Source organism: Oreochromis aureus, linkage group 11, assembly GCF_013358895.1.
Source record: "Oreochromis aureus strain Israel breed Guangdong linkage group 11, ZZ_aureus, whole genome shotgun sequence".
NCBI lineage: Eukaryota > Metazoa > Chordata > Actinopteri > Cichliformes > Cichlidae > Oreochromis > Oreochromis aureus.
The window spans coordinates 36,060,655-36,323,333 of NC_052952.1; the positions used below are offsets into that span (position 1 = coordinate 36,060,655).

At 41.3% G+C, this 262,679-nt stretch overlaps 6 protein-coding genes and 6 long non-coding RNA genes across 12 annotated transcripts in view; 2 read left to right on the forward strand and 10 right to left on the reverse strand.

Moving 5' to 3' along the window:
- LOC116319476 overlaps positions 1 to 25,075 on the reverse strand; it is a 146,177-nt gene extending 121,102 nt beyond the window's left edge. Inside the window, exons 1-9 of the mRNA XM_039619944.1 lie at positions 25,050 to 25,075; positions 23,172 to 23,445; positions 18,252 to 18,295; positions 14,474 to 14,747; positions 14,063 to 14,106; positions 12,459 to 12,744; positions 11,903 to 11,946; positions 3,279 to 3,555; positions 682 to 729 (exon numbers count right to left, since the gene is read on the reverse strand). Of these exons, the coding sequence (XP_039475878.1) occupies positions 682 to 729; positions 3,279 to 3,555; positions 11,903 to 11,946; positions 12,459 to 12,744; positions 14,063 to 14,106; positions 14,474 to 14,747; positions 18,252 to 18,295; positions 23,172 to 23,436 (1,282 nt within the window). The 5' untranslated portion in view covers positions 23,437 to 23,445; positions 25,050 to 25,075. The remainder of the gene's footprint in view (positions 1 to 681; positions 730 to 3,278; positions 3,556 to 11,902; positions 11,947 to 12,458; positions 12,745 to 14,062; positions 14,107 to 14,473; positions 14,748 to 18,251; positions 18,296 to 23,171; positions 23,446 to 25,049) is intronic.
- A 9,681-nt stretch (positions 25,076 to 34,756) lies between these two features.
- On the reverse strand, positions 34,757 to 36,138 carry LOC120442820. The gene is made up of 4 exons (XR_005614953.1): positions 36,104 to 36,138; positions 35,597 to 35,665; positions 35,315 to 35,389; positions 34,757 to 34,921 (listed from the first exon to the last, which is right to left on the reverse strand). It is a non-coding gene; the product is annotated as an uncharacterized LOC120442820 (long non-coding RNA).
- Positions 36,139 to 36,986: 848 nt separating this feature from the next.
- On the reverse strand, positions 36,987 to 38,305 carry LOC120442498. The gene is made up of 4 exons (XR_005614729.1): positions 38,078 to 38,305; positions 37,503 to 37,546; positions 37,317 to 37,363; positions 36,987 to 37,020 (listed from the first exon to the last, which is right to left on the reverse strand). It is a non-coding gene; the product is annotated as an uncharacterized LOC120442498 (long non-coding RNA).
- Positions 38,306 to 45,854: 7,549 nt separating this feature from the next.
- Positions 45,855 to 48,562, reverse strand: LOC120442502 (NACHT, LRR and PYD domains-containing protein 1b allele 3-like). The gene is made up of 5 exons (XM_039619010.1): positions 48,369 to 48,562; positions 48,114 to 48,242; positions 47,828 to 47,963; positions 47,053 to 47,082; positions 45,855 to 46,665 (listed from the first exon to the last, which is right to left on the reverse strand). Exons 2-5 carry the CDS (start codon positions 48,237 to 48,239, stop codon positions 46,397 to 46,399), a joined length of 561 nt encoding a protein of 186 aa, XP_039474944.1. The 5' UTR covers positions 48,240 to 48,242; positions 48,369 to 48,562; the 3' UTR covers positions 45,855 to 46,396.
- Positions 48,563 to 50,451: 1,889 nt separating this feature from the next.
- On the reverse strand, positions 50,452 to 64,706 carry LOC116321148 (caspase recruitment domain-containing protein 8-like). Its single transcript, XM_039619009.1, has 11 exons — positions 64,613 to 64,706; positions 64,249 to 64,502; positions 63,835 to 63,963; positions 63,076 to 63,205; positions 62,846 to 62,875; positions 62,436 to 62,477; positions 60,718 to 60,765; positions 59,500 to 59,543; positions 59,250 to 59,360; positions 58,786 to 59,071; positions 50,452 to 51,327 (listed from the first exon to the last, which is right to left on the reverse strand). The coding sequence occupies exons 1-10, from the start codon at positions 64,692 to 64,694 to the stop codon at positions 58,793 to 58,795; spliced, it is 1,149 nt and encodes a 382-aa protein (XP_039474943.1). The 5' UTR covers positions 64,695 to 64,706; the 3' UTR covers positions 50,452 to 51,327; positions 58,786 to 58,792.
- A 15,995-nt stretch (positions 64,707 to 80,701) lies between these two features.
- LOC120442792 lies at positions 80,702 to 90,653 on the reverse strand. Its single transcript, XM_039620058.1, has 13 exons — positions 90,422 to 90,653; positions 90,196 to 90,267; positions 89,809 to 90,040; positions 89,529 to 89,635; positions 89,228 to 89,396; positions 88,623 to 88,884; positions 83,434 to 83,552; positions 83,224 to 83,346; positions 82,490 to 82,555; positions 82,311 to 82,368; positions 81,542 to 81,647; positions 81,030 to 81,345; positions 80,702 to 80,935 (listed from the first exon to the last, which is right to left on the reverse strand). The coding sequence occupies exons 5-11, from the start codon at positions 89,276 to 89,278 to the stop codon at positions 81,544 to 81,546; spliced, it is 783 nt and encodes a 260-aa protein (XP_039475992.1). The 5' UTR covers positions 89,279 to 89,396; positions 89,529 to 89,635; positions 89,809 to 90,040; positions 90,196 to 90,267; positions 90,422 to 90,653; the 3' UTR covers positions 80,702 to 80,935; positions 81,030 to 81,345; positions 81,542 to 81,543.
- A 2,084-nt stretch (positions 90,654 to 92,737) lies between these two features.
- Positions 92,738 to 93,400, reverse strand: LOC120442570. Its single transcript, XR_005614776.1, has 2 exons — positions 93,294 to 93,400; positions 92,738 to 92,782 (listed from the first exon to the last, which is right to left on the reverse strand). It is a non-coding gene; the product is annotated as an uncharacterized LOC120442570 (long non-coding RNA).
- Positions 93,401 to 93,517: 117 nt separating this feature from the next.
- On the reverse strand, positions 93,518 to 94,478 carry LOC120442561. The gene is made up of 3 exons (XR_005614768.1): positions 94,381 to 94,478; positions 93,966 to 94,009; positions 93,518 to 93,579 (listed from the first exon to the last, which is right to left on the reverse strand). It is a non-coding gene; the product is annotated as an uncharacterized LOC120442561 (long non-coding RNA).
- A 13-nt stretch (positions 94,479 to 94,491) lies between these two features.
- LOC116320693 lies at positions 94,492 to 241,657 on the reverse strand. The gene is made up of 21 exons (XM_039619896.1): positions 241,517 to 241,657; positions 238,873 to 239,122; positions 236,293 to 236,321; positions 235,374 to 235,647; positions 235,087 to 235,127; positions 234,526 to 234,799; positions 233,623 to 233,670; positions 233,290 to 233,333; positions 232,631 to 232,916; positions 232,216 to 232,259; positions 231,545 to 231,830; positions 230,990 to 231,033; positions 230,157 to 230,433; positions 124,006 to 124,082; positions 123,135 to 123,408; positions 122,852 to 122,892; positions 122,282 to 122,555; positions 95,365 to 95,412; positions 95,040 to 95,083; positions 94,578 to 94,666; positions 94,492 to 94,507 (listed from the first exon to the last, which is right to left on the reverse strand). The coding sequence occupies exons 2-21, from the start codon at positions 239,111 to 239,113 to the stop codon at positions 94,492 to 94,494; spliced, it is 2,751 nt and encodes a 916-aa protein (XP_039475830.1). The 5' UTR covers positions 239,114 to 239,122; positions 241,517 to 241,657.
- On the forward strand, positions 99,394 to 103,992 carry LOC120442788. Its single transcript, XR_005614923.1, has 2 exons — positions 99,394 to 99,462; positions 103,861 to 103,992. It is a non-coding gene; the product is annotated as an uncharacterized LOC120442788 (long non-coding RNA).
- On the forward strand, positions 106,597 to 108,160 carry LOC120442787. Its single transcript, XR_005614922.1, has 2 exons — positions 106,597 to 106,693; positions 106,997 to 108,160. It is a non-coding gene; the product is annotated as an uncharacterized LOC120442787 (long non-coding RNA).
- Positions 213,951 to 216,116, reverse strand: LOC116311249 (NACHT, LRR and PYD domains-containing protein 1 homolog). Its single transcript, XM_039620052.1, has 6 exons — positions 216,011 to 216,116; positions 215,578 to 215,627; positions 215,390 to 215,463; positions 214,999 to 215,213; positions 214,635 to 214,888; positions 213,951 to 214,402 (listed from the first exon to the last, which is right to left on the reverse strand). The coding sequence occupies exons 1-6, from the start codon at positions 216,111 to 216,113 to the stop codon at positions 214,184 to 214,186; spliced, it is 915 nt and encodes a 304-aa protein (XP_039475986.1). The 5' UTR covers positions 216,114 to 216,116; the 3' UTR covers positions 213,951 to 214,183.
- Positions 241,658 to 262,679: the final 21,022 nt, after the last annotated feature.

Consider the following 262,679-nt stretch of genomic DNA (forward strand, 5'->3'; position numbering starts at 1 on the left):
ATGGACACTCTTATGTTCGAACAAGGTGTTTGTTATGGCCAAACTGTGGTTTGCACCTAAGTCCAATAACAAAACACCGCTCAGGTTCAGATCAGGGAGGCCGTTCCTCCCAATCACGCCCCTCCAGGTCTCACTGTCATTACCCACGTGAGCATTGAAGTCTCCCAGCAGGACAACAGAGTCTCCAGGTGGAGCACCTTCCAGCACCCCACCCAGGGACTCTAAGAAGGCTGGGTACTCTGAACTGCCACTCGGTGCATAACCGCAGATGACAGTCAGGACCCGTTCCCCGACCCTAAGGCGCAGGGAACAAACCCTCTCATCCACCGGGAAAAACTCCAACTTACCGGCCCCATGGACTAAGGCCCGGCCACCAGATGCTTGCCCTCGGGCGCCCTCCACAGGCCTGGCTCCAGGGTGGGGCCCCGGTAACCCTATCCCGGGCAGGGTAAACTGTTCCCTCGATGTTTTCTTCATAAGGGTCTTCTGAATCGCTCTTTGTCTGGTCCCTCACCCAGGACCAATTTGCCATGGGAGACCCTACAAGGGGGCAAAGGCCCCAGACAACATAGCCCCTGGGATCCCTGGGACACACAAACCCCTCCACCACGATTCACGGAGAGGCTGCTCCTGCTCCTGAAATTCCAATACATAATCTCCAATTGTTTTCTGGACACTGACCTTTCTCTGTTTCCTCCACATCAAATCCTTCAGCTGATGATCCTGCAGCTGCAACACATTGAATACAAACTGTAACTACATAATACAGACACTGTGTGTGTCCTTTATGTGTGCTCATCCTGAGTATAACACTGAGTCCTGACAATAAAAAGCTTTAATATTTCACTTTCAGCTGTGCTGACTGAAGGCAGGAGGAGGCCATAGTTACACAATCACAGAGAAATCAATGAAAAGACTTTGGAATCATTTAAATCATACAGGTCGTCTGTCTCCATAGTGGAGTTTAAATCAAAGCTAACATAAAGATCTATTTACAATACAAGACTGATATTAATGAGCTAAGAACTAAAAAGAAAAATGTTTCAAGGGAAAAAAGTTCAAAGACCATCAGAACACAATATTTAAAAAAAGAATGTCACTGAATAAATAACCTGAGTATTTTTTCATTAAAACACTAAAATCTAAAAAAAAAAAAAAAAAAAACTCCCTAATTTCATTGTTTGTACAACCTGAATGTGTTAATATATCATGGTTTTGGTCTTTGACCCAGCATTTTAAGTTTATTGTGTTTTTGTGATTATTTTGTGTATTATAATGATGATTTAAGTTTTACAATTTTAGTCTTGAGTAGTGATGTGCGATACCACTGATTTCCTTTCCGATCTGATACCAAGTAAAATTCAGGGTGGTATCGACGATACTGATCCGATACAGATACTTTGTACAAAAACTTATTTTATTTATTGTATCTCAAATTATAGCGTCATAATGATTACAGAACATCAGATTACTTGTTCTTATAACTTGCAGAACTTGCAGAGTTCATCATATAGAAGTAAAAAAAACTGAAGTTGTGCGCTATTTGAACACCTTGCCTGCCTGCAGCACTAAAGGACTCCGTGAGAGACGTCTGTCTCGCCCTAGCAGCACCTTTCCCTGTCCTCCCCTTCAGTTCGCCTCAACATACGCTCGTTATATTCTGTGATATGATTTACTCTGAGGTGTTTGACAAGGTTAGTGATGTTGCCACAACCATACATGCCAACCCTCCCGATTTTTCCGGGAGAATCCAGAATTTCAGTGCCCCTCCCGAAGCCACCATTCTCCCGAATTTCTCCCGATTTTTTCACCCGGAGCCGGGGCTCGAACCGGCAACCTTCCGGTTACAAGACGAACTGCCAACTCTTTGAGCCATATCGCAGAATTCATAGCGCGGGCCCAGCCAATTCCACTTTCCAACAATGGCGGCTTAAATTAAATTGCACTCCGGGGTTTTCACACAGCTGAATAAATGTCAAACAGAAAACTGATTAAACAGAAGTGTGAGACGGTCGAGAGTTTACGTCAGTGCCCGGTTATATTTTAGATAGCAAGGAGCAGACGGCAGAGTTTCATTCCACCGAGGGAGCTCGTGACGTACTACCCGGCTTTCTTTAGACCGCGAAGGCCGGGTCCTCAGGTGGAAACAGCCTCTGAATTTGGACACCCCTGCTGTTTCCGGGCCGGCCAATAATAAGGGTGACATTTAACGTATTTTATCCGATAAATAAACACTGTAAAATGTATTTATCACCCCACCACCACCACCCCAACAGCCCTTTTGAATGTCTCCCTAATTCTGAGGTCTCAAGGTTGGCAAGTATTGCCACAACACCTCTTTTTTTTGCCACATGTATCGCAAACCACGTCTCTTGTGGAGGTAAAATACGTTCGCACATGACTCCAATTACGTTCAGCCATTGTTGTGAGTGGTCTTATACAGCTGGATTTATACAGCTGTATTTAGCACATGACTATGAAAGGCAGAAGAGGAAGTAGTTCCTTTGAATGTAGACAATTCGAATGTTACAGTTTATTTCCAGTGTGTTCCTGTTAATGATAAACTACAAATTTACCCTAAATTACTAAAATATCTATATTTTAATGTGAGAATCGATTCTAGAACATAAATGATTGGTATCGGAGGAATCGATATTTCAGGATCGATCCGCACACCACTAGTCTTGAGTTTATTCTTTCTGTGTTTCTTAGTTTTCTTGTATTCCCACTCTATGGTTTCTTGTCTGTTAGTTTCCACTTGTCTTCCTCTATTTCCTTTTGTTTCTTCCCTGCGTCGCTTGTAAGAGTCTGTCGTGTCATCGATGTTTAAGCCTCGCTCGCTTGCCCTCTGTGTCCCTTGTCTCTGTTTACTAACCTTTGTGTGCTAGGGTTATTTTGATATTCTCCCAGTTTAGCTGAGTTGTTGCTTTTTGGTTTTTCTTATTTTTGTACCCATGTATTCAATAAACAGCTTGCTTTTCATTATCAAGTGCATGTTTCCCTGTGTCGTCTAAGCGTGGCTCCTCACCTTGGCACACAACGCTGACATAATGTATCAACTTTTATGAAAAAACATTCAAAAGAAACACATTCCTTCATTTAAAACATATTATACATTTTATATTACGCAGTTCTTGTGAGCTTCCCTGACAGGTATTGATTTAATTCTTTGGATTTATTTTTCACTGTATTATGTTTTAAACTACACACAATTAAAAAAAAAATGCACATATTAATTTACATTATTACAGACACTCTGACAAAATATTTTCTCTTACCTTTGAGTCCTGAGCTGCTCTCTGACAGCCTCTGCACCAGATCAGTTCTCTTCATGTCTGTTAAAACCTCCCTGGTCACCTCCACAGACTGATGACCAAGTTCCTCCACCATCTGATGCACTAGTTCATCTCTCATTTTTGTATATGTCTTTATTTGTGGCAGGCCTGTCTTGAAGCACGTGAACTGCAGCAACAGCTCAAATTTCTCTCGATCCTTTTGATTCAAATGTTTCAGTATTTTTACAAGAATGTTTTTAACAACTGTCAGTGCTTCTTCCTGAAAAATACAAAAGATTCATTAAGTAACTTAATTTTTCTGTAGGGAGATTTAGAAGGTTTCTTTGTTTGAATTGTCTCTATAGTAGACATACAGAATATTAGGGCTGTATGATTATCAAATCAAATCAAATCAAAATTTATTTATGTAGCACATTTAAAAACAACAGTGTCGATCAAAGTGCTTCACAAATTAGGAAATAAATAAAATAAGACAAATTTACTGACAGCAACACAAGACAAAACAAACTTAGTTTGACTATCATTTGGTTGGCTAACTTAAGTCAGAGTCAGAGTAAAAAGATGAGTCTTTAAGCGAGATTTAAAAGACTGAATAGACTCAGAAGAGCGAATGGCAATAGGGAGATTGTTCAACAACAACAACAACAACAACAATCTTTATTTATAGAGCACATTTAAAAACCAACGGTATGCCAAAGTGCTTAACATAAAACAAGGAAATAACACAAGTATAATCAGGGTCATAAAAATGTAAAAATGTAAAATTATGTTCACAGGAAATGCCACCAATACACAATGGGGGTATGACATACACAGCACAAATAAAAGCATAGTAGGAAAATTAATAGAATAAATCTATGCAAACAAGGCCAGCATTAACCGGTAGAAAAGGCAAGATTAAACAAATACGTTTTAAGCCGTGATTTAAAAGACTGAATAGAATCAGACGCCCGGATGCCAATCGGAAGGTTGTTCCACAACTCTGGTGCAGCCAGGGCAAACGCTCGGTCACCTCTAGACTTCAGCCGAGATCTAGGCTGCACCAACAGTAACTGTGAAGATGATCTTAGAGCCCTAGTAGGAACATATGAGTTAAGGAGTTCCTTAAGATAGCTCAGTGCTGTGTTATTAGTGATTTTAAAAGTAATCAGCAGAATTTTAAATTGGATACGGTATTTCACAGGCAGCCAGTGCAGATCAGCTAGGATGGGAGTGATGTGGGCAAACTTCCTAGTTTTGGTTAGAATGCGTGCTGCGGCATTTTGGACTGTCTGCAATCTATGAAGGAGAGCAGAGTGGAGACCAATATAGAGTGAATTGCAGTAATCCAGCCTCGAAGTCACAAAGGCATGGATGAGCTTTTCCAGGTCTTTATGCGGGATATACTGCCTGGCCTTAGAAATAAGGCGGAGTTGGTAAAAGCTGGATCTAACAACAGCAGACACTTGTTTATCAAGTTTAAACGAGCTGTCAAGTAACACGCCCAGATTCCTAGCAGTGTCAGAAAAGGAACTAGTGAGAAAACCAAAAGCATCGCGGGCACGAAGAACGTTACTGCCAAAGACCACAATTTCACTTTTCTTATCATTAAGGATAAGAGTATTTGCCAGGAGCCATTGCTTGACCTCGCACACGCACTCTCGAAAACAATTCAAGGACAAAGCTAGGTCATCATTTAACTCAAAGTAGATCTGAATGTCATCAGCATAACAATGAAAAGCAATGTGATATTTCTCAAAGATAGCGCTTAAAGGAAGCATGTACAATGAGAACAGAGTAGGGCCTAACACAGATCCCTGTGGGACACCACAGCAGACCGGTACAGCGGAGGAAGAGCAAGTGCCCAGGTTAACCGAGGAGAGCCGGTTGGAGAGGTATGATTTAAACCAATCCAAGGCAACTCCCTTGATGCCTACAGTATGCTCAAGTCTCGCCATTAGGATGTTATGATCAACCATGTCGAATGCCGAAGATAAACCAATAGCACTAGGACATGGGCGTCCATTATCAGCCATTAGTAGAAGGTCATTAGGACTGGAGCAGCGCTGTCTCGGTGCTATGATGTGGTTTGAAGGCCGATTGAATTTATCATTAATGTTATTCTCATCCAGGTACGCCTGGAGTTGTAGCAAAACTATCTTCTCAAGAATTTTGGCCAGGAATGGAAGCTTGGAGATCGGCCTATAGTTCGCATAATCATTATAATCAAGGTTCCTTTTTTTAAGAACAGGTTGAATTATAGCATGTTTAAAGGCTGATGGTATGCAGCCGGAGAGCAAGGAAGAGTTCAATAGCGACAATATACTAGGTCCTATTGCACTGAAGCAGTCCTTAACTATACGAGATGGGAGAACATCATATACGGGATTAGTATTGTTCAGTTGTTCAACTAGACGCTTAAGAGTAGGGAGTGAAACGGGTTCAAACTGATGGAAAGTAGACAAACAGTCAGGGATAGACGCAGGGCCTGTCATTAAAGGAATAGCGGATTTGAGAGATGAAACTTTATCTAAAAAATGATTTAAAAATTGTTCACAAAGAACCGGGGAGCACGGCAGCGGCATAGTAGGGCAGGGGTTGACCACAGAATTAAAAATTTTAAATAAAATTCGAGGATTGTGACCATTGGCTGAGATAATTTTTGAAAGGAAAGCTGCTTTAGCCATTTTGGCAGCGGTTTGAAACTTCAAGCGGCTGACACGTAGGATATCGTAAGATGCCTGGAGTTTATCTTTCCTCCACCTCCTCTCATCACGCCCGACACACGTCGTAGAGGCGCGAACAGAGTCACTTAACCAACATTGTGAATAAGTTCTGGGTGCTTCATTTTAATAGGTGCAACAATGTCGAGGATAGAGGAACATGTAGTTAACAGGGTATTGGCAAAATTCTCAACCATATGAGGGGTAAAACAATCTAACGTAGTAAATGCAGAATTCAGAAAAGAAGCAGAAAAATTCACCACAGTATCAGCATCAACAGTACGCATAGGGCAGAGAAGGGCCTCAAGGTGCAATTCGGTATAACCTAGGTCAACATCAAAGATAACCGGGGAGTGGTCGGAAAGACCAGTATTTCTAATATCCTTAATGCATATATCCACGCCATATGTAAAGACCAAATCAAGAGTATGGCCTTTAAAATGAGTTGGTTCATTCACCCACTGAGTAAGATTAAAAGAGTCAGTCAATGCAAGAAAATCTTTGACCAATGGGTCATTCATACAGCAGACATGTATATTAAAATCACCAGCAATAATAACACAGCCATATTTAAAAAGAACGGATCCCAAAAAATCAGCAAATTCAGAAATAAACATCTTGTGGTATTTAGGCGGACGATAGACCACAACACACAGAGTAGTACGAGAGCCAGTCAGCTCCAATAACTGAGCTTCAAAGCTAGGGTAGATGGGGGAGGATAGCAGCCGAGCATCATGTTTGTTTTTAAAAACCGAGGCTAAGCCGCCACCTCTGCCAGTGAGCCTTGGTGAGCTAAAAAAAGCACAGTCAGGAGGGAGAAGCTCAGAGAAGGGGATGAACTCACCCGGAGAAGTCCACGTCTCCGTCAGAAATAGAACGTCCAGTCCCATGGTGAGGAAAAAGTCATTTAAAAGAAAAGCCTTATTCGACAGAGACCTGACGTTAAATAAAGCCATCCGAGTTCGAGGAGCTAGGTCATCAGCAGTGGCACGTCGCAGGACGCTGAGGTTTTCAAGTTGGACACCACGACCGAGCGACGTTATCCAGGACCGAACAGGGAGGCAAGCCACTGGGAGGGCAGGGTAGGTTTGAAGACCAGCAGGGCAGATCCAACGATGACTCAACAGTCTAGCCACAGGGCGGCTTCCGGGATAGTGGATGAAGCGTGAAAATTCACGGCTTGCAGAAGGATAGTCCGTAGCCATGGCTTTAAGGTAAGCCTTGAAGCGGACGCGAACGCCACTCCTTTTACCCCGTTTCCTGAAGCGTTTCCTGCGCAGAGTGGAAAAAGGTAAGTAGATCGCACTGGTGAGGGAATCAGGCATTAAGGGGATTGCATCGCCCAGGGTCCCACAAAGGTCTGGTCGTTGGGAATAGGAAAATCGAAGGTTCAGAAGCGTATGTCTGTCATAAGTAATTAGCGTACAGTCACCTAGTGAACATAAAACCAAGGATAAAACAACAAGGAGTGCTACGCCAAGGCGCAGTCGAAGACGGCCTGCCACGCACACCGGCGCCATCTAGGCAGTCTAGGTGCTGCAATAGCAAAGGCACGATCACCTCTGGTTTTCAGCCTAGACTTAGGTTGCATTAAGAGCATCTGGTTTTAAGATCTTAGTGCTTTTTTAGGATTATACAAATGGAGAAGTTCTGTTTAGTAGCTAGGCGTGATATTGTTTAAGATCTTATATGTGAGTAAAAGAATTTTAAAATCAATGCAAAATTTCACAGGAAGCCAGTGTAAGTTAGCTAAAACCAGAGTAATATGATCATGCATTCTGGCACCTGATAAAAGGCATGCAGCAGCGTTCTGTACTAATTGCAAACAGTAGAGAGAGGAGTGAGGGAGGTCTAAATAAAGGGAGTTACAATAGTCCAGCCTATAATAATAATAATAATAATGGATTGCATTTATATAGCACTTTTCGGGGCCCTCAAAGCGCTGTACAATTCCACTATTCATTCACTGTCACATTCACACACTGGTGGAGGCTACAGTTGTAGCCACAGCTGCCCTGGGGCAGACTGACAGAAGCGAGGCTGCCATATCGTGCCATAAGCCCCTCTGGCCAACACCAGTAGGCAGTAGGTGAAGTGTCTTGCCCAAGGACACAACGACCGAAGCTGTCCGAGCCGGGGCTCGAACCGGCAACCTTCCGGTTACAAGACGAACTGCCAACTCTTTGAGCCACGATCGCCCCAAGGTAATGAATGAAAGCCTAGAGGTAATTAATGCATGAATAAGCTTTTCAAGGTCCTTGGGGGAAAGAAAAGGCTTAGCTTTAGAAATCTGACATAGCTGATAGAAGCAGGATTTAACCACAGTAGATACTTGTTTCTCTAATTTGAAGGAGCTATCCAAGAGTACCCCAAGGTCTCTTGCAATGTGGGAGAGGTAGCTAGCAAGGGTATCGGTTAGTTGGTTCAGAGGGATATGGTTGTCAAAGACAATAACTTCAGTTTTACTGTCATTCAAAGTAAGAGAGTTTTGAGATAGCCAGGTTCTAACATCATGAAGACAGTTAAACGATGTATGCAATGGATCTGCGACATTCAAACTCAAAGGAAAATAAATCTGAATGTCTTCGGCATAGCAATGGAAAGAAATATTATATTTTTGGAAAATAGATCCCAAGGGCAACATGTACAGAGAATAACATAGGGCCCAAAACAGACCCCTGGGGCACACCACAGAGAAAGGGAGCAGAGGAGGAGTATTGCCCCATAGTGACAGAGAATGACCTCTCTGAAAGATAAGATTTAAACCAAGATAAGGCTGTGCCCTTAAGACCAACTACTTGATCTAACCTTGATAATAGAATGTTAAGATCTACTGTGTCAAATGCAGAAGTCAGATCCAGTAAGACTAAAACCACAGGGCAACCTGAATCATTGGTTAAAAGGAGATCATTAAAAACTCTTAACAAAGCTGTCTCGGTATTATGTCGAGGCTGGAAGCCAGACTGGAACTTTTCAGTAATACTATTGGTATCTAAGAAGGTCTGAAGTTGTTTACAGACCACTTTTTCCAGGATCTTTGACAAAAAGGGAAGTTTAGAAATCGGCCTATAATATGAAAGTCACTGGAGTCAAGACTAGTCTTCTTAATAACGTGTTGAACAACAGAATGCATGAAGGCAGACGGTACACAGCCTGAGGACAGTGATCCATTCAATATAAATAAAATACAAGGCCCAATAGTATTCAGCGCTTCCTTAAAAATACGGGCCAGATGAATATCATGCGAGCAGTTGGAGATTGTTAAGTGATCAGTTATTTCCTTTACATCCAAAAGAGACACAGGCTCAAACTGCTGAAAGTCAGCAGAGCATTTAGAAACTGGAACTCGATGTGAGACTACTGATAAAAACGGGGCCCTTAAAGTAGTGATTTTTTTCCAATAAAATACCTTAAAAAACTGACACGGGTTAGAGGTTAGGGGTTAGGGTGGTTTTATTCAGCTGCGGTTGGCGTAAAGACTTAGTACGCTTAGTCTTTGGATGAGCCACAGTATAGTGGCAACCTTCGGTCCTTCTTTGCTGCTTCTGCAGGACGTAAAGTTTCTGACTCGTGCTCTTCGTTGAATCGCTTGTACACCTTTCGTTAGCAAAAACGAGGCGAAGGAAAAAGGGGCAAAACATTTATTACCATACAAACCAAAAAATACAAAACAAATGCCTCCGACGGGAGCTCCGTTTACATTCCCTTTATGCTACAATGAAAACAACATTAAACGGCGACGGTCAGAAAACTGTTGCTCTACGTCCTGCTTGCTTGCCTAACCTTTCTCCCCCCCCCCGCCACATGCGGGCAAAATACACCCCCCTTTACGACATCTAACAACACTTTACATCAACAACGCACCAGACTAACAAAGCAGGATTAATTTATGGAGCACAGCATATTACATTATAACATAAAATGATCAAGATTATAATAGAAACTTAAAGATCATGACAAATACTTAAATATGGCATGATGTAACTAAGTAAAATATTGGCCTGGACTATCTAAGCTCCAACACACAGTGTCCAGAAAAGAGGAGCATGTGGAATTAAAAAGGTTCGTAAGCTCATCAACCGATAAATCCACAAGACAGATGGAGTCAGAGAGGGCAGAGTTGGTAAAAAGAGTAGGTAAATTAGCAATGGTTTCAGAATTAATCGAGCGCATCTGGTGCAAGGGACCCTCGCCATTAAGCTCCATATGTCGTAGTGTAACATTAAACATAACCGCAGAATGATCAGAAATTCCAGAGTCCTTGATATCCATTATACTAATATCCAGACCACAAGACAAAACTAGATCAAGCAAATGACCTTTTAAATGTGTTGGTTCACTTACCCACTGCGTGAGATTAAAAGTTTCAATAAGAGCATGGAAATCCTTTGTTAGTGTGCTTGCCTCACAACAGACATGTATATTAAAATCACCAACAATTAAAACACGGTCGTAGCGTAAAAACAGGCTCCCTAGTAGGTCATGCAAATTGAAAAATAAAATCCTTAACAGATATCGGGGGTCGATTATGGTTGAAATGATGATGGTAATTATTATATTATATGTAATAATAACCAAATAAAAATATTATTTAAACTTTTTATTATTTATGTATTATTTTATTTATTTTTTATGATTATCAGTTGATTTTAATGACACAAATGTTCTTCTTGCACTGTCATGTAAACAGAACACTTTCACATCTTCACAGCTATACAAATGTTTGCATCAACATAAAATTGTTCCTCTTCACTCAACTAAATCAGTGCATCTCTAGAATAAAATATATATATAAAAAAAATGAATAGTTTCCAAACCTGACACAGAATTAAACCAACAGTACATTTTTCACCATACCGTTGTGCTGCATTCCTGTTAATTGATCTTTATAACCTGCAGACAAATACTATCAAGTCTCTCATTCAAATACCTACCAGATGGATGTGAATAAAACTTGTAGAAAAGTACTCAACAGCTGTGAGATCCCTCCACATTTCCCCAGCAATATTTTTGCATAGAACGCATAAAAATAATTGCACAGATGAACAGAATTTCTTCTCTTCTATACATTTACCTTTTTCGTGAAGCCCTCGTTTCTCACTCTGCTTATTGGAGAGTTACATGTGCCCAAATGGAATATGATTGGATGGTGATCTCAAAGCATCTTTTTGAGGTGGATGGATATGCTAATGCTGATGAGCCGTGCAGGCTCACTTTTAAAGGCGTCTGAGCTGATGTTGAATGATTCATGTTAGCAATCATTGCTCTGCTTTTCTTCACTTCACACATTCATTATACTGCAGTTTGTGGTGTGCTTGCAGCTGAAAAGTTAGTTGTGTTGCTTTGTGGTGCAGACACACAGGATTATTTCATATGATTTATTTTTGTTAAACATCCCTTCCATTAATTTCAGTTCAGTATTTCCAAACAGTGGATGGTGATTCACTTTGGGGGAGAAGCTCTCGAGATTCTGCTGTGCCAGGAATTTGAATTTTGTTGTATATCAGTCTTTTAAAGCAGTGTAACTCGTCCAGACTAATTCAGGAAACTTCACGCTGCATAGTGCAGCGAACAGCTGTAATTGGCACATTGTTGAGCAGTGATTTAGGAAGCATTGATTGACTTTGCACTTAGTAGAAGAACAATAGCTCTGATCTGATTTACTGTTGACTATCACTCAATTGTGTTTATTTAATTATCAGAAGCTATCAGTTGTGCAGCTCTAAGTAGATCCTTCACTCTGTCATCAGTGGAAACATTATTGCTGCAGAGCTCCACATTAACACTGTGAGAAGCATCCAGTTTCAAAGATGCTTTGTCTGTTTCATCATGTATAATGTTCAAGATGAGGATGATTTACAGCCTGAATCTACTGAATGAAAGCTGAGTTAAAGTCACACTCACTCTCTTCAACAGTGCAGCTCCATGTTCATCCACAGAGTGTTTCTCTGAGGAGGAAAGACATTTACAATCAACTCTGAGGATTCAAACATCGTCACACATCCAAGTAGAATCAGCCTTCAGACAGGCGACACAGATGGTTTAAAAGAAAACTCATATCAAATAAAATAAAATGACATAAGAACCCAACAAAGAAACCCTCCATCCAGTCCAACCAAAGTAACTGAAGGTTCCCAGCTGTGATAATGAGAGAGGGTACACCTGTCCACCTCAGATTTTAAAAAGACAGACAACCTTTCACACCCACATTTAATTTAGAAGCAGCAATAAAGCCAACAAGCATGTGTTTGGACTGGAAACCAGAGCACTCTGAGGAAAAGCCTGCAGGCACAGGGAGAACATGCAAACTCCACACAGAAAGGTTCCAGCCAGCCAGGAGGCTCAAACACACAACCTTCATGCTGTGAGGAGACAGTGCTAACCACTGCACCACCATGACACCACCAACACAAAAACCTGTTGATGACACAGAGTTTACACTCATGCATGTTGGTCTTACCTCTGGATGCTGAGCTGCTCTCTGATAACTTCTGCACCAGATCAGTTCTGTTCATGTGCATGAAAACTTCTCTGGTCACCTCCACAGACTGCTGACCAAGTTTATCCACCATTAGATTCACTACATCTGCTCTGTTTGATGATGGATTCAACTTCCATGAGGAATGCGCCAGATTCTTCCAAGGAGTAATCAACTGCAGGAAACTCTTAAATTTTTTGAGCTCCCCATTGTTCAAATCATTTAAATTTTCTAGAAGCAGATGTTTAACAGCTGCCATTGTTGCCACCTGGAACAGTTAACACATTCATGTGACATTACAGTGTAAAAAAAAATTTGTAATATAAAAGTATTTTACTGTGTATTTTACAGTTTTGTACTGTTCTTCTAGAACATCATTAAATTTACATAAATAGACTGTGATTTTACATTTCAAATGTAAATTAATGCAAAACCACTGTAAATGTAATAAAACATAATTTTCTTGTTTTTTAAATGTATCTGTCTGTACATATGCATATTTAGATTGTTAAAATACATTCACAAATGTATCATAATTTCACAAATATCTGTCTGTTATTTGAAAGATTGAACTGTTAAATTCAAATGTAATGCTATGGAAAAATATATAAAATGATTCTTATAAACTTTTTTTTACATCAAATAATAATTATTATTATTGTTATTTAGGGCGATCGTGGCTCAAGAGTTGGCAGTTCGCCTTGTAATCAGAAGGTTGCCGGTTCGAGCCCCGGCTCGGACACTCTCGGTTGTTGTGTCTTTGGGTAAGACACTTCACCTACTGGTGGTGGCCAGAGGGGAATTGTAAAGCGCTTTGAGGGTCTCAAAAAGCACGATATGAATGCAATCCATTATTATTTAAACCAACTGTTAACTGTATATTTCTGTACATTTAAGTATTATTATTCATATTGCCGCATTCATTGACCTTGTTTATAGGTAATTTCATTGTTTGATCACATTAAAATGTTCCTAATTTGATTTTTAAAAGCACTTGAAAAAGGCAAAATCCCATGTAAAATTAGGGTAACAAACTGTATTGTCATTACTGAAAATAATCGTGTTTTCATGAGAAAGTTATTTTCTGTTATTTTCTGGTATTATTTTGGCGCCCCAGCCGCCAGAATATTACTGTTTTTTTTAGGACTTTTTTTTTTACGGTGCAGTTTATTCATCAATTTACACAAACAAGAACTATTATACTGATTGCAGTATGTTTAGCAGAAATTGTGAAGACTATTAAACGGTGATCCACTTATCATTTTACTTAACTTTTTCTATTATTATTTACAGGCTGCAGTTCTTACATACTGTGGAACTGAAATATATCTATCGATAATATTTCCATGATTTCATATTCTCTTTGATTCTTTATTAAATATTTGTAAGTAGAATAAAGTTTCATGTTTAATCTGAAAGTGTTTGATGTTTTCAGATTTCTCTGTCTCAGAATGAAGCTTCAGTTTGTCACAAACATCCAGCAGAAATCATGAGAAAAATGACTCAACATGAGAACTGATGATACTTTAGTACTCTGACTTTCAGCCTGCTGTCTTGTACTGAATCAGAGATGTGACATGACTCACTTTGTGGATCAGTGCAGAGCGTCGTTCATCCACAGAGTGTTTCTCTGAGGAGAAAAGCGCTCAAAGTCACTCATGACAAACACATTTAACAACTAACTGACAATTATTCAGGAAATATGACTTTGGAAAAATGGACAATATGCAGAATTACACTGAAACCTCCTCAGCAATAATAAACAGTATGAAGGAGTCATTTTTACTCCTTCTAACAAAGTATTTTTTTATATGGTCTCATATTTAAGTTTTCATGTATTTTGTTCCAGAACAGTCATGAAAAGGTGAGTATGTGCTTTCTTTTGTCTTTATTACAATTAATATTATAAATAAAATAAAAGAAGACTTTACTTAGAAGTTTATGAGACGTAAAAATCTGTTTTATGACTTTAATGAGTTTTGATTTTGTTGTCTTACTTCGAGGCAGTGAGCTGCAGTCTGACAGCCTCTGAGCCAGATCAGTCCTCTTCATCTTCTTTAAGACCTTCATGGTCTTCTCCACTGACTGTTGGCCGTAAGTCTGCAACATCAGAAACACTGTGTCCTGCAGGTCTGTCATCATCAATGAGAAGTCTGAGAAAAGTTTCTGATCAGTTTGTCGCAGTGTCCACATGAACCTGCTGATGTCAAGATCATTGAGACCATCCAGAGTTTCCAGCAGCAGCTCAATAACAGACTCCATCGTTTCTACCTGGAAAATCAAAGAAAATGTTCATGAGATAAATGTGACATTTCTCACTTTCAGGTTTGTTTGTTTTTTCATCAACACTTTAGAAATGTAGATGTGTTTAGATGACATCATCCATCACATAAGGTGATGATGTCACCTTATGACATCATAAGGTGTGGTGTGAATCTGCGGAACCTACGGCCTCTGTGTCGGGCTTCTAGGACGGCTAGCGACGGGGATCCGCCGCTCACCGCCAGGATTGGCCTGGTAAATGCTAGGTCCCTAGCGAACAAAACGTTTATTCTGAAGGAGTTTTTTCACATCCCGAGGACGGATTTTTTTCTCTGTGTGTGTGAGGCGTGGCTGGCGCGGTGAGTGCAGCATCTTCTCAGATCTTCTACCTGGCGATTGCTGCTATTTTAATTCCCAGCGTATGTTGGGCCGAGGAGGAGGAATAGCTACGATCTTTAAAAGTCATTTTAAATGTAAGCAGCTATCAACCCCGTCGTTCACCAGCTTTGAACTGTCTGTGTTTGAGTTGGGCTGCTCTCACACAGTGTTGTGTGCGGTGGTTTATCGGCCTCCAAAATACAATAAGGACTTTGTGGGTGATTTTGCTGACTTCTTGGCTGAATTCATGCCAAAATATGATCGTGTTCTTATTGTTGGGGATTTTAATATTCACGTGTGTTGTCCTGATATGCCCATGGCGAAGGGCTTTTTAAACCTTATTGATTCGTTGAATCTGGTGCAGTGTGTGACAGGTCCCACACATGAACGTGGACACACACTTGATCTTGTTTTATCTCATGGCTTTTCTGTTTTTAACATAGAGATTTGTGATGCTGTGTTTTCTGACCACAGTCCTGTGATGTTTGAAGTTCCTCTTGCCTGTGCCTCAGTTAAACCTCGCGCTGCTGCTCAGCGCTGTCGTGTTTTTAACTCTTCCACTGCTGAACACTTTTCAACAGTCTTTGACCAGATCTGTAAGATCCCGGATTTTTATGCAGCCAGACTGAGGAACTGAGCTCATGGTTTTATTCCACCTGTCGGACTGCTTTGGACACTGTGGCTCCATTAAAAACCAGACTGCCTAAAACTAAATCTGAGCCCTGGCTGAGCGACATGACCCCGAGCTGCCAGACGCGACTGCCCGTCGAGCTGAGCGCAAGTGGAAAAAGGACAAACTACAAGTGTCATTCCAGATGCTGAAGGACTGTTGGCGTCAATATCAAAGAACTGTAAAGATGCCAAAAGAAAACACTTATCTGACATTATTTTGTCAAACTGCCACAACCAGCGTGTTTTATTTAAAACTATTAACTCTGTTCTTAGTGCACCATATACTGACTGTATCGAGCCCTCATCAGAAGCCTGTGAAAATTTTTTTTTTACACTTTTTATTGAGAAGGTTTCCTCACACAAGGGCTCAAATCTGTCCTTGTGCTCATGACCTCTCAGTCTCTGTTTCCTGCTCTGCTGTCTTTGACAGGTTTGAGCCTGTGACTCTGTCCTCTTTAAAGGAGACTGTTGGTCGTCTTAAGCCTGCAGGGTCTCCAAATGATGCTGTCCCTCCTCGACTTTTAAAAGAGGTGTTACCTACAGTTGGTCCTTTGGTTCTTGAGCTGGTAAACCATAGTCTGATGTCAGGTGTTGTCCCTAAAGATTTTAAACATGCAGAAGTCAAACCCCTTATTAAAAAACCTGCTCTTGATCCTACGGTTCTTGCAAATTACAGGCCTATCTCCAAACTACCTTTTCTTTCCAAAATTCTTGAAAAGGTAGTTTACAGCCAAATAATGGCCTTCCTGGAAAAGCAAAATGTGTTAGAGGTTTTCCAATCTGGTTTTAAACCCTTTCATAGCACTGAATCAGCCCTTTTAAAAGTTTTCAATGACATATTTTTAGCGACTGATGCTGGGGACTGTGTTGTTCTTGTGCTTTTAGATTTGACAGCTGCGTTTGATACCGTGGATCATGCCATTTTATTCTCTCGTTTGGAGCACTGGGTGGGCATTAGGGGCACAGCACTGGAGTGGTTCAGGTCCTACATGGCGGGGCGAACTTTTTGTGTCAGTCTTGGTGACTATGTGTCGTCCTCCGCTCCCCTCTTGTGTGGTGTCCCACAGGGCTCAGTTCTAGGCCCCCTCCTCTTCTCTTTATATCTGCTTCCTCTTGGTGCTGTACTGAGCACCAAACCGGCATTGCTTTCCACTTTTATGCTGATGACTGTCAGATCTATGTCCCTCTAAAGAAAAAAGGCAGATACCTTACACAGCCATTACTTCAGTGTCTCGGCGACATTAAGGCTAGGATGTCTGTTAACTTTTAAAATTCAATGATAAAAGACAGAGGTGATGGTTTTGGTAGCCCCACTGAGACCCCCAATGTGTATGTAGATTCCCTGGCCCAGTATGTTAAGCCAACTGTCACAAACCTGGGGTTCAAAGTTGACTGTGATCTGAAGTTTAATAATCAAATTAAGGCAGTGGTAAAATCTAGCTTCTTTCACCTGAGGCAGTTGGCAAAAATAAAGCCAATTCTTTCACGGCAGCACTTTGAGACAGTGATCCACGCCTTTGTTAGTACTCGGCTGGATTACTGTAATGCACTTTATATTGGGGTCAGCGCATCATATATTAGTCATCTACAGAGGGTGCAAAATGCGCAGCTCGTCTTTTAACTGGCTTTTCGAAAGTTTGAGCACATTTCCCTGTTTTAGCTTCACTTCACTGGCTGCCCATTTCTTTTAGGATTCATTTTAAAATTCTTTTATTTGCTTTTAAAGCTCTCCATGGCCTCGCCCCATCTTATCTCTCTGAGCTGCTACAGCCTTATACACCCACCCGCTCTCTCAGGTCAGCTGATCAGCTGCTCCTGAATGTGCCCAGGACTGGGCGTAAACTTAGAGGAGATCGTGCTTTTGCTGTAGCAGCTCCAAAACTGTGGAGCGAGCTTCCTTTAGAGATTAGACAGGCCAGTTCTTTACCTGTTTTAAGTCACTTTTGAAAACCCACCTCTTTACCCTGGCCTTTGACACCACGTGAGATGTTGGTTTTATTTTTATTTTAGTTGTTTTAGGTGATTCGATGCTGTTTTATCTTGTTTTTGTTTTAATATAGGGCTGTTTTAATTTTATGTATTATGTGTTTTATTTATTTATTTATGCTGTTGTCTGTTATTCTATTGTTTTAACTTATTTTCTGTACAGCACTTTGTTCCTGTGCTGGGTATTTTAAAGTGCTTTATAAATAAAATTGGATTGGATTGGATTGGATGTCATTGGTCATATTTGTCATAATGATCACAAACAGCTGATTAACAATTATTCTGCTTCTGTTAACAAGTTCAGGACTTTTCTGACCTGCTGCAGACCTACCTCACTGCACACGCTGAACTTATCAAACTTCCTGTTTTCCAGTGAAAATCAAATCATTTTAATTTTTTTCTATTGAAGATTTCTACCCTGTATTTATTAAATAAAAATTGGATCATCTTAAGTCAGACAGATGTGACATTACTCACTTTGTGGATCAGTGCAGGCCAACGTTCATCCTCAGAGTGTTTCTCTGACAGAAAAGAAATATTAAAAGGTTCATTCATGACTGATTTAACATCAGTGTTAATACTCAGACGCTTTGAAATAACTGAAACTTTAATTTTTTTATTCTGATTATTTTTGTAAGCAGAATTAATGATAAGATTACACTTATTAAATTATATAACTCTGAAGAAATTATTCAGTTCCATTCCATCTAAAAAAATCAATGGAAATACTTAATACCCCTCCGCTAATCGCTACCTTATCGTGGTGGAGGGGTTTATGTGTCCCAGGGATCCCAGGAGCTGTGTTTTCTGGCAGCATTTGCCCCCTGGTAGGGTCTCCCATGGTAAAATGGTCCTGGGTGAGGGACAACCCCTATGAGAAGACCATGGAGGGAACAGTTCACCCTGCCTGACATAGGGTTACCGGGGCCTTGTCCTGGAGCCAGGCCCGGGGAGGGTGACCGAGGGCAAGCGTCTGGTGGCCGGGCACAGCCTGAAAAAGGGACATGGGCCCCCTCTTCCTGCAGGCCCACGACCCACAGAAGGCACCGTAGGGACCGGGTGCATTGTGAGCCGGGCGGTGGCCAGGAGCGGAGGTCCTGGTGGACTAATCCCCGGCTACCAAGACTGGCAACTGGGACATGGAATGTCACCTCTCTGGTGGGGAAGGAGCCTGAGCTAGTGTGTGAGGTTGAGAGATACTGGCTAGATTTAGTCGAGCTCACCTCAACACATGGCTTGGGCTCTGGAACCAGCCTCCTGGAGAGGGGCCGGAATGTGTCTCAGTCTAGAGTTGCCCCTGGTGAGAGGCGGTGGGCTGGGGTGGGTATCTTGGTATCCCCTCGGCTTGCTGCCGGTATGTTGGGGTTTCTCCCAGTGGACGAGAGGGTTTGTTCCCTTCACCTCCGGGTTGGGGAATCGGTCCTGACCGCCGTCTGCGCTTATGCACCGAGTGGCGGTTCAGAGTATGCAGCCTTCTTAGAGTCCCTGGGTGGGGTACTGGAAGGTGCTCCTCTGTTGTCCTACTGGGAGACTTCAATGCTCATGTGGGCAATGACAGCGAGACCTGGAGGGCGTCATTGAGAGGAATGGCCTCCCTGATCTGAACCCGAGTGGTGCTTTGTTATTGGACTTCTGTGCAAACCACAGTTTGGCCATAACGAACACCATGTTCGAACATAAGAGTGTACATAAGTGCATGTGGCACCAGGACACTCTAGGCCACAGGTCGATGATTGATTTTGTAATCGTATCACCAAACCTAAGGCCATATGTTTTGGACATTCGGGAAAAGAGAGGGCCTGATCACCACCTGGTGGTGAGTTGGATCAGGTGGCGGGGGAGGATGCTGGACAGACCTGGCGCGCCTAAACGTACAGTGAGGGTGTGCTGGGAATGCCTAGCAGAGGCCCCGGTCCGCGAGATCTTCAAATCACACCTCAGAGCTTCAACAGCATTCTGTGGGAGACTGGAGACATTGAGTCCGAAAGGACCATCTCCAGCAACTCCACTGCCGAAGCCGCTGCACTGAGCTGCGGCTGCAAGGTAGTTGGTGCCTGTCATGGTGGTAATCCCCAAACTAAATGCTGTACACCAGAGGTGAGGGGAGCCACCAAGCTGAAGAAGGAGTCCTACCGGGCTTGGTTAGCCTGTGGGACTCCGGAGGTAGCTGATAGGTACCGACAGGCCAAGCGGAACCCGGCTCGGGCGGTGGCTGATGCAAAAACTCAGGTGTGTGAGGAGTTCAGAGAGGCCATGGAAAAAGACTTTCGGACTGCCTCGAAGAGATTCTGGCAAACCATCAGGTGACTCAGGAGGGGAAAGCGGTAAACTACCTGCACTGTGTATAGTGCGAGTGGAGAGCTGCTGACTGCAACTGAGAAAATTGTCGGGCGTTGGGGGGAATACTTCGAGGACCTCCTTAATCCCACTCGCATGTCTTCCGTGGAGGAAGCAGAGTCTGCGGACGAAGGGGATGACCCGCCAATCTCCAGGGACAAAGTAACTGAGGCAGTTAAACAACTCCTTGGTGGCAGAGCCCTTGGGGTAGATGAGGTCCGCCTTGAATTCCTGAAGGCTCTGGATGTTGTAGGACTGTCCTGGTTGACACGCATCTACAATGTTGAGTGGAGATCAGGGGCAGTACCCCTGGATACTTACAGGTACTGCGCTGCAGTGGTTTGTATCATATCTATGTAATAGACTCCGATTTGTTCATGTAAATGGAGAGTCATATTCATACACTGAGGTTAATAATGGAGTTCCACAGGGTTCAGTGCTAGGACCAATTCTGTTTACATTATACATGCTTCCCTTAGGCAGTATCATCAGAAGTCATAGCATACATTTTCACTGCTATGCTGATGACACCCACCTCTATCTATCCATGAAGCCAGATAACACACACCAATTAGTTAAACTGCAGGAATGTCTTAAAGGCATAAAGACCTGGATGGCCGCTAACTTTCTGCTTCTTAATTCAGATAAAACTGAGGTTATTATAGTCGGCCCTGAAAATCTTAGAAATATGGTATCTAACCAGATTCTTACTCTGGATGGCATTACCTTGACCTCCAGTAACACTGTGAAGAACCTTGGAGTGATTTTTGACCAGGACATGTCCTTCAACGCACATATTAAACAAATATGTAAGACTGCTTTCTTCCATTTGCGCAACATCTCTAAAATTAGATATATCCTGTCTCAGAGTGATGCTGAAAAACTAGTTCATGCATTTATTGCTTCCAGGCTGGACTACTGTAATTCATTATTATCAGGAAGTCCTAAAAACTCCCTGAAAAGCCTTCAATTAATCCAAAATGCTGCAGCAAGAGTACTGACAGGAACTAGAAAGAGAGAGCATATTTCTCCTGTATTGGCTTCCCTTCATTGGCTTCCTGTTAAATCCAGAATTGAATTCAAAATCCTGCTCCTTACATACAAGGTCTTAAATAATTAGGCCCTATCTTATCTTAATGACCTTATAGTATCATATCACCCCATTACAGCACTTCGCTCTTGTTGTTCCTAGAGTATTTAAAAGTAGAATGGGAGGGAGAGCCTTTAGTTTTCAGGCCCCTCTTCTATAGAACCAGCTTCCAGTTTGGATTTGGGAGACAGACAGTATCTCTACTTTTAAGATTAGGTTTAAAACATTCCTTTTTGCTAAAGCATATAGTTCGGGCTGGACTAGGGGACCCTGAATCCCCCCTTAGTTATGCTGCAATAAGCATAGGCTGCAGGGGGACTCCCATGATGCATTGAGTTTTTCCTTTTCAGTCACCTTTTTCACTCAATATGTGTTAATAGCCCTCTCTGCATTGAATCGTACTTGTTATTAATCTCTGTCTGTCTTCCACATCATGTCTTTATCCTGTTTTCCTTCTCTCACACCAATAGGTCACAGCAGATGGCCGCCCCTCTCATAGCCTGGTTCTGCCGGAAGTTTCTTCCTGTTAAAAGGGAGTTTTTCCTTCCCGCTGTTGCCAAAGTGCTTGCTCTTTGGGGACAGTGGGAAAGGGGTCATTTGATTGTTGGGTTTTTCTCTGTATGTATTATTGTAGGGTCTACCTTACAATATAAAGCGCCTTGAGGTGACTATTGTTGTGATTTGGCGCTATATAAATGAAATTGAATTGAACTGATTGATCGATTGGTTCCCATCTTTAAGAAAGGGGACCGGAGGGTGTGTTCCAACTACAGGGGAATCACACTCCTCAGCCTTCCTGGGGCGGACTATGCCAGGGTGCTGGAGAAGAGAGTCCGTCCGTAGTTGAACCTCGGATACAGGAGGAACAATGTGGTTTTCGTCCTGGTCGTGGAACACTGGATCAGCTCTTCATCCTCTCAAGGATACTTGAGTTTGCCTAACCAGTCTACATGTGTTTTGTGGACTTGGAGAAGGCATTCGACCGTGTCCCTCGGGGGGTGTCTGGCCCATTGTTTCGGGCCATTCAGTCCTTATACAACCATTGCAAGCACTTGGTGCACATTACCAGCAATAAGTTGGACTCGTTCCCGGTGGGTCATGGGCTCCAGTAGGGCTGCCCTTTGTCACCGATTTTGTACATAATTTCTATGGACAGAATTTATAAGCATAGCCAGGTGGCAGAAGGCTTTCCGTTGGGTGGTCTCAGGATCTCATCTCTGCTTTTTGTGAATGATGTGGTTCTGTTGGCTTCATCGAGTGATGGCCTCCAGCTCGCCTTGGAATGGTTCGCAGTCGAGTGTGAAGCAGTGGGAATGAGAATCAGCACCTCCAAATCTGAGGCCATGGTCCTCAGCCGGAAAAGGGTGGAGGGCCCACTCTGGGTCAGGGAAGAGTTCCTGTCCCAAGTGGAGGAGTTTAAGTATCTCGGGGTCTTGATCAGAAGTGAGAGTAGAAGGGAGCGGGAGATGAAAAGACGAATTGGTGCGGCGGCCGCAGTGATGCGGACGTTGTACCAGTCTGTTGTGGTGAAGAGAGAGCTGAGTGTAAAAGCAAAGCTCTCAATTTACTGGTCGTTCTACGTCCCTGCCCTCACCTATGGTCACGAGCTGTGGGTAGTGACCGAAAGAACGAGATCGTGGATACAAGCAGCAGAAATGGGCTTCCTTCGAAGGGTGACTGGCTTCTCCGTTAGAGATAGGGTGAGAAGTTCGGCTTCGGGATGGGCTTAGAGCTGCTGCTCCTTCACATCGAAAGGAGCCAGTTGAGGTGGTTCGGGCATCTGACAAGGATGCCTCCTGGGTGCCTACTGGGTGAGGTGTCCCAGGCATGTCCCACCGGGAGGAGGCCCCGGGACACACCCAGGACACGCTGGAGAGATTATATCTCTCGGTATCGCTACACATTCAACAATAATCCCACCATATTTAGTGACATCATTACAGACACTCTGACAGATGATTTTCTCTTACCTTTGAGTCCTGAGCTGCTCTCTGACAGCCTCTGCACCAGATCAGTTCTCTGCATGTCTGTTAAAACCTCCCTGATGACCTCTACAGACTGCTGACCAAGTTTGTCAACCATCACATTCACTATTTTTTTTCTGTCATCTCTCAGTTCGATTTGTGGAAGACTATTCTGAAAACGAGTGAACTGCAGGAACCACTTGAACTCCTTGAGATCCTGTTCACTCAAATCCTCCAGTGTTTCTAGAAGCAGATCTTTAACAGCTGCCATTGTTGCAACCTGGAAAATTTAAAGCAAATATTCATAAAGAAAAAGTGTTTCCTCAGTGAGAAAATTAAAGATCTATGATTTTGTAGCTCTTTTAAACTTTGAATGAAGATTTCTGAAAACCCCCTGAGCCATTTTGTTATCTGTTATTGTCTGGTCAGTCTTTATTTTACAGATTAAATATTTATATGAACACACTTTTCATTTTGTGAATGTTTGTTTAACCCTTTAAGACCTACCATAGAACCAAGTCCGCCAGAGCTTATATTATATTTTTACATGCTGTAGTGCTATTTTTGGGAGCATTTCAAGTTGCTATACATCAATACAACCATTATAGCCCAAATTTTAATAAGATGTATGCATTAAGTGCATAATTACATAAATTGCAAAAAAGTGCAAGAAACTACAAAAAAATAGAAAATCATTTTTTTTTTTTGTTTTTTAAATGTATTTGAAATTAGAGTAATTTAAGAGGTTTATCCCTCAAAACTGTAAATACAAAAAAGTTGCACAAAATAGTTTCCCACCACAGGAAAGTTAATTTGAGTGTCTTCATAGTTTTATTTTTGAAATACACCAATTTTTATATACTGCAGGAAAATCGAAAATAAATATAATGCAAATTTGCAAAAAAAAAACAAACAAACAGCATGTGCATCAAAATAAACTATTTCCAGCAGTGCAATTTGAGTTCTAAGCATCCCAGAAATGATACAGAAAGTCATAGGTCAAACATAAGTTTTAAAAACACCAGTATAGGCTTATAAGGCCCTAAAGGTAAAAAACTACATTTCCACGAAAATGACGTCACTTTTGGTTTCGGGCAGGTGATGGCGGACATGTAATAGTTCACACTGGTGTCTTTTCCAAAGTAGGAAGTGTTACGAACAGCTGATCGGATCAGCAAAGCGTGTTTCTGGAATATCATGTTTTTGTTGCTGCAAGTGGTTTTTATGCAATTTTTGCAAAGCTATACATGAAAGGGAAACCGTGACCTAGGACAAGCTGATGGCATAAGATGTAAGTACAACTCCTCCGGTTTCATATGAAAAAAAAAGTTATTGCACTAGTTTACGTGGTAGCAGTTCTACCGGGATTTAAAAATAGTTACGCAAAACGGAGCGTGCCCGCTCCGACCGGTGTTAAAGGGTTAATTCTAGAGTGTTCTACATTATGTGAGAAATTAAATCTAAATGATAAAATTGTATATATATATATATATATATATATATATATATATATATATATATATATATATATATATATATATATATATATATATATATATATATATATATATATATATATATATATATATATATATATATATATATATATATATATATATATATATATATATATATATATATTCAGGACCAGGACAGGATATTCAGGACCCTCAAGCTCCCAGGCCCGAGCTATATATATATATATATATATATATATATATATATATATATATATATATATATATAGATATATATAGATATATATATATATATATATATACATATATATATATATAGAGATATATATACACACACATATATATATATCAAACAATTTTATTGAATAAAGGCTGAACTGAGTCAGACTGATGAGACATTACTTACTTTGTAAATTAGTGCAGAAAGATGTTCATTTTAGCTGAAAAAAATGAAATGAATAGAAATTAATGTTTAGCAACACATTATTGAGCTTTATAAAAAAAAAAAAACAAATTACTATTAAACCTGCTGATCATAATTTTTTGCCCCTCGTCAACAATGCTCTCTTTTCTCTGTAAATCTGAATGTTTCTAATATGAACTGAAGCAGAAACACTTTAAAAACCACTTTTATCATTTTAACATGTTTTGTCTTTTTTATCTTACTTTGAGCTTCTGAGCTGCTGTCTGTAAGCCTCTGAGCCAGATCAGTCCTCTTCATCTCCTTTAAAACCTCCACGATCTTCTTCACTGACTGTTGGCCAAAAGTCCTCACCATCAAAAACACCACGTCCTGCAGGTCTGTCTCTGTCTCCATAAGCAGGAGGATTAAGTCAAATTTCCTCCCGAGGACCTGCTCAAAGTTCTTGAGCTCACTAACTCTCAGATCAGCCAATCTTTCCAAGAGCAGCTCAATAAGAGACTCCATCGTTTCTACCTGATAAGAACAGAGATCATATGACAGCGACACACCATTGAAGTATCTGTTTGATTTTTAATACACAGAATTTTTTCAGTTTAGTAAAACTAAATTCATGTTTGAATCCAATTCTTTCTAAAAACCTGAAAAGATGACCTTTGACCTTCAGACATAAGGCTGCGTCTTTCTTAAGGTCATGACCGGTCGACCAGATGTAGAGCAGAAAATAACGTCCATCAACATCTGGTGCTCGGTGGGTACCTGCTTGGATTAGTTTTTTATTTCTTGGCTCATTTTTTCCTCTTTTTGAAGGATTTAATTTTCATGAACAGGTTTGTGACTCTGTTTTACTGCCTGACTGTAACTCTGTCAAAGACTGAGCTACAAAAACTGCAGTGAGTCTCCTGATTTTACAAACAGAGGGGAGCTTTAACTGCTCACATCTTTACTGATAAACAGAAAGACTTGAATTTAATCTGATTTAAAATGTAAATAAGGTGTAATATTTCGATACCAAGAGCTCAAGTGTACATGATATAGCTGCAGCTTGAATTTCATGTGTATGATTTCTGTTTAAGATGAAGATCATTTTCAGTCTTCATCTACTGAATAAAAGCTGAACTGTGTGAAGTCGACTGATGTGACGTTACTCACTCTCTGGCTCAGTGGAGGAAACTGTTTGTCTGAGGAGAAAAGAAAGAGACAAAGTCAGATTAGAAACTGTTTTATCATCAGGCTTTATGAGGATTTAGAACACAAAAGATTTCACATCAAAGTGACACTTAAACCTTGTTAACTCTCATCATACCCACATGTTTAACAAACATGAATAGGGGTGGGTTTTGATAATCGATTTATCGATTTATTTACTTATTTAAACCTCACAAAATTTCAACAACCACCAAACAGCTAAAACCTTAAATGAGAGCAGGTACACGGATTCTGCACCTCACCCGACGGCACGGACACGGTCGGGCTGAAAGCTGACAGCTCGCTGATTCTGATGTTTCGGCGGGTCCGCGCTTTGTGTTTACACCCTTTTTGCGCTGATTCTAAAGCTGCAGGTTTTATCTCTCTCCAAAGAATATTGACTGAACCAGCAGCAAAAGAAGATCCAAACTACGCTTCACATAAACATCGTCATGAACTCCCTCTTACTTTTCCCGTTTTGCTTCCACCACGATAAAATCACACTTCATCCACAGCTCGTTGTCTCTCTCTGTACTTCAAGAACAGTTTCCCGTCTAAAAATCTGTTTTCTGCATTATTCGCTTGCTTGTTACGCACAAGTCTGTTGTTTACAGCGCTGTCGGCCGCTGTTTTTTTCCTTTTACTTACTTCCGAAAAGAAAACCTAATTTCTGCCGTTCAATAGGCTTCTGAACAAATTTAAACTTTTTAAAATTATGCAAAATGCAAAACACTTAGCCGTGTCTCTAATAAAACCGCTGTAACGTCAGAGGTAACGTTCATATGTTGATTAATGGTTTTCTTTCGTTTTTGATGTACTGCAGAATATTTTTATAAAATCCCAGGCCAGGAAAATCTCCTTCATGTTTTTCTGTGTTTTATCCTCAGCTACTTTGACACAAACGCATCTGCTGTGATGCTCACACCTGTGATAAAGTCTTGCGAGTGTCAGCTTCCTTTTTATAGATACAAAAATATGTAAATGTACTGATCTAAACTATAATATTTCTGACTGTCTGAGGCAAAAATTCCCTGATTCAAATCGAATTGAATCGAATCGAATCGATTCAGGACCTTGTGAATCGGAATCGAAGCGATTCTAGAAATCAGTGACGATACCCAGCCCTATACATAAACTACTGTCTGGAGTCTCTAAGGGCTCCAAGAACAATTTACTGTGAGAAGCAAACATAACAGTAAAATGTATTGCTTATCAAAGCAGGATATCACATATGTCTTCTACAGAAAAAATAGACTATTTGTATAATTATTTCTGCAAAGTTACAATTAATTTTCATATCACTTTTAACTAAAAATCTATTTTTTTCTTTACTCAGACTTGGAGATTTTATCCAAACTACAATCCACATTATATCTTGAGAGCTCATTTACCATCCTTTGACTCTGGTACCATTTATTCTTCAATAATTTCAAGTAAATATTATTATTATTATAATAATTTTATATTTTTCGACCTTTTCTTTTTGGGGAGGGGGGGTTGGATGGGGGTGGGGTCTGTCTTTATTAGATAGGTGCAGTGAAGAGTGACAGGGAAGCAGAAGGAGAGAGAGAAGAAGACATGCAGCTGCACATGGTCGCTTGCTCATCCCAGTGAGCTAAACCGACACCCAGATATTTTTTTATTCTTAAACAATGATAAATCAAAGATATATGTCTGATCAATATGTTAGCAGTGAGATGTAGTCGTAAGTACTGGAAAGTTCTGTTCGAATGTATAGATTTTGTGTGCAGACAGATCTATCATCAACCTTTTTATTCATGTCTGAGTTCTAAAAGAAAAGAATTGTTTCACCAGCTGATCTTTATACTTTTAAACAACAAAAATATGTAAAATGTTGTAAAATACTGAATTATGATTCATGTGTGAATTTAATGATGGTTGATTAATATTAGTACTGATAAGAAAATAATCAAAATTATATTAGAGTTGGTTAATTAGGTGAATAAGTATAATTAATAAATTAATTAATAATTACATTTCTGATTTTGTTTGTTTGTTTTCTTTTGTTTTTGCTTTGCTCCTGCTAAGCTGCTTTAATAAAATCTGCTGTAATTAAACTCTAAACTGTGGACCCCGTGTGAAACCAAAAACATACAAATCTGATTCTGATAACTTTGAGTCTGGAAACTTCCCCATCTAGACGATGAAGGAATTGATGGGATCTGAGTCTTTCTTCTTTATAAACTCTGACAGATACTAGATACTGTGTGTTACTTTAATTTAGGATCAGTTCAACTGAATAAATTCAGAATAAAGTTAATAAGTTCCATTTATTAAAACTGTAAAGGTGAAATTGGCTGTTTGACTGGAGTCCTCTGAGACCTAAAAACATTTGTATTTTAAAAGAAGCACCAATCAAAGCAAAACTAGAAAATTATGTGAAACATTAGCAACAAACTGACAAATTCATTAAAAATTTAAATGATAGAACAAAAACATGTGAGCAACAACAAAAATCTACCACAGACTTCAGTCAGTGTGATGAGGGTTAATAGTGACATAATTATAACCTGTAGAGCTGCTTGAAGACTTTCCAACCATGTTGAATGATGTTGGATGTTTTTGTTCTGATCTGATCAAAATACTGTAACTGAGCTTGTGTAACAGTGTTTATGTTGTATGTGATTCCATAATAACCACAATGGATTTGTGATGTTTATTGGCTCAATGGCGCCCTCTCTCAGAGGCAGTGGATCACTGCACTGTGTGGGATCATTAGGATCAGCATGTGTGCGACCACTTTACAGCGCATGTGACCTCTGTAACTGTCTAACTGTTAATAAGAAGAGTTTCAGTGGTTTGTTGTAATTGTCCTGAAACAGTCACATAATCTCACTGCACACCGGCTATAAGCTGCTATTATTTTGTAGTGTGCTGTGTTTGAGCCTGTAATGAGCCAACCTGCCTGACCAGCACATATTCTGCTCTAATCCACGTTATAAAAAGCAGCACTAAAATATAAACGTCTTTGTTCATCATTCACTACACAACACAGAGTCAAGAGATTTTTCTATCAGTCAGCTGAGCCTGGTTTCATATTAATGTGATAAACTATATGCAGTATTCTCACATATTTAATTCTTTGATCTCTTATTTGTGGTTCGTGAGGTGATACCTGATAATCTCTGCACCAGATCAGTCCTGTTCATCTTCATTAAAGCCTTTTTGGTCTCCTCCACACTCTCTCCTCTGTACGTCTCCACCATCAGCTCCACTACACGTTGTGTGTTTGCTGTTTTCAGTCGGCTCTGTGACATCAGTTGGAGATCTTTCTCTACTGCAATGTGTGACTTGAACTCAGCAAAGTCCTCTGGACTCAACTGGTTCAGTGTTTCAATGAGCAGCTTCTTAGACGTCATAGTTACCACCTGGAAAATGAAGAAATCATATGATACATGGAGGACAGCATGTCTGCTGTTTGTTCATTTGATGGATGGAAACTGACTGCTTTGTATTTCACTAATGAAAACATTACTGACATGGACGTTTGTTACTTTTCTATCACCCAAATGAAAACTGTGATTGGACGTGAACGTCAAACATCAGCTTGAAACTCGAATAAAATTGTGTAATAAAAACATGCAACCCACAGCAGCGTGAGTGTGTGTGAGTTTGAGTTCAGCTTGTTGGAAAGGCCCTCCACCACAGTCTCGTTTTCAAATGTGCCTCCTTGCGAAAATGAATTGGCCACCCCTGGTTTATACAAACTCTTTCAAATTAAAAGCCCTCTAGATTCTCACAGGTGAGAAACACTTTAATTCTTAACAAGGCTTTTATTGTAAAAAAAAAAATGTGGAAATTATTGTAAAAAGAAAAAATGATATTTTTCTTCATTTAACATTGGAAAATAATGTTTGTGTCATAATATCTGTGACTCTGAAATTCACCATCCAGGAAGCAGAGCTGTGTGAGGAAGATTTGGTGTCTGGTGATGAAGATGATGGAGATGAAGTTGTGCACGCATCATTTAAGATCACGTGACTATCGTGGCCTTTCAAACCGCTATAATCGAGAACTCTACCCTCACTAAGACTTCCGGTTCTTTCCCACAGAGCTCTGCACCTCTGCTTCAAACCAGCAACAGTTACATGATCTAATATAACTTATTATTATATCTCATTCCCCGTTACACACATATGAAAACAACTCCAACAAGGAAGCAGAACCACGAATGTGAACTTCCAGAATGTAGCAGAACTTAATGCCGCGCTTACCTTCAATACTTCATGTAAAATCTGAACACCTGGAATCACTGCTGATGGAAAATCATTCTTCAGTGTTTGTGAAGCAGCTTAGTGTGAAGCACTGTTCTCCCGCTGCTTTCTCTCACTTTCTGTAAACGCTGAGGCTGAAAAACTTCCGCTTTTCTGCCTCTCTCTCCTCCCAGCTGTCAGCCCGCCTGAATAAAGGGAGGCGCCTTGATGCGACTGTTGTTCTAATTTTGCGCCATAGAAATAAACCGAGTTGAAATAGATGTTACCGCCTTTCCATCAACGTTACCTTTGGCTCAGGTATGAGTAGAAAGAGTGACGTCGTGTCTCTTTAATCAGTCTCTGCATCTCCAAAGCAACAACGGATACACCGAGTTTAATAAATACTGAATTCGTTAATAATAATAAAAGTTCCATAATCCAAAGTAAACATCACATTCACATGCTAACTAGAGCTACTTATGTCGGACTGAACAGCAAGTTTTTAAGCTGTAATTTACCACAGACGGTATAAATCTTTAATACTGTGTGTTTCTGTTATTCTGTTATTCACTAAACATTTGTCAACGACCAGGAAGACCTGCAGTTTCCTGGAGAGCCAACAGGGGCGGAAATCTCATATTAGGCCCAACACTTGAAATTTTCAAATCACTTTTAAAAACACCTTTTATTCAAGGGGTAGTAGTACCAGAGTCAGCTTGTAGTCCGTTTTAGTTCGCTTTTAATCTTCTTTAGTTTGTTAATTTTATTTGTTGTCTATTTTATTCATGTTTTAATATTTACTGATTCATTTTTCTTTTTCATTCATTTATTTTATTGTTATTTAATTTTCTTTGTCTGTTTAATGTATGGTTTTTAAATTCAAATTTAAATCACTGTTTTTCCCCTTTTTTTTTGCCTGTCCTGTTTGCTTCTTTAGCCATCAGAATATTTTGTCTGAAGGCCAAGAAAGATGCCCAACAGATTTACTTTACCAAGTGGATCATCATGGCCTTGCAATATTGGTCCATTTGATTGACCTTTGTTATTATTATTATTTTATTTTATTTTATTTTATTTTATTGTCAGTAGTTACAGACGGGACAGTCATGACTGGGGAATAAGAAAGGGAAAAGAAAGAAAGAAAAAAAGAGCGAAGGAAAGAAAAGAGGGGAGGAGAAGAGGAAAAAAGTCTCCTGGATCACCTGTTGAGAGAAAAAAAAAGTGAAAACAAGGAAAAGAAAAGAGAGCAACATAATAAACACAACACCATGGCAATAATCTAAGTGTAAATAACAGTAAATACTAAAATACTAAATATTGAATGTTATTGTGCAGCATGCAGGACGGACAGCACACAATGTGCTTTGAGGTAGCAGCCAAGAAAGGTGTAGTTTGTGTCTGTGTACACCTGTGTGTACACCTGTGTGGATCAGTGCGCTTGTATTAAAAAGGTTTCTCCATGTAACGATCTGCTAGAGGGTGTAGGGAGCCATAGCCCGTCCCCAAGGGCATGAAGCAGGCATGGAGGAGATCCAGGCCCCAGACATCTAGAGGCCCCCAGAGTGTGAGAACCCGAGGAGGACCATCGGAGGGGCATCAGTGCCTCCCTCCTGGGAAGAGCTGAGAAGAGCCCCAGATAAGGGGTCACCTAGCAGCAGGGCTGGACTGGGACAAAAAATCAGCCCGGGCATTTTGACTAGTGACCGTCCCACCAGGTTTTATAGAAAAAGCCATAAAACCTTTATGATAAACTTAAACCTCACCATCCTCCCTATTCTGGTATTCTAAACAGTATTTAGCAAAAATATAAAACAAGTTATAATTACATATACCTCACTAATAGGGTTGCCAACTCCCAGCAAAAAAAGAAAAGGAAAAAAAATAGGGAACCACTCCCCCACCGTCTGCCTCAAGATGCTTAATTGACAAAACCGATTTTAATTTAATGCACGTATAAAACAAATGCACAGAAATCTATTGTTTTTCTCCAGTAATTAAATAGAGTCAACATCTTTCTTCAGCAGAACCGCAGACTGCACAGATGGTACCGTCCCAAAGGAAAGAATACTATAACTTACTAGGGTGTATACTAGACCTAATATTTACTGAATACAATAATGGATTTCTATACATTTTACATCAGATGAAAACTTTGGTTGTAAGATTCAGATAATTATTTATTTAAAGCGAGACATTTTAAATAAGAATAAGAAGGAAAAGTATTTCTTTGTCCCCCCCTTTCCCTGTTAATGCCCTACCTGGCCCCCCTGGCAAAACTTTGCTAGACCCGCCCCTGCACAGTTACCAGCTGTCAGCTACGTAAAAAAAGGATCCTGGTGTTATTTGTCTCTCAGAAACAGCTCATAACTTCCCTTCAACTCATTCATGTCACCTAAAAGGTAAACCTGTTTCTCCATCACCTGTTCAGCTCTGATGATTCAGTAAGGACATCTCCTGGTTTCATCTGCATGTTTCCCTCTCACCAGATAACCAAACCGACATCATGACCAGCAACTTTACAGCTGTGGCTCCAGCAAACATCAGCTGATACTAGAAAGTAATATTAAATAAATGCTAACAACAGCTGATCAAGCTTAAACGTGCTGCTGTTGTTTAGCGCGACATCCGCAGTTTTCCTCTTTCTGGCGCAGAGAGAAAAGCCGATCAGCTGATCATTGATCAGTTTCATGATTGAATTAGCAACTTTCTAGCTGAAGTCGTACGGGACAAATCGTGTTCTTTTCATCTCAACTTTAAAGTTCAACCTCCTCGGCTGTAATTGGTCGATCATGACCAACTGGCCAATCCACCACTATAAATTTATACCATTAAAAAAAGAAAAGAAAAAAAAAACATCGGCCCATAAAAACGAAAAATCACGAGCGGCGAGCGGCCCACCAGGCTGAGGGCCCCTCCACCCCCTGGAAGTGGCACAACCGAGCCATGGGCACCCAGCCACACCAAGCAGCCACCGGGAGTGAGCTGGTACATATCCAGCTTCCAACCCAGGCACCAAGAACCACCAACGCACCGAGATCTGAGGGCATCAGGGAGTGTGGTGAGGGGGGATAGGCCTCCATACTTTGGAGGGCCTGAGATGTTCCCAGAAGGGTGGAGTCTGAGACCAGACCTGACATATAGACAAAGACGTACAGACACATACAGACATACACGTGCATTCCCACCCTCATGCATACATATACAAATACTCAGCACTCACCCAACGTTGAGACAGAAACAAATATACACTGTACACACAATCACACTCGCCAAACATACTCTATACCCCAGGTCCAGGTACCCTCGCCCCCAGAGGGGGAAACTGCATCTAGACCCAGGAGATGTTACCCTTTGCCCCAGGGTGAAGACAAGCAGACCGCAGGGAGGCCCTGCACCCCAGACCTCAATTGGATGGCCAACACCTCCTCCCAGCCCCTCCGTCCTGACTGACGGCTAACAGAGAACGGGGGGTGAAAACCCCATACCTCGCTCCGCCCACTCATGTGTGGTGTTGCTGCATATTTTTCTAAAGTGCATTTAAAATACGGGAGGGGATGGTGCTTCCTGCCAGACTGCAGCAGGTGTTAGCAGGGGCCGTGCTAACACCTGCTGCACTCTGAACCCTCAACGTCTACATGCATTTAAAATTGAGAGGTGGGCGCTGGCGCCAGAGGTGAGGCAAAATACACAGATCGTCCTCTGGACGCAGTATAACATGCCCACCCACAAGTCCCTATATGTATGTGTTATGATAGTGTGAGTAATGTGGATGTCTCCCATACGGTAAAAAAATATATTTTAAAATACATTTTGAATATATTTTCAAAATATACAAAAATGGCCAAAAAATATATGTGCTAAAATACATTTTAAAATATATTTATATATTTTGAAATATATTTTAACACATATATTTTTTGGCCATTTTTTTGTATATTTTAAAATATATTTCAAAAATATATTTATAATATATTTTCAAATGTGTTTTAACACATATATTTTTTAGCTGTTTTTTATATTTTGAAATATATTTATAAAATATATTTCAAAATACAATTAAACTTATTTAAAATCATTCAAAAATATATAAATTTAACCCTTCATATATTTCTAAGAAAACACATTCACATGTAACAGCTGAAAGAAATCTTTATTTGATGTTTAAAACATAGATATAGCATATCAATCAAGCAAGGAATATTCATTTTATAATTTTATTCTCATTACATACTTAAACATTCTAAAGAAACACAGACACACATATATATATGTGTATATATATATATGTACACATATGTGTGTGTATGTGTATATGTGTGTGTGATTGTGTGAACATAAGTCAACATACTTTAAATTTAATTTCTTTTCCTTTTCCAGCAGTCTCAGTTCCCCCAGCTTTCACTGCAATCCTCAAAGCCCTTCTGGACACATTGGGAAACCTCTTCCTTACCGCCACTGTAACAAACAAAAGTCACAGTTCTATTACTTTTATCAGAGTTAAAATAAAAATATGATTTATGTTAGCTGGCTTCATTTAGCAAACAGATATTTCTGTTTATATAGATACAGATATTAATACAGATATATTTTATGCATAATTTACCCCTTTTTTTCCTAGATGGAAAGTCTATCCAGTTCACATTATAGTAATGCTAACACCCCTTTTGGTTGTCTCTCCTTACCCTCCAGCATTCATAAATCTGTTGACCTTCTTTGTCTGAGACCAACCACTACAATGCATCATCACCTATTTGTATTGGTAACTTACTTTACAACCTATTTTAATGGTTGCAAAGTAAGTTACTTGCGCTGTATGCAATTTCAGATACACAGAAAGTCTTCACTTACTATATATGGCTGTCATAGTGTCCTTATGAAGGGCAGTTCTTCACTCTGCGCCGATGTCCGTTTTGATCTGTGCTCCTATAAAAAGCATGAACATTTGAGTGTTTGACTAGTTTTACATTTCCAAAAATCTGATATTTGTACAACTAAACATTTGAACTACAATGATATGCTATTGAGAGATACTTTTATGGGTACTTTTTGGTAAAGAAACTGGTGACAGAGTTGTAGGCTTTTTAGAATACTATTAGCTAACCATTTGAACTGACTTTCAAAGCTGTTTACCTTTTAAATTGCTGTGGATCAAAACCTCCAGTGGGAAGGCGGCCATTAGAAGAACACGCACCATTGAACCTGAAAATAACAAAAACAAACAAAAAACAGAACAATATATAAGAGTCAGGTAGGGTAATAAATCTCTTCTGAAGCAATATAGTTCATTTTGGGTGAAAAACTAAACATTCCTCTAAAATATATATACTGACATCAGCAATCAACATCATGATTGTAATTATTTCCTTTTAGTACATCTACTGCTGTGTGCATGTGTCAAGCACTACGACTGTATCTATGCATATAAATTCACCATATATATCCTGCAAAAATGTTTTGTTATAGTAAAAAGGCAAACAAACAAAGGCATTCAATCAGAGGTGAGAAATTAATTGAGAATATCAATTATAGGTGAACTATTCTTTACCTACCTACTAGCAATCGTATTTGAATGTAAAATAAAATAAATAAATAAATAATAATAAAAATAACATGATGTAATTAAAATGCACAACTTACATTAAGGAAATCTGCATTTGTATCCACAGGCTAAAAGTAAAACAGTACATGTGTTAGTAATAGTACAGGTATTTGTAAAAAAAAAAAAAAAAAAAGAGGCAGTAACTGTGACTCTTCTAGTGGGATGCTAAATGCAGAGATCTATATTTACAGTATAATACTGCATGTACAGGTAGCTGTGTTGTGAACTGTAACCGAATATTAGAGAATCTCAGAGAAATTACATGTATTTATTTTTTGAATTTATCAATCATAAAACCATCTGTTTTGAAGGCCTGTTACGATAACAACTTTTTGTTGGTTTGTATATTGCCCCATAAACAATTGCAACAAGTTATGTCATTGTCATTTTAAGACCATTTTATGTCTTTGAATGTATAATCATAATATAACACCATAATAATGCAAGATCTACACACTTTCAATTGACAAACCAACATCTAATTCTTAAAATATTTAGATCATGGAAATTAGGTATCAAAATATTAGATACCATAAAAACTTGAATAAATAGTAAATTTTCTAACAAATAGAAAACAATGTTATTTAATGTTATTTTGTTGTTATTATTATATTTTATTTTTGTAAATATAATGGCAGATAAATTGCATCATTAACAATTATTGAGGTCATGTACATGTATTGTGTGTTAAGTCGATATATCGATTATTGTGACGGGCCTACTGTTTTGGTATCATAACAAGCTTGTCAAACATGCATGACCACTAAGCAATGTCTAAGCAGTAGTATTAGTCTGAATGACAACAAACATAACTAGTGTTTTGGAAAATCTGTTAGAAAACAGTTATTTCAATAATTATGATTAGCATGTGACACAGACACTGCATAAAACTACAACAACAAATACTTACTTTAGGGAGGATGGGGAGGGCAGCATGAGGTTGAGACTTTGACATCTGTAAGAAACAAATTCATGTATTACAAACAAGTCACTTAAAAATACATTAATGTGGCAGATGCAGTGTATAAGTACAATCAGGGCTGTCACAACAATGGGGTGGGGCCAAGTGGCTGCAACCCTAGGTACAATGTGCAGGTATATATAATTACATATAATATATGTGAATAAAGCAAGAATCAGTTTAGGTTCGTCACTGTGCTGACTGATGCTTGCTAGGTTTATATGATTGCAAACTGCACAAAAACAACAACAGCAACAACATTAATGACAATGACAAACAAAATTACTTACATTTATGTAAATCTCACATCAGGAAGATCTGCATTCGATTTCATGGGCTGAAATAAATAGGCAGAAACATTACTGCTAAAAAACCCAAAAACTCTAAAAAGCCTAAAAATGACTTAAAAAGCAAGGAAATGTGGAACATTGTAATTAGCGAACATTAATAAAGCATAACTGTGCTTTGTTTCTAACCTTGGTAAGTAAGTGCTCTGTAGCCAGAAGGACAGGTGGGATTTCTGTGAAAGCCAAATTAAATGTGAATAGGTTTTGATAGTTATTGTATATAACAAGTGTAAACAGTTTTATTTGTATTTTTTCCCTTTCTGAGAAGGCAGAATAATAAGAAAAGGCAAAAGTACGTCACATCATAATTAATTAAGTTACATATTTTGATTACCACATTATGGAAGCGTGGAGCTGCCACCCAGGCAAAAGAAAAATAGAGCTATATCACGTTATAACATGAAATGTTTATTGTTCTAACATTATGCTTTTCATGTTTGTATAATATAATATCACGTTATTACAATATACATAATTATCACGTTCGCACAATATTGTACGGATGTGATAATTATGTACATTGCTCGTACAATGTTGTTCAAACATGAAAAGTATATTGTACTAACATGATAGTATATTGTTAGAACGATAAATCTTTCACGTTATAACGTGATATACTTATATTTCTCTTTTGCCTGGGTGGCAGCTCTACGCTTCCGTGCCAAATAAGCGAGAATAAAGTAATATTATATGAGAAAAGGCACCTGCTAGCTTGATGATGGAGGCTTCATAGACCGGCCACCCGTCTTTTGGCTTCTTGTCGCCACTCCACCAAATAAAGGTCCGTTTCCTCCATGCCGACTGATTATTCATCCTCATTAAAATCTCGTATATGTTCAGTTGGCAGAATTGAGAATTTTACATCTTCCAACCACCTAATTAACGCGAACATAATCGGCTTGTTTCTTCCCGTCTCCTGTATCCGGCCGTTCCTCTCACTGTCGGAATTCCGCGCCTCAGAGACGTCGTTATTTTCAAAAAAAAAAAAAAAAAGGAACAAAGAAAAAAACAGCAACAACTAATAAACAGTGTTTGTGCACGTTCATTGCACATTTGTGGGAATGTTTAAATATTAAATTTTTATTAATTACTTTTCATTATATCTTTATTTTTTAAATCACCATGGCAATGCGCATGCGCATACTCTCCTGCACGCACAGGGCTTTGGAGTTGACGTAATGCCGCAATGCATTGTGGGAGCGCAGCACCATCTTGGCTGGCCACGAATCAAAACAAGATTGCTACGAACCATTCTGAAACGTAGCTCAAAAGAAAATGACGGTATAGAGACAGATTGTGTCCAGATGCAAAGAGACGGTACTTGATTGTTGAAATGTGGACCCGTATGAAATACTGCCGTGGAGTAGAAACCCTGAAGACCAAACCGCTATTGACTTAGCATGATCTACTCTGGTACCTTGTCTGTGGAGTCAGCGCATACACAGCGCACCAATTTCGCAATTATAAATCTCTGGAGGCGCACATCCAATTCACCAAGGACTGGGTACAAGATTTGGCTATTTTAAGCCTCCACGTTGTGAGTACGCCGTCATTCAAGCAAAGGTAAGTCACCTTGAGTACTGCGTAGTAAAATGCGTTTGATTCCCCAGAACATTCAGATTAGTGCAAGCATAAATTCATTCATGAGGGGAAATTACAGTGAGAACATGTGGAGGCTGTTAGGGGGATAACATAGTGAGTTCAGTGCACTGATGTGACATTGTCCTGAAGGATTTAGTTATTCTTTATGGTTAAAGAAATTGCCCTAATTAATTCATATTTATTATAAATAATCCTAATTACACATCTTGCTTCCTTGTTTGTGTCCTGTGTCACTAAAAATACATTCTGCTTTAGTTTTATACATTGATTAATGACCTGCAGAATCTCCTTATCATATTAGGTGTCCATAATTGTCACTTAAAGTTGAACATTATGTTTTCTCCCTCTTGAAAGTGATTACATCCTTGCATTACATACTTTAGGTTCATTTTCTGCAGGCAGGTTTCTGAAAGAGAACAGGCAGATTTAGAATATAACATGCAGCGTTCTATAGATGGATGATAGGGGATGCATAAAACTCTTTGTTACATTTATGATAAATGGATTTGAAAGTAGATAAAACACATTTGTGTCGGCCTTGGCTTATTAAAGTTCTTGTCTTTAAATGAACTTCGTCTGTGTGTGTTTCAGGTGCTGCACTCTTAAAGACTGAATTGCAGCATTGCAGCCACAGGTCATTGTGAGCATCACAGGAAGGTTGAAGCCGCCCACTGCACCTGTATGGCCGGAGTCGTGGAGACCTGCAGCCATGTCGCTGCTCTTTTGTTTAATGTAGAAGCAACAGTGCCGATCTGTGGCACAAGGACTGTTACAGATGAACCTGCATACTGGGTTTTGCCTGGTAATATGACCAAGACACAGCCAGAGGTTGGCCATAAGATAGACTTCTCCTCTTCAGCTGCCCAAAAAAGGTTCTTGATCAAAACATAAACAGACCATTCGTAGTGACAGGTAAAAGAAGCCGTCCTCAGAAAAGAAAAGTTCCACCTGCTACTGTGGAGGAGTTGGATCAACTGATGGGACAATATTTTTCCAAGCATAGTTCTGTTCTGAATAACCCATAATATTTTAATTTAGGGGCCATGTAAATAATTTGCATTTACTGAATATGTACTTACTAAGTACCACTGTTCAAAAGTTGAATAAAGAAACAAGGAAATGTTTGCCTATTTTTAATTAAAAGCACTTTGTAGAACATCAAATCAGTTACAATGTAGAATCAATGTTATGTTATGTACAAATGACAAAATGTTCACATAAAATCATGACAGCATTTAAATAATATCACCACTACTAGCATTCTGTAATTTACTGTCTCTTTTGAAAACTTATCACTACATAAACAGCACAAGCCTTTTAAAAGTATTTAACAAGAGCATTTTTCCCTGGTTTTACTACCACACTGGGCACACATGTTCACCAAAAGCGCAGCAAACCTTTGCCATCTTATCCACGAGGGTCACCTTTTTACCTACACATGGAAGAAGTAATCTGATTGGTATGGTGGTATGTAGCATGTAGTTTGAAGCAGGGATTTCGTGAGTGCCCCATGTGTAGTGTTGGAACCCAGTCAGGATTTGTTTTTTTCATTTCATAGGCTGGTTTGCTGCAATAATGCCAAATAATTAGCAATTCTATAAATAGAAGGTAATTCTGCATGGTTGTTCTAAGTTTGTGCTATGACCTCAGAGCGTATTGAAAATAAAACTAACAGGCTATAAAGAATAATATGAATTTATTTAGAACGTACCTGAATGAAAATACTGAAGCACACCAACAGATATCTGTGGATGGTAGAGAACTGAATATCAGCTCGTCTCGCAGCTGCTATCCAGGCTAGACGCCTTCTTTTGGTAACATCCAACACATAAGCTCCCTCATGATGCTTCCAGGTGAGGAAACAATGAAAAAGAGAGCCTGTTTTCAAGCTTATTCCTTTGCTGGTAGTGCAATCTAACATTACAACCGACCACACAGCAAGCATTTGTTTGGCCTGCTAATATGGCACCTCGACCAAAAATCCTGGCTACGCCCCATCCCGTAAGATCACGCTCCAGAGTCCTATTAATGTACGGATCTAGAAAGAAGACGTTGCATTTTTAACTCTGAGGGAGATGGAGAATGAGCCTATTTCCAAAAAAAGTGGAGTGTGTTCCTTTAAGTACTATATTGTATATATTGTCAAAAACTAAAGTGTACATAGCAGTTGTTGTATCTTGTTTACTGTATCACTGACAGATAATTTCAAAGTCAATGAGCGCTACATTATCGTGAGATATTGTGTAATGTGAAATACTGTAAGCAAATGAATAAACAACCTAATTCGTGATAGACCTTTGACTCTGTTTTGTTTGAATCCAACTGTTTTTTGCAGATGTGCATAAAACATGTTACTTTTAGTATTATTATCATTATCATCATTATTGCACTCAATACATTTTAAATAAAGGATACTTTGATATACATTCTACTGTAAGGTTGGAAATGTATTTTCTTCACCCTAAAATATGTTTTGAAATGTATTTTGGTTTGAAAGAAATATATTTTCAATTTCAAAAATATATTTTTTTGGAGCATCACAAATACAAAATATATTTACCATATATTTGAAATATATTTTGGCCAGGAAAAATGTATTTTTTTACCGTATGGGCTAAGTTGTGGAATAAATTTTATTGCATAATCACTGTTTTTACTGGAAAGCACTTCGGTCAATCATTTTGTTTTTAAAGTGCTCTATAAATAAAGTTGGATTGGATGTTTACAAATGCCAAGAAGACACAAACCAAACCGGAAACCAAACAACCTCTGGCTACGACACAGAAGAGCTACCTCGTCAGGCCAGGACTCTGCAGACTTTTTACACCTACAGGCCAGTGGACACTCTTTCAATGATGAGGATGTACACATCCTGGACAGGGAGGAGCGCTGGTTTGAGGGCGGAGTCAAGGTGGCCATTTACGTGAGAAGGGAAAGACCATGGGCGTTTACCTGGAATTGCCCACCCCTGACCTAGCACAATGCAAAGTGGCGTAAAGCACACCACCTCTGGACTGTGGCCTCTGGAATGACAAAACCTGTCTGGGTCTGGCGGTTGCCAAGATAATGGGCGTTTCTCAATATGCGTACTTGTGCGTATTGCGTTCTCGTGTACTCGTGACACGTCATCAGTCGGAGACCAAGTACTGTTCCAATTGGCACGCATCAAGCCGAGAACGCGAAAAAAGTCCCGGATGTGTTCTCGATCCGGCCGTTTTATCGAGCATGCATCGGTGGCGACTTGGGACAGCTAAATATCCCAGAATGCATTTCGTCCAAAACTCAACAGCGGACTCCCGGCACATCCTCCCCCCCCCCGCTCGCGGACTTCTCACTACTCAGGTTAAAGAAACTCCAGCAGCTGTCTATAGTATTGAGTGTCCACTAGAATAGAAATAAAAGCGTTCTAACATCTCACCTGCTTGTTTTTATTAAGGTATGTACACGTATGTACATGTACACTATTTTTATTATTAGAGGTTTTACTAGTGAGGTTAAACATGATATATAAGTCACTTAGATCACTTCTAAATGTTAATGTTTGGTTTATTTCAGTGTTTTATTTGTTCCTGAGTAAACCGGTTTGGCTGTGATTAAAGTTAAGCTTCATAACATGTTACTCACAGTTACATTAAGAGGGGACGGCAGTAAAAACTCCGGACCTGTGACATCATCACGCACGCTGGTGTTCCGACTGTACAAATCACGAGTCCGTGCTCGCGTGATTTTGAGAATTGAGAAGCGGCCCACGAGTCCGTGCTCGCGTTCTCGGCGGGTACGTACTCCCGTGCGTTCTCGGCGATGCGTACTCACCGAGAAGCGAGTGCGTACTCGCGTGCATTTAGGCATTGATAAACGGCCCATCTCTGAATCGAGGAGGGGGCCTAAGGGTACATTTGTCACCATCTTACAATGCTGTGATTTCAGCCATTTCCCAACTCTCTGTGAATGGTACTCATGGACATTGATCAGTGGTTATGAGAATTGGCATATTAATCATCAACCTGCCTCCCAGCTCATTTTTTAGCAGTGGGCTGGTTTCAGTCATTATGCCAATGTACAGTTTATAAGATTGGGGAAACCTGCAGTCAGCTGAGACTGAAGAAGTCACTTGGATGAGTGACGAAACGTTTCTCTCACTGAAAACGTCCAGATGAACAGAATCAACTTTTTGGGATAAAACTAAACATTTTCACACTAAAAACTAAAATCTAAACTGAAATGAGCAAAAGCTCTCTGGAAACTAACTTTAGCAGAATCTGACTCACTGCGAGTCACCACATTCCCGAACACATCGATCTTCGCTGCAGTGAACGCCAGCACCGCCACCTACAACAAAGCAGCCTCATACGGCGTGCTGCGCGCAGTGAGAGATGCCAAACGCCGGTACCGGGAGTGCATGGAGTCTCACTTCCACCAGGGCGACACACGGAGTCTGTGACATGGACTACGCACCATTACGGACTACAAAGCCAGAGACACTGCGCCGATCAACGCCGACTCTACATTCACCAACGAGCTGAGCCAGTTCTACGCAGGTTAGCCAGGCAGCTAATGCTAACTACCGTCTGACAACCGAGGACAGTGACATCATCAGCGAGAGACCGGTGATCAGCATCGCGGAGCACAACGTCCGAGTGGCACTGAGGAGGGTGAACACAAGGAAAGCGGCAGGGCCAGACGGCATCACCGGCCGTCTGCGGCGCTAACCAGCTAGCAGGTGTGTTCACTTCAATCTTCAACGAGTCCCTGGCAAAGTCTGTGGTCCCCACATGCTTCAAAAGATCCACCATCATCCCTGAACGATTACCGGCCAGTTGCACTGACCTCGGTAGTAATGACGGTGTTCGAGAGGCTGCTAAAGAACATCATCTCCTCCTCCATCCCAGACACCACAGACCCGCTCCAGTTTGCCTACCGACCCAACAGATCCACAGAGGACGCCATCGCCCACGTCCTGCACACCACCCTCAGCCACGTGGACAAGAAACAGGAGAACCTTGAAATTGCTGTTTGTTGATTACTGTTCAGCGTTTAACACAATAGTGCCGGGCAGACTGTTCACAAAGCTGAGGGATCTGGGACTCAACAGCCAACTGTGTGCATGGGTGTTGGACTTCCTCACTGGCAGAACTCGGGTGGTGAGGGTGGGTAGATGCATCTCTAACAGCATCACTATCAACACAGGAGCGCCACAGGGATGTGTCCTCTCGCCACTGCTCTACTCCCTCTACACTTCAGACCGTCTGGCCACTCATGGCTCCAACACCATTGTGAAGTTTGCTGATGACACAGTGGTGTTGGGCACCATCTCCAACAACGATGAGGGGGCCTACGTGGATGAAGTGAAGAATCTGGCATCATAAAATGGTAAATGGCCTGTATTTGTATAGCGCTTTACTAGTCCCTAAGGACCCCAAAGCGCTTTACACACCCAGTCATCCACCCATTCACACACATTCACACATGGTGTGAATGTGTGTGTGAATGTGTGTGTGTGCACATCATGGTGCCAGGATAACCATCTCCAGCTGAACGTTGGCAAGACCAAGGAGCTGGTGGTGGACTTCAGAAGGAGCGAGCACAGAGACTACAAACCCATTATCATCAATGGAGCTCCAGTGGAGAGGGTGCGGTCCTTCAAGTATCTCGGTGTCCACATCTCCTCAGACCTGACATGGTCTGCTCACATTCAGGTCCAGACCAAAAAGGCTAGGCAGCACCTGTACCACCTATGACAACTGAGGAAGTTCAGGGTCTCGCCAGCGATCCTCAGGACTTTCTATGCAGGTGCTATGGAGAGCATCCTCACACAGAACATCACATCCTGGTTTGGGAACAGCTGTGTTCCCCACAAGTCCAACACACACACGCCTTCGCACAGCATCCATAAGTGACTGAGACAGGACTCTCTTCTAGACTCTCTAAACCACCGGCACAATGTACATTTTAAATTCTTTTTAATTTTAAATATGTCCACATTGTCTTTTCTTATTTAATTCACTTAATGTACAGAATTCATCTGCTTGCTGCATACACTGCTACTACTGCACATTCACTTAATGTTTATAATATATAACGTTCTTCTTCTCTCCCCTTTTGCACAGTCGAGCGTGTCAGGTTACATTTCACTGCGTGTTGTACTTGTATAACTATGCATGTGACTGTTGAGTCTGTGCTTCCAGGCCCCGCTAGTTTAGAGACTTATTCCTCATGAAGAATGAAAACAAGACAGAACATCTTCAACCGGTCTTTTACTCGCTAACGAGGGAAGCTTGGTCAGAACCAGGCTGTGGAGGTTAATGCTCCTCACCTGTCTCCAGGCCAAGTCCTTCAAAGAGCAGCTCTCCTCGCAGCTATTTATTCCAATGACAGTTACAGTTTACACAATACAACATAAGCACCTCCCACTGTAAACCCCCCCTTGGTTACAAAAGACAAGGCACTGTGTGTATGTGTGTGCACGTGTATGCATGCCTGTGTGTGTGTGTGTGTCATGGGGGTGCGTTTGTGTGACCTCCTGCTCACCAAAAGGATCATAAAAGCAGGAAGCTTACAACACAAGAAACAGATCTTTCAGATAGGATGTATCTACAATAAAACCCACGTCAGCCTCTCCCAGCACCAAATTGGCTGGAGAGGTGGTCCGAGACAAAGAAATGTCTTTGATCCAACTGCTTGAACCAAGACTTTACAAATTTAAGAAACACAATGACAACATTCAACAATTTGACTCCAACAGTGACGAATAAAGAATCTTGAAAAATCAAAACAAAATAAAAATACAAAAACTGTAAAAGTCTGATAACTCTGATCACCACAAGAAGCTTCTTCTTCTACACACATGGAAGTTTCTGTTGTGCTTTAATGAAACTTTAGTGTCTAATTATCATGTGAAACTCATGTTATCAGAGGGATTCTGTCGTAAATGCAGCAGCAGAATGTGTTTATGGGCAAAATCAGCTTCACTAAATTATAAAAAGACATTTTATTTCAATTCTGACTCATTATACTGTCTATAAAACATTTAGATGCATGAATATTGTGTGTGGGTGGGGGGGGGGGGTCATTTGAATGTGTGAAGAAGTTTTGAAAATATAAAATATGCAAAAGACAAAGTGTGAAGTGGGATGAAAGCTCAGCTGTGACACGTCTCCCAGTCTCATCATTTCTTTCCTGTTTTCAGGATTCATGTACAGCAACCAGCACCTTTAATTATTAACAACAGAGTAAACGTTCATATTCAGCCTGTATGATGTCACCAGGTCCAAATTATAACCAGTGTTATAAATCCGCCCACTATCATATTAAAGCATAAAACAAAGAGTCAGATATTTCTTATGTTTATATCAGAAACACAGAAACATAATGTCAGCATTTCCCTTTTGTAAATACTTTCACTGTAGAACACAAAATGGATTTCAGCAAACGTTCTTCCAGCAGAGGTCATTAACAAGGAGTCTCTCGTGTGTCTGAAGGATTTGGTAGAAGACATCTTTGGAGGCACTGCCAGCTTTCAGGGGACCGCTGTAGAGTTCCCTCATCTTTTCCTGAGAGGTCTGCAGAGCTCTGATTCTGTCATAACTTTCCTGCTGGATAACTTTTTCTTTCAGGAGCTCATCCAGAATCGGCTCGATGTTGCTGACTCTCTGGATCAGCTCCACTCTGTGTTTATCCACAAAGTGGTTTTCTGAGGAAAGATTACAGAGATTCATCACATATGTTGTTAATAAAAGACTAAATCCATCCACAGCTTACATCCTCTGTCACTTATTTCCAAACAGAACTCACTGATATGTGTTAAATATTAAAGACTGATTCATTGTTGTGCTTCTTTTTACTTTGTACATAATCGACTCAAATCTAACTTGGTATCTTTCTGCTTTTTTCCCCTCTTCACCCTCAAACCAGTCAAACCAGTCTGCCTCTGCATGAGCCTGTTTCTGTCTTCCCCTCTCTGAGACTGTCTGATTGTTGGATGCCGATATTCAGCACTAATGTTGTCATACCAAAGGGAACCACCACAGCCAAACAAAGTGCAGTTCTTTTTATACACAAATAATGTGAAACATCTTACCTTGTACTTTACCACTTCTTTGGTATTCATCTGAAAGTGAAATAAAATAACCAGTGAAAATACAGAAACACCGTATTTACTGGGCTTATCTACCAGTAGGCGTTAGCTTTAATAATAACTGTCACAGATGATGTCGTCTTCACTGCCCTGCATTCGCTCTTCATACATCTGAAATATAACAAACTCTCTCTCAGCAGGCTGTTTGTGAAGCTGACTGGCAGACTCGTCACTCTGCTCTTCAGTAACACATTGTGCAACTGGACACTGGACTTCCTGTCAAACAGGCTGCTGTTCAGACTGGTAATCACAGCTCCTCCCCTCTAGGGCCACACTGGAGCCCCCCAGGGTCGTGCACTCAGCACCCTCCTGTTCATGTTGATCAGCCATGACTGCACTCACAGACATGGAGAGAATATCTTCATGAAGTTAGAGGACAACACCACCATCATCACTCTGTTGGAGGAAATCAGCCGTGCACAGCTGTGCAGTTTGGTGCAAAGACAACAAGTCACTGCTCAGTGTGAACACATGTTTGAAGCTAATGGTCAGACAGCAGGAGAGTTTACTTCATGGTGAGAATACATCAGTTACATACTTCGCCACGAACAGGTATTTATTTTATATCTGAATTATTTCTTCATTCACATTTTAGTTACCAGCATAAAGAGATCACAGGAACATTTGCCATCTGTGTTACATAATGATCGGTAAAATAAATCTTCAAAGTGAAAGCGGTACAGTGATGACACATTTTGTAGACTAGCTTAAATCTTACCTTTTCTAACAGTGCGGGTCCAAACTGACTGAAGCTCTTTTTTTGGTGTGAGTCTGAGCTGGAAGTCTCTGTCTGGATTCTTCATGTACACTTCAAAGAAATTTGGAGTTCTGCTTTCATATCTGAGCTTTAACACCTGTTAAAGAGTGAAAAGATAAAGTCAGGAAGAACCTGTAAGATATTTTTCTTCTGAGGGAGAGAAATCTGATGATTATTCATTCATATAATTTAAACAGACTAATATATTTACTGATCTTACACAGATTCATAAATAAATTCAACATACCTGAGGACAGATTTCTGCACCATCCAAATCTGCTCTTAGGATGAAACGATGAAACATTTTCAAGGACTTTTCTGGATGTGGCTTTCGGATGACTTTGTATCCACAGGATACTTCTCTCCGGTCCATCGTCTACAGAGTGAGAGAATATATATGTATATATGTGTGTCTGTAAAGATGCTACAGGGATCCAATATTACTGTCTGCTGATTTATTTGTTGCACATTGTCCATCTTATACTGTGAAACATGTAATAACCTGCTGTAGCCCAGGATCACTGTCATGAACTAGCTGTGTGAAGGCAGATGAGGACCCAAACGCTGAACTCAAAATCACTGCTTTATTGCAGGCCTTACAAAGAAACAGAACTAAACTAAGGACCGAGGGAACACAGAAAGGAACACAGGTTCAGGGAGGAGACATTGACAACGCAACACTGAACTGAGGGAGACCTGCACATAAATACACAGAGGGTTAACGAGGGAAGTGGGAGCACATGGGGAACACAGCTGACACAGATAATCATAACGAGACACGGCAGTAGCAAACACAACACTGACGGGAGACTGTCAAAGTAAAACAGGAAGTACAGAGGTGCAGGCAGGAGGAGAGAGAGAGCACAGGCATAGCGGGCGAAACATGGGGGGGGGAAACATGGAATAAAACACAAGGAGGGGAGACGAGGGCTCACAGATACACAGAGGGGCACACAGGGGGAAAAAGTCACAAGGGGAAATCAAAATAAGGAACAAGTTAACAGAGCAACCCAGGAACCATGGCCTAAATAAAGAACTAAATACAAAAATACACGAAAACTAAGAATGCTAGGCCAACATGGCCCAGGATCATGACAATCACGTGGGATCAGATAAACATGCAGTGTGAGGAAAGCTGTGTTGGTCTGATATATCAACACGTTACAGTTGATTTTCACAGGAACGCCGAGTTTCATCAGGACCGCTCTCAGAGAGAAAATCGGTTCAGTTAACTTGACATGTGTTGGTGTGACCTCAGACACTTTTTCCACAACATCTCCACAGTCATCTATGTGAACGACTGCAAACATGTCCAATATGTCAGGGATGTCATCTGCACAAGAAAATTGGAATCATAAATGTAATTTAATATTCAATAATAATGCCATCGTGTCCTCTTACCGATGCAGATCCAGTGTGGCAGGTGAACTTCATTTAACTTCCCAGCAGTGACTGTGACGTCCATCAGAGGACCTGCAGGCATGTATTGTCTGCTCTCCATCCTCTCCATGTGTTCATTTTTTACATATTTATTTGTTTTTGACTTGTATTTGGTTCCTGAGGTGATACCTGATAATCTCTGCACCAGAATCTGCTCATCTTCATTAAAGCCTTTCTGGTCACCTCCACACACTCTCGGCTGTACTTCTCCATCATCACATTCACTACATCCTGAGTGTTTGCTGCTTTCAGCTTGCTACTTGAGATGAGGAGTGAATCTTTCTGCTATTCAATCAGTGACTTGAATTCATCTACGTGAGCAGCTTCTTAGTCGTCATAGTTACCACCTGGAAAATGAAAAAATCATTTTGTACCTGCAGGACTGAACCAGTCTGTCACTTCTTATGCAGGAGGTGCAGGGCCAGCGATGGTGACACACAGCAGATACTGACACGTGCCAACGGGAAGTTCATGCAGCTACATGGATGTTTGCTCCTTCATGTTGAAATTAGCGTCACATGTTTAAATATAGTCATTAAATGATTTTGAGCAACCTTTGAATGAAAGATGTCCAACATCACACATCACAGGTTACATTTTCACATCTTCAGTTATTTCCACCTGCATTTTGTTCCTGTGAAGTTACAGCTGAATAATTCATTTTGTCTTTTAAAGGACAAAACAGCAGCGGGGGGGTTTACACTGTCTCAAAGCAAGAAGGTCCCGGGTTCGACTCCACCCCCAGACCTTTCTGTGTGGAGTTTGTATGTTCTCTCTGTGTTTGTTGGGTTCTCTCCGAGTACTTCAGCTTCCTCCCACAGTCCAAAGACATGCAGTTAGTGTGGTTTAGCTAACTGGTGATTCTAACCTGCCCATAGGTGTGAATGGTTGTCTGTCTCTCTGTAATAGACTGCTGTCCAGGGTGTACCCCGCCTCTCGCCCTGTGGTAGCTGGGATAGGCTAATAAGGATAATGGATGGGTGGAAAATGTAAGCTGGGTTAAATGATTAAGATAAACATCACACACCTCACTGACACTCGTTCTTCGTGCTGCTGGATTAAAATGGAGTCGACGCTGATCAGCCTTTGTAGAACTGAACGCTCCAGAAAGGCTGGAGTTTAAATGGACGAACGAACCAGAAAACAAGGGTAAAAATGAGTCTTTAATAGCAATTAAACCATATAAAAAATTGTATGTACAAGTAAAAATATAAGGACACATTTAGGAACAGTTTGAGTTTCTTCCTTAGACGAATAAAGTCCTCAGAGTCAGGAAACATCCAGTTCTGTGTAAATAAAGCCGTCCGATCCCGGTCTGACATTTCTCATGTTTGTAACGTTTCTTATTGACTGGTTCCATCATTTTAATGTACTTTTAGTCATTTATTTAACTATTCCTCATTCCTACTGTTATTTATGTGTTGATCTTTCTCATTTTTGATATTTCAGTTTTACCGACTGATGCTGCAAATCAAAATGATCCTGCAGGAAAATAAAGACTGACCTGAACATCTCATCTCTTAAAATACAAAAGCACAGTAATCATCTTACTGAGTGATCTTCATTGTACATTGTTTCATTGTCTTTAGGCCGCTTCATTCAAGCAAAAGTTTCAACGTGCGTATAAACATGAAAGACGTGTTTTTACAGATTTTAAAATAAAAAAACTGAACGAGTTTTTGACAGTAAATAGTTAATAGACACAAATGTTGCTCCCTGATGTATCCAAAAAAATATTTAATTGATAAAGAACAATTGTATTTATGTGGCTATATTTAGTAGAAAGCCAATATAAAATGTTTAGTGATATGCTTAAAAGGGAATTAAAAAAACCCACAAAACAATGATTAAAGCAGGATATTAAAGATTAAAAAGCATAAAATTCTCCAGTTTATCTTCAAAGCAGTCGTCAAACTTCTTAAGATGTGAGAAACATGGCTGTAATAGATCCAGGTCATGATGTTCCTCAGTAACTTCTAACCTTGGAAACTTTTCTCATTCAGGCTTCACTCCAAACCAGACTGAGCAACGACCACAAGAACAAAAGACAGAAAATAACAGAGTTCATATGGTGTTAATGTAAAATTATTCTGGAAGACTTTTCTTTATGTGGCACATTTATACTGTGATATGGATTTATCGTCTTCAACAAAATGAGAATCATAAAGCTGTTCATGATATTTTTGTATGTAATTGTACATATAATGCTCATTTTCAGGTTAATATTTTTAATTTTGAACTGTACTCGAGTAGCTTTGTCTGAGTCACAGTTCAAAATCATTCTCATTTGTCTTATACTTGGTTTGGTTGTAGCTCCTCTTCCTCTCTGAAACAAGCTTCTTTTTTTACTCCTATCCCTTTAAGGCAACTTTGTTCTTATTGGCTGTTCCCCACAAACAGAAGGTTTGAGGGACAAGTGGGTGGAGCTTCTGTGATAAGGGCCAGAATTGGAGATCACCAATATTAGGATATCCCCGCTCAATGACATCACACATTGTCAAGAGAATATTGTATAATATGATCAGCTATATGAAATGTATCTTTTTATATTATTATTAAGGACATGTCTAAGTGACTTTTCACCTAGTAACTTGTGTGCAGCTACTAACCGCTTCCTGTCTTCAGAGAACAGAGAAGTGAAACCTCAGCTCTTTTAGAAGAACATGCAAATGTAGTGAAGGGGAAAAACCCGCGGCTCTAAATGACGTTGTTACCTTTGTACACATTCACACACACACACACACACACACACACACACACACACACACACACACACACACACAAAACATCTTGTATAAATAAAGGACGCGGACAGTCGTGGGGCGCAGTTCGTGCGTTCCATGACTGCCCCTCGCGAGTGAAAAACTTCTGCAGTGTTTGTGTGTTTTCTAACTCAGACGTCTCAGCTGAAGAACGGCAGGGTGATTTAAAGAAATCCCTGTCATTTAAATTGGTCCTTCGAACCTAGAGATGGAAACAGCAGACTCGTTTCTGTGACTCCAATAAGGTCTGACTTCTGCATCCTGACGCCGTGGGTAAACCAGCACCGAAGTCTGTCGACAGCCCTCTCCAGGTAGAGGTGAAAGACCTGGGACGTAAGACAAATTCGGGTCCAGGCCGGTGTAATAGTACTGGTCCACGACGTTGGGATCCAGCCAGATGACCTGACAACCAGCAAAGGACAGCTGAGGGTGAGAAAACACTTTTGGTTTTAAACCGCGGAAGGGTTTAGAAGAGAAGCGCATAGGTCTAACCCGCCGCAAGGGTTTGAAGAAAGAAGCACGTGAAATAGGTTGAGTTCGCCGGAAGGAACTAAGTTTAGATTGGTCCTAGAGGTAGCCGTCAAATACCTCGTGACAAATAAGGTTTAAGTTCGCCACAAGGAACTGTGTTTAGACTGGTTTCAGAAGTAGCCGTCAAATACTTCGTGACAAATAAGGTTTAAGTTCGCCACAAGGAACTGTGTTTAGAGTGGTTTTAGAAGTGGCCGTGAAATATACTCGTGACAAATTAGCGCATAAATGTCTATCTGTGTGTATGTATATGTGTTTTGTGTATGTGTTTTGGAAGTAACTTGATTTTACAGCACAATACGCTGCTGAACTACTTCCATTGTTTGTTTTTATTGTTTTCTTTGTGTATCCTGCAAAAGCTCAAGTACTAGTGATAAAGGGGAAAGGTAGAAGGGCGTGTCAGCAACCACCCCTGAGTTTAGTACCAGAGAAAGCTTTGCAGTTCTGTGATAATGGGGAATCAGCCCACAAAACTCACTGTTGACGAACAGTGGTTAGAAAAAGAAATGTCCAGGCGCGGACAAATTAGTGCATATAGATGGAGAAACTAAAGAACACCTAAATGTCCCACGTGGGAGGAAAATGTATAACTGTATGTATAATGTGTAACTAAATTATAAGAAACCCTACAAGTAGAAATAAATACTGAAAAGGATGCTAAAAAGAAATCAAAGCATACACAAGAGTTGTATTTTAGAGCATGGAAAGAGGAATAAAGTGGAATAAACAAAAGGTTAAATTAAGGTTAACTTAAATTAAATTAGAGCTTATCGCTACTATATTCAAACTAATAATAGGAAGCATAGCAACCTGTAAATTGGTATTACCAAATGATACAAAATTGGGTAGACACCCATACCCAGAATGAATAGAATGAATGAAAGCAGATAATTCACACAAAATATATCAAATAAAAAAGAGAGATGCATAAGGCATATTACGGCTGCGTCATTGTTCAGCCAAGGAAAATGTCTCCAGCTTGGGAAGGTGTGAAGCTGCAGATTCACACAGACCCGTGATGGATACATAATAAAATATAAAATAATAATCTATTGTATATTAGTAGTATAGTAGTATATTGTAATATACTATTGCTGTTATAATAAAGGAAAAACAATACAATGATAACATTAATAATGACATACTATTAATAATAAAAGGCACCTCAGTCAGTTATGATGTGAGGTGGATAATTGTTAAAAGTAGTCTGATTCAAGCTTAAGGTTTGCTCAAATTCAGTATAATGATATATGAGATGAAAAAATAAGGAAAATACCTAATCTAATCAAGTGCATAGAGACACTTGTTTGTATATAATAAGTATACTAACAAATAATAAGTCAGGCCCCGAATACAACAGCTAAAGCTACAGGTTTGAGACAACACAACAGTGCACTGACTGCTGATTCTATTTTTAGTTATGTGTGTGTGGTGAGAAGCTGTGAGGATGATGAGAGGTTTCAGTTTTTTCTTTTTTACTTGCTCTTTCTGATTATGAAAGGCATGTTTAAAATTCTCGTATGAAAGTGTATTTTAAGTGATTTTAATCGTGTGAATGCTGTCAGTATTTGATTTGAGTGACTGTGTGATTTGTCTGAGTAAGTGAAAAGGGGGAGTTTGAAAGAAAAGGCAGTGTGTGTGAGACGATTACTGAATGACAAAAGAGGTTAGAATGTTTAAAAGTGTGAATGAAATAAAGGTGTATTGTTTTTAGATTACGATTTAGTAGAATTAAAGAGGGTCTGTAGATTATAAATACAAAGAAAAAAAAACAAAAGAGTTAGATTAGTTTGAAGAAACAGGAAATATGGCTCTGTGTGCCTGCTGTGTGAGAGGAAGTGGTGGTTGTAAGAGGAACTTTGCATGCCCATAAAGGGAAACTCACTGTGACAAGTGTGCACCCAGAGAAGAGAGACAGACGAGTTAAACTCTTGGTAGATGAAGCAATGGAGGTTTTAAGAAAAAGTGATAAAAGGATATTAATTAAATGTTCTAGTGTGCCAATACAGGTGGGCTTCTCTCAACATTGAACCTTGAGTAACCGGCAGAGAGTATAGAGGAACAATTGGGAAAAACAGGCCACATTTGGCTGAAATTCTACAGCTTCACCTGTCACTTTGTCCCTAAACTGAGAAGAAGTTCAAAGGACAGTTAATCGCCTGATGAAGACCGACAGAACATCGTGGAATACAGCAGGCAAACGACAGTGCCACTGATCCATTAACACTGATGACGACTGCGACACCAGCAGCAGCATGTAAGAGTAATGCAACATGTACTGTGAAAATACAGGCTGGGCAGTTGAACAGTGGGATAAAGAATTGTGGAAGAGCACTGGACATTGAGTGTCATATTTGCCATGCTTGGAGTAATTTTGAAGAGAAGACTGAGAAGAAAAGAGAAGGAACAAACTGTGTTTGCTGGAGCTTTGAAGCCCGAACAGGACAATGTGAATGAAAAAGGGACCAGTGTCAGGTGAATGTGGACGAGTAAGACTGCGAGAATATAGGATATAATTGGATTGGAAAAATTGAAGCGGGAACTCATGATTGTTTAGTGATGTCCACGAATATCACGTTTAAAAGAGGTAAACACAAATAGACCACACACATACACAAATTGTTACATGTGAAAGTATTTTTGAAATGAATTAGAAGAGAGAGAGTCTGAATTTAGAACTCAGTGATAAGATGCATGAATTAAACCTTATTGTAACAAATACTTGCAATGAAGAAAGCAGCTTACACTCCATTAATATGAACACAAAGCCTTGGTGCCATAGGCAATTTGTTTTTGTTTTTGTTTGTTTGCTTTGTTGGTTTGAAAAATAAATTTGTGATCATACTTGTGATTTTGATTTTTAAAAACACATTTATTCACTCAATAGTGAGCCATACAAACAGTCAGCTCAAACCAACACATTGCTAAACACAAGTTCAGAGTCATTTAAAGAAAACAGACTGCCTTTATAATCCCAAAGATTTCACTTGTGGATCACAGTGACATATAATGATTAGGCATATGATTTCCTAATGCCTAGTTTTAGAGCTGTGAGTTATGAGCTGTAAGCAATGCAAAGTTTTTCCTTAACTTAAAAGTTTGAAATATGTAAGATGTATGAATTCTTTGAGAAATAGGAATTGCCTAAAATGCCCTAAGTCAAAATGTAGTGTTGCATCTACAAAGAAGAAAGCAGAAGAAGCATTCAGAAACTTGAAACTGGGATTACAGACAAATACAGTTTTGGCTTTGTCTGATTATGATAAGCCTTTCTACTTACACGTAGATGGACGTGCAGGCCTGTGCAGCCGCAGCAGAAGCAGTAAAAAAGTCAGCTGACATTGTTTTAGGGCATACTTTGATCATCTAAGTACCTCACGCAGTGACTTCAATTTAAAAAAAAAAAAAAGAATAATAAGCAACTTTGTCTTATCTCACACATGTGAGACAACTCCCAAATGCTGGACACTTATTGTTGCTATATGGAAAGTTAGAAAAAGAGTTCGATTAGTCTGCAAAAACTAACTAATGCAAAAACAGGAAATGTGTGTGTCTGTGACAGGAAATCGTGTGAACCCGACTTAGAACAGGAACTACATGCCCATATTAGGAGCTGACTGTGTCTAAGAAGCAGACAGAGAGACGCACAGAATGTCAGTATGTTTTTTTTTGGTTTTTTGGGGGTTTTTTTGTTTTGTTTTTTTTAGCAGTACATCATTTTGCATTTGGCAGCATAGAGGAATGATTAAATCTACTGGAAACCCAGCACAACATGGAGATCTTCTAAAGACACTATTAGAAGTGATTATATAGTGATTATATTGCCAAAACAGCTAGCATTGTGTAAATGTGCTGCACATCAGAAAGATAAATCAGAAATAATTAAAGGCAATAACTTTGCAGATCAAGTAGCTAAGTTAGCCGCACAATAAACTGTAGACACATTAATGTCTGCATCCTCTATGCAAATACCACTTGATGTACCTAAAGATGAACAAAAAGCCGCATCAACTACAGAACAGAAGAAATGGTTAAAGTGTGGAGCACGAATATAATAACAACTATAATATGATTTGATGACTTGTGAAGGTAAACCGATACTCCCCAAGTCCCTGTGCAGAACAGCAGCATTAGTGACACATGGGGTGACCCATGTGTCCTCAGGGGGGATAGTCCAGGTCCTTAATACACACTTTTATACTCTAGTGATTATAGATTTATCCAGCGTAAAAAGCAGATGCAATCTCAGTTGTAAAAAGTGAACCTTTAGAAAAATCCGTCAGAGAAACAACTCTGGCAGAATGGATGGCAAAACTACTAGAAAATAAGGATATTGTTTTGAACAATAAACTGCCGTAAGACTCTCCAGTCTTTTGCAGGTTGACACCAAGTGTTATTGACGACACCCACAGCCTGTAAAATTGCAGAGAGACCCTCCTGGATACATCAGAGCCACTGCAAAAGGGTTGAGGTCCCGGGAAGCCCCATCACTAAGGAGGAAGCACATTGGGAAGGCCTCACCTACGTTTGGTTGCTTCGGGGGTGAGGGGGGGGTAGTGCGATTGGGCCCCCGTTGGGTAAGCCTGCACTCCACTCTCTATCCGATCAACTTTAGGGCAGCCAGGTGCAGGTGTGATGGACCAATGTGCAACAATGTGAAGGAAGCCTCCTGGTTACCTTGACTACAAAAGCTCACCCTTACATCCATCCTTGGATGAAAAATGCCTGATACAGACCACAGAGAAAGACTGTTATGTTTGCTCGCACATGCCGAGCATATTAACACAACCATATATGGAAACACCCTGGAACAAGTGCACCAAATCTGATTTAATGACTTTTGTAAGGTGCACAACATCATCAACATCCTGATCCAGGAAGAAGCCCTGAACTTTAACAAGTTTTAAAGAGACTGTTGATCATCATTGAATTTTTCTTGATTTTATTTTGCTTTTCTTTACTTATGTTATTCTTTGTTTAAAGCTGTAATTTCACAGATGATAAGTTTATCATTCACAGCATACGCAGATGTACTGAAATCTATGAAGATCATGAAGACTTCTTTTCCTATTTTTCAGATGAAGATGAAGTGTAACTAATGATGTAGTAACTGAGTAGTTACTCACTGATGAATTGTACATTTCATTTCGTGATCAACAGGAGGGAATGTCAGAAGAGAATATTGTATAATATGATCAGCTATATGAAATGTATCTTTTATATTATTATTAAGGACATGTCTAAGTGACTTTTCACCTAGTAACTTGTGTGCAGCTACTAACCGCTTCCTGTCTTCAGAGAACAGAGAAGTGAAACCTCAGCTCTTTTAGAAGAACATGCAAATGTAGTGAAGGGGAAAAACCCGCGGCTCTAAATGACGTTGTTACCTTTGTACACATTCACACACACACACACACACACACACATACACACACACACACACACAAAACATCTTGTATAAATAAAGGACGCGGACAGTCGTGGGGCGCAGTTCGTATGTTCCATGACTGCCCTCGCGAGTGAAAAACTTCTGCAGTGTTTGTGTGTTTTCTAACTCAGACGTCTCAGCTGAAGAACGGCAGGGTGATTTAAAGAAATCCCCTGTCACACATTACAGAAGTTAAAAAAACAACATAAACCTGAGTGTTTGTCTCACAGTGAGTATCTGTAAACATGATGATCTCATTATCGTAAATTTGAACGTGTATAAATGAAAATAAAGAAAAGCACAAGTTTAGTCTTTTTACAAACTGCGCTGCTAGAAACAAACAGAATGTGTTTCTATGAAAGAAGGGAAAGGAAATCACTGTCAGATCATTTCTACATGTTTAAACCTGAAATAATTCTGCAGAAAATAAAAACATGACAACAGAAAAATCTTGATCTCATCCTCATGTCTGCGTCAACCTGAGAACACGCGCACACACACACACACACACACACACACACACACACACACACACACTGTACAGTAATTTTCAAATAGATGTTATTTCCTGTATTTTAACCTCAAATCTGCTCCTACATTATAAACCCTCCTCATGTCAGAGTCAGTTGGACTCTCTGCTACTTTCCAATCATGTACTGCACTGAAAATAAATTCAGAAGCTCCACATCTAACTATACAAAAGTATTTTTGATTAAGTAAAATATTTATAAAATCAATGATGCCATTTTGATTGTTACCTTTGGATCATGAGCTGCTGTCTGATAACTTCTGCACCAGATCATTCCTGTTAATTTTCTTCAAAACCTTCTTGGTCACCTCCACAGACTTTTCTGTGTAGGTCTGCACCATCAGGTCCACCAGGTCACAGGTGCTGGCCTTCTCCAGTCGACTCTCTGGGATGGGTTGGAGCTCCACCAAAACATCACGGTCCCGCAGGAACCACTTGAACTTTTCAAGCTCGTCCTTTTTCAGATCATCCAACATCCCCAAAAGCTTCTCTCCGTCTGATTGGACTGTTAATGCCTGAGAACAAATGAGGAGATATAATTTGACATCAATCAGTTATCCAAAAATAAAATTATGCATAAGAACCATCCAATTTAATCACGAGGGGGTTTTATTCAGTTTTACATTCTGAATTATGTTTAACCTGCATTTTAATGACTTAAAGCTTTCGTGTGTAAAGTCAGGCGTTACTCACCTTTGGCATCTGTGCTGCAGCATCACTGTCCCACTGTAACTTCAGCTTTTTATGCTCTTCTTCTTCTTCTGGATCCTCATCGTACCTCTTTCTGTTGGATTTGAACAATGCCTGGTAAAGTTAAAGCAAAGTGTAAGAACCATCACATTTAAACATTTTTAACCCAGCATTTAAAATATTGCTTTTTAAAATTTTAATCTTATGAATGAAGCTGTGTTGTTTAAAGTCAGAATAAGTTACTCTTACTCACTTTCTTTCCCCGTGCAGGAGGATGTTTATCCACCGAGTGTTTCTCTGAGAAAGAAGAAATATGAAACATAAATATTGATTGATTGATTGATTTGATTCATGAAGAGTTTTCCGATGGAGTCTAGTGTGTTTAATGTGTCAAGTTGCTTCTAAATATGCTATGAAAACATCAGAATCAGACTGAGTAGCAGCAGATATCTAACATTAATGGACTCAGATAAAGTGACCAGGCCCCGCCCACTTTGGAGCCATTAGAACAGCCAAATAAGGACCTACAGTAGTCCAGCCTAGAAGGAATAAAATACATTAACTGGTTTTTCAGTATCACTCTGAGACAAAAAGTTTCTAATTTTATTCATAATCATCTGAATTTTTAATCTGGGCATTAAAGGATGAATCGTGGTCAGCAGGTTCCTCTGTCTTTGGCTGCATCCACACATACAAGGATCATTATTTCTGTGAAGGTTCTCAGATCATTTTTGTAAACTTTGCATAACGTTTCTTCATAATTTGTGTTATATCACCACCTTTTGTTCTGGCATGCTCTTTTAAAATGCATTTGATGCACATTTTAGTGTGGAGGGAGATATATTTTGAAATGAACTCAGAAAAATCCCCGTTTTGAAAAACAAAGGGAAAATGGGCGGTTCTTATTTAGTACTTTTCAACCAGATGTCTCATTCATCCATTCATACAAACACTTTTTCTGGGATGAGCTGAAAAATGAGCCGGGTTCACTGTCCTGCCAAAGGATACTGAATCCAGACTGCAGCAGCCCAGAATTGAACCACCAACCTTCTCAATAACCATGTGCACATCCTTTGTCCCATTTTCAGTTAACTTCCTGTTTTATTTTCAAAGCTGGGTTGTTCCTTTTCCTGCCTGCACTCATGTCTATGATTAAGTTACAAGTGCTTTAGTATCCTTCTCCACGGTGTGTATTTAGTCTGTGCATTTTCACTCTCCCTGGTCATTTTCTCATTGGCTTTAACTCCTGTTGTCTCCCTGTATCAGCTTTTCCTTCTTGTTTTGGATTCTGTGGTCATTTTTTTTGCTTCGTTCGCAGTGGTTTTCATTCCAGTTTCCCTCTATTTTTAGTTTTGAGTAAAGTCTAAGTGTGTGCAGTTCATCCTCAGTAAAGCAACAACTATGACAGTTTTTTTCTTGAATACTAAAAGTAATTTACTGAAAAGAGAACAGTTAATATCCGTGAACCTACCAGCTGCCAACGTGCCGACACCCGCTGCTCCTCTTGAGGATCCTGCAGCTGTGAAACATTGAGGAAAATTTACTTTAAGAAGTTAATTGATCTGCCATCATAACAAGAAACTAATAAAAATGTCTAATAGAAACACAGACTGTAGTTCCTCTGCTTTTCTAATTCTGATCTATTTGACTGCACTAGTGATAATTTCATTTGTTGGGCTAGTCAGTTAGTTATACTGCTAGAGACAGCAGGGCAGGCACGCAGACAAAGGCAGTTACAGGGAGGTGAGTCTCCCCACCAGCAGCTTAAACTGATTTCTGGTGATTACTACTAGAGTAATACTCTACAGTAAAACAGACCCCAAACCTTTAAACCAGTCCAGTATCTCCTGTATAAGGGGTCATCTCAGCTCTAACACAACATAAATACTTATTATATATATGTAATATATGTAATTCTCTAACCTGCAACGTGGCCAGAAACTGGATGACCACGTTTAATGTAAGGAAAAAATGGAATATGGACGCTTGATGTCATTGTTTGATGTATCAGAGTTTAATAATGAGCTGTGTCATCTGATTAAACAGGTGTAGCCGTCATGTCTGAGATTTGGTTTCAGACCATTTCAATGCAATTTCAGAATAATGTTGAAAAATATGCTTTGAAATCTGGAATAAGCTACGTTCAACTGCGCCCTGCCATACGGGGTCACTGCAGATGTTTGATTTGGCAGTTTTACACCCGATACCCTTCCTGACATAACACAAAGGGGGATTTGTGCCTTTGACTGGAATCAAACCAGCATCCTTTCCTCTCCAAGTAAACTATACTTCTGTTCTATGGAGCTCTTTTCTTTTGTGCCTAGTTATCCTGTTTTTAGTTTCTACCCTCTTTAGTTCCTTGATTATTTAGTAGTTTCTCCTTGTGTCGTTGCCCTCTCTGTGTCTGTTTATGTGTTTGTATGACTTCTCCTGCCTTGTTTTCCCTCCTTGTGTTTTTTATGAATTGTCAAACTTCACAACAATATGCTAACTAAGCTTTTAACCTGGACCTTTATTGTCAACTTTGATCTTGGACGCTAACAATGAAGGTCAAGGTCAAACCATAATCACGTAAAAAAACAACATATGAAGTAAGGTCATATGAGAGGGCATGGAAAGAGATGTACAGCACACTTTTTATTTTTTCAGTTCACAATGATGCCATAAAGTTTTGACAGCTTATACAAGCCGAAGTTTTCAGCCAATTCTGCTCCAATCACATGGGTGAAGATAATTAAATACACCATCTTAGTATGTAATACTTCAAGGTCAAAGGTCAGGGTCCCACGATATAGGAAAAAGCTTTAGTTTCTATTTAATCATCTCAAAAATTTAAAGCAACATATAAGTCATTGGGGAACATCAACACTTTCTTCATTTGAGCTCTTTAACACAAAAAGGTTAATAAACTAGACTAGATTTCCATATTAACAATGCTGACATCAGCATGTTGTAATAACAGCTGAAGTAGATATGTTTAATAAAAACAGGCTGATGTCATCATGTTGTTATAAAAACATCATAAACATCAAACTTTTAGTACAGCCCTTGGTCTTAGGGGGGAGTTGTGCTCTCTGAGTGCGCCTGCTTACTGTGCAGTGTCTACACTTGGGTCCTCAGTAACTTGTCAACAACTGCAACAAAATCCTTTAATAAGAAAACAGCAGAGTTGATATATGTTACCATTACCTGAAGTACTGACACCAGTTGCTCCCCTTGAAGTTCCTGAAGCTGTAAAGACATTTTTTAATTGTGTATTAAATGCACCAATTTAATTAATTTTCATTACAAAGAAACAGATAAAATTGTCTAATATAGACACATTTGTCCTTAACTCACTCTTCTTAGTTTTAAATGACTCACTGCTGATCTGTTTAATTCACTCAGTGTCTGAAAAGTCTGTTTATCTGTTTACAGATGAGCTTCTAAACTGAACAGTCACTGATGCCAGGAATGTTTTAGCAGTACCGACACAGTACAAATTATTATGTTAAATAGCATTCTACTTAACTCTACTAGTTAAAGGTACAGCAACACATTTTATGTTATGAGTGAAATCAAAGAATTAGCTTAAATACTCTTTAAGTGTATTTTCTTACCTTCAACATAACCAGACATGGGAAAGTCATCTGGAATTAAAGGAAAATCAAAATATGAATGTTTGATATTGGGGTTTGATGTGCTGCATTCAGTGAACATAAATTATGAAATAGCAGAGATACAACACGTTCACATTACTGTTGCTCTTCAATCTGCAGTCGTCAAATAAAAGGATGAAAGTTTTACATTACACTTTGTGTACATTGTATTATTTAACAGAATAACTAACCTTGATAAACATTACATGTCCAGACTGGTTCATCATCATTTGAGTGCAGGAGTGTAAGCCTGAGTTTTCTGTCTGGATTCTCAATGAACACTTCATAGAAGTTTATCCTGTTATATCTGAAGGTTAACTCCTGTGGGGAAAAGTGTAAACACACACACACACACACACACACACACACACACACACACACACACACACACACACACACACACACACACACACACACACACGCACACACACACACGTAAGGAGTAATTTCAAACATTATGTTCAAAGGTTTGCAATATTTCAAACAGCTCAACAAACACGTCCATATTGTTTCTGTGCAGAGTGAATTACAATCTGTCTGCTCGTCCTTTTTAGATTTTTATGAATCACTGACTCTGTACATGATGTGTTGCTGAACCTATCCAGTTATTTCATATTCCAGAAAGCTCATCACTGTTCATCACACTGCTGCCCTTCTGACCCGGCCCCAGATAAGTAGAAGAAAAAGCATGGATAGATAGATGTATGTAAAATACATAAATATTTTGTGCAGCTTTTAACTCACTAAACAATTTTTTTCATGGTTTAGCGGGTTAAAAATACATGGTTTGGTTATAAAAGTGTTTGAAAATTGTGGTAATAATGTAAGAACAGCAGAAAGTGTTCTTAAAAACAAGCTTCAGACATGACTGAAATGTTTCAGAGTTGAGGTTTATCTACACATACAATGAGGGGCTAGATCTCCTCAGCAGAGCTTTTTACAAACTGTACCTGTGGTTGAATTTCTGCTGTTTCCATGTCGGCTCTGAGGCTGAAAGTACGCTCAGTTTGCAGGTACTTGTCTGGGTGTGGCTTTTTGATTCTTTTGTATCCATCTGAGGATTCTTCCTTGTCTATTCCCTGTTATCAGATGATATCAGTCATCAGCAGCTGAAGATTTTAAAATTGAGTTTGGATTTAAAATCGCAAAATAAATTCATGATAAACTCTGAGGATAATGATCATTTTAGCTTATTACACTTTTATCATTGAGTTTGCACTCAGTATGATGTCATATTTAAAAACTATTGGTCAGTGTGCCCAGATAATATTTTTCATCTTGTGTCTTTTATAAAATATAAAAGCAATGGTACTGTGACTTTCTTTGCCTGCACTGATCCTAATACATTGAAGCTATTCAGTTACCTGTTCCAGAGCAGGATCCTGTCGGATTGGATAGACGTGGAGTTTAAGAAATGATGTGTTGGGTTTATAGTACATCAACGTGTAACAGCTGATTTTCAAAGGAAAGAATAAACGTATCAGAGCCCCTATTAGAGAGAAATTTGGTTCAGTTAACTTGACATGTGTTGGTGTGACCTCAGACACTTTTTCCACAACATCTCCACAGTCATCTATGTGAACGACTGCAAACATGTCCAATATGTCAGGGACGTCATCTGCAGGAGAACAACAACACAAACATGGTGAGAAGAACAGTTTATAACAGTTTGTGCGCTCACTGTCAGAAATGTCAAACATCTGAAATTCTTCCTTCATGTCCTCTTACCGATGCAGATCCAGTGTGGCAGGTGAACTTCATTTAACTTCCCAGCAGTGACTGTGACGTCCATCAGAGGACCTGCAGGCATGTATTGTCTGCTCTCCATCTCTCCATGTGTCCCTCCCAAGATCTAAACTGGTACTGAAAGCTGGTCTTTCCTTACAGACCCAGCGCAAGCCCGAGACTCTGCATTCAAAGTGTCCTGCTGCAGACTGAAGGCTGAAACAGGAATGAAATACACACTCATGAAGGAACAACAGAGTGAATGGAAACACAGAGAGTAGTCGTGTGAATACGATGCAAAATGAAGAATTTCCTCTGTGAATAAATCCAAAGCTGAACTGTTTCCTGTAGTTCCAGTTTGCTGTGCTGCAGCATTCAGGAAGTTGATTTACCTGTAAGTTGGAGCCTCGTCTGCATCTGTACTGTTCACCTCAGGTTCAAGTTTAGTCCAATCACTGGAGTCCTGCTGCAGAGGACACTCACTTTAGTCAATAAGTACACGTGTTGACTTTTGTAATCTCACAGAAAGAAACAAACAGAAAGAAACTTTAGGAATAAATGGATGAATGGAAGGGATTACCGTCATGCTCTGACAACCTTCAAGCTCTGAACTTCTTTCAGTTTTTCGTCCTTGTTGAGACACAAAGAATTCAAATGAATGATGTTATGCTGACATATAAAATCATCCTCTAACTGTCCACATGTTTGCTGTTTGATCACTTTATGCTGTGCAGAGCTGCTTCAACATCAGAACAACATGTTCAGCAGGACGTGCAGCTGAGTGACGTCTAAGATGATCAAAAGTTGATGAATTCAAATATTCTCACCAGTGATGTCAGAACAAGACAGAGAGAGAGAGAAAGGTTGGATTCAGTTCTGATGATTTATGCAAACTTATTTTTGTACGTCTGTTGTGTTGCTCGTTTTTTATGTTTGTTGATTAAAAGTTATTAGAACAAATTCAGTATATAAACATTTACATATTAAAAAATTTAAATATTAAATAATTGTGAGTCACACATGTTTGTGTAACATGGTTTCTTTTGGTCTCACCTGAGCTGCTCTCTGACAGCCTCAGCATCAGATCAGGTCTGTTCATGTCTGTTAAAACCTCCATGGTCACCTCCACAGACTGATGACCAAGTTTATCCACCATCAGCTCCACAACCTCTTCTGTCCTGTTTGTATACCAGTACCTCTCCATTTGTGGCAGGCCCATCTTAAAGCACATGAACGGCAGCAACTGCTTGAATTTTCCGAGATTTTCCTTTGGACTGAATTCATTCAGTGTTTCCAAGACAATCTCTGTAACAGCTTCCAGTGCTTCTTCCTGAAAAACCAAAATAATTTATGAAGTTACTGTATAATATCCCAGTTGGATAATTTAAATATTTCCATCACTGAATTTCCTCAGTGTAACTTTAGTAGAACTATCAAATATCAATAAAAAACACAACTTCATTAATATTAATATTTTTCAGAATGATCATTTAAGGTAACATTTGTGGTACTGATGATGTTTACCTCGCTGTCTTTATCACCTGTTTTTATGCGTCTGCAAAGAAAACATGACTCCCTCTCCATCAGGATTAAAATCTAAAGTTTTTTTTTCTAAAGTTATTTAAACTTTTTGTGTTTCAAAACACTGAAAAAGCATCAAGAGGGTGTAAACTATAATACTATAACTATATTTTTTAAGTCTTTAATAGACAAAAAAAATCTAAAGATGTAATTTCCTGGTTTTCACTTTGTATTTTAAAAAAGATTCAATCACACTTCTTTTATTTTGTAAAGACAAAATCGGGATCAAGTTGAACATTTTGTTGTGCAGCCCTGTAACATTTTAATGGAAAAAAAAGCCATAAATCTTTAGAGTTATTTACAATTTTCACAATAATCATTAGGGCTGGGTTTCAATGATCAATTTTCTGTTTAACATCAATTTTAGCTTGAATAACGAAATATAGATTCATTATAATCCTGAATCGATTTTTAAATATAAATTTGTTTTCCAGAATCTCAAGTTTTCATTTCAACAACCACCAAACAGATAAAACAATAAATGGGGTCTACCATTGTGTACAGCGCTGTCGGACGCTGTTGTTTGTTTTGTTTTTTTCAAAAATTACGTGGGACAAGAAAGCCTCATTTCTGCTGTTCAATACTGAAGAAATGTAAACTTTTTAAAAATGATGCCAAATTCCAAAACTCTTAGCTGTGTCTCTAAAAAGCTTCTGTAACATTACTCTGCATCACTTCAGCAGCATCAGGTAATGTTCCTTTTCTGCCTGATCTATTTTCTCCCCAGTTTGAACTGTGAAACTAACTGACTGTGGTCTGGAAGGGAGATGGTTTTTCATGGCCCCTAGGAAGAGACACACACCCACAGTGTTTTAACTGATATACTCCCACACCTATATGCACACTCACTCACGTGCACACACATACACACGTGCTCGTGCACATAGACACAGACACAGAGTTTGCAGCACACCGTGGGTGTTTTATGATGGGGTCGCTTCTATAAAGCTGCCTGGAACTAACAAAGGGGTGAAGATTGTTGCAGAGGGACACCGGCCTCGTCTTCCCTTCTAGAAGTGCATGCTTAAATGAAGATGAATAAAGATTTTGTAAAAATGACTACTGGGTCTGGTGCATCTCTGGAGGCCTGAGGAATAAAAAAGAACCAGGGTAAAACTGATTTCCCAACATTACTCTTCCTGCACGTGCCCCATACAAAATCCCTGTCGTCCTATCAAATGAGTCGGATCAAGATGTCACAATTCTGCCCACCTGTGTCATTGCAGATGTTGGAGTATTTCATTGCGGGTCAGCCTGAAGAGTCTGCATCCAAAGGGATAACCTTTAACTTTGGGGATTCTCCCATATCTCCAGAATGGAAAGACTGTATCACTGAGCAATCCCAGAGGTTTTTGCACACCATGACCTAGATTTGGGATGTACTGACAAAGTGAAGCATCACACCAAGCTTCACGATAAGAGTCCATTCAAACACGGGCTAGCCCCATATACCCGCAGGACATAGATGCCGTGAGCAAACACCTGCAGGAGCTTCTCGCTGCAGGTGTAATAAGAGAGTCTCAGTCTCCTGTAGAATTCTCTACAATTGTAGTTGTACGGAACAGAAACAGTGAGGTTCGGCTGTGCATAGATTATTGAAAGCTCATCCTCCAAACTATAAAGGATGCTTATGCACTCCCCAATCTGGAAGAGAGTTTTTCAGCACTAACTGGATCGAGGTGGTCTTTGTAATCCCATTAGGGTTCTGGGAGTTTAACAGGATCCCCCAGGGCATAACAAAGGCAGCAAGCACTTTCCAGAGGTGTGTGGGTAACATGTGATTTTGAGAGGTATTAGTGTTCTTAGATGACTTGATCATTTTTTCTAGAATACTAGAGGAGCACGAAGATCAGCTAAAGCCAGTGTTGACTAGACTTAAGGAGTATGGATTTAAATTGTCACCTGAAAGATGTCAATTTGCTCAGACAACTGTCCGTTAACTGGGACACTGACAAAGACCCAAAACCCTGAAGGAGCTCAGATCTTTTTTGGGGTTTTCAGGATATTTTCAGCATTTCATTAAAGGCTTTTCAGATATTGTAAGACCCCTTAATGAGCTAATCCGTGGTTATCTGCCAGTTCGCAAAGGGTCAAAGGTCAAGTACAAATCTGATACATACTTAAACGCCACATAGCCATTTGGGCGGAGATGGACACCTGACTGCCAGAAAGCTTTCGAAACAGTCATAGACAAGATTACCTGAGTACCTATTCTCGGATTTGCTGACCCAAAGCAGCCCTACGTACTGCATACAGATGCCAGTGCTACTAGTCTTGGTGCAGCGTTATACCAAGAGCAGGACAGTCAGCTTAAAGCTATTGCTTTTGCAAGTGAGTCCAAATATCCAGCCCATAAACTTGCTTGCTCTAAAATAGTTTGTCACTGAAAGGTTTCATGACTATCTCGATGGGAGTGAGTTTACTGTCATTACAGATAGTAATCCTCTTACGTATATGTTGACAACTGCAAAATTAGACGCCACCAGTTACAGATGGCTGGCAGCACGGTCTAACTATTGTTTTAACCCTTTAAGACCTACCATTTATTTATTTATTAATTTATTTTGTTTCACACATGGTACAGCAGTAATTCATTTTCCATACACAACCTTCCTTTCAATTAAAGTAACACTGTTTCCATGTATGAAAAGGAGCAGGAAGAAGAATAAATTCTTATTGACAACTGCCCCCTATCTGTGACAATACAAGTAGGCAACCAAAATTACACTCTGACAATATTCTGCACATAACAAAACAAAACAAACCAAACAGAACAATATACTCAACAATGAGCAATACCACTAAGTATCAAACTAAAAGGATAATTTTTTCTACAACTAAATTCTGTTATTTTCAACTTCTTCATATTGGTTTATCATTTTATTCTTATAGCAGATTTTAAATTGAGAAACATTTGTACAACACTTAAGATGATCATCGAGAGAATTCCTGTTTCTTATGCCTATGACTGTTGGACACATTTGCCTTTGTGTGGTTCGAGCAAACCGATGCTTAAAATAAAACTTCCTTTTGCCGTCCCCATTTTCTGAACACAATACAAATAAACTTTGTAACTTAAGAGGTAGTGTTTTATTTTTTGCCCTAAACATAATACTTAATGTCTATAATTTCTCTATATCTTCTAGTTTTAATAATTCTGATTTTATAAACAAATGTTAACTATTCGAGTTAACATCATGCATAACTCGAAGCGCTCTGTTCTGTAATAAATATAATGGTTTCATATTAGTCACGTATGTATTCCCCCATACTTCAACACAATAACTCAGATAGGGTAGAAACAATGAAAAATATAATATTCTCATTGTCTTGTAATCTAATATATATCTAACTTTACCCATGATATAAATACTTTTAGCCAACCTTTTTTTAACATGTTCAATATGAGATTTCCATGTTAACTTGTCATCCACTATTTCACCCAGAAAACGCAATTCTGTCACTCTTTCAATTGATACTCCCTCTATAGATAATACTATCTCTTCCTCCTTTACACGGTTTCCGAATATCATAAACTTTGCTTTTTCCAAATTCAGCGATAACTTATTTACATCAAACCATTTTTAATTTTTTCATTTCAATAACCATAATTTTAGCCAATTCTTTCAAGTTTTCTCCGGAACAATAAAAATTTGTATCGTCTGCAAACAAAACCAAATTTAACATTTTTGACACATCACAAATGTCGTTTATATATAAATTAAAAGTTTTGGTCCTAAAACAGAACCTTGAGGGACCCACATTCTATTTTCATTCTATCAGATGAGTTGCCTAAACACTGCACATACTGAAACCTATTATCTAAATAACTGCTTAACCAGTTCAATACTATTCCTCTCACACCATAAGTACTTAACTTAGAAATCAAGATGGAGTGTTGTAGAGTGTCAAAAGCTTTTTTTTAAATCAATGAATACCCCTACAGTATATCTATTATTATGTGTTGCTGATGAAATGTCTTCAATAGTATTCATTAATGCTATTGCTGTTGATCTGTTCCGTCGAAATCCGTACTGACTTTCACTTAACAGTTGATGTTTTTCAATGAAACTATCAAATCTTTGTGCAAAGAGTTTTTCAAGCACTTTAGAAAACTGTGATAGCAATGATACTTGTCTATATTTATTAAAACTATGTCTGTCTCCTGATTTATAATTTTTGCCACTTTCATTCGGTCAGGAAATACACCCGTATAAAATGAGAGATTAAAAATATAACAGAGAGGTTTGATTATACAATCCAAGGTCTTTTTTACGATGACCATGTCTAACCAATCACAGTCAGTGGATGTCTTGTTTTTAGATTTTGCTACAATAGCTATGATTTCTTCTTCAGTGATTTCCCCTAAAAACATAGACTGTACCACTCTGCTATTTCCTTTCCATTCGTCGTTCCATTCTGAATCATCCTGTTTTCTAATTAAGTTTGCCAGGTTAGGCCCAATATTTACAAAAAAAGAATTAAATTCATTTAACACTTCATTCATATCACTTACGACATTATTTTTTCTTATAAGTAAGTAGGTGAATTTAAAGATGTATATTTATTACCCAATACGTTTTTTAAGATATTCCACGTTCCCTTAACATTATTTTTGTGTTTTGTAAAATAATTTATTATAATACTCTTTCTTAGCTTTTCTGATAATTAATACTGACTTATTTTTATAAACTTTATATTTCATTTCAGCAGGCTTTGTCCCAAGTTTTATATAATCTCTATACAGTTTATTTTTCTTTTTACATGCATTTTCTAGTCCTTTTGTTATCCATGGTTTACCAGTAGTTTTCTTTTTCTTTTGCTTATATAATACCAGTGGACAGTGATTTTCATACAAAACCAAATAAGTATTTAAGAATGCCTCGTATGCAGCATTGATGTCAATTACATAAACCTCATTCCAATCTTCTTTCATAAGATCTTGCCTGAACTTATTTATTGCATCATCATTTCTAATACTTATATATCTGTCCACACACACTTCCTCCTTTCGTTTCATTCTATAATCTAAAGTACAATACAATACATTACAATTTTATTTATATAGCACATTTAAAAACCCGAAGGCACACCAAAGTGCTTCACAGTAATATGGAGAGTCAACATAAATCAATAACAGGGTACAAATCGGGCACTAGCACAGACAGGATAGAGGCACTAACAGACCAGGAGAGTTAGGTAAATACAAAATCTGCTAAGACAAAAACAGCAGTAAAATTAATAAAAAATAATAAATTTAATAAAATCTAATAAAAGATTTAAAAGTAACAAAAACAGGTAAATGATCACTTATGTCATTTATGACAAGACCACTTATAATGTTGCTTTCCAAGCAATTAATGAAAATGTGATCAATTGAAGTCGCTGACTTTTCAGTTATTCTACTAGGTTTAGTAATCAGAGGGTAGAACCCTCTTCCAAGTAATAACTCAAAAAAATCTGATGATGCCTTATGATTGGACATTTAAAAAAAAACAAACAATATTATAATCACCGCAAATATAGAACGTCTTATTTCCCTTTACCTTGCTCAATAAATCTTCTACTACATCTGTGAATCTTTCTATCAGTGTCCCAGGCCTCCTAGTAACAATTATATTACTCTTTCTTTCCATTTCTATTTCTACTGTCACACACTCCATTAAATCATCAATAGCCACAGACATATATTCAACCTGCTTACATTTCAAACCACTATCAAAAAAGTGCCACACCTCCTGCCTTCTTATTAGATCTATTTATATGATATAATGCATACCCATCAATGTGAAAGTCCCAACCCCTGTCCTCATCTATCCATGTTTCTGATAGTGCTATCACTTTAAACTTGCCTTTCAGATTATTCAAAAAATCATTGATCAGAACAAAACTTTTATAGAGGCTTCTTGTCACGATCCTGGGTCCTTTTGACCCAGCGTTTTGTGTTTTCTACCAGTGTCATTTTGGTTCTGTTCTTCCTCCGGTTTAGTGTTGTTCTGTTCTGCCGTCTACCCCTGTGTTAAGTCCGCGTTGCTAGTCTGTGTCTTTTGTGTATGTGTTTCCTGTTTTATTGTGACGGTCTGTGTCTTATCTCAGTGTGTTCAGTTTACTCTTCCCTGTCTCGTCAGGTCTGATTACTCCCAGCTGTGCCCTCCTTTTGTGTCTCATTCCCTCGTTATCCTTCTGTGTATTTAAACCTCGTGTCTGCCTCTGTTAGTTGCTGTTTCGTCTGTGTTATTCCCTCCATTTTTCCTGCGTATTCTGGCCGCATTATTCTCCCTGCATCTCCGTTTCATGTTTCAAGGTTTCAGGTTTGTTTTTGCTTAGCTTTTCCCAGTTTAGTTCATTCTTAGGTTTTGGGTTTCACCCACCTCTTCTCCGTTTGTGTCATCCTTTGGTTATTAAAGCTCGCTCACCACTTAAGCAGTCTGCATCTTGGGTCCTTATCTACACTCCACACGTCTGCCACATCGGACGTGACAGCACGAAACAGCCAACACATGGATCCAGCAGACTTACCCGGGGAGAGCGATCTGATGCGAGTCCAACGCCTGGTTGAGTGGATAACCCACACCTCGAATATGAGAGCTAGGATCGTGGGGATAAATGGCATTGAGGAGATCCTCAAAGGAAATCCCTATCTCCGCCAGGTCAGAGGATGTTCGGACTTATTGGCCAACTTGTATGAAGCCCGGGAGGCGGCGCGAGCTTGGGAAATATCGGGCGTCCAGCAGCGACAGCCAACAGCCACCCCGAGCAGCCGCGTCAGCCTCACCTGCGGATGCGAGTTTACCCGGCCTGTCGGTGCCGGCTGCGGGAAGAAGCGTCGATCGCGCCGCGGCGCGCCGCCACCCCACAGCCGGACATTCGGACTTCTACATCGTCGGCTGTGGTGGGTGAGGACTCTTTTTCCGTTATGGATTGTGGAACTGTTTGTTCTGGGGCAGTGTTTTGTGCTGCAGATAGCAATGTAAACAGCTTATCGCCTGCTCAGCCATTCTTAGCTCAGTTAGCTGCCCAGCTGCCACTCTCAGCTCAGTTAGCTGCCACGCAGCCGCTCTCCACTCAGTCTCCAGTGTCAGTCGCTCACTCACCGTCTACTCAGTCTCCGGTGCCACACTCTGCTCAGTCTCCGGTGCCACACTCTGCTCAGTCTCCGGTGCCACACTCTGCTCAGTCTCCGGTGCCACACTCTGCTCAGTCTCCGGTGCCACACTCTGCTCAGTCTCCGGTGCCACACTCTGCTCAGTCTCCGGTGCCACACTCTGCTCAGTCTCCGGTGCCACACTCTGCTCAGTCTCCGGTGCCACACTCTGCTCAGTCTCCAGAGCTCCCAGCTTCACCCTCAGTGCAGTTTCCAGAGCTCTCAGCTTCACCCTCAGTGCAGTTTCCAGTGCCCCAGCTTCACCCTCAGTGCAGTCTCCAGTGCCCCTTCGGCTCAGTTCCCCCAGTGTCACCTGTAGTTCAGTCTCCAGTGCCTCCAGTGTCACCTGTAGTTCAGTCTCCAGTGCCTCCAGTGTCACCTGTAGTTCAGTCTCCAGTGCCTCCAGTGTCACCTGTAGTTCAGTCTCCAGTGCCTCCAGTGTCACCTGTAGTTCAGTCTCCAGTGCCTCCAGTGTCACCTGTAGTTCAGTCTCCAGTGCCTCCAGTGTCACCTGTAGTTCAGTCTCCAGTGCCTCCAGTGTCACCTGTGGTTCAGTCTCCAGTGCCTCCAGTGTCACCTGTGGTTCAGTCTCCAGTGCCTCCAGTGTCACCTGTAGTTCAGTCTCCAGTGCCTCCAGTGTCGCCTGTAGTTCAGTCTCCAGTGCCTCCAGTGTCGCCTGTGGTTCAGTCTCCAGTGCCTCCAGTGTCGCCTGTGGTTCAGTCTCCAGTGCCTCCAGTGTCGCCTGTAGTTCAGTCTCCAGTGCCTCCAGTGTCGCCTGTAGTTCAGTCTCCAGTGCCTCCAGTGTCGCCTGTAGTTCAGTCTCCAGTGCCTCCAGTGTCGCCTGTGGTCCAGGCCCCAGTGCCGCCTGTAGTCCAGGCCCCAGTGCCGCCTGTGGTCCAGGCCCCAGTGCCGCCTGTAGTCCAGGCCCCAGTGCCGCCTGTAGTCCAGGCCCCAGTGCCGCCTGTGGTCAGGCCCCAGTGCCTCCAGTGTCACCGTTACTTGTGGTTCAGGCCCCAGGGCCACCTGGTTCACCCGTTCACTCCACGCAGGGAGGAAGTCTTACGTCTTCTCAGTGTACTTTTCAGGGGTTAGCCGCCGTTGGTACAGTTTGCCACCCAGGGCTCCCCAGAGGCTAGGTGTCAGGCCCCAGCTAATTCTGGACCCCTGCAGTTTAAGCAGCCCCTGAGTACCACCTCATGTCAGCGTTGCCTGGGCAGGGCCAGTGCTCTGGGCAGTGCCAGTTGCTTTCATGTGTGCTAGTGGCCTCCATGGCTGCTGGCTTAGTGATGGCTTCTGCTGGAGGGTCCGTGGGACCGCTCCGCCTTCGTCTCGTGTCTCCGCTGGAGGTCCGAGGGACCGCTCCGCCTCGTCTCTAGTCTCCGCTGGAGGGTCCGAGGGACCGCTCCGCCGCCGTCTCTAGTCTCCGCTGGAGGGTCCGAGGGACCGCTCGCCTTCGTCTCAAGTCTCCGCTGGAGGGTCCGAGGGACCGCTCCGGCCTTCATCTCAAGTCTCCGCTGGAGGTCCGAGGACCGCTCCGCCTTCGTCTCAAGTCTCCGCTGGAGGTCCGAGGACCGCTCCGGCCCGTCTCCTGTCTCCGCTGGAGGTCCGAGGACCGCTCCGGCGCCGTCTCCTGTCTCCGCTGGAGGTCCGAGGATCCGTCCAGCCTGCTGCAGCGCCTCCGTCTCCGGCTTCACGCCGCCGCTATGCCTCTTCGTCTCCGGCTTCCACGCCGCCGCCAGCTGCAGCGCCTCCGTCTCCGGCTTCCACGCCGCCGCCAGCTGCAGCGCCTCCGTCTCGGCTTCACGCCGCCGCCAGCTGCAGCGCCTCCGTCTCGGCTTCACACGCCGCCAGCTGCAGCGCCTCCGTCTCGGCTTCCACGCGCCGCCAGCTGCAGCGCCTCCGCCTCGGCTTCCACGCCGCCGCCAGCTGCAGCGCCTCCGCCTCCGGCTTCCACGCCGCCGCCAGCTGCAGCGCCTCCGCCTCCGGCTTCCACGCCGCCGCCAGCTGCAGCGCCCGCCCGGCTTCCACGCCGCCGCCAGCTGCAGCGCCTCCGTCTCAAGCTTCCACGCCGCCGCCAGCTGCAGCGCCTCCGTCTCGGCTTCCGCGCCGCCGCCAGCTGCAGCGCGCCGCCTCCGGCTTCCACGCCGCCGCCTGCAGCGCTTCGTCTCTAGCTTCCACACCAGCTGCCGCCTCTTCATTCACGCCAGCTGCAGCGCCCCGTCTCCGGCTTCCACGCCGCCGCCAGCTGCAGCTTCACCATCCACGCCAGCTGCAGCCTCACCATCTACGCCGCCAGCTGCAGTGCCTTCGTCTCCGGCTTCTCGCCGTCACCTGCGGCCTCTTCGTCTCCGGCTTCCTCGCCCGTCACCTGCGGCCTCATCGTCTCCGGCTTCCACGCCGTCACCTGCGACCTCATCGTCTCCGGCTTCCACGCCGTCACCTGCGGCCTCATCGTCTCCGGCTTCCACGCCGTCACCTGCGGCCTCATCGTCTCCGGCTTCCACGCCGTCACCTGCGGCCTCATCGTCTCCGGCTTCCACGCCGTCACCTGCGACCTCATCGTCTCCGGCTTCCACGCCGTCACCTGCGGCCTCATCGTCTCCGGCTTCCACGCCGTCACCTGCGGCCTCATCGTCTCCGGCTTCCACGCCGTCACCTGCGGCCTCATCGTCTCCGGCCCACGCCGTCACCTGCGGCCTCATCGTCTCCGGCTTCCACGCCGTCACCTGCGACCTCATCGTCTCCGGCTTCCACGCCCGTCACCTGCGGCCTCATCAGCCTCGCCTGGTCCAGCCTCCGGTCTTCAGCCTCGCCTGGTCCAGCCTCCGAGTCTTCAGCCTCGCCTGGTCCAGCCTCCGAGTCTTCAGCCTCGCCTGGTCCAGCCTCCGAGTCTTCAGCCTCGCCTGGTCCAGCCTCCGAGTCTTCAGCCTCGCCTGGTCCAGCCTCCGAGTCTTCAGCCTCGCCTGGTCCAGCCTCCGAGTCTTCAGCCTCGCCTGGTCCAGCCTCCGAGTCTTCAGCCTCGCCTGGTCCAGCCTCCGAGTCTTCAGCCTCGCCTGGTCCAGCCTCCGAGTCTTCAGCCTCGCCTGGTCCAGCCTCCGAGTCTTCAGCCTCGCCTGGTCCAGCCTCCGAGTCTTCAGCCTCGCCTGGTCCAGCCTCCGAGTCTTCAGCCTCGCCTGGTCCAGCCTCCGAGTCTTCAGCCTCGCCTGGTCCAGCCTCCGAGTCTTCAGCCTCGCCTGGTCCAGCCTCCGAGTCTTCAGCCTCGCCTGGTCCAGCCTCCGAGTCTTCAGCCTCGCCTGGTCCAGCCTCCGAGTCTTCAGCCTCGCCTGGTCCAGCCTCCGAGTCTTCAGCCTCGCCTGGTCCAGCCTCCGAGTCTTCAGCCTCGCCTGGTCCAGCCTCCGAGTCTTCAGCCTCGCCTGGTCCAGCCTCCGAGTCTTCAGCGTCGCCTGGTCCAGCCTCCGAGTCTTCAGCGCCGCCTGGTCCAGCCTCCGAGTCTTCAGCGCCGCCTGGTCCAGCCTCCGAGTCTTCAGCGCCGCCTGGTCCAGCCTCCGAGTCTTCAGCGTCGCCTGGTCCAGCCTCCGAGTCTTCAGCGTCGCCTGGTCCAGCCTCCGAGTCTTCAGCGTCGCCTGGTCCTACCCCGTCGGGGTCCGCAGCTGACTGGCCACCTTTCAGGCCACTGGCCAGGCGACATCGCCGTCGTGGGCGGCCCCCGGACCGCCTCCACCTGGGTCGCCGCCGCTGCCGTCCTCACGGCCGACCCCCTGAACTGTGCCCACGCCGGCGCCGCTGCCGCCCTCACGCCGGCCCCTGAACTGTCCGGGCTCCTGGGTTGTCGGCCCCGGGCCGCCCCTGACCTGGGTCCACATCGCCACCGTGGCCTTCCGCACGGTCGGCCCCCGGAACTGTTTGGACTCCTGTGCGGTCGGCCCCCTGGCCGGCCCCCTGAACTTTTCTGTTTTGGACTCTGTTTCCTTGGGCTCCAGTGTGTTTCTTTTGTTGTTTTTTGGTGCTGGCTCGTGTTTTGCTTTTGGTTTTTTGTCCCTCTTGTGCTCCTGTTTTGGTTTTGCCTCGAGCCCTCCGTCCTGGTCCCCACCGCCCGCCCTGGTCGGGTTGTTTGTTGTTTTGTTTTTGTTTTTCTCTCTGGCTGTTTTGTTTCCTTGTTGGGCTGTCTGGGGCCAGCCTTTGACGGGGGTACTGTCACGATCCTGGGTCCCTTTGACCCAGCGTTTTGTGTTTTCTACCAGTGTCATTTTGGTTCTGTTCTTCCTCCGGTTTAGTGTTGTTCTGTTCTGCCGTCTACCCCTGTGTTAAGTCCGCGTTGCTAGTCTGTGTCTTTTGTGTGTATGTGTTTCCTGTTTTATTGTGACGGTCTGTGTCTTATCTCAGTGTGTTCAGTTTACTCTTCCCCTGTCTCGTCAGGTCTGATTACTCCCAGCTGTGCCCTCCTTTGTGTCTCATTCCCTCGTTATCCTTCTGTGTATTTAAACCTCGTGTCTGCCTCTGTTAGTTGCTGTTTCGTCTGTGTTATTCCTCCATTTTCCCGCGTATTCTGGCCGCATTATTCTCCCTGCATCTCCGTTTCATGTTTCAAGGTTTCAGGTTTGTTTTTGCTTAGCTTTTCCCAGTTTAGTTCATTCTTAGGTTTTGGGTTTTCACCCACCTCTTCTCCGTTTGTGTCATCCTTTGGTTATTAAAGCTCGCTCACCACTTAAGCAGTCTGCATCTTGGGTCCTTATCTACACTCCACACGTCTGCCACATCGGACGTGACACTTCTACAGTTGAAATGAATTAATGAAAATGTATTGAAAATGTAAGTCAACATTATCCCTAAATTGATTCTCAGTATAATACTCGCATGTAACATTAATTGCATTAAGCACATTCCTTTCTGGATCGATATTATTTTCAAAATCATGTAATTTGTAATCTGAATCTTCAGTCATTGTGATTGGGTATTATTTAAATGTCTGTTATCCTTATGACATACCCATTAACATCCGTACAAGAATTTCACAACATATTTTGAGAATCCACTCATACCTATACAGTTCTGTCTGATCCATAAATAACTGCGGCTCAGATCTATATCTCGTCTCCGTGCATAATGGTAACAACGTCGATCCCAGTTCCATATCCACCTGCAGCTTCACACTAATACTCCTCCAGTCTACTGTCTCATACCTTGCCATTTCCCCCCTCCGACAGTCGGAAATAGTGTCTTTCATTGAATAAGTTTGGCTAGTTGTTAGCAAACATCATACACATCATAACAGACCTTCTGCCGTCTGACCGCAACAGTGTAATCATCCCCCGTAGTTGTCCAAATCATGAAGATCCCTGATCATTACAACCTTGGCTTCTTCTGGTGGTCCGTTGAGTTTTATCATCACTTTGCAATTTCTCGTCCATGTTGCTTGGATTTTTTTTTTCTTTACGCATGGTATGGGCTTGTCTGGCAATATTGGCATTCTTTTTTGTGAGATGTTCATTCATATATACTCCACTCCCTTTCAGTTGTCTGGACTGCCTCAGTAGCTCAATTTTGTGTTTTCGATTCACAAATTTTACTACTATTGCTGGAGGTGCCCTGGCATCCTTTCTGGGGATGGTATAACACGCCGCGATGTTGTTGCTATGCAGGGGAAGTTTTTTACTCGCGAAAAACTTCACTACCTGATGCTCTAATTACTTGCCATACTAATGTTTGTTGCTCCTCCACCGGGGGCTCATCTCCGCCAGACCTCACACCACTCCCAGTCTCAGTAACTCTTGCGTAGCTCCTGTGTTTGGTTTCCAAACCGGTAATAATCACGTCCTCCAGTCGTGCATGCTGTTCTAAATCCTCCACTCTCCTTTCTAAGAGCTGGATTGTTTTATCCTTTTTCCTAAGCTTTTTAATTCTTTGATTTGGTCCATTAAAGTCGTTAACGTTCCTTGTTGCTTAACTATTCTTTCGATGTCTGTTCACAACGAGTTAAGCGACAGCTTAATCTCCTCCAAATCTTCTTCAATTTTTCTCATCTTTGCCATTTTCTCCTCTTTGTTTGTTTGTGTTTTGTTTCAAGCAAAATATATTTGACTGAGAATTAATCACACAACCTATTCTGAGACGCCAATCTGGCTGTAGCTGCGTCCGCCATCTTGGCTGAGCATAGAACCAATACCGCCAGAGCTTCTATTTTTACATGCTGTAGTGCCATTTTTGGGAGTGTTTCAAGTTGCTATACATCAATACAACCATTATAGCCCAATTTTTAATAATATCTATGCATTTAGTGCATAGTAATTACATAAATTGCAAAGAATTTAGCAGAAATGATGAGGATGATGATGGCAGCAGCAGAAGTCGTTCTTCTCTGCCATACATGCCCTATAGCTGCAGAAAAGCCTAACATTGTTATCTTTTTACAAAAAAAAAAGTGCTAAACATGAGAGGTTTTAGGACAAAGTTTGTGTTTTCCATTGTTTAATCACCGGTTCCAACCAAAGGAGGTATGTTGTATCAACAGAAAAGGCTAACTTGCTTATCATTTTGCAGAAAAAAAAGAGACTGCTAAAAATAAAAAAATAAGAGTTTTTTTGGATAAAGTTTGTGTTCTCCATTCTTTAATCACCGGTTCGAGCACCGTTTAAGCACCGGTGTTGTGCCAAAGTAGTTACCCCCAGCAAAAATTGTTTCCCCATCGACGAGAGCACGCAAAGTAGGAGGAGCCACTTGCCCAGCTCCGTTCTCTACGCTACTTGTCACTGATCTGCAGTCGACACAATAAAGAGTAAAAGCTGGAAAACAGCAGACTCGATTAATTTAATATTAGTTTTGTGACATTGTAATGTGCTGTGTGGAAGACAATTTAACTTAAACTGTACACTGAAATAACCTGCTGGGAATACTTTGTCTAGAAAAGTACTTTGATACTATAATACTGTAAAACCAGACGTCGCTCTCCGGTGAATTTACACTCGGTTTACACTTTGTAGCGAAGCTATCACGAAGGAGTTTATTTGCAAAATCAATCACAGTATAACCAATAAGTACAGTAACTTTGAAGATGATTTCTTCTTCACAGCAAAAGTTATGGAGGGATACAGATTTTATCAGGCTGTGTGACATCGGCTGCCCTAATGTGTGCCCCGCCATCAATAATGCACATTGGCGTTGCTATCACGAAATAGTTTATTTGCTAAATAAGTCACAGTATAACCAATAAGTACAGTAACTTTGAAGATGATTTGTTCTTCACAGCAAAAGTTATGGAGGGGTACAGATTATATCAGGCTGTGTCTGCCAAAATGTGTCCCCCCCCCCCATCAATAATGCACATTGGCGTTGCTATCATGACAGAGTTTATTTCCAAAATAAGTCACAGTATAACTAATAACTACAGAAACTTTGGAGACCATTTTCTTTTTTTAGACTTCTTAATTTAACATCTACATCTCTACATGTAGATATGTGTGTTCTCAACAATGTGTGCCATAAGAACACTAGCTGTGCAACTTTAGTGTCAACTATGTACAAGCGAAACAAATAAACACGTCTTCTGGTGGTGGGCTTTTCAAGCAGAGCTGGTGGAACCACCGCAAACACATCTCCCACTGAATCTGTAAAAAAAAAAAAAAAATACAAATCCCAATGTTAAAATTTCATTTATGGGAATTGATCATAGCATTTAGCAGTCTTTCATGATGACATTACCCATTTATTGTCAGTTTCATGCTCTTCTTCCCCACAGAAATGACAGATGTTTGTCAGGTCATCTGTTTTAAAAAGTAAAAAAATAGCACATAGAGTATACTACCTACTGGACTTATTACTTCATTCAAACAACTATATGGTTTGTTTCTACAGCCATCATGATGAAAATATTCATGATGTCAGAACACTGAATGGTGGAAAATGAGTTACCTGTCTCTAGGAGGAGAGTGGTGGCAATTTGTAGCCTGTGTGTATTCACGGCCTTTTTTGTAGATGGAAAGTCTATTGACTCTTTTTGCAAGATCTTTTCAGCAAACTGAAAAAGAGATTCTAAGATGACTAAATAGGCTAATATCGTAAATGTTATTTTATAGAAATTTGTTTTCTTCGATCAATTTCTTTATTCTCTTGTGTAATTATCTTATATTCCTTTTCCTGTCATTAACATTTATTACAACACAACATTTCCAATATTCTCGTATATGTGTATGCATTACGGTTAAGACTCGTACTTTCAATGCAAAGACTCCACATAAGGTAGCGTCCACTTGTTTTGGGTGTTTGACTGTGTCACAAGTCCACCTTGAGACGTTGCATCCTTTTTTTCGCATGAATGCCCTGAAAGACAAGTCCAATAAAAACTAAAAATAAAATAAAATTTTGGTGACACAAAAAGGCTAACAGTATGGAGAGCTTAAGTGTCTGTTGAACATCAAGTTAAGAACACTGACCACACTGTTTTGTTAAAATCATAACTTTTTAAAAGTCTACAACGCATTTCCGTGGACAATTACTTGTGCTTTTGTTTTCCGGTTTCCTCCCATGATATAGAAATCAATCACTCACACAGTACACTTTGAAGAGATGTGGAGGAGAAGCAAAGATGAAATTCACACATGTATAACCTATGTGAAATTATTTTAGACATTTGTCTGATGTTCTGTTGCTTAACCTCCACAACACTTTATGCAACTAACTAAACATTATTATCCCCGTGCTATATTTTCTAATATAAAAACATCATCTCATACAGACATCAGGTCCTCAAATAAACATTGAAACATGGAGAGACTTCTCTTTAAAGGCAAAATTAACCCATAACACCACAATATCAGAAGGCCAACACAAAAATTTAAACCTGTTGCTGCTAGTTTTTTAATTCTGAGTTCCATTTTTTTTTGATTGACATCATACTTATAATTGTCATAATAAACACAAAAATAACAACAGCAACAAAGACTTTAATAAAGGGTCAAAATAAATTTGAACAGTTATCCTTACCTTGTTGATTGTTGAGTGGATCAAGATACAGCGACTTCTTTTCTTGAGGGTAAATGACCTACAATAAAATTGGGTGGAGAATTACATGTAATAATTCAATATTTAAGATGATCTGCATGCCATGCATTTGTCTTATAAAACTGATTTGATGAATATTGTAAATGCAATTATTTTTTTACCACTAATGTCCAGTGATGATGTTCATTTACAATTCCCAGAATGACTTCATGCTCCATGGGTTTGATCTTAAATTGAAACAAAAGAATAAAAATATTAACTTCAGACATAAAAAAAGAAATGCAATAACATGTTGTTTAGAGTCCTTTTTTTTTTTATTAAAGCAATTTATGATATATTTTATATCATCCACTTATATAGTACTCTGCAAAAGCCATGATTCACCCCTCATTTCTTTAAACTGTGCAAGAAGCTGGACTATCTTATATTTTTTATTAGTAGTTTTGCACATTACTTCCTCCAAGACTAATAAAGGTCTTTCTAAGGATTTTCTTTGGACATGGAGTTCATTTTCACTCATTTTCAACACGATCATTGTGCCATCTGCAAAACATTGTTTAATGCTTTCTTAAGCCACTTTAACAGTGACGTATGAATCACTTGAGAATAAAAAGGTACCTATTGAAGAGATGAAGCAGTGTTGATGATTTCAAAAAAGATATTAGCCCAAATGTTTGCAAATCTCAGCATTGATTGAAGTGTGTACAAAATAAGGAGGAAACCAGACAAGCAGAGAACAAAAGAGAACTGGCAAGTCTAATAAACTATCCACATCTACAAACCCCAGTCTCAATTCATTCTTTCTGCATACGCTGTTATCCAATCTAAATCTGGATGTGGATATGATCCGAGGTACTTAAACAATACACACAAGATTCTTTCTAGAGATACCTACCTTGACTCTTGGAGCTTTTCTCTTCCAAATGGCAGTCATTGAAAATGAATCAATGAATGCTGCTTTTGCTGAATTATGGCGATTGCATTGTCTCACCATGATCGCAAGATATGCATTAATAGACTGCGAATACAAAATGTAAACATTTTTAACTGTTGTCAAGTAATAAAACACTGATAGTTGCATTGTTGTCAGTAAAGATCACTGTACCTCACTTTCCAACTCCATGTTCGGACCAATTTGTTGGATATCCCAGTAGAATAATTTGTAAGCACCAATTTTTGAGAATAGAACATGAGGACTCTTTCCAGCCCAGGCATCCATTATATCTGCAAAAAGTAATGAGAAAAAGAGATAAGTCAGCAGGACAAAATGTAAATCAAAATTTAAGATGCATAATTTCTTATGTAGTTGTCTGACAAAAGACGTGTTTCAGGGTAAATACTTTTAAGACGCTGATAAAATGGGCACATGGTTTAACATTGTATTTTGTAGAAAAAAAAGAGCACTTAAATTTGCTTTTATTTGGGGGTAAAGTTACACTTACAAAGGAATTTAAATACATAGCAATAGAAATGCTCTTGCCCCCTATCATATCTTTTTTCCAGCAGAAACACCTATTACAACAAAAAATTTTAATTATGTTTTTTCTTGAAGCTACATGAATAAATTTTAAAATACTCATGTTCACGGCTTGCACCTGTGGCCTTTACTATTACATAACCATTTCTGGAAAAATTTTATTTTTCTCCTCCAAAACTATTATTATTATCTTTAAAATAGAGTGTCAATTTCTGGGCTGTTAAAAGCAGCATCTTAAAGAGTATTTGATCTTTCAAACTATTGCTGGCAGGGAGTCATCATCACAACATTAATATACTGCTTGTAGTGGGCATTCTATGTCACTAACAGCATATATGACAGCAATTTTAGAAAAGAAGAAAATGATGAACATACACTATTAGTCAAAATTAGGGACACACCTTCCCATTCAGTGTTTTTCTGTGTGTTCATGCTTTTCATGCAGTGACAATCATCTTAGGTGACTACCCCATGAAGCTCACTGACAGAAGGCTTAGAGTGTGCAAAGCAGTGATCAAAGCAAAGGGTGGCTAATTTGAAGAATCTAAGATATAAAAAATATTTTTGGTTATTTCATACTTTTTGGTTTACTACATCATTTGTGTTAGGGTTAGTGCTCCATATGTGTCCATTCATAGCTTTGATGCCTCGAGTTCTAATCAACAATGAATCTACAAAATAGACAAGGAAATTAAGAAACAACATTAAAATGAAGGTGTGTCCAAACTTTTCACTCTTAGTGTACATCAGATGTACAATATCAATCATGAACATTCTGGGTTACACAACAACAAAAGAAAGATTCACATTTTTGAAGGACTCACTTTTTCATTTGTTTTCAATTTTACACATGTGGCTTACATCCTTTTCCAAGTATTCTATACTGTTTTTATAAAGCATTACCATATTGTTGAATTTAAAGATTCTTTTAGGAAATATACCTAAAAAATCTGGTTAAAGGTGTAAAATTTGCTATGCCGTGAGCTACAGAGTACTGAAACAAACACTGTCATAGGAACAAAAGTCCTTTTTAAAAAAAAATTAAAAAAATATTATATTTATTTACATTTCTCTGCAACAGGTTCAGTGTATCTTTGAGGTGGTGATGCTGGCTAGCTTGTGAGGCTGTTGCTGGGGCTGGTGTCACAAGTGGAACTGTTGCTTCTATGGTTTGTGTTGTAGGTTGCTGGGCTGTAATCTGTGGAGCTGAGGCTTGTGTGGTTGTAGCATTTGGAGCTGTGGTCTGTGACGCTGGCTCTGCTGTTGTGGTCTGTGAGGCTGAGTCTGCTGCTGTTTGGGATTTGGTTTGTAGAGCTGTAGCGTGTTCTGGTGCTGTAGCACTTGTGGCTGGTTCTGGTGGTTTGTTCTCTTTCTATACTGTTGCTCCTGACTCTGGATCTGGTACTGTTGTTGCTATACCTTGTGGAACTGGAGATGGATGTTGTGTTTGAACTGGTAGTGATGCAAGTGATGCCATTGGTGCTGTAGCCTGAGTAGCTCTAGGAGGAGGTGGTGGTGGTTGTTAGGTTTTTGTATTGTGATTGTCATTTATGCTTAGAAATATCTACCCATATATGCTTAGAGTTTTATAATCAGTTGTAGAGTGGTAGAGGTTTTGATCCTTAATAGTCTGCAAACTTTGTGTGCATTCCAGGGCACTCTTGCATTCTTGGAGCATGGGAGAGGTCGTACCTTGTCTTATTGTTTTATGGTAGGATAAACGTGTTTTAGTCTAAGTGCCTTTTGTTTAGATGGACGGCTTGACCCTAGACACACACACACACACACACACAAGGTATTCTTGTGTTCACATGCATACCTATGTAAGATGTCATATGTTAATGAACCTATGCATATTCACATAACCACAATTAAATTGTCTTCAACGTTCCAGCGAATAGGTTCAAGCTACAAACCTATCATTAATTGGTCCTTCGATGCCGGAGCCCTGGAGTCGGCATTCACCGAGGAGAGAACCCTGACGTCAGCGAGACGTGAGAATTTGTCATCGGGCCGGTGGATTAGCTGTCTGTTTTCTTTCCTCGATGAATGACGATCGGCGGGATAACCGCAGAACTGGGTTAGGGTCCCGAAAGAGAGGTTTTGGTAAAATCGCCCAAAGGCCCAAGCGTTCGGTCAGTGTCCGGTTTTGAAATCTCCCTGGGTTTGTGTCCCAAGCGTCCCTTTATTGGGCTTTGTCATGCGACTGGGTTGGTGTCCCAGAACTGGGTTGGTGTCCCGAGTGGTCCGGTGCAAGTCCGGAGTAGGCCTATTTTTGTGTTGTTGTTGTGTGAATGACTGCGGAGCAGGCGTGGTCTGTGACACGGTTGTTGTTGTTATCATGGGTTCCCGAGCAAGTAAGACTGCCTACCAGGGAGATGACACATGCATGCAAGAACTCACTCCCGGCAGCGCGAGCCATTTATATTCTCATAATTGTCGTGAGCATAAAGTGGTCGCGGGAGAATCTCAAATGTTGGAAGTTTTCAGAAAACACAGCAGCCTTGAAGAGCGTGCAGAGAAGGCCAGCCCACATCAGCAGCAGTTAAGCTATGCTCTGGTGAATGGCTTTCATTCACCCATTGCTGATTTCATTAGGAAGCAAAATGTTAATCATAACTCTGACCGGTCCTTCAAATGCATTAACTGCACCCGCTGTGCGCAGGAAGGAATTAAAGGAACACAGAAGAAGTCACACAAGGTATTCTTGTGTTCACATGCATACCTATGTAAGATGTCATATGTTAATGAACCTATGCATATTCACGTAACCACAATAAAAGAGCAGTGTTACGGGAGAGCGGATGAGAGCAACTTGGGTCAAGCGAAGGAACGGCGTTTGTCCGGTTCTCTCCCGTGCACGTAAAACCGGGCGTCGATTTGGCATGGACAGAGGGGACATGTCCCCACCAATAATTTAATCGCTTCTTGTAAAAAAACCCAAACAAACCCAATAGAAAGAAAAAAAAAGATCTGTCAGCGTCTCAGTCACCCAGCGGTGCAGAAAGAGTTAAATTACGTTCTCTACTGGAGTCCGACCTCATGTGACAAATATGGCCAATGTGATTGGCTGAGCCTTTCAGGGAGCTCTGTTTAGTTTCAGCAGCGGCAAATCTGCGCTGAGAGGAGGACGGTAGCAAAGGGGAAGAACGTGCATATAAGAAAGTATTTTTCAAAGAAACCTGTAAGTCACTTAAAGCCAAGCTCACTCATAAAATGTGTCCATCATAATAACGTTACAAGCTATGCTAGGCTTTGGCCCACATCAGTCTAAAATTGTATGCAATCATGAATAACGTGTTTTGGAAACTAACTGCACAACAGGCAGCTCTATTAGTTCTCCCAGTCTCAGAGCAACATTTCTAATTTTGATTGAAACTGTCAGAAAAAACGGCAGCCTCGAGCAAGCCCGGATATTAGTTTAAAGAGGCTGTTAAAATTATACGTTAAAATGTTGGTGACACAATAATTTCTTCCTAATGGCACTGACATATTCATAGGGTTAATTTTTGAGACAAAAATATCATGAGGTATATTCCACCTTGTAGTGCAGTTTGCACTACAATTGTTAGGCTGCTGATGTAAATTGATTGATTAGTGTAGATTTGACAAAGAATCTGAATTGACATGTCTCACTTTTTATATGGCACGAATCAATGTGTTATTTTATCAAGAAGCAATATGTCCTAGTGCAGTCAGAGGGGAAAAGCCAGGGCCAAAGGTGAGGCACATCAAGCACAGAATAATAATTTTGTGGTCATCTTAGATGAGTTTTATGGACAAAAACCACCAGTTCATTTAGTGTTCTCTTAGTGCTAATGTATAAGAGAAGTTGGTGTACTATAACTGAAGTAATCGTGTTAAGATAAGATAAGATTACCTTTCGTTTTGTCACAGCAGAAAGGGGACAGTGCAAAGTTATATAGCAAAAATTAGAATAAATTAAGAATAATATACTGTACACAACTGTACAGAATAGAATAAAATAGTAGAATAAAATAGAATAAAATATACATTAGGATAAAAATAGAATACAAATGTTATATACAACTGACAACTTACAACATCTTATTGCACATGTGTGTGTTTGATCAGCTTTTGTCTTTGTTGTGGAGACTGACAGCAGTGGGGAGGAAAGACCTGCGACCTGCGAAATCGCTCCATCCCACATTTAAGTCCTTAAAGTCATATTCTTTTATTGTCTTGACTGTATTTGAAGCTATTTTTATTTTTGTATGATACCTGATTTATATGGAATATGGCTAAAGCAAACTAAAGTCTAAAATACTTAGTAATTTATTTAATCGTAATTTAACATTATATAATTCACATATAAAACTATGAATTGTAATTTTAAATGGTTTAATAGCATGTAGAATAGCATATGTAGGCAAGTATATTTCTTCTTTTTTATCAAGAAGCAAAGACGAAAAGGAAAAAAAAAAGAAACAGGGCGGGGTTCGGTGGTTGAAACACCCGTCCCCACCAATGCCAAAACCAAATCTACGCCCTTGCGTAAAACATAAAGAACTTTGCCTACTCGTGTCTTGCATGCTGTGTAATTAAATTGTCTTCAACGTTCCAGCGAATAGGTTCAAGCTACAAACCTATCAGTGGTGCTACTGCCACTGGTGCTACTGTAGTCTTTGGAGCTAGAGCAGATGCTGGTGCTGCTGCAGCTTGTGGTGCTGCTGGACCTGGTTGTGCTGTTAGTAATGTGGCTGCTGTTTTCTTTAAACCCCGGTGTGGCACTCTTGGCATGCTGTCTTTGCTTAACTTTAGTTGGTCATTGGAATCCTGAAGATCTGCACTTTTACCTTGGATTGCTGTAATGATGAAAGGGCCTAAAAAGTTGGCTTCAAGTTTTCCCCCTTTCCTCTGCTGGCTTCTTATGTTAGCTCTTAAAACTTTGTCACCAACTTTGAAGACGACATCTCTCTTCATCATTTTTATTTTGCCCTTTTTTTTTTCCTGAGCTTTGACCACATTGTCCTTCACCAGTTCCAACAGCTTTTGATGCTTTTGAACGTCTTCCGACAGCTCCTCCTGCCCCACAATGTCTTCCACACTCTCATCAACCTTTGAATCAAAAGACATGTCTATCATTACTATAATTACTGTAAGATACACAGACAATACATAAAAGAACTGAGAAATACAGTGAAAATTTACAATAAGTGTCTTTGGTAAGGTTTTAAGACACAATATATTGCTGGCAAAGATTCAGTGTATCTTGGGATTGATTGGACATGAAGAAAACTATTATTGAGGGTTTGAACAATCCATAAAAATATTCAGTGGTGTAGTGCTTTTATGGTGGTGACGTAGCATCCATTGAAACTGATCTCCCTGCGCCTCAAAAACTAAAAAGGTTTCGTTGTATGGGATTTTCATGTAGTTTGTCACAGACAGAAAGACATACCATGAACTCTTCTGGGACTTCGGAGGGATAGCGAGCCTCTCTGCCAAACATTAGGTAATAAGGTGAGTATTTGGTGGTCACTTACTTTTTAGTTCTGATTCCAAACATTACAGCATCTAGATACTCATCCCACATTTCTGGATGGTCACCAACAACTTTGCACAGGGCTCTGACAATGAAAGCACATAGAAGACATTCACATGAAAGATAATTTACATTTTTTAATAGTTTAATGTCATGCATTCATGTTTTGGTTGAAGGGAACCCCCATAAATGTATAACATGTACTCCAAGAATTTACCTCTGGATGGTGCCATTCATTTTCTCCACCAGCCCGTTTGTTTGTGGGTGATAGGGGGAGCAGAGGCTTCTTTTAATTTTTAACAATCCACAAACCCTTTTGTTGAGCTGCAAAAGCAAGTAATATACACTGACTATAAGCACATTACAATAAGAATTTAAATAAACAGCTGTCATACTAATATCTCAAAAATAAATTTATAAAGAACAGAAAATGAACCATTTTCAAAAATTATTCAAATATGAGTTCACATATTTTTGCCAAAGACTAAAGTACTTACAGAATTGACAAATTCTTTGCCTTGGTCAGTAAGAATCCTTTTTGGGGCTCCGAACTGGTGGACAAATTTTATGAGACAGTTAGTCACTTCCCCGGCTGATTTTGACTTTAAAGGGTATGCTTGTGGCCATTTTGTAAAAAAATCAATAAAAACACATGTATTGATGTCCATTGTTGGTTTCAGTAAGTTTTCCAATAAGGTCCATCCCAACCAGTTCAAATGGCTGAGAGACCTTAAAAACACAATCATAGTTAAGTTAATAATACTGAAATTACACAGAATGCTAGTCTACTGTTATAATTTTTTCAAGTATATAATCAGTAGGTTTCTAAGCAATGAAAATATTGTGTGATTAAATGTGATTATTTGCTATGGTCGATGACTAACCTTTATCGGAATGTATTCGGCTGGTTTTTTAATTGTTGCAGCACTTGCCTGGCAAAGTGCACACTGGGAAACCTAATCAAAAATAAAAGCAATTCAATAAGAAACACAAGAGTTGATGATCAAGGTTTACATAACTTATTTTGGGAGATACAGAAACATTGCTGTGTTCCTCTTAAAATACGTAAGCTGTAGTAGAATTACATAGAGTTTGTTTTGGAGTACCCACCCAATTATTGATGTCCACTGACATCCCTGGCCAGTAGAACCGCTTTGAAATGGCTTCTCTTGTTTTTGTTTGCCCACAATGGGCCCCAGTAGGACTGGCATGAAAATCTGAAAAAATTGTGTTTGCCTCATCAGCCCCACAGACTACCGTTGTCTTTATGGTTTTGTCTGTGCCTTTGTAGCGCCAGTAAAACAGCTGCTCCCCTAAACATAAACAAAAAAATAGAAAGGTTTATCATAGCTGTTTAAACCACAGGTCTATATTTGGTAAAAGTCATGACAATACACCTTGAATGTAATGAATCAATTATGTATGTGATATAATTTTGGGGTGACTATTGGACTGGTTCTCTATATTTATGACAGTATGACTACTTCAGAAGCCAAAAAGATTATAACACACAAGACTGTATTAGTGATACTAAAAAAAGTGATGGATGTGTGAAGCCATTATAACTAATGGCCTTCAGATATCATGCAGTTATTTTTAATACAAATATCACTTCAAAGTAGTTCCATTCCACATTTCCTGCTGTCAGTAATTTTCCACATATGTAATTTAAAGACATAAAGACATAACAGTGGGTACACCTGCGTAAAAGGATGTGGCACATACCACTCCAAAAGTAATTACGACGTAATATATTGTAGTTAAGATATAAAAGGACAAAAACAGTTCTTAGTTAACACTGTCTACTTATTAGCAAACCTTAAAACTTTTACTTTAATTAACGCCCATGTGCCTATTAACTGAGGTTAACTCGGTCAAAGAAAGGTCAAGCTAATTAAATCGGTTAGTGCAAATTAAGACTACACATTATGCCTTTGTATATGTGTTAATATATATGTATTGATGACATTTATAAACGCTACAAAGTTGCTGTTATTACCTTCAATGTCGTAAATAGCAGCTGTTCTTCGGAGAAGAAACTTCTCTTTCTTCGTGAAAAGCACTTGATACTCGCCTTTCAGTTTATATGCAACCAAAATCTTGTACTCGTCTGGTTCCATCCTCTTGTGGTGTTTGTTATTTTCGAAAACAAATTGTAAAGTAATCTTCTAGTTTGCTCAGAGAGACTCTGGTTTTCGGTTCGTGCGCACAACGTGAACTAATTTGCATAATTGACAAGGAAAGCCCACGTGACCTGAGATTTTGGAAAAATTTGTCAATGTTGGAGTCGAGTAGGCCTACGAAAGGTTGGCCAAAACTAACTTGCAAAACTTTGAAAAGCCCTGTTACTTGCAAAGACGTATATATTTAAATGTTGTTTTAAATTTGATTTATTTACAAAGAAAAACTCTGCCAATGTGCATTATAGATGGGGGGGGGGGGGGCACACACATTTTAACAGCCAATGCCACACAGCCTGATATAATCTGTATCCCTCCATAACTTTTGCTGTGAAGAAGAAATCATCTTCAAAGTTACTGTACTTATTGGTTATACTGTGATTGATTTTGCAAATAAACTCCTTCGTGATAGCTTCGCTACAAAGTGTAAACCGAGTGTAAATTTACCGGAGAGCGACGTCTGGTTTTACAGTATTATAGTATCAAAGTATTTTTCTAGACAAAGTATTCCCAGCAGGTTATTTCAGTGTACAGTTTAAGTTAAATTGTCTTCCACACGGCACATTACAATGTCACGAAACCAATATTAAATTAATCGAGTCTGCTGTTTTCCAGCTTTTACTCTTTATTGCGTCGACTGCAGATCAGTGACAAGTAGCGTAGAGAACGGAGCTGGGCAAGTGGCTCCTCCTACTTTGCGCGCTCTCGTGGATGGGGAAACAATTGTTGCTGGGGGTAACTACTTTGGCACAACACCGGCACAATTCAAAAGTACCAGTTTGGCACCGGTATCAGATAAAACCTAAATGATACCCGTACCTACTTATATCTCATATCTGGCCTTGGGACTGTGTGTTTTTACTTGATCTGCAAATGGTCTCATATGAAAACTTGACTTCATCAGGACTAAAAACTAAATGTTCTCATTTCTCTGACTGAATTTTTGTGTTATGATTTTTTATCAAATTAAGGTGAGCGCATGAACTGCAGTAATAAATATTTAATGACTTTTGATTTTTAAAGACAAAGAAAAATCTAAAGATGTCATTTCCTGGTTTTATCTTCAGTAGTAGATCCTTCACTCTGTCATCAGTGGAAACATTATTGCTGCAGAGCTCCACATTAACACTGTGAGAAGCATCCAGTTTCAAAGATGCTTTGTCTGTTTCATCATGTATAATGTTCAAGATGAGGATGATTTACAGCCTGAATCTACTGAATGAAAGCTGAGTTAAAGTCACACTCACTCTCTTCAACAGTGCAGCTCCATGTTCATCCACAGAGTGTTTCTCTGAGGAGGAAAGACATTTACAATCAACTCTGAGGATTCAAACATCGTCACACATCCAAGTAGAATCAGCCTTCAGAAGATACAGATGATTTAAAAGAGAAAATCATGTGAAACTAAATAAAATGACACAAGAACCCAACAAAGAAACCCTCCATCCTGTCCAACCAAAGTAACTGGAGGTTCCCAGCTGTGATAATGAGAGAGAGGGTACACCTGTCCACCTCAGGTTTTAAACAGACAGACAACCTTTCACACCCACATTTAATTTAGAAGCAGCAATAAAGCCAACAAGCATGTGTTTGGACTGGAAACCAGAGCACTCTGAGGAAAAGCCTGCAGGCACAGGGAGAACATGCAAACTCCACACAGAAAGGTTCCAGCCAACCAGGAGGCTCAAACACACAACCTTCATGCTGTGAGGAGACAGTGCTAACCACTGCACCACCATGACACCACCAACACAAACACCTGTTGATGACACAGAGTTTACACTCATGCATGTTGGTCTTACCTCTGGATGCTGAGCTGCTCTCTGATAACTTCTGCACCAGATCAGTTCTGTTCATGTACATGAAAACTTCTCTGGTCACCTCCACAGACTGATGACCAAGTTCATCCACCATCAGATTCACTACATCTGCTCTGGTTGATGATGGACTCAACCTCCGTGAGATGTATGACAGAGACCCCACAGGAAAAAATATCTGTAAGAGCCTCTTAAATTTCTTGAGCTCCTCATCACTCAAATCATTCAAAGTTTCTAAAAGCAGATGTTTAACAGCTGCAATTGTTGCCGCCTGGAACAATAAACACAATTATGGGACATCAGTTTATTTATTCAAACAAGGGCTGTTATATTGATAACAGTATGTTTATGAAAACTATGAGGAAAAAAAAACTTTAATCTTTAAAGTGTTTGATGTTTTCAGATTTCTCTGTCCTGTTGAAGGACAAATGTACATGCTGACACTTCCTCAGCTCATCCTCAGTGGTAAAGACATCCTGACATTAGTGTTGGAGAAAATTACTGCTGAAGAAGTCAAACTGAATGAAGCTTCAGTTTGTCACAAACATCCAGCAGAAATCATGAGAAAAATGACTCAACATGAGAACTGATGATACTTTAGTACTCTGACTTTCAGCCTGCTGTCTTGTACTGAATCAGAGATGTGACATGACTCACTTTGTGGATCAGTGCAGAGCGTCGTTCATCCACAGAGTGTTTCTCTGAGGAGAAAAGTGCTCAGAGTCACTCATGACAAACACATTTAACAACTAACTGACAATTATTCAGGAAATATGACTTTGGAAAAATGGACAATATGCAGAATTACACTGAAACCTCCTCAGCAATAATAAACAGTATGAAGGAGTCATTTTTACTCCTCCTCACAAAGTATTTTTATTTAATATGGTGTAATTCTTATATATTTATTTATATTTTCTTCCAGAACAGTCATAAAAAGCTAACGATGTGTTTTATTTTGTCTTTATAAGTAAAATTATTTGTAATAAAGTTAAAGAAAACTTTACTTACAAGTTTATAAGACATAAAATCAGTTTTATGACTTTAATGAGTTTTGATTTTGTTGTCTTACTTCGAGGCAGTGAGCTGCAGTCTGACAGCCTCTGAGCCAGATCAGTCCTCTTCATCTTCTTTAAGACCTCCATGGTCATCTCCACTGACTGTTGGCCGTAAGTCTGCACCATCAGAAACACTGTGGCCTGCAGGTCTGTCCACTCGTATGGCATCAATGAGAGGACTGAGTCATATTTGTGAAAATGAATTGCTCGCAGTTTCCAGATGAACTTTCTGAGCTCCAGCTTATTCAGAGCATCCAGAGTTTCCAGCAGCAGCTCAATAACAGACTCCATCGTTTCTACCTGGAAAATTCAAAGAAAACGTTCATGAGATAAATGTGACATTTCTCACTCTCAGGTTTGTTTGTTTTCTCATCAACACTTTAGAAATGTAGATGTGTTTAGATGACATCATCCATCACATAAGGTGATGATGTCATTGGTCATATTTGTCACAATGATCACAAACAGCTGATTAACAATTATTCTGCTTCTGTTAACAAGTTCAGGACTTTTCTGACCTGCTGCAGACCGACCTCACTGGACACGCTCAACTTATCAAACTTTGACTTTTCCAATCAAAATCAAATCATTTGTTTCTATTGAAGATTTCTATCCTGTATTTATGAAATGAAAGCTGGATGATCTGAAGTCAGACAGATGTGACATGACTCACTTTGTGGATCAGTGCAGGCCAACGTTCATCCTCAGAGTGTTTCTCTGACAGAAAAGAAACATTAAAAGGTTCATTCATGACTGATTTAACATCAGTGTTAATAATCAGACACTTTGAAATAACTGATACTTTGATTTCATTCTGATGATCCTTGTAAGTTGGATTAATAACAACATTAAACTTGTTAACATGAAGTCATATTTGATGGAAAACTATCAAAGTGTGAGGAAATGATCCAGTTCTGTTTCATTCAGTAATTCTTCATCTTCTTCATCTTCATATCAATGAGTGTATTTATTGATTGATGTGTTTTCTGGACACTGACCTTTCTCTGTTTCCTCCACATCAAATCCTTCAGCTGATGATCCTGCAGCTGCAACACATTGAATACAAACTGTAACTACATCATACAGACACTGTGTGTGTCCTTTATGTGTGCTCATCCTGAGTATAACACTGAGTCCTGACAATAAAAGCTTTAATATTTCACTTTCAGCTGTGCTGACTGAAGGCAGGAGGAGGCCATAGTTACACAATCACAGAGAAATCAATGAAAAGACTTTGAATCATTTACCTCATACAGGTCGTCTGTCTCCATAGTGGAGTTTAAATCAAAGCTAACATAAAGATGTATTTACAACACAAGACTGATATTAATCAGCTCAGAATGCAAAAATTCTATGAAACAAAACAAAGAAAAATATTTTCAAAGGAAAGAAGTTGGAAGAGCTTTAACCTCCTTGGACTTGGCGTCCACATATGTGTGGACAGTAGCATTATGAATGAGACTTTAAAGATGAACTTTGTAAATGAAAATGCTGTTGATGATGCTGGGGTGCCAACGGATGTTTACACTGCATTTTGGGACTTTAGTGAGGCTGAATGGCAAGCAGTTGGGCAGATATGGGTGAAAAGCTTACTAGACCATGTTGTCTTTCCAGTGAGGCTGTCAAAGGCTTTCATTTTAGCCTGCACCCACGGAATGGACTCAGTTGATGTAGACATTCTGATTGGATCGTTTCTCAACTATCTCCCTCCTGTTGAAAGATCTGCTGTCGAGAAGGCTCTCCAAGGCACAATGGATGAAAATGATGAAGAGGACCTGCTTGACCTTTTTACAATGATGGGTTCCCACTTCCTACCACCTAAGAACAACATGCAGCCTGCCATTGAAACAATGGCTCATAAGGCCATTCTCCAAGAGCCAAAGTATATAATGGATTGCTTCTCCACACCCATGGCACGTCTGCAGCTGAAACTGTCAGGCAAGGAAAGTGTGTTGTCTCTGTATGAGACAATGAAGGCCACAGGCAAAAGACTAATGCAGCTGTTTGAAACAACAAAATTGATGCTGTCTCACGGAGAACAGACAACCTTTAACCATCTTCAGCGTTATGTTAAAAACGCTGATGAAACCAAAGCTGAGAAAATCCTGCGCTTCTGCACAGGATCTTCTGTGATATGTGTTGACAAAATTTTGGTGTGCTTTATTGCTGAAACTGGGCTCAACAGAAGGCCTGTTGCTCACACCTGTGGAGCTACCCTTGAAGTGCCATGCACTTACAGTTCTTATCCGGAATTTCGCACCGAGTTCGACAATATCCTTTCCAGCAATTACTTTGAAATGGACATCATTTGAACTTGATGAGTGTACTAATGGTTACAGCTGTAATTGTTATATGTATGATTATCCTTGAGTTCATAAATTCTGTCTTTTCACATTTGTCATTGAAGCATTTGATATATTCAGCCGTATAGTAAGCAGTCACACATTTAATTTTCTGATGGCTTAGTTTCATGTTAGCTCAGATTTCACAAGGACTCTTTATTGTTTAAAATTCTTTGAAAATGACTGCATCTTTAACTTCTGTTGAAAACAAGGTTTGAGTTTAGCGTTTGTAGGAAGCAGAGTGGACTGTTCAGAGGTGCAGATTTGGACAATAAATTTATAATTTAGTGATGACACATTGTTATAACGTGTTTATATCCTAGGCTGAATCTAAGTATGGTAAAGTGCTTAAAGAGGGACATTGTTGTGTGCAAAACGGTGCAGCCTTTGACAAGGTTTTCAGTGCGTTGAACGGATGACATTTAAGATTGTGTAAGATTTTTGAGGTTGTTGTTTTTTATGTTTAATAGAGGGAGTGTTAATAAACATGGACATGTCTAAGGGGCCCATTAGCTTTGTAACAGTGCACTTAGAAAAAACCTGTGAGGTGATTTTGTTTTGAGTTTTGATGAGCTAATAACCAGCTCCGGTAGAGGAGGAGTCTACCGGTGGGGACCTGATTGGTTGTGAGTCTCTGTCTAAAAGGATTGTAGTGATTCAATCCAGTCAAAAGCATAAAGAACTATTTTCCTAAAAAGGAAAACAAAATAAAACAAATGAATGAGCTCATTTTGCTAATGTGGAGCATCTGATTATTTGCGCCGGAGGCTCGACTATCAGCAAAATATCATGTGTGAATGTAGGTGAGTGAATGTGTGTGACTGGACCAAGGTGGGGATGACTAAAATTTATCATGCAAGCAAGAGAAAGAGGATGTTGATTTTAGGTTGCTGATGTTTGCTTTGAGGGAATTTCTGTTTTATTTACTGGGGTTAGATTATGTTATTACATTATAAAATGCTAAATGCTAAAAGGGAAACATTTTTTGATATAACTCATGTTACCATTAACTGAAGAAACACATGATTGATAACTGTTCTGTTTTAAGTTTTTTTTTTTTTTTGTTATAACACAGATTGGATCATAAAGTGGGAGAGTTGAGTATGAAATGTAAAGTACAGGTTTTGTTTCCAGGAAGTTCCAAGGATGCAGATTTTGAATGGAGCAAGGAGTTCGAGGAGATGTGACATGATGATTAAATTGATTTTATTCCTTAAACGCAGGTTTTCAGGGCCGGAGCAAATATACCTGAGAGGAGGATTGCTGAGATGCTTGGACAGATGATATGACTAACCTTTTTTTCCCTTTAATTTTTTAAGCCCGGGTGACGCATTTTGAGTTTTTATTTGGACACACATGTGATGTGTTCAAATAAAAAAAGGGGGGATTGAAATAAGTTTTAGGATCATTTAATGACATTTTGGGGGTTTTGATAATTGTTATTTTTAAATAAAGGATTAAAATGAACTGAATTCGGTTTAGAAGATAAAATGCTGTATTCATAAGAAGCTGTACACCAAACTTAAAGGGAATTGCGGGACACTTTGAATAAAATGCTTTGGGGAGAAAAGCATATCTCCCCAGTCAGATTTTACGACAAGAAAATGTTTGATTTCTTTTTGATTTTTAGAATAAGTTGTTATAATTTAGGCTTAAAAAAACAGATATTAAATAGATTTATTTCTAGGGTAAAGGAGAGCTTGTTATGAGAATGTTAAAAGCGTCGCTGACCGAAATGAATAGATTACACACATAGAAATGATTTCATACACATTGCATTTTGTGCCTATTAAAGAAATGTTGCTCAAGTCAATAACTGAAGGTCAGAAGCTTTGTTTGGCGCTATGTCCAGGCAATTTATTGTGCAAGATGACAGAGCATGGAAGGCCACACACGCTTACAGACATATAGAGTCCATAAACACACATGACAGTATTGATTCCAGGCCAAAGGCCTCAAATCCATTTAGCTTCTAACTGAATAGGAGTTTCGCTTGCAACTAAACTGTGTGACATGTAAAACATTGAGATAACACATGCAGCTCCACATGAGTCTTATTATATAAAATGCAGTCACAGAATAACGAACGCTTGTCGAAGTGACCAAGGTTTCTTGATTTAAAGCAGGAGCAAAGGAAGGAAAGCTTATATATTTTGGTTAAGTCTGATAAAGTATAATTAGAATGTACCATTACATTAAGAGCAGTAAAATGAAATAAAATGCTATACCAAAACAGGTTATAACACAGGAAATGAGAGTTCTAAAATGAAGTTAGTGTTAACACACAGAAGTTGTTTCTAGGCAGCTTTTGGCTATGATGAAATGTATTCAGGAGTAATTGATTATATGCTTACACTTAGTTGATTAAAATGGTTGTTTTTTCTTTGATCCTTTAGTAGAATAAGTGTTTATGATGATTTTCTTGTGAAAGGTGACTTTAGGTCAGAGCTACACAGCAAAAATGCCAGTGTTGATTTTTCAGTGTTAGTAGAATTCAACAGAGTTCCGAGTTAGTTCAACACTTAATCGAGTTAAAATAACACATCGGGAGTTGATTCCTGAAAAGTGTTGGTGTGGATTTTAGTCGTTACTGCATTTTAACACTGTGGGTGTTAAATTAGACCACACCTTCATTTCCTGTGGAGCTTCGCATTTCAGAATCTTCGGTCGCCATTTTTTCTTGCTGCTGCGGTAAGTTTTATTCGGTTAAATATCAAGTTTTAGATTGATGTTTGTTGGATTGTGTGTCCACAGGTGTTTGTACTTTGTGTCATAATAAAATGACGGTAAAAGGCTCCGCCCACCTTCTATCCATGTCTCACCATGCAACGACTTTGTGAATGGACTGGAGAAGTGTAGTGGCAGAGTCCTCCGTCAGGAATAAGATATGTGTGTCGACTTTTATTCTCCTCAAAATTATTATGCCATAACGCTGCACAGAGCAGCTCTGCTAACAGGTTATGGGCCCAGAGCAGCAGCAAAGAGGTCCTGTAACTGCCAAAGGAAGGGCAGCGTTTCCTGAAACCGCAAGTTACCGGCAGGTGTTAAAAGTTTGGCACGATTGAGTGAGTAAGCGTTTTGTGCATCATGAGCAGACGCACGGCAGAGTCGGGCAGTCGATATTCCGTTTGCAATTTGATGGAGATGAAAGGAAATATGAGATATGGGAAACGAAGTTCCTTGGTCATCTCAGACTACAAGGTTTGAAAGATGTCATCTTAAAGGCTGAGGGTGATGAAGAAGCCGATGGTGAAGATGATGACAAAATGCAGAAGCATATGCAGAGTTGATACAATTTCTGGATGACAAAAGTTTATCGTTAGTTATGAGAGATGCAGTTGATGACGGACGGAAAGCCCTAAAAATTTTGAGAGGTCATTATGCAGGAGTGGGCAAGCCAAGGATCATAAGTCTGTACACCGAACTCACTTCTCTCACAAATGAAAAGAATGAAAGTGTGACGGACTATATTATCCGAGCAGAAGCAATTATCACAGCGTTAAAAATGCGGGTGAGTCACTAACTGATGGACTTCTGATCGCAATGATAATGAAAGGTCTACCAGAGACGTTTAAACCCCTGATTGTGCACGTTACACAGAGTGAAGCAAAAATCACATTTTCAGAGTTTAAAGTAAAACTCAGAAGTTATGAAGAAACCGAGAGAATGCGTGCGGCTGTAACTGATGACAACGTAATGAGGACAAAAGTGCAATCAGACCAGGATTCTACTTCATGGCGAGCAGATGACCGAAGATCAAAGAATAATGAGATTGTGTGTTTTAAATGTGGACTAAAGGGACACACTGCAAGAACGTGCCGATCCAGAGTATGGTGCAGTTTTTGCCGGAGTAGTACACACAAAGATGCGACCTGTAGAAGGAAGCTAAGACGGGATGAAGCGAGAGGGGTCGTGGAGAAGGACTACGCGTTCAAGACGGGCTCCAAACCCCAGAGGGTCCCGGACGGCGGCCAAGAGATGCTGAATAACCAGCTACTGGTGGATACGGGAGCGACGTCACATATCTTCACGAAGATCGAGAGTTTTAAGACTTTTGATGACACTTTTCGACCCGAGGCTCATTGTGTAGAGTTGGCTGACGGAAGGCGGAGCAGAGGAGCTGCAAAGCGGCGAGGAGATGCTGAGATAAGTATGTTTGACAGTAAAGGACGCAGCCACAAGGTAACATTGAAACAAGCACTCTACATTCCATCGTTCCCACAGGACATTTTGTCAGTAAAAGCAGCTACTAGTAACGGAGCCACTGTGGTTTTCAAACACGGGGACAGTTTTCTTAAACATGTTGATGGAACAAAATTCCCTATATATGAACATGAGAGACTGTTCTTTATAAACACTGTGCAAGAGTTTGAAGAGAAATGTAATGGATGTTTTGATATGCAAACGTGGCATGAAATTCTAGGACACTGTAATTATGAGGATGTTCAAAATCTGCAAAATGTCGTTGATGGAATGGAAATTAAGGGTAAAATCAACAAAAATATGCAATGTGAAGCCTGTATACAAGGGAAGTTTACTCAAACTAGGAACCGAGAACCAGATGAAAAGGCCAGGGCAGCATTAGAGTTGGTACATACGGATTTAGCTGGTCCGACACGCCAAACTCTAAAGAAGGGTTTAAGTTTGTTTTGTCGTTTGTTGATGATTATTCAGGTGCAACATTTGTATATAATCTGAAACACAAAAGTGATACAACTCAAGCAACTGAAAGATTTATTGCAGATGTGGCGTCATATGGGAAAATCAAGTGCATTCGTTCTGATAATGGAACTGAATTTACAAGCAGACAGTTCAGAGATTTATTAAGTAGACACGGCATTAGGCAGGAAACTGGCGCCATATTCGCCTCATCAAAACGGAACAGCAGAGAGGAACTGGCGTACACTTTTGACATGGCGAGATGCATGTTAGTTGAGAGCGAATTGCCAAAGTCTTTATGGCCATATGCAGTACAAACCGCGGGAGTGATTCGAACCGATGTTTTAACAAACGCACAGGTCAGACAGCGTATAAGATGTTAACTGGAAAAAGACCTGATCTTTCTAGAATGAAAAAATTCGGATCATTGTGCTATGCTTATAAACAAAATAGGGGAAAGCTGGATCCAAGATGTGACAAAGGTGTTTTCTTGGGATATGACAAAAATAGTCCAGCATATTTGATCTATTTCCCAAAAACCGGGAAGGTTGAAAAGCACAGATTGATAAAAATACTAAATCCCGCGACAATGGATCAACAAACACAGAGTGATCAGATGTATGAAGATGAGGTTTATGAATCCAGAAAAGATGGTGAACCCAAACAGACGAAGGATGAGGACATTCCAGATGGTAGTGAAAGCAGTCAAACTGAGTCCGAGGTTAAAACTGAGGATAAGGTTGATGCTGGAGCTACACGTTATCCATCCAGAATCAGAAAGAGACCTGATTATTTGAGTGATTATATCACGGATGTGAAAGAGTGTGAAAATGAACAGATGCAAACCAGTGTTGATTATTGCTACAGATTGTTGTGTGAAATACCCACATCATTTAGCGAAGCTATTGTGTCAAGTGAGTCAAAAGAATGGGAAAAAGCGATGAATGAAGAAATTCAATCCCTTAAGGAGAATGACACATTTACTTTAACCACTTTACCAGAGGGTAAGAAAGCAGTGGGGGGTAAATGGGTTTATGCCGTTAAAAAGAACTCAGACGGATCAGACAGATATAAAGCTCGATTTGTGGCTAAAGGTTTTAGTCAAACAAAAGGAGTTGATTATGAGGAGACTTTTTCACCGACTGCTAATTTATCGAGTGTGAGAGTTTTGATGCAGAAAGTGGTTCAGGATGATATGTTGGTTCACCAGATGGATGTAAAAACCGCCTATCTACATGCACCAATAAATGAAGAAATATATATACAACAACCAGAAGGTTTTGAGACAGAATCAAGTGAGACTAATAAACTGGTGTACAGACTAAAGAAATCACTTTATGGGCTGAAGCAATCGGGTCGTAACTGGAACCAAACCTTACATGACTATTTAAGCAGTTGTGGATTTAGACAAAATATTGCTGATCATTGTGTGTATTCAAAAGAAACTGAAAGTGAAAAAGTAATCATCGTAGTGTGGGTGGATGATTTACTCATTGCAGCTAACAATGAAAATGTGCTTTCAGGTGTGAAAGAAATGCTCTCTTCTAAATTCCAAATGAAAGATCTGGGGAAACTTAACCATTTTCTAGGAATAGATTTTCTTCAAGAAAAGAATGTGTCAAAATGTCACAGAAAATATATATTGAGAACATTTTAAAGAGATTTAACATGCAAAACTGTAAGCCAAGGTTAACACCCTGTGAACAGAAATGGACTCATTCTGATAAATTCGAGACATTACCAGATGTGAGGAGATATCGTGAAGGTGTAGGATGTCTTATTTATCTGAGCTATTGTACGCGACCTGATTTAAGCTATGTTGTCAGCAAACTGTCACAACACTTCAATGCGCCAACTGTTGATGATTGGACAGCAGTGAAACATGTTCTGAGGTATCTAAAAGGTAGTCAAGGAAAAGAACTGTGTTTTAGGAAATGTTCAAGTGGAAAACTAGGTCTACAAGCATACAGTGATGCAGACTGGGCATCCGATGTTTCTGATAGACGCAGTATGACAGGTTATTGTGTAAGCCTAAATGAAAATGGTCCTTTGATATCATGGAAAACCAAAAAGCAGACAACTACAGCACTATCAACTTGTGAAGCCGAATACATGGCATTAGCAGCAACAATTCAGGAATGTATGTATTTGACTTATTTGATTCAAGATCTTGATGAGTTTGAGTATGAAATACCTATGATATTGGAGGACAATCAGGGAACAATCGCTTTGTCAAAAATCCAGTGAACAGACAAAGATGTAAACACATTGATGTGAAATATCATTTTATAAGGTCAGCTGTACATGAAAGGAAAGTGCTCATTGATTACTGTCCAACTGAGTCAATGGTAGCAGATATGATGACGAAACCAGCTTCAAAGTCTAAGTTAGACAAATTCTCCGTATTTGTGTTTGGAATGTAAGATGTTTTTCCGGAGGACTGTTTTTCCCCAACCTGTGTACAAGTGGGGGTGTTGGATTGTGTGTCCACAGGTGTTTGTACTTTGTGTCATAATAAAATGACGGTAAAAGGCTCCGCCCACCTTCTATCCATGTCTCACCATGCAACGACTTTGTGAATGGACTGGAGAAGTGTAGTGGCAGAGTCCTCCGTCAGGAATAAGATATGTGTGTCGACTTTTTATTCTCCCTCAAAATTATTATGCCATAACGCTGCACAGAGCAGCTCTGCTAACAATGTTAGAACAAGTAACATGATAACTAGTAAAAAAAATAGTATTTATATCAAAATACATCATCTTTAAGTGTCATATTTGAATTTTAACTGTTTTTTGTTTAGCTGGGCTACTGCTAGCTAGAACTCTGCAAAGTACCAGTTACTTTCCTAATATTCATTTAGCATAATCTGGCTATTGGCAGACTGTAATGAATATTACTTAATATATGTCACAGTTTTTATTAAATGCCTTTTATTTATTTTTTAATTAAACTGCCAAAGCCTTAGGGTCAGTGGTCTCAAACTCCCGGCCCAGAGGCCACTTGCGGCCCACGTCACCCCTTCTTGCGGCCTGTATATTGAGGTGAAGAAGTATAATGCAATTTGGCCCTTGAAGTGACTTTTTTTTTGGTCATTAGCCAAAAATGATTTAATATGAAGGCAATAAGGGCAGAGTGTTACAGGCCCTCATGGGCAGTGTAGTCCGTGCTGTAGGGAGAACGTTGTGTGTTTGAGCGCGAGAGAGGGAGAAAGTAGGAGCTGTTACCGAGGAGAAATGGAAGAAGAAAGCATGTAAATATAATAATAACCACTGCCGCCAAAAGGAGTGCCTGGTTGTAAGAAAGCTGTTAAGACTCGACTGTACACTGTGTTCGCTGACAGTAAAGCTACAAGCCCGACAACCCGACGTATTAGCCAGAGGTCTCTTTACCACGGTTCAGAGCCAAAAACTAATGTGTACACTTATTTCTGCATTTTTATTTTGTTAAATATGAACAAAATTACAGCAGAAGTGCTGCAAAGTGTTTGACCAGAAAGAGAGGACCATTGTGTTCATTTGGTAGATCAATTAAAGGCATCGGTTAGTTAAGAGTGAGAGGGGGGGAAATGCGTTCATATTTTCAGTTTTGTCTTGTTATACAATATTTGAAATTTAAAAACAAACAAACCAAACGCTACATTGTCAGGAATATTTGTGGGTGTTTTCTTTGTGGTTTCTGTTTTTTTTTTTTTTTTTTTTTTTAACTACTTGAACACTGAAGTGGCCCTCCAATGAGATCACAGCTCATTTAAGTTTGAGACCCTGCCTTAGGTGAACTAGGATGCTTAAGGGTAACCTGAGAGTATTTTTACACTATAATGGCCCCTACATCTTGTAAATTATGGGAATTTCATTATAGTGTGCATTTCTGTAGCCAGTAGGGTATTTTTCTTTTTTTTAGATTAAAATTTTTTCATGGTAAATTAAGCATTTTCTAGTCTAAAAATGAATAACAGGGTTATATTAGGGTTTGTTAGAGAGTGGGGAGGGTTTTTATGGCTTAAAATATATAAAAAAAAATAGAAATATGGTTTCTACTGACCCCTGCGATAATTGAGAGAATACTGTATTGCAGTCATGTTACACAGCTTGTACTACTTAAAGATGGACCAAGGATGTTTTTTCTTAACAAAATGAATTTTAGCTCAGTCTAAAGGGACTAGACATGCTAGATATTTTGCAAATAAATGGTGTTATATGCTTGACCTTATTCTACTCTTGGAAGGTGGTGATATGCTGGTTCCTGACAAGAGATGAAGAAATCAAAGTCAGCTTTTCAAGACAGCCCCAAGACTCCTCGCAACCTGTGTTCAAATGTGAGGCTGTTGTCAGGTGATGAATGCAAGGAAGAGGCACTCAACTGACATGAAACATGTCAAAGACAACATGAAGGTGACATTTCAACATAGGCAAAAGTGGTTCAAGAACCTGCCACAGCTTCTACTGTCCTGGACCTTTTCCCAAGATTTCTGTACACCTGGCTTGGTAAGGCATAAAATGATTTAGTGACAGCTTTGTGGTTCCTTTGTTTGTTTTCTTGTTAATGTGTTGTTTCTGTTGTTACACGTTGTGTTTAAGATTGACCAAGACTTCACAATGCTGTTTGTTGGGGAGGAAGTGTCTGCTAAGTTCCTTGCAAAGTGGCCAACCAAGCCAAGGATCATCAAAGATTGCAAAAATCTGTCTCAGAGTACAGAATTGGATGAGCTGCTCATTTCTGCACAGCGTTACTCTGACGAGGGTGGTAAGTGTAAGTTGGAAATGGTAGATTTTGCATGCCTTTACAGCATTTGCTTAATTCCCACAACACACTATATCACTGGACCATACCGGTAAACCTTTACTACAAATTGGAATACAGCTGTCCATTTTCTAAATCACATTGGGTTTCTGTTCATTTCTGTATGGTATGAAAACAAGCTTACGAACATGTTAAACCTGAAATGACATTTAATGTAGTTTGAACACAAAAAAGTTACGTAATCTTACTATTGTTATGACTCGATATGTACTTCACGTGGTGGCCAGAAGATTTTAAGTCTCTAGAAAGAAATTTGTATACCAAGGCACTGGAAAACTGCCTTATTTGAAAAATTATCGGGTGTCTAAAATGTCATCATGGTATTACATAACGTGGAAAAAATGACTGCTGTGGTCCTTTAAATGACAGTAATTGTGATGATCTTAATTCCTATTCTGTAGTTTGGGACTCATGAGGCGGCTGCCAGCTTTTTGCTGCTTCACTTGTTACCTCCAACATCTAAGGAGGGAAGTCTTCAAAGATTAGCACATCAGATGCTGCTCACCACCTAATGAAATTCATCAAGGTATGATTTTAGAATTGTATATTTCTCTTTTGATGAGAACAGATGCAAATTATCAAGGGCTGATATTTTAAGATGGCAAGGTGATCCAATATGCAGCAGATGTATCTATCCCAGACAGGCTTGGTGTTGCAGGACTGACATGTTATTGTTTCTATTAAAACTAAATGTACACATTGAAACAAAAATAATTGTGCGCGCGGAGTGAACCATTTTAATATTGTCATAATTTCAGGCAGCTATGCCTCAACATCAGATTACCAATTTTGTTTAATGTGAATCACTTGGTTTCTTTCTCTCCCTCAGGTGGGAGGTAGCACGGAGGCTTTTCTTAAGGCTGGCCCCACTCAGCCATTCGTCCTGTGTGTTGGAGAAAGAAAGAACATCATCCAGAGTTTCTACATTGTCCTAGATCAAAAGGTCATTCCCTGTGTGACACAGATGGGAGTTGCAGGTTTTGACAAGGCAAAACTTTTCAAGGCACATTTTTTATTTGCCGTGTCCTTTGACAAGGCATTGAACAACTTCTACACATTCATCCAGACCACCGTGTATGGCATTGATGTTGGCAGTGTGAAGGAGAGTCCTCGGGTCAGGGAAACAAGAGGAAGTCTTCATTGTACAGTTTAAAGATATCCACTATTCAGCACTTTGACTGGAAATGTTCATCTGTTACATTTGCAAGATACACCACACAAGTTGCTCAGTGTTATTTAGACATTTGAAGTTCCAGCATGGTTTGTACCCAGGAAGGTTTTTACGTTTGACCTGTGGAGAGCCTGGATGTTCATTCATCTTTCGCACGTACTCTGATTACAAGCGGCACTTACTCCGAGCACATGGAGACTGTCTTCACTCTGAGGTCATCAATACTTTTGAGCCTGTACCTAACGATGGAACCTCTGTTTCACAGCCTGTAAATGTGGCTCATCCCATGACAATTACTACACAGGTTCCAGTTGAAAAAAGGCAAATACTGAACATGTGCAGCTCTGTTATTGCTCAGGTACAATCATTAGGAGTTCCTGAAAGTACTGTGCAGTGTTTAGTTGTTTCATTGGAGGAACTGGTTAATGACATCCATGCGCATGCAAAACAATCTGTTGTTGACTGTTTGTCAACTGATACCATGATACAGACATCAAGTTGGGATGTATGTTTGTTCTGGTGTTGAAAATGAGATGCCTTTGTTCAGTAAGATTGTCAATATAATTATTAGATTGCAATGCTTATCTTCTAACTTGTAAGGCTTCAACAGTATATTTCAATGAGCACTTAAATGCATTTGTTATTGAGGATGGATTAGATGTCTTTGCACTGATCTCTGTAGATGATCTAGTGTACTATAGACCTTATGATAGGCAATTTTCAAATGGCACTGATGACAAAATGTACATTGTCCCATACTGTAATTTTGTATAACTTGTTTATTTGTGGTGTATCAGAATACAAAGTGTTTTGGAACGTTAATGTCTTGTATTTCTTTGTAATGGGTAGATGTTAGGGGTTACTTGTAGCAGTAGAGATATCAGATTAATGGGAGTTTATTGTAATCTGGTAGTATTAATGATTTGACTGACACTAGTGTTAGTGTTAGAAAATTAACACTATTCAGTGTTGAATTTTTAAACACCAGGGCTAGTGTAAAGTACTACCAACACTATTCGGTGTTAATTTTTTAACACTTAACACCAGTGTAGAATATTTTTGACACTGGTCAGTGTAACTCAGTGTTAATCTTTAACTTTGTGCAGTGTTAAAATAACACTAGCTCATTGTTAAAAATATAACACTTTGAAAAGTGTTAATTTAACACTCAAAAGAGTGGACACATATAGACACTTTTCTAGTGTTAAATTTAACACTCACAGTGTCAATTTGACACTGGCGATTTTGCTGTGTACGTGCAGCTGAGACAGTGCAGAATGTTGATGATCAGATAATGGAGAATAGAGCAAGCGACAGGAAACATATGCAGGGCCGTGAAAGCAGCGCTTTAAGACTGTTAAAATGCTGTGGACTAAGATGAGTGATGTTTAAGACTATATATGAACAAAAGTCAGAAAGTCAAAATATAATTAGGTTCGTGCTTTTGAATTAAGAGAAAAATTGATGAACATAAGTTAGGGGAAGCGTAGTAGGGAGAAAGTGTTTTTTATCCCTTACAGGAGAAGATTTCGACAAGAGAGGGACCCAGAAAAGGACAGACCACTGGAGATTCACAATGATGATTTGCTGAGCCAGAGGATGGCTAGAGAGGGTCAGAGAAATGACATAAGTGAAGTGTGATGACCCTCTAAAGCGGGTCACCAAGAGAGGGTGTGTAGAGATTAGAGAAATATTTTACTGCTATTGTTCATATTACCATGGCATTAACAACATAATCAACAGTATTGATATTGTATTCAGATGTTCAAACGTATTGGTATCACAGTAGCCTTTTTTACAGGTCCAGTAAGAACCACTTTAGACTGTTGAGTTGAATGCTTTTATAAGCTTAAATGTTTATATGCAGACTGCATTGTGAAAGAAAGTATACTCTGTGCCAAAATAAGACAGGAAATTACATGTATGCAGGGCAAGCTTTTTGCAGAAGTGAAACCGAAAGCAGAGTCTGAGTGCAAGTTATTTTGAGCAGGTTATTTTGTATTATCTTTTATGCATCTATATCTTTTGATTAAGCTTTTAGTAGTGGTTCTTTATTAAAACATTTATTCAATAGATTATATATACATAGTTTCAGTTAGGTTGCTATGCACATGCTGCATTTTCTTGCCTGTATAAGTTTCAGTTTAGGACGTGCTGCTGATGTCCCAGACGATAAGCGGGCGTCTGCCAGCGACAGGAAGCACCTGCCGTGGAGATGGAGACAATGTTCTTTTAAACTGTGTTAAAAGTTAACCGAACGTTTGTGGTTTTGAGTTGACGTATCCATGTATTGTATTTGTGAACGCAAGAGGGGGCGTTAAACCCCGATGCTATAAGACGATTGTCTTGTGTATTTTTGAGCAGAGATCTACAGCTGATGTTGTCGCGTACATCTCGCTGCGTGTTTCATTAAAATCATCGTTTGACTCCAGGGTCAGTGTGTTATTCCGATTTCCTCCATCTCTCCTTAATTAAAATGAACCTTAACACATTAGAGGGACAGATCACATCAAAATGTGCTGTACACATTGTCATTGTTTTCATTTACTCCTGCCATCAGCCAGAATAAAGGCTCGCTTTTGTTTTAAGTTCAGTTTCCTCTCTCTCTCTCATTGTCTGCTTTTGGGTACGTTCTCTCAACACACCTGCATACCCTGCAGTGACACACATTGGCCTGCTGTTTATCCATCTAGAATGTTTTGTTGTGAGTTGCCTAGTTTTGTGAGATAGAATAGAATATCTCTTCGATTTTAAACTCTATTCTAGCCAACATCAACAACTAAACATTCCCGTCATTAACAAATAGAGATGGTGTAAATACCAACTCACCATTTAAAAATTATTATAAAATACTCAACATAAACCACCATTATCTTGGTAAACACTGTACATTAAAACTCCTAACACATTAAATTAAGACTTCTCTTATGTTTTGATCGATGTATCAAGCCAAATAGACAGGTAAAGTAATTCGAAGTAATACACATAGACATAGAACTTGAGAACATTTGACAGAACATTACAATGTTTTTGTGCTAAAGAACACTCAGAATATCATTAACAGGCAGAAACTCCCCTTTATACTTTAGTTCACTGACCCTCCTGGAACACAATTATAAATATTTCTATATAAGATATTCTCATAAATGACTGTGTACAAGAAAGCTTAAAGTTTACAGTCTGTTTAATATCCATAAGTTAGCTTTCTCACGTATAGCACAGGTCAATTTTGAGAAATGTTCTCTGCTGCAGTGTATGCAATTTACACTAATGCCATGATGTTCTCTCGTACAAGTTCACAGCCTGATATGGGTCTGTTGGTGGAGTCAGATGGGACTCGGTCATGAGGATATTGCATAGTTCATACACATCGGGGTCACATGGTTTGGTCAGTCGAAAAACACACTCAGTTTTACACATTTCAACATGTTCTTCTTCAGTGGGGCAAAGGAAGTCTTTTGTCCCGTAGAGCTCAGGTAATGTATACATTACATTAGGTCGACCACTGGGGATATTGATGTTTGTTGATGGCCTGATGGAGTGTGCATTCCAAACCTGTGCAGTGTCATCCAGCTCATCCTGTTGACAAGAATACAGAAATTAAAGAAATGCGATCGCATGTATGTATATACATATACGCAGATCACGATGAGACAACTCACTCACTTAGAGGAAGGTTTCTTATATTTATGCAATTTATTATTTTTAAACAATCATGTGAATTTTTGTAATCATGTACTTTACCTAATGTCATCTGTACAAGTGTTTCACACACTAACTCCTGTTACTGTTATGCTGTGATATTTTACATTAGTACTATTAGTCTTATTACTACCTGCTTGGCTCATCAACTCCCCTTATAATAATCAATTTGTTTTATGTCACTGATCATTGTATTTTGTATTTGAAAGTTATTTGGATATTCCAATCAAAATAATTCCAAATTGTAAATAGTTAATATTATAGATGACAAATTTTCATATGCCATGTCAACATCTTCAACATAGATGTTACTGTAGTCTTGGTTGTTGAGCTCTGCCTTAAGGCGGCCAATTGATTAAGCCTAAATTATAGTATTTACACAATTTTTCATTTACTCCCTGCTCCTCTCAACCTCTTCTCCCTGTCTTGTCTCTTTCTTCCTGCAAGTCTCTCCATTCCCTAAACCTGGCACAGATCTCATCTCTCACAATACTTCGTGTATTACCTCTCTATCACTTCCTCCATTTCCTTTATCTCTCACACACGCATGCATCCATACATGCAACAAAACATATTTTATTAACTCACCTGGATGAGTCCCATGCAACAAAACTGAAGGAGGTTTTTGTCCAGAAACCCACCATCAAAGTACCCGTTGTCTCTGATGTCTGCAAACAAGGTTAACCAGAACTCCAGACACTGGGTGCGAAGAAAACGCCACCAGTATTCAATCCTTTGATTGGCGGTACTTGCTCCCTCCAAGTAACTCTCAAGGGTGTCGTTAGGAGCCACGGGCACAAGGAAACGCTGAAAGCCTCTAACATGGCCATTTTCAGTTCCAAGATTGCCCCTCACAACTCTAGGGCAGCCTTTTAAACGCTGCACTGCTTCTATGTAATACCCCCCGAACACTTTCGGATTACTATTTGTTGTGTACGCATTAAGCCAGATTATTTTTCTCGAGAAACCGTCAATACTACCATTGATACAGATGCCATATGGCTTCAGTTTGTCGTATGAGTCCATGTGCCAGATGAAGTTCGGCCCTTTTGAAAAATAGTTCCTTCGCCTGAAACGTCTTGCTTGCCTCAGTGCGACACCTCGGGGATCCAGCTCCTTCAACACCAAGCACACATCCTCTTTCCTCACGCGTAGTCCATGTTCTCTGCATTTATTGTACATCCATCGGTATCCGTGAAGCTGCCCAGAGTACTGCAATTGGTTGTCAATAAATTCAACCAAGACGGCCAGGTCAGAGTACGCTTTGTGACGAGTGTGTCCCCTTGCGCTAAGAACTCTCTTCAGATGTCTTTCGCTTATATGAAAACTGTGTCTACTGCAAAGCACAGTTTTAATGTCTTTATAGTTTAGTCCAAGCTCAAAGTAAAAATCTATGAATCGCTCAAATGGGTGTGTGTCCTCCATTGCTGTGGTTGTTTCTAAGGTTTCAGTGCTGATTTGGAGGTGTATGGTAACTTTTGCGAGATCCCGCAAAAGTCTGTCTTAATTTTTTTTTTTCCCATGTCCCCTGCGGGGCTCCGTAGCCGGATATCCACTTACAAGGACATTATACTGCTACTGTTCTATCAAAATTTTAAATGAATATCCTCATATGTGGCTCTCATTTTTCTTAGAAACAAAATCAGGTAAAAAAAAAAAAAAAAATCTGGTAATTCTTTGTTTTTACATTCATCAGGTTCCAATATGCCCAAATATCAAAGAGAAATTAAAAATGCATGTCGTGGAAGAGTTCGGGTCTTAGGAGGTGTTAGAGTGAATTGTTAAATGTTTGTCATTTTTATTCTTACCATTTGTACTTTAACTGTGTGTTGAAAGGAATTCTTTTGTTCTCCCTCCCAGATTCTCGAGGTTCTGAGTGGGGGCTGTAGTGTTTTATCACAGGCAACATCCTTGTGAAGGTCTGTTTGATGTGGTAAAACTTCCTGTCCTTTGTATGGCTTCACTGTGTTAACTAGGGTGAACCATAGATTGGGTGTGGGGAGGTTACCTCTTTATGACCTAGGATGTTGTTCCTGCTTTATGACCCTTTTGGTCAGCAGCCCACACACACACACACACACACACACACACACACACACACACACACACACGCACTTACAAAACCACAGGCAGGGTATTCCTTGTTCACATGTATACCCATGTAAGCCGTTATATGTTAATGACCCTATGCATATTCAAGTAACCACAATAAAAGGAGTGCTATGGGGAACCTGGCTGAGAGTCTGATGGAGGTCAAGTAGGTGGAACGACACTTGGCTCCAGGCAGGCCTCCCTCATGCATGAGTGACACAAAGAACGTTGCCTACTTGTGTCTTGTTCTTGCTGTGTAGCAAATTGTCCTGAACGTTCCAGCGAATAGGTTTACGCTACAAACCTATCATTAATTGGTCCTTCTTGAGCCGGATCCTTGGAATCGACATTCACCGAGGGGAAAAGAGACACGCCGAAAGACTGACGTCAGCCAGGATTTATAGAGGTCCTGCAGCAAAGCCCCGAGGCGTGAGAATTCGTCATCGGGCCGGTGGATTAGCCGTCTGTTTTTCTCCTCGATGGATGGTGATTGACGGGATTCGGGACTGATGCTACTCGCAATGAACAACTCCAAGTAAGTTTAGAGTCCATCTCTATAACTGTACGTCTTCGCCGCTCAGTGGGGCGTTGTCCGTGGCTGCTTAGTGGGGCTAAAATTCGCCGTCTTAGTGGGGTGATGTACAAAGCCGCTCAGTGGGGTTTTTTGTACAGAAGCATTAAGTCGCAGAGTTGCGCAGTTCGAACTTTTTTGGTTCGCCGTCTTAGTGGGGCGAAATACGGACCGCTTTGTGGGGTCCTGTAATACTTTCTCCGCCACTCAGTCGGGTGTTGAGAAGTTCCGCGGAGTCCATTTGTAGTGGACAATAGGCCTATTCTTTGTTATTGTCGTTGTTGTTGTTGTTGTGGTTGTGAGTGTGTTTGTGTGAGTGGATGCAGAGCAGAACACGTGGTCTGTGACAGCTGTTGTTGTTATTATGGGTTCCCAAGCAACTAAGAGTGCGTCAGAGGGTGACGAGAAGTTTATGATGAAATTTGCTCCTGGAAGCACTAAGTATTTAGGACATTGGCGCAAGAAATATGATTTTGAAGGTAAATTGGTTGTAGGACAATGTCAAATGTTAGTAGAGCAGTTGACAGTAAAGGCAGCTTGTGCAAAAGGGAAATTGAAACAAGAGCGAGAGTTACAACTGGCGTCCGCTAAACTGTGGTTAGAGCAGGCGCAGAAAAGACAGGAGGCAGTGAACGCGAAGAGAGCAGCTTTGCAAGCATTAGCTGTGAAACCTGAAGATGAGACGGTGCAGTCTACTTCAGTGGTGCTGACGTTAAGGGACCAACAGCGAGAGCAGCATTAGAGAGAGAGAGGAGGAGGAGAGTACGACAGGAGTTTGGGGATGCCGCAGCACAATATTTAAGCCCTTATAACACTAGATTCAAAACTAAAAGGGATGAGGCGAGTGCAGCTGGTATGCCTGTCTACCCTGTCCTAGATACCTTTCCCATGGTGGAGGTCGCGAATCCTCATTTTGGTGTTGAAGGTGACCGAAGCCGTGTTATTTGTGTTTACAGGCCATGGAGTGAATCTGAATGTGCAGAGGCATGTAAAGGTTTAGGAGACCCGTTGACTAATGTTGATGAATTTATTGCCCGACACAAGCAACTCTGCTCCTCGTACTGCTTAAACGGCCAGGAAACAGAAGCCACCTTTAGGAAGTGTCTCACATATAACTGGGCTCGGGTGCGAGGCACCTACACAGGGAGGGATGGTAATACCGTCCTACCCTATGGCCAAGACAACCTAAGAGGCCAAGTTGATGGGGTTTATGAGCGTCTTAGAACTACCTTTAAAGCTTCTGTAGATTACAACAAAATCGCCCAATGTGTGCAGAAAGAAGGAGAGGATGTTCATGAGTTCAGGGCGAGATTAGAGGAAGTTTTTAAAGAGCATAGCGGCCTTGAAGAGAGTGCGGAGAAGGCCAGCCCATATCAGCAGCAGTTAAAGCATGCTCTGATGAATGGCTTCCATCCACGCATTGCTGCTTTCATCAGAAAACAAAATGTTAATCAGAACACTGACGGGTCCGTTGAATGCATGAATTGGGCCCGCCATGCGCAGGAAGTTATTAAAAATAAAAAAAAGAAGTTACAAAGCTCTGAGGCCGCTGCCTTTTTAGCAGATGAAATTTTGTTTCAGGGACAGGCTGGAAGAGGGCAAAACAGAGGCAGGAGTAGAAGAAATAGAGGCTCATGGCAATTTAGGGGGAACCGTGGCAAAAGAGATGATAAGTGCTATGCATGTGGGGAAATGGGCCACCACGCAAGAGAGTGTCCTGATCGCATGCCTGAAGAGTATAAACGCCCTGATGCAAGAAACCCTTATTATAATAAATGACTAGCACCTGTTGACACTGCTAACACACATACATGTACAAATGATCCTTTAGTTTGCCAGAATTTACAACAGCCTTTGTTTCAGACTCTAGACTTAACTGAAGTATTGTTAAATCTGTCAGGGAAAGAAGTAAAACCAGTTCGCATGTTAACTGTGCAAGGCAAAACTGTTCAATTTCTGTGTGATTCAGGTGCAGATAAAACTGTTTTAAAAGATCATGTGTCAGGAGTTGATCCTTCAAGTGGCACAATTTATGTGAAGTCTGCAAATGGTCAGTTAAACCAGCATAGAATCTCTAAACCAGTGTGGATTAGAGATCCTACCACAGGAGAGGCAGCTCAGGGTTCAGTTGTAATGTGCCCAACTTGTCCGGTGAACCTCTTGGGAAGAGATATGATGATGAAACTTGGAATTTCAATAATTCCAACATCCATTGGGATGATAGCTGCAGGGAAAGGAGAAACTGCTGAGACAATGGTTCATCAGGACAGTGGGGATTTGCATTATTACTGGACACTTGACCTGTCGGCCTCCAGACCGGATCAAATAAACTGTAAACTGTTAGCTGCAGCTGAGGAAATGTTGACAACCAGCCACAACACACAGGCGCCAGAAGACTTGCATGTCACACTGAGATTTAAGACCACGCTTGGGCCTGATGAGGCCTACACAGATAAAGTGCTGAAATTAGGGCCACAGAGAATCACCATAAAAGCAATATATACTGATGGTGAAACCATGGCTGGATGTAGTGTGATCCTTTCTGAAGCTGCACAACAACTTTTTACAGGGCAGACACCACATATTTCACTGACAAAGAGTGACACAGCTGAGTGGTCAGACTTAGCATCTTTGGTGAGACAGGGGGAGAGTGTTGGAATGTGGCAGCAAGCTGGAGGGGGTTGGGAGACAGACATGCAGCACAGCATCTTTCGTAAAAAGCTGGGATGGGTGACACATACTACACCACAAACACACTTAAAGGGAGGTGAGAATGACACAACAGAATGATATGTTGTAGATGTCAGAGATCACCCGGAGCTTAAACAGGTCCCAGAGAAGCTCTGGTCTACTGGGAAGACTGATGTGGGGTTAATGACCACAGCGAGTCCAGTAGTAATAAAGCCCAAAACGTCTTTTTAGGCCAAGAGTGAAACAATATCCCTTGAAGCCTGATGCAGTGGAAGGCATTAAACCAGTAATAGAGGATATGATTAAAGCAGGGATACTAGTTGAAGCTCCACAAGCAGTATGTAACACACCCATCTTCCCAGTTAGAAAGGCTGATTCACAGTCGTGGCGCATGATTCAAGACTTAAGGGCTGTAAATCAGGCAGTGGAGAGTATAGCTCCATGCGTCCCTGACCCCCACACCTTGTTAAATCAGCTTAAGCCAGACAAGACACACTTCACTGTGGTAGATTTAAGTAATGCCTTCTTTTCCATACCTGTGCATGAGAATTCACAGGGTTGGTTTGGTTTTACGTATCAAGGCAAAAATACACATACACCAGATTGTCAAGGGTTTTGTGATAGTCCTACAATTTTCACACAGAATATTACAAATTGTCTGTCTGATTTTGTAGTTCCATCACATTCACAGATGTTGGTATATGTCGATGACATTTTAATTGCATCCAATTCAGAGAAGAATTGTAGAGACGTCTCATTGGCATTGCTAACTCACTTAGCTGAAACAGGTAACAAGGCCTCACTTTCAAAGCTACAGTGGGTAAAGACAGAAGTGAAATTTTAGGACATCTGCTTAGTGCAGCAGGGAAGAGCATACATCCAGAGAGGAAAACAGCTATTTTGGCAGCACCTAGGCCAGTGACAAAGAAACACATGATGCAGTTCCTAGGTTTGCTAAATTTCTGTCGATCGTGGATGCCCCATTACGCTGAAGTTGCGCAGCCATTACTAAATATGATGTACAGTAAACCTTTAGCTATGTCAGAAAGTTTGAGTTGGACCCTGAGGGGAGCAAGCTCTGTGCATGCTGAAACAGATGCTGACAGGAGCATCAGTTCTAGGGCTTCCAGATTATAACAAGCCTTTTGTTCAAACTGTTGACTGTAAAGGGCATTTTATGACGTCCATGTTAGCACAAAAGTGTGGAGGTAGAATGAAGCCAGTAGCCTATTATTCTAAGAGGCTGGATTCAGTGGCTTGTGCCTTACCTCATTGTGTGCGATCTGTGTGTGCAGCTGCTGAAGCCGTAAAGTGTTCTGGTAAAATTGTTTTGTTTCACCCTTTGACCCTGCTAGTTCCACATGAGGTGGATGTTTTATTGCTGCAGACTAAAATGACATTTTTGTCACCTGCAAGACACTTATCTTTAATGTCACTGTTGCTCTCCCAGCCACACATAACTATTAAGCGGTGTACAACTTTGAATCCCTCTACACTGTTACCCACAGAGGAAGAGGGTACACCACATGTGTGTCGTGAGCATGTGGAAACACAGTGTAAACCTAGAGGTGATTTAACAGACATACCACTCACTGAGGGCAAGGTTTGGTTTGTTGATGGTTCAAGTTTTAAAACGGCAGAGGGAAAGACTAAAACAGGCTTTGCTGTTGTGGATGATGTGCGGGTCATCCATGCTGGGCAGTTATCGCATTCCATGTCTGCCCAAGCAGCTGAGATAGTGGCTCTTACGGAAGCCTGCAAAGCAGCTGAGGGGCAGGTAGTGACTATATATACAGACAGTCAATATGCCTATGCTACACTTCATTTCTTTGCCGCTCAGTGGTCAAGACGAGGCATGACAACCTCAACAGGGAAACCTGTGGAGCATGCAACACTTTTACAGGACCTGTTGAGAGCAGTCTTACTGCCCAGTAAAGTTGCGGTTTGTAAATGTGCAGCACACACACGTGGCACTGACCCCATTGCACTGGGCAATGCCTTTGCAGATAAAATTGCAAAGGAAGCGGCCCTTGGAACACATGGGGTTCATATTCTGGCGTCTCAGGAGCAAACTATGCCCATTACACATGATGTGTTAGCAGACATGCAGTCACACTCACCTCCAGCTGAGATGCAGCTGTGGCTCACTAAAGGAGCGAGCCTGAGAGGTGATGTCTATTATCTTTGTGATAAGCCTATATTGCCTAAGAACTTATATAGGACTGCTGCACTTTTGAGCCATGGGCTCTGCCATGTCTCCACAGCCAGGATGGTGGCAGCAATCGAACAGCAGTTTTTCACACTGGGATTCAATGCTTTTTCAAAACATTTCTGTAAAGCATGTTTAATATGTTGTAAACATAACACTCAGGGGAACCTCAGACCTAGAAGAGGAAGGTTTCCCAGACCCAGCTACCCATTTGAAGTAATCCATATGGATTTCATTGAGTTGTCTAACTGTAACACCTACAAGTACTGCCTGGTAATTGTGTGCCCGTTCTCAAAGTGGGTTGAAATTGTCCCCACTAAGAAAGCAGATGCTATTTCAGTGGCTAAGACGATATGCAAAAATGTGATCCCAGAGCATGGGATCCCCCAGACTATATACAGTGACAATGGTCCTCATTTTGCGAATGAAGTAATTGAGAAAATGTCACAACATCTGGGGATAACACTGAAAAACCACTGCTCATACCACCCACAAAGTGCAGGGCTGGTTGAAAGGACTAATGGCACAGTAAAGCTGAGGCTCAGGAAAACAATGGAGGAAACAGGCAGAACATGGGTAGACTGCATTGAGCTAGTGAAAACGTATATGAGAATCACGCCGACTGATAATGGCCTAACTCCCTTTGAAATAATATATGGCAGGCCATTTAGAGTTCCAGTGTTTTGTACTGATAATGATAAAGCAGAAGAAGAAAACACACTAGCAGACTGGATGATTAAAATGCTGAAAAGCAAAGAAGTCACGAGTGCAAATAATCTGCCAGATGATTCTGTTTCTGTACAGGACGAACGTTTGAAGCCAGGAGACTGGGTGCTGATAAAGGTCATAAAGAGGAAGTACTGGTCGAAGCCACGGTGGGACGGACCGTACCAGGCTCTGCTGACAACACCAACAGCTGTGAAAATCGCAGAACGACCCACCTGGATACACCAAAGCCACTGCAAAAAGGTGACACACATCCAGGCCAGCTCGGAGTAAGTGGCAGGAAGACTGGGTACAAAGGGGGGGGAAAGCCTCCAGGGCCCCTCGTCTCAATCCGGTGAAGAAACCAACTGAGCCACAGGTACTCATCAGAATGGCTGGGAATGTGCTGTTCGCCTTCTTGTGCCTGTGGACCCAGAGTGGGATGACAGGAGCGCACTGGGACAGAGCAAATCACACCCAGTACCAGCATGGGTTTTCAACCAACTACTGGTGGCAGTTTATGAACACAACCGCTCACATAAACAATAAGACCAATTGTTATGTTTGTGCACACATGCCACTGTCTACACATTCTTCTGGACTGTGGCCATATAGCATCACTGAGAGCGAGACAGTTTGTTTGCTTGCTTTAGCAACACATCCAGGAGTAAAACGTACTTGGAACACTGCCAACTTTTCAACTCCCCTGAACCTGAATGGGAAGATTGATTCACCAGTAGCTGGGAAGGTGAACTGCTCTGGTAAGACAGATCTGCTGACTTGGCCCCAAGTTTCTGATCCACTGCCGGACATCATACTGTTAAATAAACTGGAAGCAGGCCAGTTACCTATGTGTTTCAAGGGCAATGGGTCAGCCCAAGTTGGGGATTTACCATGGCATCTATGCAACGTCACCTATTCTTTTTGCCCTCGTTTGAATAGAATTAGGTGTCTGACGTGTCTGATGAATGCCAGGTGTGCGAGTGATGAAATTCAACGAGCAGCAGACTGTGCATTTGACTCTTCGTACCAAATGACACTTACTGAGGGAAGACAGAATGTGACCAAATGCTCAACAATCGCACCAACACCTAAAGGTACGAGGGTGTTAGCAGACTGGTATTTCTTATGTGGACATAAGGCTTACCCATCTCTACCAGCAAAATGGGGAGGTCTATGTGCACTCGTGAAATTGTCTGATCATGTTTTCTTCATGGAGAGAATTGAACATCATCCAGGATCAAAGACAAAGAGAGACATACAGAGTGCAAGCACAAGGCTCACAGATTTAAGTGAGGTCCCCTGGGAGTTTCGAATCTGGGGACCTGGAGCCAAGTTCTTACACGGATTGTTCCCATGGATCGGGGTCGGGAAAGTTGGAACTCATGTAGAAATTAACAGATATGCACTACTGAGACACATAAATTGGACCCAGACCCTTGGAACAGCCTTAGCAGAGGAGCAAAAGGCCATAAGGACAATGGTTTTGCAAAACAGACTGACTTTGGACTTGATAACCGCATCACAAAGAGGAGTATGCAAATTGATAGGAGAAACATGTTGTACGTTCATACCAGATTGATATACAAGTGGAGGAGACATCTACGAAGCACTGCAGAATTTAACCACATTGCAGAAATACATGATGAATCGCACACCAGGAGTAGATCCACCACAAGGCTGGAAAGCGTGGTTACTGTCTGGTCCTTGGTGGCATCTTCTTTTGAAAGTACTAACTCCTGTTTTCGGACTATTGATACTGATTTGCTTATGTATAGGATGCATTTTGCCGTGTATAAGATCAATGCTAACTAAAATGATTTCTGATACATTTGTTAATTATGTACTTTTACAACAATATGAAATGACTGAAATGAATGACATGACAGAGGCCTGTGTATGAATGACGCCTGCACTGAAAATGTTAAGCAAGAGGTGCATGGCTGAGAATATACTACATAGGAATAATTTGGAGCATAAAAATTACAAAACAGGAGGGAAAATGTTAGAGTGAATTGTTAAATGTTTGTCATTTTTATTCTTACCATTTGTACTTTAACTGTGTGTTGAAAGGAATTCTTTTGTTCTCCCCTCCCCAGATTCTCGAGGTTCTGAGTGGGGGGCTGTAGTGTTTTATCACAGGCAACATCCTTGTGAAGGTCTGTTTGATGTGGTAAAACTTCCTGTCCTTTGTATGGCTTCACTGTGTTAACTAGGGTGAACCATAGATTGGGTGTGGGGAGGTTACCCTCTTTATGACCTAGGATGTTGTTCCTGCTTTATGACCCTTTTGGTCAGCAGCCTACACACACACACACACACACACACACTTACAAAACCACAGGCAGGGTATTCCTTGTTCACATGTATACCCATGTAAGCCGTTATATGTTAATGACCCTATGCATATTCAAGTAACCACAATAAAAGGAGTGCTATGGGGAACCTGGCTGAGAGTCTGATGGAGGTCAAGTAGGTGGAACGACACTTGGCTCCAGGCAGGCCTCCCTCATGCATGAGTGACACAAAGAACGTTGCCTACTTGTGTCTTGTTCTTGCTGTGTAGCAAATTGTCCTGAACGTTCCAGCGAATAGGTTTACGCTACAAACCTATCAGGAGGTTAAAACAACATCTACTAAAGAAAGTCACTGATTCAATAACCTGAATATTTGTACTTAAAACATTGAAATATGAAAACAAATCTGTTTAATTTTACTGTGTTTGTACAACCTGAATGTGTTAATTTATCAACGTCTGTCAAAAAACATTCAAAGAAAACAAATTCTTTCTTTTTAAGATAATAAAGTTTATATTATGCAGTTCTTGTTTTGAGTTTCTGATTTAATTCTTTTGATTTTCTTTTCGGTTTGAGCTGTAATATTATGTTTTTAATACTTTTACACTCAGTTAAAAATAATCCCACCATATTTATTGACATTATTACAGAAACTCTGACAGATTATTTTCTCTTACCTTTGAGTCCTGAGCTGCTCTCTGACAGCCTCTGCACCAGATCAGTTCTCTGCATGTCTGATAAAACCTCCCTGATCACCTCCACAGACTGATGACCAAGTTTATGAATCATATAATTCACTATTTCTCTTCTGTCATCACTCAGTTCGATTTGTGGAAGACTCTTCTGAAAACGAGTGAACTGCAGGAACAACATGAACTCCTTGAGATCCTGATCACTCAAATCCTCCAGTGTTTCTAGAAGCAGATCTGTAACAGCTGCCATTGTTGCAACCTGGAAAATTCAAAGCAAACATTCATAAAGAAAAAATGTTTCCTCACTGAGAAAATTACAGATTTATGTTTTTGTAACTGTTTTAAACTTTGAATGTTTTCAATGTTTTCTCTGAAACACTTTGTTTTCTTTTATGATCTTATTTATTAAGATTTATTTATATAAACACACCTTTTAATAATGTTTGCATTTCTGTGACAACTGTTTAATTTAATGATGAAATTATGATTTTCAAACTGCATCTTATTGAATCAAAGCTGAACTCTGCAGAGTCAGACAGATGAGACGTTACTCACTTTATGGATCAGTGCAGACAGATGTTCATCCAGATGTTTGTCTGAAAAAAAGAGAAAATAACAGAAATGGAAATAAGTGTTTAATAAAAGCTAATCGAGCTTTAAAAAAATACACAGAGATCAACAAAAAAATTACATTTAAACCTGCTGAACATCATTTTTGCCCCTCGTCAACAATGCCCTCTTTCCTCTGTAAATCTGACTGTTTCTAATATGAACTGAAGCAGAAACACTTCAAGAACCACTTTTATCATTTTAACATGTTTTGTCTTTATTATCTTACTTTGAGCTTCTGAGCTGCTGTCTGTCAGCCTCTGAGCCAGATCAGTCCTCTCCATCTCCTTTAAAACCTCCACGATCTTCTTCACTGACTGTTGGCCAAAAGTCCTCACCATCAAAAACACCACGTCCTGCACGTCCTGCACGTCTGACAGACTCGTGGGGCTCAGTGAGCCACCTTCTCTTTCCAGGATCTCCATGAAGTTCTCGAGCTCGCTGTCACTCAGATCAGCCAGTGTCTCCAAAAGCAGCTCAATAAGAGACTCCATCGTTTCTACCTGGTAAAAACAGAGGTCACATGACTGTGATGCACAATTCAAATGTCTGTTTGATTTTTAATCAACTGAAACATTTTAGTGTGGTAAAAATAAATTCATGATTGAATCCAATTCTTGAAATTGGAAAGATGAAAAGATGACCTTTGACCTTCAGACATAAAGCTGCGTCTTTTTTAAGGTCATGACCCGTCGACCAGATTTAGAGCAGAAAATAACGTCCATGAACATCTGGTGCTCGGTGGGTACCTGCTTGGATTAGTTTTTATTTCTTGGCTCATTTTTCCTCTTTTTGAAGGATTTAATTTTCATGAACAGGTTTGTGACTCTGTTTTACTGCCTGACTGTAACTCTGTCAAAGGCTGAGCTACAAAACTGCAGTGAGTCTCCTGATTTTACAAACAGAGGGGAGCTTTAACTGCTCACATCTTTACTGATAAACAGAAAGACTTGAATTTAATCTGCTTTAAAATGTAAATAAGATTTAATATTTCTATACCAATCATGTATAAAACTCATGTGTACATGACACAGCTGCAGCTTGAATTTCATGTGTATGATTTCTGTTTAAGATGAAGATCATTTTCAGTCTTCATCTACTGAATCAAAGCTGAACTGTGTGAAGTCGACTGATGTGACGTTACTCACTCTCTGGCTCAGTGGAGGAAACTGTTTGTCTGAGGAGAAAAGAAAGAGAAAAAGTCAGATTAGAAACTGTTTCATCATCAGGCTTTATGAGGATTTAGAACATAAAAGATTTCACATCAAAGTGACACTTAAACCTCTTTAACTCTCATCATACCCACATGTTTAACATACATGAACTACTGACTGGAGTCTCTGAGAACTCCAAGAACAATTTACTGTGAGAAGCAAACATAACAGTAAAATTCATTGCTCATCAACGCAGGATATCACATATGTAATTAATATCCTCTACAGAAAACACTGATTATGTCACGGTTCTGGGTCATTTTGACCCAGCAGTTTGAGTTTCTTATGTTTTGGTTTAATTTTACATTATGGATTATTTTCTGATTCTCCTGTTGTGCTTTGATTGTTATGATTATTAACCTATGTTTCAGTTTATTCTTGTTGAGGGTTATTCTTGTTCTGAGGTTTTGTGTCTCGTGTTTAGTGTAAGTTTAGTTCAGTGTCAAGTCTGCGTCCTTGTGAATTGTTTCTTGTTTCCTGCTTTATTGTGAAGGTCTGTGTCTCATGTGAGTGTATTCAGTTTTGCCTCCGTTGTGTCGTCTCATCAATTACTTCCAGCTGTGTTCCCCACCTGTGTGTAATCTCCCTGTGTTCTTCTGTGTGTATTTAAGTCGTGTCTTCTTATGTGGTCCAGCTGTTAATCCCCTGTTTCAACTATGTTTCAACTATGAATCTACTGTGTGTTTACCCTGCTGTCTGCCTTCCTATGCCTCTATTCATCCTCCTTCATGTTCGTGTTCAGGTTTACTGTTTTGTAGTGTAGTTTGCCCCAGTATAGTTTAGCTTTTGTTCGATTTTGCCATTTTTTACCTTGTGCTTTATTTTCAATAAACCACCTTCACATCTCAGTGAATGTCTGCACTTGGATCCTCCTTTATTTTTCCCCACACGGCTCATCCCATTCGCCATGACAGATTATTTTTGCAAAGTTTCAATTCATTTGCATAATTTTAAAAGATATATTTAAATAAAAATTAGTTTTTCTTTAATCACGCTTTTATCCAAACTAGATCCGCATTATAGCGTAGGAGCTTATTTACCATCCTTTGACTCTGTAATCATTTATTCAAGTAAATATCATTAGGGCCCGAGCACCGAGAGTGCGAAGGCCCTATTGTATCTGCTCTGTTTATTATTATTATTATTATTAGGGCCCGAGCACCGAGAGTGCGAAGGCCCTATTGTATCTGCTCCGTTTCTTCTTCTTCTTCTTCTTCTTCTTCTTCTTCTTCTTCTTCTTCTTCTTCTTCTTATTATTATTATTATTATTATTATTATTATTATTATTATTAGGGCCCGAGCACTGAGAGTGCGAAGGCCCTATTGTATCTGCTCTGTTTATTATTAGGGCCCGAGCACTGAGAGTGCGAAGGCCCTATTGTATCTGCTCCGTTTCTTATTATTATTATTATTCAGGCAAAAGAAGGGCTTTTTGAGGGCTTTAACATGCTCGAAAACTCTTGGAATTTTGCACACATGCCAGGTCTTGTGAAAAATTTTGTATTTTAATGGTTTTACATATGAGCACTGGGAAATGGCTCTGTAGCGCCACCTATGCCTTGTTAAATGCAGCCCTACGAACACATCGTTTTAGCTACATGTATGAAATCTGGCACACATGTGTATCATGCCAAGACGAACAAAAAAGTCTGTGGCCCCATTGACGCAAACCCAACAGGAAGTCCGCCATTTGGAAGTGAACGTGACATTTTGGCTCTAATTTTGCCATTTCCATGCCTCGAACTTTTGCGAACTCCTCATTGGAATTTCATCGTACAAGCTTCATATTTGGTCAGTGTCAACTACACACCTGGGCCATGTTAAATTGCGGAGCTTTTGAGTTTTCGGGATACGGTGAGGCCGTGGCGCCACGGCGAATTTCGATGACTCGCCATGAAAATCTTATTGCCTCTCTTTCTGTCATACATTGTCCGACCTTGACCAAAGTGGACACATATGATAAGGCTCCACCCCTGAACATATTTCAACTGCCATATTTGACATCAGGGACAGCGCCACCTAGTGGGAACAGGAAATGTCATGTTTTACACTTTGGGGTACAGTATTGTAATGGGTGACATCTGCAGCCTCAAATTTCTCCAGGAAAGCCTTAAGGAGTTGGTCTTGGGTTACAGAGAAAACTGTGAGTTTTCGCTGAAGGGTGTGACCCCAGCAGCATGGCGAACATTGAGGTCTCGCCATGAAGAAACAAATTAGTGTAACTCAATGAAATCCAATCTGATCAGTATTAGATTTTACAGGGATGATGTCAGAAACGCCCTGAAGAGATTGATATGCCCATTGTCAGGAATACGTAGAGCGCCACCTAGTGGCACCAGGAAATGTCATGTCTTTCATTTTGTTGTACTGATTTTCAAAGGTTCATCGTGGCCACCTCAAAAGCGGTGAGTATCACCATCAGTCCTTCATGATGCTTCTGTGCGAAAATTGTGACTTTAAACTGAATGGCGCACCCTGGTGGCAACGTGGTTCACCATGAAAGACTAAGTGGCTTTTGAGGGGCTTGGAAATTTTAAAAGTCTTGGAATTTGGCCCAAACCTCCAATGTGATGAGGGCTTTGTTGTTATGTGATCATTTTCCTTGAATAGTGCAAAATGGCTCCACAGCGCCCCCTACAAAATTTCAAAACATCAGCCCCTGCTCTGTGTTTTATTTATAAGTCTGAAACCTGGTAAGCTTATGGAGGATATCAAGATGTACAAAAAGTCTCTTGGAGCAATATCCCAAATCCAACAGGAAGTCAGCCATTTTAAAATTAAGGTGTAATTTTAGCCACTTTTTCGCCTCTTTTCAGGCCTCATACTTTGACGAACTCCTCCAAGGCATTTCATCAGATTAACCCGATCTCCTGTGTGTGGAATCTAAAGACCTTTGTGATGTTAAATTGCGAAGCTTTTACGTTCAGGGAAACGGGTGGCCATGGCGGCACGTGGAGTTTCAATCCTCGCCAAAAAGCAGTAATCTGCTGTCACTCAAAAACACAATGTCCAATCTCTCCCAAAGTTCGCAGGCGTGATGAGACTCAAGGTCGGAAATATTTGTTATCCCATTTGTCAGTAATGGTTAGAGCGCCACCTAGTGGGACGACTATAATAATGATTGAATGAGATGAATCGTTAGCTGGTGGTTCTAGGCATGAATTCCATCAATGTGACATCAGATCGGACGTGGCTGGTTGTAGGTGTTGGGCGTGGCCCGACGTGCCATAAAGTGCGAGGGCCCTCATAACGCTGCTTGCAGCTTTAATTATTATTATTATTATTATTATTATTATTTTTCATTGAAATGAATTGCCTTTTTGAGGGCTTTAACATGCTCAAAAACTCATGAAATTTTGCACACGTGCCAGGTCTGGTGAAAAATTTTGTATTTTAATAGTTTTACATATGAGCACTGGGAAATGGCTCTAGAGCGCCACCTATGCCTTGTTAAATGCAGCCCTACGAACACATCGTTTGAGCTACATGTATGAAATTTGGCACACATGTGTATCATGCCAAGACGAACAAAAAAGTCTGTGGGACCATTGACGCAAACCCAACAGGAAGTCCGCCATTTTGGATTGAATGTCACATTTTAGCTCGAATTTTGCCATTTCCATGCCTCGAACTTTTGCGAACTCCTCATTGGAATTTCATCGTACAAGCTTCATATTTGGTCAGTGTCAACTACACACCTGGGCCATGTTAAATTGTGGAGCTTTTGAGTTTTCGGGATACGGTGAGGCCGTGGCGCCACGGCGAATTTCGATGACTCGCCATGAAAATCTTATTGCCTCTCGTTCTGTCATACATTGTCCGACCTTGACCAAAGTGGACACATATGATAAGGCTCCACCCTGAACATATTTCAACTGCCATATTTGACATCAGGTACAGCGCCACCTAGTGGGAACAGGAAATGTCATGTTTTACACTTTGGGGTACAGTATTGTAATGGGTGACATCTGCAGCCTCAAATTTCTCCAGGAAAGCCTTAAGGAGTTGGTCTTGGGTTACAGAGAAAACTGTGAGTTTTCGCTGAAGGGTGTGACCCAGCAGCATGGCGAACATTGAGGTCTCGCCATGAAGAAACAAATTAGTGTAACTCAATGAAATCCAATCTGATCAGTACCAGATTTTACAGGGATGATGTCAGACCCGCCCTGAAGAGATTGATATGCCCATTGTCAGGAATACGTAGAGCGCCACCTAGTGGCACCAGGAAATGTCATGTCTTTCATTTTGTTGTACTGATTTTCACAGGTTCATCGTGGCCACCTCAAAAGCGGTGAGTATCACCATCAGTCCTTCATGATGCTTCTGTGCGAAAATTGTGACTTTAAACTGAACGGCGCACCCTGGTGGCAACGCAGTTCACCATGAAAGATGAAGTGGCTTTTGAGGGGCTTGGAAATTTTAAAAAGTCTTGGAATTTGGCCCAAACCTCCAATGTGATGAGCGCTTTGTTGTTATGTGATCATTTTCCTTGAATAGTGCAAAATGGCTCCACAGCGCCCCCTACAAAATTTCAAAACATCAGCCCCTGCTCTGTGTTTTATTTATAAGTCTGAAACCTGGTAAGCTTATGGAGGATATCAAGATGTACAAAAAAGTCTCTTGGAGCAATATCCCAAATCCAACAGGAAGTCAGCCATTTTAAAATTAATGTGTAATTTTAGCCACTTTTTCGCCTCTTTTCAGGCCTCATACTTTGACGAACTCCTCCAAGGGATTTCATCAGATTAACCCGATCTCCTGTGTGTGGAATCTAAAGACCTTTGTGATGTTAAATTGCGAAGCTTTTTACGTTCAGGGAAACAGGGTGGCCATGGCGGCACATGGAGTTTCAATCCCTCGCCAAAAAGCAGTAATCTGCTGTCACTCAAAAACACAATGTCCAATCTCTCCCAAAGTTCGCAGGTATGATGAGACTCAAGGTCGGAAATGTTTGTTATCCCATTTGTCAGTAATGGTTAGAGCGCCACCTAGTGGGACGACTATAATAATGATTGAATGAGATGAATCGTTAGCTGGTGGTTCTAGGCATGAATTCCATCAATGTGACATCAGATCGGACGTGCTGGTTGTAGGTGTTGGGCGTGGCTCGACGTGCCAGGGTGCGAGGGCCCTCATAACGCTGCTTGCAGCTTTAATTAGGGCCCGAGCACTGAGAGTGCGAAGGCCCTATTGTATCTGCTCCGTTTCTTCTTCTTCTTCTTCTTATTATTATTCAGGCAAAAGAAGGGCCTTTTTGAGGGCTTTAACATGCTCGAAAACTCTTGGAATTTTGCACACATGCCAGGTCTGGTGAAAAATTTTGTATTTTATTGGTTTTACATATGAGCACTGGGAAATGGCTGTAGAGCGCCACCTATGCCTTGTTAAATGCAGCCCTACGAACACATCGTTTGAGCTACATGTCTGAAATCTGGCACACATGTGTATCATGCCAAGACGAACAAAAAAGTCTAGGGGCCCATTGACGCAAACCCAACAGGAAGTCCGCCATTTGGAAGTGAAGGTGACATTTTGGCTCTAATTTTGCCATTTCCATGCCTCGAACTTTTTCGAACTCCTCCTTTGGGTTTGATTATAAAAGCTTCATATTTGGTCAGTGTCAACTACACACCTGGGCCATGTTAAATTGCGGAGCTTTTGAGTTTTCGCGATACTGTGATGCCGTGGCGCCACGGCGAATTTCGATGACTCGCCATGAAAATCTTATTGTCTCTCATTCCCTCATACATGGTCCGATGTGGACCAAAGAGCAGACATATGATAAGGCTCCACCCCTGAACATATTTCAACTGCCATATTTGACACCAGGGACAGCGCCACCTACTGGGAACAGGAAATGTCATGTTTTACACTTTGGGGTACAGTATTGTAATGGGTGACATCTGCAGCCTCAAATTTCTCCAGGAAAGCCGTAAGGAGTTGGTCTTGGGTTACAGAGAAAACTGTGAGTTTTCGCTGAAGGGTGTGACCCCAGCAGCATGGCGAACATTGAGGTCTCACCATGAAGAAACAAATTAGTGTAACTCAATGAAATCCAATGTGATCAGTACCAGATTTTACAGGGATGATGTCAGACCCGCCCTGAACAGATTGATATGCCGATTGTCAGGAATACGTAGAGCGCCACCTAGTGGCACCAGGAAATGTCATGTCTTTCATTTTGTTGTACTGATTTTCACAGGTTCATCGTGGCCACCTCAAAAGCGGTGAATATCACCATCAGTCCTTCATGATGCTTCTGTGCGAAAATTGTGACTTTAAACTGAACGGCGCACCCTGGTGGCAACGCTGTTCACCATGAAAGACAGAAGTGGCTTTTGAGGGCTTGGAAATTTTAAAAGTCTTGGAATTTGGCCCAAACCTCCAATGTGATGAAGGCTTTGTTGTTATGTGATCATTTTCCTTGAATAGTGCAAAATGGCTCCACAGCGCCCCCTACAAAATTTCAAAACATCAGCCCCTGCTCTGTGTTTTATTTATAAGTCTGAAACCTGGTAAGCTTATGGAGGATATCAAGATGTACAAAAAGTCTCTTAGAGCAATATCCCAAATCCAACAGGAAGTCAGCCATTTTAAAATTAAGGTGTAATTTTAGCCAGTTTTTCGCCTCTTTCCAGGCCTCATACTTTGACGAACTCCTCCAAGGGATTTCATCAGATTAACCCGATCTCCTGTGTGTGGAATCTAAAGACCTTTGTGATGTTAAATTGCGAAGCTTTTACGTTCAGGGAAACAGGGTGGCCATGGCGGCACATGGAGTTTCAATCCCTCGCCAAAAAGCAGTAATCTGCTGTCACTCAAAAACACAATGTCCAATCTCTCCCAAAGTTCGCAGGCATGATGAGACTCAAGGTCGGAAATGTTTGTTATCCCATTTGTCAGTAATGGTTAGAGCGCCACCTAGTGGGACGACTATAATAATGATTGAATGAGATGAATCGTTAGCTGGTGGTTCTAGGCATGAATTCCATCAAAGTGACATCAGATCGGACGTGCTGGTTGTAGGTGTTGGGCGTGGCCCGACGTGCCGGGGTGCGAGGGCCCTCATAACGCTGCTTTCAGCTTTAATTATTATTATTATTATTATTCAGGCAAAACAAGGGCCTTCTTGAGGGCCTAAACATGCTCAAAAACTCATGAAATTTTTCACACATGCCAGGTCTGGTGAAAAATTTTGTATTTTAATGGTTTTACATATGAGCACTGGGAAATGGCTCTAGAGCGCCACCTATGCGTTGTTAAATGCAGCCCTACGACCACATCGTTTGAGCTACATGTATGAAATCTGGCACACATGTGTACCATTCCAAGACGAACAAATAAGTCAATGGGCCCATTCACGCAAACCCAACAGGAAGTCCGCCATTTTGGATTGAAGGTCACATTTTGGGTCTAATTTTGCCATTTCCATGCCTCGAATTTTTGCGAACTGCTCCTTGGGATTTGGTCGTATAAGCTTCATCTTTGGTCAGTTTCAACTACACACCTGGGCCATGTTAAATTGCGGAGCTTTTGAGTTTTCGCGATACCGTGAGGCGGTGGCGCCACGGCGAATTTCGATGACTCGCCATGAAAATCTTATTTCCTCTCATTCTGTCATACATTTTCCGATCTGGACCAAAGAGCAGACATATGATAAGGCTCCACCCCTAAACATATTTCAACTGCCATATTTGACTCCAGGGACAGCGTCACCTAGTGGGAACAGGAAATGTCACGTTTTACACTTTGGGGTACAGTATTGTGATGGGTGACATCTGCAGCCTCAAATTTCTCCAGGAAAGCCTTAAGGAGTTGGTCTTGGGTTACAGTGAAAACTGTGACTTTTCACGAAAGGGTGTGACCCCAGCAGCATGGCGAACTTTGATGTCTCGCCATAAGGAAACAAATTAGTATAACTCAATGAAATCCCGTCTGATCAGTACCAGACTTTACAGGAATGATGTCAGACCCGCCCTGAACAGATTGATGTGCCCATTGTCAGGAATACGCAGAGCGCCACCTAGTGGCAACAGGAAATGTCATATCTTTCATTTTGTTGTACTGATTTTCACAGGTTCATCATGGCCACCTCAAAAGCAGTGAATATTAACATAAGTCCCTCGTGATGCTTCAGTGCGAGAATTGTGACTTTAAACTGAACGGCGCACCCTGGTGGCAACGCTGTTCACCATGAACAATGAAGAGGCTTTTGAGGGGCTTGGAAAGTTTAAAAAGTCTTGAAATTTGGCCCACACCTCCAATGTGATGAGCGCTTTCGGGTTATATCATCACTTTCATTGAATAGCGCAAAATGGCTCCACAGCGCCCCCTACAAATTTTCAAAACATCAGCCCCTGCTCTGTGTTTTATCTATGAGTCTGAAACCTGGTAGGCTTATGGAAGATATCAAGATGTACAAAAAAGTCTCTTGGAGCAATATCCCAAATCCAACAGAAAGTCAGCCATTTTAAAATTAATGTGTAATTTTGGCGACATTTTCCCCTCTTTTCAGGCCTCATACTTTGACGAACTCCTCGAAGGGATTTCATCAGATTGAACCAATCTCCTGTGTGTGGAATCTAAAGACCTTTGTGATGTTAAATTGCGAAGCTTTTTACATTCAGGGAAACGGGGTGGTCATGGCGGCACGTGGAGTTTCAATCACTCGCCAAAAAGCAGTAATCTGCTGTCACTCAAAAACACAATGTCCAATCTCTCCGGAAAATTGACAGGTATGATGAGACTCGAGCTCGGAAATGTTTGTTATGCCATTTGTCAGTAATGGTTAGAGCGCCACCTAGTAGGACGACTATAATCATGATTGAATGAGATGAAATGTTAGCTGGTGGTTAAATGCATGAATTCCATCAATGTGATATCAGATCGGACGTGCTGGTTTTAGGTGTTGAGCGTGTCTCGACGAGCCGGGGTGCGAGGGCCCTCATAACGCTGCTTGCAGCTTTAATTATTAGGGCCCGAGCACAAAAGTGCGAAGGCCCTATTGTATCTGCTCTGTTTCTCATTATTATTATTAGGGCCCGAGCACTGAGAGTGCGAAGGCCCTATTGTATCTGCTCCGTTTCTTATTATTATTATTAGGGCCCGAGCACTGAGAGTGCGAAGGCCCTATTGTATCTGCTCCGTTTATTAGGGCCCGAGCACCGAGAGTGCGAAGGCCCTATTGTATTTGCTCCGTTTCTTCTTCTTCTTATTATTATTATTATTATTATTATTCAGGCAAAACAAGGGCCTTTTTGAGGGCCTAAACATGCTCAAAAACTCATGAAATTTTGCACACATGCCAGGTCTGGTGAAAAATTTTGTATTTTAATGGTTTTACATATGAGCACTGAGAAATGGCTCTAGAGCGCCACCTATGCCTTGTTAAATGCAGCCCTACGAACACATCGTTTGAGCTACATGTATGAAATCTGGCACACATGTGTATCATGCCAAGACGAACAAAAAAGTCATCGGGACCACTGTCACAAACCCAACAGGAAGTCCGCCATTTTGGATTGAAGGTGACATTTTGGCTCTAATTTTGCCATTTCCATGCCTCGAACTTTTTCGAACTCCTCCTTGGGATTTGGTCGTATAAGCTTCATATTTGGTCAGTGTCAACTACACACCTGGGCCATGTTAAATTGCGGAGCTTTTGAGTTTTCGCGATACTATGAGGCCGTGGCGCCACGGCGAATTTCGATGACTCACCATGAAAATCTTATTGTCTCTCATTCCCTCATACATGGTCCGACCTGGACCAAAGAGCACACATATGATAAGGCTCCACCCCTTAACATATTTCAACTGCCATATTTGACACCAGGGACAGCGCCACCTAGTGGGAACAGGAAATGTCATGTTTTACACTTTGGGGTACAGTATTGTGATGGGTGACATCTGCAGCCTCAAATTTCTCCAGGAAAGCCTTAAGGAGTTGGACTTGGGTTACAGTGAAAACTGTGAGTTTTCGCGAAAGGGTGTGACCCCAGCAGCATGGCGATTATTGATGTCTCGCCATGAAGAAACAAATTAGTATAACTCAATGAAATCTAGTCTGATCAGTACCAGACTTTACAAGAATGATGTCAGACCCGCCCTGAACAGAATGATGTGCCCATTGACAGGAATACGTAGAGCGCCACCTAGTGGCACCAGGAAATGCCATGGCTTTCATTTTCTTCTACTGATTTTCACAGGTTCATCGTGGCCACCTCAAAAGCGGTGAATATCACCATCAGTCCCTCATGATGCTTCAGTGAGAAAATTGTGACTTTAAACTGAACGGCGCACCCTAGTGGCAACGCGGTTCACCATGAACAATAAAGTGGCTTTTGAGGGGCTTGGAAAGTTTAAAAAGTCTTGAAATTGGGCACATACCTCCAATGTGATGAGCGCTATCTTGTTACGGGATCATTTTCATTAAATGGCGCAAAATGGCTCCACAGCACCCCCTACAAAATTTCAAAACATCAGCCCCTGCTCTGTGTTTCATCTATGAGTCTGAAACCTGGTAAGCTTATGGAGGATATCAAGATGTAAAAAAAAGTCTCTTGGAGCAATATCCCAAATCCAACAGGAAGTCAGCCATTTTAAAATTAATGTGTAATTTTGGCAACATTTTCCCCTCTTTTCAGGCACCGTTCTTTGATGAACTCCTCCCATGGATATCATCAGATTGACACGATCTCCAGTGCATGGAATCTAAACACCTTTGTGATGTTAAATTGCGAAGCATTGTACGTTCAGGGAAACGAGGTGGTCATGGCGCCACGTAGAGTTTCAATCACCGCCAAAAAGCAGTAATCTGCTGTCACTCAAAAACACAATGTCCAATCTCTCCCAAAAATCACACAGGTACGATGAGATTCGAGCTCGTAAATGTTTGTTATACCATTTGTCAATAATGGTTATAGCGCCACCTAGTGGGACGACTATAATCATGATTGAATGAGAAGAAATGTTAGCTGGTGGTTAAATGCATGAATTCCATCAATGTGATATCAGATCGGACGCGCTGGTTTTAGGGGTTGGCGTGGCTTGACACGCCGGGTGCGAGGGCCCTCATAACGCTGCTTGCAGCTTTAATTAGGGCCCGAGCACTCGAGAATGCGAAGGCCCTATTGTATCTGCTCCGTTTTTCTTCTTCTTCTTATTATTATTATTATTATTCAGGCAAAACAAGGGCCTTTTGAGGGCTTTAACATGCTCAAAACTCTTGAAATTTTGCACACATGCCAGGTCTGGTGAAAAATTTTGTATTTTATTGGTTTTACATATGAGCACTGGGAAATGGCTGTAGAGCGCCACCTATGCCTTGTTAAATGCAGCCCTACGAACACATCGTTTGAGCTACATGTCTGAAATCTGGCACACATGTGTATCATGCCAAGACGAACAAAAAACTCTGTGGGCCCATTGACGCAAACCCAACAGGAAGTCCGCCATTTGGAAGTGAAGGTGACATTTTGGCTCTAATTTTGCCATTTCCATGCCTCGAACTTTTGCGAACTCCTCATTGGAATTTTATCGTACAAGCTTCATATTTGGTCAGTGTCAACTACACACCTGGACCATGTTAACTTGTGGAGCGTTTGAGTTTTCGGGATTCGGTGAGGCCGTGGTGCCACGGCGAATTTCGATGACTCGCCATGAAAATCTTACTGCCTCTCGTTCTGTCATACATTGTCCGACCTTGACCAAAGTGGACACATATGATAAGGCTCCACCCCTGAACATATTTCAACTGCCATATTTGACATCAGGTACAGCGCCACCTAGTGGGAACAGGAAATGTCATGTTTTACACTTTTGGGTACAGTATTGTAATGGGTGACATCTGCAGCCTCAAATTTCTCCAGGAAAGCCTTAAGGAGTTGGTCTTGGGTTACAGTGAAAACTGTGAGTTTTCGCGAAAGGGTGTGACCCCTGCAGCATGGCGAACTTTGATGTCTCGCCATGAAGAAACAAATTAGTGTAACTCAATGAAATCCAATCTGATCAGAACCAGATTTTACAGGGATGATGTCAGACCCGCCCTGAAAAGATTGATATGCCCATTGTCAGGAATACGTAGAGCGCCACCTAGTGGCACCAGGAAATGTCATGTCTTTCATTTTGTTGTACTGATTTTCACAGGTTCATCGTGGCCACCTCAAAAGCGGTGAGTGTCACCATCAGTCCCTCATGATGCTCCTGTGTGAAAATTGTGACTTTAAACTGAACGGCGCACCCTGGTGGCAACGCGGTTCGCCATGAAAGACGAAGTGGCTTTTGAGGGGCTTGGAAATTTTAAAAATTCTTGGAATTTGGCCCAAACCTCCAATGTGATGAGGGCTTTGTTGTTATGTGATCGTTTTCCTTGAATAGTGCAAAATGGCTCCACAGCGCCCCCTACAATATTTCAAAACATCAGCTCCTGCTCTGTGTTTTATTTATAATTCTGAAACCTGGTAAGCTTATGGAGGATATCAAGATGTACAAAAAAGTCTCTTGGAGCAATATCCCAAATCCAACAGGAAGTCAGCCATTTTAAAATTAAGGTGTAATTTTAGCCACTTTTTCGCCTCTTTTCACACCTCATACTTTGACGAACTCCTCCAAGGGATTTCATCAGATTAACCCGATCTCCTGTGTGTGTAATCTAAAGACCTTTGTGATGTTAAATTGCGAAGCTTTTACGTTCAGGGAAACAGGGGTGGCCATGGCGGCACGTGGAGTTTCAATCCTCGCCAAAAGCAGTAATCTGCTGTCACTCAAAAACACAATGTCCAATCTCTCCCAAAGTTCGCAGGCGTGATGAGACTCAAGGTCGGAAATGTTTGTTATCCCATTTGTCAGTAATGGTTAGAGCGCCACCTAGTGGGACGACTATAATAATGATTGAATGAGATGAATCATTAGCTGGTGGTTCTAGGCATGAATTCCATCAATGTGACATCAGATTGGACGTGCTGGTTGTAGCTGTTGGGCGTGGCCTGACGTGCCGGGGTGCGAGGGCCCTCATAACGCTGCTTGCAGCTTTAATTATTATTATTAGGGCCCGAGCACTGAGAGTGCGAAGGCCCTATTGTATCTGCTCCGTTTCTTCTTCTTCTTATTATTATTAGGGCCCGAGCACTGACAGTGCGAAGGCCCTATTGTATCTGCTCTGTTTATTATTATTATTATTATTATTATTATTATTATTATTATTATTATTATTATTATTATTATTTTTCATTGAAATGAATTGCCTTTTTGAGGGCTTTAACATGCTCAAAACTCATGAAATTTTGCACACATGCCAGGTCTGGTGAAAAATTTTGTATTTTAATGGTTTTATATATGAGCACTGGGAAATGGCTCTGTAGCGCCACCTATGCCTTGTTAAATGCAGCCCTACGAACACATCTTTTGAGCTACATGTATGAAATTTGGCACACATGTGTGTCATGCCAAGACGAACAAAAAGTCAATGGGACCATTGACGCAGACCCAACAGGAAGTCCGCCATTTGAAGTGAAGGTGACATTTTGGCTCCAATTTTGCCATTTCCATGCCTCGAACTTTTCGAACTCCTCTTTGGGATTTTGTCATAGAAACTTCATATTTGGACAGTGCCAACTACACACCTGAGCCATGTTAAATTGCGGAGCTTTTGAGTTTTCGCGATACGGTGACGCCGTGGCGCCGTGGCGAATTTCGATGACTCGCCATGAAAATCTTATTGTCTCTCATTCCCTCATACATGGTCCGACGTGGACCAAAGAGCACACATATGATAAGGCTCCAGCCCTGAACATATTTCAACTGCCATATTTGACATCAGGGACAGCGCCACCTAGTGGGAACAGGAAATGTCATGTTTTACACTTTGGGGTACAGTATTGTAATGGGTGACATCTGCAGCCTCAAATTTCTCCAGGAAAGCCGTAAGGAGTTGGTCTTGGGTTACAGAGAAAACTGTGAGTTTTCGCTGAAGGGTGTGACCCCAGCAGCATGGCGAACATTGAGGTCTCGCCATGAAGAAACAAATTAGTGTAACTCAATGAAATCCAATCTGATCAGTACCAGATTTTACAGGGATGATGTCAGACCCGCCCTGAACAGATTGATATGCCCATTGTCAGGAATACGTAGAGCGCCACCTAGTGGCACCAGGAAATGTCATGTCTTTCATTTTGTTGTACTGATTTTCACAGGTTCATCGTGGCCACCTCAAAAGCGGTGAATATCACCATCAGTCCCTCTTGATGCTTCAGTGAGAAAATTGTGACTATAAACTGAACGGCGCACCCTGGTGGCAACGCAGTTCACCATGAAAGATGAAGTGGCTTTTGAGGGGCTTGAAAAGTTTAAAAGTTTTGAAATTTGGCGCACAGCTCTAATGTGATGAGGATTTCTTTTATATGTTCATTTTCCTTGAACAGCGCAAAATGGCTCCACAGCGCCCCTACAAAATTTCAAAACAACAGCCCCTGCTCTGTGTTTTATGTATGAGTTTGAAACCTGGCAAGCTTATTGGAGATATCAAGATGTACAAAAAGTCTCTTGGAGCAATATCCCAAATCCAACAGGAAGTCAGCCATTTTAAAATTAATGTGTAAATTTGGCGACATTTTCCCTCTTTTCAGGCCTCATACTTTGACGAACTCCTCCAAGGGATTTCATTAGATTTACACGATCTCCTGTGTGTGGAATCTAAAGACCTTTGTGATGTTAAATTGCGAAGCTTTTTACGTTCAGGGAAACGGGTGGTCATGGCGGCACGTGGAGTTTCAATCACCGCCAAAAAGCAGTAATCTGCTGTCGCTCAAAAACACAATGTCCAATCTCTCCCAAAGGTCGCAGGCGTGATGAGACTCGAGCTCGGAAATGTTTGTTATGCCATTTGTCAGTAATGGTTAGAGCGCCACCTAGTGGGACGACTATAATAATGGTTGAATGAGATGAAATTTTAGCTGGTGGTTAAATGCATGAATTCCATCAATGTGACATCAGATCGGAAGCGCTGGTTTTAGGTGTTGGGCTTGGCTCGACGTGCTGGTGTGCGAGGGCCCTCATATCGCTGCTTGCAGCTTTAATTATTAGGGCCCGAGCACCGAGAGTGCGAAGGCCCTATTGTATCTGCTCCGTTTCTTATTATTATTATTAGGGCCCGAGCACAAAAGTGCGAAGGCCCTATTGTATCTGCTCTGTTTCTTATTATTATTATTATTATCATTATTAGGGCCCGAGCACAAAAGTGCGAAGGCCCTATTGTATCTGCTCTGTTTCTTATTATTATTATTATTATTATTATTATTATTATTATTATTATTATTATTATTATTATTATTATTATTATTATTTCGGCAAATGAATCGGCCTTTTGAGGGCCTAAACATGCTCGAAAACTCATGAAATTTTGCACACGCGTCAGGTCTGGTGAAAATTTACGTATTTTAATGTCCGTGAGACATGTCCAGGAAAATTGGCTCAGTAGCGCCACCTAGAAAAATGAGAAACGCGAGCCCCGAGATGGGTATGACCTACATGTATAAAACTCGGAACACATATCTAACGTTCGGAGACGCACATAAAAGTCTATTATGGCCATGTCCTAAACCCAACAGGAAGTCCGCCATTTGGAAGTGAAGGTGACATTTTGGCTCTAATTTTGCCATTTCCATGCCTCGAACTTTTGCGAACTCCTCATTGGAATTTCATCGTACAAGCTTCATATTTGGTCAGTGTCAACTACACACCTGGGCCATGTTAAATTGCGGAGCTTTTGAGTTTTCAGCGTTACTGTGAGGCCGTGGCGCCACGGCGAATTTCGATGACTCGCCATGAAAATCTTATTGCCTCTCGTTCTGTCATACATTGTCCGACCTTGACCAAAGTGGACACATATGATAAGGCTCCACCCCTGAACATATTTCAACTGCCATATTTGACACCAGGGACAGCGCCACCTAGTGGGAACAGGAAATGTCATGTTTTACACTTTGGGGTACAGTATTGTAATGGGTGACATCTGCAGCCTCAAATTTCTCCAGGAAAGCCTTAAGGAGTTGGTCTTGGGTTACAGAGAAAACTGTGAGTTTTCGCTGAAGGGTGTGACCCCAGCAGCATGGCGAACATTGAGGTCTCGCCATGAAGAAACAAATTAGTGTAACTCAATGAAATCCAATGTGATCAGTACCAGATTTTACAGGGATGATGTCAGACCCGCCCTGAACAGATTGATATGCCCATTGTCAGGAATACGTAGAGCGCCACCTAGTGGCACCAGGAAATGTCATGTCTTTCATTTTGTTGTACTGATTTTCACAGGTTCATCGTGGCCACCTCAAAAGCGGTGAATATCACCATCAGTCCCTCTTGATGCTTCAGTGAGAAAATTGTGACTATAAACTGAACGGCGCACCCTGGTGGCAACGCAGTTCACCATGAAAGATGAAGTGGCTTTTGAGGGCTTGAAAAGTTTAAAAGTCTTGAAATTTGGCGCACACCTCTAATGTGATGAGGATTTCTTTTTATATGTTCATTTTCCTTGAACAGCGTAAAATGGCTCCACAGCGCCCCCTACAAAATTTCAAAACAACAGCCCCTGCTCTGTGTTTTATGTATGAGTTTGAAACCTGGCAAGCTTATTGGAGATATCAAGATGTACAAAAAAGTCTCTTGGAGCAATATCCCAAATCCAACAGGAAGTCAGCCATTTTAAAATTAATGTGTAAATTTGGCGACATTTTCCCTCTTTTCAGGCCTCATACTTTGACGAACTCCTCCAAGGGATTTCATTAGATTTACGCGATCTCCTGTGTGTGGAATCTAAAGACCTTTGTGATGTTAAATTGCGAAGCTTTTACGTTCAGGGAAACGGGGTGGTCATGGCGGCAGGTGGAGTTTCAATCACTCGCCAAAAGCAGTAACCTGCTGTCGCTCAAAAACACAATGTCCAATCTCTCCCAAAGGTCGCAGGCGTGATGAGACTCGAGCTCGGAAATGTTTGTTATGCCATTTGTCAGTAATGGTTAGAGCGCCACCTAGTGGGACGACTATAATAATGGTTGAATGAGATGAAATTTTAGCTGGTGGTTAAATGCATGAATTCCATCAATGTGACATCAGATCGGAAGCGCTGGTTTTAGGTGTTGGGCTTGGCTCGACGTGCCGGGGGTGCGAGGGCCCTCATATCGCTGCTTGCAGCTTTAATTATTATTATTATTTCGGCAAATGAATCGGCCTTTTGAGGGCCTAAACATGCTCAAAAACTCATGAAAATTTGCACACCGTCAGGTCTGGTGAAAATTTACGTATTTTAATGTCCGTAGACATGTCCAGGGAAAATTGGCTCAGTAGCGCCACCTAGAAAAATGAGAAATGCGAGCCCCGAGATGGGTATGACCTACATGTATAAAACTCGGAACACATATCTAACGTTCGGAGACGCACAAAAAAGTCTATTATGGCCATGTCCTAAACCCAACAGGAAGTCCGCCATTTGGAAGTGAAGGTGACATTTTGGCTCTAATTTTGCCATTTCCATGCCTCGAACTTTTTCGAACTCCTCATTGGAATTTCATCGTACAAGCTTCATATTTGGTCAGTGTCAACTACACACCTGGGCCATGTTAAATTGCGGAGCTTTGAGTTTTCGGGATACGGTGAGGCCGTGGCGCCACGGGCGAATTTCGATGACTCGCCATGAAAATCTTATTGCCTCTCGTTCTGTCATACATGGTCCGACCTTGACCAAAGTGGACACATATGATAAGGCTCCACCCCTGAACATATTTCAACTGCCATATTTGACATCAAGGACAGCGCCACCTAGTGGGAACAGGAAATGTCATGTTTTACACTTTGGGGTACAGTATTGTAATGGGTGACATCTGCAGCCTCAAATTTCTCCAGGAAAGCCTTAAGGAGTTGGTCTTGGGTTACAGAGAAAACTGTGAGTTTTCGCTGAAGGGTGTGACCCCAGCAGCATGGCGAACATTGAGGTCTCGCCATGAAGAAACAAATTAGTGTAACTCAATGAAATCCAATGTGATCAGTACCAGATTTTACAGGGATGATGTCAGACCCGCCCTGAACAGATTGATATGCCCATTGTCAGGAATACGTAGAGCGCCACCTAGTGGCACCAGGAAATGTCATGTCTTTCATTTTGTTGTACTGATTTTCACAGGTTCATCGTGGCCACCTCAAAAGTGGTGAATATCACCATCAGTCCCTCATGATGCTTCAGTGAGAAAATTGTGACTATAAACTGAACGGCGCACCCTGGTGGCAACGCAGTTCACCATGAAAGATGAAGTGGCTTTTGAGGGGCTTGAAAAGTTTAAAAAGTCTTGAAATTTGGCGCACACCTCTAATGTGATGAGGGACTTCTTTTTATATGTTCATTTTCCTTGAACAGTGCAAAATGGCTCCACAGCGCCCCTACAAAATTTCAAAACAACAGCCCCTGCTCTGTGTTTTATGTATGAGTTTGAAACCTGGCAAGCTTATTGGAGATATCAAGATGTACAAAAAGTCTCTTGGAGTAATATCCCAAATCCAACAGGAAGTCAGCCATTTTAAAATTAATGTGTAAATTTGGCGACATTTTCCCTCTTTTCAGGCCTCATACTTTGACGAACTCCTCCAAGGGATTTCATTAGATTTACACGATCTCCTGTGTGTGGAATCTAAAGACCTTTGTGATGTTAAATTGCGAAGCTTTTTACGTTCAGAGAAACGGGTGGTCATGGCGGCACGTGGAGTTTCAATCACCGCCAAAAAGCAGTAATCTGCTGTCGCTCAAAAACACAATGTCCAATCTCTCCCAAAGGTCGCAGGCGTGATGAGACTCGAGCTCGGAAATGTTTGTTATGCCATTTGTCAGTAATGGTTAGAGCGCCACCTAGTGGGACGACTATAATAATGGTTGAATGAGATGAAATTTTAGCTGGTGGTTAAATGCATGAATTCCATCAATGTGACATCAGATCGGAAGCGCTGGTTTTAGGTGTTGGGCTTGGCTCGACGCGCCGGGGAGCGAGGGCCCTCATATCGCTGCTTGCAGCTTTAATTATTATTATTATTATTATTATTATTGGGGGCCCGAGCACCGATAGTGCGAAGGCCCTATTGTATCTGCTCTGTTTATTATTATTATTATTATTATTATTATTATTATTATTATTATTATTATTTTCATTGAAATGAATTGCCTTTTGAGGGCTTTAACATGCTCAAAACTCATGAAATTTTGCACACATGCCAGGTCTGGTGAAAAATTTTGTATTTTAATGGTTTTACATATGAGCATTGGAAAATTGCTCTAGAGCGCCACCTATGCCTTATAAAATGCAGCCCTACGACCACATGGTTTGAGCTACATGTATGAAATCTGGTACACGTATGTATCATGCCAAGACGAACAAAAAGTCTGTGGGCTCATTGACGCTAAACCCAACAGGAAGTCCGCCATTTTGGATTGAAGGTCACATTTTGGCTCTGATTTTACCATTTCCATGCCTTGTACTTTTGCGAACTCCTCCTTGGGATTTTGTCATACAAACTTCATATTTGGACAGTGCCAACTACACACCTGGGCCATGTTAAATTGCGGAGCTTTTGAGTTTTCGTGATACGGTGAGGGGCGTGGCGCCACGGCGAATTTCGATGACTCGCCATGAAAATCTTATTGCCTCTCATTCCCTCATACATTGTCCGCCGTGCACCAAAGAGCACACATATGATAAGGCTCCAGCCCTGAACATATTTCAACTGCCATATTTGACATCAGGGACAGCGCCACCTAGTGGGAACAGGAAGTGTCATGTTTTACACTTTGGAGTACAGCGTTGTGATGGGTGACATCTGCAGCCTCAAATTTCTCCAGGAAAGCCTTAAGGAGTTGGTCTTGGGTTACAGTGAAAACTGTGACTTTTCGCGAGAGGGTGTGACCCCAGCAGCATGGCGAACTTTGATGTCTCGCCATAAAGAAACAAATTAGTATAACTCAATGAAATCCAGTATGATCAGTACCAGATTTTACAGGCATGATGTCAGACCCGCCCTGAACAGATTGATATGCCCATTGTCAGAAATACGTAGAGCGCCACCTAGTGGCACCAGGAAATGTCATGTCTTTCATTTTGTTGTACTGATTTTCACAGGTTCATCGTGGCCACCTCAAAAGCGGTGAATATCACCATCAGTCCCTCTTGATGCTTCAGTGAGAAAATTGTGACTATAAACTGAACGGCGCACCCTGGTGGCAACGCAGTTCACCATGAAAGATGAAGTGGCTTTTGAGGGGCTTGAAAAGTTTAAAAGTCTTGAAATTTGGCGCACACCTCTAATGTGATGAGGATTTCTTTTTATATGTTCATTTTCCTTGAACAGCGCAAAAAGGCTCCACAGCGCCCCCTACAAAATTTCAAAACAACAGCCCCTGCTCTGTGTTTTATGTATGAGTTTGAAACCTGGCAAGCTTATTGGAGATATCAAGATGTACAAAAAAGTCTCTTGGAGCAATATCCCAAATCCAACAGGAAGTCAGCCATTTTAAAATTAATGTGTAAATTTGGCGACATTTTCCCCTCTTTTCAGGCCTCATATTTTGACGAACTCCTCCAAGGGATTTCATTAGATTTACGCGATCTCCAGTGTGTGGAATCTAAAGACCTTTGTGATGTTAAATTGCGAAGCTTTTACGTTCAGGGAAACGGGGGTGGTCATGGCGGCACGTGGAGTTTCAATCCCTCGCCAAAAGCAGTAACCTGCTGTCGCTCAAAAACACAATGTCCAATCTCTCCCAAAGGTCGCAGGCGTGATGAGACTCGAGCTCAGAAATGTTTGTTATGCCATTTGTCAGTAATGGTTAGAGCGCCACCTAGTGGGATGACTATAATAATGGTTGAATGAGATGAAGTTTTAGCTGGTGGTTAAATGCATGAATTCCATCAATGTGACATCAGATCGGAAGCGCTGGTTTTAGGTGTTGGGCTTGGCTCGATGCTTGGGGGTGCGAGGGCCCTCATATCGCTGCTTGCAGCTTTAATTATTATTATTATTATTATTCAGGCAAAACAAGGGTCTTTTTGAGGGCTTTAACATGCTCGAAAACTCTTGGAATTTTGCACACATGCCAGGTCTGGTGAAAAATTTTGTATTTTAATGGTTTTACATATGAGCACTGGGAAATGGCTCTAGAGCGCCACCTATGCCTTGTTAAATGCAGCCCCTACGAACACATCGTTTTAGCTACATGTATGAAATTTGGCACACATGTGTATCATGCCAAGACGAACAAAAAAGTCTGTGGGACCATTGACGCAAACCCAACAGGAAGTCCGCCATTTGGAAGTGAAGGTGACATTTTGGCTCTAATTTTGCCATTTCCATGCCTCGAACTTTTGCGAACTCCTCATTGGAATTTCATCGTATAAGCTTCATATTTGGTCAGTGTCAACTACACACCTGGGCCATGTTAAATTGCGGAGCTTTGAGTTTTCGGGATACGGTGAGGCCGTGGCGCCACGGCGAATTTCGATGACTCGCCATGAAAATCTTACTGCCTCTCGTTCTGTCATACATTGTCCGACCTTGACCAAAGTGGACACATATGATAAGGCTCCACCCCTGAACATATTTCAACTGCCATATTTGACATCAGGTACAGCGCCACCTAGTGGGAACAGGAAATGTCATGTTTTACACTTTGGGGTACAGTATTGTAATGGGTGACATCTGCAGCCTCAAATTTCTCCAGGAAAGCCTTAAGGAGTTGGTCTTGGGTTACAGAGAAAACTGTGAGTTTTCGCTGAAGGTGTGACTTCAGCAGCATGGCGAACATTGAGGTCTCGCCATGAAGAAACAAATTAGTGTAACTCAATGAAATCCAATCTGACCAGAACCAGATTTTACAGGGATGATGTCAGACCCGCCCTGAACAGATTGATATGCCCATTGTCAGGAATACGTAGAGCGCCACCTAGTGGCACCAGGAAATGTCATGTCTTTCATTTTGTTGTACTGATTTTCACAGGTTCATCGTGGCCACCTCAAAAGCGGTGAGTATCACCATCAGTCCTTCATGATGCTTCTGTGCGAAAATTGTGACTTTAAACTGAACGGCGCACCCTGGTGGCAACGCAGTTCACCATGAAAGACGAAGTGGCTTTTGAGGGGCTTGGAAATTTTAAAAAGTCTTGGAATTTGGCCCACACCTCCAATGTGATGAGGGCTTTGTTGTTATGTGATCATTTTCCTTGAATAGTGCAAAATGGCTCCACAGCGCCCCCTACAAAATTTCAAAACATCAGCCCCTGCTCTGTGTTTTATTTATAAGTCTGAAACCTGGTAAACTTATGGAGGATATCAAGATGTACAAAAAGTCTCTTGGAGCAATATCCCAAATCCAACAGGAAGTCAGCCATTTTAAAATTAAGGTGTAATTTTAGCCACTTTTTCGCCTCTTTTCAGGCCTCATACTTTGACGAACTCCTCCAAGGGATTTCATCAGATTAACCTGGTCTCCTGTGTGTGGAATCTAAAGACCTTTGTGATGTTAAATTGCGAAGCTTTTTACGTTCAGGGAAACGGGGTGGTTATGGCGGCACGTGGAGTTTCAATCCCTCGCCAAGAAGCAGTAATCTGCTGTCACTCAAAAACACAATGTCCAATCTCTCTCAATGGTCGCAGGCGTGATGAGACTCGAGCTTGGAAATGTTTGTTATGCCATTTGTCAGTAATGGTTAGAGCGCCACCTAGTGGGAGGACTATAATCATGATCGAATGAGATGAAATGTTAGCTGGTGGTTAAATGCATGAATTCAATCAATGTGACATCAGATCGGACGTGCTGGTTGTAGGAGTTGGGCATGGCTCGACGCGCCGGGGGTGCGAGGGCCCTCATGACGCTGCTTGCAGCTTTAATTATTATTATTATTCAGGCAAAACAAGGGCCTTTTTGAGAGCCTAAACATGCTCAAAAACTCTTGAAATTTTGCACACATGCCAGGTCTGGTGAAAAATTTTGTATTTTAATGGTTTTACATATGAGCACTGGGAAATGGCTCTAGAGCGCCACCTATGCCTTGTTAAATGCAGCCCTACGAACACATCGTTTGAGCTACATGTATGAAATCTGGCACACATGTGTATCATGCCAAGACGAACAAAAAAGTCTGTGGGACCATTGTCGCAAACCCAAGAGGAAGTCCGCAATTTAGAGGTGAATGTGACATTTTGGCTCTAATTTTGCCATTTCCATGCCTCGAACTTTTTCGAACTCCTCCTTGGGATTTGGTCGTATAAAGTTCATCTTTGGTCAGTGTCAACTACACACCTGGGCCATGTTAAATTGCGGAGCTTTTGAGTTTTCGCGATACTGTGAGGCCGTGGCGCCACGGCGAATTTCGATGACTCGTCATGAAAATCTTATTGCCTCTCATTCCCTCATACATGTTCCGACCTGGACCAAAGAGCACACATATGATAAGGCTCCACCCCTGAACATATTTCAACTGCCATATTTGACACCAGGGACAGCGCCACCTAGTGGGAACAGGAAATGTCATGTTTTACACTTTGGGGTACAGTATTGTTATGGTTGACATCTGCAGCCTCAAATTTCTCCAGGAAAGCCTTAAGGAGTTGGTCTTGAGTTACAGTGAAAACTGTGAGTTTTCGCAAGAGGGTGTGTGACCCTGCAGCATGGCGAAGTTTGATGTCTCGCCATGAAGAAACAAGATAGTATAACTCAATGAAATCCACTCTGATCAGAACCAGACTTTACAGGCATGATGTCAGACCCGCCCTGAACAGATTGATATGCCCATTGTCAGGAATACGAAGAGCGCCACCTAGTGGCAAGAGGAAATGTCATGGCTTACATTTTGTTATACTGATTTTCACAGGTTCATCGTGGCCACTTCAAAAGCGGTGAATATTACCATAATAATAATAATAATAATAATAATAACTTTATTTATAAAGCACCTTCAAGCAAAGTGCTGTACAACTGATGGCAATACAGATAAGAGACACAGTACAAGTTAAGAACAGAAATAAAAAGGAGAGATTAAGAACAAAATAAAAAGAAGAAAACATTTAAAACCTAAAAGCCATAGAGTTAAGACATGTAAGATAAGGTAAACAAGTGTGTCTTCAGCTTAGCTTTTAAAACCTCAACAGAGCATGCCTGCCTAACATCTTGAGGGAGGTTATTCCATAAAAAACGGGCACGAAAAGAAAAAGCACGCTCTCCAATTTTCTTTTTCCTGGCTTTAGGAACTTTTAAAAGACCAGAGTCCTGGGATCGGAGAGCACGAGATGGAAGATACCGGTGTAAAAGGTCAGAGAGATATCTGAAGGTGCTAATCCATTTAAAGCCTTGTAAGTGAGCAACAGGACTTTAAAATCAGCTCGAACCGGACAAGGTAGCCAATGAAGAGAGTATAAAACAGGGCTAATATGTTCGAATTTTCCAGTTCTTGTTAAAATACGAGCAGCTGCGTTTTGCACCATCTGTAGACCTTTAAAACTTTTCTTTGGTAGCCCTGAGAAAAGAGCATTACAGTAATCAATGCGTGAGGACACAAATGCATGAACAAGAATCTCTGCAGTATCATTTGACAAAACTTGTCTAATTCTAGCTATGTTCCTCAAGTGATAAAAGGCAGTTTTTGTTATTTCTTTTATATGAGACTCAAAAGAGAGCATCATGTCAAACCACACGCCCAAAATTTTTACTTTGTCTCTACAAGTTATGACCCTATCATCAATTCTCAGGGTAAAATTTTGGGACGAGTGCTGAAATTTAGACGGTCCAATGACCATCAACTCTGTTTTATCAGTATTTAAGCACAGGAAATTATCAGATAACCAGCCCTTAATTGCTGATAGACAAGATTCCAAATTAGAGATTTCAGTACAATCTCCAATTTTTAGAGGAACATAGAGCTGCAGGTCATCAGCATAACAGTGAAAGGTTACTTTAAAAGAACGTAAAAGAGCACCAAGAGGCGACAGATACATAGAGAACAGCAGTGGTCCAAGCACAGAGCCCTGAGGGACCCCATGCCTCACCACACAGGTCTCAGAAAGAACATCAGTCCCACATGATGCTTCAGTGAGAAAATTGTGACTTTAAACTGAACGGCGCACCCTGGTGGCAACGCAGTTCACCATGAAAGATGAAGTGGATTTTGAGGGGCTTGGAAAGTTTAAGAAGTCTTGAAATTTGGCGCACACCTCCAATGTGATGATGTCTTTCTTGTTATGTGATCACTTTCCTTGAATAGCGCAAAATGGCTCCACAGCGCCCCCTACAAAATTTCAAAACAACAGCCCCTGCTCTGTGTTTCATCTATGAGTCTGAAACCTGGCAACCTTATGTAAGATATCAAGATGTACAAAAAAGTCTCTTGGAGCAATATCCTAGATCCAACATGAAGTCAGCTATTTTAAAATGAATGTGTAATTTTGGCCACATTTTCACCTCTTTTCAGGCCTCATACTTTGACGAACTCCTCTAAGGAATTTGATCAGATTGACCCGATCTCAAGCGTGTGTAATCTAAAGACCTTTGTGATGTTAAATTGTGAAGCTTTTTACGTTCAGGGAAACGGGGTGGTCGTGGCGGCACGTGGAGTTTCAATTACTCGCCAAGAAGCAGTAATCTGCTGTCACTCAAAAACACAATGTCCAATCTCTCCGAAACTTCACTGGCATGATAAGACTCGAGCTCGGAAATGTTTGTTATGCCATTTGTCAGTAATGGTTAGAGCGCCACCTAGTGGGACGACTATAATCATGATTGAATGAGATAAAATATTAGCTGGTGGTTAAACGCATGAATTTCATCAATGTGACATCAGATTGGACGTGCTGGTTTTGGGTGTTGGGCGTGGCTCGATGCGCCGGGGGTGCGAGGGCCCTCATAACGCTGCTTGCAGCTTTAATTATTATTATTATTAGGGCCCGAGCACTGAGAGTGCGAAGGCCCTATTGTATCTGCTCTGTTTATTATTATTAGGGCCCGAGCACTGAGAGTGCGAAGGCCCTATTGTATCTGCTCCGTTTCTTCTTCTTCTTCTTATTATTATTCAGGCAAAAGAAGGGCCTTTTTGAGGGCTTTTATATGCTCGAAAACTCTTGGAATTTTGAACACATGCCAGGTCTGGTGAAAAATTTTGTATTTTAATGGTTTTACATATGAGCACTGGGAAATGGCTCTGTAGCGCCACCTATGCCTTGTTAAATGCAGCCCTACGAACACATCGTTTTAGCTACATGTATGAATTTTGGCACACATGTGTATCATGCCAAGACGAACAAAAAAGTCAGTGGGACCATTGACGCAAACCCAACAGGAAGTCCGCCATTTGGAAGTGAAAGTGACATTTTGGCTCTAATTATGCCATTTCCATGCCTCGAACTTTTGCGAACTCCTCATTGGAATTTCATCGTACAAGCTTCATATTTGGTCAGTGTCAACTACACACCTGGGCCATGTTAAATTGCGGAGCTTTTGAGTTTTCGGGATACGGTGAGGCCGTGGCGCCACGGCTTAATTTCGATGACTCGCCATGAAAATCTTATTGCCTCTCATTCTGTCATACATTGTCCGACCTGGACCAAAGTGGACACATATGATAAGGCTCCACCCTGAACATATTTCAACTGCCATATTTGACATCAGGGACAGCGCCACCTAGTGGGAACAGGAAATGTCATGTTTTACACTTTGGGGTACAGTATTGTAATGGGTGACATCTGCAGCCTCAAATTTCTCCAGGAAAGCCTTAAGGAGTTGGTCTTGGGTTACAGAGAAAACTGTGAGTTTTCGCTGAAGGGTGTGACTTCAGCAGCATGGCGAACATTGAGGTCTCGCCATGAAGAAACAAATTAGTGTAACTCAATGAAATCCAATGTGATCAGTACCAGATTTTACAGGCCTGATGTCAGACCCGCCCTGAACAGATTGATATGCCCATTGTCAGGAATACGTAGAGCGCCACCTAGTGGCACCAGGAAATGTCATGTCTTTCATTTTGTTGTACTGATTTTCACAGGTTCATCGTGGCCACCTCAAAAGCGGTGAATATCACCATCAGTCCCTCTTGATGCTTCAGTGAGAAAATTGTGACTATAAACTGAACGGCGCACCCTGGTGGCAACGCAGTTCACCATGAACAATAAAGTGGCTTTTGAGGGGCTTGGAAAGTTTAAAAGTCTTGAAATTGGGCGCACACCTCCAATGTGATGAGCGCTATCTTGATACGGGATCATTTTTATTAAATGGCGCAAAATGGCTCCACAGCGCCCCTACAAAATTTCAAAACATCAGCCCCTACTCTGTGTTTTATCTATGAGTCTGAAATCTGGCAAGCTTATGTAAGATATCAAGATGTACAAAAAAGTCTCTTGGAGCAATATCCCAAATCCAACATCAAGTCAGCCATTTTAAAATGAATGTGTGATTTTGGCGACATTTTCCCCTCTTTTCAGGCACCTTTCTGTGACGAACTCCTCCAAGGCATTTCATCAGATTGACACGATCTCCTGTGTGTGGAATCTAAAGACCTTTGTGATGTTAAATTGCGAAGCTTTTTACGTTCAGGGAAACGGGGTGGTCGTGGCGGCACGTGGAGTTTCAATCACTCTCCAAAAAGCAGTAATCTGCTGTCACTCAAAAACACAATGTCCAATCTCTCCCAAAGGTCATAGGCGTGATGAGACTCGAGCTTGGAAATGTTTGTTATCCCATTTGTCAGTAATGGTTAGAGCGCCACCTAGTGGGACGACTATAATAATGATTGAATGAGATGAATCGTTAGCTGGTGGTTCTAGGCATGAATTCCATCAATGTGACATCAGATCGGACGCGCTGGTTGTAGGTGTTGGGGGCGGGCCCGACGTGCCGAGTGCGAGGGCCCTCATAACGCTGCTTGCAGCTTTAATTAGGGCCCGAGCACTGAGAGTGCGAAGGCCCTATTGTATCTGCTCCGTTTCTTCTTCTTCTTCTTCTTCTTCTTCTTCTTCTTATTATTATTATTATTATTATTATTATTCAGGCAAAACAAGGGCCTTTTTGAGGGCTTTAACATGCTCGAAAACTCTTGGAATTTTGCACACATGCCAGGTCTGGTGAAAATTTTGTATTTTAATGGTTTTACATATGAGCACTGGGAAATGGCTCTGTAGCGCCACCTATGCCTTGTTAAATGCAGCCCTACGAACACATCGTTTTAGCTACATGTATGAAATTTGGCACACATGTGTATCATGCCAAGACGAACAAAAAGTCAGTGGGACCATTGACGCAAACCCAACAGGAAGTCCGCCATTTGGAAGTGAAGGTGACATTTTGGCTCTAATTTTGCCATTTCCATGCCTCGAACTTTTGCGAACTCCTCATTGGAATTTCATTGTACAAGCTTCATATTTGGTCAGTGTCAACTACACACCTGGGCGATGTTAAATTGCGGAGCTTTTTGAGTTTTTGCGATCACGGTGAGGCCGTGGCGCCACGGCGAATTTCGATGACTCGCCATGAAAATCTTATTGCCTCTCGCTCTGTCATACATTGTCCGACCTTGACCAAAGTGGACACATATGATAAGGCTCCACCCCTGAACATATTTCAACTGCCATATTTGACATCAGGTACAGCGCCACCTAGTGGGAACAGGAAATGTCATGTTTTACACTTTGGGGTACAGTATTGTAATGGGTGACATCTGCAGCCTCAAATTTCTCAAGGAAAGCTTTAAGGAGTTGGTCTTGGGTTACAGAGAAAACTGTGAGTTTTCGCTGAAGGGTGTGACTCAGCAGCATGGCGAACATTGAGGTCTCGCCATGAAGAAACAAATTAGTGTAACTCAATGAAATCCAATCTGATCAGTACCAGATTTTACAGGGATCATGTCAGACCCGCCCTGAACAGATTGATATGCCGATTGTCAAGAATACGAAGAGCGCCACCTAGTGGCAACAGGAAATGTCATGTCTTTCACTTTGTTGTACTGATTTTCACAGGTCCATCGTGGCCACCTGAAGAGCGGTGAATGTCACCATCAGTCCCTCATGATGCTTCAATGACAAAATTGTGACTTTAAATTGAACGGCGCGCCCTGGTGGCAAGGCGGTTCACCATGAAAAATTAAGTGGCTTTTGAGGGGCTTGGAAAGTTTAAAAAGTCTTGAAATTTGGCCCACACCTCCAATGTGATGAATGCTTTCTTGTTATGTGATCATTTTCCTTGAATAGTGCAAAATGGCTCCACAGCGCCCCCTACAAAATTTCAAAACAACAGCCCCTGCTCTGTGTTTTATGTATGAGTTTGAAACCTGGCAAGCTTATTGGAGATATCAAGATGTACAAAAAAGTCTCTTGGAGCAATATCCCAAATCCAACAGGAAGTCAGCCATTTTAAAATTAATGTGTAAATTTGGCGACATTTTCCCCTCTTTTCAGGCCTCATACTTTGACGAACTCCTCCAAGGGATTTCATTAGATTTACACGATCTCCTGTGTGTGGAATCTAAAGACCTTTGTGATGTTAAATTGCGAAGCTTTTACGTTCAGAGAAACAGGGTGGTCATGGCGGCACGTGGAGTTTCAATCACTCGCCAAAAAGCAGTAATCTGCTGTCGCTCAAAAACACAATGTCCAATCTCTCCCAAAGGTCGCAGGCGTGATGAGACTCGAGCTCGGAAATGTTTGTTATGCCATTTGTCAGTAATGGTTAGAGCGCCACCTAGTGGGACGACTATAATAATGGTTGAATGAGATGAAATTTTAGCTGGTGGTTAAATGCATGAATTCCATCAATGTGACATCAGATCGGAAGCGCTGGTTTTAGGTGTTGGGCTTGGCTCGACGCGCCGGGGGTGCGAGGGCCCTCATATCGCTGCTTGCAGCTTTAATTATTAGGGCCCGAGCACCGAGAGTGCGAAGGCCCTATTGTATCTGCTCGTTCGCTTATTATTAGGGCCCGAGCACTGACTGTGCGAAGGCCCTATTGTATCTGCTCTGTTTCTTATTATTATTATTAGGGCCCGAGCACCGAGTGTGCGAAGGCCCTATTGTATCTGCTCTGTTTCTTATTATTATTATTATTAGGGCCCGAGCACTGAGAGTGCGAAGGCCCTATTGTATCTGCTCTGTTTCTTATTATTATTATTATTATTATTATTATTATTATTATTATTATTATTTTCATTGAAATGAATTGCCTTTTGAGGGCTTTAACGTGCTCGAAAACTCATGAAATTTTGCACACATGCCAGGTCTGGTGAAAAATTTTGTATTTTAATGGTTTTACATATGAGCATTGGGAAATGGCTCTGTAGCGCCACCTATGCCTTGTTAAATGCAGCCTCACGAACACATCGTTTGAGCTACATGTATGAAATCTGGCACACATGTGTATCATGCCAAGACGAACAAAAAGTCAGTGGGACCATTGACGCAAACCCAACAGGAAGTCCGCCATTTTGGATTGAAGGTCACATTTTGGCTCTAATTTTGCCATTTCCATGCCTCGAACTTTTTCGAACTCCTCCTTGGGATTTGGTCGTAAAAGCTTCATCTTTGGTCAGTGTCAACTACACACCTGGGCCATGTTAAATTGCGGAGCTTTTGAGTTTTCGCGATACTGTGAGGCCGTGGCGCCACGGTAATTTCGATGACTCGCCATGAAAATCTTATTGCCTCTCATTCTGTCATACATGGTCCGATCTGGACCAAAGAGCACACATATGATAAGGCTCCACCCCTGAACATATTTCAACTGCCATATTTGACACCAGGGACAGCGCCACCTAGTGGCAACAGGAAATGTCATGTTTTACACTTTGGTGTACAGTATTGTGATGGGTGACATCTGCAGCCTCAAATTTTCCCAGGAAAGCCTTAAGGAGTTGGTCTTGGCTTACAGTGAAAACTGTGAGTTTTCGCGAAAGGGTGTGACCCCAGCAGCATGGCGAACATTGATGTCTCGCCATGAAGAAACAAATTAGTGTAACTCAATGAAATCCAGTCTGATCAGAACCAGACTTTACAGGCATGATGTCAGACCCACCCTGAACAGATTGATGTGCCCATTGTCAGGAATACATAGAGCGCCACCTAGTGGCAGCAGGAAATGTCATGTCTTTCATTTTGTTGTACTGATTTTCACAGGTTCATCGTGGCCACCTCAAAAGCGGTGAATATCACCATCAGTCCCTCTTGACGCTTCAGTGAGAAAATTGTGACTATAAACTGAGCGGCGCACCCTGGTGGCAACGCAGTTCACCATGAAAGATGAAGTAGCTTTTGAGGGGCTTGGAAAGTTTGAAAAGTCTCCAAATTTGGCGCATACCTCCAATGTGATGAGGGCTATCTTGTTATGTGATCATTTCCATTGAATAGCGCAAAATGGCTCCACAGCGCCCCCTACAATATTTCAAAACAACAGCCCCTGCTCTGTATTTTATGTATGAGTCTGAAACTTGGTAAGCTTATGTAAGATATCAAGATGTACAAAAAGTCTCTTGGAGCAATATCCCAAATCCAACAGGAAGTCAGCCATTTTGAAATTAATGTGTAATTTTGGCGACATTTTCCCCTCTTTTCAGGCCTCATACTTTGACGAACTCCTCCAAGGGATTTCATCAGATTGACACGATCTCCAGTGTGTGTAATCTAAAGACCTTTGTGATGTTAAATTGCGAAGCTTTTTACGTTCAGGGAAACGGGGTGGTCATGGCGGCACGTGGAGTTTCAATCACTCGCCAAAAAGCAGTAATCTGCTATCACTCAAAAACACAATGTCCAATCTCTCCCAAAGGTCGCAGGCGCGATTAGACTCGACCTCGGAAATGTTTGTTATGCCATTTGTCAGTAATGGTTAGAGAGCCACCTAGTGGGACGACTATAACAATGGTTGAACTAGATGAAATGTTAGCTGGTGGTTAAATGCATGAATTCCATCAATGTGACATCAGATCGGACGTGCTGGTTTTAGGTGTTGGGCTTGGCTCGACGTGCTGGGGTGCGAGGGCCCTCGTATCGCTGCTTGCAGCTTTAATTATCATTATTATTATTATTATTATTATTATTCAGGCAAAAGAAGGGCCTTTTTGAGGGCTTTAACATGCTCGAAAACTCTTGGAATTTTGCACACATGCCAGGTCTGGTGAAAAATTTTGTATTTTAATGGTTTTACATATGAGCACTGGGAAATGGCTCTGTAGCGCCACCTATGCCTTGTTAAATGCAGCCCTACGAACACATCGTTTTAGCTACATGTATAAAATTTGGCACACATGTGTACCATGCCAAGACGAACAAAAAAGTCTGTGGGCCCATTCATAAACCCAACAGGAAGTCCGCCATTTGGAAGTGAAGGTGACATTTTGGCTCTAATTTTGCCATTTCCATGCCTCGAACTTTTGCGAACTCCTCATTGGAATTTCATCGTACAAGCTTCATATTTGGTCAGTGTCAACTACACACCTGGGCCATGTTAAATTGCGGAGCTTTTGAGTTTTCGGGATACGGTGAGCCCGTGGCGCCACGGCGAATTTCGATGACTCGCCATGAAAATCTTATTGCCTCTCATTCTGTCATACATTGTCCGACCTTGACCAAAGTGGACACATATGATAAGGCTCCACCCCTGACCATATTTCAACTGCCATATTTGACATCAGGGACAGCGCCACCTAGTGGGAACAGGAAATGTCATGTTTTACACTTTGGGGTACAGTATTGTAATGGGTGACATCTGCAGCCTCAAATTTCTTCAGGAAAGCCTTAAGGAGTTGGTCTTGGGTTACAGAGAAAACTGTGAGTTTTCGCTGAAGGGTGTGACCCAGCAGCATGGCGAACATTGAGGTCTCGCCATGAAGAAACAAATTAGTGTAACTCAATGAAATCCAATCGGATCAGTACCAGATTTTACAGGGATGATGTCAGACCCGCCCTGAACAGATTGATATGCCCATTGTCAGGAATACGTAGAGCGCCACCTAGTGGCACCAGGAAATGTCATGTCTTTCATTTTGTTGTACTGATTTTCACAGGTTCATCGTGGCCACCTCAAAAGCGGTGAATATCACCATCAGTCCCTCTTGATGCTTCAGTGAGAAAATTGTGACTATAAACTGAACGGCGCACCCTGGTGGCAACGCGGTTCACCATGAACAATAAAGTGGCTTTTGAGGGGCTTGGAAAGTTTAAAAAGTCTTGAAATTGGGCGCACACCTCCAATGTGATGAGCGCTATCTTGATACGGGATCATTTTTATTAAATGGCGCAAAATGGCTCCACAGCGCCCCCTACAAAATTTCAAAACATCAGCCCCTACTCTGTGTTTTATCTATGAGTCTGAAATCTGGCAAGCTTATGTAAGATATCAAGATGTACAAAAAAGTCTCTTGGAGCAATATCCCAAATCCAACATCAAGTCAGCCATTTTAAAATGAATGTGTGATTTTGGCGACATTTTCCCCTCTTTTCAGGCACCTTTCTGTGACGAACTCCTCCAAGGCATTTCATCAGATTGACACGATCTCCTGTGTGTGGAATCTAAAGACCTTTGTGATGTTAAATTGCGAAGCTTTTACGTTCAGGGAAGCGGGTGGTCGTGGCGGCACGTGGAGTTTCAATCACTCTCCAAAAAGCAGTAATCTGCTGTCACTCAAAAACACAATGTCCAATCTCTCCCAAAGGTCATAGGCGTGATGAGACTCGAGCTTGGAAATGTTTGTTATCCCATTTGTCAGTAATGGTTAGAGCGCCACCTAGTGGGACGACTATAATAATGATTGAATGAGATGAATCGTTAGCTGGTGGTTCTAGGCATGAATTCCATCAATGTGACATCAGATCGGACGCGCTGGTTGTAGGTGTTGGGCGTGGCCCGACGTGCCGGGGTGCGAGGGCCCTCATAACGCTGCTTGCAGCTTTAATTAGGGCCCGAGCACTGAGAGTGCGAAGGCCCTATTGTATCTGCTCCGTTTCTTCTTCTTCTTCTTCTTCTTCTTCTTCTTATTATTATTATTATTATTATTATTATTATTATTCAGGCAAAACAAGGGCCTTTTTGAGGGCTTTAACATGCTCGAAAACTCTTGGAATTTTGCACACATGCCAGGTCTGGTGAAAAATTTTGTATTTTAATGGTTTTACATATGAGCACTGGGAAATGGCTCTGTAGCGCCACCTATGCCTTGTTAAATGCAGCCCTACGAACACATCGTTTTAGCTACATGTATGAAATTTGGCACACATGTGTATCATGCCAAGACGAACAAAAAAGTCAGTGGGACCATTGACGCAAACCCAACAGGAAGTCCGCCATTTGGAAGTGAAGGTGACATTTTGGCTCTAATTTTGCCATTTCCATGCCTCGAACTTTTGCGAACTCCTCATTGGAATTTCATTGTACAAGCTTCATATTTGGTCAGTGTCAACTACACACCTGGGCGATGTTAAATTGCGGAGCTTTTGAGTTTTTGCGATACGGTGAGGCCGTGGCCACGCGGTAATTTCGATGACTCGCCATGAAAATCTTATTGCCTCTCGTTCTGTCATACATTGTCCGACCTTGACCAAAGTGGACACATATGATAAGGCTCCACCCCTGAACATATTTCAACTGCCATATTTGACATCAGGTACAGCGCCACCTAGTGGGAACAGGAAATGTCATGTTTTACACTTTGGGGTACAGTATTGTAATGGGTGACATCTGCAGCCTCAAATTTCTCAAGGAAAGCTTTAAGGAGTTGGTCTTGGGTTACAGAGAAAACTGTGAGTTTTTCGCTGAAGGTGTGACCCCAGCAGCATGGCGAACATTGAGGTCTCGCCATGAAGAAACAAATTAGTGTAACTCAATGAAATCCAATCTGATCAGTACCAGATTTTACAGGGATCATGTCAGACCCGCCCTGAACAGATTGATATGCCGATTGTCAAGAATACGAAGAGCGCCACCTAGTGGCAACAGGAAATGTCATGTCTTTCACTTTGTTGTACTGATTTTCACAGGTCCATCGTGGCCACCTGAAGAGCGGTGAATGTCACCATCAGTCCCTCATGATGCTTCAATGACAAAATTGTGACTTTAAATTGAGCAGCGCCCTGGTGGCAAGGCGGTTCACCATGAAAAAATTAAGTGGCTTTTGAGGGGCTTGGAAAGTTTAAAAGTCTTGAAATTTGGCCCACACCTCCAATGTGATGAATGCTTTCTTGTTATGTGATCATTTTCCTTGAATAGTGCAAAATGGCTCCACAGCGCCCCCTACAAAATTTCAAAACAACAGCCCCTGCTCTGTGTTTTATGTATGAGTTTGAAACCTGGCAAGCTTATTGGAGATATCAAGATGTACAAAAAGTCTCTTGGAGCAATATCCCAAATCCAACAGGAAGTCAGCCATTTTAAAATTAATGTGTAAATTTGGCGACATTTTCCCCTCTTTTCAGGCCTCATACTTTGACGAACTCCTCCAAGGGATTTCATTAGATTTACACGATCTCCTGTGTGTGGAATCTAAAGACCTTTGTGATGTTAAATTGCGAAGCTTTTTACGTTCAGAGAAGCGGGGTGGTCATGGCGGCACGTGGAGTTTCAATCACTCGCCAAAAGCAGTAATCTGCTGTCGCTCAAAAACACAATGTCCAATCTCTCCCAAAGGTCGCAGGCGTGATGAGACTCGAGCTCGGAAATGTTTGTTATGCCATTTGTCAGTAATGGTTAGAGCGCCACCTAGTGGGACGACTATAATAATGGTTGAATGAGATGAAATTTTAGCTGGTGGTTAAATGCATGAATTCCATCAATGTGACATCAGATCGGAAGCGCTGGTTTTAGGTGTTGGGCTTGGCTCGACGCGCTACCGGGTGCGAGGGCCCTCATATCGCTGCTTGCAGCTTTAATTATTAGGGCCCGAGCACCGAGAGTGCGAAGGCCCTATTGTATCTGCTCCGTTTCTTATTATTAGGGCCCGAGCACTGACTGTGCGAAGGCCCTATTGTATCTGCTCTGTTTCTTATTATTATTATTAGGGCCCGAGCACCGAGTGTGCGAAGGCCCTATTGTATCTGCTCTGTTTCTTATTATTATTATTATTAGGGCCCGAGCACTGAGAGTGCGAAGGCCCTATTGTATCTGCTCTGTTTCTTATTATTATTATTATTATTATTATTATTATTATTATTATTATTATTTTTCATTGAAATGAATTGCCTTTTTGAGGGCTTTAACGTGCTCGAAAACTCATGAAATTTTGCACACATGCCAGGTCTGGTGAAAAATTTTGTATTTTAATGGTTTTACATATGAGCATTGGGAAATGGCTCTGTAGCGCCACCTATGCCTTGTTAAATGCAGCCCCACGAACACATCGTTTGAGCTACATGTATGAAATCTGGCACACATGTGTATCATGCCAAGACGAAACAAAAAGTCAGTGGGACCATTGACGCAAACCCAACAGGAAGTCCGCCATTTTGGATTGAAGGTCACATTTTGGCTCTAATTTTGCCATTTCCATGCCTCGAACTTTTTCGAACTCCTCCTTGGGATTTGGTCGTAAAAGCTTCATCTTTGGTCAGTGTCAACTACACACCTGGGCCATGTTAAATTGCGGAGCTTTTGAGTTTTCAGCGATACTGTGAGGCCGTGGCGCCACGGCGAATTTCGATGACTCGCCATGAAAATCTTATTGCCTCTCATTCTGTCATACATGGTCCGATCTGGACCAAAGAGCACACATATGATAAGGCTCCACCCTGAACATATTTCAACTGCCATATTTGACACCAGGGACAGCGCCACCTAGTGGCAACAGGAAATGTCATGTTTTACACTTTGGTGTACAGTATTGTGATGGGTGACATCTGCAGCCTCAAATTTTCCCAGGAAAGCCTTAAGGAGTTGGTCTTGGCTTACAGTGAAAACTGTGAGTTTTCGCGAAAGGGTGTGACCCCAGCAGCATGGCGAACATTGATGTCTCGCCATGAAGAAACAAATTAGTGTAACTCAATGAAATCCAGTCTGATCAGAACCAGACTTTACAGGCATGATGTCAGACCCACCCTGAACAGATTGATGTGCCCATTGTCAGGAATACATAGAGCGCCACCTAGTGGCAGCAGGAAATGTCATGTCTTTCATTTTGTTGTACTGATTTTCACAGGTTCATCGTGGCCACCTCAAAAGCGGTGAATATCACCATCAGTCCCTCTTGACGCTTCAGTGAGAAAATTGTGACTATAAACTGAGCGGCGCACCCTGGTGGCAACGCAGTTCACCATGAAAGATGAAGTAGCTTTTGAGGGGCTTGGAAAGTTTGAAAAGTCTCCAAATTTGGCGCATACCTCCAATGTGATGAGGGCTATCTTGTTATGTGATCATTTCCATTGAATAGCGCAAAATGGCTCCACAGCGCCCCCTACAATATTTCAAAACAACAGCCCCTGCTCTGTATTTTATGTATGAGTCTGAAACTTGGTAAGCTTATGTAAGATATCAAGATGTACAAAAAAGTCTCTTGGAGCAATATCCCAAATCCAACAGGAAGTCAGCCATTTTGAAATTAATGTGTAATTTTGGCGACATTTTCCTCTTTTCAGGCCTCATACTTTGACGAACTCCTCCAAGGGATTTCATCAGATTGACACGATCTCCAGTGTGTGTAATCTAAAGACCTTTGTGATGTTAAATTGCGAAGCTTTTACGTTCAGGGAAGCGGGGTGGTCATGGCGGCACGTGGAGTTTCAATCACTCGCCAAAAAGCAGTAATCTGCTATCACTCAAAAACACAATGTCCAATCTCTCCCAAAGGTCGTGAGGCGCGATTAGACTCGACCTCGGAAATGTTTGTTATGCCATTTGTCAGTAATGGTTAGAGAGCCACCTAGTGGGACGACTATAACAATGGTTGAACTAGATGAAATGTTAGCTGGTGGTTAAATGCATGAATTCCATCAATGTGACATCAGATCGGACGTGCTGGTTTTAGGTGTTGGGCTTGGCTCGACGTGCTGGGGTGCGAGGGCCCTCGTATCGCTGCTTGCAGCTTTAATTATCATTATTATTATTATTATTATTATTATTCAGGCAAAAGAAGGGCCTTTTTGAGGGCTTTAACATGCTCGAAAACTCTTGGAATTTTGCACACATGCCAGGTCTGGTGAAAAATTTTGTATTTTAATGGTTTTACATATGAGCACTGGGAAATGGCTCTGTAGCGCCACCTATGCCTTGTTAAATGCAGCCCTACGAACACATCGTTTTAGCTACATGTATAAAATTTGGCACACATGTGTACCATGCCAAGACGAACAAAAAAGTCTGTGGGCCCATTCACGCAAACCCAACAGGAAGTCCGCCATTTGGAAGTGAAGGTGACATTTTGGCTCTAATTTTGCCATTTCCATGCCTCGAACTTTTGCGAACTCCTCATTGGAATTTCATCGTACAAGCTTCATATTTGGTCAGTGTCAACTACACACCTGGGCCATGTTAAATTGCGGAGCTTTGAGTTTTCGGGATACGGTGAGCCCGTGGCGCCACGGCGAATTTCGATGACTCGCCATGAAAATCTTATTGCCTCTCATTCTGTCATACATTGTCCGACCTTGACCAAAGTGGACACATATGATAAAGGCTCCACCCCTGACCATATTTCAACTGCCATATTTGACATCAGGGACAGCGCCACCTAGTGGGAACAGGAAATGTCATGTTTTACACTTTGGGGTACAGTATTGTAATGGGTGACATCTGCAGCCTCAAATTTCTTCAGGAAAGCCTTAAGGAGTTGGTCTTGGGTTACAGAGAAAACTGTGAGTTTTCGCTGAAGGGTGTGACCCCAGCAGCATGGCGAACATTGAGGTCTCGCCATGAAGAAACAAATTAGTGTAACTCAATGAAATCCAATCGGATCAGTACCAGATTTTACAGGGATGATGTCAGACCCGCCCTGAACAGATTGATATGCCCATTGTCAGGAATACGTAGAGCGCCACCTAGTGGCACCAGGAAATGTCATGTCTTTCATTTTGTTGTACTGATTTTCACAGGTTCATCGTGGCCACCTCAAAAGCGGTGAATATCACCATCAGTCCCTCTTGATGCTTCAGTGAGAAAATTGTGACTATAAACTGAACGGCGCACCCTGTAGCAACGCAGTTCACCATGAAAGATGAAGTGGCTTTTGAGGGGCTTGAAAAGTTTAAAAAGTCTTGAAATTTGGCGCACACCTCTAATGTGATGAGGATTTCTTTTTATATGTTCATTTTCCTTGAACAGCGCAAAATGGCTCCACAGCGCCCCCTACAAAATTTCAAAACAACAGCCCCTGCTCTGTGTTTTATGTATGAGTTTGAAACCTGGCAAGCTTATTGGAGATATCAAGATGTACAAAAAGTCTCTTGGAGCAATATCCCAAATCCAACAGGAAGTCAGCCATTTTAAAATTAATGTGTAAATTTGTCGACATTTTCCCTCTTTTCAGGCCTCATACTTTGACGAACTCCTCCAAGGGATTTCATTAGATTTACGCGATCTCCTGTGTGTGGAATCTAAAGACCTTTGTGATGTTAAATTGCGAAGCTTTTACGTTCAGGGAAGCGGGTGGTCATGGTGCACGTGGAGTTTCAATCACCGCCAAAAGCAGTAACCTGCTGTCGCTCAAAAACACAATGTCCAATCTCTCCCAAAGGTCGCAGGCGTGATGAGACTCGAGCTCGGAAATGTTTGTTATGCCATTTGTCAGTAATGGTTAGAGCGCCACCTAGTGGGACGACTATAATAATGGTTGAATGAGATGAAATTTTAGCTGGTGGTTAAATGCATGAATTCCATCAATGTGACATCAGATCGGAAGCGCTGGTTTTAGGTGTTGGGCTTGGCTCGGCGCGCCCGGGGTGCGAGGGCCCTCATATCGCTGCTTGCAGCTTTAATTATTATTATTATTCAGGCAAAGAAGGGCCCTTTTGAGGGCTTTAACATGCTCGAAAACTCTTGGAATTTTGCACACATGCCAGGTCTGGTGAAAAATTTTGTATTTTAATGGTTTTACATATGAGCACTGGGAAATGGCTCTGTAGCGCCACCTATGCCTTGTTAAATGCAGCCCTACGAACACATCGTTTGAGCTACATGTATGAAATCTGGCACACATGTGTATCATGCCAAGACGAACAAAAAAGTCAATTGGCCCATTGACACAAACCCAACAGGAAGTCCGCCATTTTGGATTGAAGGCGACATTTTGGCACTAATTTTGTTATTTCCATGTCTCGAACTTTTTCGAACTCCTCCTTGGGATTTGGTCGTATAAGCTTCATATTTGGTCAGTGTCAACTACACACCTGGACCATGTTAAATTGCGGAGCTTTTGAGTTTTCGTGATACTGTGAGGCCGTAGCGCCATGGCGAATTTGGATGACTCGCCATGAAATTCTTATTGCCTCTCATTCTGTCATACATGGTCCGACCTGGACCAAAGAGCACACATATGATAAGGCTCCAGCCCTGAACATATTTCAACTGCCATATTTGACACCAGGGACAGCGCCACCTAGTGGGAACAGGAAATGTCATGTTTTACACTTTGGTGTACAGTATTGCTATGATTGACATCGGCAGCCTCAAATTTCTCCAGGAAAGCCTTAAGGAGTTGGTCTTGAGTTACAGTGAAAACTGTGACTTTTCGTCAGAGGGTGTGACCCCAGCAGCATGGCAAACATTGATGTCTCGCCATGAAGAAACAAATTAGTATAACTCAATGAAATCCAGTCTGATCAGTACCAGACTTTACAGGCATGATGTCAGACCCGCCCTGAACAGATTGACGTGCCTATTGTCAGGAATACGCAGAGCGCCACCTAGTGGCAACAGGAAATGTCATTGATTACACTTTGTTGCACTGATTTTCACAGGTTCATCGTGGCCACCTGAAAAGCGGTGAATATCACCATCAGTCCCTCATGATGCTTCAGTGAGAAAATTGTGACTTTAAACTGAACGGCGCACCCTGGTGGCCACGCCTTTCACAACGAAAGATGAAGCGGATTTTAAGGGGCTTGGAAAGTTTAAGAAGTCTTTAAATTTGGCGCGCCCCTCAAATGTGATGAGCGCTTTCAGGGTATGTGATCATTTTCATTGAATAGCGCAAAATGGCTCCACAGCGCCCCCTACAAAATTTCAAAACAACAGCCCCTGCTCTGTGTTTTATGTATGAGTCTGAAACCTGGTAAGCTTATGGGAGATATCAAGATGTACAAAAAAGTCTCTTGGAGCAATATCCCAAATCCAACAGGAAGTCAGCTATTTTGAAATTAATGTGTCATTTTGGCGACATTTTCAGCTCTTTTAAGGCACCGTTCTTTGACGAACTACTCCAAGGGATTTCATCATATTGCCATGATCTCCAGTGTGTGGAATCTAAAGACCTTTGTGATGTTAAATTGCGAAGCTTTTTACGTTCAGGGAAACGGGCTGGTCATGGCGGCACGTGGAGTTTCAATCACTCGCCAAAAAGCAGTAATCTGCTATCACTCAAAAACACAATGTCCAATCTCTCCCAAAGGTTGCAGTTATGATGAGACTCGAGCTCGGAAATGTTTGTTGTCAGTAATGGTTAGAGCGCCACCTAGTGGGACCAGTATAATCACGATTGAATGAGATGAAATGTTAGCTGGTGGTTAAATGCATGAATTCCATCAATGTGACATCAGATTGGACCTGCTGGTTGTAGGTGTTGGGCGTGGCTCGACATGCCGGGGTGCGAGGGCCCTCATAACGCTGCTTGCAACTTTAATTGTTGTTGTAATTATTTAATGAAACCAGTCAGACTCATTTTAACTCAATACAAAATAAATTAATAAACACAACCAGCCAGTCCACAGATATAATCTTTTCAACATGTCTGATCTATCCCTCAGCCTCCTGCTCAGACACACTCCAAAAGAAGCTCATTTCTGTTTGTATCATTAATTTCATTCTTTCAGTCACTCCTCAGAGCTCTTCACCTTCGGTGAGGGCAAATCTAAGGATTCAGGGCCCGCTCTGTCTTCACCACAGCAGATCAGTACAGCATCAACATCACTGCAAACACAGCACTAATCTATCTGTCAACCTCCTGCTGCACCCCCTGTGAATGAGACCCCGACTTCTTGGCTATATCTATCTATCTATAATGCCTTGTCTCTCCAAAGCGTGGTGCAGAGGTGTGTCTGTTACATGCTTCCATGATATGGGTTCCGTGACCAGAGCACTCCAGCTCTCTCAGGTACAGTAGATGCAGCTATGTCTCCAACATTCTGATAACTTTGAGTCTGGAAAGTTCCCCATCCAGACGATGAAGGCAGTGATGGCATCTGAGTCTTTCTTCTTTATAAACACTGACAGATACTGTGTGTTACTTTAATTTAGGACCAGCTGCAACTGAATAAAGTCTGAATAAAGTTAATAAGTTCCATTTATTAAAACTGTACAGGTGGAATTGTTTGACTGGAGTCCTCTGACACCTAAAAAAATATTTGTATTTTTAAAGAAGCACCAATCAAAGCAGAAATAGAAACTGTGTGAAACATTAGCAACAAACTGACAAATTCATTAAAAATTTAAATGATAGAAAAAAACACATCTGTGAGGTATGACAAAAATCTACCACAGACTTCAGTCAGTATGATGAGAGTTAATAGTGACATAATTATAACCTGTAGAGCTGCTTGAAGACTTTCCAACCATGTTGAATGATGTTGGATGTTTTTGTTCTGATTTGATCAAAATACTGTAACTGAGCTTGTGTAACAGTGTTTATGTTGTATGTGATTCCATAATAACCACAATGGATTTGTGATGTTTATTGGCTCAATGGCGCCCTCTCTCAGAGGCAGTGGGTCACAGCACTGTGTGGGATCATTAGGTATCAGCATGTGTGCGACCACTATACAGAGCATGCGACCTCTGTAACTGTCTAACTGTTAATAAGAAGAGTTTCAGTGGTTTGTTGTAATTGTGAAGTCCTGAAACAGTCACATAATATCACTGCACACCGGCTATAAGCTGCTATTATTTTGTAGTGTGCTGTGTTTGAGCCTGTAATGAGCCAACCTGCCTGACCAGCACATATTCTGCTCTAATCCACATTATAAAAAGCAGCACTAAAATATAAACGTCTTTGTTCATCATTCACTACACAACACAGAGTCAAGTGATTTTTCTATCAGTCAGCTGAGCCTGGTTTCATATTAATGTGATAAACTATATGCAGTATTCTCACATATTTAATTCTTTGTTCTCTTATTTGTGGTTCCTGAGGTGATACCTGATAATCTCTGCACCAGATCAGTCCTGTTCATCTTCATTAAAGCCTTTCTGGTCTCCTCCACACACTCTCCCCTGTACGTCTCCTCCATCAGCTCCACTACATCCTGTGTGTTTGCTGTTTTCAGTCGGCTCTGTGACATCAGTTGGAGATCTTTCTCTGCTGCAATGTGTGACTTGAACTCAGCAAAGTCCTCTGGACTCAACTGGTTCAGTGTTTCAATGAGCAGCTTCTTAGTCGTCATAGTTACCACCTGGAAAATGAATAAATCTTATTATACATGAAGGACAGCACGTCTGCTGTTTGTTCATTTGATGGATGGAAACTGACTGCTTTGTATTTCACTAATGACAACATTACTGACATGGACGTTTGTTACTTTTCTATCACCCAAATGAAAACTGTGATTGGACGTGAACGTCAAACTTCAGCTTGAAACTCGAATAAAATTGTGTAATAAAAATATGCAACACACAGCAGTGTGTGAGTGTGTGTTTGAGTTCAGCTTGTTGGAAAGGCCCTCCACCACAGTCTCATTTTCTCACATGGCCTCTTGGGAAAATGAACCGCCCACCCCTGATTTTTTACAAACTCTTTCAAATTAAAAGCCACTTTAATTATTACCAAGGCTTTTATTGCAAACAAATGTGTGAAATTTTGTAAAAAGAAAAAATTATATTTTTTTTTAATTAAAAATTGGAAAATAATGTTTGTGTCATAATATCTGTGACTTTGACATTCACCATCCAGAGAGCAGAGGTGTGTGAGGAAGATTTGGTGTCTGGTGATGAAGATGATGGAGATAAAACTATGCACGCGTCATTTTAAGATCACGTGACTATCGTGGCCTTTCAAACCGCTATAATCGAGAACTCTACCCTCACTATGACTTCCGGTTCTTTCCCACAGAGCTCTGCACCTCTGCTTCAAACCAGCAACAGTCACATCATCTAATATAACTTATTATTATATCTCATTCCCCGTTACACACATATGAAAACAACTCCAATTAAAGCTGCAAGCAGCGATATGAGGGCCCTCGCACCCCCGGCGCGTCGAGCCAAGCCCAACACCTAAAACCAGCGCTTCGATCTGATGTCACATTGATGGAATTCATGCATTTAACCACCAGCTAAAATTTCATCTCATTCAACCATTATATAGTCGTCCCACTAGGTGGCGCTCTAACCATTACTGACAAATGGCATAACAAACATTTCGAGCTCGAGTCCCATCACGCCTGCGACCTTTGGGAGAGATTGGACATTGTGTTTTTTGAGCGACAGCAGGTTACTGCTTTTGGCGAGTGATTGAAACTCCACGTGCCGCCATGACCACCCCGTTTCCCTGAACGTAAAAGCTTCGCAATTTAACATCACAAAGGTCTTTAGATTCCACACACAGGAGATCGTAAATCTAATGAAATCCCTTGGAGGAGTTCGTCAAAGTATGAGGCCTGAAAAGAGGGGAAAATGTCGCCAAATTTACACATTAATTTTAAAATGGCTGACTTCCTGTTGGATTTGGGATATTGCTCCAAGAGACTTTTTGTACATCTTGATATCTCCAATAAGCTTGCCAGGTTTCAAACTCATACATAAAACACAGAGCAGGGGCTGTTGTTTTGAAATTTTGTAGGGGCGCTGTGGAGCCATTAAACGCTGTTCAAGGAAAATGAACATATAAAAGAAAAGCCTCATCACATTAGAGGTGTGCGCCAAATTTCAAGACTTTTAAACTTTTCAAGCCCCTCAAAAGCCACTTCATCTTTCATGGTGAACTGCGTTGCCACCAGGGTGCGCCGTTCAGTTTATAGTCACAATTTTCTCACTGAAGCATCAAGAGGGACTGATGGTGATATTCACCGCTTTTGAGGTGGCCACGATGAACCTGTGAAAATCAGTACAACAAAATGAAAGACATGACATTTCCTGTTGCCACTAGGTGGCGCTCTACGTATTCCTGACAATGGGCATATCAATCTGTTCAGGGCGGGTCTGACATCATCCCTGTAAAATCTGGTACTGATCACATTGGATTTCATTGAGTTACACTAATTTGTTTCTTCATGGCGAGACCTCAATGTTCGCCATGCTGCTGGGGTCACACCCTTCAGCAAAACTCACAGTTTTCTCTGTAACCCAAGACCAACTCCTTAAGGCTTTCCTGGAGAAATTTGAGGCTGCAGATGTCACCCATTACAATACTGTACCCCAAAGTGTAAAACATGACATTTCCTGTTCCCACTAGGTGGCGCTGTCCCTGATGTCAAATATGGCAGTTGAAATATGTTCAGGGGTGGAGCCTTATCATATGTGTCCACTTTGGTCAAGGTCGGACAATGTATGACAGAACGAGAGGCAATAAGATTTTCATGGCGAGTCATCGAAATTCGCCGTGGCGCCACGGCCTCACCGTATCCCGAAAACTCAAAAGCTCCGCAATTTAACATGGCCCAGGTGTGTAGTTGACACTGACCAAATATGAAGCTTGTACAATGAAATTCCAATGAGGAGTTCGAAAAAGTTCGAGGCATGGAAATGGCAAAATTAGAGCCAAAATGTCACCTTCACTTCCAAATGGCGGACTTCCTGTTGGGTTTAGGACATGGCCATAATAGACTTTTTGTGCGTCTCCGAACGTTAGATATGTGTTCGAGTTTTATACATGTAGGTCATACCCATCTCGGGGCTCGCGTTTCTCATTTTCTAGGTGGCGCTACTGAGCCAATTTTCCCTGGACATGTCTACGGACATTAAAATACGTAAATTTTCACCAGACCTGATGCGTGTGCAAAATTTCATGAGTTTTTGAGCATGTTTAGGCCCTCAAAAGGCCGATTCATTTGCCGAAATAATAATAATAATAATAATAATAATAATAATAATAATAATAATAATAATAATAAGAAACAGAGCAGATACAATAGGGCCTTCGCACTCTCGGTGCTCGGGCCCTAACAAGGAAGCAGAACTACGAATGTGAACTTCCAGAAGGAAGCAGAACTTAATGCCGCGCTTACCTTCAATAATTCATGTAAAGTCTGAACACCTGGAATCACCGCTGATGGAAAATCATTCTTCAGTGTTTGTGAAGCATCTTAGTGTGAGGCACTGTTCTCCCGCTGCTTTCTCTCACTTTCTCTTAACGCTGAGGCTGAAAAACTTCCGCTTTTCTGCGTCTCTCTCCTCCCAGCAGTAGTGGTGGGCTGATCGATCTAAATATCGATAGTATCGATCCCAAGTCGGCATAGGTATCGGATCGATACTAGCCTGGTGAGCTACTAGGCTTTGAGTTCTGCTTGTTTTCTACGCTGTGCTTTCGACAAAACGAAACAACCAGGTCGCTGGACTCACCGCTCCTGTGTCAGCGGAGAGGACTTTGCTCCCTCTCCCCCACTCTTACGTTTCGGTGTTGCGCTGACACGTCACGTGAATTAGAGGCTTTGGGGGTTAAGTTGTTACTTATATTATATAATATAAGTAACATATATATATATATATATATATATATATATATATATATATATATATATATATATATATATATATATATATATATATATATATATATATATATATATATATATATATATATATATATATATATATATATATATATATATATATATATATATATATATATATATATATATATATATATATATATATATATATATATATATATATATATATATATATATACACATATATATATATATATATATATATATATATATATATATATATACACAGGCGAGGGAATCGGCCCGGACCATCGGCGCCCATGCCCCAGCCCAGCGGCGGGAAGTGTCCACTCTGGCGGTTGGCCGCTCCTCCAGCGCATCAGGCGTGGAAGTGAGCTGGGGCTCACAGGCAGCTGGGCAGACGGCCGGCACGCAGGACCATGCAGCCTGCGTGCCAAGCGGACAGCATGCCGTAAAAGAATAGGTATCTATCCCCGACAGAATAAGTTTGCATCAATGACTATATAAAATAGTGTGTATATTGTATCATTCCACTTGGCTTTAATGACTAGCAGCCTCTGTTGACTTGGCCTGGATGCCTCACTGTTGTGACCTATTTTAATTTTATCCACACCTGCAACTCAGGAGATAGCATTTGTAAATATTGCTCAAGGATGATGATTTCCCCAATGTCTTGAACGGTTTTATCTTTAGGGTGGACCCATTTTACATAAAGCTCCTTCAGCTGTGCATACAACTCTTTAGGGCTTTCTGCAGGGTTTACATCAAGAGATCGAAATCTCTGCCTATAGGTCTCAGGATTGATATCATATTTATAAAGAATAGCCGCCTTAACCTTGTCATAATCCAAAGAATCATCAACATCCATATGTACATATGCACCTCTTGCTTTGCCCGTAAGCAGCAGTACAAGGTGAAAAACCCAATCATTTCTCTGCCATCGACAGGCCATTGCAATGTGTTCGAAGGTAATCAAAAAATGTTCAATGTCATCCTCGTCGGTGAGTTTTTGTAACTTAGGCTCCAGAAAATGGGACTGACCTGATGAACCAGTAACTGATATACTGGGACCAGCTTGAGGAAGAATATCTTCATCTAGAGATTCTGGATCAGGTGATTGAGCTGCCTGACATTCAGGCACTGGAGAAGTGTGGGCTTGTACTTCTACCTGTAACAACTGAAACTGGTGTTGAAGTGCTTTAAAACATTGTTGTTGCTTTGCACTCTCCTCCTTCTGTTTAGCCTCTCTGGCCTCCTGCTGGCCCATATGTGAACGGAGAAGAGAGATCAGATCCGATATTGTTGGCTCCTTACCTTGGCCCTCAGTGCTGTCTACCCCTCCAGAAGCTCCATTTTCCTCTTGTTCTCCATCGACTTGTCCTTCTGAGCCCATTTGCTGGCTTGGTACATCTCCTCGGACTACTCTCACACTCCAATCCAATCCGAACCAGTTTTATTTATAAAGCACTTTAAAATACCCAGCACAGGAACAAAGTGCTGTATAGAAAATACATTAAAACAATAGAATAACAGAAAACAGCAAAGATAAATAAATAAAACACATAATACATAAAATTAAAACAGCCCTATATTAAAATAAAAACAAGGTAAAACAGCATTGAATCACCTAAAAACAACTAAAATAAAAATAAAAATAAAAATAAAAACCAACATCTCACGTGGTGTCAAAGGCCAGGGTAAAGAGGTGGGTTTTCAAGAGTGACTTAAAAACAGGTAAAGAACTGGCCTGTCTAATCTCTAAAGGAAGCTCGTTCCACAGTTTTGGAGCTGCTACAGCAAAAGCACGATCTCCTCTAAGTTTACGCCCAGTCCTGGGTACATTCAGGAGCAGCTGATCAGCTGACCTGAGAGAGCAGGTGGGTGTATAAGGCTGTAGCAGCTCAGAGAGATAAGATGGGGCGAGGCCATGGAGAGCTTTAAAAGCAAATAAAAGAATTTTAAAATTAATCCTAAAAGAAATAGGCAGCCAGTGAAGTGAAGCTAAAACAGGGGAAATGTGCTCAAACTTTTGAGTGCCAGTTAAAAGACGAGCTGCGGCATTTTGCACCCTCTGTAGATGACTAATATATGATGCACTGACCCCAATATAAAGTGCATTACAGTAATCCAGCCAAGTGCTAACAAAGGCGTGGATCACTGTCTCAAAGTGCTGCCGTGAAAGAATTGGCTTTATTTTTGCCAGCTGCCTGAGGTGAAAGAAGCTAGATTTTACCACTGCCTTAATCTGATTTTCAAACTTCAGATCACAGTCCTTGCTCCTCTCTGCATGGTTTGATAAGGAGTGAAGAAAAAAGAGGGGAAAAAAACTGTGCCTTTTTTGTGTGTGTATTTTTTTTAAAAACTGGCTGAATCCCACTGCTGCCACCAATTGTCAGGATCCAAGCGGCCAGGAACACACAGGCACAAATGTAATCTTCAAAAAAATGGGTTTTATTATACCCCAAAAAGGACAAGATGATTACAAAAATTCAAAATAACAAAAATAAACTTTTTTAAGAACCAAGTGGGCCCATAAAAGAGGTTAACTTAACAGAACTTTAACAAAAGTCACTTAACAAAAACATAACTCAACAAACTGACCTGCCCAAATGAGAAACAGCTCCAGTTATATAGCAAATGAATAAACCATTATATACACCAAAGGTGAAAACTAAAGAGATAACAGCTGTAGGAGCCATATGAGTTGCTCTTTTTTGTCTAAGTGGGTTGGTTTAAATGGACTCACTGTATTGGTGCACAGGTGTGGGGCGTGTCTCATGGGTGTGTTAGATGATAAATGTGGTTGCCCTCACCTGTTCACCGCACCTGATGTTGATGAGCAGAAAGGTAGGGTGAGCATGAGGCAAAACTTTCTGTTGACCGCAGCTTGAATGATTTTGATGTACCAAGACTGTAACTTGATGGTTTTTGTATATTTATGCACTGGTCGATGCCATAGGCCAAGTTGTAGTTTGGCATAGTAGTTAGTGCAGTTCTTGTGAGTTGCAGTTATTTGTTTGTGCAGTCTGTGCATTTGTTTAATTGTTAATCCCATGTGCTGATTTGTATGTTGGAGAGTTGCATACGGAGTAAAAGGAGCAAATGGTACAGAAGTGTATTTTATGGGGCGATCGTGGCTCAAGAGTTGGGCGTTCGCCTTGTAATCGGAAGGTTGCCGGTTCGAGCCCTGGCTTGGACAGTCTCGGTCGTTGTGTCCTTGGGCAAGACACTTCACCCGTTGCCTACTGGTGGTGGTCAGAGGGCCCGGTGGCACCAGTGTCCGGCAGCCTCGCCTCTGTCAGTGCGCCCCAGGGTGGCTGTGGCTACAATGTAGCTTATCATCACCAGTGTGTGAATGTGTGTATGACTGGATATGTAAAGCGCTTTGGGGTCCTTAGGGACCAGTAAAGCGCTATACAAATACAGGCCATTTACCATTTTATGCGTTTATTGTTGCGCGTCATCTGTGTCCTCATGTTTAGCCTGCCGCGGCCTTTGGTTGGAGGAGCCGCAACAACAGCTAACCACCATTCAAGAAGAACCCCATTCCCATGATCACAATAGATGGTCATGTCCACTTTATTGGCTTCTGCATTTAAACCAGCTCCACCCACAGCCTCCTCTTTCAGCCAAACCAGGAAGGACTGGAGCGGAGGTCAGGTAACTCAGAAAGAGCAGAAATATAATCAATATAACATATACCTATATAAAATAACAAACAATGCAAAGCAGAGTCTATGCCACCATTTGGGCTATAGCTTAGTGCTGTCATGCATTACAGGTAAACTCAAAATATCAAATTAGTTAACTTATGATCACAGAAGCTTTAGAGCATAACGTAAACATAAGACAAAAGACCAAATGAATATTACCTAAGTATCTCAATTGTGTGGTTGCATGCAGCCATCACAGAAAAAATAGTGTTTTCTCAGCTGCAGACTTTTTTTAAACAGTCAAAACATTTTTGTGGTATTTCAGTCAGGTCTTAAAGCACTTCACAGCACAGCGACTGCACTTTTGAGAGGTTTTTTTTTTTTTTCTCTCCCCCTGTCCCGTTTGGATCTTTAGCCATCAGAATTGTTGTCTTAAGGCCAAGAGAGATGCCAAGCGGATTTACTTTACCAAGTGGATCATCATGGCCTTGCCATATTGGTCCATTTGACTGACCTTTATTATAATTATGTATTTATTTTATTTTCAGTTGTTACAGTCGGGACAGACATGACTGGGGAATAGGACAAGGAGAAAGAATGAAAGAAACTTTTGAGAGTTTTTAATGATATTTTACTATTGGCTGACTCTGGGGACTCAGTCTTGCTTGTGCTTTTGGATCTCACAGCAACATCACATCACAACATCTTAATTTCTCGCCTAGAACATCATGTTAGAATGAGAGCCACTGCCTTGAATTGGTTCAAGTCATACCTGTCTGACAGAAGTTTCTCTCTCTCACTTGGTAAATTTTATTTATCCCCCCCCACCCCCCCATGTGGTGTACCTCAAGTTCCATCCTCGGGCCCCTTCTTTTTTAGCATTTATTTACTTCCCCTTGGCCTTATAGGCAAGGCAAGTTTATTTATATAGCACAATTTAACAACAAGGTGATTCAAAGTGCTTTACAGAGACATTAAAAACAAAAAAAAATAAAAAGCATGGTTTAAAATTGATTCAAACAAACAAACAGTATATAAAATCAAAAATCAAAACAGTAGATAAAATCAGTAGTTAAAATGTAAGTTTTGAAATTTAAGCTTAAAAGTGTGGATTTGGTGCTTTATTCAAATGCAGCTGAGGATAAGTGAGTCTTCAGCCTGGATTTAAATAAACTGAGTGTTTCAGCTGATCTGAGGCTTTCTGAGAGTTTGTTCCAGATATATGAAGCATAAAAGCTGAATGCAGCTTCTCCGTGTCTGGTTCTGACTCTGGGAACTGATAAAAAACGGATCCAGATGACCTGAGGGATCTGGAAGGTTCATACTGGGTCAGGAGGTCACTGATGTATTTTGGTCCTAAACCATTCAGAGCTTTATAGACCAGCATCAGAACTTTAAAGTCTATTGTAACCCACATAAAATGAGGGTACCACTTTAAGGAGTGATAAATATGAAGAGAGATGGCCAGCCTGCCCAACCAATCAGAATGCACAGGCCCCAGTATGCTTTGACCAATGGGAGAGCAGCCTGCCGCTGTACGTTCCACCCACCTGCTATGTGTGGAGGTAGTCGCATGCTGGCAGGAGAAAAGAGAGACTGAAACTTTCGAGCTGGAAAAAGTATTAGATATAAGTTGCAGCCAACTGTGCTGCACATAAGTTCGCTGGTTATCAGCTACCTTTCATTTTAAAAGTAGCCACAGTGAGTAAACAGGCGAATGCTGCAGTTTTCTGTCGACTTTATAAAGTACCACATCGAGCTGAACTGTTAGCCTTTGTTAGCTGTGGTTGCTATCAACTGCCTTAAAGTTCACCTCAATCTGCTTCCAGAAATAAGAGCCCTGCATTTTCCGACCGAGAGACGCCATACCATTGTCTTCGGCCGTGATGCACTGAGATCGGTCAGGGTTTTTTTTGTATGCTGAATTGTTCCTGAGGTAGATTCCTTCGGTGAAATAGATGGCGAGCCTTCCCACCTGGACTTAGAGAGACTGAGATTCGCTTCTTTTCCACTTGATGAGCTGCTGCACCTTGCGGTGTGGTAGGACTGTATCACTCTCACTCACACTTTCACAGACAGCTGGTTATACATGAGACCACTGACTGACATTCTTCCACCCCCATTTTCTTTCACACCCTAGGAATTTGTTGGACTTTACCCCTTGGACATTTTTTATTTGGGACTTTAAATAATAAGCTTGTTAGAGCCAATCTATAGAGAAATATTTTTGACACTGTTTCAGCTATTATGTTACATGTTTGATTTTGTATAATATGTTGTTAGAGGATAGATGCTGCGCGTTTAATTTGTGCCGGGTAAGAAAACATTACAGCGCATGTGTGGTAGCAGGTTAGGATGCGCCAGAACAGCAATGGAAATGTGCGCTGTAGCAGCAAATGGTTTTTTGACCGGGACATCATTTGTTTGTATGTATGAGTCAGAAATAAATCTGGACAGCTCACATTAAGAAGTGGAAGAATTAGTTTTTTCAAAGCTTGGGACAGAAATTCGCCACTACATAAAAGTCAAAAAACCTGCGAGTAACGGAGGAATGTTTGCGCGGTGGAGCCACCGACTGAGTTATAGAAAAGTCAGCGGATCATCGGCATAAGGACGCCTACGCACAACAACACGGCGAACAGCTAAGTAAAAAGTGTTTTTTCAGATGCATCTTACCTGTGGAAGTAACATAAAGGTCTTTGTGCAGTACACCACCCGACAGCTGTGCCGAAGAAAAATCATTACGGATTAGCGGTGTTATATAATTACAATGGCGGACGGCATTAATGACAGTGTGGGTGTAGTTACGCGTGATGACCGCCAGAGGGCGATGACAGACAAAGGTCTGGAGTTCAAACTGCATCAGCTCACAAAGGTGAGAAGAGGCAAATTAGGACAAGTGACAGCACAGGAAGATGAAACTGAGCGACTTTTGAGCCGTGAAATTCTGCCGGCTGTAAATGATGTGAGAGGGGCACTGAAGGCTTACAAGAAGTTGTATGAAGAGTTTGAAGAATGCAATTATGCAGTGTTGCTGTGTATTAAAGATGAGGAGGAGAAGGAGGCTGACCAACAACTTTGGTTTCAGCCAATGTCAGAACGATGTTTGCAGTTCATAATAGAGTTAATACATGGATTGAAGCACAAACATGTGATCAAGAGATAACGCCCATGGACAGTGTATCCAGAGTGTCAAAAACATCTAGAGCGTCAACCACGTCTAAAGTATCCAACACGTCAAGGGTGTCAACAGCATCATCAGAGTGCATCAAGGAAGAAGCTAACAGAGCAGCTCTGATGGCACGAGCAGCGTCTCTGAAAGAAAAACAGGCTCTAGAGTTAAAAGAAGCAGAAATTAAAGCTGCAAAGGAAAGACTGGAAATTGAAACAGCCATTGCAGTGTCTACTGCCAAAGTGAAAGTGTATGAGGAATGTGAAGGTGTTAAGTCTCACGTGAGTGAAACCAGACTTACGGTAACGCCATGTCCTGAAGATGAACAACGAAAATGGTCATGGCAACGTAAAACACACACCAGGGAAGCCAACAGAGATAGAGAGGTCTGCCTCTCGGAGGAATCCTGGTGATCCAGGTGCTGCAGCAGGGGCCATACCTAAGACACGTAGCGCTCCACTGCAGGGGCCAAGCCAACGCCAAGAGGGTGTCTCACTTCAGGAGACCAGACCAAGTGAGCTTTATCAAGTTATGCAGAAACAGGCAGATATCACAGAGATGCTTGTAAAGAACCAACAGCTGGTTCGGTTACCACAAAGGGATGTGCCAGTGTTCCAGGGAGATCCTCTGGAGTACAGGTCGTTTATGAGGGTCATTATTTCCAAGTTGCCATTTAAAACTCACATTCAAAGGCTTGTGTTGAAGTTAAAACTAAAACTAGGTTACTTTTTTAGAAATCAATCCTGTTTCTCCCTCCAAGTGAGAAAACACTTGATTCATGCAACCTTTTTACCGTTATTGGATTATGGTGACCTGCTTTTTATGAATGCACCTGCCCACTACCTAAAGAGGTTGGCTACTGTGTATCATTGTGCTTTACGTTTTATTACTGGCTATGGAAATCGTGTACATCATTGTTCTTTGTATGCTGCTGCTAAATGTCCATCTTTGCATATTCGCAGACTCTCCCATTGGTTGATCTTTATCTATAAATCTCTCCTTGGGCTGGTTCCATCTTATTTATGTGTTTATATGTGTAGAAATCACAACCAATACAGCCTTCGTTCTCACAATACAATACAGTTGATTGTCCCTAGGATCAGAACAGAATTGGGGAAAAAGGCTTTTAAATACGCTGCCCCTGCTTCCTGGAATGATCTGCAGAAGGAACTGAGATTATCGGAATTGGTTACCTTGGGAGAGTTTAAGTCTGTTTTAAAGGAACGAGAGAGTGGCTCTTTTATACAGTGTGATTGTTTTTAATGTACTCTTGGTTTGATCTGCTGTTGTATATTTTGCACATGTTGTTATGGGATATTGTATTTGTTTTGAATGTTGTATATTTATGTGGTATGCGTATTTTGACTTTTGTTGTCATGATGCCAGGTCTCTCTTGAAAATGAGATTTTTAATCTCAATGAGATTTTTTTACCTGGATAAGTAAAGGACAAATAAATAAATAAGAGAGCGCTGGAGAACCCATGCATATGACATCCAGGAGCGGCGCGGCAACAGAGCAAGATTCACAGAGCTGGTGGCCTTCGTTGAACGCCAAGCAAAGATCATGTCCAACCCACTCTTTGGCGATCTTGAAACAGCAGTGTCAGACAAGGTCATAAAACAGCCACAGCAAGGAAACAAGTTGAAGAAAGACATTAGACATGGGAGCAGCTTTGCTATCAAGGTTAACCAAGGTTCAGAAATGGACAAAAGAAGCAGAGTGAGTAAGAACCAGAGTGACCTGTCACTCAATTGCATGTTCTGTGGGAAACTTCATACACTGCAAGAGTGTCACAAGATTAGAGAGGAGACTCATAAGGATAGAGTGGACTATTTGAAGAAAAACGGACTTTGCTTTGGATGCCTGGTAAAGGGTCACATGAGCAGAGATTGCAAAAAGAAGATTGTGTGTGAGGTTTGTTCACTCAAGCATCCAAGTTTGTTGCACTTCTCAAGTTATGAGGAAGAGAAGCCCTCCACTGAGGTCAATATGGGTAGCACTGCTAAAGGCCCAGCAGGGGTGTCTGAAGAAAAGGAGACAAGTGCCTGTACTGGGACTGGAGGCAGCTGCGTGCTTGCCATTGTACTTGTAAGGGTGAAGTCCTGCAAGAGTGACAAGGCTGTGGAGGTTTATGCTTTCATTGACCCAGGTAGCTCTGCATCGTTCTGCACCGAAGCCTTGGCAAGGCAGTTGAAGGTGCAAGGCAGACGAACTGAGCTAACGTTGAGGACCATAAATTCCAAAAGTCGAGAGGAGAGTTATGTGCTCACAGAATTTGAAGTCAGCAGTCTGGCAGACAACAACTTTATCGCACTGTCAAAGGTCTTCACACAGAAAAGTATTCATGTTTCCAGAGAGAACATCCCACTCCAGAAAGAGGTTGACAAGTGGCCGTACCTTCGCGAGGTGAGGTTGCCTCATATTGACGCTGAAGTGGAGCTTCTCATTGGAACTAAAGAATACACCATATTGGAGCCATGGAAGGTGATCCCAAGTGAGGACAATGATCCATATGCCGTAAAGACAGCACTTGGATGGATTCTGAATGGACCACTCAGAGAAACAGATACTGCAGCCAATGATGTACAACCATGTGCTACTGTGAACAGAATAGTCATCGACAACGTGGAACAACTGCTTGTACGACAGTATAACCACGACTTTCCAGAGCGTCAATGTGATGATAAAGCAGGAATGTCTCAAGAGGACCAACACTTCATGGAGTCTGTGTCAAGCTCTACTCATCTCGTTGATGGACACTATTCCATAAGTCTTCAATTCAATTCAATTTTATTTATATAGCGCCAAATCACAACAAAAGTCGCCTCAAGGCGCTTTATATTGTACAGTAGATCGCACAATAATAAATACAGAGGAAAAACCCAACAATCATATGACCCCCTATGAGCAAGCACTTTGGCGACAGTGGAAGGGAAAACTCCCTTTAACAGGAAGAAACCTCCGGCAGAACCAGGCTCAGGGAGGGCGGGGCCATCTGCTGTGATTGGTTGGGGTGAGAGAAAAAAGACAGGATAAAGACATGCTGTGGAAGAGACAGAGGTTAATAACAGATATGATTCGATGCAGAGAGGTCTATTAACACATAGTGAGTGAGAAAGGTGACTGGAAAGGAAAAACTCAATGCATCATGGGAATCCCGGCAGCCTACGTCTATTGCAGCATAACTAAGGGAGGATTCAGGGTCACCTGGTCCAGCCCTAACTATATGCTTTAGCAAAAGGAAAGTTTGAAGCCTAATCTTGAAAGTAGAGATAGTGTCTGTCTCCCGAATCCAAACTGGAAGCTGGTTCCACAGAAGAGGGGCCTGAAAACTGAAGGCTCTGCCTCCCATTCTACTTTTAAATACTCTAGGAACAACAAGTAAGCCTGCAGAGCGAGAGCGAAGTGCTCTAATAGGGTGATATGGCACTACAAGGTCATTAAGATAAGATGGGGCCTGATTATTTAAGACCTTGTATGTGAGGAGCAGGATTTTGAATTCTGGATTTAACAGGAAGCCAATGAAGGGAAGCCAAAACAGGAGAAATATGTTCTCTCTTTCTAGTCCCTGTCAGTATTCTTGCTGCAGCATTTTGGATTAGCTGAAGATTTTTCAGTGAGTTTTTAGGACATCCTGATAATAGTGAATTACAGTAGTCCAGCCTGGAAGTAATGAATGCATGAACTAGTTTTTCAGCATCACTCTGAGACAGGATATTTCTAATTTTAGAGATGTTGCACAAATGGAAGAAGGCAGTCTTACATATTTGTTTAACCTCCTAAGACCCAAACTCTTCCACAACATGCATTTTTGATTTCTCTTGGATATTTGGGCATATTGAGGCCCGATGAATGTAAAAACAAAGAATTTCCAGTTTTTGTTGGTTGTTTTTTTTTTTTTTTTTTTTTTTTTTTTTAACCTTATTTTTGTTTTAAGAAAATGAGAGACACAAATGAGGATATTCATTTAAAATTTTGATAGAATAGTAGCAGTATAATGTCCTCGTAACTGGTAATCAAGTCCATGTAGAGCAAAATTGAGTATTTTGGTCTAAATAATGCAAAATGTGATGTCCACATATGTGGACGGCAGGTCCTAGGAGGTTAATATGTGTGTGAAGGACATATCCTGGTCAAAAATAACTCAAAGGTTCCTCACAGCATTACTGGAGGCCAAGGTAATGCCATCCAGAGTAAGAATCTGGTTTGATACCATATTTCTAAGATTTTCAGGGCCAAGTACAATAACCTCAGTTTTATCTGACTTAAGAAGCAGAAAGTTAGCGGCCATCCAGGTCTTTGTCTTTAAGACATTCCTGCAGTTTAACTAATTGGTGTGTGTTACCTGAGCTGTGTGTCATCTGCATAGCAGTGAAAATTTATGCTATGTCTTCTAATGATGCTGCCTAGGGGAAGCATGTATAACGTAAACAGAATTGGTCCTAGCACCGAACCCTGTGGAACACCATAATTGACCTTAGTGTGTGAAGAGGACTCTCCATTTACATGTACAAATTGGAGTCTGTTAGATAGATATGATACAAACCACTGCAGCGCAGTAACTGTAATACCTACAGCATGTTCTAATCGCTCTAATAGGATATTATGGTCAACAGTATCGAACGCTGCACTGAGGTCTAGCAGGACAAGCACAGAGATGAGTCCACTGTCAGAGGCCATAAGAAGATCATTTGTAACCTTCACTAAAGCTGTTTCTGTGCTGTGATGAGCTCTGAAACCTGACTGAAACTCTTCAAATAAGCCATTCCTCTGCAGATGATCTGTTAGCTGTTTGACAACTACTCTTTCAAGGATGTTTGATATGAAAGGAAGGTTGGAGATTGGCCTATAATTAGCTAAGACTGCTGGGTCTAGAGATGGCTTTTTGAGTAAAGGTTTAACTACAGCCAGCTTGAAGGCCTGTGGTACATAGCCGATTATTAGAGCTAGGTTGATCATATTTAAGATCGAAGAATTAATTAATGGCAGGACTTCTTTGAGCAGTTTTGTAGGAATGGGGTCTAAAAGACACGTTGATGGTTTGGAGGAATTAATTATTGAAGTTAACTCAGAAAGATCAATTGGAGAAAAACAGTCTAACTTAACATCGATGGTACTGAAAGTAGCTGTAGATAATGTTACATCTGTGGGATGATTATTGGTAATTTTTTCTCTAATGATAAAAATTTTATTTGTGAAGAAGTTCATGAAGTCATTACTAGTTAACGTTAAAGGGATTGTTGGCTCAACAGTGCTCTGACTTTTTGTCGGCCTGGCTACAGTGCTGAAGAGAAACCTGGGGTTGTTCTTATTTTCTTCAGTGACGAATAGTAAGATGTTCTGGCTTTGCGGAGGGCTTTCTTATAAAGCAGCAAACTATTTCTCCAGGCTAAATGATGATCCTCTAAATTTGTGACACGCCATTTCCTCTCCAGCTTACGAGTTATCTGCTTTAGGCTACGTGTTTGAGAATTATACCATGGAGTCAGGTACTTCTGATTTGAGGTCTTAGTTTTCACAGGAGCTACAGTATCCAGAGTCGTACGTAGTGAGGAGGTAAAATTTTTAACAAGATAATCGACCTCTGTTGGAGTAGTGTTCAGGTAGCTGCTCTGCTCTATGTTGGTACAGGGCATTGAAGATGATAACAGTGGGTGGATTATATTCTTAAACTTAGTTACAGCACTTTCAGAAAGACATCTACTTTGATAAAGTCTACTCTCCACTGCTGTGTAATCAATTATTGTAAATGTAAATGTTATCAGGAAATGATCAGACAGCAGAGGGTTTTCAGGAAACACTGTTAAATGTTCAGTTTCTATGCCATATGTTAAAACAAGATCTAGAGTGTGATTAAAGTGGTGGGTGGGTTCTTTTACATTTTGAGAGAAACCAATTGAGTCTAATAACAGATTAAATGCCATGTTGAGGCTGTCATTTTAGCATCTACACGGATGTTAAAATCACCCACAATAATTATTTTATCTGAGCTGAGCACTAAATCAGATAAAAGTCTGAGAAATCAGAGAGAAACTCTGTGTAAGGCCCAGGTGGACGATAGATGATAACAAGTAAGACTGGTTTCTGAGTTTTACAGCTGGGGTGGACGAGGCTAAGCATCAGGCTTTCAAATGAATTAAAAGTCTGTCTTGGTCTTTGGTTGATTAATAGGCTGGTGTGAAAAATTGCTGCCACACCGCCTCGGCCTGTGCTTCGAGGTTTCTGGTAGTTAGAATGACTCGGGGTGTTGATTCATTTAAACTAACATAATCATCCGGCTGCAACCAGGTTTCTGTAAGGCAGAGTAAATCGATTTGTTGATCAATTATTAAGTCATGTACTAACAGAGACTTGGAGGAGAGAGACCTAATATTTAATAATCCACATTTCATTGTTTTACTCTTTGGTTCAGATGTGGATACTGTATTGTTCTTTCTTTTTGATTTTTCATGTTTATTTATTTTATTATAACCTTTATTTTACCAGGAAAAAATAATCCCATTGAGATTAAAAACCTCTTTTTCAAGGGAGTCCTGGCCAAGAGGCGACAACACGTTAAAAATTTACAAAGTTACATACATATTGTAAAATAACAATTACATTTTAAACAACAATTTTCTCTGTCTCTCTCAATCTAGACTTAAAAGCATTTAATGAAATAAGATCTGCTATCTTCCAATCTTTTTGCATCATGTTCCATGTGGATGGGGCAGCATAAATAAAAGCCCTCTTTCCCAATTCAGTTCTGGCAAATGGAACATTAAGCAACAAAAGATCGCTTGAACGCAAGCTATAGGAAACGGTGCTTTTCCGTGTGAGCAGATCACAAATGTAAGTGGGCATTTGACCAAGCAGGGCCTTATAAATAAAAATGCACCAGTGAGCAAATCTCCTGGCGGACAGCGAAGGCCACCCCACACAAACATACAGATCACAACAATGGGTCAAAGCCCTACAGTTTGTAATAAACCGTAAAGAAGCATGATACACTGAGACACTGGGCAGAAGCATTCATATACAGCAGATCACCATAATCTAAAACAGATAAAAGTGTAGCATTCACAAGACGCTTTTTTGTCTCAAAGGAAAAACAGAATTTATTACGAAAGAAAAATCCCAATTTTAATTTGAGTTTTTTCACAAGATTGTCTATGTGAGGTTTAAAAGTCAAGGAGTCATCAATTAGAAAGCCAAGATATTTATACGTATGGACCACTTCTATGAGGTCACCCTCAAGAGTGGACACCACAGGGACAATTTGGGAAGAATTCTTCATGTTCGAAAACAACATTAGCTTGGTCTTTTCAGCATTAAGAACCAATTTCAGCTCCAAAAGTGTGTGCTGAACCACATCAAAAGCTTGTTGCAAGGATTGTATTGCTTTTTCGAGGTTTGAGCCAAAAGAATAAATAACTGTGTCGTCAGCATAAAAATGCATACTGGCGTTGGACACATTTTGTCCCAAGTCATTTATATACATGATGAACATCAGAGGTCCTAAGATTGAACCCTGTGGTACCCCAGTGTGAATATTCAGAAATTCTGAGCACAGATTTTCACATTTAATGCATTGAGTCCTATCACTTAAATAATTTGTAAACCAGGAAACTACATGTCTAGACAGCCCTAACGAGAGCAGCCTCTGCTTTAAAATGGCGTGATCCACAGTGTCAAAGGCTTTTGATAGATCAATAAAAAGAGAAGCACAGTGCTGCTTTTTATCAAGAGCAACAAGTATGTCATTTATCACCTTTGTGGCAGCCGTGACAGCACTATGCTGCTTTCTAAACCCAGATTGTAGTTTTGAAAGAATTTCGTTAGAGTACAAGAACTCTTTTAATTGCACACTAACAAGAGATTCAAGGACTTTTGCCAAAACACACAAGTTTGATATTGGCCTATAGTTAGTCAAAATGGCCGGGTCGCCTCCTTTTAATATTGGCGTAACAAAAGCAGACTTCCAGATAAGTGGGATTTCATTATTTTGAATTGAAAGATTAAAAAGGATCGTAAGTGGTTGTGCAATATAGTCAGCTGCTATTTTCAGAAAATAGGGCTCTATTAAATCAGGGCCTGGGGGTTTCCTGTGATCTAAGGCTTTAAGAGCTTTATGCACTTCTTGGACAGAAAAAGGAGAAAACTCAAATAACTCACCAGAATATATTTGGGGTTCTATGCAAGAAATCGTGGGGGTAGCTCCCACAGTATTAAATAGAAGCCCAACATCTACAAAGTGCTTGTTAAAACTGTTTAAAACCTCATGCCTGTCGTAAATTGGGACAGAGTCTTTCAGGATGAATTTTGGAAGAGCCTGTGATGTTTTGTTTACAGATAAGGACTTAATTACTTTCCAAAATTTCTGAGGGTTATTAAGATTTTCTGAGGTGACAGATAGATAATATTCTGATTTAGCCTTCTTAATAAGTGTCGTACATTTATTTCTTAATTTCCTAAAGTCTGACCAGTCAGTCAGGGAATCGCTTTTTCTAGCTTTTGCCCATGCCACATTACGCTGGTGGATAGACTCTGATAGTTCCGACGAGAACCAAGGGTTTTCCCGTCCCTTAACCCTAAATTTTCTGATAGGTGCATGCTTATTTAAAATCTTCATAAAAATTTCTTTAAAATAATCCCAGGCCAAATGAATGTCTGGTATCAGATTCAAGTATTCCCAGTTTGCCATAGACAAATCATAAGGGAACGCTTGCTCATTAAATATTTTAAAATTTCTTTTATAAATAATTACATTTACATTTAGGAATTTTAGTGTTCCTACAGGTAGCAACTACACAGTGATCGCTTAAATCATTACAAAACACTCCTAATGACAGAAACTTATGAGGGACATTTGTTAAAATTAGGTCAATCAAGGTAGATTTATCAGGACTCTTTATATTTGGCCTTGTAGGTAAGTTGACCAACTGGGTAAGATTAACAGAGTCACAGAAAGATTTAAAATCATCAGATACTATATTCAACCAGTCTCAATTCAAATCTCCTGCCATTAGAAGTTCATTGTATTTTAATTTAGATAGAAGATGCTTTAGAGATAATAAGGTTTCCTTTACAGCAGATGGAGGCCTATAGCACCCAACAGCTGTTATAGTTAGAGACTGTTAAGGTTCAAAAGTTGGAGAAAAGGAGTACGGAGGGCTCACAAGCAAATAACAACTCTGGTCCGGAAGATGTGATCAAAGCAAAGATTTATTTATTACACGCGTGGAGTCCGAAGCTGGGCAAAGTCAGCAATCGAACTGAACTCACGATGATTAAACAAAGGTTTTATATGGGTACAATAACAAAGCCCCCCTCTTTTGCAAAAATAGACAAGGTACAGCTTACGTCACTTAAACCACAAAATGTTCCGTGAACTTTAACATGGTTTAAAGAACATTACGTCTCTTGTCTCGACATCAGTTGCACTTCCTCTGAGTACTTCGGCACAATTCTGCATTTGCAGCAAAAAATACATCTCCACTTCTGCCCTACCAAAATAGATCTGTTATGGTGTGTATGTGTGTGTGTGTGTGTGTGTGTGTGTGTGAGTGTGTGTATGTGTGGGCGCCTGCTGTGTAGGCTATGTATGTGTCATGACCCCGTCTGCACCTTTGCCTCACACTGCTCGTCTTAGCCAGACATAAGGCCTGTGCACATACACAGCTGAACTCTGTGTGATTTCTAGGCTAAATGTCACACTCGAACCATGAAGGAAACTTACTCAACAGATATAAGGTATAAATGATAAAAACTTAAATCTTAACTCTAGAGAATATAAGTACTCCAGGCGTATGTCATGTAAGCAGGTGTGTTGCCATTCCTTTCAGAGCTCCTGTCCTCCTCACCGTGTATTGGCTGATCCTTAACGCCTGCCAAGAGTTTCTGACCTTCACTTGACCAGGAGCCACAGCTCTTTAATAAGCTCAAATGCAATCATGTGTAAAAGATTAAAATCATTTTCATAACAAAAGTTCTCTCTTCTCAGATGTACCAATATGTTTGCTCGTCTCTACTACAGTTCAATCATTGAAAATTACACTGATCAGCATGCTTTGTGGAAATTACAGATTACATCATGGCAAAAGCATTTTCCAGACCTCTCACTCCCCTTTTGACCTCTGACTGACCAGAGGTCACCATACTTTCAGGTGCTTCACTCCTCGTCCCACACAGCGACTCCCATGTCCATCAAAGGCATCATGGGTATGTGGGCTTCTGCTCCTGGATCCACTGCCTTCGTGATCACCTTTTCTAACAGAGCTCGGGCACAAGGAATGAGACAACAGCCACAGGTCACCAAAATACCCACCAACACAGCTAATGAAAGCATAATGGGAAGTACAAACCCTTTCCACTGTCCGAAGACCGAGGTCATCCAGCCCTCCAGCGGATTCTCAACCCCGAATGTTCGTGCATGGTCTTAGAGAGCGTTTTCAACCCCTCTAGTGCTCGAGTGACTGACCCGTCTGGAGCCGTGTTATTAGGAATAAAAGTACAGCATTGATCACCGAACATCGCACATACACCGCCTCGTTCTGCTAACAGCATGTCTAAAGCCATTCTATTCTGCACCCCATCAACGAGGTCGGACCCACTTGCTCCACTAGCCCTTCCATCCCATCTCGAGTAAGGTTAGAGAGTCTCAGCAGATTATAGTGAACATAATTAATTCTATCCACATTCTTGTTAGGGGTCACAGGAAAGAGAGCAGCGATTATTGGAATATTTTCAAACCCGGCTATTTGATCTGCAAGCTTATACTCATTTGGAACTCCCTGGGCACCCCTATTGAGTCTATCCAGGTCGGCGAGTCCATCCTAGGATCATAAGCATGTGTTCCCTCAGCCCCTCTTTTTCCCAGAACGTGTCTCTTGCGCCTAGCTGTCAGTGTGCGTGTGTCGTGCTTTGGGAATGCCTTCACCCGGTTTCCTATTAACATAAGGGGCGCACCTAGCCTCACCATTGCGCACGTCCCCACGCTTCCCAGAGGAACACGAGCCAAAAGAGTTTTATGTCCGCAATAATAAAGCCCACTTCTAGCCCAGGTCCCAATCAAAGTGTTTGCATGACTTACATTGTTTGTGGTTCTCCCGTTTTGGTAACCGAACACCAACTTGGGTCAATTTCTCCCACCTCATATTTCACGTGATCTGTGGAGAACTTAAAACACGTATAATTATCTTTTTCGGCATAAATGGTCCCGCCTTCAGTATGTTTATCGGTTGGGGAAATAAACTGGACAACACCGTGCAGTTTCCAGTGCTCACCACTCCTCTGGTCAGTTGCAGCATACAGTCATAGCCCCACTGATCCTCTGGATGTAGTGGTGCTGGTTCTGTGAACAAACGTGGTCTAGCCGACGCACAAGCCACACAATTTGACACTTGCTGTTCCTCGGCATTTAATGCCATCCAGTCCAGCCACAGGTTACTGTCACTGAACCCGTGGCGCGTTCTATCAAATCCTTTGGTTTTAACCTCAGATAATCTACCGTGAGGACTCGCCTGGCTTTTGGTTCCCGTTCCTCTGGTGCTGCGGTGGGCGACTCGTTTCCTACTGGCTTGGGTTTTGGGTTGACAAGATTTATCCTAATTACCCCTGTCGGATCTGTTCCCACCATATCTATCCCGATTACCAGGTAAAACACACCTCCCGGACTTTCTGACCTAGGGAGAGCATTCCAAGGACCCAGGAAAGAGTAATGGGGTTCTGAGAAGTGGAAAAAATCCTCTGTATTGCTATCCCTTTTAACCCTTCAGGCACTTGCGGCTGCCACCCCACTCCGGTCCATCCTACCACATTTCCCCAACCAGGAATACACCACTGCCCTGCAGTATAAGACCCCAGGACAGCGTGACTTCCCGACTGGAGTGAGGGCTCCCTCCCCGTGTGCATATGGCAGGGTGACTACAAATCCACACATCATATCCCTCCAGCTGCTATTTACCCCTTCGCAATCTATCACTTCACATAAGTCAAACGTATACGCGCTTTTCGACCCTTTAACGTAGTCCAACTCTAGCCCCTTATATCTGCTGAGACACCCATCCTTTATACCCGAGATTTCACGCTGTGTTCTCACCCTTGGCCCGTTTCGTGAACGATCCCTCTTGTGGTGCTGGAGTGGGCTGGCCTCCGGTCCGGACAGTTCGCTTTGGGTTTTTCTGCAAAGTATAAACGAGCAAACATACGGCCATAATTAATATCATCACAGACATCAAACTCACAATAACAAGTAATATTTTAATTTGTGCCCTCTCCTCATGAGGGTCTAATTCACGGCGTGGCATTTTTCAACGTGTATTTAATGATTAAAAATAAAAGAATACAAAGCGTGATTTTCTGAGTCTCTTTGCTGCTTGCTTTTCTCTTTTTCAGCTACCCTTCTCCCGCCACTCAGTTTGTGGTTGCTCCTTTCTGTAGGCGCGGCGACCTCCTCCTTTGCGGTTCTTCTTGCTTCGGCCTCTCGGGTAGACTACCCGATCGGCCCGTTGCACGGGGAGAGGATTTATTTTGCCTCTTAGATTTATTACCCCCGTGTCCGGTGGAGCCGGGTCCTCGTCCACTAGGCTCTCGTCTGCTGCCGCACACCGCGTCCAATGGAACCAGGTGTCGCCTTTTCCTTTCAGCTGGACCGCTGTAGCCGTCCGCCCTGTCACCTCGTATGGACCTGTCCACCTGGGTTCCTTCCACTTGCGTTTGATGACCTTTAGCCACACCGCCTTGGCGTCAGGGACCTCTCCTTTCTCTCTGGGGTTCTCACACGTCACCTGTTTTGTGAAACTGGACACAAGGGCTTTCAACTCGTTAAAATATTCAGCATGAGACCTGTTCCTTTTCTGGGGCTGCTCCGCCGAGACCACTGTCCAAGGGGCTGGAAACTGTCTCCCGGTCAGCAGCTCGTGCACGGGTAAAGCCTGTTGACTGATTCACAGAACATCGTATGGTCATCAAAGCAATGGGGAGTGCAGCTACCCAACTTAACCCTGTTTGTGCGCATATTTTAGCCATCTTATTTTTAAGTTCAGATTCATTCTTTCTACTTTTCCTGAGACTGGGGATGATACACTGTCCCAAATTTATGCTGCACTCCCAACATTCTCTCTACTTCTTGCAGATCCTGGTTTTAAAGTGTGTGCCATTATCTGATCTAATCCTTCGGGGAAACCCGTGTCGCGGAATGTAATGGTTAATCAAACACTTTATTACACTCTTTGCGTCTTCCTTCCGGGTTGGCCAAGCCTCGGGCCAACCGGTCAAGGCATCAACACATACCAACAAATACCTCACCCCACCGGGGCCTGTCTCAATCATGTCAGTGAAATCAATTACAATCTCCTCTCCTGGTCTCTCAGGGATCAAAAACTTACCCGGCTCTGGTTTCACTGCTGGTTTGGGATTGTGTGCTCCACAGATTAGACATGTTCTGGCCTTCTCCTGTACCATGTTCCTTAATTCCGGGTGCCACCATCGACACAAGTTTTTCTCCATCTGTTTTATACCCACGTGGCCCAGTCCATGAGCTTCACTTACCTTCTGCTTTGCCATTTTAGTCGTCAAAACTGGACGCCCGTCCGGCTCCTCCACAGGCCTTCCTCCTGCCAGGCTCCTCTAGCCTGCCACACCCCCTTTTCCTCTGGGGATGCTTCCTTCTGAGCCTGTCTGACCTCCTCCAAGGTGTTGGTGCTCCCCTCTTCTTCTGCCGTTACCTGCACCATTTGTCTCTGTCCTTTGTAGCCTCGGCCTTTTTTTTGCAGCTTCATCCGCTGTCCGGTTTCCTCTTGCCACGGATTGTCTTCCTGTGAATGTCCTTTGCATTTTACAATACTCACCTCATCTGGATCCTCTAGGGCTTTCTCCAGTTCCTCCATTTCCTTCTTGTGGCAAATCGGTGCGTTGGTTGCAGTTCTGTATCCAGCTCTCTTCCACTGAGCCAGCTCCACCTGTGCGGCTCCAAACGCATATGCTGAGTCAGTGTAAATGTTCACTTTCAGGTTCTTGGCCAACCGCATGGCGCTCGGATCAGGGCTATCACTTCAGCTCTCTGGGCTGACTGCTGTCCCTCAATCCTTCCTGCCTCTATTACCTGATACTCCTGTCCTACTCTGCGAACTACAGCATACCCTGCTTTAAGTCCTTCTTCATCTCTGTGGCAGCATCCATCTGTGAACCACTCCTCTGCTCCTGCTATGGGTTCCGCTTTTAGATCCTTTCTCACTTTCTCTTCAACCTGGGCTTTCTTCACGCAATCATGTGGTTCCCCTGACCCCATTAAATCTGCCATATTAATGCCTTCATGTGTGAATGTCAGATTAGGTGCATCTAAAACTTTGCTCAACCTCTGTTGTTTCAGTGGGGTCATTGTGAACGCCTGTGAGTTCACATAAGCCACTACACTGTGTGTGGTGAGCACTTTCAGTGGATGTTCCCTTACTATGTGTGCTGTTTTCTGGATGATTTTTGCGACCCCTGCTGCGTGTCGTGTGCATGTTGGATGTCTTGCTTCTATTGGGCCCAGTTTTATGCTAACATACATGAGCACATCTCTCTTCCCCTTTTTCTGAAACAATACACCATTTACAATGTCATTTGTTTCAGAAACATCCAGGTAGAATGGTTCATCGTAATTTGGCGTGGCCAAATCAGTGGCCCTCGACAAATCCTGCTTCAATGAAATGAACGCGGACTCTGTGGCCGGTGTCCAAGACAACTCAGCCCTCAGGTTTCGAGCGCCAACTTTCTTAATCAGGTCCCTTAAAGGGGCGGTTTTACCTGCGTAGTTTGGAATGAACTGTCGGCTGTAACCTGTCAAACCTAGAAAAGAAAGCAATTCTTTCACCGTTCGTGGTTTGGGATGTGTGAGAATTTGGTCTCTGTGTGCTCATTAACCCCACAGATTTGTGTGCAATCACCCGGCCCAGAAAAGTTACCTCCGGTCAGACCAGCTGCAGTTTTTCTTTACTGACCTTGAAGCCGCATTCTGCCAGTCGATTCAACACTGCGAGCGAGGCTGCCGTACACGCCGCCACGGAAGGAGCTGCAATTAGGAGGTCATCAACATACTGGATTAATGTGCAGCCCTCAGGCAATTGACATGGTGACAGGGCTTCTTTCAGCACCTGATTGAAAATGCCCGGGGACAGTGCAAAGCCCTGTGGCAACCGTGTATATCTGAACTGTCTGCCTCTGTATGTAAATGAAAAAATGTCTCTGAGTGACTCGTGCAGTGGAAGACAAAAGAAGGCATTAGCCAAATCAATACAAGTGAACCATCTCTGGTCCCATGTAATTGCAGTGAGAGCTGTGTATGGGTTAGGCACAGGAACAGTTTCAGTGCGTAGTATGGCATTAATAGCTCTCAAATCATGTGCCATTCTGTATTTCCCCGTGCCCTGTTTTTCAACTGGTAAAATAGGCGTATTCCAGTATGAGTGTGATGGTTCTAACACCCCTACCTGCAACAGCCCTTCAATGGTTTCTGCAATACCTGCGTCAGCCTCTGGTTTGTGCCTGTACTGTGGTTTATTGATGGGCGCATCCGACTTCAGCTCGAAAAGAACAGGTGAACAGGAAGCTAAACCCACATCAGTTGGCCCTCTGGACCACAATGTGTCAGGCAGTTTGGGGAGTTCAGCCACCGCGTCTGGATGATCTGTTTTTCTCTGCCATGTGTTCTGGAAATTTCTTTGTGTTCTAAAATCACAGCATCGTTAGACCAACAAACTATACGATAGATTTTACATTCAGGAGCATACCAAACATTTGGAATTTGCGTACCTTGCCACCAAGAGTTGTCCAGCGCCCGCTTGACCATTGGCCCTAGTTCTCGTGCCTCATGACCAACATGGACCGCCAAAGTAATGTGAGGGGCTGAATCCTCTCCCACATTGTACCAGGGCAATTGTTCATCCGTTAATTTGACAGCACAAGCGACACCTTCTGGTCCAATATAAATATTGTGTGTTTTACATTCCAAGTTTCTCCCTCTAGACCACTCTCAAATTGTTCCCTATAGGTGTCGTCTTCTTCCTTATCATAAAAAAGGGTGACGTGGTAAGGATCTCTAGGCTCAGAGTAGACGGCCAAGCTCATTATCCAGGGTCTCCATTCCTGGTATATTCTCAGAATGCCTTCCTCCACCAGTCGTCCCCAGTATATTTCTGCTGTGGCTTGCTCAGGGTCTCTGACCAGATATTGAGTCTTTGAAGGCGATCCCAGGCACGGGAATTCTTTTCCTCCTGGCAGAGAGACCGTCAGGCCGTCTGCCGAACACATAATAGTTGCTCCCAGTTTCACAAGCAGATCCCTGCCCATGAGATTTACAGGCACCTGTGGTGACACCACATATCGGTGTTTCAAAGTCTGTTTTCCCAGCTGCGTCAAAGCTGGATCCGTCAGTGGCAGAGTCATTGGAATCCCGGAGAAACCCACAACACTGACTGTGCTATTTGAAAGCGTTGCACAGTTAGGTGTGTCTCTCAATGTGGAATAAGTTGCTCCAGTGTCCACCAGGAAGGGTAGTTCTGTGCCTTCCACGGTCATCGACAGCATGGGTTCTGCCGCACCCACACTGTTCGGTCTCTCCGGGCGGCGTCAGTATTGCTCCCCGTCCCAGCCCCAGTCAGCGACTGGATACTGGGCAACAGGCGCTGCACTGGGATTCGGAGCTTGGTGCGCCCCTGCACGCAGCTCCTCCTCTGATGTTTCCGCGTGCCTGGGGTTGATAGCCTCGTCCTGCGTGAAGTTGCGGGTTGCCGCAAGGCATCCTCTGGCCCAGTGCCCCTCCTGTCCACAAAGGAAGCAGCAGTTCCCACTGTAGTTGTTACCTGGAGACCCCAGAGGCCGAGCTCCCAGTCCGCTCCTGCCGGATCCACCACGCCCCTTTGCGAACCACCGGTCCCCAACCCCAACGGGTCTACGTTGCCCTGGTGCATTGGCGGGCCAGCGGTCATCAGGATAGAGATTCGGATCCAATCCGCCAGTCAGGCACCGGATCAGCCCCGGTCTTGCCACCATTACCGCTTTTGCTTGGTTCTTTCAGCTCCTTTTTCTTATTGTTAAGTTTGTCGCGAGCCTCCCCAACTGCAACTTGACAAGCAGAGCCTGGGCTTCCTCGAGCTCTTTCTTTTGTTTATTCACCGAATCCTGTTCCTGCTGGAGGCGATGCGCCACATGCCTCTCCCACTGCACAGAGTCTGCTACTGCAAAGTCTGGATTCTTCTCTAAGTCTGCTGTGACCTGTTTTGGCAGTCCTGCTAGAACCATGAGCGGAACCACGCCCGACTTTCGCCCTCCTTACCTGGATGAATGCCTGTCTCCATCAACCACTGCTCCTTAGCTTTAGCTAAGAACTCCCCTGGTGTGTCTTTAGGGTCCCAAATTATCTTAGGAATCGTGCCGGTGTTGCGTGTTGGATACTTTTCACGAACAGCATCAAACAGGGCACTTTGGACCTCAGCAAGAGCGAGGTCATTAGCATACGTAGTGGTGCCAGCTACCCCCTCTACATCAGCTAATCCTCCCCCCAGGAGGCAGCGTCCAGCGACCCCGCGAAAATCACCGAGAGCAAGCTCTTCTGCTTCGGTCAGTGTGGTCAGTTTCCTCAGCCAACTAGCCCCTCCTTCTGTAATGGGCGGAAGTTGTTTAACCAATGCTTCCAAATCTCTGATTTTTATATGCTCTATACACTGGTTCACCACATGAACCAGACATCAGAGGCATATTCAGTTGTCCCTCCTGTACTCCTCTATCAAAATTACTCTTCTATTTTTCTTCACCTGTGTCTTTCCCTTTGATGGCCCAAACATTGATCTTCTCCGACCTGGAGGGGCCTGCTTCTGTTTTCCGCCTTCATCCTTTTACTTCATGGTTTCTCAGCCTTATGCTTGGACCTGGGTCTGACTCAACTTCTCCCTCTTCGGCTGCTTCCTCTTCATCGCCATCCTCCTCTTCATCACTCCAGGAGACCCCATCCTCTATTTTATCCTTTGACCAGTCCTTAAGCATTTTCCTCTTCGCCAGTTCCAATGCTTTGAACACCTTCAGCAATGCCTCCGGCTCCTCATACATAGGACCATGCACTTCTCCTTCCCAGCGTTCCCGGTCGGGCATTTTTTCTGCTCCACCCGATCTCCTCATCTGGGCCTGTCCTTCCTTCTGCAGATCTGGCGATCCCTTATGCTTGGGCCGGGCTCCCAGCTCCATCGGGGGCCGCCCCTCCTCTCGGGTGTGCATCCCCTCCTCCTGTCTGTCCTGTCTTAGCTGATCCAACAGGTGTTCCTCGGACGGCGTCAGCATATCACTCCTAATTCCCCTTGGTGGCGAGGTTGGGCCTTCATCTGCAGCTGAGGCCTCCAGTCTCCCACCTTCACTAAAGGGCTGACGCCCCCCTGCTCTTACTTCTTCCTCTTGTCTCCTTATGTGTCCACCAGTGTATTCAACATTCACCACTCCTCCCAGGACTGTTCCTATTTGTCCTTTAGGCCCACGCACCTGTCCTCCATCCAAAGTCATCACCGGCATGACATAGGGTGGGGGTGGGGCGCTTGGCATTAAATTAGCCCATGGGTATATTTTGGGTGTTGAGGGTCTATCAGGTTCCTCTGTTTTTGTGGTCAAGTTCCTCATTTGCTCCTCCAACTTCTTATTTTCCTCTTTTAGTTGTTTTACTGAAGCCATTATACTCACCATATCCCCTGCTCTGACCGTGTCATCCTCCTTCATCCAAGATTTTGCGGCATTCCACAAAAACAACCACTTAGAGCACTTGTCGTGCGCTTCTCTGAGGTCCTTCATTTCTGCCTTGGTCTTTCTATTCACTGAGTGACCCACAGACTCCTCTTCCAGTTGCTTCAGTTGTTCTTCACATCTTTTCCCTTCAGCTTGAAACACCAAGCTCAGAGCTATTTCATCACTCAATTTTTTTTGTTGAGATGTGATGAGCTTACTTACCTCAAGCTCCATAACCTGACATTCTTTTTCAGCCGCTTTTAATGTTCCAGCATTAGCCAGTCGAACAGCTTTCTTCAGCTGTTCAAGCTGAGCCTTCAAGGGCTTATACCCTTTTATTTCACCAGAGGTCGCCCTGTCACCCATTCTGCCACACACTCACTTACCTCCTCCTATGACGTTTTCTAGCTCCGCCTCCTCAGTTGCTCTGTTGTACTTCACTTTCGGTTTCCACAACCCGTCTCGCCACTCTGACAGCCGCTTCCTCGTCTTCTCCTGCTTGGTGACACACAGAGTTTAACCCAACTTATCATAAGCCATCCGTGACTTGACCACCCGTTCATCACAACACACTTCATCTGTTCTGACCCGGGTTCCACCTTTACACACCCTCATCCAAGCATGTCAAACTCGGCGCCCGTCTCTGCCGCGTCCACCAGGGAGACAAGAAACTCCGCCGCGTTAGATGGCACCCACCCCGAGTTATTTTCATTGTCCGCCAATTCCATTAATCCCGTAAACAATAGCAAACATTTATTTACATACTCATCCAAATCATCTAACTCAACTGTTGCGGATATGGACACCTCATACGGGGCATTCTCCGTCTCTCCATGGCAAACACAGTTAATTTCAAACACCCCTTCCACGAGTGAAATATCCACTTTACAGAACGCCTCCAACAGCATTTCGGTTATTTTCCAGCTGATTGTTCCCTATATAAACCTCAAGTCCAGATTAACACTCTTCAATTTTAAACCTTATTATTTCAACCAACCAACCCGTTTTTATTTTATTTTATTTTTCGTTTCTTGCTTTTACTGGTAAATCAACACCAACTCCCTCTATTGTATAGCTCTTCTATTCCTAATAAGTCCACTTTATTGCGTGCTCATTTCACTGTGATTTTTTTTTTTTTTTTTTTTTTTAACCCTCAATCCTGTAATTTTATATCTATTAATCTGTCACGCTTATTAGTGGCTCATGATTGCTTAAGGCTTATGTCTGAACTTGACCACCGAGCGGAGTATCATTCAATCCTAACAGGACGACCACTCCATTTTCTCTGGGTCAAGACAGCTCATTCGTCTTTAACAATTCTCTACTATGTCAGCATGCTACAGCCCAACATTATTATATGACCATGTGCTTAACAAGCTCAAATCATCCGATTAAACTTTGTGTACTTTATCTTATCTTCACAATTTAATCTCAAAAGGTCATCAAAAATTTTTTTTTTTTTTTTTTTTTTTATAATCAGTCCTATCACTACAACATAGGCCGCAGTGAGTTATCCTTAAATGCACCATGTGTTATTATGCACAGTAAAATTTGACCGGTTTCTCAGAGGTACTTATCTGTTTATTTAAGCCTCAGGTAAAACACAAGAAAACTCAAACGTCAATATCACCCGTTATGTATTGCCTAAATTAAAACAGCTTTAACTTCAAATCATCCAGCTTCGCATCACAACAACATTCAAAACCCAGCTCATCAATAACATCATTGCAGCAATGAAACAAAGCCCCATGTATATCCCCATACAAACAAAGCAACGTAATATTTACAGTCAGTTAACAATATGTATAAATCATGCTTATGACCTCAAAAACACTTTAAACCAAAACAGAGATCCTTGTGCGTTTCACAGCGGCCAACTCATTTGCATATGTTCAGTACTTTCACCGTCCGTTACCCGGTCCAGTGGTACTCTATGTCAAAGGGACTAAAGGCATGTTGGCAGAACGATAAAACGCAGTGGCAGCTTCACCTGGGTCTCTTTCGTGTGTCTCAATGTATTTTTCCAAGCACCGGAATATCAGGAAACTACGAAACAGAAAGCTAAATAACTCTAATTCTGACCTCCCTATATCTGCGGATACGGTAAAACCATAATGGTTCTGCGGCGTTTCAGCCCAACAAATGCATCTCATATGAATAACACTCCCGCAGACGTGAATATTCAATCTGACAAGATCCAGAAACAAACATCCTTTTTATCTTAAGAAAAATCAAATCACAGTTCATATATTCTATCTCAAAACTCAGCAAAACAGTCATACACTCATGTCAAAAATTAAGACTTTACTCACAAAATGGTAATAAACAAAACCAGCATTTTAAATACACGCATTCAGCAATACATAACAATTTCTATAAACTTCCCAAAACTCTAGGGATTTCGCAGCCACGTTCTTTATTAAACAACTGTTCAAACTCCTTCGTGCACTCACGTTAGCAGCCGTTTCATTTACATAGACACAGGTTATGTGAAAATAACTCACAGAGCTGCAGCATTCTCTCCCTCAGTCAAACTCATCACGCACTCACACACTTAAACGGTGACCCTTAAGCTCGGTCACTGATCACACATTCACCACATTTAATTCGAGTCTATTTATCTTCTCATAATATGCAAAACCAACCTCTCAGTTACAGACATTTTAGCAAAATTTTTCAAACAATAGTTACACATTCAATCCACTCGAAACCGAAAGCGATAGTCACTATGAGCGTCACTGCTCCTCATTTACATAGACACACACCATCTAAAAATAGAAGTCAGCAGGCTGATACAGAGACTCCCTTCAGCCGAGGATTTCTTACCATTATATTATTATCTTACAGAGACGTCCTTATTTTTTACAACTGCACAGATTTTTTAGGCCTCTTAGCTCCTACCAATTTCGAAAAATATAACATAACGGCTTCAACCGATGAGTCCCAGACTTTTGTGCTCAATTCACCAGGGCGGTCCCAGACTGTCCTGTCCAGATTTCTAAACCTAACTCAATTTGCCAGCATGCCCAATCAAGCGCAAGAATAGGGACTTGAACCCCTAGCAATTTTGGAGATTCCCCAGTTTTCCCCGCTGTCGACGGTACTATCCCTACTCAGCGGTAGGTCAAGGATAAACGTCTTTATCCAGGAGGGAGCGTTACCTCCGAGAAAATGCGCTCTTAACAGACGCCGCTGTCGTTCTAGAAAAATTTATAATAATTTAAAACAACAATCTACATCCGAGCAGGATTAAGATTGAGGCAGATCTCCGTTGTGGACATAAGGGACTTGAACCCACGAACTGACCATCACACGTAGATCAATGACCAACGGGCTTCACCCCACACAATAATCAAATTCCCTACCACACTAAAATTCTCTCAGTACTGTCCTTTATTAGTTTTCATTATCCTTATTTCAACCACTATGCTCATGAAATTACAATCAGAATTAAATCAAAACAGACATTCATCAGTAACTTTCAGTGAGTAGACTTTCTAATTTTGTCGTATTCAATCTGACACTTTTTGGAAATTCACTTCAACAGGTAGTGTCTTACCTTTTTAATTAGCCGCGAATGTCCCCTCACTTCCACCACTGATTTCCGTCTGTCCGCCTGACCACCTCGGACCCTGTCCAGCACCTCCTGGCCTTCTCCTCTCTCCAACCACCGGAACGAGCCCCCAAATGTTAAGGTTCAAAAGTTGGAGAAAAGGAGTACGGAGGGCTCACAAGCAAATAACTCTGGTCCGGAAGATGTGATCAAAGCAAAGATTTATTTATTACACGCGTGGAGTCGAAGCTGGGCAAAGTCAGCAATCGAACTGAACTCACGATGATTAAACAAAGGTTTTATATGGGTACAATAACAAAGCCCCCTCTTTTGCAAAAATAGACAAGGTACAGCTTACGTCACTTAAACCACAAAATGTTCCGTGAACTTTAACATGGTTTAAAGAACATTACGTCTCTTGTCTCGACATCAGTTGCACTTCCTCTGAGTACTTCGCACAATTCTGCATTTGCAGCAAAAATACATCTCCACTTCTGCCCTACCAAAATAGATCTGTTATGGTGTGTGTGTGTGTGTGTGAGTGTGTGTATGTGTGGGCGCCTGCTGTGTAGGCTATGTATGTGTCATGACCCCGTCTGCACCTTTGCCTCACACTGCTCGTCTTAGCCAGACATAAGGCCTGTGCACATACACAGCTGAACTCTGTGTGATTTCTAGGCTAAATGTCACACTCGAACCATGAAGGAAACTTACTCAACAGATATAAGGTATAAATGATAAAACTTAAATCTTAACTCTAGAGAATATAAGTACTCCAGGCGTATGTCATGTAAGCAGGTGTGTTGCCATTCCTTTCAGAGCTCCTGTCCTCCTCACCGTGTATTGGCTGATCCTTAACGCCTGCCAAGAGTTTCTGACCTTCACTTGACCAGGAGCCACAGCTCTTTAATAAGCTCAAATGCAATCATGTGTAAAGATTAAAATCATTTTCATAACAAAAGTTCTCTCTTCTCAGATGTACCAATATGTTTGCTCGTCTCTACTACAGTTCAATCATTGAAAATTACACTGATCAGCATGCTTTGTGGAAATTACAGATTACATCATGGCAAAAGCATTTTCCAGACCTCTCAAGACTCTACTATTTTAATATCCAAAGCCAAGAATTCCATTTGTTTAGGAATAGATACAGATAAAACAATGGATACTTCATATCTTGACTTAACATAGATTGCTACGCCTCCACCTTTCCTAGGCCTATCTGTGCGATAAAGATTATATCCCGTTATGTTAATGTCATCATCTATAATAGATTTGGACAGCCAAGTTTCGGAAATAATCACAATATCCGCGTTTGTTGATTTCACCCAAATTCTGACCAGGTCCATCTTGTGTAGTAAACTGCGTACATTTAAATGAACACATTTTAACCCTGGCTGAGATTTAAAATCAGCAGGGGTCTCGACACTTTTCAATTCAGGTCCAGGATTTGATTGTACATCTCCAGATATAAGTAAAAGTAAAACAATCATCATTACCCTTCGTTTCATATTACATTTAAATGCATGACCATACTTTGCAGATGTTGACAGCAAACACTGCTTTTTCTTAAATGAAAGTGAAAGTTCATACAAAACAAGAGAACCTTGTAATTTGGGTAATACTTCGTGTCGATTTAAACTAGCAACCAGAGCCAGTTGAAACATTGGTAATTCCAGATGCACTGCTACTGTTGACCTAGTGCCACTGAAATAAGTTTCACCCATAATCAACTCGCGTTTTGCAGTTCTCACCCAAGGAGTACCGCAATGTCCAAAGTCCCAAGCCACGAGTACACACAATAAAGCTTCGATGAGTGTCCTCGTCTTCATAATGATAGCCCAGAGTCCAAAACGGGGGTGAATACAAAAGTCTCCAACCTGTTAGCTCCGAATACGTGCAGAGGTGGACTAAGCAATCCGGGGATCAGATGGAGGTGCGTCGTAGCAGACTCAGCCCGGCCTATTTGCTGCGTGTCCGGACACAATAGTGGCTTCCAGCCTGTTTCCTCGGCATCCAGGCAGTATAGCGTCCAGGCAGTATAGCAGTCTTCGTCCTGTTTGCTCAGAGGCCAGGCGATGTGACAAGCTCCGGCCTCGTTAGCTTCAAGACATAATTAGTGTAGCCGGCTCCGGTCTGCCAGCTCCAAGATCGGGGAATGCAGCAGGCTCCCAGCCTGAGTTGCTCCAAATTTGGGAAACTCAGCAGACCCCGGCCTGTTAGCTCAGGTCTAATAGACGCAATAAACACCGGCAGGCTCCGACCCGTCAGTCCAAGGTCCAGATGGAGACGGACACGGTGGATAATAGGTTCGCCTACCCAAAGTCAGTATTTAAATCGGCCCGCTTAATCCAAAAACCCTATTTTTCGTCCAGAGAGAGACGCTACGCTACTCCGGAAGTTTACGTGTCGCCATCTTGGGCGTATGTTTAAATTGTTTATTGCTGGTTTTTAGTTTGTTTTTTGTCTGTTTGGGAGCTGACAGTCTCAATGGAGATGGGTTTTTGGGGGGGTAGCAGGAGGAGAGACGCTGTAGAGAGGCGTGTAAGACTGCAACTCTGCTTCCTGGTCCCAACTCTGGATAGTCATATTTTGGTGTTGGTATTGATGCTATCGATATTTGGATTGATCCGTCCACCTCTAGTTTTTATTTTAGTGACTTCAAACAAAGTCTTGCCATTGCGAGGAGGCTGAGAGCCACGACCACTCCTCCGTGCCTTGAAGACTTCTAGGGAATCCTGGGGGTCGCTGCCTTCCACCATTCAGTACAGAGTAACTACTAGGGCAGTGGAGGGGCTGGAGAGAAACCAGACTAAGACATCTAACACTGCAGTCTTTCAGCGTGTTGCTGCTGCTGTTTCTGCTCCCTGACTCTCCACCCCTTTCTGAGTCCCGGCGTGCTACTCTAACAGGGGAGGCATGATTAAACAGCTTTCAACCAGCTTCCCCTGGCACCCCCCATTTTGACTTCAGGCATGAAGCAATTGACAAAAACTTCAAGCAGCTGTCCCCGATAACATCTTCAACCAACATAACCAGTTGCTGCTTCTGCTCACCTGGAAGTAAGGAAAGCATTTTAACATGTTCATCTGTACCTCACTAAGAATGCAAAAGAGAGACCACAGTGTACCCATCTTCTGATGGGTCCAGCAAGATGACAAGATGTTTTATTTATAGGCGCCTGTGGCAGGGCGTGGTCTGCAATGTGGCTGCAGGTGAGATGGACACACCTGCCCAGCATCTGCTATCATGCCTTAACTTTTTATTTTGAATGGGTTGCTGTGTTTTATTATTTTTTAATCTTTTAATAATGTACAGTGTTTTATTCTTATGGTTTTATTGCATGTTTTTATTCTAAACAGTGGTCCCTCATTTATCGCGGGAGTTACTTTCTAAAAATAACCCGCGATAAGTGAAATCCGCAAAGTATTCAACTTTATTTTTTACAATTATGATAGATGTTTTAAGGCTGTAAAACCCCTCACTAGACACTTTATAAACTTTTCTCAGACGGGCATGAACATTTTCACACTTCTCTCTTTTGTTTAAACACTTGTTTTGAAGGAAGGTTCAGAGATGGTTGGAAATAGTTACCATCATGGGCTCATCCGGTAAGGATGAGAATGAACGGTCAGCAATCACTTGCAGGTTTCTCGTTTTATTGAATAATGAGTAAAAGGAAAGACACACATGGACTGCTAACTCTCAGCTGCCGCCCCATGTGGGAGTGAAGTAAGAGTGAGCTGTAGGTGAGTGCTGTCCTTATATAATGGGTGACAGGTGAATGCAATTAAGTGCAAGCACCACATCCAATCAAAGGTGAGGAAAAGAAACAAGCTGCATCTTGTGAAGTGAGTGTGCTGAAAGGTGAGTCTTTACAACATCCGCCCCCATATTTCTAGTGAAAAATAAGTGGTTAGAGTTGATCTTTGTCAGGAAGCGGGGGCAGGGGATCAGACAGGCGACAGGTTGGATATAGGTTTTATTCTGCAAGAGGACTTCTAGAGTTCTGATGCGGTCATCTGGGCTCTTTAGGAGGCGTGTCACTTTCCTATGGGCCAAACAGTTCAGGGGGTCAACCGTGGAGCCAGCAATGGCGGCAAAGCAGGTCCGGAGGCCGACCTCAAGTGATGCAGCCGCAGGCACAATACTGCAGACCGTCGGGCAGTTTTGCAGGCGCTGGGCACAATGTACGGGGCTTGGCAGAGGCAGGACCAGGTAAGGCATGACCAAGCGGTGCCCTGACCTCTGGCAGAATGGCAGCCACAGGCAGTGGAACTGGTGATGGCGGCACTGCAGGCGACGACGTAGAAACTGCTGATGGTAGAGTAGGAGGTCGCTGAACGGACTCAGAGCCATCAGCGGACACAAGGATGTGCTGAGTGGTTCTCCTGAACCGGAAATGAAAGATGTGAACAAACACTGGGCATGAATGGAACTGCTCTGGGATTGGACGTCTGTGATCGGACCTTGGAGTATCCATCCTAAGTGGATTTTGACTGCTGTAGGAGATCCTAATGGTCCATGTTTAACTGGTGCAATAGGCATAATAAGGTGGGTATGATCAGAGCCTATGAGCAGTAGTGGAGCTGCTTTTCTAACAGCTGATAATGGGATGCCTTGAAAATGTTTGTATTTCCTTTGGAGAGAGAATATGGGGTAGGTGTGTTCTGAAAGTGCTGACTTGTAGCGAAGGCATTATTGATTGTGTAAGTTTACTCTGGGTGTGCTATGGGAGAGATCTTGAAACTTACAGAAGAACCTTGAATGGTTCTCATCAGGAAAGTGACAGACCTAGGAATCAGTTCCCTCAAGTGCAAATGGTTACTGGACTTTCTGACCAACCGGCCCTAACATGTCCGGCTGAATAACCACTGCTCATCTACAATCACAATGAACACCGGTGTACCACAAGGCTGTATGATGAGCCCTTTCCTTTACTCCCTCTTCATCCACGACTGTAGGCCTGCCAATGGTTCCAACACCATCATTAAGTTTGCAGACGACACCATGGTGATTCGCCTCATCAATGACAACGATGAGGCCACCTACAGGGAGGAGGTGGATCGTCTGGCTGAGTGGTGCGACACAAACAACCTGCTGCTCAACACCGAGAAGACCAAGGAGCCAATCTTGGACTACAGGAGGAATGTGGACCCACATCCACCCATCTGCATTAAAGGGATGGCTGTGGAGCGTGCTAGCAGCTTCAAATTCCTGGGAGTCCACATCTCCGAGGATCTCACCTGGACGACCAACTGCTCCAAGCTGGTCAAGAAAGCTCACCAGTGCCTCTTCTTCCTGAGGACTCTGAGGAAGAACCACCTGTCCTCAGACATCCTGGTGAACTTCTATCGCTGCACCATCGAGAGCATCCTGACCAACTGTATAACAGTCTGGTATGGGAGCTGCTCTGCCTCAGACAGGAAGGCGTTGCAGAGGGTCGTGAAAACTGCCCAGCGCATCGCTGGAGCACCACTTCCTGCCATAAATGACATCTACAGGAAGCAGTGTCTGAAAAGGGCTGGGAAAATCATCAAAGACCCCAGTCACCCATCACATGGACTCTTCACCCTCCTGCCCTCTGGGAGGCGCTACAGGAGCCTCCAGACTAAGACCACCAGGTACCAGAACCGCTTCTTCCCTACACCTGTCAGACTCCTGAACTCTGCCTCCTGACATCTGACCCACGTTAAAATAATGGACTGAACATACACACACCCACAACCACCCACACACACACACAATGGACAAAAACAAACAAATGGATAACTGTACCCTCATACACGCAATAATAACATGGACTGAACCACCACTCACAACCACTAACACTTTATGTAGCCTCTGTAGAAATTATCCACATATCTCACTTATCTTAACTGCACTACTGTAAATGCTGTGTAGACAATCATTCTGTACAATACGATAATTATAATTCTACAACTGTTTACAACTGTTTATAACTTGCATAGTTCATATTTCTGTATAGTTTTCATATTTATATCCTGTTCATAGACTGTACATAGCTTGTACACCACTACAGCCTGTACATACTTATAGCATATTCATAACATATCTTCATACCGTGTACATTGTAAAATACCCATAATAGACACATATTTTGTCCCCTCATACCTATAACAGATCCATTTCTGTAATATATTTATATTATTGCTAATATATACTTTAGCCATAATATAGATATATTACAAAGCACTTCTGGATGGATGCAAACTGCACTTCGTTGCCTTGTACTTGTGACATGTGCAATGACAATAAAGTTGAATTCTAATTCTCTTACCTATGCAGATCCAGTGTGGCAGGTGAACTTCATTTAACATCAGAGGACCTGCAGGCATGTATTGTCTGCTCTCCATCCTCTCCATGTGTCCCTCCCAAGATCTAATTAGACAGAATGTTTAAAAAAAAAAAAGCAGGAGTGGAAGCCCAAGAACTTACTAGGCTAAATTTGACTAATTTTACTTCACTCTTAATTAAGCTGCAGATAGTCTGAATGTTTTCTGACAGCACTTCATGTTGAAATTAGTTTCACATGTTTAAATATAGATATTTAAATATCATTTAATGATATATTTGAATATATCATTAAATGATTTTGAGCAACTTTGAATGAAATGGTAAATGGCCTGTATTTGTAAAGCGCTTTACTAGTCCCTAAGGACCCCAAAGCGCTTTACACATCCAGTCATCCACCCATTCACACACAGATTCACACAGAAGATATCCAACATCACAGGTTACATTTTCATATCTTCAGTTATTGCCACCTGCATTTTGTTCCTGTGAAGTTACAGCTCAACAATTCATTTTTGTCTTTTAAAGGTAAACTATAAAACTTGCTAAGGTTACAAGTTTATTATCTATTAAGGACAATATAGGGGTGCAGTGGTTAACACTGTCTCAAAGCAAGAAGGTCCTGGGTTCGACTCCACCCCCCAGACCTTTCTGTGTGGAGTTTGCATGTTCTGTCTGTTTGTGTTGGGTTCTCTCCGAGTACTCCAGCTTCCTCCCACAGTCCAAAGACATGCAGTTAGTGTGGTTTAGTTAACTGGTGATTCTAACCTGCCCATAGGTGTGAATGGTTGTCTGTCTCTCTGTAATAGACTGCCGTCCAGAGTGTACCCCGCCTCTCGCTCTATGGTAGCTGGGATAGGCTAATAAGGATAATGGATGTGTGGAAAATATAAACTGGGTTAAATGATTAAGATAAATATCACACACCTCACTGACGCTCGTTCTTCGTGCTGCTGGATTAAAATGGAGTTGATGGAGCTGACGCTGATCAGCCTTTGTAGAACTGAACGCTCCAGAAAGGCTGGAGTTTAAATGGACAAGTGAACCAGATAACAAGCGTAAAAATGAGTCTTTAATAACAATTAAACCATACAAAAATTTGCATGTACAAGTAAAAATATAAGGACACATTTAGGAACAGTTTGAGCTTCTTAGACGAATAAAGTCCTCAGAGTCAGGAAACATCCAGTTCTGTGTAAACAAAGCCATCCAGTCCCGGTCTGACATTTCTGATGTTTGTAATGTTTCTTATTGACTGGTTCCATCATTTTAATGTACTTTTAGTCATTTAACTATTATTTATGTGTTGATTTTTCTCATTTTTTGATATTTCAGTTTTACTGACTGATGCTGCAAATCAAAATGATCCTGTAGGAATCTAAGGAGCTTGGAAAGAAAAGTGCCAGGACTTCTTTAAATTTCTTTGAAGATGTTTCACCTCTCATCCGAGAAGCTTCTTCATCTGGTTTATGACACCAACTGTCGGCCATCTATAATCCAGTTTTGAGATCCTTCCCAGATGCCTTACCGCCCACTCACATCCTGGGCCTACTGACCTCAGTAAATCACATGATAGGGTAGGGCTAGGTTTCACTATGGGTTTACTCAAAAACCTTTGCTAATTGTGACCTACACCTGTTTTCACACCTTGGCTGGTGTGATTAGGTAGATGATCAATAGCTGGGTCCATGACCCTCTTGGGAACGCTCCCAATTCAATTCAATTCAGTATTATTTATATTACGCCAAATCGCAACAACAGTCGCCTCAAGGTGCTTTATATTGTACTGTAGACCCTACAATAATACATACAGAGAAAAACCCAACAATCAAATGACCCCCATGGGGCTTAAAATCTGGGACTCTCCACCAGTTGCTCTTAGAACTGAAGAAGCTTCTTGATGAAATGTCTTCAAGGAAACTTAAAGAAATCCAGACGCTTTTCTTTCCAAGCTCCTTAGACTACGATGACCTGGATGACTGAGAATCTTCACAGACATATCCTGTAGGAAAATAAAGACTGACCTAACAACTCACCTCTTTAAAAAAAAAAAAAAAAAGGTACAGTAATCAACTTACTAAGTGATCTTCATTGTATGTTGTTTCTTTGTTTTTGCGCCAGTTCATTTCCCCAAAACAGAAGGTTTGAGGGACAAGTGGGTGGAGCTTCTGTGATAAGGGCCAGAATTGGAGATCACCACTGTTAGGATAATCCCCCCTCAATGACATCACACAATACAAGAGTTAAAAAACAAAACACACAAAACAGCAACAACCTGAGTGTTTATCTCACAGTGAATATCTGTAAACATGATGATCCCATTATCTTAAATTTGAAAGTATATAAATGAAAAGAAAGAAAAGCACAACAGTCTGTGTTGCTAGAAACAAACAGAATGTGTTACTATGTGTTGATGCAAGTAAATCTCCAAACATTGATTCTGTTCATCTGGACATTTTCGGTGGGAGAAACGTTTCAGTCTCAGCTGACTGCAGGTTTCCCCGATCAACTTTTGGAGAATGTGTTACTATGAAAGAAGGTGAAGGAAATCCCTGTCAGATCATTTCTACATGTTTAAACCTGAATTCAGCAGAAAATAAAAAAAATAACAGAACAAAGCTAAAATAAAATAAAAAGATTAAATATTAAAATAAAAACCGAGAACAGAACAGCACAGTAATCCTCCCTAATCCTTGATTAAGTAAAATATTTATGAAATCAATGATGCCATTTTGATTGTTACCTTTGGATCATGAGCTGCTGTCTGACAACTTCTGCACCAGATCATTCCTGTTAATTTTCTTCAAAACCTTCTTGGTCACCTCCACAGACTTTTCTGTGTAGGTCTGCAACATCAGATCCACCAGGTTACAGGTGCTGGTCTTCTCCAGTCGGCTCTCTGGGATGGGTTGGAGCTCCACCAAAACATCACAGTCCCGCAGGAACCACTTGAACTTTTCAAGTTCGTCCTTTTTCAGATCTTCCAACATTCCCAAAACCTTCTCTCTGTCTGATTGGACTGTTAATGCCTGGCAAAATTGAAAACAGACAAAGTGACATGATTTGGAAATGATTTTATTCGTGGATAACAGATTAATACAATTTAATCAGGACTGTTTTTAATTTACTGATATTTTAAACTTACTTTCTGCATCTGTGCAGAGAGATCTTCATCCACAGAGTGTTTCTCTGAGGACGGAGGAAAGAAATTAAAAAGAAATATTCTCACTAACTAATGTGTTTGTCACAAAATAACGAAGCAAATGAATCTGTAATCGACTGCTCTGTGATCAAACAGCCAGGACATAAAGTAAGAGAAATGTTGCTGACACTCAGAAGAGGGTTTAAAGTGAAGATGTGTCAAACATGATGCGGCTCAAAAGATACCCAATATTAAAAGACTGAGATCAGAATCAGAAAATCTTCATAAGGACTGATCTGTGTATTTAGTTTGCTGAGTTCACAGAGAGATGAGTGGGACAGGAGGAGTCCCATCAGTGTGAACACTTCGGTGCATCATCGTCTTCAGGCTCAGATCCAAACCCCGGCCCATTATTTGCTGTAGATGTTTCTATAGCTCATAACACTACATGTGCTTATCAAAGTACATAATATCTTATGAACACAAAAATAACCATCAAATCCCCTCTACTTTTCTTAACAAAAGACTAAACATTAAGAACACCAAGGAGAGAAAAGGCCAAATTTATAAAATATATTTTATTGTGTAAATACTGATCCAAAAGTTACAAAAACATCATTTTTTGATCTTCCTTGCAAATTTAACATTTCATAAAGTTAAGCAGGTTTAATTTTTTGAGGTTAGTTCCTCGTGTGGCTTTCTGTTTGTAATTTCTTCCTTTGTTCCTGTTCACACCTGTGTTACTGTGTAGGTTTAAGTGCCTGGAATATTTACTGTAAGATGATGCAGCAGTAACTGTTTAAATAAAACTCATCTACACAAACCTTTAAACACACAACACACTGCTCTGTGATCGATTTGTCATAATCAGGAAAAATGTCCAGCTGTAAAATGTAACAGCTGTAAAAGTGAACTTTTACAAGGAGCTGCAGACAATCTACTTGTAATCTGATTACATTTCATGTTGAACTCGTTCACAGAATGAGATTCAGTGATTATATGATGCCAAAAAACATTTTGTAGGATTCATTGTCATAAATTCAGAGTTTCACTGAAAATCGCCTAAATCAGTCTCAGCGGGTTGAATCAGAACTCACAGAGTCTATAAAGATACTTTGTTTCTGCATAAACTGCAGAGGTTTAAATCAAATTACCCACCAAGACCTGACAATCATCCAAGCTCTGTTTAATCCAGGACTACCCTAAGCACTTCATCTTAATCTCTTCTAAATATTTTCATCTGCAGTTCATAGACTTTAGCTCAGCATTCAGCACCATTATCCCCCAAAAACTGTTGGACAAACTCAGCAAGTTGGGACTGAGCACCTCTCTCTGCACCTGGATAGTAGATTTCCTGTCAGAGGGACCTCAGTCTGTCTGAATCGGCGACAACATCTCCAGCACCATCAGGCTGAGCACAGGAGCTCCTCAGGTCTGTGTTCTCAGCCCTCTGTTGTTCACTCTCCTGTCACACGACTGCACCGCCCTACACAGCTCTAACCACATCATCAAGTTCGCTGACGACACAACCATAGTTGGACTCATCAGCAGCAACGACAAGTCAGTGTACAGAGATGAGGTTCAGCAGCTGTCATTCTGGTGCAGTGAAAACTGTCACTGAATGTGGACAAAACCAAGGAGATGATCTTCGATTTCAGGAAGACTCGCTCCACCCACACACCACTCAGCATCCGTAGTTACATGGTAGAGACGGTTAACAGCACCAAGTTCCTGGGAGTTCACATCTCAGACGACCTCAACTCGACCACCAACACCACCTCCATCACCAAAAAGGCCCAGCAGCGCCTCCACTTCCTGAGACGCCTGAAGCGGGCCAACCTCCCACCCCCACCGTGTTCTACAAGGGCACCATAGAGAGTGTTCTGACCAGCTGCATCCCCGTGTGGTTTGGAAAATGCAAAGTCGGCGACCTCAGCAAGCTACATCGGATCGTCAAAGCAGCTGCCAAGATCATCGGAACATCTCTCCCTGTGCTACAGGACATCTTCCACAAGTGCTGCATCAGTAAGGCCTCCTGCATCGTGCTTGACCCCTCACATACACTCTTTTCCCTCCTTCCATCTGGCAGACGCTATCACAGCATCGGGGTCTGATTCTCCAGACTGCGAGATAGCTTTTTTCCCACGAGCCATCAGACTCCTGAACTCACTACCGGCTCCCCCACTGCCCCCCACCACACACAACCACACAAACCACTAACTGACCAATGGACTCCACAGACCACTGCTTTTGTAAATACAGATGCTGCTCTATGGACAGTCCTACTCTCAGGAATCCTGCACATGTTGATCACTTTATTTCACTCATGGTTACTTTAAAGCACTCACACTGTAAACTGTAAAGCTGCTATGTTGGTCATTTAAACCACTTCAAAGTCACTTTAAATCTCAATTGTACATTTTAGACTGTTATTAACCCTTTTTACCTCAAAGTGTATATTTACTCCCCTTACCTCAGTATTAAAGTGTATATATATTTATTCTTCCTATTCTCACTCTTCCTATATTTATTGTTGTTCTTTTTCACTGTATGGAACTGGAGCCTCATCGTCTCGTCTCTCTATATACTGAACTGTATATAGCTGAGATGACAATAAAGTTTACTTTCACTTGACTTTGACTGTCTAAACCCGAGCCAACCACACACATCATATCCATCAGGTATTACAAAGACTCTTAGAAAACTGTTTGTTAGTCAAGAGGGAGAAATGTGAATTTCAAGTTTATTCTGTTTCATTCGTCGGGTTCCTTTTGGTCACATAAGAGTTGATCCAGCCAAGATAATGATTCATGCGATGGTGAACTCTCACTGATTTCATCAGGGACTATTGCAAAGCTCTTTCCCTGCTAACCTGCTGAACTTCTCCCAAGAAACTTTTACAGTGGAGCACCTCTGCACAGCATGCTTCTGACCATCTAAACATTGTTTGCTTTGGCTCCCATTCTGGCATAATCTAGTCTGACCCTTCTCTTCAGTTCATAATTGAAGTGGATGCCTCCAGCAGGTAATTCATGGTACTTTTTTACGTGTAATTTTTTACCTTTGACATAACCAGACTCTGGATGGTCATCTTCTGTCAAAGGAAATGAAAAAAAATCATATTATAGTTTAATTGGAAGGTAAGCACATACATCAAACTGCTACACACACTTTTCAACTTGGTGTCATAAAATGGAATATAACTCATTTTCCTTTGTTTCATTTCATGTCTTACTTCCATAGTTAATATTGTTTAATATCCACTGACCTTTTCGAATTTCACAGATCCAAAGTGGGTCATCAGGTTCACCAACAAGTGGTTCAGTGTGCAGGAGTGCAAGTATGAGTTCACTGCCTGGATTCTTAATGTACACCTCATAGAGGTTTTGGTTATTGTATCTGAGGGTTAACGCCTGTAAAAGAAAAAAAAAAAAAAAATCAGACAGTTAGTATAATTAGGGGGTGTTGATTCATTTAAACTACCATAAAAGAGATTTCCACTGTTCCTTGTTCAGGCTACATGACAGTGTCAGACCTTTATGCTCCGACTGTGGTTCTGCTCTCTCCGGTCCAGGATACTGTCCATCTGTGCAGCTGACCCCATGCAGCATGTAGGCTTCAGTATTCACACTCAGGCAGAGGAAATCCTCTGTGCCAGAGCTCCTCATGATGTCAAAGACATGTGTGCCAATTATTTGCATGTTGTGTGGCCAAATGTTTGTCATGTTAGAGGTATTTAGCCTCTTTGTTGTGATCGTTGGGTCATTACTCAAAAAAGTAATTATTTCACATATTATGCAGAACTTTATTCCTAAAAGTAATTCAACATGTTACTTAATTACTCCCAGGAAAAGTAATTCATTATTCATCACATTACTTTTGTGTTACACTGTAAAATAGCCTGAAATGCACTGTCACACAATAACCAGCTAATAGTATAAACCTTAGTCTACAATCACACACCGACACAAATCCCTGTCCTAATATTATCTCTCTGTCATCTTTCTCTTAGTATTTATCTGTCATGGTTCTGGGTTATTTTGTCCCAGCATTTTGAGTTTATGGAGTTTTGGTGATTTTGTTGTGTTGTAGTGTTTTAGTTTTTATTATTTAGTATTGAGTTAGTCCTGGTTTTGCTTCTTTGTATAATTATATTTCTGTTTTCATGTTTCCTTGATGATGTGTCTCGCTCCCTTTTCTGCTTACAGCCCATGTCTCCCCGTCTGTCATGTCCCTCTCCCTTTATCCCTCACTCCCTCTCTTCCCTCCATGTCTCATCTTCTTTAAATCTTTCCCTCTTTGTCTCCCCAGTCTGTCTCGTTCCACTGTGTGTTCCTTCCTCCCAACCTGTGTCTCGCTGTGTATCTTTAGTCTGCTTCTTAGTGTTTCCTGTTTTACTTTGACAGTGTCTTGTCCTATGTTCATCCAGCAACCCAACTCAGTCTTTACAGATTGTATTGTAGTGGCTGGGTGTGGTTTGTGGTTGCTGGCATGGTGCAGTGGGTTCAGGGGCAGTGCCAGGGGAGGCTGGCTGGCACAGCTGTCAGTTATTGGCTTATTATGCTTCTCCTATGCCTACACAGTAGCACACTGGAACGGGTGTGTGGGGAGAAGGGACTGATCTGGCTAAAGGAGCAAAGACAGCACAGACAGAGCTGGGCAGTGCTAAAAAGTTACTGAGTGCAGAAACTGTTTGGAATTAAAAATTACACCATGAACAGGAAACACTGTGTGCAAGGTGGGCGTGTGGGGGGTTACATAGTGGCTGAAGTGCTACATGTAGGCCCACCTGCGGTTGGATCTTTGCACTTGCGTTGTCGGCTCTGAGACTGAACAGACGCTCAGTTTGCAGGTACTTGTCTGGATGATGCTTTCTGATTCTTTTAAATCCCTCACAGGATTCTCTGTCGTCAAATCTCTGTTTAAAAAATGCAGAAAAGAATAAAGCAAAAACAGCAATATTCTCGTCTCTGATTTAAACTAATTTAAGCAATAAGATTTTTGTGAGAGAGGGTTTACAGTACAGACAATTTCCCCATTGGGTTCAATATAAAAAAACATTTTTCTTTCAGTGTCTCTTTTGTCTTTTGTCAGTCGGTCCTAATGTTTGGAATCTTGTCCTGTTTCACATCATTAAGATGTTCAGTTACCTGTTCCAGAGCAGGATCCTGTCGTATCAGATAGATGTGGAGTTTGAGGAATGATGTGTTGGGTTTATAGTACATCAACATGTAACAGCTGATTTTTGGAGGAAATATGGAACGTATCAGAGCCGCTATTATCGAGAAATTTGGTTCAGTTAACTTGACATGTGATGGTGTGACCTCAGACACTTTTTCCACAACATCTCCACAGTCATCTATGTGAACGACTGCAAACATGTCCAATATGTCAGGAATGTCATCTGCAGGAGAACAACAACACAAACATGGTGAGAAGAACAGTTTCTAACAGTTTGTGCGCTCACTGTCAGAAATGTCAAACATCTGAAATTCTTCCTTCATGTCCTCTTACCGATGCAGATCCAGTGTGGCAGGTGAACTTCATTTAACTTCCCAGCAGTGACTGTGACGTCCATCAGAGGACCTGCAGGCATGTATTGTCTGCTCTCCATCCTCTCCATGTGTCCCTCCCAAGATCTAAACTGGTACTGAAAGCTGGTCTTTCCCTTACAGACCCAGCGCAAGCCCGAGACTCTGCATTCAAAGTGTCCTGCTGCAGACTGAAGGCTGAAACAGGAATGAAATACACACTCATGAAGGAACAACAGAGTGAATGGAAACACAGAGAGTAGTCGTGTGAATTGGATGCAAAATGAAGAATTTCCTCTGGGAATAAATCCAAAGCTGAACTGTTTCCTGTAGTTCCAGTTTGCTGTGCTGCAGCATGCAGGAAGTTGATTTACCTGTAAGTTGGAGCCTCGTCTGCATCTGTACTGTTCACCTCAGGTTCAAGTTTAGTCCAATCACTGGAGTCCTGCTGCAGAGGACACTCACTTTAGTCAATAAGTACACATGTTGATTTTTGTAATCTCACAGAAAGAAACAAACAGAAAGAAACTTTAGGAATAAATGGATGAATGGAAGGGATTACCGTCATGCTCTGACAACCTTCAAGCTCTGAACTTCTGTCAGTTTTTCGTCCTTGTTGAGACACAAAGAATTCAAATGAATGATGTTATGCTGACATATAAAATCATCCTCTAACTGTCCACATGTTTGCTGTTTGATCACTTTATGCTGTGCAGTGCTGCTTCAACATCAGAACAACATGTTCAGCAGGACGTGCAGCTGAGTGACGTCTAAGATGATCAAAAGTTGATGAATTCAAATATTCTCACCAGTGATGTCAGAACAAGACAGAGAGAGAGAGAAAGGTTGGATTCAGTTCTGATGATTTATGCAAAGTTATTTTTGTACGTCTGTTGTGTTTCCTGTTTATTTTTATGTTTGTTGATTAAAATTTATTTAAACAAGTTTATTGTAAATTATGAAAATCTATTTTTAAAACCTTTGTTTGGTCTCACCTGAGCTGCTCTCTGACAGCCTCAGCATCAGATCAGGTCTGTTCATGTCTGTTAAAACCTCCATGGTCACCTCCACAGACTGATGACCAAGTTCATCCACCATCAGATTCACAAGGTCTTCTGTCCTGTTTGTATACATATGTATTTGTGGCAGGCCCATCTTAAAGCACGTGAACGGCAGCACCTGCTTGAATTTCTTGAGGTCATTTTGACTGAATTCATTCAGTGTTTCCAAGAGAATCTGTGTAACAGCTTCCTGTGCTTCTATCTGAAAAATCAAAATAACTTATTAAGTTACTGTATAATATCTCTGTTGAATGATTTAAAGATTTCCATCACGGAATTTCCTCAGTGTAACTTTAGTAGAAATATCAAATATTAATAAAAAAACACAACTTCATTAATATTAATAGTTTTCAGAATGATCACTGAAGGAACAGCTGGTAACATCTATGGCACTGATGATGTTTACCTCGCTGTCTTCATCAACTGTTTTTATGTGTCCCTCTCGATCAGGACTAAAATCTTAAGATTTTTTTCTAAGATAAAGTTTTTGTAAAGCTTTTCTAATATTGTGTCAAAGCATTAGGAAAGCAAAAGGAGTGTGTAAACTATAATATTATAACTTTTCAAGTCTTTTAAAGGCAAAGAAAAATCTAAAGATGTCATTTCCTGGTTTTATCGTCAGTAGTAGATCCTTCACTCTGTCATCAGTGGAAACATTATTGCTGCAGAGCTCCACATTAACACTGGGAGAAGCATCCAGTTTCAAAGATGCTTTGTCAGTTTCATCATGTATAATGTTCAAGATGAGGATGATTTACAGCCTGAATCTACTGAATGAAAGCTGAGTTAAAGTCACACTCACTCTCTTCAACAGTGCAGCTCCATGTTCATCCACAGAGTGTTTCTCTGAGGAGGAAAGACATTTACAATCAACTCTGAGGATTGTTAGGAATAAAAGAAATATTTTTAATGTCGATGTGCTCATTATATTGTTTTATGTACTTTAATAATGAAGGCTTCTAGAGCAAGGCCACCTTTGACTCAAAAATAAGTGCTCGGCCAGACTGAAAAACAGGAAGTTTTAGTGCACAAGGCATATTAATAAATCAGACACAGAAAAGAGGAACTTTCCATATAAGCAATGTTCGAGCCTGTGTGACATGTAAAGTACCAAAATAACACCATATAAGACACAGCTTATGATTCTAATGTTAGAGAGCTCTTGCAACTGGCGTCTGAGCTGTGCAGGGGTCTCTCTCTCTGGAAGATGATTGAATAAAAAGAAATATCAATGTTTTAACACACTATGAGTCAGTTTTCTCTGTTCTGTCATGGGGAAAAAAGGATCGGGTTCAATAGGGTTCAAACATCATCACACATCCAAGTAGAATCAGCCTTCAGAAGATACAGATGATTTAAAAGGAAAATCATGTATCACAGAAAAAATGACACAAGAACCCTACAAAGAAACCCTCCATCCAGTCCAACCAAAGTAACTGGAGGTTCCCAGCTGTGCTAATGAGAGAGAGGGTACACCTGTCCACCTCAGGTTTTAAAAAGACAGACAACCTTTCACAATCTTTCTCTTGCTCTCGGCGAAGGCGTTCGCATTTTTCTCCTCTCCTCCTCCTCCTCTCCCTTAGCTTCCCTGCTTAGCCTCTTGTGTCCTTGTCTAGTCTCGTTTTTTTTGTATTACTTTTCCCTGGAACACTCTCTCACAGTCTGTTCTCTAAAACCTTAAAGAGGAATTATGGATTTGATCAACTGGTCCCTGAATGCAATTGACACCCCTTATCAACGAGAAGTCTGGGCTTGGGTGAGCCTGAGTGCTGAAGATATCTACCTATTCGGAACCATGATAACAGGGTTCTGGCTGATCGGAGCTGGCTTGGCCCTGGCTTATCGAAGAATTAAGGAAGCAGAACCAGCTGTTCAAACCCCCACAAGGCTGCCCGCTGGGATTGAAACGATGGGACGAGGCGTGAGTTTCTCGAAATGGGTCATTGAGTGCAGCACGGATAAGATCTTGGAGAAGCTTACGGCTGCTGTGAATACTCAGAACAAGACCTCTGAGTGCAAACTGGATTACATCTGGAGGGGCTCGCTCGAAATAACACCTTTGAGCGCAAATTGGATCACATCTTGGGAAGCGCACTGCCGTCGTGAGTTCTTAGAAATCAGCTCTTTGACCACAAGAATGATAACATCACGGAACGTAAGTTTGGATAACATCATAGGAAGCTCACGGCTCTCCAACGGGAGATTGAGAGACCAGTGTCGTTAGAACAGCTTTGAAATTCATATGAGTTGTTCGCATTAAAGTTAAAACCACCATCTTGATGTGGCTATCCCTTCGGCGCCAGCTGCAAGGCTGGAGCTGAACAACAACACCCTGATAACGACTGTGTTGAGACTGTTCTTCCCATTCTATGCAAGGCCACCTGGGTTGGCTGGAAGACTGTTTACTTAGCCTGGCAGGGCGAAGGACACGGTCTCAGCTGAACTCTGACACACACACACACACACACACACACACACACACACACACACACACACACACACACACACACACACACACACACACACATCCCCCCTCCCCCTCCAAACGCCTTCGAAGCTTATTCCCCTCCGATGCTGACGGTGGATCAAGGAGACCAGCGCATAGTACATCCGGGCCTGCAACCTATCTACATCGGCTGTCTCTCACCCTTTACCCACCCCTGTTGCTTGTCATGTGTTTCTTTGGTGTATTAAGAGTTTTTTCATGTGCTATGTGCAGAGGTGTTTTTTTCTGTTCTCAAACTGATCTCCCTGTTGGAGCTCAGTCTGGGGGGAGTTATTTTTTCTCCTTATCTTTCCTCATGTGGTGCATTTTCCATTGTTATACCTCTCTGACCTGTCTTCCCCATGTGATGTTTTTGTGTAATGTATGTATGGTCAGAGGGTAAGATGGCGCCGCCATTGCGTGCAATAGGTCGGTAACCTTAACATGAAATTTCCCCTTGTGGGACTAATAAAGGTATATCAATCAATCAATCACCCACATTTAATTTAGAACCAGCAATAAGCCCAACAAGTCTGTGAGGAGACAGTGCTAACCACTGCACCACCATGACACCACCAACACAAAAACCTGTTGATGACACAGAGTTTACACTCATGCATGTTGGTCTTACCTCTGGATGCTGAGCTGCTCTCTGATAACTTCTGCACCAGATCAGTTCTGTTCATGCGCATGAAAACTTCTCTGGTCACCTCCACAGACTGCTGACCAACTTTATCCATCATCAGATTCATTAAATCTGCTATGATTGATGACCGACTCAAGTTATATGAGAAGAATGACCGATTCCTCCAAGGAATGATCATCTGCAGGAGCCTCTTAAATTTCTTGATCTCCTCATCACTCAAATCATTCAAAGGTTCTAAAAGCAGATGTTTAACAGCTGCAATTGTTGCCACCTGGAACTATAAACACAATCACGGAGTCACATATTTATTCAAGCGCCTATTTACTAATTGCGGTATGTTTATCAAATAAAAGAGGAAAATACAAAACTGTGATCCGCTTTTATGGGTTTAAATACTTTTTCTTTACAGGCTGCAGTTCTCCTCTCATATTGTGCAGATAAAAACTGAAATATATCCATCAAGAATCTTTCCCTGATTTCACATTATCTTTCATTCTTCATTAATATTTGTAAGTAGAATAAAGTTTCCTGTTTAATCTGAAAGTGTTTGATGTTTTCAGATTTCTCTGTCCTGTTGAAGGACAAATGTACATGCTGACATTTCCTCAGCTCATCCTCAGTGGTAAAGACATCCTGACATTAGTGTTGGAGAAAATTACTGCTGAAGAAGTCAAACTGAATGAAGCTTCAGTTTGTCACAAACATCCAGCAGAAATCATGAGAAAAATGACTCAACATGAGAACTGATGATACTTTAGTACTCTGACTTTCAGCCTGCTGTCTTGTACTGAATCAGAGATGTGACATGACTCACTTTGTGGATCAGTGCAGAGCGTCGTTCATCCACAGAGTGTTTCTCTGAGGAGAAAAGTGCTCAAAGTCACTCATGACAAACACATTTAACAACTAACTGACAATTATTCAGGAAATATGACTTTGGAAAAATGGACAATATGCAGAATGACACTGAAACCTCCTCAGCAATAATAAACAGTATGAAGGACTCATTTTTACTCCTCCTCACAAAGTATTTTTATTTAATATGGTCTCATTTTTATGTATTTATTGATATTTTCTTCCAGAACAGTCATAAAATATGTTTTAAAGATGTGTTTTATTTTATCATTATTACACATAATATTATTTATAAAGTCAAAGAAAACATAAAATCAGTTTTATGATTTTAATGAGTTTTAATTATGTTGTCTTACTTCTAGGCAGTGAGCTGCAGTCTGACAGCCTCTGAGCCAGATCAGTCCTCTTCATCTTCTTTAAGACCTCCATGGTCTTCTCCACTGACTGTTGGCCGTAAGTCTGCACCATCAGAAACACTGTGGTGCTGCAGGTCTGTCCACTTGTACCACATCCATGAGAGGACTGACTCATAATTGTAATGAATTAGTTGCAGTGTCTGGATGAACTCCTCTAGCTCCTGCTCATTCAGACCATCCAGAGTTTCCAGCAGCAGCTCAATAACAGACTCCATCGTTTCTACCTGGAAAATTCAAAGAAAATGTTCATGAGATAAATGTGACATTTCTCACTTTCAGGTTTGTTTGTTTTCTCATCAACACTTTAGAAATGTAGATGTGTTTAGATGACATCATCCATCACATAAGGTGATGATGTCATTGGTCGTATTTGTCACAATGATCACAAACAGCTGATTAACAATTATTCTGCTTCTGTTAACAAGTTCAGGACTTTTCTGACCTGCTGCAGACCGACCTCACTGCACACGCTCAACTTATCAAACTTTGACTTTTCCAATCAAAATCAAATCATTTTTATTTGTTTCTATTGAAGATTTCTTTCCTGTATTTATGAAATGAAAGCTGGATGATCTGAAGTCAGACAGATGTGACATGACTCACTTTGTGGATCAGTGCAGGCCAACGTTCATCCTCAGAGTGTTTCTCTGACAGAAAAGAAACATTAAAGGTTCATTCATGACTGATTTAACATCAGTGTTAATAATCAGACACTTTGAAATAACTGATACTTTGATTTCATTCTGATGATCCTTGTAAGTTGGATTAATAACAACATTAAACTTGTTAACATGAAGTCATATTTGATGGAAAACTATCAAAGTGTGAGGAAATGATCCAGTTCTGTTTCATTCAGTAATTCTTCTTCTTCATCTTCACATCAATGAGTGTATTTATTGATTGATGTGTTTTCTGGACACTGACCTTTCTCTGTTTCCTCCACATCAAATCCTTCAGCTGATGATCCTGCAGCTGCAACACATTGAATACAAACTGTAACTACATCATACAGACACTGTGTGTGTCCTTTATGTGTGCTCATCCTGAGTATAACACTGAGTCCTGACAATAAAAAGCTTTAATATTTCACTTTTAGCGGTGCTGACCAGAGATGGGCAGTAACGCGTTACTTGTAACGCGTTACTGTAATCTGATTACTTTTTTCAAGTAATGAGTAAAGTAAGGGATTACTATTGCAAAAACGGTAATTAGATTACCGTTACTTTTCCGTAGGAAGGCTGCATTACTGTGTTACTAAAACCGTGATTTTTTTGCGAGAATGTCTCATGACAATGACGTAAGCCAGTCCGACGGCTGTGGTAGCACGTCTGTAAATCAACAATAGAAAACATGGAGCGAGGGATAGAGTACGATCGTGCAGCATTTAATACTTGGAAATACCGACATTACTTTGAATTTGACTCTTTAAAAAGCGACAAAAACATAAGCGTACGTTGTACACTCTGCATCGGAAGAAAACTTCTTTCTACGTTGAAAAATTCCACTTCCAACCTGAGGAAGCACCTAGCACGCTGCCACAAGAATGTTAAATTGACAGAAAACCCCCAGGATCCCCCCACTGACATGACCGCTGTGGCTACCACATCTACTTCCACCGGGCAAACCTCCGATGGACCCACTCCTGCTAAACAGGTTAAACTAGATGTAAGAGCAACAGGACTTAGTGCCGCTGAACTGAAGAAGCTCGTCGCTGCCTATATTGTTGAGGACATGTTGCCGATTTCCACTGTAGACTCTGAATCATTCCGACGGATCGTAGAAAAAATACCAACTAAAAGTGGTGTCATGCTGCCCCAGAGAAAGTCATTTGCAGGATAGCTTGAGAGAGAATATGACAAAATGAACTCTAACTTAAAGTCCACACTTGAAGAGGCAGAGTTCGTTTCCACCACTGCTGACATCTGGACGGTAAATAATAAAAGTTTTATGGGTGTAACAGTTCACTGGATTAATTCCACATTACAACGCAACAAGGCCGCCCTAGCATGCAAGAGAATTAGAGGCAGCCATACCTATGATGTAATTGGAGCAGAGATTGAAGAAATCCATTCATCATATGGACTACAAGGCAAAGTTATTGCCACTGTAACGGATAATGCATCCAATTTTGCCAAAGCATTCAGACTATGTCAGCCCTGTCATTTGGAGTCTGAATCTGAAAATGAAGAAGGTGATGACGAGGAACCGACCTTTACTGATTGTTACGTTCCCCTGAGGGGTCTAGGCGGTGAGGGGGATGTAACAAAAAGTATCCGGGTCAGAAAAAAGAGTCAAGGAGGCAAAAGGGTTAAATTAAATAGTTTTATTAAAGTTTGTATTAAAACTAACTAAAAGAGACGGACAAGCCGCTATCACCATTTAAAGAAAACAAACAAAACTCAGGCGTTGGTCAATAAAGTACAAAGTAAGTCAAAACGAGAGCAGCTCACTAGATACAAACACGGACAAGCAGCTCACTAGCTGAAAACCACCAAAACACAGCTCACTAGCTACAAACACCACAAACACTCAGCTCACAAGCTGTAACCACACTAATGGCACTCTGGCCCAGAGCTCACCTTTCACTGGGCTTAAATACTTTTAATTACTGACGAGAGTCAGCTGTGTAAAGGAGAAAAGGTGGCACCTCAGGCAAAAGAGATTGAAGGACACGCCCACACAGGCACCTTCAGGAGGAGGCCCTGCTAGGGCCGTAACACCCCCTCCCATAAATACAAACCTGTGGTTTGTCAAATTATTACAATAACCAAAACAAGTCCATAACCGTTTCATCACAAAATTGCAGGTTTTTCACCTACCAAACCCCATAGCAACGGTTAGGCATTTCCTGCGGAAGCTGCCAACCCCATCTCAGTGGGTTCACAACATTGACAGAGAGTGGCCCCAGACCCTCGAAACAGTGTCCCATGTGATAGCCAGGGCTTTGGACCATCACATGTGGAGAACCCAGCAGGCAGCTAGTGGGCCTTACTGAAACACTTTGCAGACGATTCCTCAAGTCACCGGTACGGGCATGTTTGTTAGCCAGGGTTGCGGGTCTTACTGGTGGTTTTATACTCTGTCTGTCCCCCTGCAGGTCATTTTGAGGACCTGGGAAATTGTCAACCAGCGGCCGCTCAGGGTTAGTTGACCTCTTACCCCGACTACATGACACTACTGAGCAGTTATGCTCCAAGTGTAGCCTTTTACTAGGCCGGGCATCCTTGTCAGTTTGAGAACCCTGACTGACTTTTCTCAAAGCAGGCCCTTTTTGCTTTAAGGGTGCTTTCTGTTTGAGTTTCAGCTTCAGCTCACAAGCTGTAACCACACTAATGGCACTCTGGCCCAGAGCTCACCTTTCACTGGGCTTAAATACTTTTAATTACTGACGAGAGTCAGCTGTGTAAAGGAGAAAAGGTGGCACCTCAGGCAAAAGAGATTGAAGGACACGCCCACACAGGCACCTTCAGGAGGAGGCCCTGCTAGGGCCGTAACACTGATGTCATAGAAGCTCTTTCAACCGCATCTGGTGATGCACAGTTTAGCCTCCCTCCACACTACAGATGTGCATCGCACACAATTAACTTGATTTCAACAAGTGATGTTGACAAACATCTAAATTCCTGTGGAGACACCAAGGCTGTATATAGGAGTAGCACTGCAAAATGTTCTGCTCTTTGGACTAAAGCAAGTCGATCAACATTAGCCTCTGAACAGGTGGAAGAAGTCAGCCGGAGGAAACTAATGGTACCGACATCCACAAGGTGGAATTCCCTGTATGAGGCCATTTCTAGAATCCTCACAATTCCCTTGAATGAACTTAATCCCCTGTGTGTAAAACTGGGAATCGAGTGCCTTAATGAAAGGGAGTACCAGTTGTTGAAAGAGTACTGTACTGTGATGAAGCCCCTGACAGTGGCTCTGGACATCTTACAAGGGGATGAGTGCACCTATGGGGCTTTACTGCCAACACTCACAAGCCTGATGTCAAAGACGCTTGCCCTGAAAGATGACCTCTCTAGAATGACAGCCAGCCTACCAGATGTCATTGTAAAGGTAAGATTATTATTAATTGCTTTGGGTGGATTTGTTAAATTTATACCATTCACAGCGGGTGGATGTTATACTTTGTTTTAAGCAGCATGTACAATTATTAAAATGATAGAATAAAAGACCAAGTATTCACCCCTTGTTAAATATCAGGGATATTGATCATCATTAATCATCATATTGTATGTTACAGGTCATCAAGACTCGTTTTGATGCTGTTCTGGATAGCCAAGAAGGACTTCTCGCAGCGGCCACTTGTCCCAAGTTTAAACTTCGTTGGGTGAGAGATGAGCATAGGAGAGAGTATGTGAAGGAGCTCCTGATAACAGAGTGTCTTAAATAGGGATGGGTATCATTTAGGTTTTATCCAATACTGGTGCCAAACCGGTACTTTTGAAACTGTGCTCAAACCAGTGCTTAAAGAATGGAGAACACAAAATTGGTCCAAAAAACCTCTCATGTTCAGCTGTTTTTTGTAAAAGATAACAATGTTAGCCTTTTCTGCAGCTATAGGGCATATATGGTATCACTCTTGGCTGGAAGCAGTGCTTAAACAATGGAAAAAACACAAACTTTGTCCAAAAACCTCTCATGTTTAACTGTTTTCAACTTTTTCTTTGGTCATTTTAGCCTTTTTGGCCAGGGTGAAGGGAGTATCTGCCATCAAACAAGAAGACAGCCGCATGTAACTACGACGGTGTTTGCTAGTTCACCTTACATGCATTAATGTAATAACGTGGTTAGCCTACTCAACGTAAATTACACACGAACAACATTAAGCTACTCACGCAGAGGAGAACGGCTGCTGCTGCCATCATCATCGTTATCATTTCTGCTACACTGGCAGGGCTAGGGACCAGGAGATGTAGATGTGCACGGTGTGAGGTCTAGCAGCAAGCTATCAAACACGGCGCATTTCTCGGCTTTTAAAAAAACGCTGTGTCGCCAGGTGTTTCATCAGATTCGAGGTGTTACCTCCTTTTACAGTATCACAGCATCAGCTTAAAGCACTTGTTGCAGTAAGTACAGCCAGACTTTTGACCGCTTCACCTTGGGCATTTTTAATGTGTAGCTCTGCTCTAAAAGAACGTACGCACCTGGGCCCGCCTACTATCCTCGGAAACATAAAATGATTGGCTAGAATTGGCTCAGGAAAAAAAAAAGCACCGAAATAAAGCACCGAAATGTGCGCTGCTTTTCGGTCTGGTTACTACCGTTTATGTCAGAACCGATGCCATCATGGAAACCGGTACCCATCCCTAGTCGTAAAGCTGCTCCTGCAACTGAGAACACTAATGTGTCCCAAATTCCAGCCAGCTCTTTTAAGTTCAGGCTATGAGCTTGAGATTCTGAATCAGTTCCCAAATCTCAAAAAGATGTACATGAAATACAACAGTCCAACTCCATCCAGTGCACCAGTGGAGTTCAGTTTAGGTGGGTTGGTGCTTTCCCCAAAAAGGAACAGAATGTCTAATAGAAGGTTTGAGAAGCTTCAAAAAACATAGGTCTTTTTCAGGGTTGCCACAAAATGAGACTGGATTAACAGCCTAAATGTAGCATGCAATAGCATTTTCTGTTTTGGTTATCTCAATATTATGCCTCTCTGCACTTTACCAACTGTTAAAAGATGTTATTGTTAATTTTATTTATTTTATTTATTTATTGCTTTATTTATATGAAAGAATGTGTGTATACACAAAAATAATTTATGTTATATGCTGGACGATGCAGAAATACAATTTAAGCCTTTATTTTCTTAAAATATGGTGTAATGTGCAGAAATATGTTTAAATGTTAAACAAATTTATTAAAGTCAAAGACTGTTGAATTTAATTTAATTTTTGTTTGATGCAGTGTTTATAAAGTTAAGATTAAAAGTAATAAACAATTTTTTAAACAGACACTTTTCCATTTGATTCACTATTATATGATGGATTATGCAGAAAAAATAGAATTGGCCCAAAAGGTCTATTGCTTCATCATGCATTCAGGTAGTGTATCATGTTTTTGAAAAGTAACTAAGTAACTAAGTAACTAATTACTTTTGAAAATAAGTAATCAGTAAAGTAATGGGATTACTTTTTGGAGAAGTAATCAGTAATCAGTAACTAATTACTTTTTTCAAGTAACTTGACCAACACTGGTGCTGACTGGGTCGGGGAACGAGTCCTGACTGTCCTCTGCGCTTATGCGCCGAGTGGCAGTTCAGAGTACCCAGCCTTCTTAGAGTCCCTGGGTGGGGTGCTGGAAGGTGCGCCACCTGGAGACTGTGTTGTCCTGCTGGGAGACTTCAATGCTCACGTGGGTAACGACAGCGAGACATGGAGGGGCGTGATTGGGAGGAACGGCCTCCCTAATCTGAACCAGAGCGGTGTTTTGTTGTTGGACTTCTGTGCAAATCACAGTTTGGCCATAACGAACACCTTGTTCGAACATAAGAGTGTCCATAAGTGCACGTGGCACCAGGACGCTCTAGGCCGCTGGTCGATGATCGATTTTGTAATCATATCATCAGACCTGCGACCATGTGTTCTGGACATTCAGGTAAAGAGAGGGGCTTAGCTGTCAACTGATCACCACCTGGTGGTGAGTTGGATCAGGTGGCGGGGGAGGATGCTGGACAGACCCGGTGCACCTAAACGCATAGTGAGGTGTGCTGGGAACGTCTAGCAGAGGCCCCAGTCCGCGAGATCTACAACGCACACCTCTGGCAGAGCTTCAACAGCATTCCGAGGGGACATTGAGTCCGAATGGACCATGTTCAGCGTCTCCATTGCTGAAGCTGCTGCATTGAGCTGCGGCCGCAAGGTGGTTGGTGCCTGCCGTGGTTGTAATCCCCGAACCAAATGGTGGACACCAGAGGTGAAGGGAGCCACCAGGCTGAAGAAGGAGTCCTATCGGGCTTGGTTAGCCTGTGGGACTCCGGAGGCAACCGACAGCTATCGACAGGCCAAGCGGCATGCGGCTCGGGCAGTGGCTGAAGCAAAAACTCGGGTGTGGGAGGAGTTCGGAGAGGCCATGGAAAAAGACTTTCGGACTGCCTCGAAGAAATTATGGCAAACCGTCAGGCGTCTCAGGAGGGGAAAGCGGTGCTCTACCTGCACTGTGTATAGTGGTGGCGAAGCGCTGCTGACCTCGACTGAGAAAATTGTCAGGCGGTGGAAGGAATACTTCGAGGACCTCCTTAATCCCACTGACACGTCTTCTGAGGAGGAAGCAGAGTCTGGGGATGAGGGGAATGATGCGCCAATTTCCGGAGGCGAGGTCACTGAGGCAGTTAAACAACTCCTTGGTGGCAGAGCCCCTGGTGTTGATGATGAGTTCCTGAAGGCTCTGGACGCTGTAGGGCTGTCCTGGTTGACACGCCTCTATAATGTTGCGTGGGGATCAGGGGCAGTACCCCTGGACTGGCAGACCGGGGTGGTGGTGCCCATCTTTAAGAAGGGGCACCGGAGGGTGTGTTCCAACTACAGGGGGATCACACTCCTCAGCCTCCCTGGGAAAGTCTATGCCAGGGTGCTGGAAAGCAGAGTTCGTCCGCTAGTTGAACCTCAGATACAGGAGGAACAATGCGGTTTTCGTCCTGGTCGCGGAACACTGGACCAGCTCTTTATCCTCTCAAGGATACTTGAGGGTGCATGGGAGTTTGCCCAACCAGTCTACATGTGTTTTGTGGACTTGAAGAAGGCATTCGACCGTGTCCCTCGGGGTGTCCTGTGGGAGGTATTGCGGGAGTATGGGGTGTCTGGCCCATCGATACGGGCCATTCTTGCTAGAGCATATAGTTTGGGCTGGACCAGGTGACCCTGAATCCTCCCTTAGTTATGCTGCAATAGACGTAGGCTGCCGGGGATTCCCATGATGCATTGAGTTTTTCCTTTCCAGTCACCTTCTCACTCACTATGTGTTAATAGACCTCTCTGCATCAAATCATATGTTATTAATCTCTGTCTCTCTTCCACAGCATGTCTTTCATCCTGTTTTCCTTCTTTCACCCCAACCGGTCGCAGCAGATGGCCGCCCTCCTGAGCCTGGTTCTGCCAGAGGTTTCTTCCTGTTAAAGGGAGTTTTTCTTCCCACTGTCGCCAAAGTGCTTGCTCATAGGGGTCATATGATTGTTGGGTTTTCTCTGTATTTATTATTGTGCTATCTACTGTACAATATAAAGCGCCTTGAGGCGACTTTTGTTGTGATTTGGCGCTATATAAATAAAATTGAATTGAATTGAATTGAATTCGATCCCTATACAACCGTTGCCAGAGCTTGGTTCGCATTGCCTATAATAATAAGTCGGACTCATTCCCGGTGAGTGATGGGCTCCGCCAAGGCTGCCCTATGTCACCGATTCTGATCATATGGACAGGATTTCTAGGCGCAGCCAAGTGGCGGAGGGCTTTCACTTCGGTGGCCTCAGAATCTCATCTCTGCTTTTTGCGGATGATGTGGTTCTGTTGGCTTCATCAAGTGAAGGCCTCCAGCTCACACTAGAACGATTCGCAGCCGTGTGTGAAGCAGCGGGAATGAGGATCAGCACTTCCAAATCTGAGGCCATGGTTCTCAGCAAGAAAAGGGTGGAGTGCCCACTCCGGGTCGGGGATGAGTTCCTGCCCCAAGTGGAGGAGTTCAAGTATCTCGGGGTCTTGTTTGCGAGTGATGGGAGAAGGGAGTCGTAGATCGACAGACGGATTGGTGCTGTGGCTGCAGTGATGCGGACTCTGCACCGGTCCGTTCGTGGTGAAGAGGGAGCTGAGTGTAAAAGCGATGCTCTCAATTTACCAGTCGATCTACGTCCCTACCCTCACCTATGGCCACGAGCTGTTGGTAGTGACCGAAAGAACGAGATTGCGGTTACAAGCGGCGGAAATGAGCTTCCTCCGAAGGGTGGCTGGCCTCTCCCTTAAAGATTGGGTGAGAAGTTCGGCCATCAGGGAGGGGCTCAGAGTAGAGCCGCTGCTCCTCCACATCGAAAGGAGCCAGCTGAGGCGGTTTGGGCATCTGACAAGGATGCCTCCTGGGTGAGGTGTTCCAGGCATGTCCCACCGGGAGGAGGCCCCGGGGCAGACCCAGGACACGCTGGAGAGATTATATCTCTCGGCTGGCCTGGGAACGCCTTGGTGTTCTCCCGGATAAGCTGGAGGAGGTGGCTGGGGAGAGGGACGTCTGGGCATCTCTGCTTAGGCTGCTGCACCCGCGGATGAAGATGGATGGATGGATGGTGTTTGTACAACCTGAATTTGTTAATTTATCAACGTCTGTCAAAAATAAATCAGAGGAAACATTCCTTCATTTATAAATGATAATAAAGTTTATATTATACAGTTCTTGTTTAGAGTTTCTCTGACAGGTTTTGATTTAATTCTTTAGATTTATTCTTTACTGTAATGTGTGAAATTTTATTTAAAATTCTTCCACACACAGTTAAGAATAATCACACGATATCTGATGTATGGATTTGTTGATTAATTTATGCAGCTTATGATCGTACAGCTGTCCTTCTTGGCCAGGACACTCTTGTAAAAGAGATTTTGAATGTCACAAGTTTATTTTTTCCTGGTTAAATAAACTTTAATGAATAAATAAAATGTATTGACATTATTACAGACACTCTGACAGATTATTTTCTCATACCTTTGAGTCCTGAGCTGCTCTCTGACAGCCTCTGCACCAGATCAGTTCTCTGCATGTCTGTTAAAACCTCCCTGATCACCTCCACAGACTGATGACCAAGTTCATCCACCATCTGATTCACTAGTTCATCTCTCATGTTTGTATACGTCTTTATTTGTGGCAGGCCCATTTTGAAGCGCGTGAACTGCAGCAACAAATTGAATTCCTCGAGATCCTTTTGATTCAAATGTCTCAGGATTTCCACAAGAATGTTTCTAACAGCTGTCAGTGCTTCTTCCTGTAAAATACAAAGGATTTATTAAGTTACTGTCATTTCACTGGTGGGAGATTTAAAGATTTATTTCTCTGAACTTTCTCGGTGTCTCTGAAGTAGACATGTAGAATATTAGAGCTGCATGATTATTGGAAAAATCAAAATCACAATTATTTTATTCAGTATTAATTATTGTGACAGAAAATTGTGCTGTGATGTAAACAGAATATTTCCACATCTGTAAAAAATTCTCCTTTCTCCTGTTCTTTTTTTAGATATTTTTTTCTTGTATGTCTGTGTGTGTGTGTGTGTGTGTGTGTGTGTGTGTGTGTGTGTGTGTGTGTGTGTGTGTGTGTGTGTGTAAAAATTTAAAGATGTCATTTCCTGTTTTTATCATCAGCAGTAGATCCTTCACTCTGTCATCAGTGGAAACATTATTGCTGCAGAGCTCCACATTAACACTGTGAGAAGCATCCAGTTTCAAAGATGCTTTGTCTGTTTCATCATGTATAATGTTCAAGATGAGGATGATTTACAGCCTGAATCTACTGAATGAAAGCTGAGTTAAAGTCACACTCACTCTCTTCAACAGTGCAGCTCCATGTTCATCCACAGAGTGTTTCTCTGAGGAGGAAAGACATTTACAATCAACTCTGAGGATTCAAACATCATCACACATCCAAGTAGAATCAGCCTTCAGAAGATACGGATGATTTAAAAGAGAAAATCATGTGAAACTAAATAAAATGACACAAGAACCCAACAAAGAAACCCTCCATCCTGTCCAACCAAAGTAACTGGGGGTTCCCAGCTGTGATAATGAGAGAGAGGGTACACCTGTCCACCTCAGGTTTTAAATAGACAGACAACCTTTCACACACACATTTAATTTAGAACCAGCAATAAAGCCAACAAGCATGTGTTTGGACTGGAAACCAGAGCACTCTGAGGAAAAGCCTGCAGGCACAGGGAGAACATGCAAACTCCACACAGAAAGGTTCCAGCCAACCAGGAGGCTCAAACACACAACCTTCATGCTGTGAGGAGACAGTGCTAACCACTGCACCACCATGACACCACCAACACAAAAACCTGTTGATGACACAGAGTTTACACTCATGCATGTTGGTCTTACCTCTGGATGCTGAGCTGCTCTCTGATAACTTCTGCACCAGATCAGTTCTGTTCATGCGCATGAAGAAGTCTCTGGTCACCTCCACAGACTGCTGACCAAGTTCATCCATCATCAGATTCACTACAGCTGCTCTGGTTGATGATGGACTCAACCTCCATGAGATATATGACAGAGTCCCCAAAGGAAAAAATATCTGTAAGAGCCTCTTAAATTTCTTAAGCTCCTCATTGTTCAAATAATTCAAAGTTTGTAAAAGCAGATGTTTAACAGCTGCCATTGTTGCCATCTGGAACAGTTAACACAAATATGGGACATCAGTTTATTTATTCAAACAAGGGCTGTTATATTGATTACAGTATGTTTATGAAAACTATGAGGAAAAATAACGTCAATCTTTAAAGTGTTTGATGTTTTCAGATTTCTCTGTCCTGTTGAAGGACAAATGTACATGCTGACACTTCCTCAGCTCATCCTCAGTGGTAAAGACATCCTGACATTAGTGTTGGAGAAAATTACTGCTGAAGAAGTCAAACTGAATGAAGCTTCAGTTTGTCACAAACATCCAGCAGAAATCATGAGAAAAATGACTCAACATGAGAACTGATGATACTTTAGTACTCTGACTTTCAGCCTGCTGTCTTGTACTGAATCAGAGATGTGACATGACTCACTTTGTGGATCAGTGCAGAGCGTCGTTCATCCACAGAGTGTTTCTCTGAGGAGAAAAGTGCTCAAAGTCACTCATGACAAACACATTTAACAACTAACTGACAATTATTCAGGAAATATGACTTTGGAAAATTGGACAATATGCAGAATTACACTGAAACCTCCTCAGCAATAATAAACAGTATGAAGGAGTCATTTTTACTCCTCCTCACAAAGTATTTTTATTTAATATGTTCTCATTTTTATATATTTATTTATATTTTTCTTCCAGGACAGTCATAAAAACTAACGATGTGTTTTATTTTGTCTTTATAAATAATATTATTTGTAATAAAGTCAAAGAAAACTTTACTTAGAAGTTTATGAGACATAAAAAAAGTTTTATGATTTTAATGAGTTTTGATTTTGTTGTCTTACTTCGAGGCAGTGAGCTACAGTCTGACAGCCTCTGAGCCAGATCAGTCCTCTTCATCTCCTTTAAGACCTTCATGGTCATCTCCACTGACTGTTGGCCGTAAGTCTGCACCATCAGAAACACTGTGTCCTGCAGGTTTGTCCACTTGTACGGCATCAATGAGAAGACTGAGTAATTTTTGTGAAGATGAATTTGTTGCAGGGTCCAGTTGAGCTCACTGAGCTCCTGCTCATTGAGACCATCCAGAGTTTCCAGCAGCAGCTCAATAACAGACTCCATCGTTTCTACCTGGAAAATTCAAAGAAAACGTTCATGAGATAAATGTGACATTTCTCACTTTCAGCTTTGTTTGTTTTCTCATCAACACTTTAGAAATGTAGATGTGTTTAGATGACATCATCCATCACATAAGGTGATGATGTCATTGGTCATATTTGTCACAATGATCACAAACAGCTGATTAACAATTATTCTGCTTCTGTTAACAAGTTCAGGACTTTTCTGACCTGCTGCAGACCGACCTCACTGCACACGCTGAACTTATCAAACTTTGACTTTTCCAATCAAAATCAAATCATTTGTTTCTATTGAAGATTTCTATCCTGTATTTATGAAATGAAAGCTGGATGATCTGAAGTCAGACAGATGTGACATGACTCACTTTGTGGATCAGTGCAGGCCAACGTTCATCCTCAGAGTGTTTCTCTGACAGAAAAGAAACATTAAAGGTTCATTCATGACTGATTTAACATCAGTGTTAATAATCAGACACTTTGAAATAACTGATACTTTGATTTCATTCTGATGATCCTTGTAAGTTGGATTAATAACAACATTAAACTTGTTAACATGAAGTCATATTTGATGGAAAACTATCAAAGTGTGAGGAAATGATCCAGTTCTGTTTCATTCAGTAATTCTTCATCTTCTTCATCTTCTTCATCTTCATATCAATGAGTGTATTTATTGATTGATGTGTTTTCTGGACACTGACCTTTCTCTGTTTCCTCCACATCAAATCCTTCAGCTGATGATCCTGCAGCTGCAACACATTGAATACAAACTGTAACTACATCATACAGACACTGTGTGTGTCCTTTATGTGTGCTCATCCTGAGTATAACACTGAGTCCTGACAATAAAAAGCTTTAATATTTCACTTTCAGCTGTGCTGACTGAAGGCAGGAGGAGGCCATAGTTACACAATCACAGAGAAATCAATGAAAAGACTTTGAATCATTTACCTCATACAGGTCGTCTGTCTCCATAGTGGAGTTTAAATCAAAGCTAACATAAAGATCTATTTACAATACAAGACTGATATTAATCAGCTCAAAATGCAAAAAACAAAGAAAAATATTTTCAAAGGAAAGAAGTTCAAAGAGCTTTAAAACAACATTTACTAAAGAAAGTCACTGATTCAATAACCTGAATATTTTAGTTTAAAACACTCAAATATGAAAACAAATCTGTTTAATTTTACTGTGTTTGTACAACCTGAATGTGTTAATTTATCAACGTCTGTCAAAAATAAATCAGAGGAAACATTCCTTCATTTATAAATGATAATAAAGTTTATATTATGCAGTTCTTGTTGTGAGTTTCTCTGATAGGTTTTAATTTAATTCTTTAAATTAATTTTTACTGTAAGGTGTAACATTATATTTAAAATTCTTCCACACACAGTTAAGAATAATCACACGATATCTGATGTATGGATTTGTTGATTAATTTATGCAGCTTATGATCGTACAGCTGTCCTTCTTGGCCAGGACACTCTTGTAAAAGAGATTTTTAAAGTCAGAAGTTAATTTTTTCCTGGTTAAACAAACTTTAATGAATTAAAAAAATTGTACTAAAGTTATTACAGAAACTCTGACAGATTATTTTCTCTTACCTTTGAGTCCTGAGCTGCTCTCTGACAGCCTCTGCACCAGATCAGTTCTCTGCATGTCTGTTAAAACCTCCCTGATCACCTCCACAGACTGATGACCAAGTTTATCAACCATATCATTCACTATTCTTCTTCTGTCATCACTCAGTTCGATTTGTGGAAGACTCTTCTGAAACCGATTGAACTGCAGGAACAACTTGAACTCCTTGAGATCCTGATCACTCAAATCCTCCAGTGTTTCTAGAAGCAGATCTGTAACAGCTGCCATTGTTGCAACCTGGAAAATTCAAAGCAAACATTCATAAAGAAAAAATGTTTCCTCACTGAGAAAATTACAGATTTATGTTTTTGTAGCTGTTTTAAAGTTTGAATGTTTTGAGCGACTTCTTTTATTATCTTATTTATTAAGATGTATTTATGTAAACACACTTTTTTAATAATGTTTGGTTTTAAATCCTAAAACATTTCTGTGTTTAATTTAATGATAAAATTATGATTTTCAAACTGCATCTTATTGAATCAAAGCTGAACTCTGCAGAGTCAGACAGATGAGACGTTACTCACTTTATGGATCAGTGCAGACAGATGTTCATCCAGATGTTTGTCTGAAAAAAAGAGAAAATAACAGAAATAGAAACAAGTGTTTAATAAAAGCTAATCGAGCTTTAAAAAAAATAAACAGAGATCAAAAAAATAAATTACATTTAAAACCTGCTGAACATCATTTTCTGCCCCTCGTCAACAATGCTCTCTTTTCTCTGTAAATCTGAATGTTTCTAATATGAACTGAAGCAGAAACACTTTAAGAACCACTTTTATCATTTTAACATGTTTTGTCTTTATTATCTTACTTTGAGCTTCTGAGCTGCTGTCTGTCAGCCTCTGAGCCAGATCAGTCCTCTTCATCTCCTTTAAGACCTCCACGATCTTCTTCACTGACTGTTCGCCAAAAGGCCTCACCATCACAAACACCACGTCCTGCAGGTCTGACATCTCAGACAGACTCGTTGGGATCAGTGAGCCACGTTTTCTTCTCAGGATCTTGATGAAGTCTTTGACCTCGCTGTCACTCAGATCAGCCAGTGTCTCCAAAAGCAGCTCAATAAGAGACTCCATCATTTCTACCTGGTAAAAACAGAGGTCACATGACAGCGATGCACAATTCAAATATCTGCTTGATTCTTAATGAACAGAAACATTTCAGTGTGGTCAAACAAAAATCATGGTTTAATCCAATTCTTTGTAAAAACCTGAAAAGATGACCTTTGACCTTCAGACATAAAGCTGCATCTTTTTTAAGGTCATGACCCGTCGACCAGATTCAGAGCAGAAAATAACGTCCATGAACATCTGGTGCTCGGTGGGTACCTGCTTGGATTAGTTTTTATTTCTTGGCTCATTTTTTCCTCTTTTTGAAGGATTTAATTTTCATGAACAGGTTTGTGACTCTGTTTTACTGCCTGACTGTAACTCTGTCAAAGACTGAGCTACAAAAACTGCAGTGAGTCTCCTGATTTTACAAACAGAGGGGAGCTTTAACTGCTCACATCTTTACTGATAAACAGAAAGACTTGAATTTAATCTGCTTTAAAATGTAAATAAGGTTTAATATTTCTATACCAATCATGTATAAGAGCTCATGTGTACATGACATAGCTGCAGCTTGAATTTCATGTGTATGATTTCTGTTTAAGATGAAGATCATTTTCAGTCTTCATCTACTGAATCAAAGCTGAACTGTGTGAAGTCGACTGATGTGACGTTACTCACTCTCTGGCTCAGTGGAGGAAACTGTTTGTCTGAGGAGAAAAGAAAGAGAAAAAGTCAGATTAGAAACTGTTTTATCATCAGGCTTTATGAGGATTTAGAACACAAAAGATTTCACATCAAAGTGACACTTAAACCTCGTTAACTCTCATCATACCCACATGTTCAACATACATGAACCACTGACTGGAGTCTCTGAGAACTCCAAGAACAATTTACTGTGAGAAGCAAACATAACAGTAAAATTCATTGCTCATCAACGCAGGATATCACATACGTAATTAATATTATCTAAAGAAAACACTGATTATGTCACGGTTCTGGGTCATTGTGACCCAGCATTTTGAGTTTCTTATATTTTGGTTTAATTTTGCATTATGGATTAATTTCTGATTCTCTTGTGCTTTGTTGATTATCATTATAAATCTATGTTTCAGTTTATTCTTGTTCTGAGGTTTTGTGTCTCATGTTCAGTGTAAGTTTAGTTCAGTGTCAAGTCTGCGTCCTTGTGAATTGTTTCTCGTTTCCTGCTTTATTGTGAAGGTCTGTGTCTCATGTAAGTGTATTCAGGTTTGCAACCCTTGTCTCTTCTCGTCAATTACTTCCAGCTGTGTTCCCCACCTGTGTGTAATCTCCCTGTGTTCTTCTGTGTGTATTTAAGTCGTGTCTTCTTATGTGGTTGTCACTGGTCCAGCTGTTGATCCCCTGTTTCAACTATGAATCTACTGTGTGTTTACCCTGCTGTCTGCCTTCCTATGCCTCCATTCATCCTCCTTCATGTTTGTGTTCAGGTTTGCTGTTTTGTAGTGTAGTTTGCCCCGGTATAGTTTAGCTTTTGTTCGATTTTGCCACTTTTTACCTTGTGCTTTATTTTCAATAAACCACCTTCACATCTCAGTGAATGTCTGCAATTGGATCCTCCTTTATTTTTCCCCACACGGCTCATCCCATTCGCCATGACAGATTATTTTTGCAAAGTTACAATTAATTTGCATATTTTTAAAAGATACATTTAAATAAAAATCTATTTTTTCTTTAATCAAGCTTTTATCCAAACTAGATCCGCATTATAGCGTAGGAGCTTATTTACCATCCTTTGACTCTGGAATCATTTATTCAAGTAAATATCATTGTTGTTGCAATTATATAATGAAACCAGTCAGACTCATTTTGACTCAAGTCCACAGATACAATCTTTCCAACATGGCTGATCTATCCCTCAGCCTCCTGCTCAGACACACTCCAAAAGAAGCTCATTTCTGTTTGTATAATTAATTTCATTCTTTCAGTCACTCCTCAGAGCTCTTCACCTTTGGTGAGGGCAAATCTAAGGCTTCGGGGCCCGCTCTGTCTTCACCACAGCAGATCGGTACAGCGTCCACATCACTGCAGACACCACTAATCTATCTGTCAACCTCCTGCTGCACCCCCTGTGAATGAGACCCTGACTTCTTGGCTACATCTATCTATCTATGATGCTTTGCCTCTCCAAAGCGTGCTGCACATGCGTGTCTGTTACATGCTTCCATGATATGGGTTGCATGACCAGAGAACTCCAGCTCTCTCAGGTACAGTAGTTGCAGCTAAGTCTCCAACATTCTGATAACTTTGAGTCTGGAAAGTTCCCCATCCAGACGATGAGGGCAGTGATGGCATCTGAGTCTTTCTTCTTTATAAACACTGACAGATACTAGATACTGTGTGTTACTTTAATTTAGGACCAGCTGCAACTAAATAAAGTCTGAATAAAGTTAATAAGTCCCACGTATTAAAACTGTAAAGGTGGAATTGGCTGTTTGACTGGAGTCCTCTGAGACCTAAAAATATTTTCAAAGCAAAAATAGAAAATTATGTGAAACATTAGCAATAAACTGAAAAATTCATTAAAAAATTAAATTATAGAACAAAAACACATCTGTGAGGTATGGCATAAACATACCACAGACTTCAGTCAGTATGATGAGGGTTAATAGTGACGTAGAGCTGCTTGAAGACTTTCCAACCATGTTGAATGATGTTGGATGTTTTTGTTCTGATTTGATCAAAATACTGTAACTGAGCTTGTGTAACAGTGTTTATGTTGTATGTGATTCCATAATAACCACAATGGATTTGTGATGCTTATTGGCTCAATGGCGCCCTCTCTCAGAGGCAGTGGGTCACAGCACTGTGTGGGATCATTAGGTATCAGCAGGTGTGCGACCACTATACAGGGCATGTGACCTCTGTAACTGTCTAACTGTTAATAAGAAGAGTTTCAGTGGTTTGTTGTAATGAAGTCCTGAAACAGTCACATAATATCACTGCACACCGGCTATAAGCTGCTATTATTTTGTAGTGTGCTGTGTTTGAGCCTGTAATGAGCCAACCTGCCTGACCAGCACATATTCTGCTCTAATCCACATTATAAAAAGCAGCACTAAAATATAAACGTCTTTGTTCATCATTCACTACACAACACAGAGTCAAGTGATTTTTCTATCAGTCAGCTGAGCCTGGTTTCATATGAATGTGATAAACTATATGCAGTATTCTCACATATTTAATTCTTTGTTGTCTTATTTGTGGTTCCTGAGGTGATACCTGATAATCTCTGCACCAGATCAGTCCTGTTCATCTTCAAAGCCTTTCTGGTCTCCTCCACACTCTCTCCCCTGTACGTCTCCTCCATCAGCTCCACTACATCCTGTGTGTTTGCCGTTTTCAGTCGGCTCTGTGACATCAGTTGGAGATCTTTCTCTGCTGCAATGTGTGACTTGAACTCAGCAAAGTCCTCTGGACTCAACCGGTTCAGTCTTTCACTGAGCCTCTTCTTAGTCATCATAGTTACCACCTGGAAAATGAATAAATCATATTATACATGAAGGACAGCACGTCTGCTGTTTGTTCATTTGATGGATGGAAACTGACTGCTTTGTATTTCACTAATGACAACATTACTGACATGGACGTTTGTTACTTTTCTATCACCCAAATGAAAAACTGTGATTGGACGTGAACGTCAAACTTCAGCTTGAAACTTGAATAAAATTGAGAGGATTAGTTTTTGTCCCTAAAAGGACGTCGAGTTGTTTCTAAATAGATGCTGAAAAAGTTACACTGTGAAGTCATAAATGAACCAGTACAACGCACAACAGTCTCATTTTCTAGCCAAGTGACTAACAAACGCAAACAGACATTTTCACTATTCCTGCTAATTGATGTTATCTTGTTGTATCTCTGTTGTGGTCAGTGCTATCCTCTATGCTGTTGCATGCTGGGGCAGCAGGATGAGGGTCACAGATGCCAACAGACTAAATAAACTGATCCACAAGGACAGTAACGTTGTGGGGATGGAGCTGGACTCTGTTAGGGTGGTGTCTAAGAGGCAGATGTTGTCCAAGATAAGGACAATCATGGATAATACCTCCCACCCACTCCATGACACGCTGGCTAGTCACAGGAGCACGCTCAGTGAGACACTGAGATTACTAAAAAGCACCACTGGACAACACAGGAAATCATTCCTGTCCGTGGCCATCTCTCTGTACAACTCATCCATCTAACACACTGTAAACACTGCAATAGCTACACCCTTTTTACACACGCTCTTTTTTCGTCAATTTTCTTGATATTTATTTATAATCACCTTTGTTGTTCCTTGATATTTATAATTGAGTGATCTGCATACATTAGTGCTATTTCTTAAATGTGTAAAATGTGTAATATGATGTAATGTTTGGAGTTTAGTCTGTTACTATTTTTACCATTTCTTCTTCCACATTATTTCCTCAGGGATTAATAAAGTATTCTGATTCTGATTGTTTCAGGATGACCTGCCATTATCCAATGACACATCTGCTTACCTGCATTTTTGCTCGTTTCTCTTTCTCTTCTTTTCTCTTTTTTCTAAACTGAGCTCCTGATGGCTTTCAACTTTTCTTGTCCATCTTCAATTGGTTTTAATTTTGCACTCCAGTATGAACACCCATCCCCCAACCGAGGATCACCACAACACAGGGGTGGGCAATCTCAGTCCACGAGGGCTGGTGTCCCTGCAGGTTTTAGATGTGTCCTTGAACCCACACAGCTGATTTAAATGGCTAAATTAGATCCTCAACATGTCCTGAAGTTCACCAGAGGCCTGGTAACGAACTAATCATGTGATTCAGGTGTGTTGACCCAAGGGGAGCTCTAAAACCAGCAGGGACACCGGCCCTCGTGGACTGAGATTGCCCACCCCTGGTCTAGGGTTTATTTCTGGGATTTCGCACAATCCAGGATTCAAATCATGAATACACAATGGACTTGGATTTACAACACTATAAATGATATGTGCTCTCCCCTGTCTCCCCTTGTTTGTTTACTTGCACTGCTGTAACTGGAGCCTCTTCATCTCGTCTCTCTATATTATGGGTGGGCAATCTCGCCGGTGTCCCTGCAGGTTTTAGATCTCACCAAGGGCGTAGATTTGGCATGGACGGAAGGGACATGTCCCCACCAATATCCAGTGATTATTGAATCGCTGGATATTGAATTGTAATTTTAAATGGTTTAAAAGCATGTAGAATAGCATATGTAGGCAAGTATGTGTGTCCCCTTTATCAAGAAGCAAAGACAAAAAGGGAAAAGAAAAGAAACAGGGCAGGGTTCGGTGGTTGAATCATCCGTCCCCACCAATGCCAAAACCAAATCTACGCCCTTGGATCTCACCCTGGGTTAACACACCTGAATCACATGATTAGTTCGTTACCAGGCCTCTGGAGAACTTCAGGACATACTGTATGTAGCGGAGATGACAATAAAGTTTACTTTGACTTCAGCAGCGAGCAGGCGCACCGAGGGCTCTCGCGCTCACTTTTCCCGAATTTCGAAAAACATCGGTGCAAATTATAAGTCTGTATCATAATGTCTGCTGTTTTCGTGTTTGTTGGTTTGTTTTTATTTTGTTTTATTTTGCGAGTTGGTTATTAGATGCTGCTCCAGCCAGCCAGAGAATCCCCCGCCGCCCCGCCCTCTCCTCCCTGTGCAGCAAACAGCAGGTGCACCTCGCCTTTACTCCCCGCAAATAGGCAATAGAAAACCATCGGTGCCCATGCAACCCCCTAAACGCTCTGGCATGATGTCAGGGCAGCACCAGTGCGAGCAACTTTTTTTGCCCATGCCCGTGATCCCGCCCCCACCACAATGCCGCCCTAGGCAACCGCCCATGTCGCCCATATCAAAAACCGCTACTAGCCGCGCTTACCTTCAATAATTCATGTAAAATCTGAACACCTGGAATCACCGCTGATGGAAAATCATTCTTCAGTGTTTGTGAAGCAGCTTAGTGTGAGGCACTGTTCTCCCGCTGCTTTCTCTCACTTTCTCTTAACGATGAAGCTGAAAAAACTTCCGCTTCTCTCTCTCTCCTCCCAGCTGTCAGCCCGCCCTCATCAACGTTACCTTTGGCTCAGGTACAAGGGCGTAGATTTGGTTTTGGCATTGGTGGGGACGGATGATTCAACATCCGATCTCTGCCCTGTTTCTTTTTTTCCTTTTTGTCTTTGCTTCTTGTTTAAAAAAAGAAAAGGAAAAAAAAGAAGGAGAAATATACTTGCCTACATTCTACATGCTTTAAAAACATTTAAAATTACAATTCATAGTTTTATATGTGAATTATATAATGTTAAATTACTATTAAACAAATGACTGACTAAGAATTTTAGACTTTAGTTTACTTCAGCCATATTCCATACATCAGGTATCATACAAAAATAAAAATAGCTTCAAATACAGTCATGACAATAAAAGAATATGACGTTAAGGACTTAACAACATTACTTCAGTTATATTACACCAACATCTCTTATATACATTAGCACTAAGGGAACCCTGAATGACCTGGTGGGTTTTGTCCATAAAACTACTCATGTAAGATTACCACAAAGTAAAAGATCTCTCAGCAAAATTATGCAACATTTTAGGCGCACTATACAAACATTACTGATGAGTCACTCATCAGTAATGTTTGTAGGGTGAGTGCATTTTTAAAACAGTTTGTGCAAACTGCACTACAAGGTGGAATATTTGCAAAATCATGGCTACCTCATGATATATTGTCTCAAAAATGAACCCTATGAATTTATCCATTAGGATAAAATTTTAACGTTAGACATATAATTTTAACAGCCTCTGTAAACTAATATCCTGGCTTGCTCGAGGCTGCCGTTTTCTCTGACAGTTTCAATCAAAATTAGAAATGCTACTCTGAGACTGAGATAACTAATAGAGCTGCCTGTTGTGCAGTTAATTTCCAAAACACGTTATTCATGGTTACATACATTTTTAGGCTGATGTGGGCCAACGCCTAGCATAGCCTGTAACGTTATTATGACGGACACATTTTAATGAGTGAACTCCTCCTCGCAGCGCAGGATTGCCTCTGCTAAAACTAAACAGAGCTCCCTGAAAGGCACAGACAATATCATTGGCAATATTTGTCACATGAGGTAGGACTCCAGTAGAGAACATAATTTTACTCTTTCTGCACCGCTGCGTGAATGAGACGTTGACAGATCGTTATTTCTTTCTGTCGGGTTTGTTTTTCTTTACTCGAAGAGATCAAATTATAGGTGGGGACAATTCAATAATCGCTGGATATTGGTGGGGACATGTCCCTTCAGTCCATGCCAAATCTACTCTCTTGCTCAGGTATGATTAGACAGAGTGACGTCTTATCTCTTTAATGAGCCTCTGTATCTCCAAGGCAACAATGACGGATACAATGAATTTAATAAATATTGAATTTGCTGTATTTTTGCTGCACTATGCTGCTATTCGTATTTGTATGTACTGTATAGGCAGGCATGTGTGTGTGCGTGTGTGTCTGCGGGTGTGGCTGTTTCCTGTAGGCTGGGTGACAGGCACCAACAGGCCTGGTGGGTGTGGCCCTGCTGGAGGGCTGGCCACACCTGAACACCATGCCATGCTCCTGCTACTGATGAGGCTCATTGGGGGAGCTATTTAAGAGTGTGATGGAGCTCCCTCCAACGTGGGATTATTGCGTGAGACTCCACGTCAGTCTTCAAGCTCAGTTTTAAGTCAGTGTGTGTAAGCCTGCAGGTGTGTGGTGTCTTTACAGCTGCTTCTATTGTTTCCCCAGGAGGAGTGTGGAACGCCAGACAGCAGCAAGCACAGGGAGTGCTGAGACACGGGAGTGGAGAGCACAGAACACAGACATTTTGGGTGAACACACGACACGGCAGTCAGGGGAACGAACGGGGATTTATTCTGTGGATTATTGCCTGCACTGTAATAAATTGCGCTGTTTCATCATAAGAGTCCTGCGATTTGGGTCCTCATACCCCACAGTCTGCCACTTTTTACTTTCTGTAAGAAGATGTTTACTTTTTATTTAATAAATATATAAATTACAATGTATGAATGACTCTCCTCAAAGCAACAAATGACAGGAAAACCATATTTGGTAAATTATTCAATTGAGTTAACAAAAAATGAATAAACTGAGCTGAAATAAGCATCAGTCACAGATTAACTGGGCCTAAACCTGTTAGGTTTTACAAAACTCTGTTCCTTTAGGCATGTGATTTACCACAGACAGTGCAGAACTTTCATAGCTGGGAGAGGCTAAATGTAATCTCCCATCATGCCTCTGAAAAATTATGTTTCATGTTGAGTTTAAGGGAATTGTTCCTGTTATGGTTATGTAGCTCTTTTAGTTTGTTCCTGTCAGCGGTGAAGTGTTGTTTAACTTCCTCTGGCTGTGGTGGAAATGAGATGTTACACCACGAGGGAAGTTATGTGCAGGTTCACTGACCGTTTTGGAAGCACCATGATAGTTTTTACATGAATGCCAAATAAAAATATAAAAGTTATCCTCTTGTTAAATTAGATCAAAGCAATATCACAAACTTCAGTAATATATTATGTTTCTTCAGCTCTCTACAATTTAGTCTCCGGTGTAAACTCGGCGGGTTACCTGTGATTTTCTGAACAGACGACAGGAGGTGGAAATGCAACACGAAACATAAGGACTACCGAAGCCAGTAACCAAATTTTACAGGGTTAGATCCTGATGCAGCTTTAATGTCATGCTATAAATTTACTAAAGTAAAAAGTGAAGAACTTGTTGCTGCACTCCAGATTAGCAGATCAAGATTTAAAAAACAAACAGCATGATGCCATATTATAGATGTGTGCAAACGCAAAAACATAGGACCGTGTGTTTGGAAGCAGAATAATGCTAAAATAGATAAAATGCCGTTGAAGCGTTGGGGTCGCTATCCCCTCACCACTCTTTGTAGGGCATCACACTTCTCTACAGTGCAGCTTCTATTCCATCATCCATCAGACATAAAGACAAAGAGTCCTGTAGCGGATGGTCAGACCCACACAGAGTCCTGATCTCAGCATAATGTTGGTGTGAGCCTGTGAACACATGAAGAGAGAGAATAAAGACAACAGCACAAAATACAGCACACACTGGCCTTAAAATACATTGTTCTCTTTTAATCATAGAGGATGTTCACCAAAGAAAACTTATTCAGGCTTTGTTTTTTTAAGAAAAACATCATTGCCTAATTCTGTTGCACGCTGCTCTCCTTAAATTGCTGGCTGTCTGAGTGGTGTCCCAGAAACGATGTGGGCTTCATAGATAACTGGCAAACCTTCTGGAGGAAACCTGGTCTTGTTAGGAGAGACAGCATCCATCCCACTTTGGATGGAGCAGCTCTCATTTCTAGAAATATGGACCAATTTATAAAAACCCCCCAAAATATGACTATCCAGAGTTGGGACCAGGAAGCAGAGTTGCAGTCTTACACGCCTCTCTGCAGCTTCTCTCCTCCTGCTACCCCCCCAAAAACCCATCTCCATTGAGACTGTGTCAGCTCCCAAACAGACAAAAAACAAACTGAACACCAGCAACAAACAACTTTAACATAAAAAAAAAACATAGCAAAGAAAGAGGAATACACTATCCTCAACAGCACCACAGAGTAAAACAGTGAAATGTGGATTATTAAATATTAGGTCTCTCTGTTACAAAGTCTCAATTAAGGTTAGGTTTACTAACTAACTAACTTAGGCCCCGGGTTACTAACTTAGGTTTACTAAGGGTTAGGTCAAATTTCTCTGCCTTACAGAAACCTGGTTACAGCAGGATGATTATGTTAGTTTAAATGAATCAACACCCCCGAGTCATTCTAACTACCAGAAACCTCGAAGCACAGGCCGAGGGGGCGGTGTGGCAGCAATTTTCCACCCCAGCCTATTAATCAATGAAAGACCCAGACAGACTTTTAATTTATTTGAAGGCCTGATGCTTAGCCTTGTCCACCCTAACAGGAAAACTCAAGAGTATTTAAAAGTAGAATGGGAGGCAGAGCCTTCAGTTTTCAGGCCCCTCTTCTGTGGAACCAGCTTCCAGTTTGGATTCAGGAGACAGACACTATCTCTACTTTTAAGATTCAGATTTTCCTTTTTGCTAAAGCATATAGTTAGGGCTGGATCAGGTGACCCTGAATCCTTTCTTAGTTATGCTGCAATACGCGTAGGCTGCCGGGGATTCCCATGATGCAATTGAGTTTCCTGTCATTTAACATCAAAGTGCTGTTTTTGCTACAATCATGCACTGTATTTAAAATGAATTCATAAGGTACATGTTTGACAATCAAAATGAAATTTTGATTAAAAAGACAATATACATACAAACATTTTCAAAGTAAAAACTTAAAAGATAAATACAGATAAATATACATTTAAAAAAATGCCATTTATTTTCTTACCTTTGAATCATGAGCTCGTGTCTGACAACTTCTTCACCAGATCATTCCTGTTAATTTTCCTAAAAACGTTCTTGGTCACCTCCACAGTATGTTGAGTGTAGGCCCCGAACATCAGATCCACCAGGTCACAGGTGCTGGTCTTCTCCAGTTTGCTCTCTGGGATGGGTTGGAACTCCACCAAACCATCACTGTCCCGCAGGAACCACTTGAACCTTTCAAGTTCCTCCTGTTTCAGATCTTCCAACATCCCCAAAAGTCTCTCTCTGTCTGAGTGGACTGTTAATATCTGAAAATAAGAAGCAAAAGAAATACAGGTTGATATTAATCAGTTATCCACAAATAAAGCCCAAATTACTTGTGAGGAGTTTCATAATCAGTTTAAATTACTGACTCATCAGCCTACATCTTAGTAAATGAAAGCTTTGCTGTGCAGACAGACCTTTGGCATTCTTGCCTCAGCTTCACGGACCCTCGGGAGCTCCTTGAACTTTTTAGGATCTTTCACTTCCAGATCTTTCGACATTCCAAAGTGCCTCTTTCTGTCTGACTTGAACGATGCCTGATAAAGGGATACAATTAAATATTAACGATCAGTGGATAACTGATTATTGAGAGTGAAACCATTCAACTTAATCAATTTATTTTAACATTTACAGTTTAAAATATTGCATTTTAAAGTGCAGGGTGATTAAATGAAGCCTTTTTGTGTAAAGTTAGAATAAATTGATGTTACTTACTTTCCCTCCCTGTGCAGACAGATGGTCATCTACAGAGTGTTTCTCTGAACAGGAAGGAACTATAAAAAGACCCAGAACCAGACTTTGCATGAAAATGTAAGACACTTTGCCACCAATCAGCAATCAAGGTATTGATCAAATTAAGATTTTTTTTTTCCAGAAAACACACCATCCAGATGAACAGACTCAACTTTATGGGATTTCCTTATCTTAATGATTGAACAAGTATCAAGACAAACATGAAGCTGCAGTCATCATTTTAGATGAGCTTCTAAACTGAACATAAACACATAAAACTGTATCATATGAACTGTTCTGGACTCAGTTCTTTCCATTTTCTGTGCTGTCTTATTTTGGTTTGTTTTTAGTACCTCTTGAGTCCAGGTTGTGGGACTGGCAGGCTCCCTCCTCCCTTGACACTTGACAGCCAGCCCCACTCTCACTTATTAGATGCAATCAAAAACCAGTTGGAGTCTCCAGTCTTTGCCAGATAACTTGCTTTTGTTAAGTGGCTCCAACATGTTGTTTCGTCATGTTTTTTTCTGGTTCTTTAAACTTGCATCTTTATCTCAAAATCACAGAAAGTTGTTCATCTGGACGTAGTGTTTGCAGTGGAAGAAACATTTCTTCACTCATCCAGGTGACTTCTTCAGTCTCAGCTGATTCAGGTTTCACAGTACATTTGCATAATGACTGAAACTATTGCCACTGGGGAACAATGGACTGTGAGGTCAGTTACATGATCATTAATGACCACTGATCAGTGATGGTCATGATCAATGGTGGATAACCTGGGACTTGGAAAACATTAAATAAACTCTTTAATCAAAGACGAATCCTACCAATGGTTCCTGCAACTGTCCGTATGATCCCTCTTCAGCCTGTGAGCCACTGGGTACACACTGCTAGGTTTATCTGCCTATGTCCAGGTCTCTGTTCAAAAAACCTTGACCCAGGCTATAATGGCCTTTATAAGATTGAGGCAGTGATCAGTCCTTCTGCTGTCTGGTTGAGACTCCTTGCATATTTCAGAATTCATCCAACCTCACACGTGTCTCAGATCAAACTTGTCTTTATCTAGTCCTCCCCTCTCCTCCCTGTGGACCAAGCAATAAGGTCCTGTTTCCCAGTGACCCACATTTATTGAATAATCTAGGTATGAGAAAGACTCTGAAACTTTTAATGCTGTCTCTCTCATTTTTCATCTGAGTCCTTAACTTTGCTTTGGCCGAAGCAGCCTTTGATGAGTTGGGACTCAGTAATGACAGGAATATTTCAGCAGTTCTACCAAAGCGCACAAATACTACATATATGTCAAATATTATTCTACTCTACTCTACTTTAATGAATGAAATCCAAACGTTCTCTATAAGCTATGTGTGATTTTCCTACCTTCAGTGTGACCTGACAATGGATGGTCATCTGTAATCAAAAGAAAGTCAAAATAGGATTATTATCATTATCATGCTGTATTTACCACAAACGGCTTAATATCAGCTGCTGAATAAAATCAAGGCAGCACATGAAGTGGTCTGTTGATCTGTTTGTTCCAATGGCCACAATGTAATTATCTTTAATAGCAACTAAACTCATAAATAAGTACATTGTTGTCCATTGTTAGTTTGTGGCACATGCAAAGTGACAACTCACTTTCATTTTTACTTCACTTTATGAAATAAAACAGATTGCATATCATGACAGTGTAGATTGTGTTGTTAATGAACACTGACCTTTTTGAATCTTGCATATCCAAACTGGTCCATCCACTGGATCACCATCATTTGAGTGTAGGAGTGTAAGGTGGAACTGTCTGCCTGGATGAACACTTCATAGACGTTCATACTGTTATATCTGAAGGTTAACTCCTGTGTTTAAACACAGACACACACACACAGACACACACACAGACACACAGACACACACACACACACACACACACACACACCTGCCCTGGGGCGCCTATGTCAGTGCGCCCCAGGGCAGCTGTGGCTACAATGTAGCTTGCCGTCACCAGTGTGTGAATGTGTGTGTGAATGGGTGAATGACTGAATGTAGTGTGAAGCGCTTTGGGGTCCTTAGGGACTGAGTAAAGCGCTATACAAATGCAGGCCATTTACCAATTTACCTCTGACAGTAAGGTTACTATGTAATATTATTTATGAGCTGATTTTCCACATGCTGCTGCATGAAACTATAACAGAGTTTTATTTAATGATCTAATCCTGAACAAGTGTTTGTGTCTGTAATAAATACATATGTTATCTGCTTTTCTTTTTCATCCCTCTAAGTCTTTCAGGATTCTGTTCTGACATTGTTCTGAAAATTTTGTTAAAAGATGTGAAAGTGTCACAGCATGTGGATCTTTCACTGCAGAGGAATCTCTGGCTAAAAATCATGAGCTGGGTCAGAAGTCGTGTTTTCTCAGCAGGTTTCCATCCAGCACAAATTTCACAAACTGTACCTTTGGTTGAATCTCTGCTGTTTCCATGTCACCTCTGAGGCTGAAAGCACGCTCAGTTTGCATGTACTTGTCTGGGTGTGGCTTTGGGATTCTTTCTTGTCCATTATCTGTTTAAAAAAAGTTTTACATGGATGTTTAAAGCAACATTGTCATCTGTGTTTTAAAGTACATTAATGATCAAGCAACACTTTTGCCAGATGGTTTGTATCAGGATCAAACAGAAAAATCCTGTTAATCACAGAATGAAAAGGAAACACTGAGAAATCCTGATAATAACAGAAGAGTAAAGAGTAAACAGGAAGAGCAGCCAACAAGTACAAATAAATGTTGAATTGAAAGTCACTAACATAACTCCACGAGCGATTTGGGAACTTTCAGGATAATAACGAGTGTAATTTTTATCTTATCTATTTATCATGTTTCACTCATCAAAGTCATTATGATGCAAACTATTGATCAGTGTCCTGTCTCAATCTTAATCTTAAGTTGTTTTATTTTTTTATTTTCAGTATAAACACAATGAACTTGATGTGTTTTCCCTTTGCCCGTCCTGTACCTAATGCTTTGAATCATGTCCTGTTTCACATTTACATCATTAAGATGTTCAGTTACCTGTTCCAGAGCAGGATCCTGTCGGATCAGATAGACGTGGAGTTTGAGGAATGATGTGTTGGGTTGATAGTACATCAACATGTAACAGCTGATTTTTGGAGGAAATATGAGACGTATCAGAGCCGCTAATAATGAGAAATTTGGTTCAGTTAACTTGACATGTGTTGGTGTGACCTCAGACACTTTTTCCACAACATCTCCACAGTCATCTATGTGAACGACTGCAAACATGTCCAATATGTCAGGGATGTCATCTGCAGGAGAACACAACAACACAAACATGGTGAGAAGAACAGTTTATAACAGTTTGTGCGCTCACTGTCAGACATGTCAAACATCTGAAATTCTGCCCCAGGGCATGCCTGCTTCATGCCCTGGGGGACGGGGCTATGGGCCTCGACACTCTCTAGCAGACCGTTACATGGGGAAACCTTTTGTATACAAGCGCGCTGATCCACACAGGTGTGCACACGGGTGTTCACTGTTCGTAGACATAAACTACACCTTTCTTAGCTGCTACTTCAAAGCACATTGAGCGCTGTCTGTCCTGCGTGCTGCACAACAACTTTCAATATTTAGTATTTACTGCTGTTCACACTTAGCTAGATTAACGTGATGGTGTTGTGTTTGTGTTTTGGTTTGGTTTTTTTTTTTTTTTTTTTGCTTGTTTTCTTCTTTTTCTCTCAACAGGTGATCCAGGAGATTTTTTTTCTCTTTGTCTTTGTAAGTGCCCTTTCTCACTGTCCCTTTTCCTTCTGTTTTTCTTTTCCTTCCTCTCTTTCTTTCTCCCTTTCCTATCCCCCAGTCATGTCTGTCCCATCTGTAACAACTGAAAATAAAATAAATAATAACAACAAAGTTTGATCAAATGGACCAATACGGCAATGCCATGATGATCCATTTGGCAAAATAAATCCATTTGGTATCCTTGTTGGTCTTCAGACAACAATTCTGACGGCTAAAGAACCAAATGGGACAGACAAAAAAAAAAAAACAAAAACAAAAAAACAAAAAACAAAAAAAACATCTGAAATTCTTCCTTCATGTCCTCTTACCGATGCAGATCCAGTGTGGCAGGTGAACTTCATTTAACTTCCCAGCAGTGACTGTGACGTCCATCAGAGGACCTGCAGGCATGTATTGTCTGCTCTCCATCCTCTCCATGTGTCCCTCCCAAGATCTAAACTGGTACTGAAAGCTGGTCTTTCCCTTACAGACCCAGCGCAAGCCCGAGACTCTGCATTCAAAGTGTCCTGCTGCAGACTGAAGGCTGAAACAGGAATTAAAGGGTTGACTAATAGACTGGCATGGAGCAGCCGTCTGTGCTGAGTTAAGCAGTCCTCTCGGTAATTGCCTGGAATGCAATGCAGATTCGATGATGACGGCCCAACCCGAGGGTGTGGCCCCCAGGGCAACCCAAACACTCCCCGGACACAGAGCCATGGACATGACAATAAATAATTAATTTACCGTCATTCTGCCACAACCCACAAGCTCTAAACTGCTTTTCGTGTCTTCTCCTTGTTGACATACAGATTACTACTTGAAGATCACATTAAATGGTTTTAGATGTATTTGTTCTGATCTGACTAAAATATTAAAATACTCAGCTGATGTATGTTTCAAATAAACATGATCAACTCAAAGTATTTTTTTTTACATATTTATTTGTTTTTGACTTGTATCTGGTTCCTGAGGTGATACCTGATAATCTCTGCACCAGATTCTGCTCATCTTCATTAAAGCCTTTCTGGTCACCTCCACACACTCTCAGCTGTACTTCTCCATCATCACATTCACTACATCCTGAGTGTTTGCTGCTTTCAGTTTGCTACTTGAGATGAGGAGTGAATCTTTCTGCTATTCAATCAGTGACTTGAATTCATCTAAGTGAGCAGCTTCTTAGTCGTCATAGTCACCACCTGGAAAATGAAAAAATCATTTTGTACCTGCAGGATTGAAGCAGCCTGTCACTTCTTATGCAGGAGGTGCAGGGCCAGCGATGGTGGCACACAGCAGATACTGACACATACCAATGGGAAGTTCATGCAACTACATGGATGTTTGCTCCTTCATGTTGAAATTAGCTTCACATGTTTAAATATAGTCATTAAATGATCTTGAGCAACATTTGAATGAAAGATGTCCAACATCACACATCACAGGTTACATTTTCATATCTTCAGTTATTTCCACCTGCATTTTGTTCCTGTGAAGTTACAGCTGAATAATTCATTTTTGTCTTTTAAAGGTAAACTATAAAACTTGCTAAGGTTACAGGTCTCCATAATTTCCTTCAGGATTAATAAACTCTTTCTGATTTTGATTTATTATCTATTAAGGACAAAACAGGGGGGACTGTCTCAAAGGTCCCGGGTTCGACTCCACCAGACCTTTCTGTGTGGAGTTTGTATGTTCTCTCTGTGTTTGTTGGGTTCTCTCCGAGTACTCCAGCTTCCTCCCACAGTCCAAAGACATGCAGTTAGTATGGTTTAGTTAACTGGTGATTCTAACCTTCGTGCTGCTGGATTAAAATGGAGTTGATGGAGTCGACGCTGATCAGCCTTTGTAGAACTGAACGCTCCAGAAAGGCTGGAGTTTAAATGAATGAACGAACCAGAAAACAAGGGTTAAAAGGAGTCTTTAATAACAATTAAACCATATAAAAAATTGTATGTACAAGTAAAAATATAAGGACACATTTAGGAACAGTTTGAGCTTCTTAGACGAATAAAGTCCTCAGAGTCAGGAAACATCCAGTTCTGTGTAAATAAAGCCGTCCGATCCCGGTCTGACATTTCTGACGTTTGTAACGTTTCTTATTGACTGGTTCCATCATTTTAATGTACTTTTAGTCATTTAACTATTCCCCATTCCTACTGTTATTTATGTGTTGATCTTTCTCATTTTTTGATATTTCAGTTTTACTGACTGATGCTGCAAATCAAAATGATCCTGTAGGAAAATAAAGACTGACCTGAACATCTCATCTCTTAAAATACACAGTATACACAGCACAGTAATCATCTTACTGAGTGATCTTCATTTAACATTGTTTCTTTGTTTTTATTTTCATTCCAGCAAAAGTTTCAACGTGCGTATAAACATGAAAGACGTAGAAAAAAAGTGTTACAAGTTTTTGACAGTAAATAGTTAATAGACACAAATGTTGCTCCCTAACGTATCCAAAAAATATTTTATTGATAAAGAACAATTGTATTTATGTGGCTATATTTAGTAGAAAGCCAATATTAAATGTTTAGTGACATGCTTAAAAGGGAATTTTTAAAAAAAAACACAAAAACAATGATTAAAGCAGGATTAAAGATTAAAAAGTATAAAATTCTCCAGTTCATCTTCAAAGCAGTCGTCAAAACTTCTTAAGATGTGAGAAACATGGCAGTAATAGATCCAGGTCCTGATGTTCCTCAGTACCTTCTAACCTTGGAAACTTTTCTCATTCGGGCTTCACTCCAAACCAGACGGAGCAACGAAGAACAAAAGACAGAAAATAACAGAGTTCATATCAAGGGCGTCGATTTGGCATGGACGGAGGGGACATGTCCCCACCAATAATTTGATCGCTTCTTGTAAAAAACCCCCCCCAAACCCGATAGAAAGAAAGAAAAATCGATCTGTCAGCGTCTCAGTCACCCAGCGGTGCAGAAAGAGTTAAATGACGTTCTCTACTGCAGTCCGACCTCATGTGACAAATATGGCCAATGTGATTGGCTGAGCCTTTCAAGGAGCTCTGTTTAGTTTCAGCAGCGGCAAACCTGCGCTGAGAGGAGGACGGTAGCAAAGAGGAAGAACGTGCATATAAGAAAGTATTTTTCAAAGAAACCTGTAAGTCACTTAAAGCCAAGCTCACTCATAAAATGTGTCCGTCACAATAACGTCACAGGCTACGCTAGGCTTTGGCCCACAACAGTTTAAAATTGTCTCAGAGCAACATTTCTAATTTTAATTGAAAATGTCAGAAAAGATGGCAGCCTCGAGCAAGCCAGGATATTAGTTTACAAAGGCTGTTAAAATTATATGTCTCTACGTTAAAATGTTGGTGACACAATAATTTCATCCTAGTGGCACTGACATATTCATAGGGTTAATTTTTGAGACAAAATATCATGAGGTAGTCATGACTTTGCAAATATTCCACCTTGTAGTGCAGTTTGCACTACAATTGTTAGGCTGCTGATGTAAATTGATTGATTAGTGTAGATTTGACAAAGAATCTGAATTGACATGTCTCACTTTTTATATGGCACGAATCAATGTGTTATTTTATCAATATGTCCTAGTGCAGTCAGAGGGGAAAAGCCAGGGCCAAAGGTGAGGCACATCAAGCACAAAATAATAATTTTGTGGTCATCTTAGATGAGTTTTATGGACAAAAACCACCAGTTCATTCAGTGTTCTCTTAGTGCTAATGTATAAGAGACGTTGCTGTACTATAACTGAAGTAATCGTGTTAAGATAAGATTACCTTTCGTTTTATCACAGCAGAAAGGGGACAGTGCAAAGTTATATAGCAAAAATTAGAATACAATAAAAATAATATACTGTACACAACTGTACAGAATAGAATAAAATAGTAGAATAAAATAGAATAAAATATACATTAGGATAAAAATAGAATACAAATGTCATATACAACTGAGTAAAAATACAACTTACAACGTCTTATTGCATGTGTGTGTGTTTGATCAGCTGCAAAAGTCTTTGTTGTGGAGTCTGACAGCAGTGGGGAGGAAAGACCATGAAATCGCTCCATCCCACATTTAAGTCCTTAAAGTTATATTCTTTTATTGTCTTGACTGTATTTGAAGCTATTTTTAAATTTGTATGATACCTGATTTATATGGAATGTGGCTGAAGTAAACTAAAGTCTAAAATACTTAGTCATTTGTTTAATAGTAATTTAAAATTATATAATTCACATATAAAACTATGAATTGTAATTTTAAATGGTTTAATAGCATGTAGAATGGCTTAAGTAGGCGAGTATATTTCTCCTTTTTTTATCAAGAAGCAAAGAAAAAAAAGGAAAAAAGAAACAGGGTGGGGTTCGGTGGTTGAAACACCCGTCCCCACCAATGCCAAAACCAAATCTACGCCCTTGGTTCATATGGTGTTAATGTAAAATTATTCAGGAAGACTTTTCTTCACGCAGCACATTTATTTATTTATTTATTTTTTTAACCTGTCCCGTTTGGTTCTTTTGCCATCAGAATTATTGTCTAAAGGCGAAGAAAGATGCCCAACGGATTTATTTTTACCAAATGGACCATCCCAGCCTTGCCGTAATGGTCCATTTGATTCACCTTTTATTGTTTATTTTATTTTCACTTGCTGAATACGGGACAGACTTGACTGGTGGAAAGAAAGGGAGAAAGAAAGAGGAAAGAAAAAAAAAAAAAACCTGAGAAGAGGGACGGGGGAAAAGGGCAAAAACAAAACCAACAGAATAAGCAGACAAAAAATACATATATCGATCACCTGGATCACCTGTTGAGAAAGAAAAAGAAAGCAAGCAGAAGAAAACGAGAGTAATAAACAAGATCACAATGATATATGGGAATATGATAGTAAATACTAAATATTAAACATTATTGTGCAGCACGTGAGATCGACAGCGCAGTGTGTGCTTTGAGGTAGGAGCCAAAAAGGGTGTAGTTTGTGTGTGTGATCACCCGTGTGTGCACCTGTGAGCATGAACGCAGCTTGTTTTAAAAAGGTTCCTTCATGTAATGATCTGCTAGAGGGTGTGGGGGCCACTGCCCCGACCTCCAGGGCATGAAGCAGGTATGGAGGAGATCAAAACTCCAGACATCCAGAGGCCCCAGAACACAAGAGACCAAGGAAGACCAACAGAGGGGCAGCCGCGCCACTATCCCAGAAAGAGCTGAGGAGAGTCCCAGATGAGGGGTCACTCAGCAGCCGCGGAGCAGAAGCCGGGGGCTGCAGTGACGTGCCCGTGAGCTCCGCCCGGCAGCCAGCTGTGCCTGAGTGACCGAGCCCGGCCGAGGCCAAGGGCACCCCATCCCGAAGTGGCCCGAGCGAGCCCCAGGCTCCATGCCCCGATAAGCAGCCGCCAAGGAGTGAGCCGGTGGGTACCTGGGCGCCCACCCCAGACACAAAGAACCACCAACGCACCGATGTCTGAGGGCGTCTGCCACCGGCAGGGGAAGTGGTGGGGGGCACATTTATACTGTGATTTGAATTTATCGTCTTCAACAAAATGAGAATCATAAAGCTGTTCATGATATTTGTATGTAATTGTACATATAATGCTCATTTTCAGGTTAATATTTTTGTTTTTGGACTGTACTCGAGTAGCTTTGTCTGAGTCACAGTTCAAAATCATCCTCCTTTGTCTTATACTTGGTTTGGTTGTAGCTCCTCTTCCTCTCTGAAACAAGCTTCTTTCTTTACGCCTCTCCCTTTAAGGCAACTTTGTTCTTATTGGCTGTTCCCCACAAACAGAAGGTTTGAGGGACAAGTGGGTGGAGCTTCTTTGATAAGGGCCAGAATTGGAGATCACCAATATTAAGATATCACCCCTCAATGACATCACACTTTACAGAAGTTAAAAAAACAACATAAACCTGAGTGTTTGTCTCACAGTGAGTATCTGTAAACATGATGATCTCATCATCTTAAATTTGAAAGTATATAAATGAAAGCAAAAAAATGCACAACAGGTTCAGTCTTTTCACAAACTGCGCTGCTAGAAACAAACAGAATGTGTTTCTATGAAAGAAGGTAAAGGAAATCACTGTCAGATCATTTCTACATGTTTATAGCTGAAATATTTCTGCAGAAAATAAAAACATGACAACAGAAAATTAAAAAGAGAAAGTTCAAATAAAATGAAAAGATTAAATATTAAAATAAAAAAATGCTTCATCTTGATCTCATCCTCATGTCTGCATCAACCTAAGAACACGAACGCGAACACACACACACGTATACTTGCTTAAGTCCCGTTTGGGGTCGCATATCTTAACTCCCACCCTTTGGGGACACCACTTTCTGTATGGTTTAGAAGCAAGCTGGCAACTGAGTTTTACTCCTCCAAGACCACAGAAATAAAAAATCACTTGAGATTTTCATTTTAAGCAACTTTTGTCCAGACAGTATTTTGTCCCATTGGGGACTGGGAATTTTTAATGTCCACTTTGGGGTCTTCAGCGATACACAGATAAACAAACTTTTTTATGCCACTTTTGGGGACCTTGCTTCCATTTGGGGTCTTCAGCAACACACACATACACATGTTATTTTATGTCAGTTTTGGGGACCTTACTGTCATGTGTAGGCTGTGTGCAGGCAGGAATGGTAGTAGGAGGACCCAAAGTGCAGACGGAGGCAAAATGTGAACTCAAATACAGCTTTAATGCTAAACTCAAAAAGTAACAAATCAAGGAATACAAAATAAACTTACACTGGCAAACAGACAGAACACACAGCAAGATGAGGGTAGATCGCGACACGGACACAAAGAAACACAGGGCTTAAATACACAGAGGGAGCAATCAGGGAATGAGTAACAGGAGGGAAACACAGCTGGGGCAAATCAGGCCTAACGAAACAGGGGAAGCAAAACCAGATACATTAACATAAGACACGGACTTTCAAAGTAAAACAGGAAACATAACACAGACTGAACTTGCAGACAGACTCACAGGCCTGCACTACAACAGAGAGACATGGGACCAGGGCAGACAGACACTGAGTGGATATAGCAGACAGGGGAGACAGCAACTAAGGATTACACAGAGACAAAAACAAAAAGACAGAACTCTAACAAAGAAACCATAGACTATTATAGTATTTATCATTTCTAAACTCAAAACCATGGGTCAACGACCCAGGCATCCTAACACTTACTTCCCTTTGGGGTCTGCAGCAATACACACATACACAGGTTATTTTATGTCAGTTTTGGGGATATTACTTCCCTTAAAGGCAAGTCCTTCAAAGTAAAATGTAAGGTTAACTACCCAATCTAACAATGATCTAAACAATAATTAAGGTCTCTATTTATCTTGAAGAAATCAAAACTATGTCCATTGTCTCGTCCATAGAACAATGTAAATTTTTAACTGCATGTACTACTACTATGTTGTTTTGGGAGTATACATGCACATCATTAATGCAGAGAAACTTGGGGAAAAAATCATCTGTACTATGGAGTGTTTGTTACCAGCAAATTGTAAGGCAAGAACTTTGTTGTTCACTGGAAAGAAGTCCTTGGTCCCCTGTTTTCATCTTGATCTGTTTTCTTATTCTATTGTGTTTTTGTTGCCTCCATACCTGAAAGAAGAGACTCAATCTCATTGCTTGAGGAATCCGGATTTTGCAGATCAATTTTTTTTTTAACGTTTCAGGCATTTCTCATGATGCTGCTTCAGCTTGGTTAGTCTTGAGTAGATAAACATAAGTTAAATAGGCAAACATTAGACAGTTAACCTAGTTTTTATATTTCATTTATTATTTATTTAAACTAATTTCAACTATGAATTGTTAACACAGATAATTTGTACACAATTACTAAGGGTTCATTTGATTAGATTGATGTCTGCTTTAACCTACATTACAACCAATCAAAATATCCTTTACCTCAGGGCACCAATAAGTACAGTATTAAAGATCTGTGAGTGACAAGACAAGCTGAACGATTTTAGAATGGATTTCTTAATTTTAGTTTTCACTGATGTTATGAGTAGATTTAACATGAATAACAAATAGACAAGAGACAATTGAAAACTGCCAAAAAAGATGACTCTTATGACTTCCGGGGACATTTCTAACAAAAATGCACTTCGTTAACCTGACTGAGGACAATCAAAAGGATATACATAAATGAAATTGAATTAAATTGATATACTAACAGAGTACAGTAATCATTAACTGATGTCATTAACGATCAGTGACCATTAACGGTTTTGTCACTGATCTCAAGGGTAGATTAATACTAAATACAGAAATACACCTCCATTTAAATATTGCAAAAACATATCCAAATATAGTTATTGCTACACCTGACTGTTATAACTTTTGTGGACGTTTCTAACACAAATACACTCCGCTTTAACCTAAATGGGGACGGTCAATGGGAAACGTTCCTTAGGGAATTGGAAAACACAATGTGTAATGATTTGGGGGATGGATTGCTTTATCTTAGTCCTCATTCTCATTGGTATTTGTTTTACATTTCCAAATCTTAGACATAATGACGGGTTTTACAACATAACTCTTACTTTTTAATTTTTTAAAAAACATACAAAAACATATCCAACTATAGTCATTAGTATGCCATATACTTACGACTTTTGGGGACGTTTCTAACACAAATACACTCCGCTTTAACCTAAAGTTGGACATTCAATGGGAAACATTCCTTAGGGAACTGGTAAATACAATGAACTCTGATTATTAAACATATGCATATGTTAAGGTATGTGTAACTACTTTTCGGATGGATTGCTTTATCTTAGTCCTTATTCTGATTGGTATTTGTTCCGTATTTTTAAATCTTAGACATAATGAAGGATTTTACAACATAACTCTTACTTGAGTGTTGTGATCATTGATAAATTGTTCTCCGACTTCGTGGTTAGATTTATACAGAAAATAGGGACATGATTCCATTTTTTAAAAAAATCCCGAAACATATCCAAATATAGTCATTAGTATGCCATATTCTTATGACTTTTGGGGACGTTTCTAACACAAATACACTCCACGTTAACTTAAATGGGGACAATCAAAATCCTGCATCCTATTTATGTTTCTTTGTTTCAGAATAATAAATAAATAAATTAAACAAATAACATAATATTCCTTTTTAATGAAGCTTATTTTTTTCCCCCATTTCATTAGCCTCTCTTTATTGACAAGTGTAAGGAGTTTTCCTGTAATTCAACTCAGATTGGAATAAATGACACTCAGACAGGTTTTACAAATTAACGTGCACGGGAGAGAACTGGACAGGCGCCGCTCCTTCGCTTGACCTCAGTTGCTCTCGTCCGCCTCCCTAACACTGCTCTTTTATTGTGGTTACATGAATATGCATAGGTTCATTAACATATGACATCTTATAGGTATGCATGTGAACAAAGAATACCTTGTGTGTGTGTGAGTGTGTGTATCTGTGTGTGGGGGTCTTCCTGGGACCCCAGGAAGACTCCCCAAAGCTGGTGCCAGGAGTCTAACGGTACATCTAAACAAAAGGCTCTTAGACTCAAACAGATATACGTGTGTTTGTTATACCATATATCAGCAAGAGAAGATACGACCTCTCCTAGGAGACGTGTGATCTATGCCAGAACACTCTGAGGAGGAGTGAACGCACTCCCCTCTTCATGCTGCACAGAGTTGTTACAGACCTCCTAGGATGAGACATTCTTTCAATCTACAAATGACTATATACTTCTACGCATATATGAGATAAACAATAAGACAAGGTGTGTTACCTCTCCCATGATCCCAGGATGTGGGTGTGAAAGTCAGGGAGCTCTGGAATGCACACAAAGCTTGCACAACGTAACTTCTCTAATAAAAAGAGCAAACACATCTATAAAACCTTAAACAAAATGTACTTCTAAACATAAACATAATAAAATCTTTCAACAACAAGATAATCCTCATTGTTAGCTTGCACATGAAAAACTTAAGGATGCTAATAAACATCCTTTTTTATTTTAGAATCATAAAAGCATAAAAAAAATAGAGGTCTTACCTCACCTCTCCTACCTTTAGGTTGTACCTGCTCTGTCACTCTTGACTCTCACACACACGAACTCCAGACCTGCATTCATCTCTTTCCTCTGATCCCTCCCACCCGACAGATATACAAAACTCTAAACATCGCCCTTTGACTGACTGCTCCACCCCCACTTGCACACGAACTCTTTCCCGAAAGCACTCTGATTGTATGACACAAGTGTTTATTGTATTATGTTGTACATAGGACTTTTGTTTTGTTTTTATCTTTAAGTTGTTCAATGTACACTGTAGACCGTGGGAGCATTACAATTTAAAATTCCTGTGTATCATCTGTACATATGGGTTTTCACAATAAAGCTGACTTTGAATTTGACTTGAGTCAAGCTCTGCACATATCTCTAATGCCCAGTCCAACCATGCTACAGAAGCTAATCTTTCCCGCTTGTATCCAGGATATAATTCTTTTTCTGTCATGATCCATATCTAATGACCATAGTCTTACAGTTTTTGATCAGCTCTTAAAGAGACTTTGGTGAGAATTAAGTTTTATGCCATATGCTTGTGACTTTTTTTTTTTTTTTTTTTTTTTTTTTTTTTTTTTACACATACTGCCCAAAAGGTATTAACATTGAAATTTAAATTTAGCTCAGCTATTTCACCAAATTTTAGATCCCTGCACCATTCAACAGAAATCCAAGAAACATCTTAAATATGTTGCAATACAAGTATCAAGAATTTAGAGTAATTTATGTCAAGCTGCAGTTCAGAAAGCAAATATGAACCTAAAGTGATCCATTTTTTCATGCATCTGCTTCACCTCATGCCAAATAATTCTTTAAAAAATATTAAAACTACTTATATCATAATTAAGTGAAATATGACTCTTTTGTATTTTCTAGTGTCTTCTTTACTCTTTGAAAAAAATAATCTACTTTCTAACAAATAGTCTACTGATTTCTATTATTTAGTCAAGAGAACAAATGTTTGTTTATATAAAACCATTCATACAAAAGAATATTGAATAAGATTTTCAACAAAGATCAGTATATTAAAAGAAATCTTACACTATAATAATATAAGGGTTAGGGAGAGGTAATACACACACAAAAAAATCCAAGAAATGTCACTTTTGGGGACAGTGGAAATTCTTGCAATTTCACACACTTCCACTAGGGGCAACATAGAGTTATACACAGATTGCGAAAATTTTTGGGGTCCCGCAGGAACCACTTGAACTTTTCAAGCTCATCTTTTTTTAGATCTTCCAACATTTCCAAAAGCTTCTCTCTGTCTGAGTGGACTGTTAATGCCTGAGAACAAATGAGGAGATATAATTTGATATGAATCAGTTATCCAAAAAGAAAATTATGCATAAGAACCATCCAATTTAATCATGAGGGGTTTTTATTCAGTTTTACATTCTGAATTATGTTTAACCTGAGTTTTAATGACTTAAAGCTGTAAAGTCAGGTGTTACTCACCTTTGGCATCTGTGCTGCAGCATCACTGTCCCACTGTAACTTTAGCTTTTTATGCTCTTCTTCTTCTGGATCTTCATCGTACCTCTTTCTGTCTGATTTGAACAATGCCTGATAAAGTTAAAGGAAAGAAAGGAATATGATTAGATCAGTGATTAGTTAGTTAAGTGTAAGAACCATCACATTTAAACATTTTTAACCCACCATTTAAAATATTGCTTTTTAAAATTTAAATTTTATGAATGAAGCTGTGTTGTGTAAAGTCAGAATAAGTTGATCTTACTCACTTTCTTTCCCCGTGCAGGAGGATGTTTGTCCACCGAGTGTTTCTCTGAGAACGAAGAAAGATGACAAATAAATAAATAAATAACAGACTACCTCGTGTCTCTCTTTTCTGACAATTAACAAATTAGACACCTTTTTATTGATTCATGAAGAGTTTTCCGATGGAGTCTAGTGTGTTTAACGTGCCAAGTTGATTCTAAATATGCTATGAAAACATCAGAATCAGACTAGCAGCAGATATCTAACATTAATGGACTCAGATAAAGTGACCAGGCCCCGCCCACTTTGGAGTCATTAGAACAGCCAAATAAGGACC

What these genes read in the sequence shown, in the direction of transcription:
- LOC116320693 (XM_039619896.1), bottom strand. Translation starts at nt 239,113, where the DNA reads ATGATGACTAAGAAGAGGCTCAGTGAAAGACTGAACCGGTTGAGTCCA. An exon ending in GAGCAGCTCAGGACTCAAAG is followed by an intron (nt 233,671 to 234,525) that starts GTAAGAGAAAAT and finishes AATGTGTTGCAG; the next exon opens with CTGCAGGATCATCAGCTGAA. An exon ending in TGTGGAGGAAACAGAGAAAG is followed by an intron (nt 233,334 to 233,622) that starts GTCAGTGTCCAG and finishes CTTTTCTGTCAG; the next exon opens with AGAAACACTCTGAGGATGAA.
- LOC120442792 (XM_039620058.1), bottom strand. Translation starts at nt 89,278, where the DNA reads ATGTTTGGCAGAGAGGCTCGCTATCCCTCCGAAGTCCCAGAAGAGTTC. An exon ending in ACATGGAGTTGGAAAGTGAG is followed by an intron (nt 83,347 to 83,433) that starts GTACAGTGATCT and finishes TTGTATTCGCAG; the next exon opens with TCTATTAATGCATATCTTGC. An exon ending in ATCATCACTGGACATTAGTG is followed by an intron (nt 82,369 to 82,489) that starts GTAAAAAAATAA and finishes ATTTTATTGTAG; the next exon opens with GTCATTTACCCTCAAGAAAA.
- LOC120442502 (XM_039619010.1), bottom strand. Translation starts at nt 48,239, where the DNA reads ATGGACCGGAGAGAAGTATCCTGTGGATACAAAGTCATCCGAAAGCCA. An exon ending in GTGCAGAAATCTGTCCTCAG is followed by an intron (nt 47,964 to 48,113) that starts GTATGTTGAATT and finishes ACTCTTTAACAG; the next exon opens with GTGTTAAAGCTCAGATATGA. An exon ending in AAGAAGTGGTAAAGTACAAG is followed by an intron (nt 46,666 to 47,052) that starts GTAAGATGTTTC and finishes ATCTTTCCTCAG; the next exon opens with AAAACCACTTTGTGGATAAA.
- LOC116311249 (XM_039620052.1), bottom strand. Translation starts at nt 216,113, where the DNA reads ATGGTGGATGAACTTGGTCATCAGTCTGTGGAGGTGACCATGGAGGTT. An exon ending in GACGAGGCTCCAACTTACAG is followed by an intron (nt 215,214 to 215,389) that starts GTAAATCAACTT and finishes TTCCTGTTTCAG; the next exon opens with CCTTCAGTCTGCAGCAGGAC. An exon ending in GCCACACTGGATCTGCATCG is followed by an intron (nt 214,889 to 214,998) that starts GTAAGAGGACAT and finishes GTTCTCCTGCAG; the next exon opens with ATGACATTCCTGACATATTG.
- LOC116321148 (XM_039619009.1), bottom strand. Translation starts at nt 64,694, where the DNA reads ATGCCTGCAGGTCCTCTGATGGACGTCACAGTCACTGCTGGGAAGTTA. An exon ending in CAGCAGAAATTCAACCACAG is followed by an intron (nt 63,206 to 63,834) that starts GTACAGTTTGTA and finishes TTTTCCCCACAG; the next exon opens with GAGTTAACCTTCAGATATAA. An exon ending in CTGCAGCACAGATGCCAAAG is followed by an intron (nt 59,072 to 59,249) that starts GTGAGTAACGCC and finishes ATTTGTTCTCAG; the next exon opens with GCATTAACAGTCCAATCAGA.